A 255369-nucleotide genomic window follows, 5' to 3' on the forward strand; every position below is an offset into this window, starting at 1 on the left:
CTGATCTAAATGGGCCGTCACGTATATATATGCTAGTTGGGAGGGGGAGGGCGCCTGGCTTTGCCCAGTCATAAAATACGTTTAAATATGATATTTTAATTTGTCCAGATTTCGTATCTATTTTTATAGAGTCGTGATTTCAAAAGTAAAAAAAGTATTTGGATGCCATCAGCTAGAATCAAAACAAAAGCAAAACTGTAGCATTCAAAGTTGATGATGCTACCATGGTATCAACATGACACGCATATAAACTAAGATGAATGTACAAAATGTATGACGATTTTTTCAATTTTGACCCCTTTCTGACCCCTAAAAACTATTTTAACCGACTAAAGACCCATAAAAGACGATCCTTAAAAACCCAATTATTTGAGGCTTTGCAACTTTTTGTTTCAGATGAGATAGAGTTTGAAAATATGGAGACAGACAGACAGCCTTTTATATATTAGAAATATATATATATATATAAAATCTCTAGAAAAGATTTGGTTATTTTAAATAAGTTTCTTTTTTTAACTTTTGCTTTCTGTTTAGCATATGTCTTGCCGATATATAACGAGGAGGAATCGTTTATTAACAGTTATGTAATTCTTATCAATATTTATGCAGTTTCAGTTTTTAAAACTCAACATAAAAAACTTTACTTTGAAATGTTTTTACTTTTTATAAAATATGTTATCGAAATATTTTTTTAGTTTTGATTTTTTTTCCAAAATGTTTTTATATTACTTCGAAATATTTATTATATGAAACTTTCTATTCTGAAAAAAAAAAAAAAAATGTTCAAAATCAGGACAAAAAATTATGAAACAGATTCCTAACTCTATCGAGGGTAGAATCAGCAAAAATTCTTATGTTTTAATAACAAAAATGTATTTAAGAAGTTAAGCAACATCTACAATACAGCTCCAAAAATAGTGAATACCATAATATTGAAATCAAATATAAAAAACATAGGTCCTTCTCCGATAAATCAAGAGACCAAAAAACAGCACACCAATAGCTATAATAAGACTAAAAATAAAAAAATTTAATATACACTGCCTTATAACCAAATGGTAAAAACCAAACTATACAAGAAATTCCTCAATCTCATCAAAAAACACTTCTCCGTGATAAATCCCTTTCACAAAATCTTTAAGAATAACCTAAAACTGTCCTATAGTTGCTGTGAAGACTTTTATTGGGAGTCACCACTTATCAAGGCCCAAAGACCTCATGAGGACGAAATATGGAAAATTCTATGTAGTTTAATTGCTGTATATATTTTCAAAATATTACATATATATATATATATATATATATATATATATATATATACACACACACACATGTATTAGTAACGTATAGAACACAAACCCTAACATGAATTCTGCGTGACCAATGCACCCTTCCGACATTTGAAAAGACTACCATAAAAATAACAAACAGATTTCTACTTACTGATTCTATGCTCCAACAACAACATTGGAAAAAAAAAAAAGAAATACTGAAGATGAAGTATAACTTTGAAATATATTTATAAATTTCAAACAAAATAAATGTTTATTTTGTAATAATGCATTTTTTTGGCTTCAAACGACATATCTATACATATTTTATTTTAATATCAATTACTTTTGATCACACTAAACATCCCCCTGCCCATCATAAACATTGTTAGTTTATCTGAACTACCTACTATCCTAAATCAAAACTAGCTAACATATCCACTCACTCAGTGGTTGATTTTTTTTTTTATCAAAAAAAAAAAAAAAAAAAAAAAAACTTTTAAATTGGTTATTGAAAATTGCATAAAAGATTTCAATTTATATTAAAAATTATTTTCCCTATGCTCGTAGAATTTTTCTTTGTAGTAATAAAAAGATCTTTAGTCCCCTTTTCTCATCACTTCTTTATAGTGATGCTGAGAAGTGCAAAATAAATATCTGGCTGTGATGGATAAACACATTTTTGTGTCCATCGCCAAAGAGACGCCCTAGATTTGAAAACATAGGTATCATTAAACTGGCTGGCTGCAGATTCTCTGGCTATCCAAAAAGATCTGTCTCACCACCGTGCTCTGGACAATTTATTTAGTAAAAAAATTATAAAATCTTTATTTAACTTGGGCATTGTGTCCGGTTTGATCTTGGGGAATTCGGTGGAGGTCGAGTGTCATTTTTTTTGACAACAAAACTTTTGTTTACTTTTAAATTTTTTCACCGAAATACCACATTCTATCGCTTTAGGCTTACTCAAAAAATCCCCAATGATTTTGATGAAGTTTTGAGTAATAAGCATTGTGATGAGCGTGCATGGAAGCACTGAAGAATTGTATGTCAATATGGATTATAAAAAAGCGTTTGGGATCATGTCGAATCGTCGGAGGTGTTCGTGTTTGAATCGACGGTATTGTTCGGGATCGTGTCATGTCGAATCAACCGAGGTGTTCGAGTATGAATAGATGGAATTGTTCAGGATCGTCTCGGGTCACGTGGACAAAATTGTTTGGGAACGTGTTGTCGCATGCGATAACAATTTTATTTTCTCTCTTCAGTCGTGAAGCAATAAGCATAAGTAATAATAGAACATGAAAAGATCTACAAACACCCAAAAAGAATGAAAAATAAAGAACCAAACAAAATGAGGTGGATGGTTGTAAGGCTCTGCCAATCCTTTGCTTAGTGTCAGACCACTCACTATTTTCCAGGTCAAATTAAAACAAGCAGATCAGTCTTGGGAATGGTAGTTAAATGAGAGCATTTAAAAATAAAAAGATGGTAAGGAATAGTGTCTTCCAAGATAGAAACAAGGGGAAAATAAAAATGGGAATCTTTGGAGACTCTTGTAACAAATAAAACCACGATCCTCTGGCCAAGCAAGTTTAGCAAATGTCCAAAACAGAGTGCTATATTTTTTGTTTTTTTTTATAAGGGATATAATTGCAAATAAAACATTAAACACAAAATTGCATTTGGGTTTTATTTTGAACACAAGTCTTATTTCATTTTTGAAGCAGCAAAACAATGTTTTTAGTATTTAAAATACTTTATCCAATACAGATGGCTTTTTGAATTCTTGTGTATGACGTAGCATATACAGACAGCCTGGAATAAAAGAAAATTGGATAAAAAGAAATTATTCAAATGGATCGACTATTTAGATTTTAAAAGATGTGTGAATTTTTTTATTGATAGTTATTTGTTTATTTTCATTTGTTTTTATGGAAATTGATCCAGACAAGATATGAAGCTACTTAATGTATAAAGCTAGAAAGAACAATTAAAATGCATAACAAGCTGAGCATTTATGGAGGGGAGGGCTCTCCCCTCCATAAATGAAAAATTTACTTGCACCATAACTAATATTTGTTCAAAATTTAAATAAAAATTCAAGGAAATTGGGAAAAGCGCAAACAAATGAACGAACAAACAATTTTAGAGCAATTTTACCCCTATAATGGCCCATAGGGAAGCAACCAGAGTTATCCTGGAAAACCTGTTCTCGCAAAAATTTATTTTCACCATGAATAATGTTTGTGCAAAATTTTTTATAATGCAAACAAACGAATGGGAGAGTGGACGAATGGGTATGAATTACTAAATTCGGGAAACAAAAATAGAAAGGAAGGTCTTTTAATGGACGGTGATAAAATCAGAGGCAAAATAACCAGAACATGAAATACCGCAACGAACACACAGTCATGAGCAACACAGCATGTGAGGATAGTTTAACAGCAAGTTGTGGCGGAGAAGCCTCTCAAGGAGCTACCTTTGAGTTCAGTCTCCTGTACTATCACTCAGGAACGTGAACCTAACGCCCTCTGCGAAAAGTACTTAATCATTTCATGAGCTTTATAATTTATGAGACAAACTAAGCCGCAAAGAGACTTCTACTATCAGCATTCAATCATGTAGATACCAAGCATTCAATCATGTAGACACCAAGCATTCAATCATGTAGACACCAAGCATTCAATCATGTAGACACCAAGCATTCAATCATGTAGACACCAAGCATTCAATCATGTAGACACCAAGCATTCAATCATGTAGACACCAAGCATTCAATCATGTAGACACCAAGCATTCAATCATGTAGACACCAAGCATTCAATCATGTAGACACCAAGCATTCAATCATGTAGACACCAAGCATTCAATCATGTAGACACCAAGCATTCAATCATGTAGACACCAAGCATTCAATCATGTAGACACCAAGCATTCAATCATGTAGACACCAAGCATTCAATCATGTAGACACCAAGCATTCAATCATGTAGACACCAAGCATTCAATCATGTAGACACCAAGCATTCAATCATGTAGACACCAAGCATTCAATCATGTAGACACCAAGCATTCAATCATGTAGACACCAAGCATTCAATCATGTAGACACCAAGCATTCAATCATGTAGACACCAAGCATTCAATCATGTAGACACCAAGCATTCAATCATGTAGACACCAAGCATTCAATCATGTAGACACCAAGCATTCAATCATGTAGACACCAAGCATTCAATCATGTAGACACCAAGCATTCAATCATGTAGACACCAAGCAGGTTAACCAAGAAGTAAGGTCCTGGATATGACCTTAAACTATGTGACGATGGTGAGGCCCCAGCTTGCGGGCTTTGGGGAGTGTGGAGCCACCCTTTAATTGCCATTGCTCCCAGGTCCACTCTGACCCGGCGTGGTAGTACCTGTTAGGGTTCCAACTATGGGTTAAATAGAAACCGACTTAAAAGAAAAACAAAACGAATGTACTCTAAAAAATCGTTCTTCAAAATCACTAGATTCGGCATTAAATAACCTCAAAAGGGTTGATATGCTGTAAAACAAAAACAACCAACCAAGAAGTAAGGCCTTCAAAGGCCCAAATAGTGTAAGAAGAAGGTACAAGGCTGACTGATAAAAAAAATCTAAAAATTTAATGGTTTAATTTTTATTTATTGAAAAGGGGGGGGGTATTATTTGCTTTAGACAACAACATGAAAAAGTGGTCAAAAAACAAATACATAACAAATAAATGTTACCAAAGGCAAGATAAGTTACTCTTATACCTACTTGGATAAGTTTTTGGTGTTTTAACTTATTTTAAAGCGTTTATTAAGTTTGAAATGCTAGTAATGCTGAACGCTTAAGTTAAAACAACCAAAAATACTGATAGAAATCCAATAAATGTCACAGTGATATTTGTTATTTATTTCTTGATTACTTTTTTCCGTTTGTTGTATAGAGTAAAACATGCCCCCCCCCCCAACAAATAACAATGCATTTGAAAACAACTTACATTTGAGTATTTGTTTGCTTGAGGGTTTGATCTTCTCATCTGGGAGTGAGTAGAGGACGATAAGCCAATCCATAAACTGAAAACAAAAAAAAAAAAGGCATAGAATCCGTTGAATTTATATGCTGTGTGGATTTGGGAAAAGAATCACAAAATTTCATAACATCCCGACAATAATTATAAGAAAATGTGCAGCTGCAAAAAGAATTGTTGTTTATAACATGTACATGCATCATGATACATGTTTGGAAGTGGTGCATAAACGCACATAATGAATTGACAGATCTGCGATGGGAAAAACATTCAGCTAAAAGAGAAACTCATCCACAAAATTTATTAGTTTTTTTGAAAACGTAATCATTTGTTTTAAATTTATTATTTTTATTATTAAAAAAAAAAATTAAAAATAAAATAACTGACTGTATAAATATGTTAACATGTAGGTGTGAATTGTTCGTAAATAGCTGGTTTGTGCGTATTAACTTACAACAGACCTTAAAAGCCACACTTTAGAGAATTGATTACTAGGCAATAAGTTCATATAAAAGTTTTCCTATAATGACGAGACACGTTATGGTTTGAATCACCATGAATAAATGAATTGAATACTTTGCTAGAATAGAATCCTGCATCCCCCACCTCAACTTCCCACCAAAAAATTTTGAAAAAGAACTCGTAGATTCACATTTGAAGACAGTTTAGACTAATAGCCTGATGACAATGGATTTCAAAAGAAATCATGGCTGAAACATGTCTGCACATATGTGGCCAATAGTGTTGCATAAATAAAGTAATTATAGATATATATAAATGAAATACTAGTGCAGTAAGAATACAGGTAGTATAATACTGTAAAATTAAGTCCAAATAAATATTAGTATTAATATTTACTAGCAGTTCAGTCCGGCTTTGATCGGGCCCTATGTACTGTTCATAAATTGCCCTATGTGTGAATACCCTTTATGTAACATTTCAAATGTTTAGTCGTAAAATTGTCTGATTAATTTGGTAGAGACAAATCGTTGAACTTTGACCCCTTGATAGCCAAATTTCTGCCCAAAAACTGATTAAATTTTTTTTTCCAAATTTCAATCTCCCTTATGTCAAAATCTTGAGTATGTAGACTGAAAATTGAAAGAGTAGTTTGGTTGGGAAATGTAGACACACAGACAATTTCACTTTTATAGATATATAGATAAGATGATCCTAGGCAGATAAAGAAAGCTCAGTATGTAAGATATAGCAATAATATAAATGGAAATTTTAGTTAAATCATGTATAATTACAACAATAATTATTGTTAAGGAGTACAGATAATTATTAGTCTTTTCCTTTAATAATCATCTGTACTCCGTTGTTAAGCACTAAATTTTGTTGTAATTATACATAATTTAACTCAAAATTTCCATTTATATATATGTATGTATATATATATAGTATCTCTGTAGCTATAATTCAATATAGTAGCCTTTTATGTCCAAGCAACACTGCGCATCGTTTGAGGTACCTACCTGAGAAGCCTATCCTGCCTTGACAGAGTACAAAATAGACTTCGTGGCTTAGTGGGGGATGCCCTTTTCTCTACCCTGCAACCTCTCTCCCACAGAAGAGACGTTGCAAGCCTATCCTTGTTTTATCGTTATTTCCATGGCAGGTGCTCGTCTGAACTCCAATCTCTGGTCCCCCCTCGCCAATCTTTCACGAAAAACACCCGTCTAGCTGAATCCACTGTGAAAAATTTCCCCCACTCTACATCTGTGCCTAAATCAAAACGCGGATTCCATGAACAAAGCTTCTTTCTTAGAACTGCACGCCTGTGGAACTCTGTTCCGTCTGCCTGCTTCCCACTGGACTACAACTTGGATGTCTTCAAGTCCAACGTTAACAAATTCCTAATGAACCGCCCCCCCCCTTAAGTAAACATTTCATCAAATCTCCACACTAACGTAATGTACTTGCAATAACCCTTATCCCTGAGTGGCTTCCGGGCCTTGATTAGTGGTGATCACTGTGTAAAAAAAAAGAAAAAAGAAGCAAGATCAATTCTGCTCAATATCAAAGCAACCAGATACCCTGTTCAAGGTCTACCATCACTACGAACGTAGAGGAGAGAATTGCAGTTGATCTAGATCTACGTTGATACAAATTACTGAAAATCTAAACCCTAGAAACAAATTATTGTTTGCTGTTCTTTTAACCTCCTCGTATTATTATAGTTATCAGAAAAGAAAAGATAGTGAAAGAAGCCGTGGACATCACCGTTGAATGAGCCAACTACTAGGTGTAGAATTAAGATTAACTATTTTCACATCATGACATTCATTTTTCGATGGACTTGGAAAAAAAACATTAAGATTCATTTTTGGTGGACTTGTGGTAAAAAAGTAATATTCATTTTTAGTGGACTTGAAAAAACATTAACATTCATTTTTGGTGGTGATAAAAAAAAATATTCATTTTTGGTTGGGTAAAATATTTACCTATGCAAACAGTAAAAAAAAAAAAAAAAAAAAAAAAAAAACAAGTATAAAATTTGATACCAGCGAAAATATTTGAAAGAAATAATAAAAAGCAAGACTTGCCTTTGGAAGAACCTGCTTCCATGGTTCCTTGTTCATTCTGGAAATGTAAGATGGCATCAAGTGTAGCCAAAAGTCTTGCTGGTTTTGCAGGTAGACGGAACAGGGGAACTCTTGCACATCACTTTTGTTGTTATTGACAAGATCAGCCATAAAAAGTGGATGTTGGCCAGCGACAGCTGCAGCCACTGAAGTGTTCACCCAGGAGCAGGCGGCTGCACAAACGATGCGGATGGCAAAATCGAATGCCTAAAATAAAATTAAAAAAAAAAAAAGAAAACGTATTTTTTGAATTTTTAAACATTATATTCAATGAAACAATATTCAATGAAAAAAAGCAAATAAAAAGAAAAAAAGGAAAGGAAAAAAAAAGCAAATAAAAAGAAAAAAAGGAAAGAAAAAAACAAATTAAAAGAAAAAAAAGGAAAAAAAAGAGAAAATAAAAATAAAAAGAAAGCAAAAAAGAAAAAGAAAAGAAAGGTATTGTTTTTATTGTTCACAATAACGTTATATATTGGAACCCTACACAAGTAGAGATTATGTTGACTAGTATGAATTTCAACAAGGGATACATTTAGTACATGCCAGGATAACCTGGCAGGAAACGGAAATAGACCCAGTGCAGCTGGCATGATTAATGCAAGGAATCAAAGGATAGTTTCCTAGACAAAAGCTTGAAACACACGTGTTGAATGAGATGACAGAGATTACATCACGTGCAGAACGCAGAACAGAGTTTCTAAGCAGGTTGAGCTGAAAAGCAGACAGACATGATGTGTCCAAAAATGTAGATATTTTCTCAAGGCTTTGTTTGTTCGTCTTCCATTTTAAGGCTAAATAAGAAAATTAATTAAGTAATTTACGTAGTCTCTCCCTCAAAGAAAAAAAAACTCTTTGAGTAAAACCTTTGAAATCCCAACAAGTCTCCATTACTTTAAGACTGAGTAGATTTGTCTCAAGTTAAACAGGAGATGACAACCACTGTGTTCTGATATCCTTACTCCTCTCACACGTCTCATCATCCCTCACAGATTCCCTTGACTCTCTTATGCCACTCAAAAACTGATGTTTGATTCATGCAAGCAGATTGAATTTTTGAAATTCACTAGCTGTGACAGTAAGGCTTTAGTAGGGTGTATTCCAATTCCTGTTGTAGCTGTTCATTTGGGCCTGAAATCATATGAAATGTATAGTAATAACATACTGAATTTTCAAAGTCTATGACAATTTTACATCCCTGTACAAATAAGTCTGGAAACTTATTGAAGGCACCTCGTACCTTAGAAAAAAAAAAAAAAAAGCGGTCAAGTTTTTTAAACTTTGACTCCAATTATGACCCCTTAACATTTATTGTTTTGGGCTCAAATCAAGTTATTAAGTTAGATCCATGTCCAAGGAACCTATATCTAAAATTTCAAGTATTTAGACCAAAAATTGGCGGAGGAGTTTGGTAGAGTTCTCAAAGGTCAAATCGTTGAACTTTGACCCCTTAACAGCCAAATTTCTGTCCGAAAACCGATCACAAAGATTTTCCCAAATCTCAGTACCCTGTATATCAAATTTAGAGTCTGTAGACTGAAAATTGACAGAGTTATTGCGTAGGGAAATGTACAGAGACACACACACACAGACACATTCACTTTTATAGATATATAGATTATACATTATGCAATGTTAAATTTTTAGGTTGGGGCCCGAGGAAAATTAGCTGAGATAAGATGTAAATAAAGGGAGACATTAATTGAAATAAATCTTTAACCAACTCGAGACACACTTCCCATTTCCCGAGAATCAATTAGGATCGCTGTAACTTCTTGACCCAAACTCTGTTCCTTTATTTTTTTAATTTCTCGAGTTAGAAGTTAAGTTAGAAATAAAAAATACAATAATTTGTGAGACTTGCAGGAGAGTGCTGATGAACGATATCAGGGTTTACCCATACAGAATACAGACGCTGCAGACATACAGCCTCAGACAAGAAGCAGAGGAGGGATATGGCAGTCAAGCTGCTCGAGAAGATCAAGGAGACACCAAGTTTCCTTAATCTTCACTAGTTTGCATTTTGGAGATGGAAATGTTTTTGAGATAAGTGATTTCAGTACTAATTCGCACTTTTTATTTTTAGATTCAAATATTAATACCTATATTTTATTTCAGTATTTAATTTATGTATTTCTGTTGTATTAAATGCTAGCTTTTTTTCTCGTCCATAAATGTTTATCTACCGAGTTGATCTTAAATATTTGTATAATCAATCCATTATATTATCATTTTCAGTCCCCCACCCCTAAATTCTGGCTTCCATCTTATCTCGCAATTACTTATAACGTCACCAACTAACTTCGGAAGAATCCCCCTCCCCCCCATCCGCTTTTCTTTTATATCGTAAGTTTATTAAAACGTGACTAGTTAAAGTTCAGAATAAAATCACGCTTTTCTTTTAACGGTTAATTTAAAAAAAAAAAAAATCTTCTGAACGCTATTAAAAGTTAAATTCTTCACTAGTTTGCATTTTGGAGACGGAAGTGTTTTTTGAGATAAGTGATTTCAATACTAATTCACACTTTTTATTTTTAGATTCAAATATTAATACCTACATTTTATTTCAGTATTTAATTTATGTATTTCTGTTGTATTAAATGCTAGCTTTTTTTCTCGTCCATAAATGTTTATTTATCTACCGAGTTGATTGCAAAAATAGATTACCTAATTGCACTTATTTTTAGTTCGTGAGAGGGGAATCTATCACCATACTTTCCCTTAAACACGTCTGTTGGACTTTTATAAGTAGAATACTTAATAATTTTTTTTTTTTTTTTTTTTTAATGGAGAGCAGAAAACGCATTGTGGATGCGTTATCGGCAGCTCCTGTTACTCTCGCTTCTTCTTATTTGTCCCTCGGTCCTCATTTTTTAATGAGTGATTTTTCTGACAAAGGGAGAAGAAAAAGCTGTTTTCTAGATTGGCAGTATTTTGCGCGAACAGTTGGCAGAGTTGGTGGAAATTTTCTGTTTCTATGTCTATCCTTGTAGCCATGTCACTAGTAAGGGTGCTGGAGGTAAACGTTTTGTCTGGGCTGACGTTATCCGCCTGATAGTCAGGGACCCGAACCTTGGATTAACCACTAAGGAGGCTGTCTTATCAGCAGGTGCAAAGTACTGGGGCTGCTGTATTGCCATTTGGTGAATGGATTCTGGACCATGCAGTAGCTTCTGGTGGGGCCTCTCGATGCCATACTAGTGGGTAACTGTTACGGCTTTACCTTATCATTAGCTACAAAAAAAAAAAAAAAAATTCTTCGTTTCTTTTTTTCTCTTAGTTTCCCCTCTCTGTCCTGCTCTAAGTAAATCTGACGACCTAGTCCACAAATTCCAAAATTTCATCATGACAAGTTTCAAGAAAAAATACACGATTAAACCCGGTTCTCCAACTTCCAACGTAGACCCCTACTACCATGTCTCCTTCTCCAACATCAGGGGTCTACGTTCTAACCTTCCAATTACAGGAGACTAAACCAGACCTTTTATTTTTAAGTGAAACTGGCATTGGACAGGCTATTTCCCTAGAAGAGTTTGCAATTACAGGATACTCTAACTTAACTTCTAAATCTGACCCCCAAGATCGCCATGGGCATGGAATATGTGCCTATATTAAAGATAGCTTTCCATGTGGGAGGGAAATCTCCAGGGAAGATCCTAACTTACCCTATATGTGCTTCCGGGTTGCTTTAGCTCACACTACTGCATTTATATTTACTCTCTATCGCCCCCACAACAGCGGAGTTACTATCTTTCAAAGCATATCTGAGAAAATTGACCAAGTCCTATCTGCTTATCCTTCAGCTAACATTCACGTATGTGGAGACTTCAATGTTCACAACGTCGAATGGTTGACCCACTCAAACAAGACCGATGATGAGGGGAGGTTCTGTCATGATTTCTCCATTGCCTATGACCTCACTCAGATTGTTCAGGAACCCACCCGTGTGCCCGACAATGACGGCCAGTATGCGAGCCTACTAGACCTTTTTCTCACAACTTGCCCTGAACTATGTTCAGTTTCTGTTCTGTCGCCTCTTGGATCTTCTGACCACTCTGTTGTATCAATTAAGATAAAAATGAAATGTAATAAGTCCCCAGACGTACCTCTCCATCGTACAGTATATCGATACACTAAGGCTGACTGGGATAGCTTCCGTACATTTATATCTGATCTACCTCTGCATTCCATGTTTAAAAAGGATGTGTCCTCTATAGTATTAGACCTAACTGAATGGTTAATTGTAGGTATTGACCATTTCATACCCTCTAAAAAGTTTCAGCAAAAACCTAACAGCCAGCCATGGTTCTCTCCAGAATGTGCTGCTGCCATTGCGCACAGAAATCACTTTTTCCACTGCTTCAAACGTAATAGATGTATGGAAACTAAAGCCGTTTTCAGGACTGCCAGCAACCATTGTAAGAAAGTAATAAGGAACGCAAGAGAGTTGTATGCTCAGTCCGTCAAGTCCAAAGTAGCTGAGCAGCAGCTTGGTTCCCACCAGTTTTGGCAAATAGCAAACAGAATCCTGAACAGAAGCGTGTGCTCCATCCCAACTATTATCAATGGACCTGAGGTAATCTCGTCAGTATCAGACAAAGCTAAACTCTTTGTCAAGAACTTTGCAGCTAATTCTACCCTTTGCGACCAAGACCGCCAACCCCCAATATTTCCTCCTGTATCAGAAAACACACTATATGATATACGTATATCTGTACGTGATGTCGCCAAGCTAATCAAAAACTTTGATTCCAGTAAAGCAACTGACCCTGACGGTATTCCAATTATAGTACTCAAAAAACTTCAACCTGAACTAGCGCCCATACTTATAAAACTGTTTAAACGTTGTCTTAAGGAGAATTGCTTCCCATCACCCTGGAAAATCTCATCAGTATGCCCTGTATTTAAGAATTCGGGTGATCGCTCATCCCCCTCTCAGTACAGGCCAATAAGTCTCCTGTGCGTCATGAGTAAGTTGCTAGAATCTGTGTTAAATACAGAAGTAATCAACCATCTCAACAAAAATAACCTTCTTAGTGACACTCAATATGGTTTCCGTTCTGCTAGATCTACAGCAGATGTCCTTACAGTTACATCGCATAGGATTAGCAAATCTCTCGACGGTGGCAATCTTTCTAGGGCAATTGCTCTTGACATATCTAAAGCCTTTGATAGGGTATGGCATAAAGGTTTACTTCATAAGATCGCTAGCTATGGTATAGCTGGAAATGTCTTCTTAATTATTAAATCATTTCTTTCTGATAGGTTCATAAGAGTAGTAGTTGAGGGGCAAAAATCAGAAGCTCACAGTATTAATGCCGGTGTCCCTCAGGGGTCCATCCTGGGCCCAACTCTTTTCCTGATCTACATTAATGATCTTCCAAATCACATCCTTACATCATTTGTAGACATTTATGCTGATGACACTACCATTTATGGTAGCACATCTAAGACAGTAAACGACCAAGTTCTCTCCAATTCTCTCTCCTCTGATCTTGAGCACGTAGTACAATGGGGAAAGGAGTGGCTGGTTACTTTTAATGCTTCTAAAACCAAGCTTCTCTCTTTACATTATCAACATTCTAATCCACATTTGGCATCAATTGAAATGAATGGCTCTCGTCTTCAGGAGGCCTCAAGTTTTGACAAGCTTCTGGGCTTGACCATTACTCCTGATCTTAAATGGAACACGTACATCAAATCTGTTGCCAAGGCCGCTGGAAAAATGGTGGGATCTTTCTATCGATCCGGTAAATATCTCACTGCTGATGCTATTCTCTATCTATATAAGAGCCAGGTACGTCCAAGGATGGAATACTGTTGCCACATCTGGGCAGGAGCTGCTAGAAAGGACTTGTCCTGCCTTGATAAAGTTCAAAATAGACTTCATAGCCTCGTAGGAGATGTCCTTTTCTCCTCCTTGCCACCTCTATCTCACAGAAGAGATGTTGTGAGTTTGTCTCTGATGTATCGTTGTTTTCATGGAAAGTGTTCGACTGAGCTTCAATCTATGGTCTCCCCTCGCCAAACTTTCACAAGAAACACTCGTCTAGTTGTAAACACTATCAATAATTCCCTCCACTCTTTATCTGTGCCTAAACCTAAACGTAGATTCCATGAACAAAGCTTCTTTCTTAGAACTGCACGCCTGTGGAATTGTCTTCCATTTTCCTGCTTTCCGGCTGACTACAATATGGTTGTGTTCAAGTCTAAAGTAAATAAGTTCTTGATGAGCCGTTCCATATAAGTTATCAAATTTACCAAATTTTCATTACTAATGATTACTATATTGTCCAATTTCTACTGTACACTCTTTAACCCTTATCCTTGAGTGGCCTCTTGGCCTTGATAATGTGGTGATGCCTATGTAAAAAAAAAATCTCCTTTGGACCTCAGATGAAGCCCACTTCCATCTTAATGGAAAGGCGAACTCCAAGACAAATGTCTTCTGGGGGTCCTCCAGACCCAATGAAGTAGCCACCAAGCCCCTGCACTCTCCTAAGTGCATGGTGTGGGCATCATCGCACCAATCTTCATCGAAGAATCTGGTGCAGCAGTGACAGTCACCAAGGAGCGGTATGTGGAGTTCCTCAAAACCTTCAAGAGTGAGCTCCAGACCATCTACCCGTTGCTCATGAGCAAGTTCTGGTTCCAGCAGGATGGAGCAAGTTCTCACACCTCAAACCTGTCCCGAGATTGGCTGAAAGAGAACTTTGGAGGCTGAGCGATCAGTCTCAAGACTGCTTTTGAGTGGGTACCCCATAGCCCGGACCTAAGTCCCCCAGATTTATTTTGGGCTATCTTAAGGACAGAGTCTACGCAGGGAAACCCAGAACCATCACGGAACTCAAGGAAGCCATCAGCGAAGAGATGAAAGCCATTACCAATTCGGTCTGTAAGAACGTCATTGATAACTTCGTGCTGCGCCTCAAGAAATGCACGTAACTAAATGGAGGCCATCTAGAACATATGCTGTAGAATGGAGAAAAAAGGCCAAAGACCCTAGTGTTTTGATGTGATGTTTTGAATATAATAAACTAGTTATGACCAAAGTTTCATTTCATTCGGACAAAACACTAAGAAACGGGGCCTAATTAGAGTTGGGGCCTGTTTTTTGGGGTCACCATATATATATATATATATATATGTGTGTGTGTGTGTGTGTGTGTGTGTGTGTGTATATATATATATATATATATATATATATGCATAAATTGGATTCTTTGCATAGATTAGCATTGTGAATTAGCATTGCTGCATTCATTTTGTATACATGTTAGGCTGTTTCTTTTTTTTTCCAATAATATGGCATCTGAGATTTGTTAGTGAAATTCAAAATTAGATTATGCTGATGAGGCCATCTAGAACATATGCTATAGAACGGAGAAAAAAGGCCAAAGACCGTAGTGTTTTGATGTGATGTTTTGAATATAATAAACTAGTTATGACCAAAGTTTCATTTCATTCATACAAAACACTTAAGAAACGGGGCCTAATTAGAGGTGGGGCCCGTTTTTTGGGGGGGTCACCATATATATAAAAATGTAACTCTTGGTTCGTTCGCAATTAATAGTCTAAAAAACCACTGGACGGATGGCTTCCACGTTTTGGTATAATACGTTTAATATATCCATGTGTGTTTTTATATATTTCTTTTTAATTATAACATTATACTTAATTTTTCTATGATAAATAGGTGGTTTTCTTTGTACTGAAAGGCCATTTTTTTATTTAGGGACAATTATTTATTACTGCTTCCTGTCACGTGACCAGTGTTTCCAATTTAGCGGTTTTCCTGCTAGATCTGGAGATTTCGTTTGCAATCTAGCGGGGAATTCTAGAAAATCTGGAGATATTTCGCACCCACACACCCACAATTTTAGATTAAAAAATGAAGAAAAGCGCTTGAAAATACTTTAAAACATAAAATAAACTCATTCATGTAAGTAAAAGAAAGTAGCATTTATTGCCTTTGGTAACAATTATTTATTGATTATTTGTTTTGTTTTTCACCTTTTCACATTCTTAAATCTCGCTATAAAATCGATTTTTCCACGTACATTTTCAGTGAGGTGGGGGTGGGGGTATTACAACCTCCGAAGTTTATTTTAAAATATGATCTAAGCAATCCCGCTTAATTTAGAAGTATTTAATCGAAAATTGTAAAAAGCAAGAAACAACAGCAAAAAAAAAAAAAAAAAACTCATACCAATACAGTAGAATTTAATTATCCACCAACCTAAATACTTTTAACATGCTAAAACAAAGTTTTTTTTATTTTTTTTATTTTTCTAATTTCAAAATATGTTGCACCATTATTGTAATGTTTAATTTGCAGTATATTTCAATTTAACTTTTATTATAAAAAGTTTGAGTTTATGATTTGTTTCTTGCAAAAAAAAAAAAAAAAAAAAAAATACCCTCTCTGAAAAAAACAGGTAAAACTAGCTGATAAAATATATAAGCCTTCTGGGGAGCTAACCGCTTCAATATAATTCCAGAAACATATAGTACGAAAACACGGAACATTTTATATATTGAATATTTATCATTTTTTTAGTGTAGAAAGTTAAAATATGGAGTTTTTTTTGGGAGATGAATTAGCGATTTTTGAAAATTTCAGATGATAAAAGTTAAAAATCTAGCGATTTTCTGGACATTTCTTTCTCCTAACCTCGCGGGTTTTTTTAAATGTTAGAAAAGGATATTTTGGTCTCACAGGCTTAATGTAAACATAATGCGTTTGCAATATTGGTAAATTTTCAATGGGTTTAATCACATGATTATTGATAATGTAACCATGTGATTGAAATTTGATTTAAATTAACCGCACGTGGTCGCTTTGCTATCAAATATTCATCGAAAAATGGTAGGACATACAATGAATGCCAACGCTCAAAGTGTATAAACATTTTGACCCTTCCCTTTACTTAAAAATTCACTAAAAATCAGGAAATTAACCAATTTTAATGAAAATTTCAGTATTTATCAAATAAGGATTGCAGAATATAATGGACTAATTATTTTTACTTAACTCTTAGTGAAAATGTTTTATTTTGATTAAACAAAAAATAACTTTACTAAAGTTATGGTTTTCAGTAGTAAATAAAAAACGCAAGAATTTATTTTTGCTTTTTTTATATAAATAAAGCATCGTAATTTGTAACAATAAAAAATAATTTTTACAGGAACATTCCGAAAAAAGCCCCTAAAGTCTGTATTAATGAATTCGAAGAAAAATACATTTCTCACATACTATCAGGAAATAAAAGATTCTATTAGATTCCTATTTCAGTCACCTAAATTATTTAGGGTGAAATGAGTTTAGGAATTTATAGCCAAACCTAAACATTTTTTTTTGCTTAAAAAAAATAGCATTAATACAGTAAGTTATGTAAAATTTGCATAGAATGCTCTGCTTTACGGTTGTTGTAAAAATGGAACGGAAATTTGAATTTCGTTCCCTTTTAAATTCAGTACATTTTTACATTACGTCCAACTCATCGTTCACATTCGACACGTGAACTTTTATAGCTTTTCGGGTATGCTGGCAAGGATAGGGGTGTCTATTCCGAAAGCCGTTCTAAGATTGGTAGGTGTATCAGAAATTTTGTGAAAAATAGTGAATAATTCCATCCCGTCTTTCCGAGCTTATAACTCCTCGAAAAATGTAACTCAAGCTCTAATTTTTTTTTCAATTAAAGGAGCAAGGAGGACCAAGGTTTCATTAAAAAAAAACAAACAACGTGGTTTTTTTTAAAAAAAAAAAGGTTTTAAACTTCGGACTTTACAGGTAAATTTCTAAAAACACTACTTTTTTTGTTTTTAATTTGAATATATTATTTATTGACCTTTTCTCTTCAATTTCTGATATATAACACTTTGGTGAGTAAATTAATTATTTACTTTTTAATAGACATTTCAAAATGGGAGGCGTGAATTATTCGACCCCCTGTCTTTCCAAGCTTATAACTACTCGAAAAATGTAATTCAAGCCCTAATTTTTTGTTAATTAAAGGAGCAAGGACCAACATTTCATTAAAAAAAAAACAAAAGAAAAAACAATGTGGTTTTAAAAAAAAACTTCGAACTTTACAGGTAAATTTCTAAAAAACACTACTTTTTTTGTTTTAAATTTGAATATATTATTTATTGACCTTTTCACTTGAATTTGTGATATATAAAACTTTTGTGTGTAAATTAATGATTTACTTTTTAATAGACACTTGAAAATGGAGGGGGGGGGGCGTGAATGTAAAAAAAAACGTTTGTCTAAAATATTATATTCAGTTTATTGGAAAGAGCATAAAATTTAACATTGATCCGAAAATATTGTAAAAATAGAATCAATAGAAAAATTTTGATAGATTTATAAAGTTTAAAAATTGAAAAATATTGAGTTCGTAAAATTCATTACTGTTTTTTAAAAAATAAAAAAAATATTTCTATAACTTTTAAAATAACTTTAATAGTTTATTTTGGAAGTATAATCCATAAAGAAAATAAACAACTCACTTTTAAAAGAGAAATTACGAGTTTTTTATATTTTATTCGCAGTTTTGTGATAGGGGTGTCAAAAATTCCTACAAAAATTCTGATACATCTACTAGATTGGAGTGTTTATTTGTTGTAAACGTACCTGACAACCTATAAATGTCGACATTTCCAATGTGAATGGTAAGCTGGACTTATGTAAAAAATAACAAAAAGATATACCAAACTGACTTTTTCGTTTAAAAATGGAATTATTTCCCTTTCGTTATTAACTTTTTTTTTTTTTTTTTTTTTAAATATTTTGTGTTTTATATACATAAAGTACAATTGTTGAATGTTACTGTTTTGATTATATTCGTTTGGGGGGGGGCACAATTAAAAAATTAAGAAAGATTAAAACGGAGCGAAATTTAAGTTTCCGGTCCATTTTTACAACAACCGTAAAACAGCGCATACTCAGCAAGTTTTATTGTAATTTATAAGCATAATGTTGAAACACTAAATCAACATTTTATTTATTTTTCTGCATAATTAATGATGGAAGTATTTTTCTGTTTATTTTCTGAACATCTGTTAAAAATAAAAATAATTTGTACATTCTCATGAAAAAAAGAATCAAACTTTTCTCTACATTCACATAACTATTTACAGTGTTCATGTAAAGTATTCATCTGTTCTTTTTATAATAAAAATTCCGTTTTAAAAGAGAAACGTTTACTGCCAAATTTCTTTAAAAAAAAAAAAAGTGCAAGTTTTCCTGAAAAAAAAAAACTTTCACCTAACCATTTATGGTAAAAAATTAATCTTTTTTTTGGGGAAAAAATAACTTTTATTGATTAAAAAAATTGCAAAAAATAATAAAAGTAAATAAACGAACAAAATGCAATTTTTCTTGAGGAATGTGTTCCATTTTAACAAACTGAGCCACAGCAACGTGTTGGCGGGTACAGCTAGTATATATATATATATGTTACATGATAAGGGCTGTCCCCTTTTCATGTAAGTATAAAAATAGAGAGATTAGTTAAAATGAAAATAAAATGAGAGAAAGCAGAAATCGAACCCTGGACATAAGTTTTAAAGAACAATAGGTTTAAATGGAATGTCCAGTAAATTGTTAATTCGGATGAAATAAATAATAAATAAACTATTCAATTGTTAGAAAGAATGTGGATAATAAAATATGGGTTAAATAAATTAGATATGTAGGTTGAATTCCTTTGTAAAAACATCAAAGAAAAAATAGCTTATTGGGAAATCATAATATCGGAAACGTGCGACTCGCGCATGTGAGGGCACGTGAATTTTGCTCACGTTGGCCGGACATGCATGAATTTCTCAATATAGGAAGTGAGAGTTAGTTAGTTAGAGACAGTCAGTGAGAAACTCAGAGAGGGTCTGGGAATTCGACCGTCTAGGAAGCGAGACGATCACTTTGAAACTAAAATGTGAAGCTTTGTATTCTTGATGATGAAAACCACGGCCGGTCGTGACGAAATAAACCTATCATGTGTTTTATAAAACGTTGTCTTATGATTCTACAAAAAGGTAAATTGAATTGTATTATATGTCTTTATATCTGTGTTATAAAATGTCATTACATACACGTCTCGACATCTCATGTCTACACAATGTCTGAACAGTGAACACTATCTCATCATTCTAAGAGCTTTCTTCTTCTACACGTCTAAGGAATGAACATTTAAAAAATAGGAATCTCTAATAACATGAACAATCTCTCTAAGTCTCTTACAACAACATCTCATTATCTCTAAGAATCTCTTTTAATGAAACCCCTAAAATATAACATATAAATTGGATTCTTTGCATAGATTAGCATTGTGAATTAGCATTGCTGCATTCATTTTGTTAGGCTGTTTCTTTTTTTTTCAATAATATGGCATGTGAGATTTGTTAGTGAAAAGAACATTTCCAATTCAAAATTAGATTCTATTGAAAAAAAAAAATTTCCACTAGAAATTATGTTAATGTGTTCAAGGAAGTGATATCACAAACACGAAATCAAGGTAAAAAATATAGCAAAAAGTTGGATGTAGTATATTGGCTTCTGTTTGAAACTGAGAACAAACATGTTTTGTAGACTAGGGGGGATACTAAAAATGTAATATTACTGTAAGCTTAGAGCAATTCTTCTTAATAATAATCATAATAGTATTAACAATATTATTATTAATTCTTTTTCATAATAATCATAATAATATTATTATTAATTCTTCTTAATAATAATCATAATAATATTAACAATATTATTATTAATTCTTCTTAATAATAATCATAATAATATTAACAATATTATTATTAATTCTTCTTAATAATAATCATAATAATATTAACAATATTATTATTAATTCTTCTTAATAATCATAATAATATTAACAATATTATTATTAATTCCTCTTAATAATAATAATAATAATATTAACAATATTATTATTAATTCCTCTTAATAATAATAATAATAATAATAATAATAACAATATTATTATTAATTCTTCTTAATAATAATCATAATAATATTAACAATATTATTATTAATTCCTCTTAATAATAATAATAATAATAATAATATAAACAATATTATTATTCAGCTCAATGTCCATTTTACATGCTGGCAAGTGTTGAACAGCTTTTAGAAATTAACTTCCAAACTAACTGTTTTTTTAACTACTATAGAGTCATTGTTTATTAAGGCCTGGAGGCCACTCAAGGATGATCAATAATGGTAGAAATTAATTATTAAAGAGGATAGCTCAACAAAAACTACCTTACATTGGACTTGAAAATGACAATATTATAGTCAACTGGGAAGTAGCTCCACAGCATTGTGTTCCACAGAAGAGCAGTTCTAGGGAAAAACTCTACTCATGAAATTTTCTCTGGTCTTTATCCGTCTTTCTCTCAAATTAACGCTGCATTCTGTCTCAGACAAAAGTTTGTGTTTTTATTGCATTTTCACTCCAAACCAGGCACAGTGCCACTTTGATATCTGGGATATAATTTACAGGGATACTATGTAGGGAGTTGAGCAGCAAGATGTCTGCTTACATTACACTTGAACTTCTGCATGTCAGTACAGTCAGAGAAATAAATTCCAAAGTCTAGCAGTTCTAGGGAAGAAACTATTAGACTAGAAGACTTTCTGGCATCTGGGGATCTCTACTGTAAAGCGGTGGGATTTTGCTGCCTGTTGAGGGTATTTACGTTGATGAAAAAGATTTCAGTGCACGATTAGAAGAAAATGGATTTCTTTACTTACGGCAGATGGATCAGTAACATCATCCGATAACTTGATGACGCCTATTGCCAAATTCCGAGTGTGTCCAAGGAGTTCTAGGAACCACTGAAGACACTCCATGTTTTCAGTTCCACGTAGAGCACATCGATAGAAAGTTTGTGCCAAAAACATCAACGACAAATTGTACAAGGATTCCGATCTAAAAATAGATTAAAAACATATTTTGGAAAATGTCTTTGAATTGTGCAACCATCCCCACTCAACAACAAATGCCAAACCCAACATTGTTTCTATGATCTTCTTCTTCATCTTCTATTCTGGTTCTGGCCATGTTGTTGTCTCTCACATTGGCAGCAACTGAGGAGGGTGCGCATGGGTTCACAAGTATAAAAACATAAAATAAAACAAAAAAGCACAAAAAACACAAACGCAAAAACACGTTCTGCAAATATGCCCAGTCTGTTAAATCCAAGGTAGCTGATCAGCGACTTGGATCCCACCAGTTTTGGCAAATAACAAATAAAATCCTGAACAGAAGTGTGCGTTCTATACCAACCATTATCAATGGACCAGAGGTCATCTTGTCAGCGTCAGACAAGGCCAAACTATTTGCAAAGAACTTTGCAGCTAATTCTACCCTATGCGACGAAGGCCATCAACTCCCCATATTTCCTCCTATAACACAGAACAAGCTAGGTAACATACAAATATCCGTGCAGGAGGTCGCCAAACTAATAAAGAACCTAGATTCCAGTAAAGCAACTGGCCCTGATGGCATCCCAATTATAGTGTTAAAAAAGCTTCAACCAGAACTTGCTCCCATACTTACGAAACTATTTAAGCGCTGCCTTAAGGAGAAGTGCTTTCCGACTCCTTGGAAGACCTCTTCAGTTTGCCCTATATTTAAGAATTCAGGTGATAAGTCATCTCCCTCTCAATACAGACCTATAAGTCTCCTCTGTGTTATGAGTAAGTTGCTGGAATCCATATTAAATAGAGAAATAGTCAACCATCTCAGCAGGAATAACCTTCTTAGTGACACTCAATATGGTTTCCGCTCTGCAAGATCTACCGCAGATGTGCTGACAGTTATATCCCACAGGATAAGTGAATCTCTTGACAAAGGCTTCCTTTCTAGGGCAATTGCTCTTGACATATCAAAGGCCTTTGACAAGGTATGGCATAAGGGTCTACTTCACAAGATTTCCAGCTACGGTATAACGGGAAATGTTTTCTCAATCATTAAATCATTTCTCTCCGATAGGCTCATAAGAGTAGTGGTCGATGGACAAAAATCGGAGGCCTGCAATATAAATGCTGGAGTCCCCCAGGGTCAATCCTGAGCCCAACTCTCTTCCTGATCTACATCAATGACCTCCCTAAACACATACTTAAATCATTCGTTGACATCTATGCTGATGACACAACCATCTACGGCAACACATCAAAGGCTGTAAATGACAAAGTTCTCTCTGATTCTCTATCCTCTGATCTCGAGCGCGTGGTTCAGTGGAGGAAGATGTGGCTGGTTACCTTTAATGCATCCAAAACCAAACTCCTATCCTTACATCATCAACGCTCTGATCCCCAGCTGGCATCAATTGTGATGGATGGCTCTCGTCTGGGTGAGGCTCCGTGTTTTGACAAGCTTCTGGGTTTGACCTTTACTCCTGATCTGAAATGGAACACGTACATCAAGTCTGTTGCCAAGGTCGCTGGAAAGATGGTGGGATCCTTCTACCGCTCCAGAAGATATCTCACTACTGATGCAATTCTCTATCTATATAAAAGCCAAGTACGTCCAAGGATGGAATACTGTTGCCATATCTGGGCAGGAGCTGCTAAAAACAGCCTATCCTGCCTTGACAGAGTACAAAATAGACTTCGTGGCTTAGTGGGGGATGCCCTTTTCTCTACCCTGCAACCTCTCTCCCACAGAAGAGACGTTGCAAGCCTATCCTTGTTTTATCGTTATTTCCATGGCAGGTGCTCGTCTGAACTCCAATCTCTGGTCCCCCCTCGCCAATCTTTCACGAAAAACACCCGTCTAGCTGAATCCACTGTGAAAAATTTCCCCCACTCTTTATCTGGGCCTAAATCAAAACGCGGATTCCATGAACAAAGCTTCTTTCCTAGAACTGCACGTCTGTGGAACTCTGTTCCGTCTGCCTGCTTCCCTCCGGACTACAACTTGGATGTCTTCAAGTCCAATGTTAACAAATTCCTAATGAACCGCCCCCTTAAGTAAACACTTCAGCAAATCTCCTCACTAAATTAATGTACTTGCAATAACCCTTATCCCTGAGTGGCTTCCGGGCCTTGATAAGTGGTGATCACTGTGTAAAAAAAAAAAAAAAAAAAAAATATTAGTTACACTCTGGGTGTGTGTGTGTGTGTGTGATATCATTGACATGCTACACGCTAACGTCTACATGTATGTTCTATCGAGGCCGTATTCATCAGTTCATGTAAGCTAATTTCAATTCCCTAAAGTACTCTCGATCTGTTCCAAATAATGACCTGCCTTCAACTGTATCAAACTCACAACTCCTCAACTATCTTCAACTGTCACAAACCCAAAACTGTCTATAAACTGTCCCTACTCTTGTAAATTTCATTGCCACTTCTAAAAATAATTCTAACATATATTAACCGTTTATGACCTGAATTATGATGGAGATGATTAAAAAAAAATACTGAACGTAAGCAATGGACAGCTGCAATCTGGAGATATCTGGCATCTACTCAGATACTGAACTAATACGTACAAGATGTGTTTGAATCAATTTTAATTTGAATATCACCTTAACAGTGATGAATTTCTTAATGATATACAAAAAAACTGTTAAGACATCGTGTTCATACAAATACAACAGTAGAATGATAAAAATGAAAACGTGTTAAAAAAAATTTGAATAAAAAAAAAAAGATTTCTTCAACAAAAATCACGGCAAATAGTTCATAATAATAAATGACTTCATTATTTCTTTTCCAGTCCAATCTATTTATTGCTCTTCCCAAATTTGTTACTGAAATCTTGAATTTGTTTCTAACTTTTTACTCTCTTTTCCAATCATGTTAGCAAATACACACGTTCACTCCATGATTAGCCCTTTACGATATAAATTATGATGGAGATGATTTAAAAAATATTTGTTAATTTTAGATGGCAGCATACTGAATGTAAGCAATGGATAGTTGCAATCTGGAGGTATCTAACATCTACCCAGATACTGAACTAATATGTACAAAGCATGTTTGAATCAATTCCCACTTTATTTATGCCGTTATATTCATTTATTTATGACTGAACGAATTAGTTCAACCAGGTCATAAAGGGGTAATACCAATCTTTTATTTCCATTACTGTCACACTTTGATTAAAAATCCTATTTTAGCTTTCTTCTGTGTTATTTGGTGGGTAACTTCCTATACCTTTGTTCTGTTGATAAACTTATTTCCTCTTTCTTTTTTATTTCCCAACACTTAGTAGGGAAGAGGGGATCATCGACAGTATCACAGAATAATTAAACAGAATTTCAGGAATTATGAAAATTATTTATTCAACTAAGATGGTGTGAAAATAGACTAACTTTAAAGCTTTTTTTAATTAATGATAATCTTGATAATCACATTCACTTTGGATCAATCAGATTTTCATTATTGCAAATTATGTTGATAGCTGAAAATAATGAGTTTAACATAACACTACACTCAAAACTCAATGTTTTCTCAAATGCAAACACAAATATTTTTAAACCAATTTACAGACGGATATTTTTGCTGTCAAACTTTTTCGTTCATTAATAATTTCATTATCGAATGTAACAAAAATTCTTAAATTAAATAACTATTCAGAAATTTTCCACTTAAAAAGAAAACATCTTTCCAAAAATCATATTTACAAAATTTGTTTTATTAAGGATTTTGTGTAACGAGTTGTAATTTTGTTCCATTCGCATGCTATTTCGGAAAAATATCTATTCCAGTGTTCATAAGTCAGGTGTGGACCACAGCAAGAAGAAGCAACCAAAAAACAACAGACTAAAAGTATGTCCATCTATCTGCACAACACACACCTGAAATTTTATTGCTGTTACTGATAGAATATTTGGACTGCAGTTAGCAGTCAAAGGATAAACATGTTTAAAATGTTGTATGTCCTATTTATTGTGTTAAACTGCACGCCTGTGGAACTCTGTTCCATGTGCCTGTTTCCTACCTGACTACAACCTGGATGTCTTCAAGTCCAATGTTAATAAATTCCTAATGAACCGCCCCCTTAAGTAAACACTTCATTAAATTTCCACACTAACATACTGTACTTGCAATAACTCTTATCCCTGAGTGGCTTCGGACCTTGATAAGTGGTGACCACTGTGTAAAAAAAAAAAAAGAAGAACTGTATGTGATCTTAACATTGAATGTTGGGCTGTTGCATCTTGATTGCTCACAATAATAAGAACAAAACATATGATCCAAAAAGAACCACATGTAAATACACATATAAAATATGCATTGATACACAGTATATAACATATTTTATATTGGAATCCTTTGAGATGAGTAATTTGTGTATTTATTTATTTGCGAAGTGTTATTCTCATCTTCATAGTTTTTGTTGTTCTTTCACCACGTTTCGGCCAACTATTCCTCTAACCACCTGAAGAAAGCCAGAGGAATAGTTTGCCGAAATGTGGTGAAACAACAATTCTGAAGATAAGGATAACAGTCTGCCAATAAATCCAATCTATAACATTCCTAACGTTCACAGATTAACACTCTTTGCTCCTTAAAAAATAATGAGATTTTACTTGTTTAAGGCGATTATGTAGAACACCCTGAAAAAACTTGGTAAAAAAAGGAATCAGGTTACCATATAAATTTACCATAAAATAATTCCCCATTTCCAGGTAATTCTAGCGTTTTAGGGCAGTTAACCAAGTTTTTATTTTTGCTATATAAGACAAATTTCTCTGCATTTCTTTCGGTAGAGGTTCTACTTTTTTTTTGGCAATTATGTGAGGCTTTATAAAGATACTTTGTTTGAGAGGTGGTTGTCACTTGAACTAAGGATAAGTGATAGAGTCAAGGAAAAAATTTTTATGGGGACTAATAACTCGGACCTAGGGTTAGTCGTAGGTTAAGTAATTATTTTGCTTACTGACCTTTAAGCATAAGCATCCCCAGAAAAAAAAAAAAACAACAAAAAACCAAAAAACCCACAAAATTTATCTCTCACAGCAAAAAAATATTTGGTTAACTGTTCTTAGGAGTGGCTCAGAAACTGAGGATTTTTTTACATTAAATTTTGCAAGTATGAAAGCGAAAAGGTTGCAGGGAAGGTGTTGGGATTTTTTATTTATTTTTTAATAAAATAATTTAAATATTTGTTTTAATTTTATCTTATTTCTATTTAATAATGATTTATTTATTATTAGGTTTTATTTATTTATTTATACTGTTAACGAACGCTTTTTTGTTTTTATTTGGTTTTTTGAATGTCGGAATTTGAAGGATAAGGTTATCTCCCTTTGACTATTTTGAATACGTGTGTATTTTATTTATTTTTTTATTAATAAGATAAAATAAAAACAAATATTTAAATTATCTTTTATTTATTTTCACTAATGATTTATTTAGTTTTTATTATTTATTATTTTGTTTTATGCTCGATTTCTATAAAACTGTTTTTTTTTTAGACGAGCACTCTTGTTACATTTTAATTTTATTTTTTATGTTTTATATTTTTACTATATTAAACGAACGAACTAAAAATTCTTATTTGTCATTCATTTTATTAATTTTTTCAATTTGAAAATTTTTGTGTAATAGCCAGATTTAGAGAAATTATTTAAAAAGTTTGTTTTTGTTTTTGATATGAGTTTAAGTTGTTTAGTATTTCTTTTATGGATGGATCGAGCCTCCAAAATATATTTAAGTATTTTGTTTTATTTAAAAAAAAAAAATATGTACGGGTCGCATGGACAATGCCCCCTATATATAGATGCTATTTACGGGTTAGACGAAGCCTCCAAAAGATTTTTTTAAGTTTTACGAGCCCATAATAATATATTTTACAGATCAGACGAAGCCCCTGAAAAATTTGTTGAATTTTAACAAGCCCTTAATAATATATATTTACGGACCAGACTGAGCCCGCCAAATAATATATATTTTTTTCCTTTTAGTACACGCCCTCAAATAATATATACAGACTGGTCCGAGCCCTTTAAATAATATATATATTTATGGATCGGACAAAGCCTGCAATAATATATAAATTTTTTTTTGTTTACTATGAGTTATGACGAACCCCCAAAATAATATATATGTTACGTGTTTGTGTGTCTAGAGGTGTTCACAGCAACATATTATTTAAATAAAAAAAAAAAGTGAAAAGGTTGGTTGGTTGGTTGATTTTGTTTTACGGCATTTCAACTCTTTTCAGGTTATTTAATGCCGAATCCAAAGATTTTGAAGAACAATTTTTTTGATAGAATATATTTGTTGTTTTCAAGTCGGTTTCTATTTAACCCATAGTTGGAACCCTAACAGGTACTACCACTCCGGGTCAGAGGGGACCTGGGAGCAATGGCAATTAAAGGGTGGCTTCACACTCCCCAAAGCCGGCAAGATGGGGCCTCACCACTGGATATAGTTTAAGGTCATATCCAGGACCGAGAGTGAAACGAAAAACAGAGAATAAAGTTATAAAAAGAAGCTTTGCTCATGGAATCTACGGGATAGGCTGTTTTTAGCAGCTCCTGCCCAGATGTGGCAGCAGTACTCCATCCTTGGACGTACTTGGCTTTTATAAAGATAGAGAATTGCATCAGTAGTGAGATATCTCCTGGAGCGGTAGAAGGATCCCACCATTTTCCCAGCGTCCCTGGCAACAGATTTGATGTACGTGTTCCATTTTAGATCAGGAGTAAAGGTCAAACCCAGAAGCTGGTCAAAACATGGAGCCTCTCCAAGACGAGAGCCATCCATTTCAATTGATGCCAGATGAGGATCAGTGCGTTGATGATGTAAGGATAGAAGCTTGGTTTTGGATGCATTAAAAGTGACCAGCCACCTCTTCCCCCATTGTACCATGTGCTCAAGATCAGAGGAGAGAGAATTAGAGAGAACTTTGTCATTTAAGGCCTTTGATGTGTTGCCGTAGATGGTCGTGTCATTAGCATAGATGTCAACGAATGATTTAAGTATGTGTTTTGGGAGATCATTGATGTAGATCAGGAAGAGAGTTGGACCCAGGATGGACTCCTGAGGGACTCCAGCATTAATACTGTGGGCCTCTGATTTCTGCCCATCAACCACTACTCTTACAAACCTATCGGAGAGAAATGATATTGAGAAAACATTTCCAGTAATACCGTAGCTGGAAATCTTGTTAAGTAGGCCCTTATGCCATACCTTATCGAATTCCTTCGATACGTCAAGAGCAATTGCCCTAGAAAGGAAACCTTTGTCAAGAGATTCACTAATCCTGTGTGATATAACCGTTAGCACATCTGCGGTAGATCTTGCAGAGCGGAAACCATATTGCGTGTCACTAAGAAGGCTGTTTCTGTTGAGGTGATTGACTACTTCTTTATTTAATAAAGATTCCAACAACTTACTCATGACACACAGGAGACTTATTAGTCTGTACTGAGAGGGAGATGACTTTTCACCTGAATTCTTAAATACAGGGCATACTGATGAGGTTTTCCAGGGTGTTGGAAAGCACTTCTCGTTAAGGCAATGCTTAAACAGTTTTGTAAGTATGGGGGCAAGTTCTGGTTGGAGCTTTTTCAGCACTATAACTGGAATGCCATCAGGGTCAGTTGCTTTACTGGAATCAAGGTTCTTGATTAGCTTGGCGACCTCACGCACATATTTGTATGTTGCATAGCGTGTTGTCTGTTATAGGAGAAAATACAGGGAGTTGATGGTCATTGTCGCATAGGGTAGAATTAGCTGCAAAGTTCTTGGCAAATAGTCTGGCCTTGTCTGATGCTGACGAGATGACCTCAGGTCCATTGATGATAGTTGGGATAGAACGCACACTTCTGTTCAAGATCCTGTTTGCTATTTGCCAGAACTGCTGGGAACCAAGCCGCTGCTCAGCTACTTTGGATTTAACAGACTGAGCATATAGCTTGTGCATCTGCTACTAGTCTCTCGCCCCTAGACAAGGTTCAAAAGAGAGTTGCCAATCTGATAGGTCCTGAACTGTCATCTAAGCTTCAGCCTCTGTCCCATCGACGAAACGTTGCATCCCTTTGCCTGTTCTACAAGTATTTTAATGGTGAATGCTCTGATGAACTGCAATCATTTGTACCCCCTCGACGTAAATAAACCCGACAAGCAGCTAAATCCCACCCCTTCACAGCAGAGATCCCTAGATTTAAGAGAGCTTTCTACTCCAGTAGTTTCTTCCTCAGAACTGCTAAACTTTGGAGTTCCCTTCCGGGTCGCTGCTTCCCCAACTGTACTGACATGCAGAAGTTCAAGTGTAATGTGAACTGACATCTTGCTGCCCAACTCCCTACATAGTACCCCTGTTGCTTATGTCCTTGATAGTAGCCCCCTACATCAAAGTGGCAATGTGCCTTGTTTGGGGTGAAAATATAATAAAAAAAGAATGGGCTGGATATGGCCAGTGTGCGGTCGGAAGAAAGAGAAACACAAGCCGTGAAATGGACATGTGGCAGTGAGAGACTTTTTAAGTTGTGTCGAGATGGGAGAGTAATAAATGCTTTTGTTGAAAAAATGTCGACCCAGACTTTTTTTTTTTTGTTTGATTCATATGCGACATCACACTTTCAGCTGTTAACACAACTGAAGTGCAGAAGCAAAAAATTGATAAGAATTTCTGTCATCACTAACCAGCAGAGAATTACCACTGTCAACTAAGAGAAGAGTTTATCAGGCATGAGTATGCAGTGGGATGATGTATGAAAGTGAAACCTGGCCAGTGAGGGTTGAGGACATGTGTTGCATGGACTTTGATAATATAGACCCATTGAAAGAATGGACGAGAGTTTTTGGGTTAATATATGTAGAACAGTTGAGATAACAGGAAAAGCCAAGGAAAACATTGGAGGAAGTAATAAGAACGGATGTGAGAGAAAGAGGGATGACTAAAGACCGGACAGAGATAGGTTAGCTTGGGAGTCAATTTCTTGAAACCGTCCAACACATGCCATCATGTTAAATTAAATCTGATGAACAGTGTGGCTACTGGAACCATCGAGCTCTGTTGAATAGAAAAGAAAACAGTTTAAAATTGCAAAGAAGAGAGAAGAAAAATCTTACACAAATCCAGCGTTGATGATGGCATCGATGCAATAATTCAATAAAGCAATTGGTTGTTTGCCATTGGCTATCAAGAAGCAACGGGTGTAGGTTCCTTTCAAAAAAAGTTGCGTGTCGGAGAAGTCATCTTCAATTAAAGCATCAAATCTGTTGTCAGGTAAAGCAGATAAACATTCGCACATTGTATTGTATGTGTCAGGCTGCAGAGAGAAAGTGAAATATTTAAAAAATAAAATAAATGAAACAATGAAATATTGGAAAAATAAAAATAATTTAAAAAAAAAAAACAAATGTTAGAAAGTGTAATATTGAAAAAATAAGAAACAAATAAAGAAAACAAAATAAAACAGGGAAAAGGTGAAATATTGACAAAAATAAAACAATAAATGAAAAAACAAAAAAAAAGAGAAAGTGAAATATTGAAAAAAAAACAAAAAACAAAATAAAACAGAAAGAGTGAAATATTAAAAAATAAAGAAATAAATAAAAAACAAAATACAACAGAGAAAAGATGAAATACTTATCTATATATCTATAAAAGTGAAAGCGTCTGTCTGTGCGTGTGTGTGTGTCTGTGTACATTTCCCTACGCAATAATTCTGTCAATTTTTAGTCTACAGACTCGAAATTTGATATACAGGGTACAGAGATTTGGGAAAATCGATGTAATCGGTTTTTGGCCAGAAACTTGGCGATTAAGGGGTCAAAGTTCAACGATTTGACCTTTGAGAACTCTATAAAACTCCTCTGACAATTTTGGGTCTACACACTTTAAATTTTAGATATACGTTCCTTGGACATGGATCCAACTTAATAACTCGATTTGAGCCCAAAACAATAAATTTTAAGGGGTAATAATAGGGGTCAAAGTTAAAAAAAAATTGGCCGCTTTTTTTTTTTGCTCAACATACACCTCCAAATATGCGGGCAATGCCGGGCACCCATGCTAGTATATCTATAAAAGTGAACGTGTCTGTGTGTGTGTGTACACTTTCCTACCAAATAACTGTCAATTATTGGGCTACAGACTCAAGATTTTTAATCGGTTTTAGGACAGAAATTTGGCTGTCAAGGGGTCAAAGTTCAAAGATTTGACCTTTGAGAACTCTACCAAACTCTTCTGCCAATTTTGGGTCAAAACACTTGAAATTTTAGATATAGGTTACTTGTACATTGATCTAACTTTATAATTTCATTTCAGCCCAAAACAATAAATGTTAAGGGTCATAATTGGGGTCAGTTTTTGGGCGAAAATTTGGCTGACAAGAGGCAAAGTTTACAGAGTTGATCTTTGCAGTCGCTACCAAACTCCTCCACAAATTTTGGGTCTAAACACTTGAAATTTTAGATGTAGGCTACTTGGACATGAGTCAAACATTTTAATTTAATTTGAGCGCAAAACTATAAATGTGAAGTGGTCAAAATTGGGGTCAAAGTTAAAAAAAATTTGACGTCTGTGCTCTCTTTTCTCTATAGTAGTTAATGAAGCCTATTATATAGAAAGACATTATCGTACATATTCACACTTTAATATATACATATCCACATAAATTTATGAACAATACATAGGGCCCGAGCAAAGCCGGACAGAATTGATAGTATATCTATAAAAGTAAAATTGTGTGTGTGTCTGTCTGTGTGTGTACATTTCCCAAATTATTCTGTCAATTTTCAGTCTACAGACTTGAGATTTGAGATAAGGAGTATTGAGATTTGGGAAAATCTTTTTAATTGGTTTTTGGACAGAAAATTGGCTGTCAAGGGGTCAAAGTTCAATGATTTAACTTTTGAAAACACTACTAAACTCCTCCGACACTTGAAATTTTAGATGTAGGTTCATTGGACATGGATCGAACTATTTAACTTGATTAAACCCAAAACAATAAATGTTAAGGGGTCAAAACTAGGGTCAATTTTTTCAAAAAATTGACTTCTCAGCCAATTTTTGGTCTAAAAATTTGAAATTTTACATAAAGTGTATTCAGACATAGGGCAACCGTTTTAATCGTTTTTTGGCCGAAAATTTGGCTGCCAAGGGGTTAAAGTACAAAAGATTTGACCTTTGCAGCCAATTTTGGTTTTAAACATTTGAAATTTTATATATAAAGGATATTTAGATGTGCAGCAAGCTTTTTAATCAGTTTTTAGGTGAAAATTTGGCTGCCAAGAGCTCAAAGTTAAGAGTTGACCTTTGCAGACTCTACCAAACTCCTCCGCCAATTTTGAGGTTTAACACTTGAAATTTTAGATGTAGGTTACCTGGACATGAGTCAAACTTTTTAATATATATATATATATACATATAAAGTTATGAACAATACATAGGGCCAGAGCACAGCCGGGCTAGACTGCTAGTTGAAAAAAAAAATACTAAAAAATAAAACTGAGAAAGAATGAAATATTAAAAACATACAAAATGAATAAATAAAAAACAAAATAAAACAGAAAATAGGAAATATTGAAAACAAAAAAAATTAAAAAACAATGAAACAGAAAAGGTGAAATATTGGAAAAAAAAATAAAACAAAATAAACAGAGAAAAGACGAAATATTGAAAAAATAAATAATTAAAAAACAATAAAACAGAAAAAGTGAAATACTGAAATAAAAATGAATAAAAAACAAAATAAAACAGAGAAAAGGTAAAATATTGAAAATAAAAATACAAAAAACTTAGAAAGTTGACCCCCCCCAAAAAAAACACTTGATTACAATTATCTTCTATTATTGATAAAAATAGGAATATTTCATAGTAATCACGTGTTCAAAAAGTTGGCTGTCATTTTCTGTGTTGATGTGTATGTGATGGTCTCAATTGAACAGAACATGTGGAAGTTACTTAACATTATAACCATTTTTTTAAAACTGTTATTCACCCCAAACAAGACATATTGCCAGTTGGAAACCAGGCCTACAAGGGGACATTATGTAGCGAGTCGGTGCAAATAATTAATACAAAATGAAGCAGACATAAGCATCAGGTTTTTATATCAAAATTTTCCTTTTCCTAGAAGCATGTCTTAGTGAAGGCCAAGGATGCATCTCTCCCACTGTTTTTTTAATGCGTCCCAGATACTAACATCACAGCACAATACATACAGCGTCTAGTATATCTATATAAAGATTTATTTACTTAAAAATTAACTTGATTTTGATGGTAAAGATCCTTGTCAAGCATAGAAACAGTGTTTAACTTAATATAAACATTTCATTTTGCAGTTTTTTTCTTTTTTATTTTCAAATAATTCTAACATTATCTTCTTTAAAAAAAAGTGAAAGCAATTTCAGGTTTATTTTTTAAATAATTCTAAGATTATTTTCTTGAAAAAAAAAAGTGGAAACAATTTTGTTGATTATTTAAAAAAAAAAGAAAAAAAAAGAGAAAAAGTGACAACAATTTCATGAATTATTTTTTTTTCATTTGCAATTAAAGTTATATTCCATTATGTTCAATATTGTGTTTACCTCAGTGATAAATGTGCAGTGGCATCTACTTGAACTCAACTAGGCAGGTACTATTGTCGTAAATACACCATCAATGTCAAGTTATATCAGATCCATGTTATTAACCTTCACCTCCTTTTTAAAAGATGAGATCGTCGGATTGCCAAAGATGCATTGAAAAAAAAAGTAGTTTTATAAATTTCATTAAATGTTGTTGAATCAAATGTGAATCTTAAAACTAGAATCAAACTTTCTTCCATTTTACAACCGTCTGGCAGGAATACAGACTGCACAATATTTTTACTGTATCATCATTGGACACTTTCATTTTATCCTGAAGATGAATTAAGTATATTTTAGCTTGATTTTTATGTTCTATTTAATGACATTAGATAAAATTTTAAATAATATTTTTTGCCTGGAATCAAAGTGTAGTATTTGTTCCTTCCAAAAATGGTACTATAATATGATGGGATCCAAGTTTGTGTTTGACGTTTATCGAATTGAAATATGTCATAAACTCCTATGATCATTTTGGAAATAGATTACCACAACGAGATATATCTTGAAACTACATTAACTATTATATAGTTTGATAAGTATATGTCACTTTGAACAGAGGTGGCATTTGTGAGATTTGTGTTAGCACTCAATGAAGATAGAATGAAAATATTTTTAAACACAACAACAATATACAACAGATGAAGTAGGAATCTGCATGTACTACACAGGCTATGACTGTCCCGTTCGTTGTGTCAGTTCATACTAGTCGTTCACTTCAATCAGTGTTGCGACAAAAGAACTTTGTCATCCAACTTTTCACAAATATGAAACAATAATCATAGACACTACCTCAAAGAATATGAAAATATCTATGGAGCCAGTAACTTTCCTCTTTTCTATTCCAGCAACAACCAACATTACTGAAAACAGTTGAAGGCCAATCCAACCGAAACGTTGCATAAATAACACAATAGTTCGATCAATACAAGTAATATAAACAATCAGCCCTCATCTAAAAAATTCAGAACATTAAAAGAACTCTCCTTTCAAACAAAAACCACACCTCCAGTTCTAAAAAACAGATATTTATTTTTCTATCACGGTTAAAATGCTACTCATTTTCTTAGACTGGCAAAATGAGACCTTTGTCTAAATAATTAAAATTTAAAATTCAATCAACCCAATTCTTTAACTAAGAGTTCACCTTGCCTGAAGAGGCATACTGGTTCAACTAGACACCAGCCCTCAGAAAAACTGACTGCATGTGTTATGTTCAAAGGGTTGGCTCTAACTGCCTCCTCTTCTTTCCTATCTTCTAGAATCTTTTTACCCCTGACTGAAAATCTTAAATTTTAGCATTTGCTAGTGATCACCACTCAACCACACAGAAGCTAACTGCTTGAGATATTTAGTAGAGATAATGGTTAGACAATGTCCATTCAAAGGACATGTGCATATAATCTTAGACATCATTTTTCTCAAGCGAGTTGCTTTCAGTCGGAATCTTGTTTAAAGAGGGACTTATTTTATTTCATACAAAACAAGACGCACGTGCATGGTCCTCCTCTGGTACTGCATGTGAGATGACGTCACAAAAAATAGTGAAGAAATGATGAATGTGAGAAGTGTGAAGGGCCAACGTTGCTTTCACATTTTTGCCAAGTTTAAGAAAAATCTAATGAATGGAGCAAAAGTTATGAGGTAAAAAGTGTCAGTTTTTACAATTTTGGGGCATTTATGACTCCCTTTTGAGCTCCTGGGAATGCCAAATCTCAGTGAAAATGGACAAACGGTGCAGTTTCACACCTTAAGACATGTATATTTGAATTAAGCACCATGGAAAACCACTATATAGACATACACATCAAGTTTTTGAGTAATACGCAAAAAAGAGCTCCAAAGAGGCATGTTTTTTTAGCCCTAAAAGTCCCAGAGGGATGCAAACCAGAATTTTGCCAGTGTCAGCAATATTGGATTTATATTAAGAACAATGGGATTCCACATTTAGTCAAGTTTCAGAAAAATCTAATGGATGGATCCAAAGTTATGGGGCAAAATGTGTCATTTTTGTCCATTTTGGGCCATTTTTTACCTCTTTTGAGCCCCTGGGGATGCAACGAGAATTTTCGCAAAACATTTTTTTTACTGTGCACATCTATTTAATGAAATACAATTTGTGGCAAAATTTCAGGAAAAACTAATCGACAGTTATCTGGCAATTGTCTGGACTAATGGACGCCCGGACAGACATACCGACGCCACTGAAAACATAGGTCCCTCTCCGATAAATCGGGAAACGAAAAACATTTCTTAGATATCCAGATTCCAACCAGAGATATTTTCAATTCTCTATGCCCCCCACCACCCACTTTGGCCAAACATTTGTCACCTGTAATGTCCGACATTCACATGCATGGCTAAACCTAGTGCATGTTTATAAAAAGATTCACTAGTCTCTTTCTTTTAGACAGGGTACAGAAAAGAGTCTCCAACTTCATAGGTGCCGCACTGTCAACTTCAACCTTGTTCCATCATCACAAATATTGCATCCCTGTGCCTATTTTACAAGTATTCTAACGGGATCGAGATATGCTCTGATGAACTTTTAGCACGTAACCCCCCCCCCCTCCCGATGTAAATACCCCAACTAACTCGACAAGCAGCAAAATCCCACCTCTACATTGTAGAGATCCCTAGATGTCGGAAAGCCCTCTATTTTAAATAACTTCTTTCCGCAAACTGCTAGACTTCGGAGTTCCCTCCCAGTTTCCTGCTTCCTTTACTGTATTCACATACAGAAGTTTAAATGGAATGTGAACAGACATCTCGATGCTCAACTCCCTACATAATGTCCCTGTAGATATAATTCCAAATAGTATGTGCCTTGTTTTGGGTTAAGAAGAGTAAAAAAACAAAAACATAAATAGTGGATTGTCCACGGTTTCTATTAAGTCATTAATGGAACACGATGCAGCACAACGTTTTGTCTTAACCGCATACATACCTGATAAGTTGGTGTTAGAGATCTGTAAAGATTCTCTGTTGTTTTGTAAAGTAGTTCTGTCACAAATTCTGGAGGGTCATTTACGAGAAGGGCTTTATGGAGGCCTCGCAGAATTACTGGACACTGTGACTGTTTCCCTTCATGGAGAAAAGGGTTCATGCAGTCATATTCCATGAAATCTTGTAGAGTTTTGATAGGGATACATTTTATGAGATGCTCCAGATTATCAAATATTATGTTTTGGCATTCCATCTGAAAAGAAAAAAGAAAAAATGACGTCGGTAACTAGGATTTCATTTTTTATATCTTTATTACAATAATAATTTATATTAACAATAGTAAATTGAAGATAATCCTAACCTCAAATTATGACCTAGATTTTAAAACAAGTTTCCCAGGTATTTAAAAAAATTCATCTATATACAGAGGTTGGACAAAATAATAGAAACACCTTGTGAATTTTGTATTCATTTTAAAACGCCTATAAAAATTGAAGAAAGATATCAAAATGTCAGTTTCATTTTTTTATTTTTTTTATTTATGGTTATTATTGCCCTGAATTAATTGGTTAAAGTTATTTTTTTAATTTTAAGATAGTGAATATCAGTCAGAAAAAAAATTAAAATGACAAATCTATAAGATTTCTCAAAGAGGACAGATTGTTGGTGCCTGTATGGCAGGTGCTACTGTAATGTAGGAGGCTGAGATGGTGGCCATATTGAGAGGAACTATCTCAAAGATGATGACAGACTATGAAAAAGGATAAAAAAAACATATTCTAAACAAAATTCTGGAAGAAAATCAGAGTTGTTTGAAAAAGATCATAGAGGCTTTTATTGTGAAGAAAGGGCACAAAATTACGGCACTCAAAATTAAGAGCTTAACAATCATTTGAATAATCCTGTTTCAAAAAAAAACTTTTCGCCAAGAGCTTCACAAGGCTGAATTTCATGGGAGGGTTGCCATCAAAAAACCACTAACCACAAAATATTCCATTATTTTATCCAACTCTTATATATAAATGTCAGTGCGTGTGTGTGTTCTCTATAGAAAAGTTAGAGGTACTAGATTAAAAACTATGTGTGTTTATATGTAAAATTTTTCGGGATGGGGTGGGGGAGACAATACAAGTGGTTTTGAATTTCTAAGTGTACCCACCCCTAAGGGAGCTATGAATGCAGAAACTATCATAAAACTTTGAATATATTCTTTTTTGATGAAATTGAAATTATTGGAAATTTATCACCGCTAAGTCGGGTTTTAGTGCTGTGTGAGTTGTCTCCCTTTGACAGTTCCAGATTCTGCTTACTTTTCAGTGATTTAAATTATTTTTCAGTGATGAAGGGCTTAGGTAACTTGAAGTTGCCTACCCTTGTCTGTTTTGTGCTGATGTGTGCTTTTGGCGTTGGGTGGCTTTGAGTTGTCTACTTTTTGACTGTATATAAAAATGCGTGTGTGACGTGTTTTTCTCTCTTTGTGTGTGTAACCATGTTTTTCTCTTTGTGTATGTAACAGTGAATAAACAGATGTGTTCTTTTGTGTCTGTGTGTAAAGACTAAGAAAATGTTACGTTGTTAATTGATTTGTTTTCTTTTGTCAGCTGTTGGTATAACTTCCCATATGAAGTCATGAAAGGAAGAAAGGTACATTTTCTTTATTTACTTCACAATTGACTAACAAATGTTATTAATCAAGACAACAGATTATTATTACATTATTACAGGTTATTAATTAACCCAACAGAAATGTTTTATGTATAAAATTATCCAGGGAAAACAATGGAAGTGGTCTCAAATCTCTATGTACTGAATATCTATGTGCTCCCCCCACTAAGGGAGCTGTTGAAAAAAGGTGCAAAACTAAATAAAGCAAGTTTTCAGTCAGTCAAAATATATTATTCAGCTGGCTAGCATGATTACTGACTCACTCCCAATTTAGTCTATATGTCATAAGCACATACACACACACACATCAAATACTACATAAACACACACACACATATCAAATACTACCTCTGCTTGTGCAGCTGCCATTGCTCAAAGGCAGCATGCGTTTCGCAGATTCAACCGACATGTCCAGTGCAAACAGACAGAAGTATATAGAAGCTAGAAATAATTGTAAGAGAGTGATAGCGACAGCTAAGACAGATTACTCTGAAACCACCAGAAAATGCATCGAAGCACAGAAATTAGGAACCCGTGATTTTTGGAAAATCTACAACAGTGTAGTAAATAATGGGCAGTTGACAATTCCCTCCACTATCAAACAATCATGAGGTTGCTTGCACGGCAACCGACAAGGCAAATCTGCTTGCCAGTCGATTTACCTCAAACTCCACACTGGACCCGGCACACCACTCCCTCCCCGACTTTCCTTTGCGGACAGATGCCACACTAGATTTGAAAATCACCCCTTCTCAGGTGCATGGTATCATAAAAACCTAGACACCTCAAAAGCATGTGGACCAGATCTCATCCCGGCTGTGCTAATAAAAAAATGTTCTGCTGAGATTGCTCCAGTTCTCTCTAAACTTTACAATAAATGCCTTAACGAATCTTGCTTTCCCGACTGCTAGAAAACCGGTTCTGTGGTACCAGTTTTCAAGAATTCTGGTGAAAGAACTGACCCACTAATTATCGCCCCATTAGTCTCCTCCCACTTTTCGCCAAAATATTTGAGTCCTTAGTTAATCAAGCCCTAGTCCAACACCTAACAGCTGCTGAACTCCTGACCAACAAAAAATGTGGATTCAGGCAAGCTCGTTCAACGGCAGATATCTTAACTGTAGTCTTTGAATGTATATACTGTTCACTGGACAAAACCGGGGAAGGTAAAGCGGTAGCCCTTGATATATCTAAGGTTTTTGACATGGTATGGCATGTTAGTCTTCTAAGGAAAATTAAATCATATGGTATCACTGGAAGAATACACAATATAATTAAATCACTGGAAGAATACACAATATAATTAAATTCTTAAGTAAGATAAAAATCCGAGTTGCCCTCTACGGTCGTACATCTAAACAATATGATATAAATGCGGGTACCCCAAGGGTCTATCCTTGGACCTTTATTGTTCCTGATATTCATAAATGACCTCCCTGATAAAATTGTTTTGGAGATGGTTATATTTGCCGATGACGCCACTCTCTATAACAGGTATGAGGGGAAAACAAATAAACACATATCTAAGGAAATGGCAGAATAACTAGAGGATGTAGTGGAATGGGGATAAAAATGGATGGTTACATTCAATGCTGCCAAGACTAAACTTGTTTCCTTCAATAACTACAAGAAACCTTTTCTACCACCAATAGCAATGGCTAAGAATACACTGCCTGAAAGTACTTCCTTTAAACTCCTTGGCCTAACGTATACAGGGAACATGAACTGGAATATATACATTGAGAGCATTGCCAAGACTGCTGCAAAGAAGGTGGGCTCTCTCTACTGTGCTAGAAAACTACTTACGCCTGAAAGTATCCTGTACCTCTATAAGGCCACCATTCACCCATGTATGGAGAATTGCTGTCACATTTGGGCTGGTGCATCTGCTGCTTGTCTCTCACTCCTGGACAGGGTTCAAGAGAGAGTCGCCAACCTGATCGGTCCTGAACTGTCATCTAGGCTTCATCCCCTATCCCATCGACGAAATGTTGCATCCCTCTGTCTGTTCTACAAATACTTTTATGGTGGCTGCTCTAACGAACTGTGAGCACTTGTACCTCCTCAACGTGACTACCCCCGACGGACCCGACAAGCAGCTAAGTCCCACCCCTTTACAGTAGAGATCCCTAGGTGTAAGAAAGCCTTTTACTCTAATAGTTTCTTCCCCAGAACTGCAAGTCTTTAGAACTCCCTTCTGGGATACTGCTTTCCCAAGTATACTGATATGCAGAAGTTCAAGTGTAATGTGAACAAACATCTTTCTACTCATCTCCCTTCATAAAGTCTCCGCTAATGGTCCCCGATAGTAGCCCCCTACTTCAAAGTGTCACTTGCCTTGTTTGGGGTGAATATTGAATAAAAAAAAAAGAAAAAAAAAGGAAAAAAAAGAAAAACTACGTAAACACACACACATTTAGTCATCATCTGGCACAGATACACAGATATGACAGGAGTAAATAGACATTCCACAAGAAATAATTCATCTTTGTTGCCATGACTGATCGTCTTCTTTCTGCTTTCTTTGTTGATGACCAGCACTTGGAGCCATTCAAAGCAGCAGTAAAGGTTTAAGACATCAATATTTTATATGAACTGACATTTATTTTGGGTTTCAAATATCAACATATCTATCATTATATGACCATTTAATATGACACTTAATATGACATTTAATATGACATTTAATATGACATTTAATATGACATTTAAGCATGACATTTAAGTATGACATTTAATATGACATTTAAGTATGACATTTAAATATGACATTTAAGTATGACATTTAATATGACATAGGCAAAAGAATCATTAGAATTATCACAGAAAAGCTTGAGTCAATCTAAAAGTAGTCTGGTACTTAATCAGTATAGGATTCGTATGAAAATCGCATTCCAAGAAAAAATTCTTCGATATATTTACTTATTAGGCACGGGTAATCGCTATTTTGAAGTATTTTAATTAATTTTTTTTAGGGCTTTGATTGCTCAACTTACACACATCTTGACACACCCGGGCAATGCTAGGCACCCAGGCTAGTTATTTAATAAAAGATGAAAAGAGTATACTTTTTTGTTCTAATTTTGTATTAAAAAATATGCTAGACATACATCAAGGGAATTAAAAAGTGACGAATTGAGCCAAGATGATAAGAAGACGGCAGCTGTTGAGGACGATGTACACTGGGAAATGGCCACCTTCAGACTGATGTATTTTACTTCCGAATCTGAAAAGAAAGGAATTTTAAATTTATTCAATAAGTTAAATAATGTGATTTGTATTATTTGGAGTATTGCAAGGATCCATGTCGTAACAGATAAAGTACTAAGTTAAATTCAGTTCTAAATCACACTCTTCTAGAGGTTGATGGTTCAATCCTCAGTGCGGACAATACTAAGAATACATTTATGAATTACTTAAGACTTCTACCTGGTCATGGTTGATAGAATAAGAGCGTGCTAACCCTATTGTTGTATTAATCATGTAGCGAATCTTAGGCAATGAAGGCCATGATCGACTTCCCACAACTTGGATGCTCACTCTGGCGACGGGCACAGCTATTAAAGCTCTTAAGACCTCCTTCCGCCCTGGCTGGTGATCTACTCCTAAGAAATCTTTTGCTCGGTGATGCAATATCAACACCACCCCTTTATGTAGTTTAACTTATGTAGTTTAACTCGCCAGCTGAAGCAGTGAACCTGGGTGTGGCGCTTGGAGAGATTCAGAAGTTGGATGAAAACCAGTAAAGCCTGTCCTAACCAGGCAAGAGCAGCTATCGAACAAATAAGATACTACCTCTATCCAGAACCCCCTACACAGGGAGGTGGTCAAATGTGCGGAGGACAGGAAAAGATGAAGAGGACTGGTTGACAGGTCATCTGTAGTGCCCCACCGGCAACCACCATGGAGCAGGTGAAGGTGAACCCTGTGGATTAAATAAGGGATTCCGTTAAAAATCCCGTACATATTCCAGAGTTCAACAAGATACACCTGCAGAAGGTCAGAGGTTACATTGGTTGAATTGCTGTGATGATAAAACTCCAGATGAGAACAATAGTTTGAAGAATGCGAATGATACAAATTATGGTCATTTCAAAAATTCAGAAACATATCACGTAATGGTCATATTGCTGTCTTGAATTTCCTTTATTACACATGCTTTCGACTAACTGGAAGCTTTTTTATGGAAATCTTTCTAGACAAGGCATGAAGCCACTTAATGTGAGAAGCTTAAAAATACCACTTCAAGGTCAAAAAATAGTCAATGGTAAATGTTATATGGAAAAGATTCTAACCCAGAAAACAGCAATTTTTCCCCCTTGTCAGAAACATCGCTCATGGAATGTGAGGACTGAAGGACAAAATAAGGGAATTACAAACATTGATCAAATATGAAAAGCATTAAAAAAAATCATTTCTTCCTTTGAAAATCATCATCATTACATTCATTGGCATGTGTTGAACAGCTTTCAGAAAGTGACTTCAAAACTAACCTATCTCTGACCAAGTCTTTATTTATCTCTCTTTCTCTAAAATCAATCCTTATTACTTTCTACCAAGTTTTCCTTGACCGTCTCATGCCAACCGACCCTGTTTCCTCAACTGTTCTCAACTCTCATCCAGTATTTCTACATGACTTATTTAATTTGCCAACGTGCTGAGAGTCAATGACAGAGGATGGATATAAGCAATATAAACCATAATTCTAGCATCAACTGAGATTAGGCATCAAAGTGATCAGATATGGGATTTGAGTCATGGCAGAGAAAGATATGAGCAGAAAAGGAGACTTTGTTGGTTTGGTCACATTGAAAGAATGAATGAAAGTTCTTGAGTTAGTAAACATAGAACAGTTGAGGCAGCAAGGTCAGTTAGGAGAGGAAAGCCAAATGAAGAAATCAATTTCTAAAAGCCATCCAACACATGTATGTAAACCAGACGAAAATGATTAAGAAAATGTGAGTTTCTTTTTGATGTTAGATTGAAAAAAGGAAAAGGGTTGGGGTAACTTACTAAAAGGTTGTCTCAGAAGTGGAGCGAGAACAGCAGCCCAATTGAGTGGGGGCAGGGGTCGGGTGATGCCTTTGTAAATGGCTGTTAATGACAGTTTCAATTCAGAGCTGGAAATCTTATCAGGACCTGAAAACAAAAAAACAAAAAGAAGATTCAATTTTGATTAAAAAAAATAAAATGATAAACAGAAACATTCGTTAAAAAAAAAAAAAGGAATCGATGAATCTGGAACAAATTTTAATCTCATGTATTTGTGCTAGCTCGTATGCACCGTATCATTTGAAGTGTGCGTCTTGCTCTCTGGATGAAATATTAATGTTAACAAAATGCCAAATGTTGCCTAATAATAATATGCATATTTAAAATTAATCTCCAAAAGTTATCAAAACAGGTGAAGAATAGTGTAATTTGGAGAAACTTATTGTCACCCAGATTCCAGGGAATATCATTGATCATTATCAGTGAGTAATCTCTGATGATAGTATGCCTGAAAACTTTTAGAGAGTACAAATAATAATAATAATCTTGAAGAACTTGGAGAAAAGACTGAGGAGAGAAAGCATTAACTAAACCTCCACTATTTGAGTGTGAAGAGGGCTGAGACCTTTCAGAGACTTATGGTTGCCCAAATTCCAGTGAAGAACAATGGTCATTGCATGCAAGAAGTCAATGGCAACTGGCTGTTGTGATAACAAAAAATCATTTGCAAAGGTTATTGAAAGGGCTGGAAAGTACTAAAGCTTGTCAGTGAGTAATCTCTGATGATGGTCTGTGGGAGATCTCCTAGTGAGTACAAATAATAACATTTACTAGCAAAACACTTGCTTTCTTCATTGAAATTAAATTTTTGGAAGGGGGTTCAAGTATCATAAAAGTAAGAATTTTAGATGAGAGTTGAATTTTATAGAAAAACTATTCATTTTCAGCTTTATCGCTATATTAATAAAATTGAAATAATATTTTCTAGTTAGCATTTTTTAAAAATTCCCCCGACAACAGGGTCTGCTAGTTTTAAATAAAGTGAGGTGTAGTGATACTTTTCAAGAAAAAATATTTCAGTTAAGAAAATGTTAAATTTATAGAATAGCATTCTTTCGTTTTTTTTTTAAATACATTTTTCTATAAATTTTGATTATCTAAAATTTGTTAACTAAATGAATTTAGAAAAAAATCATTTATCGTCTGCTTCTTTTTTATACAAATGTATAAAGAGAGCTGTATCAGTACTATTTCTAAGATCAAGAAAATATCTTCATTTTTTCAGACAATATGGTGTTAGGTAAGTATACAATATAGTATTAATTGAATTACTATATAACATTATTTAAGTGGTATTACATGACATACATTATATCATAAAGTAAAGTTAGTTTTTTTATTATTATTTCTTTGTCATCGATAGCTTTCTTCCTACAAAATCAATAATTCTGGTTTTTCAGTTTTACTTGTAGATCATGGCAGTATGTTTAAAAGAATAAAATGTAATTCGATTTACTCCGTTGAGAAAATGCTTTGTCTGGGTGAGAATTAGTTTCATATGTTTGTAATCTTTAAAAAAACGTACATAACTCAGTATTTGTTTATACAGAGTTACTCTCCTTTGATTGGAACAAAAAATAAAATATTGGGGGGGGGGGGAAGTTTAAACATAAAAAAAACGAACCAAATTGCCAGTAAGTACATGATCAGGTAACACTAGCAAGGAACAGCTAGTATATATAAATATTTTTTGGTGTAACTTGTAGAGAAACGTTTTCAGGATGAAAGGAATTCATCTTTTATTTCTTACCTAATTTCCCAGCATCAATAAGGAAATCGATCAAAGCTCGAATAATCAAGTTATTATCCAAATAACGATAGTTGTTTGGAACTGAAAAATGGAAGCAAAAATGTTTTAATGAAAGAATTTTAAAATAAAATTACAAATTAACAGAAAAAAACATTTCTTTTTTTCTGAGACTTTGTGCATGAAGTGATTGTATATTTTCACTTTGTGTTTCATGCATTGCATGTTTCATGTTTCGTACATTTTGTGTTTCATGCATTGCATGTTTCATGTTTCGTACATTTTGTGTTTCATGCATTGCATGTTTCATGTTTCGTACATTTTGTGTTTCATGCATTGCATGTTTCATGTTTCGTACATTTTGTGTTTCATGCATTGCATGTTTCATGTTTCGTACATTTTGTGTTTCATGCATTGCATGTTTCATGTTTCGTACATTTTGTGTTTCATGCATTGCATGTTTCATGTTTCGTACATTTTGTGTTTCATGCATTGCATGTTTCATGTTTCGTACATTTTGTGTTTCATGCATTGCATGTTTCATGTTTCGTACATTTTGTGTTTCATGCATTGCATGTTTCATGTTTCGTACATTTTGTGTTTCATGCATTGCATGTTTCATGTTTCGTACATTTTGTGTTTCATGCATTGCATGTTTCATGTTTCGTACATTTTGTGTTTCATGCATTGCATGTTTCATGTTTCGTACATTTTGTGTTTCATGCATTGCATGTTTCATGTTTTGTACATTTTGTGTTTTATGCATTGCATGTTTCATGTTTCGTACATTTTGAGTTTCATGCATTGCATGTTTCATGTGTTGTATGTTTAGTATTGTTGCATGTTTGCATTGCATGCAAATAACTGGATTGTTACACTTGATAGAGAACCAAGAGAAAAAAAACAAAAAAAAAATTGTAAAAATGTCAGAATTCGATTTGTCCACTTAAAAAAAATGATAGTTCTACATATATTCTCTTCTGTTATAACCTACTCAGTCTTCCTAAATTTAAAAGCTGCCCAGATATGGAACCCCTGGGTAGTAGATTATTTTATGTTCAAAGACAAGGCTGGCCATTATTTTGAAATGGATATCTGGATGATCTGCGACAGAGGACTAGAATATTCATATATATTTCGGAAGATGGGTGGTTAGTTGAGGTTTGTGTGCCTCCCACAGACAGATGTGTTGTTAGGTTCTTAGCTGATAGAGTTGTGTTTTTTTTGCCTAAGAATTCTCATTTTGTTTAAAAAATTAGTATCGTTGAAAACTTTTGCAAAAATAAAACTTTGTTGCTTGTTTTGTACTGAAATCTTTTTTTTTTTTGTATTTGATGATTCTTTTGTTGCACCACCAACTGAGACCTGATCAATATAAGAATCAGCGGCCAAAATAGTTTTGAGCAACCAGTTACATAGCAAGCGGCAAACAATGTAGACCTGTGGACCGGAGAAAGGTTTAACATTGGCGTTGGTGGTATGTAACCATGTCTTCAGCTGGCCTCCCAAGCATCTTCGCCAATCTTAAAATTATGCAGAACACCAGGCATGCAACACAAGTAGACCATCAGCTGACCTTCCATTTACTAGGACTGTGGCCTCATGAAAGCCCACCGGGGATGAGTGTAGGGTCCCTTTCCATGCACGACATGACACTACAAACATCCCAATATTATTCAACCGTTGATGGAGCAGCCGCTCTAAGCGCTACCAAATAGTTAGGACTTCTGTACTACCAGCCGGGAACAGCAGCCAGGAACTGTCAATCTGGTACCCTCAACCCATCAGACGATAGTCAACCCAATCTACTTGTAATGGCATTATGATGTTCAAGCACTCCCAACTGCCCAGTTTAGAGGTGGATGGGATGTCGGAAGAGGGGGAAATCGGCGTTCATTGCCCTAGTCAGGAAACAAGATCGACCACCGAGTATTTCTGTCGAATCCCTGTGCTTCGACCTCTACGCCTGGCTAATAGGCAAAGAAGGATTATGGAAGCCGGGCGATAGACAGTGCCCATCTACTCCTTAAGCAGTTTAGGTTTGAACCCGGTAATTTGTTCGAGTCACCAGCTCTAGGAAGGATGTCATCCAAGAATGGAGAGGCCTCCCTCCCCTTAGGTTTAGCTTCAGAGTTTTCCTTCTCCTAAACGGATGACCTGGGAAGATCTACGAGTCCATCAGCACCGAGAGGGTTCACCCTGCGCCTGGGTCCTAATCCAGGTATTTCTGCGACTCCTTAAAGTGTGTATATTTGAGGTTGGCGACTGCTTGAGATATTCCCATATAACTCCTTCATGAATGCCTAATGCACTTGATATCTCAGGTGGTTCAGCGATGTACGGCATGCTACCTCTGGTATCCATAATGTATTGTGACAGCCCATGCACTAGCGAGGAGCAACAGATATGGTTCAAATACTGCATGTAACCTGGTTGATGTTAATTCTTTTGAATAGATGACATGTATAGCATAAAACTAAATGAAAATTTCACGAGCAAAGTTTCCTTCCTAGAGCTGCCCATGTGGAACACAATACCATGGGGCTGCTTCCCAGCTGACTATAACATGGGCAATTTTAATTTTTACCCAATTTCCACCATTATAATTTATTACAGTATTCACTAATTAACCTTATCCTTGAGTGTAAAAATTTAAAAAAGTTGTTAGATGTGGCCTGATATTGCCCATCCTGTGATATGTGGGACATTCGTTCTACCCTAAATACCAAAACTGAATGAAGAAGAGAAGATAGCTGAACGAATATTTTATATCCACCCTCTCCGTTTTACTGCATACATGAATGTGATGAATCTGATAGAATTTGAACTTTGACCTGTTTATTGCAGAGTTTGTTTTCAGAATCATTACATGACTAATATCAATCCCCCCCACCCGTTCCACACACACAAAAAATACTAAAAATAAAACTAATAATAAAAATAAGAAAATAAGATAAAAAAGTAACTCATTTTTTTTCCTGTTTAATCAATGGAAATGCTTTTTTTCTTGTTTGGTTTGTCTATATTATGGCACATCAACACTAATGTGGCATTTTTCAATTATCAATAAAAATGAAAAAAAAAAAGGAATGTGAGTTACCACTAGTTTTAGCTTCTGACACAGTTGATGTTGACAGGTGAACATGACCCAACATCCAGGCAGACGCGCTCTGGATGCCAATGTCTTCTTGGCTTTTCAAAACTGTTTTTGCCAATTGAAGAACGGCAACTGGATTGACAACATTTCCAGACAACGAAGGAATTGAGTGAATCTGGAAGAAAAAAGAAAAGCAAGAAATACTCTTGTTGGACATTTCCCAAATGGGAAAACGTTTTTGCTTCCTTTAGCAGCATTTGCTATCCACTCATTTTGCTAAAAGGTTTTTACACCGTTTTTTTTAATGTTGTATTCCTTTAATAAAATTGATAAAAAAAGTGATTGACATAGCAAGATTTTGGTGTGATTGCTGTTCATCTACTTACAGTGATAAGGCTTCTTTCTGATCCAACCAGCGCCATTAGACCTGCCAAAGCAGAAATACGGTGAAGAGTCGGAGATTCCTAAAAAACAAAACAAAACAATTATATAAACATTCATTTACAAGATTTAAAGAAATTTATAATCCATAAAAATGAAAAAAAAAAATACTCCAAACAGATGATGAAGTGGTGCCATTTTATTTACTTGTTGCTGTTGTTTTTGTTTGTGACAAAAGATTTCTGAAGAAGCCTTGAAAGTACAGGAATCGAATCAGTGGAAAATGGCAACATCCAAGATCAAGAAAACCATCTGGAACATAACTAAGACCATGAAAACATTTCTAAAATTTTGCAAAATATGAATAAGGTTTTCCAGCAACAAAAAATTACTCTTTCTCTTTTCATTCAGACGGTCTTTCTCTGTAAATATTCAAACATCTTATTGAAGAGAGAGAGAGAGAGAGAGAGAGAGAGAGAGAGAGAGAGAGAGAGAGAGAGAGAGAGTGCAAGAGGGTGTAATAATTATTTTATTTTTTAGTGTTCTATTAATTATGAAGATGAAGACTGAGCCTAAAATTGTGGAATTGAGTGGATTTGGAAGAAAAACAAGAAATACTCTTGTTGGACATTTCCCAAATGGGAAAACGTTTTTGTTTCCTTTAGCAACATTTGCTATCCACTCATTTTGCTAAAAGGTTTTTACACCATTTTATTTTGTTAATGTTGTATTCCTTTAATAAAACTGATAAAAAAAGTGAATGACAAGATAAAATGCATATTTGAACAAAAGTTTTGCCAAATCAATAAAATAAACAAACAGAAAAATTTACGCAAAAAACTAAATCATCAGATGTATTCATACATGACTAGAAATGAAAGATCATTTATTTTATTCAAATGATTTTGTTTTGCGCAGTTTGAGTAAAAGAAATTAAGATAAAGTCAATTGGTGAGCAGGAGAAAAGAGAAAAATGTTAATCAGCTAAAGTTATTGGATACTGTATTCTTCTTTGAACTTGTCTGCATTTATCTCTAAGAAAACATTGTAATCATTTGAAATAAAGTGAAATTTTTTTGCTTGAAAGAAAGCAAAGTTATGTACGTTACTGGCAAGAAATAGTTGTGTGAAAATAGAGAGAAAAAGCGGACCTTAAAAAGTAGAGAAAACGAAATGCAATTTTTGGTAAAAGTCAGCTTTTTCTGTTGTAAAAAAAGTGAATTTTTGCTAACTAGCATAGAATTTGAAGAATATAAAAAAAATATACTAGACAAATTTTATTTTTAAATAAAATTGTTATTTAGCTTTCAAAATATATACAAGTTTCTTATCATAAAGTTTTACATAATTCTTGTACATTGGCTTGAGTATTTTTCATAGCAAAGATTTATGATATATTTAAGATTTTGTCCTTTTTACATGTTTTTTTTTTAAATTCATTTTCACCCCAAACAAGGCACATTGCCACTTTGATGTAGGGGATGACTATCAAGGACAGTAGTTGCAGGGATACTAAGATGTCTGTTCACATTACACTTGAACTTCTGCATGTCAGTACAGTTGGGAAAACATGAACCTGGAAGGGAGTTCCACAGTCTAGCAGTTTTGGGGAAGAAACTATTAGAGTAGAAAACCTTACATCTAGGGATGTCTACTGTGTAGGAATGGGACTTGGTTGCTTGTTGAGTTTGTGGGGCGTATTTATGTCGAGGGGATACAAAGGCTTGTAGTTTATCAGAGCATCCACCATTAAAATAATTGTAAAACAGGCAGAGGGATGCAACATTTCGTCGATGGGACAGTGGTTGAAGCTTGGATAAGAGTTCAGAACCTGTCACGTTGGCGACTCTCTTTTGAACTCTGTCCAGGAGTGAGAGACTAGTAGCAGGTGCACCAGCCCAAATGTGACAACAATACTTCATATGAATGGTGGCCAAATAGAGATACAGGATACTTTCAGGCGTAAGTAATTTTCTAGCATGGTAGAGAGAGCCCATCTTTCTTGCAGCAGCCGTGGCAATGCTCTCAATGTATCTGTTCCAACTCATGTTCCCTGTGAACGTTAAGCCAAGAAGTTTGAAGGAAGTACTTTAAAGTAATGCATCTTTAGCCATAGCTATTGGTGGTTGAGAAGGTTTCTGGTAATTATTGAAAGAAACAAGCTTAGTCTAGGTAGCTTTGAATGTGACCATCCATTTTTGTCCCCATTCCACCACAGATTGGAGGTCTTCTGCCATTTCCTTAGATATGTGTTCATTGTTTTCCCCTTGTGCCTGTTATAGAGTGTGGTGTCATCGGCAAATATACCCATCTCAGTTTTATCAGGGACGTCATTTATGAATATTAGGAATAATAAAGGTCCAAGGATAGACCCGTGAGGTACAGCTGCGTTTATATCATATTGTTTAGATGTATGACTGTCGAGGACAACCTGGATTCTTCTCTTCTTTAAGAAGAATTTAATTATGTTAAGTATTCGTTCAGAAATACCATATGATCTGATTTTCCTGAGAAGACCATCATGCCATACCTTGTCAAAAATCTTAGATATATCTAAGGCTACTGCTCTACCCTCCCCTGCTTTGTCCAGTGTATGGTATATATGTTCAGAGATTACAGTTAGGATATTTGCAGTAGAACAGGTACTTGCCTTAATCCATATTGTGGGTTGGACAGAAGTTTAGCAACTGTAAGGTGATGGACTAGAGCTTGGTTAATTATGGACTCAAATATTTTGGTGAAAAGACGGAGGAGGTAAATGAGGCGATAATTTAGTGGGTCAGTTCTTTCGCCAGAATGTTTGTAAACTGGTACCACAGAAGCAGTTTTCCAGCAATCAGGAAAGCAAGATTCGTTAAAGCATTTGTTATAAAGTTTTGAGAGGACTGGAGCAACCTCAGCGGAGCATTTTTTTAATAGCACAGCCGGGATAAGACCGGGTCCACATGCTTTTGAGGTGTCTAGGTTTTTTATGATATCCTGCACCTGAGAAGGGGTAATTTTCAGATCGTCTAGTGTGGCATCTGTCCACAAAGGAAAGTCAGGAAGGGCATGGTTTGTTGGATCCAATGTGGAGTTTAAGGTAAACCGATTGGCAAGCATGTTAGCCTTTTCAGATGGCGTGCAAACAACATCATGATTGTTGGATAGTGGGTGAATTGTTGATTGCTCATTATTTACTACACTGTTAATTATTTTCATTGATTTCAATTCTAAGTGATATAATCGCTTAGAATATAAAGAATACAAAATCAAACAGGGCGTCATGTTATATGCCTTGGTGACACATATCTAACCAACGACAAGAGTAATTGAAATAGAAATAATAATAATAATAATAGTGTTGTTGGTAGAATTCAGTTTTTTTTCCTGCTAAAAACTGTGTAATCGACAGAAAACGTGAATATAACAAAGAAAATTGAAATGTTTGTCGGTTGTTCGAGGTTTTTAAATTTTTTATGGTCATGTAAAATATAAACTGATCAATAACAAGAATAAATAAAATAAAACCGAGATGACCCTACCGCATCTATGTATGTGTTTGACCATTCAGTGCATACGTCTTGTGTAAGTTGGTTGATGCTACTATGGCCGACCATATTGAGACAATAGCACAAAGTTCCCAATGCAAGGTTCACACCACTCATCTGAAAAGACAAAAAATATAACTTTTTGGTTGAAGAACCAATTTTTTTTTTGAAATCTGAGAACTGGGTGGAAGCATCATTCTGAACATGAGTTGAAAGTCAACAAAAATAACATTAAATTTATTAACCAAGTATTCACTTACAAATCTTTCAAACACACAAGATTTGAATTTGCGTAATGACATTCTAAAAAATCTGATGTTTCTATTTGTGCAATATAAGCATATCTTGATATTTAGATTATAGAGGAGACGGCAAAGACTCTTATTCTATTGGTATGGACAAAAATTGAAATGTGGGGGTGCGGTGATAAAGTAAGCAATATGTGGAAAAATATGGTTTATGTGTTCGACATAATGTTTTAATGATGATCTTTGTGCTAAAATTAATTTGAAAAAAAAAATTTTTTTTGACAGACTGTGTGTTTGAATTTGGCAATAATTTCTGTGATATAAGTTATGAATAAGTTTGATTATCAAACTACCAATTCTCAAGTAAATTTAGCAATGTGTCTGTTGCTACTGAGTAACTGTCTCCTGACATTCTACTCAACATTCTTCAACTCCTTTTCATATTTATGACATTTTTCTCCAGAGAAATATATGTATATATTTCTTGTTGATTTTTTTTTAACAATAAATATGGTTAAATATCGTCTTTGTTTCAAAGCTTGTTTTACTTAGAAAATCGCCCATATTTTATTTGGACATATATAATATTTTTATTTTTTTATTATTTTTAAAACAGTAAAAATAAAAAATAAATATGTGTGTGCTATGTTGTCATATATGAAATATACTGTGAACAAACAGACAGACAGAAACACAACTTTATTATAATAAATGTATATATATATATATATATATATATATATATATTAAGAGATGTATATACACTAATAAATAAAATTGTTAAAGATAAAAAAAAAAATAATCTTTATACAAAAAACTTATCAAGCTACCAAAAGCTCTACATAGATAAGTGGGGCAATTAATATAAAAAAAATGAAGGATGAGAATTCAAAGTTAAAAACTTTATTACATCAAATTAATAAGGAAAAAAGAAAGTAAACCTCTTTAGGTCATGGCATTTAGAAGCCAAATGCTTCTCATCATACAGGTAGAGAATTGCATCAGCAGTGAGATATCTACTGGAGCGGTAGAATGATCCCATCATTTTTTCCAGCAACCTTAGCAATTTGACTTGATGTACGTGTTCCATTTCAGATCAGGAGTAAAAGTCACTTAGAAGCTTGTCAAAATATGGAGTCTCCTCAAGACGAGAGCCATTCATTTCAATTGATGCCAGACGGGGATCAGAGCATTGATGATGGAAAAATAGAAACTTGATTTTAGATGCATTAAAATTAACCAACCACCCCTTTCCCCATTGTACCACGTGCTTAGGATCAGAAAGAACTTGGTTATTTAGGCCTTTGAAGTGTTACCATAAATGGTAGTGTTGTCAGCATAAATACCTATAAATGATCTTAGGATGTGATTTGGGAGATCATTGATGTAGATCAGGAAGACAGCTTGGCTCAGGATGGACCCGTAAGAGACTCCAGCATTAATACTGTGAGCTTCTGATTTCTGCTCATCAACCACTTCTCTTATGAACCTATCAGAAAGAAATGTATATATCTATAAAAGTGAAAGTGTCTGTGTGTGTGTACATTTCCCTACCCAATACCTCTGTCAATTTTAAGTCTACAGACTCGAAATTTGATATACAGGGTACCGAGAATTGGGAAAATCAATGTGATCTGTTTTCGGCCAGAAATTTGGTGATTAAGGAGTCAAAGTTCAACGATTTGACCTTTGAGAACTCTACCAAACTCCTCCGACAATTAAGGGGTCAAAATTAAAAAAAATTGACCAGTTTTTTTTTTTTTTGCTCAACATACATCTCCTAATACCCGGGCAATGCTGGGCATCCATGCTAATGATTTAATAATTGAGAAGACATTTCCAGCTATACTATAGCTGAAGATCTTGTAGGGTAGACCTTTATGCCATACCTTATCAAAGGCCTTTGATATGTTAAGAGCAATTGCCCTAGAAAGGAAGCCTTCGTCGACAGATTCACTAATCCTGTGAGACATAACTGTTAGCACATCTGCTGTAGATCTAGCAGAACGGAAACCATATTGCATGTCTCTAAGAAGGTGATTTTGCCAAGGTGGTTGACTACTTTTCTACTTAACACAGATTCCAGCAACTTACTCATGATGTACAGGAGATTTATTGGCCTGTATCGAGAGGGAGATGACCGATCACCTGAATTCTTAAATCGGGGTACTGATGAGATTTTCCAGAGTGTTGAGAAGCAATTCTCCTTAAGACAATGCTTAAACAGTTTTGTAAGTATGGGAGCTAGTTTTGGTTGAAGCTTTTTCAGCACTATAATAGGTATGTATATGCAAAAGACTGCCTGCCTTCCAGGAAGTAATTAATTGAGCTATATCCTTCTTTATGGAAAAACAATTTTCATTTTCCATTTTGATAATTTGTGAAAACCAAAAAATGATTGGCATGGTGTTATTTATTATGTTGAGGAAATTTACAAAAATGTTATTAATTAGAAAAAAAACAAACAACAAAAAGGCTATTCATCTGGTTTTCGATATTCAAAGTCAAGGGATTTGATGGCAGGGATTGAAGATTACATCAATCGAATTGTTGTGCGAATAACATTCAAGATGAGAACGAAAGTCTGAAAAATGGAAGTGATACGAATGCTATTTTATGTTAGATAGCTATTAGAAATTGATCTTCAAACTAACCCATCTCTGGTCAGGTCTTTATTTATCCCCCTTTCAAGCCCATGCATATAATTTCCTCGCATGTTTTTTCTTGAAGGAGACTGTGTTGGTTTTGCCACATTGGAAAAATAGATAAGTTAGATGTAGAACAGTTGGAAGGCTAGGAAAACATTGAAAGAAGTAATAAGGATGAATTTGAGAGAAAGAGGGACAAATAAAGACCTGGTCAGAGATGTTAGTTTGGAAATCAATTTCTAAAAGCAGACATTAAATAGCATGTAAAATGGTAAAGTGAATATCAAAACTCTAGAAGTTTCAGCACAGACAGCTTTTATAGCTAAGTGCATTCTCTGGAAAGACAGAACTTAATAAAATGATTATTGTGATGTTAGTTTTTGTTGAGCACTGTTCATTCATTTAGAAACGAATCAGATGATTATTGTTGGCATTTGTTTCCTGGACATCTTTCTAGTTGGAATTCTTTTCTAGAAATACATCAGGTACTTACGGGAGGGACCAAGTGAAGGCTGCCAACATCATTAAGTGAAAACTTTTCTGTACAACGAATTGGATTTGAACTTGACATACCCAGGTTGTCAGTTCATGTCATTAACCACTTAGCCACCGTCATCTCCCTGTTGATGTTGATTTCTTTGTAGTGCTTACCTGAGGGTTCATATAGCTGAGTTCTTTTAGATGCGCCATAATATTGTCGACTGTTTCAACTTTGATGATGTTTCCTGCAAAAGTGGAGCCGCTTATACAAGCCACAGAAAAACAGAGCACCTACCAAAAAGAAAAACAGAAAAATCAATATTTAATAAGATTTTGCTTTAATATGTTTGATGGTATCAAAGAAACATGTCTGGTTAGTAAACAGAAATTAAGTAAAACATATCTCATATCTCCTCTAGTTTATGAGCAAGGTTAATATTTTTATTTTTCTTAAAAGATTTTTTACATAAAATATGCAAAAAATATTTTACAGAAAAAATGCAAAAAATATTTTGCATAAAAAAATGCAAAAAATATTTTGCATAAAAAAATCCAAAAAATATTTTGCATAAAAAAATCCAAAAAATATTTTACATAAAAGACGCAAAAAATATTTTACAGAAAAATGGTTTAAAATTCCTTTTACACACAAAAACAACTCTTTACTAGCATCTGTTTTGTTTCTCAAAATAAAAAAATCCCACAATGCATTAGTGTTAAATGTTTTCGATTCGTAATGGGGGGGGGGGTATGACACCAATGATTTCGATGATCGTTTTTTATGGAGTCCACTTTTTAGTTTTATATCGACATTGGAAACTTTTGTGATTGGGTCGTCCACAATTATAGCAGATAATTTTATTCTTTTTCTTGGGAAAATTACTTTTGGGGAAAACATTGCAGCGAGATGTGTAATTTGGTGGTGTCTGTTTTCGAGAAGCATTTTTAAACTTCATGATATTGCTGAAGTTATTATTGTCCACGAGCATCCGATTTGTCTCTTTGTAACTGCACAATGCCACTTTAAATTCACTAAAATTTATGGGTTTGTCTTTTTGTGTTATAACAGTTGTAAATGGTTTAAAATTGGTTGGAAGTCCCTTGAGGGTCATTGATATCAGCAAGCTATCACTTATTATTTCACCTGAGAGTTTTAAGGCATTGGCAGTTGTTTCTGCCCTTATAACGTAGTCAGTAATAGTTTCATCCTCGTTACATTTTAGAGACGTTAATTCTGTATACAGTGATATAATTTTCAGTTTCCCTTTTGATAAATAATGCTCTCTTAATATGTTCAATGTTTTCCGTCCATCATCCAAGGCATCTCTTATAATCAGAGACAGACTTCTATCGTCTAAGCATTGAATCAGTTCTGCAAAAACAGTCACATTCTTTTCGAGAAATTCGGGGTCATTAGGATTCTCTGTTGGAGATTGTATCATTTTGTGTAGTTTCCGAATCCTTAGATACCCCAGAAATTTTACCTGTTACAATTCGAACCATCAGAGAAAAGACGATGGTTGGTGCATAACCTGTTAAGTGTTGAGATATTATGTTGAAAAAATATAGCGGTGAAGAATCAGTGCAGTTTCGATCGATTAAGTAATTCCTAGTAAAAGATGGTCATCAAATAGATGAAACTTCCAATCATTTCTCTGTATAATCGATCGTCTATTAATTTTGTTTCGGTCTCTATATTTATATCTATATCCATCTCAACGGGAGTTGTATGTGGTTTGCAGCCTTGCATTCCGAACTTCAGCAGAATTTTTTCAATGTACCGTGATTGGTTCATTGTTATAGTTTCATTTTCACAGGTAAATTTTATACTGAGGAACCATGACAATTGTCCAAGATCGGCCATTTTAAATTTTTTATTTAATCTATTTTTAATATCTTTTAAAGTTTGAGGCGTAATATATCGTCAACCCAGAAAATCAAAATCAACAATTTATTACCTATATTTTTGGTATACATGCACACATCGATGGGACATTGCTTGAATTCTTGTTCTATTAAATAATTATGGAGTGTTAAAAACCAATAGTGTGCACTTTGTCTTAGGCCATATAACGATTTATTCAGTTTACACACGTAATTTTTATTTTTCATTTTAAATCCCTCTGGAGAGTAAATATAGATTTCACAGTCAATCAGAGCATTTAAATAAGCATTTTTACATCCGTTTGATGTATTTTTAAATTGTATTGAGCGACAAATTGTAATAAAATTCTAATTGTTGTTAAATTTGTCATTGGTGAAAATGTTGCAAAATATTCCACTCCAGAAATTTGCGAAAAACCTTTTGCAACTAATCTTGCTTTAAAAGTTTCACTGCCAGAAGCTGTGATTTTTTTTGAAAAAAAAACCCAGCATGAAGAAATTATATTCTTATCTTTTGGTTTCGCCACTATTTCATACATGTTATTTTCAGATAAAGCTTTCAATTCAGTTCCATAGCTTTTTTCCATTCTTGGTGATTTTCTAAATTAATCGTCTCAACTTTCTGGTGCGCTTTTCAATGAGTAACAGTAATCCACTGCGTAGTCTTGTATCTTTTCAATTTTTAAGAAGTCTGACCTTTTTTGCTCCCTTATCAGGTATCGACGTATCTGGTAAATATTTTCGTCAGTAGTTTTACTGTAATTGTCGTCGTTATTAATATTTTCATTATGATCGAGTAAGATACTAGGTAATATTTCCTCATGTTTTTCATCCACTGGATCACCATTTTTTAAATTTAATATATCATAGAATTTTACACATCTAACTCTTTTTATGGCATTTTGGTCTGGAAAGTAGATTAAATATGCTCGACTGTTTTTATCATAACCTACGAAAATACCTTTTTTGCTTTTAATATTTAGTTTACTGGTATTTTCTATAAATGCAAAACAATCTGAACCAAATATATGCATTTGGTTCATTTTTGATTTTATACTGCAAAACGCTTCATACAGTGTTTTGCCTAATCTTCTATTGAACGATCTATTTCTGATATATGCTGCTGCCATTAAAGCGTACGTCCATAAACTATAATTCAATAAGTAGGCATCTTGCCATCTCAAAAAAGGTCCGTCATGCTTTTTCAGCGGTGCGATTTTGAAATGAGGAATACGACGCAGATTTCTAGTGTTTAATACGATGGTTAATTAATAGAAGTTCAAAGTCTTTACTAATAAATTCAGTCCCATTGTTTGAGCGAATACATTTTACCAAGCCATACGCAACAATATCAGCTAAATATTTCTTAGTGGCAAGGATAGTGTTGGATTTGTTTTTTAGAAAATAAACTATAATTAAACTGGAAAAATCATCAACAAAGTTCAAAACGTACCTTAGATTATTTCTCGCATCGGGCTGATCTGACCTGCCAAGTCACAGTGCACAAGTGAGAGAATTTTTGTGTTTTTTTTTTGTCTGGTGTTTTGCTTATATACTTTGACATTTTCCCCCGTGCACAAACATCACAATTTGGGAGATCGTCTGAGGGTATTATTTTCATGCCTTCGCAAGTATTTGGTAATTTTTTAATATCAACTGTATTGCAGTGTCCTAGAATTTTATGCCAGGTTTCCAAGTCGTGACAGGCAGTTTTTGAGGGAACCATACTTTTAAAATAATATAGTCGGCCATTTTCTTTAATGTCAAGTACAGTTCCATTAGGGTATATCAGTTTTGACTTGTTTTGGCCAAACTTTATATTCGTGCCCTGTTTAATGGCAGCACGCACAGAAAATGTCTTGCTTAAATGTAGGTATGAAAAGAGCATTTTTTTTAGAATACAGTTACAAATTTCACCATTATTATTTTTTAGGGATATTTTAGCATCACCTCTTTTGAAGATTATATCATTTATTTGACTACTGTCGGCAAGTTCGACAAAATGACTTTGTGGATTAAAGTTTGAATCAAACTTAATAAAATCAGATTCCTTGGTGATAACGTGTGCTGTAGCACCACAGTCTACAAGGATATTTTTACTGTTTGTATTGTCAAAATTATACATGAATAGAAATGTATGTTCTTCATCAAAGTTCTCAATGCACACAAAAATATTTTACAGAAAAATGGTTTAAAATTCCTTTTACACACAAAAACAACTCTTTACTAGCATGAAAGTAGCATATCTGTTTTGTTCCTCAAAATAAAAAAAATCCCACGATGCATTAGTCAGAAGATAAACAAGACGGTGTCATTTTGAAAATGGTCTCCATTTGCATGACAAACAATGAATCACAATTATTTTGTTTATTAAGTTATATTTTTTTTATCTCCAAACATTAAATATAATGGTTTGATAAAATATGTTGTTTCTAAATAATGCCAAGTGAAATTTTTAGGATTCTTCTCAAGTTAATATTAACCAATTAATCTATTATTTCTACTAAAAGTTTCTTTTTGACTTCTGCTTTCTATTCAGTGAAAGTCTTGGCAGTGTTATGCCAAGGATTTATTCTGATTAATACTTAGGTAAATTCCATTTTAATTTTAAAACTCTACATAAAATAAACTAGTCTTTACTTTGAAATAGTTTTATTTTTAATAAAAGATGTTATACTCAGAATATGTTTTTTTAGTTTTTACTAGAATTTCCTTTTTTATTTTAAATTTTGAAATAAAGACTATTTTTTATGTAAACTTTTAAAGTATATATCTTTTAAAACCATTTAAAAAAAATTCAAAGACTAAAAACAATATATATACCGACAAGACTTCCACTAAATAGTAAACGGAAGGTGAAAAGAAACTGTTTTAATAAAAATAACCAATTAATAGCGCTATTCATTGTCTCTAAAAGAGGAAGAATAACTGGACAAACAATTCTGCAAACAAAAAAATTGTTTAAACAAAAAAAATTATTTTAACAAATAAAAATTCTAAAACTCCACGGATGAACAAGTAAAATGAGATTTTACCTGGAAGATGTTAGAACTTGTGTCCAAGTCTTTCAGATGGGAAAACAATTTGTTAAGACTTGTTGCCGCACGTTCTCGAGACTCAGGTTTTCCATCTTCACAAAGGGCACTAAGGGCAAGACCCAAACCAAGCACAGAGCCAGATCTGATGTAGAAAACGGACAATTGTTAGATTATTATTATAGTGAACATATATTTGTACATTACAAATCAATTTAGAGTTAATTTATAAAACCTGCATGTGTTTATGAAACAGTTACTTCCCTTTGATGCTGATGAGTCAGACATCGCTATTATTACTCTACTAGCAGTTCAGCCCGGCTTTGATCGGGACCTATGTTCATAACTTGCCTTATGTGTGAATACACTTTATGTAACATTTCAAATGTTTAGACCAAAATTTGTCTGAGTAATTTCCAAATCCAAGTAATTTCCAATGTCCAAGTTACATGCATCTAAAATTTCAAGTCTTGAACCAAAATTGGCGGAGGAATTTGGTAGAATCTGCAAAGGTCAACTCTTTTAACTACGACCTTTTGGCAGCCAAATTTTCGCCTCAAAACTGAATACCCGTTATGTATAAATTTCAAATGTTTTGCTGCACGTCTAAATACTCGTTATGTATAAATTTCAAAATTGGCTGAGTAGTTTGCTAGACACTGCAAAGGTCAAATCTTTTGAATTTTGACCCCTTGACAGCTCAAACTTTCAACCCTAACTGATTAAAAAGCTTGCCCTATATCTGAATACCCTTTATGTAAAATTTCAAATGTTTAGACCAGAAATTGGCTGAGTAATTTGGTAGAGACTGCAGAGGTCAAATTTTTATTAACTTTGACCTCAATTTTGATGCCTTAACATTTATTTTTTTTGGCTCAAATCAAATTAAATCGTTGAACTTTGACCCTCTTGGCAACCAAATTTCTGGCCGAAAACCGATTAAAAAGATTTTCCCAAATCTTAATACTCCTTATGTCAAATCTCGAGTCTCTAGACGGAAAATTGACGTTATTTGGTAGGGAAATGTACACAGACACACACAGACATTTTCACTTTTATAGATATATAGATATAAGTGAGAATGTGTGTGTGTGTGTGTGTGTGTGTGTGTGTGTATGAGGACACTTCTCAACCTATATACTCCATGAATTTTTGATCTACATACTTGAAATTTGGTATATAGGATATTCAGACATGTAGAAACTTTTTTATCAGTTTTCATCCAGAAAAAACAGGCTGCCAAGGGTTCAAAATTGAAAAATTGGTATGTGAGAGTCGTCAGAGTTTTATTTATTTGCTAATTACTCCATGCATGCGTGAATAGTTCTCATGACAGGTTCATTACATTGAAAATAAGTAGTTTCAAAACAACAGTTTTTAAGGAATGTGTCAAGCCGGCCTAATGGTTATCATACTTTTTTTTCACTTACAAGAAGTGAACTTTAAATTTTTTTTATTGGAATCCTTTCAGATGAATAATTTGTATATTTATTTATTTGCGGACTGTTATTCTGTTAGTAATTATTAGGAATACAGTTATGTGATTTAGCATTCCTATCCTGTCGTGGTTAACCACCTGAAGAAGGCCAGAGGATGAGTTGGCCGAAATGTGGTGAAACAACAACAACGATGAAGATGGGGATGACAATCCGCAAATAAATAAAACAAAGTGAACTGCTTAGAAAACACAAGGATGGTTATCAGATGCCTGAATAGATGAGGAAGAGGGGTTCAAAGAGGACTGAAGGTATCTCTGACCAGTCAGATCACCCAAAAAAGGTAACCCCTTTGTTTGGAAAAGAAGTACTTCGTTAAACGGGGTGGGGATGGGGGGGAGGAAGAGTCCTGATGCAATCAGATTTGTGAGAGAAATAATGTCTGGAGATCAGCTGGATCTTCAGTGAAGTGAATGTCTCCTCTGGGTGACTGAACAATGACCACTAACAAAGAGCCAGGATCATTCAAGTAAAGAGATCCCAAGAGAATAGAAAGAGAGGTAATAATAGCCCCACCCTGGAAGAGATGACATTTCTCTGCGTAGAGCAACATTGTCAAAATCAGATTGAGCTTAGAACTGCACGCCAGTGGAACTCTCTGGCGCTTGCCTGTTTCCCACCTGACTACAACTTGGACGTCTTCAAGTCCAACATAAACAAACTCCTGACAAACCACCCCCTTAAGTAAGACACTCTATCAAAACCCCCAATACTAACGATTACTACAATACTATCTCATTGATTACTGTACACGCAATAATCCTTATCCCTGAGTGGCCTTCGGGCCTTGATAAGTGGTGACCCCCTGTAAAAAAAAAAAAAAAAAAAAAAAAAAAGGCTGAACATTTCCAGGTGGATTTTATCCATTTTGACATAAGAGGCTATTATTTTATGTCTACAGAGGCACTATATAAGGCGGTGAGCAGTAAGATATCAGTTTGCATGACATTTAAATTTCTGCTTGTTAGTACAGTCAGTAAAACAAGAAACAAGTAGGGAACTTCAAAGTCTAGCAGTTTGAGGGAAAAAATTATTCGAGTAGAAGGCTTTCTGGCATCCATGGACCTATACAGTGAAAGGATGAAATTTTGCTACTAGTTAGGTTAGTCGGAAGTATGTCAAACGGACATAAGTGCTACGAGGTCGTCAGAGCACATTCTATTAAAGTACTTGTAAAACAGGCACAAGGATGCAACATTGCGTCAATAGAACAGAGGTTGGAGCTTGGTTGATAGTGTGACACTTTTTTGGACGCTGTCTAAGAGTGAGAGACAAGTGATAAATGTACCAGCCCAGACGACAAGAATATTACATAAATAGGCAAAGAGTGACTTAGAAACGTTTTCATACGAAATATATGCTGTGTAGCCTTGTAAATTGAATGCAACAAGAACAAGTATGTTGTCCATGATTGATGTAATGTAAGGATTTTGTATAGTTTTCTATTAACCAATAAAAATAGAGCTTCACATACCTGTTGGGTAAATCTTCATCCAAACAACAGTTTTCGAGGGCATCCAGTGACTCCCACACCTGCTGCATTCCCTAGAGATAAGAAATAAAGATATGATTAATAAGGTCGATATTACAATCAAGATGTTTGATTAAAAATTATTCAGATGGACTCATCCAATGTTGTCTGGCACTATTTCACTTGTCTTTGGCTTCAACCCTTATTCTTTTTCAGATCAATTAAGTTTAAAAAAAATCAGTTAAATGAAAGAGACAGCATTAAGTGTACACCAATTTCTTCCAGTTACCCTGCGTACATTATAACAAACCAATAATAAATCTCAGTTGTTTTATTTTTTTGTCAAAAGCTCAATTTTTAACACACAGAAACATTTACTTTGCAAAAAAGATACGTTTTTAAAAATCTTGACTATAAATCGAATAATGAAAAGCGAATTTAAGACACAAAAAGTTAAAAATGCTACAAAAATAATATAAGTATTAAAATGTTCAATAATTTACAAGAAAAATCATTTATTCAAATGACAATTTAAATATAAATTGAATAATGAGGAAATGAGAAAATGAGATAATGCTTAAATCATACAAAATCACAACCAACGTAAATTTATGTTGGTTGTGGTACAATCAGAAAAATAAAATCTTTGATTTTTACAAATACGGACGATTTATTTGTTTATTAAAAACATTTTGTAAAAATAAATTAAATGAATACTTAGTATCCTTCTCTTTTTTTCTCAAAATAATCTTTCCTTGCGTAATGATTTTTTTTGCGGACTGTTATCCTCATCCTCATAGTTGCTGTATTTCACCATGTTTATCCTCTAGCCATCTTCAGATGATTAACCGCGATGGGATAGGAATGCTGATTCTTGTAATTTACCCCCAGCAATTACTGCCTTCCATAGTTGTCGTCTCACCTCGTTTTAGCCAACTAATTCCCTGGCCTGCTTAGGTGGATTGAAACCGCTATCTTCAGACAATGATCACCTGAATCCGTAGAGACTCAATGCTTCTATCCATTGTGCCATGGGCCCCGAAGGGCAAACAATTCCACAAAAATCTTTCCTTATATCAATATTATATAGCTTGTAACAAAAAATAAAACAATTGGAAAAGATTTTATATCTTCAAACATTTATTCATGGAGTTTGGTTTGTTTTGCAGAAAAATGTTTTTTTTTTTGACTTTGCAAAGCATGTTGAAGTTTTGCAAAGGGAAAGGAAAAAACAATAACATCAATGTTTAGTGCATTTTAGGTCATAGATAAAAAAAAAAAATAACTTGATCAATTTACACGATTTTTGAAATATGACATTTCTGTTCCATGACAATTATGTACATCGCAAATATTTTTCTGTACTTTTTTTTATAATTAGGTTGAATTCTGGATTTGCACCAAAAAAGTTAAGACCAGAACATATTTAATTAGTGCCAGTGAAATACTAATAAAATAATGTTGTACAATTGTCAAAGTAAGCTATTTATAGTAATCAGTTATAACTGGGTTTATAGCAATCGTTTACGACTGGGCTTATAGCAATCGTTTGCGACTGGGCTTATAGCAATCGTTTGCGACTGGGCTTATAGCAATCGTTTGCGACTGGGCTTATAGCAATCGTTTGCGACTGGGCTTATAGCAATCGTTTGTGACTGGGCTTATAGCAATCGTTTGCGACTGGGCTTATAGCAATCGTTTGTGACTGGGCTTATAGCAATCGTTTGTGACTGAGCTTATAGCAATCGTTTGTGATTGAGCTTATAGCAATCGTTTATGATTGAGCTTATAGCAATCGTTTATGATTGAGCTTATAGCAATCGTTTGTGATTGAGCTTATAGCAATCATTTATGATTGAGCTTATAGCAATCAATTGCGACCAGGTTTGGCAATAATAATGATGATGATATGCACAGATTGGAAAAAATCAGCAGCAGCCAAAGACAAGACTCGATACACAAAATGTAAAACTGTCGAAAAAGATCTGACTTACTTTAGATCCACCAATTTCACTAAAATGTTCTTCAAACAGTCGCGCCAACAACATTCCCAGAGAGAGACCATTATGAAAGAGAAGCACCGGGGATTCTGGTTGGTTCGGTTGGCCAGGCAGACTACTGGTCATCATGGTAAGAATCTCAAATAGTTTGAAAGAAGTGTCTGTCGTTAGTTGGCAACTAATCATCCTCGGAATGGCCAAACAGGCCGAGGCTTGGCACAACATGCTTGCCGCTGCTCGGTCTGATACAGATCTCTGCCAAAATAAAAACAAAAAAGATTTTTAGAAAATTTTAATCACAAAAGTAAATTCAAGATGAAAATAAAAACAAAAGAAAAAAATCTCTTAATAAAGATGGAAATTAAAAAAAAAATTATTTTACAAAAGATTTTTGCATTGTAACTTGGCTTATAGATAGCATACATATTTCATTTTTAAATTAAAACAATGCTTATATCACGGAGGGAGAGCACAACCTTAACTATTTCATGTCACGCGTTCTCTCCCGGACATTAAAAAAAATATCGATTTTCCATACTTATCAGAGGCATTCCAATGCAAAACCTATCTAAGAACACTCCCAGACACATGAAATACATTTGTGTGAAATTTAAAAAAAAAAAGAAGAAAAAAAGTGTCTCACTCAAAACTTGCTTTTATTTGCATTAGAAAAGATTTTTTACTATCAAATTCTTTTCGTGTTCACATCATAGTATGGAAAAGAAAAAACAAAAATTTTTCAGAAGACGTATCATGTCGAAATATTGATTTTAAACAAAACAATTTTTGTTTATTTTACAAAATCTTTGCATTGTATTTTAACTTATAAGCATATGACATACGTATTTCATTTTAACTTTTAAAAGTTCTAATTAATCAAATAAATTGTACAGTAAAAGTCCTCATATCTAGATAAAGTTATAACCAAGTAGTGGAGGTTCGTCCATTAGAATGGCAAGAACCATCTGATTATCCTGAAAGGATGATGGAGGACGTGCTGAATTTTGAAGCAAGAGTTGTGCAACTCCTAACAATACGTCTTCTGAGTTGGTATCGCCCGAATCTAGTATCACGAAGACGTCCAGAATGATAGGAAACAATGCCGAGATGAGCACATAGAGCACTTGGTATTTCCAATTGGTCACTCATTTTAGCAATGACCAGGCTCAATGATGCTTAACTTTAGTGATATACCCTGATTATGCCGTATCACATCTGAGTAATGTCACAATTGGACAGCCACAAAGCCAGACAGAAAAATGTTTTTGTTTTGCTGAACCAAAAATACATGTTAGTTTTTATTACTTCATTTTTGGTTTTCTGGATAATGCAATGTTATATAACAACAACCGGCATTCACCCTAGGTTGGTTGAACCAACTTGCTCTGAAGTAAGAAGTTTCTAGGGAATATCAAATTTACAAGCAGTCCCCAGTGGCATGTATATCCTGGTCAGATGATGATCTTAGGTTCTTGCAGTTCTTGGTGTTGGTGTCTTCCTACATACAGCACCTGGTATTCCCAAATGGCTACTTAACTATTACTGACCAGGCTCAACATTGTTTAACTTCAGTGATCTAACATGTACCAGTGTGTCAATATGATTATGTCATGTGTGTGTATATATATATATATATATATATATATATATATATATATATATATAAATAAAATAAAATGTGAAAGGAGTTGAAAACTCCTGTTAAATATTGAATTCAGTCATTTTAGTAAAAATTTACATACTTCATGTAAGCACCATTTGTGTGAGATTTCGCATACAATAATCGGCTCAAGATTCAAAATGATATTAAAATATTTTTTAACTAATTCGAGAGCCGAGATCTCTTCTAATTAATACAAAAAAAACCAAAAAAAAAAACCCCCAAAAACATTAACTAAAGGTGTAAAGCTGCCTGGAGTTTTTCCAACATAAATAAAAAGCGACTTTTATCAGCTGTCTAGTATTTTTAAAAAAATTTTCTAATTAATGAAAATATACTCTAAAAGTTTAGTAGTGATTTATATTTAGACAAAGTGTCATATATTTGAACTCTTATACATCTCTATCTTTACTTATATATAAAACGCACTTTGTGTGTGTGTGTGTGTGTGTGTCTGTGAGTTTATTCCTATGAACTCCAATACAGCTGGACAGATTTTTTAAAAAATTTCACACAACTGTACTTTATGTTTCTGGGAGTGTTCTTAGATAGGGTTTGCATTAGAATACCTCTGATAAATATTGAAAATCAATAATTCAAAAAATCAGATTAAAGGAGGAATAGTCTTATTTTTTACAAAAGTTAACACCCTTATACAGTCTAACGTCACAAGTGCATTTGAGAAATTTTATCACTGCATAATCAGAAGGGCCCAAGGATATAAAAATCAACAATAAGTTCTTTGATAAGACAGTGGCGTGTTCGACATGAATGTTTCTGTTTAAAACACACCTGGACCATGATACTTGACTTTTGAATTTTAAATCAAGCCAGTTTATATAAAAATAATTTTATAAAATGAACAGTATAATCTCAACAGTGCAATGTAGACTACAATTTATTGTGGACTAAATCACTGCGGCGAGGCATGTGAAGCTTCTTTTTGGTGCACGATGATGAGTTCCCAACTAGAGCAGGCAAACAATCAATTTGATTGAAAAATGGATGATTTCAATAAAAATATTAGAAGTATGGAACATTTGTTGATCTTCATTCAATTCCTACCAATGTCGGGTCTCTCTGCTAGTCTAGACACAAAGTTGAATCCAAGCTCTCCAAAATTGTATTCAATCAGTTTCCTGTGTTCGTGGCTTTTTTTTTTTTTTTGACATAGGAGTCACCACTTATCAAGGCCCAGAGGCCACTCGAGGATAAGGGTTAAAGAGTGTACAGTAGTTGATGGGACAATATTATAGTAATTGTTAGAAGTGTAAATTTGGTTAATTGGATTACTTAAGGGGGACAGCTCATCAAAACTTGTTTACATTGGACTTGAAGACGACCATATTGTAGTCAGCTGAAAAGCAGGCAAACGGAAGACAGTTCCACATGTGCGCAGTTCTAGGAAAGAAGCTTTGTTCATGGAATCTACGTTTAGATTTAGGCACAGATAAAGAGTGGGGGAAATTATTGATAATGTTTTCAGCTAGACATGTGTTTCTCGTGAAAGTTTGGCAGGGTGGGACCATAGGTTGGAGCTCAGACAAGCACTTGCCATGAAAATAACGATAAAGCAGAGACAGGCTTGCGATGTCTCTTCTGTGAGAAAGAGATTGCAAAGAAGAGAAAAGGGCATCCTCTAGTACGCTATGAAGTCTATTTTGAACTTTGTCAAAGCAGGATAAGGTCTTTCTAGCAGCTCCTGCCCAGATGTAGCAACAGTACTCAATCCTTGGATGTATCTGGCTCTTATATAGCTTCTATAGCTTTATGCATATTGGTTGAAAACTAATGAAGGAATTTTAAAAACTTTGAAAAATAAATGCAATGAAAAATAAATGGAAAAAGCCAAAACATAATTCCCTTCTGATTATCAGAATGCAGTTGTTAATTTATGCAAAAAAAACAAAAAAAAAACTCAAAATAAAATTTTCAAAAATTCCTTTACAAAAAAAAAATGTAGCAAAATTTTCACTTTATGTGAAAATAATGTTAAAATTGGTATTTCCACATAAGGTTAGAATTAAACAGAGAGTGGAAAATTCTATTAGAAGTTTTGTTAGAAGTTAAGAATATGTGTTAGGCTATGATATCAGACAGAAAATCAGAAATGAGATGTGGTTTATCTCTTTTGGCTTGTGAGCTAATTGGATGTTGTTTGAAGTTCTTCATTTGCCTCTCTGGGGATCCACTTTAGAGAAGGAGGGACGAATAAAGACCTAGCAAGAGATAAGTTAGTTCGGAAGTCAATAAAAGCTGACCAACACATGCCAGCATGTAAAATGGATGTTAAACGGATGATGATGATTTAGGATTGATAAACAAATTTGCGGATAAAAATGAAAATACTGACCTGTTGGCAAAGTCCAAGCAAAGCGTTTCCAGTCGGTTTATATTTGACATTCCATATTGATAAGATCGAGTCTGTTATTAAGGAAACCCATTGTTTGTATTTCATGTGGGCAGGATACGCCTCACTTTCCAAGACCTTGGTCATATCCTCTCCAGAACGATATTTTGCCACGGCACACACCAGTCCTGAGAGTGCTAACATTGAATTTGCTTGCATTGTGGGATTGCCTCTAACAAAAAAAAAAAAGTAAAGTAAATAAATAATTAAAAAAATGGAAAATAAACATGGAATTACATGTTTTCTCATCTCTATAAGCATTTTTATTAGCTGCTCTCAAACTATCATGTAACCGTTCTTAAAATTTGTTTTATCATTCTAGAACTCCGATCTTGCTCACAACATTAACCATCTGAAAAGCATTCGACGATGTACAAATAACTGAATGCCTTGCATCATAGATCGGCCACACTCTGAATGCCTTGCTTCACTTGGATTGGATGCACTGAGAACTAAATGGTCATGGCTGCCAGTTGATTGTTTTGTTTTATGGCATATCAACCCTTTTCAAAGTTATTTAATACCAAATCCAGTCATTTTGGAAAAAGCTTTTATACTTCAAGTTCTTTATTTTTTTATTTTTTTTTTACACAGTGATCACCACTTTTCAAGGCCCGGAAGCCACTCGGGGATAAGGGTTATTGCAAGTACATTACGTTAGTGTGGAGATTTGATGAAGTGTTTACTTAAGGGGGCGGTTCATTAGGAATTTGTTAACATTGGGCTTGAACACATCCAAGTTGTAGTCCGGTGGAAGCAGGCAGACGGAACAGAGTTCCACAGGCGTGCAGTTCTAAGAAAGAAGCTTTGTTCATGGAATCCATGTTTTGATCTAGGCACAGATAAAGAGTGGGGGAAATTTTTCACAGTGGATTCGGCTAGACGGGTGTTTTTCGTGAAAGATTGGCGAGGGGGGACCAGAGATTGGAGTTCAGACGAGCACCTGCCATGGAAATAACGATAAAACAAGGATAGGCTCGCAACGTCTCTTCTGTGAGAGAGAGAGGTTGCAGGGTAGAGAAAAGGGCATCCCCCACTAAGCCACGAAGTCTATTTTGTACTCTGTCAAGGCAGGATAGGCTGTTTTTTGCAGCTCCTGCCCAGATATGGCAACAGTATTCCATCCTTGGATGTACTTGGCTTTTATATAGATAGAGAATTGCATCAGTAGTGAGATATCTTCTGGAGCGGTAGAAGGATTCCATCATCTTTCCAGCGACCTTGGCAACAGACTTGATGTACGTGTTCCATTTCAGATCAGGAGTAAAGGTCAAACCCAGAAGCTTGATGCCAGATGGGGATCAGAGCGTTGATGATGTAAGGATAGGAGTTTGGTTTTGGATGCATTAAAGGTAACCAGCCACATCTTCCCCCACTGAACCACGCGCTCGAGATCAGAGGAGAGAGAATCAGAGAGAACTTTGTCATTTACAGCCTTTGATGTGTTGCCGTAGATGGTCGTGTCATCAGCATAGATGTCAACGAATGATTTAAGTATGTGTTTAGGGAGGTCATTGATGTAGATCAGGAAGAGAGTTGGGCCTAGGATTGACCCCTGAGGGACTCCAGCATTTATATTGCAGGCCTCCGATTTTTGTCCATCTACCACTACTCTTATGAGCCTATCGGAGATAAATGATTTAATGATTGAGAAAACATTTCCAGTTATACCGTAGCTGGAAATCTTGTGAAGTAGGCCCTTATGCCATACCTTGTTGAAGGCCTTTGATATGTCAAGAGCAATTGCCCTAGAAAGGAAGCCTTTGTCAAGAGATTCACTAATCCTGTGGGATATAACCGTCAGCACATCTGCGGTAGATCTTGCAGAGGGGAAACCATATTGTGTGTCACTAAGAAGGTTATTCCTGCTGAGGTGGTTGACTATTTCTCTATTTAATATGGATTCCAGCAACTTACTTATAACACACAGGAGACTTATTGGTCTGTACTGAGAGGGAGATGACTTATCACCTGAATTCTTAAATACAGGGCAAACTGATGAGGTCTTCCAGGGAGTCGGAAAGCACTTCTCCTTAAGGCAGCGCTTAAACAGTTTCGTAAGTATGGGAGCAAGTTCTGGTTGAAGCTTTTTTAACACTATAATTGGGATGCCATCAGGGCCAGTTGCTTTACTGGAATCTAGGTTCTTGATTAGCTTGGCGACCTCATGCACGGATATTTGTATGTTACCTAGCTTGTTCTGTGTTATAGGAGGAAATATGGGGAGTTGATGGCCTTCGTCGCATAGGGTAGAATTAGTTGCAAAGTTCTTTGCAGACTTTTGGTTATTCTCTAAGCTTAAGGAAAATCTTAGAGGCTATTGTTATCAATAAAAGTGCTTCCACAAAAAAAGCTTGGAAACTTATTGACGGCACTTCGTAAATCACAAAATGAAAATAGTTGTCGGAATAATTCAAATTATCAATCCTCATCCACAAAATTTTGGAAAATAGAACAATTCTAGTATTTCTATATTTATACCTTCAGATATTTATTCATGGTGTTTGGTTTAATTGTTTTTTTTTTGTTTTTGACATTATCTTCAAACAGCCTGATCTGGTAGTACCAAACATGACTGTCGGAATAAGAACAACCTACCCTCTTAGATTAAATAAAGAGTGCTGTTTGAAATTTTGTGCATATTTCCAAGTTTGACACATTTGAAGGAGGTCAGAAGTTACATTAGCCAAAACTGTGGTATAATGGAGAAGCTCTCTTTTGGGGGAGCTGGGGCTTCTACATTAATTGACTTTGTACACAACTAGTTCTGTACTTGTGGGGAAGTGTGCGTGTCATGCAGGTGCTGTATGATTTGAAAATGTTGGAATATATCAACCAGATTTGACTGACAAGTGCTTATAAAAATTTGGTGTTGTCAAAATCATCCAAGACTCAAGGTGCTTAAAAGGTCAACCTTGCATGCAGAATTTGAAAAAAAAAACCCCAAAAATGTATGTTTAAACATATTTTTCTCTCTCTTTCAATGAAAAAAAGAGAGAACTAAATTATAATTGTATTGTTTTAAACAGTCAAGGCATTGGACTGTCAAAAGCAGACATATAGTAGTTTGGTCTTGTTGCAAGTGATGACGGACATGGGTTGACAATCACCTGTTCAATATGGTCCTCCATTGTTAAAAATAATTTTATTTTTATATAAAAAAGATGCCTTGTTTGCTTATTCTATGCAACGTTTAATTTCAGCCCAACAGTTCTTGTTATTAACAATGATGATAAAACCCTGCCCGTAATGATGGCAAGACAAGACCCATGTCAGCCAATTATAGTCGACGCCATATCGACCCGTTGATGTTTTTATCACCCATGTGTCTATCGTTTAATCATGTCTAAACACCCCGGGGAGCTCGTTGCCATTCCCAGGACGTTTCTCAACCAAGTAACACTCCTCTGCAAATGATCGTGTCATCATACGAGGTGCATTCAATAAGTTTCTATTTTGTACAGGTATGTAAAATTGTCGTAGACTCTTTAAAATTCAGTATATTATTACTATACATCTTATGAGATGATTGACCAATTTTTATGATTTTAGGTTCAAATGAACAGCTACAGCAGGAATTGGAATACACCCTACTAAAGCCTGATTGTCACAGCTGGTAAATTTCGAAAAATGCAATAAAATTCTGTTTTAAATTTGGAAAAATGCCACAGAAACGTATGGAATGATTAAGACTACTTTTGGACCATCTTGCATGAATCGAGCATCAGTTTTTGAGTGGCATAAGAGATTCAAGGAAAAGCAAGGAATCAATGAGGAATGATGAGAGGTGCAGGAGGAGTAAGGGAGTCAGAACACCAGAGTTAATTGGCCAAATAAAGAATTTAATGAATAAAGACCATCGTGTGTCTATAGAGACAAGTAGTGCAAAGTTTGATGTTAATGTGGGAACTGTAGACACAATTATTTGTGAGAAACTGAAAATGCAGGAGATTTGCACAAATGCACCAGTCTGCAACTCCATCCTTGTCACCGACTATTTCACCAAGATGGGCATCAAGACAGTTCCTCATCCTCCCTATAGTCCAGACCTTGCTCCCTGTGACTTTTGGTTATTCTCTAAACTTAAAGAAAATCTTAGAGGTTATTGTTATCAATAAAAGTGCTCCCACAAAAAAAGCTTGGAAACTTATTGACGGCACTTCATAAATCACAAAATGAAAATAGTTGTCTGAATAATTCAAATTATCAATCCTCATCCACAAAATTTTGGAAAATAGAACAATTCTAGTATTTCTATATTTTAGCTTTGTGTACAAATTATAACTTCATAACTTCGTTTTTTTTTCTAGAATATTTATATTTTGATCGTAACAAGTGTTAAATTTAAATTATTAACTTAAACTAAGCAACAGTTTGAACTCTGTTACATCAAAATGAAACTTGATTGATCACCTTTAGTGCCCTTTTTTAGGAAGATAAATTTTCCAGACATTATAAACCAACTTTGTATCAGTGTGTCCTTGTAGGGAAGCAGATAAACAGAAATCATTCAAGCAAATATTTTATAAAAATCAAACTTTTATAGTCAATTGAAAGATTGAAAAGCTATACCATTAAAAAAAAAAAAATTTTATCCACTGAATATAAGGCCTATTGCCACAAAGATGTAAGGGGCTACTGTGATATAGGGGCTAGATTTATAAGGGCATCCTAAGTGCAGAATTATGCAGTGAGATGTTTGTTCACATTATATTTAAATTTCTGCATGTTGGTACAGAAAGAGAAAAAGGAGGGATTTCCAAAGGCAAGTATTTAAAAAAAAAAAAAAAAAAAAAAAAGAAGCCATGAGAATAGAAAACTTTCTGGCATCTGGGAGCCTTTACATTGAAAGGGGTATGATTTTGCTATTTGTTAGGTTGATCACGAATATTTACATTAAGAGGGCACCATAGCAGCAAGTTTGTCGGAGCACATTCCATTCAAGTATTTCATACATAATATGCATGTGTAAACAAGTACACTATCCCCAATAAGATTTGAACTCAACATATCTGATTTCATTTTCCACATCAATATCCATTATGCCATTGATGCACCCAAACATTCTCTACAAAGTGATGAGAAACATTGAATCTTAAAGTTAAAAATAAAAAATGCTGTTTTTTTTAATTTATTTATTTTTTATTATTACATTTTCACCCCAAACAAGGCACATTGCCACTGTGGTGTAGGGGGCTACTATCAGAGGCAGCAACTACTGGGGCACTATGTTGGGATTTGGGCAGCAAGATGTCAGTTCACGTTACACTTGAACTTCTGCATGTCAGTACAGTTGGGGAAGCAGGGACCTGGAATGGAATTCCAGAGTTTAGCGGTTCTGGGGAAGAAACTACTGGAGTAGAAAGATCTTCTACATCTAGGGATCTGTACTGTGTGGGGGGTGGGATTTAGCTGCCTGTTGGGTTTATTGAGGGTGTCTATGTCGTGGGGGCACAAGTGTCTGCAGTTCGTCAGAGCATTCACCATTAAAATACTTGTAGAACAGGCAGAGGGATGCAACGTTTCGTCGATGGGACAAAGACTGAAGCTTAGATGACAGTTCAGGGCCTATCAGATTGGCGACTCTCTTTTGAACCTTGTCTAGGAGCGAGCGACTAGTAGCAGATGCACCAGCCCAAATGTGACAGCAATACTCCATACATGGATGAATGGTGGCCTTATAGAGGTACAGGATACTTTCAGGTGTCAGTAGTTTTCTAGCACGGTAGAGAGAGCCTACCTTGTTCACAGCGGCCCTGGCAATGTTTTCAATATAATTGTTCCAACTCATGTTTCCTGTGAACATTAGGCCAAGCAGTTTGAAAGATGTACTCTCAGATAAGGAGTCACTGGCCATTGCTATAGTTGGCAGAGAAGGTTTCTTGTAATTATTGAAGGAAACCAGTTTAGTCTCGTTGTCAGCTTTATCATAATTTTGATCAAACAATATTTTTTCATCAGTGCACGCAAATTTTGTTATTGCTCACATGCGCAACATGTGTTATTATAAAAAAATACACATTAAATCTTGGACTGAAGAGAGCAGAGTCAGCTATAATAGATTGGGAAGTAAAAAAAAATGCATCTCCATCACAGATTGTAATCATTAGGCATCCAGTGGCTTCTACATTACCATTTAATCTGTAAATTTGCTAAATAAATATGTTAAAGGTTAGATTTCATCAATAAATAATTTTGGAATGGTAATTAAACTGACACTATGTATCAACTATATATATATAAAAAGCAAAAGTGGTGCGCACATTTTCGTATGTCCACCAAAGGCTTTTTTCGCTGGGCTTCTTGGGGGAGGGGTTACTATTTTTTAGAACTTTTTATATACACCCTATATTGTAATATCTACGATTTCTGAATGCACGTCGCGTCTAGATTTATTTACATCGACTTTTATAAATTCTTGCTATTTCATCTCCTCTCGTATTTGTTTGGCTTTTTTGCATGAAAGCGAAACTAATCTGAAGCGAAGGTATTATTCCCGGCTTTCATGCCAGGAACGTCCAGAAAGCAATGAGGTTTGATCAATGTGGAGGAAACACCCTATATCAGACAATTGCTATTCATTTGCCCCCCCCCCTCTTGGGGAAACAAAACCAAAAAAAAAAAAAAAAAACTACCGCTCAGCCAAAGTTGGGGAAATAAAACCAAAAAATAAAACTGCCTCGCAGCAAAAGTGCGGGATTTCATTCCGTCTATAGCGTGATGCTTGACCTCATTAAACACACCTGTCACTTAAGTTTTAATTGTTAAATTTTGGTACCTGCCTACCAAAACTTTTTTTTTTTCTTTAACACATAGGCAATGCCGGGCACCCCCGCTAATTAAACATAAAATGCTGGATTTTAATATTATTGTAAAATAAAAATATTCCCAAATACCAAGTAAAACTCGCCCAATCTTAACCTGTTTACCAAAGGTGCAACTAATTTACATTCAAAACATTAGAACAATTTATTATTAACAAAAAAAGATACAAATAAACGTTCTCACCTTGATACATTCTTGATCGTATCAGTCAACGTATCTCGAACCCTGAAGAGAATAAAAATCAGAACTTTCAATTTATTTCAATAAGATTTTACATGTCATAGAGATTACATGAAAAGATGATATCAAAATAATACGCAATTTATATTAATATGGGAAGTAGAGGAATACCTGTCTCAGGACGAGTAAAATTTGTTCTACAAACAGGACATTTTTTAACTACTTTTTTTTTTTATTTTACAATGATTAAAATCAAAATATAATGCCACAAAACCTTATATCTAGAATCCTTTTCCTAATCTTAATCAAAATCTATTGCATTATTTGGAGTCTGGAACATGTATAAGAATTTAAGTCTTAAGATTAAGAAGGTTTTAAAAAGAAATTGAAATTCAGGAAAAACTTGCTTAATTGGTGTCTAACATCAAATACAATGCAAATCTGAAATATTTGAAATTTCAAACGAGAGGTTGTGCCATGTCCTCTAAAAACCTTTAAAATGTTCCAAAGAAACTGAGACTTGGCGAATATTCATTGATTGATGACTAATACTTGTTGAAATTTGACAAAAGTTAGTGGTATCTGAATATATGAAAGATGTTCTAAAAATAATGCCCTCTATTTTTTTTAATCTTCCCCGAATGGATCAAAGGGGATTGCAAATTGCATTGTTATGATGATTGAATTTATGCATTCATGACCTGAAAATTTCATCTCTCTGTTGCAGATATTGATGGTGTGAGACTAAGAAAGTAATTCCTGTCATGGATGTGTGTCAGAAGCAAAGATACGTCACTAATTAATAACTTAAAATATTGCAGTATTAATTAAGAGTTGATTATATAATGTTAAATTTAATTTAAAAAATAATTCTTAATGCTGCAATATTTTAAGTTATAAATTTATTATATTTTTTACTAGAATATCTTGTCTTATTCTTTTCCAGTTTTAACAACTAGCCCTTTTACTTTTTCATGTTTAAATCTTAACCATATTACTTTTCATGCTCGCATTTTTCTATGAAATATATGTGTGTATGCATGTGTGTGTTTATATGTAATTAAACTACTTAAGGTAGTAATAACATATAAATAAGTAACACAAAGTTTCACATTTAGATAGCTCAATAGCATAATACGAGAGTTACAAATATTTCTTACCACGTTACAAGGACACTGATACTCGTTTCCAAATATTTGTCCTTTATTATTAAAAAGTTTGCGCAAAACTAATTATGTTTACAGATTTAGAAGTCGAACTATAATAAAACAAGATTTTTTACGTCCAGGAAAATAGACAGTCTTTAGAATGTTCATAGTTAGGTTGTCGCATTCAAATTGAGGAGAGGCTTCCTTGCTTGATGACTGGACAGCATCCCATTCAGAAAATGAAAGAGTATAAGGGTTTTTCGCATTCAACTCGACAAAATTGGGTGTCCAATGATTAGTCAAGGAAAATCATCTCCACCAATCAAACAGGATTTTTTTTTTTTTTAGAATAGGAGGGGGTGGACAAAAAAAAATTTTATGGGAGAAAAAGAAGTAAAATCATTTTTCTTATGATGGGGGGTGAGGCTCAATATCATAAATCGTTCCTGAGACAGTACATGTACAGGTATATAGTTCAGTATTTAACAAAGAAAATCTCACCACAGCCAAGCCAGCAGTTTTTTCTCGGATGCATCCCATTCACTGATGTGACCGTGCTGAATTTGAAGGTTGATTTCTGCATGCCGACTCTGAAAGACGTTCATGAAAATGGTAAATGTTAGTATAGACGATAGAAAACCACCGTGTAAAATTTGGAAGGGATTTGATAAAAATCGTGATATTGTTTCGAGGCAAAATTAAAAGATTTCAAATTTATTATAATAGATTATCTCTTTTTCAAAGTGTCCTTCTCGCTGTGATCTACAAACCAAACAATCATTGAAATAAAACCCTCGATGACTGACATCAAATCCCATTGTTTACTGAAATGTAAATAAGTTTTTATGATAAACACAAATGTGTCCGATAGAAAAAACATTCTGAAAGTAATATAGTTGCGAAATTATTCCAAAACAATTTAACTTCGTTTACAACTAACATAAATAAACAACATTATAGAGTTATTTCCCTTGGACTTTAGAATGGAGAGTTATCACGCTTGGAGAGGTTTATGTCGGTTTGAGAGGTAAACAAAAAATAAAGTTTGCATCACGGATTTCAATTATCACGCATCAAGCGGCTTCTTGATTTTGCTATGTGGTTGGTTGAATAAATCTGTTAAGTTATTCGTCCTTTACTCATTTTTGTGAGGGGATTAAACCGATAACACACATCATCAGACGAAACAATTTGATGTAAAGTTAAGGCTGCGAATAAAATATAAAAAAACTCGTAATTTCTCTTTTTAAAAGTGGTTTGTTTATTTTCTTTATGGAATATACTTCCAAAATAAACTATTAAAGTTGTTTAAAAAATAGAAATATTATTTTTTTATTAAAAAACAAAACAAAACAGTGTTTACAAAGTGCCTGCGCGCGTTCATGCAGTCATTTTTTTTTACGTAATGAAATCAATTGAATTTTACGAGTTAAATTTTTTTTCAATTTTTAAACTTTAAAAATACATAAAATTTTTTCTATTGGTTCAATTTTTAAAGATATTTTCAAGTTCAATGTGAAATTTTATGCTCTTTCCAATAAACCGAATATAATATTCTAGACAAGCATTTTTTTTTTAAATTCACCCCACCCAATTTTAAACTGTTTTTTAAAATGAAAATAATTAATTTTCTCACCTCAAATTTATATATCACAAATTGAAGATAAAAGATCAATAAATAAAATAAGCTAAATTTAAAACAACAACAACAAAAAAAAGAACGGTTATTTGCAAATTTACCTGTAAAGTCAAAAGTTAAAAACTATTTTTTAAAAAACCACGTTGAATTTTTTTTTAAGTGAAACCTTATAAACTTGTAATTTCGTAGAATTATGACCATTTTTTCTATTTCATTCAATGTTTTTTTTTTTTTTTTTTTAGATATTTAAAAAAAAAAAAAGAAGAAATAAAATATATTAAATCAAAAACTCATGTATTTCTTTAAGAGAGAAAAAAAAAAAAAAAAAAAAAAAAAATCGGTCGACTTTTTTTTTTTATCGGCAAAAACTGATAAGTGAAATGGGACTATTTTTGACCTACGGTGGCCCATATTTATTAACTTTTGTTACAATTTTGTAGCAATAGAAAGGGAGATTAATTCTGGCGCTTAATGCCACCAAAGTTCTCAACTCAAAGAAAAGGTGGCGTGTGTCTCCCTTTATTCCCGTTGTGAAATATCTCATGTCACTGTATTTTTTAATACTTGCTTAAAAAAGTATTTTATTTAAAAAGGACATAAAATATAAATATGGATAAATTCTTAACAATGAAGAATGGAAGTACCCATTGAATAGTATTTTTTATAGGTAAGTGAGTTTTTGGAATTTATATATACATATATTTTAATCGAAATAAGTTAAAATTCGTTGATTTTCTTTAAATCTTTTTTTTAAAGAAAACCGATTTAAAAAAAAAAACAAATAATTTGCTATTAAACCTGTTATTTTTTTTTTTAAATTTGGTCTTTGCTCCTTTAATTGAAAAAAAAAATTAGGGGTTGAATTACATTTTTCAAGTAGTTATAAGCTTCGAACGATAGGAGGCCGAATTATTCAATTTTTTATCACGTATTTTTAATGACATTTTCTGACACTGCTAGTTTACTGTCACAAGAAAACACATGCGACGGGGCAACAATATGTGGCATCATCCCTGACTTTGGTTAGGCCATTTTGGGCATGATAGTGTTTTTGAATATTGCCAAGAACTACACTGACAATGCAAATTTGGATATAAAAAGTTATGTTTTAGAGAAGAAATAAAATGAAAGAGATTATATATATATATATATATATATATATATATATATATATATATATATTAGGTACGGGCAAAACGAATGCCGATGCTCAAAATGTATAAGCATTTTGACCCATCCCTTTACTTAAAAATTCATCAAAAATCAGGAAATTAACCAATTTTAATGACTTTTCAATATTTATCAAATAATGATCGCGGAATATAATCAACTAATTATTTTTATTTAAATCTTAGTGGAAATGTATTATTTTGTTTAAACAAAAAATACCTTTATTAAAGTTATTGTTTTCAGTAGTAAATAAAAAACGCAAGAATTTATTTTTGCTTTTTTTATATAAATAAAGCATCGTAATTTGTAACAATAAAAAAAAAATAATTTTTACAGAAACATTACGAAAAAAGCGCCTAAAGTCCATATTAATGAATTCGATATAACTCGAAGAAAAATGAATTTCTCAAACTACCGATATTACCATTGAATTAAGCATTACATATTTAATATTTTCACATAAAAAAAAATTATAATAGGAAAAATATTTCTACTTTTTTTTAAAATTACAGATTTTGCATAATTTTCTGTTTTGAATGTTACTTTTTCACTGCCTTCGTTCAGGATTGAACTCAGCACCTTTGGGTAACTGTAAACTTTGATACAACGTCTAGGACCACTCGGCCATATGTCACTAGTGACATATGGCCATATCTCAAACACTTTCTATTGGTGTGTCTGATTATCATCAGGAGTGATTGTTGTTGTCGTTTTCTTTTCCTTTGATGCTTGGTGTATTTTTTTTTTATTGTTTATAAAGATGGGTGCAGGATGGTTAGGGGTGAATTATTTTATTTTTAACTTTGATTTTCTTATTTTATAGTTTTGGATGCACCGATAGAAAGCGCTTAAGAACATGGCTGAACAACAACTTTTGGGCACCATTTTATACAACATGCCAGCTGACACAAAAAAGACCGCTTGGCGAATGGAAAAGATATCCAGAAAAATCGGAAAAAAGAATAACTTTGTAGTGTTCAATCAGATGTGCTTGCATATATATTCTCCCAAGGGACATTTAACCTGATAGATGACATTGGTGCATTCAAGTGGTTTAAGCGGAGGGGAGGGATTGTTTTTAATAACTAAGTTTTGGGTTTTAAATTTTTATAGTAAATGATGAATATACTGTCATTGTTGTCAACAGGGAGATGTATCTATGGATGATGTTTTTTATAGCGATTTCTTCTAACTTAAAGCCCGGATGCATTTGATTGCAGTAGAATACGTTGATTTTATCAGAGTTGTGATGTATTACTGTTGTGACTAGACATGTGCAGCCCCGACAGATCGCCGACTCCCAACGTTGTGTGCCGTGGATTTTTCGTTCGACTATTCCTCTTATGGCCAGATCATCATTTTCTCGCTGCGACTGTGGATGGGAACACACGTGGTTTCACAAAGTAGAAATATAATAAGTCATGAAAATATAATAAATCGTAAAAATATAAAATAAATAAATCATAAAAATATAATAATATAATAAATTGTGAAAATATAATAAATCGTGAAAATATAATAAATCGTAAAAATATAATAAATTGTGAAAATATAATAAATCGTGGAACAAAGAAAGGAAAAACACAAACGTCAATGTTTCACATACATTTGACGGTTGGACTTGTGAGCGTGTGTCTTCTCCCCCGTTCTATACATGTTACGTTTGTCTGTCAGTCGCAATTCATCTATTTCTGTTTCGCAGTCAACTCTAAAACTGTTCAGTCGTCGTCGCAATCAACTCCCATCCTCCGCGAAGGGCATCTAGTTGTCAACCCTTCTCTGTGTTGGTATCTAAGTCGCCCCTCCCCCCGCTACTACTGGAAGCTGCCCTTCCGTGTTTTATCTGTAGGTTTCTATTGTCACTGTCAACTCTAAAAAGGCTTGATCTAAAAATACCTACAGATTCATTGTTTGCTACTTCCTATTTCACTGTACATTTGTATGACACTTCCTATCTATTGTTCCTCCCTTCAGCACTTAGTGGCTCATGGGTCACCTTCATAGTATCACACTGTAGTGGGGGGGGAGTGTTTATCTTCTGGAGCATGAAGTTTGTGTTGGTCAACAATATAATTTGGGATCTTGGTGAGGACTTGTTTAATATTTTTTAGTTCGATGAATAGTATTTTTTTTATTGGAAGAGATAAGTTTTGCTCAGTTGAGGAGATTTTTGATGATGGCTATTTTGTAAGAGTAGGGGCATTTGCTCTTGAAATTTAGAAGGCAAGAATTATAGCAGGTAGGTTTTTTTGTAGTTAGAAATGCTGAAAGTGTTATTGGAAGTGTCAATAAGGACGTTGAGGAAAGGAATTTTGTTATTAACATTTAATTCAGTTGTCTTTAACAATGTCAGTCTGAATGAAAAAATGCTGCCTAAATATACATATATTTGTGTGTGTGTAGGTTTGTATTATAGAAGATCAAGACAACATTGCTACTATCGCAACTTGAACCCCCCCCCCCAAAAAAAATGGGAAGCTTATCAAATGAAATTAATCTTTTCAATATCAACGTTAAAAACAATTAAAAAGAAAAAATAATCATTTTGTGACAACTGAATTGTAAAGTGATTTGTATGAATGCTAGAGAATGCTGAAATTCGCTTTTTTCATAACTTTCTGAAAGATCACAATTTACATGAGTGAAAGATGTATTTAGGCAATTAATTCCTAAATTATTTTTAGTTGAAAAAAAAAAACAAAAAAAAAAAAAAACACTCAAATCGGATTATTTTGTGTTCTATCTTTTTCCCATGTTGAAGCTGTTCACTTTTTCACGTAAACAGCGGCAATGTTTTTCTTTTCTCACTAACCAACAATGAAATCAATGAAAGCAGAGAAAACCTGCAAAAAACTCCTGTCAAGCAAAAGAACCATCTTGCTACCTTAAGACTCATAAATTTGCATAATCTTTTAAATTGTTTTTAACGTCAATATTGATAATATCAATTTTATTTTATCAGCTTCCTATTTTTTTTGCTTTCAAGTTGTTTTTTTTCTATTGAAATTTCACTGAAGAGCAAGACATCTTTTTCTTTTGATTACAAGTTGTTTTTTTCTATTGAAATTTCACTGAAGAGCAAGACATCTTTTTCTTTTGATTACAAGTTGTTTTTTTCTATTGAAATTTCACTGAAGAGCAAGACATCTTTTTCTTTTGATTACAAGTTGTTTTTTTCTATTGAAATTTCACTGAAGAGCAAGACATCTTTTTCTTTTGATTACAAGTTGTTTTTTTCTATTGAAATTTCACTGAAGAGTAACATCACATTTTTTGGGGGGATTTTTTTTTCTATTGGAATTTCACCGAAGAGTGAAACATCACATTTTTATTTGGATTATAAGTTGTTTTTTTTTCTATTAAAATTTCACTTAAATATTTTTGCAATCAACAAAGTATAAGCATAATTGTGCGGATAAAATGTTTTGTTCAAAACTTTATTTATTCATTTATTTTGTAAATAAAAATGTTTCTTTAATATTGCCCTCATATCTTTCGTTTGACATATTGTGTCATCTACAATTACACAGCATACAAAATGGTGACCAGATTCGTATTATTTGCATTTTTCAGACGGCCGTTTTCATCTTGAATGTTATTTTCACAACGGTCAATATAACCCCTGATCTTCTTCATGTATATCTTGTTCAATTCTAGAATCTTTCCGCCAAACTCTGGAATCTGCGCAGAATTTTGAATAGAAATCTTTATTTAATCCAGTATTCTCTCGTTCTGTTAGTCATGACTGGGCAGAAGCTCTAAATTCTAAATTTTGAGTGTTGCCTGTACTGAGGATTAAACTTTCAATTTCCAGGAGTGTAACTTACAACTTAATTTTACCAAGTACCTTATCAGTTATGCTATGGGTCCTTGCGGAAAAAAGAAGTCATATTCTAAAAATCATATAAATTGATAGTTTTTTTTTTTTAAATTAAGAAAATCCAAATTTATGTTAAAAAGTATAAATTATTTTGAATACAAACAAAATTTCAATAGTCGAATTGAGTTGTTGCCCTTGAACTTTAACATATTCTAAAACAACATGGCATCTCCTGACTCTCATCTCACGAACCACAAAATCTTATTTCCTTAGTTTAAAAACAAACTACTTGATCAATTTATGTGATTTTTGGAATATGACATCATCGTTCCGTGATGGTTACGTACATCAGAAAGATATTTTTGTATTTGTTTTTTTTTTAAATTAAGTTTAATTCTAAATAATAATTTTTTTTGTAATTTGAATCTCTTGAAATGAACATTTCTAATCATGAACCAACCATTTTTATTACACAATTGACAAAATATGATGATCATTATTATTATGATGATCGTTGTTATGATAATTGTTATTATAATAATGATTGTTATGACGATGATGATTATTATTATTATTATGATGATGATAGTTGTTATTATTAGGATTTGATTTGAATCAAACAATAACTTACCTCAATCATTGCAGAAAATAACCGATCCAGAAAAGAGACCCAGGCCTGTGGCATGAGAACAGTTCGATGCCATTCTGAAGGTTGGACTGGAACCTGATACGAGAGGAAACAAACCAAACATATTGAAATGAGGAAAAATACATAAGCTATGTACAAAAAAAAAAAGCAAATATTTGATAAACTGGGAAAGTGTTATATTGATGAGCAAACTTATACGACACTGATCTTCCCTCAAAATGATTAAGCATAGGTGATATTTTATAAACGAACACAATTTTCACCTTTCAAAAACTAAAAAAAAATTTTACACTTGATTATTTTAGTTGTTTTATTTATTTTTTTTTGTCTTGTTTTTTACCTTTTGTCTTCATCGTTGATTTTGTATATTTCAAGCATTTCAATTCATGTACAATACAATGCTAGCTTTTCTGCCATATTTAAATCGAATGTAGGATAAATTGGATATAAGTAGAACGGAAACATCAATGTACACAAAAACTCCAACCACATGTAAAAAGAAGAACACTGTAAAAGAAAAATACACCAGAACTTGAAGATAACGGGTGCTAATCCAGTTCAATCTAAATAAGAAAAAAAAACGTACAAAACAATCTTTATGATGTACATACTTGTCACAGAACGAAAATGTCCTATTCCAAAAATCACAAATTAATCAAGTTGTTTTTTTATAAAGAAAATCATTTTTAAGCAATGTGAATTAATAGCATTACAAGGCTAATCTCATAAGTTGGAATTATATTTTTTTTCAAGATGTGAGATTAGCCTTATAATGCTAATGATTTCACATTAATTGCTTAAAATTGTTTAAAAATGATTTTATTTATACAAAAAAAAAAACTACTTGGTCAATTTGCTTGATTTTTTGAAATATGACAGCATATTCCTCCTGATCTAAAGTGGAACATGTACATCAAGTCTGTTGCCAAGGTCGCTGGGAAATGGTGGGGCCCTTCTACTGTTCCAGAAGATATTTCACTACTAATGCAATTCTCTATCTATATAAAAGCCAAGTACGTCCAAGGATGGAGTACTGCTGCCACATCTGGGCAGGAGCTGCTAAAAACAGCCTATCATGCCTTGACAGAGTACAAAATAGACTTCGTGGCTTAGTGGGGGATGCCCTTTTCTCTTCCCTGCAACCTCTCTCCCACAGAAGAGACGTTGTGAGCCTGTCTTTGTTTTATCATTATTTTCATGGCAAGTGCTCGTCTGAGTTCCAATCTCTGGTACCCCCACGCCAATCTTTCATGATAAACACCCATCTAGCTGAAACCACTGTCAATAATTTTCCCCACTCTTTATCTGTGCCTAAATCAAAACAGATTCCATGAACAGAGCTTCTTTCTTAGAAGTGCATGCCTGTGGAACTTTCTGCCGTTTGCCTGTTTCCCACCTGACTACAACTTGGATGTCTTCAAGTCCAACATAAACAAATTCTTGATGAACCGCCCCCCCCCTTAAGTAAGACACTCTATCAAATTTCCAATACTAATGATAACTATGATATACGCAATGACCCTTATCCCCGAGTGGCTTCTGGACCTTGATAAAAAAAAGAAAAGAAAAGCATAAAGATTTGTTTGTATTTTTTTTTTTTTATTTACGTTGAACTGTGGAAGATGAGCTTGTTGATTTCAGAGTGGCAATTTTTTTCCAACAACATTTTTAATACTAATTTAAGGAACACATGATTGATAAGTGTCAATAGTCTCATTCCATCATACACTTGCCATAAAACAGCCATGCATAGAATGTGGATGTGATAACATCCACATTCTATGCATGACCGGCAGAGACGAGTCGTTTTATGGCAGCAATAAATAAAGACTATTTGCACTACTCAATACAAGTTCTGCATCATCACGTGTGCCACATACAACAAAACAAACCGCCAACTAACTTCCTCTCTTTGCTTGCCATCTTCTGTACTCTCATTTTTATTGGTTTCTCTCGTTGATCTGAACACTCTTTCTTATAAGTAGCTCAGCATACAAAGCAGTTTTACTGCAAGGCTTTGCGTGAGATGACATTGAGCAATTTAAACCCATTTTAAAAGCCAATATTTATTTGTTACATATACAAACTGTTGATTTTATATGCCGCGCCTTTCGATGTGGTAATAAAACTTCTCAAATGCACTAGTGATGTTAGACCGTATAAGGTGTTAACTTTAGTAAAAATCACTATTCCTTTTTCCATTGAATTTTTTTTCGATTATCGATACTTATCGAAGACATTCCAATACAAAACCTATCTAAGAACACTGTCAGATATATAAAGTACATTTGCGTGAAATTTCATAAAAATCGGCCCAGCTGTTTTCAAGTCCATAAAGAATGAACTCACACATATACACATGCACAGATAAAGTTCCTTTTATATATAAGTAGATGATGAGATCTTAGTTATCAATAACTATAGATTGAAACATTGACAAGCCAATGTAACAAAAGCCTGTACATCTTCTATTAAATAAATCTCAAACATGTGTGTTTGTGTGTCCATTAAACACTTTTGTCATCCGCATCGCACAGGTATGAATGTCGTATCATTAGAAAGAGTGATCTTCCAAACAAAAATATTGAAGAATTGGAAAAAAATTGTCAATTATTTTGTGTAGAAATGTTGTTTTGTTTGAAGGGGAGGGGGTAGATAAAAACCTGTTTTCGACACGGTTTGCAAACCGCGCATGCACGAACTGTCATTATGTTCTTCCATTTTGAAAAGCTAAATTTGCGATGTGATAACATCTGTGTCCTCGTGGTCCCATCAATAATGCGCTGTTTACTGACTTAAGTTATGCGAGTTTGTGCCCAGCACGCATCCATTTTTTTCTTTTTTTCTTTTGCTTCCAGTTTCGCTTCTGGCTGGTGGCACCCAAGTCCTGTTTTTTTTTAGTTCACGACCGGACAACACCGGGTGCTCCCCCCCCCCCACTAGTGTCTGCATGAATAAATATTAATATTAACTTATAATAATTATTATTATTCCAATGAAATGTAGTGCTGAATAATAAGTACAGCTGTAGCTACATTTAGTATAAATTTTTATTTATAAACACATTTTAAGTCATGTTTCAGCTCTAGTTAGGAATCAGCTGAACCTTTTCAGGCCAAGTTCTTAGTATGGCGGCAGAGATGAAAAGTTACAAATAGCAAACACCATGTAACATGGTGTTAATTTAATATTTTTAAATATAACTGTCTTATATATAGTCTTTGTTCTATTTTATGAGATCTGTGAAATGGGATAATATTTATTTCAATCTTCCCGATTTTCAAATGAAACAGAAGTTGTAAACAGAATTGAGGATCAGATCAAAGTTTGACACCAAACATTTTTACACTCTGAGAAACAAAGCAAAAACGAAACAACAACAACCATAAAGATGAGGATAACTGTCCGTAAAAAAAAAAAAACAAACAAATTGTGATGCAATACTCATCAATCAATAATCTAATTTATAAAACTCACTATGTCTATCTGTCTGTCTCCATATTCTCAAATTATCTCTTCTGAAACTAAAAATTGCAAAGCGGCGCTAGGGGCCCACAAATATTTAGATTTTTTATGGACTATTCTTTTATAGGTGTTTAGCCAATTAAAATAATTTTTAAAGGGTCAAAATTGAAAAAAAAAAATCGTTATACATTTTGTATATTCATCTTAGTTTATTTTTAATCAGCTCATACGCGTGTCACGTTGGTGCAAGTGGTAACGTCACCAACTTTGAATGCTACAGGATTTTGCTTTTGATTTTGATTTTATCTGATGACACCCAAATACCTTTTTTTTACTTTTGAAATTACAACTCTATAATAATGTATATGAAATCTGGACAAATTAAAATATTGTATTTAACCGTATTTTACGACCTGGCAAAACCATATCTATTCAGGCATTTTTTATTAACATACATATACACATTCACTTGTGAGAAACAAATCAAAAAATGATACAAAAAAAAAAAGAAAGAAAATTATTCGATTTCAAATATTAAATGTAATTGTCTTAAGCAAAGATTATTGGTATCAATCCAGTCAGAAAAGTTTTGAATTGTTAAGAATTCCAGGTAAAGAAAAGAATGGTAGTATTAATCCAGTCAAAGTCAGTAATGATCCTCCTTTAGTTTCAAGATAAAAAGCTATGTAAAATTCAAAGAGATTCAGTATATTTTTATACAGTGATTTAGATAGCTGATTAGTTTGTTCATATTATTCATCGTCCAAATCTTTGCGATCATATCCAATAACATTTAATTAGTTCTTATCAATCAATTTTTTGTGATCATATCCAGTAACATTTAATTAGTTCTTATCAATCAAATTTTTGTGATCATATCCAATAACATTTAATTAGTTCTTATCAAATTTTTGTGATCATATCCAATAACATTTAATTAGTTCTTATCAATCAAATTTTTGCGATGATATCCAATAACATTATGCCAAAGATAAAACACGTTTTTCATCAGTATACATACATATATGCAGATTCATTAGAGAGAATGCGAGAAATAAAAATGATAATCTTTGTACCTCGTGGAGAAGTGTACTAAACATTTGTTGATAATTTTTCCCGTGGCTCACAACATGATGAGGTTTTGGTTGACCACCTTTGCTTGTATTCATGACAGGATTATATGCAAATAACAGACCAGCTGAAATATACAAAGTCAGAGATTACCGCACGGATTAACATTTTTATGGATTAACAGATTAAACATTTTTTATTTAATAAAATGTTTTGAAATAAGGTACAACATTGGATTTAATATGAAGATCTGTTTTGCTTTCTACCAGGTACATTAAATAATGAGCAGCCATACTTTGAAGGCGAGAAGCGTAGTGGAGTCATGCCATGAAACTTAGCTTTGCTGAATTGCTTATCATCTATGGCTGAATAGCAAAACCAACTTTGTCCATTAAAGTAGTTAATTTTGGGACATTTTTTCAAATATTTATTTGGCGTTTGAGTCTAAAAACTACAAGTCGTTTACATACGATTATTACATATGCATTCATAAATTCAATAAAAATACATTCATAAATACAATAAAAATGCATTCATAAATACAATAAAAATGCATTCATATTTTCAATAGAAATGTATTCATAAATTCAATAAAAATGTATTCATAAATTCAATAAAAATGTATTCATAAATACAATAAAAATACATTCATAAATTCAATAAAAATACATTCATAAATACAATAAAAATGTATTCATAAATTCAATAAAAATACATTCATAAATTCAATAAAAATACATTCATAAATACAATAAAAATGTATTCATAAATTCAATAAAAATACATTCATAAATTCAATAAAAATACATTCATGAATACAATAAAAATGTATTCACAAATTCAATAAAAATGTATTCATAAATTGAATAAAAATACATTCATAAATACAATAAAAATATATTTATAAATACAATAAAAATATATTTATAAATACAATAAAATGTATTCATAAATTCAATAAAAATGTATTCATAAATACAATAAAAATGTATTCATAAATTCAATAAAAATGTATTCATAAATACAATAAAAATACATTAATAAATTCAATAAAAATGTATTCATAATTTCAATAAAAATGTATTCATTATTTCAATAAAAATGTATTCATAATTTCAATAAAAATGCATTCATAAATACAATAAAAATGTATTCACAAATTCAATAAAAATGTATTCATAATACAATAAAAATGTATTCATAAATACAATTAAAATGTATTCATAAATTCAATAAAAATGTATTCATAAATTCAATAAAAATACATTCATAAATTCAATAAAAATACATTTATAAATTCAATAAAAATACATTCATAAATACAATAAAAATGTATTCATAATACAATTAAAATGTATTCATAATACAATAAAAATATATTTATAAATACAATAAAATGCATTCATAAATTCAATAAAAATGTATTCATAAATACAATAAAAATGTATTCATAAATTCAATAAAAATGTATTCATAAATACAATAAAAATACATTAATAAATTCAATAAAAATGTATTCATAATTTCAATAAAAATGTATTCATAATTTCAATAAAAATGTATTCATAATTTCAATAAAAATGTATTCATAAATTCAATAAAAATACATTCATAAATTCAATAAAAATGTATTCATAATTTCAATAAAAATGTATTCATAAATACAATAAAATGTATTCATAAATACAATAAAAATGTATTCATAATTTCAATAAAAATGTATTCATAAATTCAATAAAAATACATTCATAAATTCAATAAAAATGTATTCATAATTTCAATAAAAATACATTCATAAATACAATAAAAATGTATTCATAAATACAATAAAAATGTATTCATAAATACAATAAAAATGTATTCATAAATACAATAAAAATACATTAATAAATTCAATAAAAATGTATTCATAATTTCAATAAAAATGTATTCATAATTTCAATAAAAATGTATTCATAAATTCAATAAAAATACATTCATAAATACAATAAAAATGTATTCACAAATTCAATAAAAATGTATTCATAATACAATAAAAATGTATTCATAAATACAATAAAAATGTATTCATAAATTCAATAAAAATACATTCATAAATTCAATAAAAATACATTCATAAATACAATAAAAATGTATTCATAATACAATTAAAATGTATTCATAATACAATTAAAATGTATTCATAAATACAATAAAAATGTATTCATAAATACAATAAAAATGTATTCATAAATACAATCAAAATGTATTCATAAATACAATTAAAATGTATTCATAAATTCAATAAAAATGTATTCATAAATACAATAAAAATGTATTCATAATACAATAAAAATGTATTCATAAATTCAATAAAAATACATTCATGAATTCAATTTTGGTGTTAACTTGGAAATCTTGTAAACGTTGCAAAAGTGAACGTGTGCAATCGATTACCTGCAAGTCCCGGTCGAAGTCCGGGTTGTTTGATGCCTTCATATTGATTCAGCAATAAAGGGGGAATCTCATTGACAGCTTTCTCCTGGTTGAAAGAACCAACATGGGTTTTCCGGTAAGAGGAATGGTAAATGCCTCGTGGTAGCTTTTCAACTTCTTGACGGACTAGCGAATTTAAAAAGTGCTCATAAGCTGCAAAAGAGAGCAAGAAAATAAAATAAACGGAATATCGAAATGAAGTTAAGTAAAAATGTAGATTTATAAATGAATGGTTTTGAGACAATGTTTTAGTAAAAAAGTGAACATATATATATATATATATATATATATATATATATATATGTTCAGATACTATGACATTCTAAACACTCTGTTCTCTTATTCTTGTAAAGAAATAAGAGTTTGAAAACATTGGACGATTCTATTACTAAAAAAAACATCAATAATTACCTGCACATGGATTATAGATGCTAGTGTGACTTGCAATGTCCCACCAAAGAGACGTTGCTTTAACGTTATTTTATGCTAAGTACTCGACTGAGCTTTAATCTATGCCCCCCCCCTGCTGTAAAATTTTTGTAACAAATACTTGTCTAGCTACAAGAACTGCCTACAATTTCCCTTATTCTCTATCTGTGCCTAAAACTAAATGAAAATTCCATAAGCAGAATTTCTTCCCTAGAACCATCCATTTGTGGAATAAACTACAGTGGGAATGCTTCCCAACTGACTATAATGCGTTTTCGACTGATGTAATTAAGTTCTTGTTGAGTCATCTATACACATAAAAGGCAAAAGTGGTGTGTGCATTTTTGTATGTCCAAGAAAGGCTTTTTCCGGGGAGGGGGGGAGGGTCGGGTTCTCCCTGGGGGGTGGGGGTGGGGTGGGGGGTGGGGGTTACTATTTTTTTACAACTGCTTTGTGTACTCCCTAGATCATAATATCTACGATTTGCAAACGGAAGTCGTATCTACATTTATTTACATCGACTTTTAACAAATTCTCTCTATTCTATCCTTTTGCGTGTTTGTTCATTTTTTTTTCGTATAAATAGAGCGAAACTCATCGAAGGAAAGCCATCAGTGGCCTTTCGTTCCGGGACGTCTTGAAGCAATTAGCTTTGATCAATGTTAGGGAAACCCTTCACATCAGACAATTGCTATTCATTTGAGAATTCCCCTTTTTAGGGGGAGCTTGGTTTCCCCAACATCGTGGGGAAACAAAAAAATGAAACGGCGGAAAGCTGAACTGGCCTTAAACCAAGGTTCATTTCTGCACTTCACTTAGCTGCAAGTCAACTTTTCGATTGACATCGCTAAATTTGAACGCTTTTCACTTCCTATGACTTCGTAGCGTAGCGATAAGATGCCACGTTTTCTTTCACTTTCTTTTCCGCCTTCGGGTTCATTACGGATTCGAGCCTGCCTGCCTACTATCACTTATTTTTTTTTTTTGTGCTCAATACACACCTTCAAGCACCCGGGTAATGCCAGGTCTCTTATATAATTTAAGTAAACGATACCAAAAGTTCCATCATGACAATTACAACATTATCTCACCATCTACCTAACACTCATTAACTATTATGGAAGAGTGAGCCTTGATAAGCAGTGACCCACAAGTAAAAAAAAAGTTGAGGGAACTTCTGCCATTCAGAGCATTACCAACTAAGAAAAGGGTACACAGTGTAATGATGCATGGAAATGTGGCCAGTAAGCCTTGAGGACATGCGTTGCATGGAAAGAAATGATATGAGAATGTTATAATGGATGTGTAATGTGAGTCTTAAAAACATGTTTAGATTTGATGAGCTCAGAGGAAGATGAAATCTTAACAGTACAGGGAGATGCATGCAGAACAGGAGACTTTGATGGTATGGCCACGTTGATAGAATAGATGAGTTGTTGGATTAGTAGAATTAAGGGAGCAGATTCAGTTCACAGGAGAAGACCAAAAATAAAAACATTGAAGTGATAAAATGGACTTGAGTGAAAGAGGGACAAATAAAGACCTGGCCAGGGATACGGTTAGTTTGGAAGCCAATTTAAATTTGTCCAACACATGTCAGAATATAAAATGGACATTAATCTGCATATGATGGTGATTATGTGTGTATTGACATTTTTGCTGTATCGATTTTGCTACCAATTAGATTAATATTTAATTTTATTGATGCTAACATCTGAATTACAAAACTCAATCATGTGAGTAATTAATATACAAGTGAGAATGTGTGTGTGTGTGTGTGTGAGGATATTTTTCAACCTATATACTCCACAAATTTTTGATCTACAGACTTGAAATTTAATATATAGGTTATTCAGACATGTGGAAAACTTTAATTGGTTTTCATTTGAAAAAAAAAACAGAGAGCTGCTAAGGGGTCAAAATCAAAAAATTGGTACTGGGGGGGGGATTGGATTTTTATCTGTTTGTTAACTGTTTCACGAATGTGAACATATGAATTGTTTACATGACAGCTTCCTCATGTTAAGAATAAATAGGTTTGAAAACACTTTGTAAAGATCGTAGCAAGCTAGCCTAATGGTTATTGTACTTCACTCACTGGATTTAGGTTTTCGTTTCCATAGAGTATTTTTTTTTTAAATTACAAGAAGTGAATTATTTAGAAAAAAAAACATAATACCCGCATGCATATGCTTCAGTTTCTTTCTGTTTTTTTTTTACTTCATTTTTTTTTAAAGGAATTTAATGTTAAGTTTAATACCAGGCACAGCTACTAGTGGCAAATAAAAAAAGCTGAAACACGATGTGTGGAAAAGAGAAATGTTTTTCCTAAACAACTCCAATTATTTTCAACTCATCATTGTATGAATCCGAAGATTCTATTGTTGGTACTGGTTTCCCTGATATTTTTCTAGTTGGAATTCTTTCTAGAAAGACGTCATGTACTAATAGGAGGAACCATGTGAAGGTTGCCAACATCATAAGTAAAAATGAGTTTTTTGTGGAACGAACTAGATTCGAACCTGGAACATCCAGGTTTTCAGTCTGTGTTGTTAATCACTGAACCACTGTCATCTTCCAATTTCTACTAAGAAAGTCAAAGACAGGTAGCCATTCTTTGATGAAATTAGTCATCTAACTTCTATACCCTCTCCATGAATGGCATGAAATCTTAACTTTCATAGCAAAATTAATATTAAGTTTTCAGAACGAAATGTCATGCAAGAGAAATTTTGGGTCATTGCCAAAACATTTCATTTTAAATTTAAACGTGGTAAATGAATGTTGATAAGTATTAGATAGAGTCTGAGTCAGAAAACAGCAATTCTTCCTCTTTTGTCAGAAACATTGCTTACTGAATCTTCCTAACTGCTGAAAAATTGCTTCTGTTGTACCAGTTTTCAAGAATTCTGGTGAAAGAATTCACCCACTCACTCCATTAGCCTCTTCCTTCTGTTCACCAAAATCTGAGTCCTATAATCGATCAAGCGCTAGTCCACCACTTCATAGATAAAGTTCTTTCTGACTGATACTATGGATTTAGACAAGCTTGTTCTACTGCAGATATCCTAACTGTAATCTCCAAACATATAATACCATGCACTAGATAAGGCAGGTGTACCACAGAGGTCGATCCTGTGACCTTTATTATTCCTGATATTCATAAATAACCTCCCTAAAAAAATTGTCTCAGAGATGGATATATTTGCTGATAACATCACAGACTATAAATGACTCAAACAGAAAACGAATGAACACATACCTAAAGAAATGGCTGAAACCCTAGATGAAGCCCTCCATTCTGTAGTGGAATGGGGACATAAATAGATGGTAACGTTCAATGTTGCTAGAACTAAGCTTCTTTCCTTTAATAATTACAAGAAACCTTCTCAACCACTGATTGTCATGGCTAATGATACACTATTTAAAAGCTCTTTGTTCAAACTCCTCGACTTAACATTCACAGGCAACATGAATTGGAACAAATACAGTGAGGTCATTGCCAAGGCCGCTGTGAAGAAGGTGGACTCTCTCTACCGTGCTAGAAGATTACTTATACCAGTACCTTCACAAAGCCATTATTTGTCCATGCATGGGGCATTGATGTCACATCTGACTGGTGCATCTGCCACTAGTCTCTCACTCTTAGACAAGGTTAAAATAAAGTCGCCATTCTAATAGATCCCACACTAGCAAATAAACTCCAGTCTCTGTCCCATTGCCGAAACATTGACTCTTTGTGATTGTTTTACAAGTATTTTCAAGAGATGTGATTGTTTTACAAGTATTTTCAAGAGATGTGATTGTTTCACAAGTATTTTAAAGAGATGTGATTGTTTCACAAGTATTTTAAAGAGATGTGATTGTTTTACAAGTATTTTCAAGAGATGTGATTGTTTCACAAGTATTTTAAAGAGATGTGATTGTTTCACAAGTATTTTAAAGAGATGTGATTGTTTCACAAGTATTTTAAAGAGATGTGATTGTTTCACAAGTATTTTAAAGAGATGTGATTGTTTCACAAGTATTTTAAAGAGATGTGATTGTTTCACAAGTATTTTAAAGAGATGTGATTGTTTTACAAGTATTTTCAAGAGATGTGATTGTTTCACAAGTATTTTAAAGAGATGTGATTGTTTTATAAGTATTTTAAAGAGATGTGATTGTTTCACAAGTATTTTAAAGAGATGTGATTGTTTCACAAGTATTTTAAAGAGATGTGATTGTTTCACAAGTATTTTAAAGAGATGTGATTGTTTCACAAGTATTTTAAAGAGATGTGATTGTTTCACAAGTATTTTAAAGAGATGTGATTGTTTTACAAGTATTTTAAAGAGATGTGATTGTTTTACAAGTATTTTAAAGAGATGTGATTGTTTCACAAGTATTTTAAAGAGATGTGATTGTTTTACAAGTATTTTAAAGAGATGTGATTGTTTCACAAGTATTTTAAAGAGATGTGATTGTTTTACAAGGATTTTAAAGAGATGTGATTGTTTCACAAGTATTTTAAAGAGATGTGATTGTTTCACAAGTATTTTAAAGAGATGTGATTGTTTCACAAGTATTTTAAAGAGATGTGATTGTTTCACAAGTATTTTAAAGAGATGTGATTGTTTCACAAGTATTTTAAAGAGATGTGATTGTTTCACAAGTATTTTAAAGAGATGTGATTGTTTTACAAGTATTTTAAAGAGATGTGATTGTTTTACAAGTATTTTCAAGAGATGTGATTGTTTCACAAGTATTTTAAAGAGATGTGATTGTTTCACAAGTATTTTCAAGAGATGTGATTGTTTTACAAGTATTTTAAAGAGATGTGATTGTTTCACAAGTATTTTAAAGAGATGTGATTGTTTTACAAGTATTTTAAAGAGATGTGATTGTTTTACAAGTATTTTCAAGAGATGTGATTGTTTTACAAGTATTTTAAAGAGATGTGATTGTTTTACAAGTATTTTAAAGAGATGTGATTGTTTTACAAGTATTTTAAAGAGATGTGATTGTTTTACAAGTATTTTAAAGAGATGTGATTGTTTCACAAGTATTTTAAAGAGATGTGATTGTTTCACAAGTATTTTAAAGAGATGTTATTGTTTCACAAGTATTTTAAAGAGATGTGATTGTTTCACAAGTATTTTAAAGAGATGTGATTGTTTCACAAGTATTTTAAAGAGATGTGATTGTTTCACAAGTATTTTAAAGAGATGTGATTGTTTTACAAGTATTTTAAAGAGATGTGATTGTTTTACAAGTATTTTAAAGAGATGTGATTGTTTTACAAGTATTTTAAAGAGATGTGATTGTTTTACGAGTATTTTAAAGAGATGTGATTGTTTCACGAGTATTTTAAAGAGATGTGATTGTTTCACGAGTATTTTAAAGAGATGTGATTGTTTCACGAGTATTTTAAAGAGATGTGATTGTTTTATAAGTATTTTAAAGAGATGTGATTGTTTCACAAGTATTTTAAAGAGATGTGATTGTTTCACGAGTATTTTAAAGAGATGTGATTGTTTTACAAGGATTTTAAAGAGATGTGATTGTTTTATAAGTATTTTAAAGAGATGTGATTGTTTCACGAGTATTTTAAAGAGATGTGATTGTTTCACGAGTATTTTAAAGAGATGTGATTGTTTTACAAGGATTTTAAAGAGATGTGATTGTTTCACGAGTATTTTAAAGAGATGTGATTGTTTTACAAGGATTTTAAAGAGATGTGATTGTTTCACGAGTATTTTAAAGAGATGTGATTGTTTTATAAGTATTTTAAAGAGATGTGATTGTTTTACAAGGATTTTAAAGAGATGTGATTGTTTCACGAGTATTTTAAAGAGATGTGATTGTTTTATAAGTATTTTAAAGAGATGTGATTGTTTTATAAGTATTTTAAAGAGATGTGATTGTTTCACGAGTATTTTAAAGAGATGTGATTGTTTCACAAGTATTTTAAAGAGATGTGATTGTTTCACAAGTATTTTAAAGAGATGTGATTGTTTTATAAGTATTTTAAAGAGATGTGATTGTTTCACAAGTATTTTAAAGAGATGTGATTGTTTCACGAGTATTTTAAAGAGATGTGATTGTTTTATAAGTATTTTAAAGAGATGTGATTGTTTCACGAGTATTTTAAAGAGATGTGATTGTTTCACAAGTATTTTAAAGAGATGTGATTGTTTTATAAGTATTTTAAAGAGATGTGATTGTTTCACAAGTATTTTAAAGAGATGTGATTGTTTCCCGAGTATTTTAAAGAGATGTGATTGTTTTATAAGTATTTTAAAGAGATGTGATTGTTTCACGAGTATTTTAAAGAGATGTGATTGTTTCACAAGTATTTTAAAGAGATGTGATTGTTTTATAAGTATTTTAAAGAGATGTGATTGTTTTATAAGTATTTTAAAGAGATGTGATTGTTTCACGAGTATTTTAAAGAGATGTGATTGTTTCACAAGTATTTTAAAGAGATGTGATTGTTTCACAAGTATTTTAAAGAGATGTGATTGTTTTACAAGTATTTTAAAGAGATGTGATTGTTTCACGAGTATTTTAAAGAGATGTGATTGTTTCACGAGTATTTTAAAGAGATGTGATTGTTTCACAATATTTTAAAGAGATGTGATTGTTTTACAAGGATTTTAAAGAGATGTGATTGTTTTACAAGTATTTTAAAGAGATGTGCTTCGGCAAACTGAAAGCCCTTGTACCCTCTTGACAAAAATACCCACGACTAATCTGACAATTAGCAAAATCCCACCCCTATTTTGTAGAGATCTCTACATGCCATAGATGATCTTCTCAAATAGTTTTTTTTCCCCCAGACTTCTAAACTTTGGAATTTTCTCCTGGTTTCATTTCTCTGATTGTACTGACATGCAGAAGTTCAAGTGTAATGTGAACAGAGGCCTCACTACTCAACTCCCTACATAGTATCCCTGTGAATTTGATCCCAATTAGTAGCTCCTTACATCAAAAGTGATATTGTGTCTTGTTTGGGGTGAAATGACAGTGAAAAAAAAAACAAAAAAAACTTCTAAAATATAAAAGTAGATTGAAACAAAAGGTTATCTTTTTTTGTTTCATTATACAGTAGAACCCCGGGATACGGTGGCCCTAGGATACATTTTTTTTCACATTACGATGTGGAATACAGTGTTTTTCCAGTCCGTGGTTATGGTATTTGCCCTGCCTTACAGTGTAATTTATAATGTTATTTGATTATATACATGTGAATTATATACTATACTGTATTTTGTTACTAATTTTTAATGCCATATCCCAGGGTCCTACTGTATTTCAGTCAAAGTTCTCAGAAATCAAGGGGCCCTTTTCTGGGGACTAACACTTGAACAAGAAGACACATAGATATTCGAATGTTCCATTAAAGTTCTCATTTACATCTCAAACACTGAGTTAGAAAAGAAGTTGGGAACATAATTTTCTTCTCCCTCAACTGACCATTTAAATATGTTATAGTATATATTTTTCTTCTGGTGATCGCTTGGTCTTACCAGATTTAAGGGCATGAATTTATCTGGTCTAGTGGAGTATCTAGCTTCATATTGTTACTTGAGGTAACATCACTTGGAGAAGGTGTACCATTCCTCGTAAAAGCAAGTGTGGATTAGCCATACCGAGGAGATTTTATTTGGAATACTGTGTGATGTTGAATATTTTTTCAGGGTTTACTTGTGCACTGTGGGAATATGAACATCAATTCCGATCAGTGTGCTGTTAAGAATTAATGAGACCATCTTACCATTGAGTTGTATCTCCGATTGGATAGTTCGAATGATGCGTACATAACAAACACCAGGAACAACAGGCAAAAGACTTTCTACTGTGATGTCTGGGTTTTCTTCTTTCTTTAGTTTAACCATGGCTTCGGCTTGCAAACGAAAATCTTCAGTTACCTTAGAAAAAGAAAAAAATGTAACACTGAGACAAAAGAATTTAAGGCCTGCCTTTTTTTTCTACTTGGGAATCACCACTTATCAAGGCCCAAAGGCCACTCGAGGATAAGGGTTAATGAACGTAAGATGGTAATGGGAAAGAACCTTTGTTTATGGAATCTGTGTTTAGATTTAAGCACAGTGATTGTAGCTAATCGAGTGTTTTTTGTGAAAATTTGGCAAGGGAGAACTATAGATTGGAGTTCAGTCGAGCACTTGCCATAAAAATAACGATAGAGCAGAGACATGGCCGCAACGTTTCTTTTGTGGGAAAGAGGTTGCAAGGAAGAGAAAAGGGTATCTCCTCGTAGGTTTTGAAACTGGTTTTGAACTGTGTCAAGGCTGAATAGAGTGCCGAGCAACTTTTACTTTTTTAGGGTGTACCAGGCTCTTATACAGACAAAGGATTGCATAGATACCTACTGGAGTGATAGAGTGATCCAACCATTTTTTTCCAGTGACCTTGGCAACAGATTTGATGTACGTCAGTCTACTTTACAGCATATCAACCCTTTTTGGGTTATTAATGCCAAAACAAAATACTATGTATTCTAAACGATTCATTGAATACAAATTGGTATCTTATCCATAACTCGCAACTGTGTCAGCCGACACACAATCTCTATTATATGAGGATGCGAGTTCTGTACTTTTTTATTTACTAATGCATTACCATTAATAGAGACTAAATGCCACTTGAGGACAAGGGTTAAGACAGATTGTCAGTCGAATGATGAAGAATAATACGAGAGGATTAAAAATAATAAATTGAATAAAATTTTATTACATATGAAAACAGTTTGTTTACATTGGATTTAAAGATGACCATGTTGTAGGTCTCAGGGAAGCAATCACAGCAATAATAATAATAATAATAATAATAATAATAATAATAAAAATAATAATAATAATAAAATAATAATAATAATAATAATAATAATAATAAAAATAATAATAATAATAAAAATAATAATAAAAATAATAATAATAATAATAAAAATAATAATAATAATAATAAAATAATAATAATAATAATAAAAATAATAATAATAAAATAATAATAATAATAATAATAAAATAATAATAATAATAATAATAAAATAATAATAATAATAATAAAATAATAATAATAATAATAATAAAATAATAATAATAATAATAATAATAATAAAAATAATAATAATAATAATAATAAAAATAATAATAATAATAATAATAATAATAATAATAATAATGATAATAATTATGCACATTATAGCCAAGAAAAGAAAGAAAAAAAAAATGAAAGAAAGCAAAAAATAAAAAATGGTATGAGAGTTCACCTTTAATGGAAAGTGGTTAATATTAAAATCCTCCGCCTTGAATGCTGAAAGAGCTTTGAATGATGCAGCACTGACATCAGTATCAGTACGTTTAGCCATGACCGTCCCAAAACGCTGGCTGAGTATCCATAGCATACTGACAACATCGTTATAGAATTTCTGGATAAATAAAAAAATATTAAAGGAAATATAGTTAATGCAAGAAATTGTGGATTAATACCTTCCCCTCTGGTATTAATATACAGCTGAAAAGAATCAATCCAATAAAATTTTAACATTTTCCATAGTCTGTGATGGTATCCAATGTGTTTTACATGATACCATGGTGAATGAATGTAAAAAAGAAAAATTAGAAAGAATCAAATTTTTGCAGATGCATTAAACATCAAATCATTAAATGAATAGCCGTTGTAACTGAATGTAGTTAGAAGGAAAACAGTCAGCAGGAAGATAGTTTCAAAACTATGCAGTCCTTGTAAAGAAACTACTGGATTAGGAAGCCGTATTACAATGAAGTATTAAAACAGCGAATTGATGGAAACCATTAGACTAATGAGTTGGACGAGCTGGAACAAAGGAAGCAGGGAATAGATCAGACAATTCTGAAGACGACATGCCATTATAGGATTTGTAGGAAAAACTGAGATCAGCAACATCACGTCTGTGAGAGAGAGGTTGCAGTGAGAAAGAAAGAGTATGGCCAATCAAATTACGTTTCTGCCTTCAAGGACACAGATTCATCAGGCCAAATATGACAACAATACTCTATGCATGGTCTGATAGAGAATAGCCTCGAGTGTCAGAAAGTGTTTAGATTGATTGAAAGAACTGGTTTTACGAGACATAGAAAGAGCAATGGATTCAATATATGGGTCCCAAGAAAGATTTGATGAGAAAGAAAAACCAAAAAATCTTAGAATAAATTTTCCATTGAGAGCAGAGCAGGAAGAAAAATGACACGCCTGCGATTGAAAGACAATAGCTGAGTCTTAACAGGATTAAATGAAACGAGCCATTTCTTACCCCAATCCATAACTGAACTCAGACCAACTTCTAAATTAACTGCATGTTTCAATTTTTTTTTTTTTTTTACAATGGAGTCACTGAGAGACTTTCCTTTGACGTCATTCCTGGGCACCTGGATTATCCAACAATAATCCAAAAAATAATTTTATAAACAACAAAATATTTTCTTTTTACCTGAAAAGCTTCATTTTCAACAGCCAATTGTGGCACCAAAGAAAACATTTCACAAATCTTCACAGTCACTGCAGGTCTGAAGAGGAAAGAGAAATGTATATTAAAAACAGAAATCTGAATAAATTCCAAAATAAAAACAATTAAAATATTTTTCTTGACCATCTCCCTCTGATCAGTTACCTTATAGACTTTTCTCTTTATTGACAGCGGTCGCAATCAAGTTTTTTGTTTTGTTTTACAGGAAATGTATAAAATGTGTACATCTAATTTATATTTAAAAAACCTATTAAAGTGATTCTGGTGTTGGATAGCAGGGCATCAAATTATTGATGAACAATGTTTTGCTTGAGCTGGACTAGAAACGATGACGTAAACATTTCAACATGTTATTTTGAGAGATAACAAATAATTGTACACGAGGGGGTTTCAAACGATGAGAGGAGACAATATTCCATTGATGGAGAGTTGTTTTCTGGTGGAGAAGAAGAGGAGTGTATATAATAATAGCAGTCACCTTCTCGACTTGGTCTTATTAAACTGATCTCTTTGACTTCTCTTGTCTCTTAACTGATGTCTGCGTAAAAAAATTAAAAACTATTTCTTTGTGATGACCTCATTTGCATGTCCACAAAGAATCCTATCAGCTGAGATCTGTATCACATATCTAGGTATTATCATTGTTAACGCACTCTTTTTTTGGAAAAAATATTTCTTTGTATTTATTATAAATTCTTTCTTGTTCTTGTTTATAGAATCTAGTCAAGTTAAATTCCTAAAATGTCATTTAACCATATTTGATTCCTAATAAACCACCCCTTAAGTAAACACTTCATCAAATCTCCACACTAACGATATGTACTTGCAATAACCCTTATCCCTGAGTGGCTTCCGGGCCTTGATAAGTGGTGATCACTGTGTAAAAAAAAAAAAATTGTCGTTGAATTACATTTTTCTCTTTAAAACAAGTTGAATTCAATCTACACAATAATAATAATCTTCTTGCCCAGATAATTGGGCGATACATTGGATGTGCTATTCTGCAACATTGGGAAGATGGAAAAGATATCGAAAATGAAAGATTTACCTCTTGTCATTGGCCAATTGTGTTGAGAGTAATTTCCATACACTCTGAATACTCACGACCTGGAGTTGGAAAAGAAAAGTAGGAAAAAATTTTTAGTATTTGAGCAGAAGTTAAAAAAAATTTCTGGAAATAATCACTTTTGAATGTATTATTTAGATTTTTTGGACTACTATTTTCATCTTGAGTGTTATTTTTACAATGTTTCAGCCGATGTAACCCCCGAACTACTTCAGGTATTGAACTCTGAAATCTTTTTGTCAAACTATGGAACATGTACAGAATTTCTAATGGAACCTTTTATTTAATCCACGGGGGGGGGGGGGGGGGGGTAGCATGCCCTTGTTCCATCAACCATGACTGGGTAGAAATTCTAAGTAATTTGCAATTCTACTTTGAGTGCTGCATGCACTGAATTTTACTAAGTACTTTATCCATTATGGAATGGTGCAGTGGATAAAGTACTTGATAAAATTCATTTGTAAAGTTACACTCTTCTGGAGGTTGAAGGTTCAATCCTAGTAAATAGTAAATCAGTTTTATTTTTTTTATTAAATTCTTGCTTATTTTTCATTGATAAACTATAAAACTTATTTATAAAATGCACAAAAAATAAACTATAAAACTTATTAATAAAATGCACAAAAGTAAACCATAAAACTTATTTACAAAATACACAAAAAATAAACTATAAAACTTATTTATAAAATACACAAAAAATAAACTATAAAACTTATTTACAAAATACACAAAATATAAACTATAAAACTTATTTACAAAATACACAAAATATAAACTATAAAACTTATTTATAAAATACACAAAAAATAAACTATAAAACCATAAAATTTATCAAAATATAACAGAAAATATGTACAAATTTCAAAGCTGCGCATAAAAAATTGTGAGCCACATAGTAATGACTTGGATGCATGTTATCCCAATGGCGACACTTCAAAGGTGAGCAATGATAAAGATCTTTCTGATTCTCTCTCTTCTGATCTTGAGAACGTGGTGCAATGGGGAAATTGTTTTTGGTCAATTTTAATGCATCGAAAACCAAGCCTCTTTCTTTTCATCATAATCGCTCTGATCTCCACCATGCCCCAATTGAAATAAATGGATCTAGTCTTGGGGAAACACCATGTCTTAAGCTTCTGAGACTGACATTCACTCCTGATCTGTAATGAAACACATGCATCAAATCTGTTGCCAAAATCGTTGGAAAGATTGTTGGATCACTCTACCGTTCCAGTAAGTATATTATTCCTGATGATGTATAAGAGCCAGGTGCACCCTACAATGGAGTACTGTTGCGATATCTGGGCAGGAGCTGCTTGGCATACCCTATCCTGCCTTGATTCAGTTTATAACTGGCTTCAAAACTTAGTAGGTGATGCTCTTTTTTCTTCCTTGTAATCTCTTTCCCAAAGAAGAAATGTCGCAAGCCTGTATCTGCTCTATCGCTATTTTCATGGTAAGTGCTCATCTGAACTCCAATCTATGGTCCCTGCATACCAAACTTTCACAAAAATCACTGGACTAGCTAAAACCACTATATATGATTTTTCCCACTCTTTATCTGTGCCTAAATGTAAATGCAGATTCCATGAACAGAGCTTCTTTCTAGAATTGCCTGCCTTTGGATCACTGTTCCACTGGCATGCTTCCTGACTGAATACAAAATGGTAGCCTTCAAATTTAATGTAAACAAGTTCCTGTTAGGTCGTGCTCATAAATAAATGAATTCCACCCAATTTACATCATTAAGGATTACCACCTTACATTCATTAACCCTTATTCTTGAGTGGCCTTCGGGCCTTGATAAGCGATAAAAACATGATGTTGTCATCTGATGGGGATATACATGTGATTGAGAACTTCTTGTGAATTTGATATTCCCATCAAACTTCCTCCTTTGGAGGAAATATGGTCAACTTGCCTAAGGTGAGTGTCACTTTGGTATGGTAAATTAACCAACAGTTTACTGGCCCATAGCCATATGATGTAGGATTCTACACATTAGGAAATAAACAATCACAACAGGAGTAATAAAAGGGATTATTTTCCAAATCAAATTTACCTCTGCTTCACACAAGCCGGAGAGACCTTCCAATGCTAAACAAACTGCGGCTGTACATGGTTCGGTCGTGCATACGTTGAGAATATTTGATAGGAGACGTAACATATCTGCTCCATGTTGTACAGGTCTGTAGAGAGAGAGAGATGGAACAACAAAATGTCAATCAATTTATTATCAACATTAACGCTACAAACTGCAATCAGGAAAATCAAATGTAATCTTTGATCACCTTCAGGTGTGTTGTATCAATTTTAAAACTCTGCACAGAATCTTAAGAGAAACCCTTTATTTAATCCACGGGGGTAGCATGCTCTCGTTCAGTCAGCCATGATTGAATTGAAATCTTAAGTCATTCACAATTGTATTCTTCATATCACCTGTATTACAGATCGAACCTTCAACCTCCAAAAGAGTGTCATTTACAACCGAATTTGACCTATTACTTTATCCATTACACCCCGGATCCTTGTGGACAATTCCAGTATGAATTTTGAGAGCCTTAGACCTAATCTTGGTTTTAAAAGGACAATCTTATTACTTAGCACTATAGATCAATATTTTTTACTACATGTTATGTGTGTGTGTGTTTTTAATGGTCACCATATCTATTATTTATAATTAATGGTTTTAATATTGTACTAAATATACAGCATGTTCTCGTTAGATCACTGAAGTTAAGCAATGCTGAGCCTGGTCAGTACTAAAATGGGTGACCATTTGGGACTTCCAGGTGTTGTATGTGCTCTCTGCTTACCTCAGCATTGTTTCCAATTTTTCTGAACTGCTCCTTGCTACTGAACTCAAATAATGCTGATTCAGGAGAGGTGTGGTGGTTGGAGGTTGCGCAACCTTTGCCTCACAATTACATATGCAGCTACGTTTACAGGACATATCCATTGTCTTACGAGACTGAACGGAAGCATCGATTGTACTAAATTGTATACTAGGTTTTCTTAGCAGTTGATGCTTCTGAGTCATCTCACTCTCCATTGTTCTTCTCTGTCTATAATTTTTACTTCATCTCATAGCGGTAGATTGTAGACCGGTAATAATCTAAATTATAAATCTTACTTTCAGAAACACAAGATAAATATTGAAAAACAATAAATAAAATAAGAAACCTAGATTCACATTTGTGTTTAGAAAAGATCAGTCGAAGAACGTATTAATTGTTCAACTAGAGAGGTAAACAGTTAAGCTTGAATTTATACTAATATCTTAAATTGTCGACTAAAATTTTATTTGGTTTTGATAACAATTTTTGTTTATCTGCTTCGTATCTTAGCCATTTTTATTTAATGAAAAGGTAATTTTACAATATTTAATAAGAACATCTTTTACATATTTATGTTTTGCAGTCCATTAGGCATCTCTAAACTGTTGTGTAAAACGTCACCATTGTACACATTAGTAGTAACATCATCAATTCGTGTTTACTATAGTCTGAGTCAATTTCTATGGAAGAGCATTGATGTTACAATGAATAAATAACATTTACAATAAAAATTGGATAAAAACAATATAAGACTTACCTTTTAAAACAAATAGATTTTTTTATTAACAAACTACACGGACAGAAAATTAATTTTAATGTCTTCTGTTGACACTTATGTATCTGAAGATAATGTTGCTTACAGGCCTCTGTACTTTTTTGGAAAAAAGGCGCAAAAATTGATTAATACCCTCTATCATTTTAAATAATCAAATCCAAACGAATTTTTTTTAGTCGATTTTGCTTTTGCAATTTTTATTATCTCAAGAGTCATATATTCTATTATATGAATATATTTTTTTATTATTGGAAAACTGTTATAAAAAAATCTTTGTTTAAACTTCATATCGTGCAATATTTGAATTTAATATCATTTAAAGTTTTTTAAAAATAATTATATTTTAGAATTATGTTTTTCTGTTCTTATTCAAATAATTATATTATCGAGAAAAAAAATTATCAAGAAAAAGTGTTTATTTTTTTTTAACATAATACTGATTTTATATCCAATTTTAATTATAACTTGAAGGTAAGTGAAATAAATAATGGGATTTTATATATATATAAAAATAACTTTTTAAAAAAAATTATTTGATCTTTTCAGCTTTAAAAAATGTTGAAATTTTTATCGACCTACATTTATTTTGTTTAATTTCCGTAATATAAAATATGGGGGGGGGGGGGGGGTTGAACACCTAAAAAAATATTTCCTCTAATATATTTAATGAAGCCTACTTTTATTATGTAAGTTTATTTCAGAATTAATAAATATTGAAGATTTCAGGAAAATATGACAATTATTTGATTTTTGCTAGATTTTTAAAGCATGGGTATGTCTACGGCTTCAAAAACATCACTATATAGGAATGTTGTTTTAGAGCGTCGATAATGTAAACACGATTTTTGTCTCATATTTGCATTATTTTTGTATGCTGTAAAAAATTTAAAAAATATTAGTTTATTTGAAGCTTCTTGTTTTAAATGGTAAAAAAATTAGAATGATAATATTAAATTAGTTACATCGTGTCACATACAGAGGGTGGGTAAAACTTTGGCGCATGCTGGAGGTACTTACAGTCCATATATAGGAATAAACAAAGAATATGAAAAATAAAAGATGCTTCCATTGATTCATAATTCCTTAGAAGCTTCCAAAATCCCTTATTCTTCCATTATTTTCAACTGTTTTTTTTTTTACAAGGTAGTCACCACTTATCAAGACCCAGAAGCTACTCGGGGATAAGAGTTATTGTGTGTACAGAACGTTAGTGTTGGAGATTTTATAAAGTGTCTTACTTAAGGGAGCGGTTCATCAGGAATTTGTATACATTGGACTTGAAGACATCCAGGTTGTAGTCAGTTGGGAAACAGGCAACCGGAACAGAAAGAAGCTTTGTTCATGGAATCTACATTTTGATTTTGGCAGAGATAAGGAGTGGGGGAAATTTTTGACAGTGGTTTCAGCTAGGCGGTTGTTTATCGTGGAAGATTGGCGAGGGGGGACCACAGATCGGCGTTCAGACGAGCACCTGCAATGGTAGTAACGATAAAACAAAGACAGGTTCGCACCAATCCACTATTTTTCTCTTCCCACTATAAATTTTCCATATTTACTCTTTCACCTGCTGCCTAAACGTCTCTTCCTTTACATTTATTTATTCTTCAACTATTTCTAACTGATTTTCCCAATCCGCTATTTTTCTCTTCCCACTAGATCACATCTCCTAACAATCATTTCTTGATGCATACTTCCAACCTCATTTCTCTTCCACTACCACTTGTAAATATTTTGCATATTTAATCTGACTTCTATTCAATAAATGTTTATTCAATAACAAAGTTTTACAATTGAAACAAAATATTGAATCGAGATAAATTGTTGTGGCGGAAGCTCATACGTTGAAATCGATGGGAAAGTCCATTATATACACACGTGCATATAATCACGTAATGAAAATTTTTCTGCTCACCTTCTCATCACAACATTTTCTAATGCACTTACCGTAAAAGGCAAATCTCTTTAATGGTCGATGCTTGGGCAAAAAGAAGTTCTAGCTTTTCTGGAGATGTACTTTGCCTTGTGATCGGTTCTTCATTCAAGGCTTTATGCAATTGGGGGAAGCAACGGTCTTGGATTGTCCACAATTTTGTGAGGAGGCATAATGAAATTGGTTTTAATTGATTGAAGCGCCCCAAGTCTTGGATTGATTTAAGGATCGGTCCAACACATGCCTATCGAAAAACAAATGCTCAACATTATTCAGAATTAATACAAAGAAAAATTATTGAAAAAAATATACAGAGAATCTTGAAAGTTGGAGATGGAAAAACACTCTCATCAAATATAACTTATATAATTTGTATCTAATATCTACATTATTGTATCCTTTTGCTACAAATTAATATTTGATTCTAATCCAACAGATTTTCCTGTGGCTAAAAAATTTGAAAAAAAAAAAAAAAAAAAAAAAAAAAAATTTGTTTCAGAGATTTTCAAAGGCTTGAGTTAAATTAAGTAAACATGAATTTATGAATTCACCTTTGTGTGAAGACATTTTCTTTTGATTTTGATTGTCCATGTCTTGTTGCTTTCTAAATATATAAAAGATGGCTTGGCAAGTAATAAAAATCAAATGGCAGTCAAGTGAAAGACTGAAAATTTTCCAACATTAAAACGTAAGTATATTTAAAGACATTTAAAATGTGTTTTATGAAAAAAATCATTACTGACATGCTTTTTATTAATCTAAATTTGCTTGTAAAGACATAACTAGAGTTAAATTTCAAAATAAAATAAAATCTCAAAATAAAGGGAGACTACTACCAGCTGGTGCAGTAGAAAAAAATTGATGGCATGTGGTACATACAGTAAACTAATCCGATGAAAACAAAATAATCAAGTTTTGTGTTTTTATCCAGATTCATGGAAGACCAATGCTGTTGCATGTGCATTTATTTTAATCATATTCGTTTGATTTGAACGTGTAAAACTTACTTTGTGTTGAGCCAATTGTGGTAAGGTTTTGAGGATTTCACTTTTGAGAATCGGGTCAGCTTCTCGTCCCATTTGATAGAGAAGTAACGGCAAAAAGTAGCTGGCCTATGAAAAAATAAAAACAAACCTTCAGGAATGAAAGAAAATCTGCTAATGAGTCATCATTTATCAAGGCTGAAAGGCCACTTAAAGGCTAATGAGGTTGTCAAGTGGACAGTGACGCAACACTGAGGATTGGTAATGAGGATTGAAACTGGTTAGAATTTTATTTTTTTTAAAACGACAACTTAGCAAGGATTTTTTTTTTTATTACATTTTCACCCCAAACAAGGCACATTGCCACTTTGATATAGGGGACTACTATCAGGGACATAAGCTACAGGAGTACTATGTGGGGAGTTGGGCAGCAAGATGTTGGTTCACGTTACACTTGAACTTCTGCATGTCAGTACAGTTGGGGAAGCAGGAACCCAGAAGGGAATTCCAAAGTCTAGCGATCCTGGGGAAGAAACTACTGAAGTAGAAGGCTCTCTTACATCTAGGGATCTCAATTGTGAAGGGGTGGGGTTTTGCTGCTGGTCAGGTTTGTCGGGGGTATTTACGTCGATGGGGTACAAGTGCTTGCAGTTCGTTGGAGCATTCACCGTTAAAGTGCTTGTAGAACAGGCAGACGGATGCTACATTTCATCGATGGGACAGAGGTTGAAGCTTAGATAACAGTTCAGGACCTATCAGGTTGGCAACTCTCTTTTGTACCTTGTCTAGGAGTGAGAGACTAGTAGCAGATGCAACAGCCCAAATATGACAACAATACTCCATACATGGGGGAATGGTGGCCTAAGATACTTTCGGGTGTTAGTAGCTTTCTAGCACAGTAGAGAGAACCTACCTTTTTCGCAGCGGTCCTGGCAATACTCTCAATGTAATTGTTCCAACTCATGTTTCCTGTGAACGTTAGGCTGAGTAGTTTAAATGATGTACTTTCAGATAAAGAGTCTCTGGCCATTGCTATTGGTGGTAGAGAAGGTTTCTTGTAGTTATTAAAGGAAACAAGTTTAGTCCTGGTAGCACTGAATGTGACCATCCACTTTGGTGTAGGAGGCTATTATCAGGGGCAACATCTACTGGGGTACTATGTAGGGATTTGGGCAGCAAGATGTCGGTTCACGTTACACTTGAACTTCTGCACGTCAGTACTGTTGGGGAAGCAGGGACCTGGAATGGAATTCTAAAGTCTAGCGGTTCTGGGGAAGAAACTATTGGAGTAGAAAGATCTTTTAAATCTAGGGATCTCTACAGTGTGGGGGTGGGATTTAGCAGCCTGTCGGGTTTGTCGAGGGTGCTCACGTCGTGGGGGCACAAGTGATTGCAGTTCGTCAGAGCATTCGCCACTAAAATACTTGTAGAAAAGGCAGAGGGATGCAACATTTCGTTGATGGGACAGAGGCTGAAGCTTAGATGCCAGTTCAAGGCCTATCAGGTTTGTGACTCTTTTGAACCTTGTCAAGGAGCAAGAGACTAGTAGCAGATGCACCAGCCCAAATGTGACAGCAATACTCCATACATGGGCGAATGGTGGCCTTATAGAGGTACAGGATACTTTCGGGTGTTAGTAGTTTTCTAGCACGGTAGAGAGAGCCCACCTTTCTTGCAGCGGCCCTGGCAATGCCTTCAATGTAATTGTTCCAACTCATGTTTCCTGTGAACGTTAGGCCAAGGAGTTTGAAAGATGTACTCTCAGATAAAGAGTTGTTGACCATTGCTATAGGTGGTAGAGAGGGTTTCTTGTAATTATTGAATGAAACTAGTTTAGTCTTGGCAGCATTGAACGTGACCAACCATTTTTGTCCCCTATTCCACTACAGATTGGAGTCTTCCTCTAGTGTTTCTGCCATTTCTTTAGAAATGTGTTCATTCGTCTTCCCGTCGTGCCTGCCATAGAGTGTAGTGTCATCAGCATATATCTCAGAGGCAATTTTGTCGGGGAGGTCATTTATGAATATCAGGAACAATAGAGGTCCAAGGATAGAACCCTGGGGCACTCCTGCATTTATATCATATTGTTTAGATGTACGACCGTAGAGGACAACCTGGATTTTTCTCTTATCTAAGAAGGATTTAATTATGTTAAGTATTCTACCAGTGATACCGTATGATCTAATTTTCCTGAGGAGACCCTCATGCCATACCCTGTCAAAAGCCTTAGATATATCTAGAGCTACCGCTCTGCCCTCCCCCGCTTTGTCCAGTGAATGGTATATACGTTCAAAGATTACAGTTAGGATGTCTGCTGTGGAAGAGGCTTGTCTAGATCCATATTGTTGGTCAGTCAGAAGCTTAGCATCTGTAAGGTGATGGACTAGAGCATGGTTAATTAAGGTCTCAAATATTTTGGCAAAAAGTGGGAGGAGGCTAATGGGGCGATAATTTGATGGGTCAGTCTTTTCGCTAAAAATTCTTGAATACTGGTACAACAGTAGCAGTTTTCCAACAGCCCAGAAAGCAAACTTCATTAAGGCATTTGTTGTAGAGTTTGGAGAGAACTGGAGCTACTTCGGCTAAGCACATTTTTAATAGCACAGCTGGGATGAGATCGGGTCCACATGCTTTTGAAGTGTCAAGGTTTTTTATGATGGCATGCACCTGAGCAGGGGTGATTTTCAGATCGTCTAGCGTGGCGTCTGTCTGCATAGGAAAGTCAGGTAGGGGGTGGTTGGAAAGGTCCAGTGTGGAGTTTGAGGCAAACCGACTGGCAAGCATGTTAGCCTTGTCGGTTGCTGAGGAGACAACCTCATGATTGTTGGTTAGTGGGGGAATTGTTGATTGCCCATTATTTACTACACTGTTGTAGATTTTCCAGAAGTCTCGAGTTCCTAGTTTTTGTGCTTCGATACGTTTTTTAGTGATTTCCGCAAATTCTCTCTTATTTGTCGCTATTTCTTTCTTAATGTTATTTCTAGCTTCTATATACTTCAGTCTGTTTGAACTGGACTTATGTCAGTTAAATCTGCGGTATGCGTGCTGCTTTTGAGCAATGGCAGTTGCGCAAGTTGACGTTAACCATTGGGGAGAGTGGGGCTTACTATAAAATTTTCATTCGTTAGTCATGCATCTGACTTCCTGCTGTTGAGGTTAATATTGTCAAAACTGGAGTCAGTTTCACATTGCATCCGCTTGAAGTGTTATGGACATGTTTCATGAGTCTTTGGATGGATGAATAAATGTACACATACCTCAGTTGTGGGTAACTTAGGAAAAAGGCAGGATGAAGAAGACTTGGAGTGACTTAGTCAAAAATTACCTCAAATAATAGCACGTTGGAACTGATCTAAATGATAGAATTTCATGGTGAAAATCATTTTTTACCACCATGGTGAACATACAACTCAAATTGGATGCAAAAAAAGACACCGATAATTGATGAAGAAGTAAAAGATGCAAGCAGCTCTAGAAGATATTCTGTCCGTCAATCTGTCACATGCTTGGTTGAAAACGCATTTCTATTGCTAAATGCACAGATTAAATAAATTGACCCATAATTTGTTGGAAAAAATGTTTTAATATTCAAAAAACTACTTGTCTGCACAAAATATGTGATATTCGTTTTCAGCATATGCGAAAATCTATAAAAGTCATCATTTTAAAGGTGAGTGTTAAGATAGAAAGTAAAAATTTTAAAGGTGAGTGTTAAGATAGAAAGTAAAAATTTTAAAGGTGAGTGTTAAGATAGAAAGTAAAAATTTTAAAGGTGAGTGTTAAGATAGAAAGTAAAAATTTTAAAGGTGAGTGTTAAGATAGAAAGTAAAAATTTTAAAGGTGAGTGTTAAGATAGAAAGTAAAAATTTTAAAGGTGAGTGTTAAGATAGAAAGTAAAAATTTTAAAGGTGAGTGTTAAGATAGAAAGTAAAAATTTTAAAGGTGAGTGTTAAGATAGAAAGTAAAAATTTTAAAGGTGAGTGTTAAGATAGAAAGTAAAAATTTTAAAGGTGAGTGTTAAGATAGAAAGTAAAAATTTTAAAGGTGAGTGTTAAGATAGAAAGTAAAAATTTTAAAGGTGAGTGTTAAGATAGAAAGTAAAAATTTTAAAGGTGAGTGTTAAGATAGAAAGTAAAAATTTTAAAGGTGAGTGTTAAGATAGAAAGTAAAAATTTTAAAGGTGAGTGTTAAGATAGAAAGTAAAAATTTTAAAGGTGAGTGTTAAGATAGAAAGTAAAAATTTTAAAGGTGAGTGTTAAGATAGAAAGTAAAAATTTTAAAGGTGAGTGTTAAGATAGAAAGTAAAAATTTTAAAGGTGAGTGTTAAGATAGAAAGTAAAAATTTTAAAGGTGAGTGTTAAGATAGAAAGTAAAAATTTTAAAGGTGAGTGTTAAGATAGAAAGTAAAAATTTTAAAGGTGAGTGTTAAGATAGAAAGTAAAAATTTTAAAGGTGAGTGTTAAGATAGAAAGTAAAAATTTTAAAGGTGAGTGTTAAGATAGAAAGTAAAAATTTTAAAGGTGAGTGTTAAGATAAAAAGTAAAAATTTTAAAGGTGAGTGTTAAGATAAAAAGTAAAAATTTTAAAGGTGAGTGTTTAGATAGAAAGTAAAAATTTTAAAGGTGAGTGTTAAGATAGAAAGTAAAAATTTTAAAGGTGAGTGTTAAGATAGAAAGTAAAAATTTTAAAGGTGAGTGTTTAGATAGAAAGTAAAAATTTTAAAGGTGAGTGTTAAGATAAAAAGTAAAAATTTTAAAGGTGAGTGTTAAGATAGAAAGTAAAAATTTTAAAGGTGAGTGTTAAGATAGAAAGTAAAAATTTTAAAGGTGAGTGTTAAGATAAAAAGTAAAAATTTTAAAGGTGAGTGTTAAGATAGAAAGTAAAAATTTTAAAGGTGAGTGTTAAGATAGAAAGTAAAAATTTTAAAGGTGAGTGTTAAGATAAAAAGTAAAAATTTTAAAGGTGAGTGTTAAGATAAAAAGTAAAAATTTTAAAGGTGAGTGTTTAGATAGAAAGTAAAAATTTTAAAGGTGAGTGTTAAGATAGAAAGTAAAAATTTTAAAGGTGAGTGTTAAGATAGAAAGTAAAAATTTTAAAGGTGAGTGTTAAGATAGAAAGTAAAAATTTTAAAGGTGAGTGTTAAGATAAAAAGTAAAAATTTTAAAGGTGAGTGTTAAGATAGAAAGTAAAAATTTTAAAGGTGAGTGTTAAGATAAAAAGTAAAAATTTTAAAGGTGAGTGTTAAGATAGAAAGTAAAAATTTTAAAGGTGAGTGTTAAGATAGAAAGTAAAAATTTTAAAGGTGAGTGTTAAGATAAAAAGTAAAAATTTTAAAGGTGAGTGTTAAGATAAAAAGTAAAAATTTTAAAGGTGAGTGTTTAGATAGAAAGTAAAAATTTTAAAGGTGAGTGTTAAGATAGAAAGTAAAAATTTTTAAAGGTGAGTGTTAAGATAGAAAGTAAAAATTTTAAAGGTGAGTGTTAAGATAGAAAGTAAAAATTTTAAAGGTGAGTGTTAAGATAAAAAGTAAAAATTTTAAAGGTGAGTGTTAAGATAAAAAGTAAAAATTTTAAAGGTGAGTGTTTAGATAGAAAGTAAAAATTTTAAAGGTGAGTGTTAAGATAGAAAGTAAAAATTTTAAAGGTGAGTGTTAAGATAGAAAGTAAAAATTTTAAAGGTGAGTGTTAAGATAGAAAGTAAAAATTTTAAAGGTGAGTGTTAAGATAAAAAGTAAAAATTTTAAAGGTGAGTGTTAAGATAGAAAGTAAAAATTTTAAAGGTGAGTGTTAAGATAGAAAGTAAAAATTTTAAAGGTGAGTGTTAAGATAAAAAGTAAAAATTTTAAAGGTGAGTGTTAAGATAGAAAGTAAAAATTTTAAAGGTGAGTGTTAAGATAGAAAGTAAAAATTTTTAAAGGTGAGTGTTAAGATAGAAAGTAAAAATTTTAAAGGTGAGTGTTAAGATAGAAAGTAAAAATTTTAAAGGTGAGTGTTAAGATAAAAAGTAAAAATTTTAAAGGTGAGTGTTAAGATAGAAAGTAAAAATTTTAAAGGTGAGTGTTAAGATAGAAAGTAAATACCCCCAAAATATTTTAAAGGTGAGTGTTAAGATAAAAAAGTAAAAATTTTAAAGGTGAGTGTTAAGATAAAAAGTAAAAATTTTTAAAGGTGAGTGTTAAGATAGAAAGTAAAAATTTTAAAGGTGAGTGTTAAGATAGAAAGTAAAAATTCACAAAAAAATTTATTAGAAAAGTAGTTGTTAAAGATGTCAAGTTTGGTATAAATCAATCAACCCCGAACTAAATAATGCTGCAGAATCACTGTGACACTCAGACCGACTGCCACTACTAATGGTGTACAGCTTGTCTGGCATAGTACTTTCCCATATCTGAAGGGATGCTCATGTGAGAATCTAAGACCAACAAAAGGCATTGTCCCTATTTAGTCACAGACAACCATGAATCAAGTTTCATGGCAATGAAATGTTATTACTGTAAATAATTCAATAAAACTTTTTTAAAATTTGGGTTTATCTTAAGTAGGGCAGTTTCTGGAGTGAATATGGTATTTTGGCGACTGAGATATTTCTAGGATCAACAATTTTAAGTATTTGAGATCAAGGATAACCAACAACACTCATTATCCCCACACTTTTGAATGACCTTGTGCCTAATTTGTTCATTATATATTTTTTATATTTTGTGCAAATAAATATTCCAAAGTGAACCTTGACCCTGCACAGTCACAGAACTACTGTATTGACATATAGAATGATTGAAAGGACTAGTTGAATAAAGCTATCCAAGAATCTAGAGAACATTTCTCACATGGAATGGATGACCCACGAAAGAACTGAGTTACCCTAAACCAAGCAAAAGCGAAGTTTGGAAGGATAGCCAGAAACATCCACAACGAAAACAACTGCCCTTGTGGAAATCCAAGACTGATAACGGAATACATCATCAGTGACTGAAGTGACAGACAAACGTGTCCTGACCAAGTTAAACATAGTGCATATGAACACATAGGAAAATATCAGCAGCAGCGAAGGATGGCTGGCTCGCAAAGAGATTAGCAGCAGCTGAAAAAAGGCGCATATGCAAATTAGGAAGTGTGTGTGAGAAGAAAAAAGAAAAAAAAAATTAGAAAAATACACCACGTTGTCAAAAGCAAAGAGTTAAAAAAGGAAAAGATGCCGAGCCAGATTTATTTTTGTTTGTTCAGTTTTGATGATGCCGGACAGCGTGGGGTTCCGAGAGAAGTTTGAACTATAACGAATATGGCTTGAGTATAATGGCAATGTTACAAAAATTTGATGGATTGTAACTATGATGCTTAATAATGGATTCAATATTAGCATAAGACATAATACACAGATCGAATAAATGCATCGTAACAAAATCTCTATTTTTTTATTTGGAAGTTAAAAATATTCATCATTATCAATAAAAGAATTGGCACAGTTGCAAATAAATTAATAGGAAAACTCTTTGATATATTTATATATCATGAAAAAATAGGATTCTATGCCAAAAATTAGGAACAATCATCAAATAAAAATTTAATTAACAATAAAAATCAATTCCATCATATTTTGCTGATCAGCTATTTATTAGAGTGAAGCAAGGGGAGATAAGTCAGTCCGTTATTTAAATCAGTAATAATGGAGGGTGGATACAAAAACGGTTTTATCTTTAATTAAAACTATTTGGTTGGGCTCCTTGCCCGAACCAATGTGACTCTCTCTCCCCAGATTTCCCTATCTTCCATCAGCTGCCTCAGATATTCAGGATCACCGTTGGTATCATGTGCAATTTGCTGGATGTTTGTGGATCTTGCTCGTCCTATGCTCTTGTGCTTGTGCCATGAAGTTTACAGCAATCCATTTCTCACCAATTCTTGATTGCTCCTCTGGCACAGATTATGCAGATGATAATAATCTGTTCGTGAACAACGCTGCTGATGTGCAAACAATGTTATGTAAGCTAGAAAAGTTTGCAAATGACATTGGTCTTTACGTTAATGTGGATAAGACAAAGTTTATAACTTTAATGCGGTGGGTGGGGAGGGGATAAAATCTCTAGATGGAACAACATTGAAAGATGTCACAGAGTTTATGTATTTGGGCAGAAACGTAGGTTCTACGGAAAGAGATATAGAAATTCACATCTCAAAAGCATCGACTACATTGGATAAGCTGCGGTTAGTATGGACTTCAAGGTTAACTGACAAACTGAAAAGGCAGTTCTTCAGAACAGTAGTGGAATCTGTCCTTATTTATGGTGCTACAACTTGGACACTCACCAAAAAATTGGAAACAAAGCTAGACGGCACCTACACCCATATGCTACGAACAGTGTTAAATATATCTTGGCAAGAGCATCCCATGAAGCAACAACTTTATGGCAACCTACCTGCCATATCTACTACTATCAGGGAGTGACGTCTGTGATTTATCGGTCACTGCCAGAGGAACATTAAAATCCTACTTGATAATTTTTTTTCCTAATTTTTGGTGAGGATGGTTATTTTTGCAAGATACATATGGATATCAAAGAGTTTTTACTTTAAATGCCATCTTCACGTTTGCGTCATACTGTATAAACACCAAGTATTTATATATTTTTTATAACAATTTTTCAGCTTTGATGAAAAAAAAAATCAAGAGAAAAAAAAAATCAGAATGACTTACTTGTCTGACATCTTTTTTTGCAATAATAATCAAATTTTCTAAAGCTTTACGTGACAAGTGTTTACATTGAGGTGTGATAAATATGGACGCCAACACATTGGTCAACGAGACGGAAATTTGGTCTGTGAATGGAAGAGACTCTTGCAGGTTGGTCATCCAAAGGAGATTGTCACTCGCAGAACCATGGACAAAGTTATAACAAAGTCGCATGTATGTAGCACATTCATATGCTTCTTCAGTAATGGCAATTGGAAAATCAGACTGTAGGGACAAAAAATGAAAAACAGCGGGGGAAAAAAAGATGACTTTAAAAATCAAAGCTTATAGACAAAAGAGTTTGAGAAGTTACACAACAAACATCTATTGATGAAAATGATAATTTTAATTATAGGTGGCCAAAGTCTGCTGTCATTCCCATCATATTACTTACCTACTTGTCAGGAGATGAGACAGAAGGTCACGTATGAATTTGAGAAACCAGCACATTAGGAAAGTTTACAAAAAATACCAGAGCAACCTCACTGGCATTTTTCAGTAGAGGCACTGCAGTTGATTAGCAATAAATTCAGAAATAAGATACAAATTCAAATTCTTATTGAGCTTATTAGCATCTATTTTACATGTGTTTTACATGTGTTGCATCTACAATAAAATGCTAAAAAAAAAGTAAAAAAATGTGAAAAAGTATGATAAAAAAAGTAAAAAAAAAAAATGATAAAAAAGTGCAAAGATTAAATACTTTTACTTACTGTTACAATTATTGAAAAATCCTTGAACAAAGTTTTTGAATATACAACACACACACACACATATTTTCAGAGGTATAGGAAATGTAAGAAGCATAAAAATGATGTTTTTAATCTCTCTTTCTCTCTCTCTCTCTATATATATATATATAAAGTAGTAATGTTTGTATATGTGTGTGTCTGTGTATGGGTATCTTTGCTAGTTTGTTATATTTTGATATTTTAAGAAGTCCTCCCTCTTTGTCACAAAATTAATCAAAATGAAAGACATTGAGAATATACTGGAAATTTTATCTTTCGGCAGTGTTCATTCCTTGCCAAACATTTGAAACAGTTCACATGCATTCTCATAACCGTTTGGCAAAGAAAAACATTGTCTTTTTAAAAATTCTTAAATTTTAAGTGCATGAACGTTCATCTCAATTAATATAAAAAACAACTGATTTCAATATATATCTATACTATAAATTTGTTTTCTTTTTGTATTGCTATTCATATTAAAACCCCTTCTTTCTATTTATTTAGAAAGAAAATACAACTTCGTTATATATGGTTCGTGGAATTACATTCATCTGCAAAAGATCTAGCTAATTTGCATATTCTTTTAAACATTTACTTTAATTAATTCCCTACTAGTTTTTTCGGTTTTCTTATGGAATGATCATCTTTAGTTAACAATTCCGTGTAATTACATTCATGCAGATATTCTATATGATTTATACTTGCGTAATATTTGCGTAAAAAGGTTATAGCAAACACAAAACCTCTTTCCATATATATTTATGTATGCGTATATATATATACCGTACTTTGGGGTAATTGCGCCAAATAAAAAAAAGAAGTGCTCTTTATATGCATGGTCGCCAAAAGAGCACGTTTAGCTAGTTGGCGCAATTACCTCAAAGTACAGTATATGTTTAAAAATTTTGCCTACCAAACTCCTCTCTCAGTTTTTGGTCTACAGATATGAAACTTAATATATAAGGTATTTGAACCCACGTGAAACTTTATATTTGGGTTTTAGCTGGAGAAAATCGTTGTAAAAGTGAAAATTAAAGAAATGGAATTTGCCAAGTGTAGGTTGAACAACGGCATTACGAATATGCATGCATAACGTAATAGTTATTGGTTCATGTTTTAATTTTTAGCCTTGCAGCAAACATGCCTTCATAGCTCAGTCATTAATGTCAAAGGGAAAAGTAAATCACAATCTAAACATTTTAAATTTGATTAAATCATGACTATATATTGGGTCGAATATAATATAATATAATAATAAATACAAAATCTGCATTAATTAAAATATCATGCTGATGACACGACCATCTACGGCAACACATCAAAGGCTGTAAATGACAAAGTTCTCTCTGATTCTCTCTCCTCTGATCTTGAGTGCGTGGTACAGTGGGAGAAGAGGTGGCTGGTTACTTTTAATGCATCTAAAACCAAGCTTCAATCTTTACATCATCAACGCTCTGATCCCTATCTGGCATCAATTAAAATGGATGGCTCTCGTCTTGGGGAGGCTCCATGTTTTGACAAGCTTCTGGGTTTGACCTTTACTCCTGATCTGAAATGGAACGTACATCAAGTCTGTTGCCAAGGTCGCTGGGAGGATGGTGGGATCCTTCTACTGCTCCAGAAGATATCTCACTACTGATGCAATTCTCTATCTGCATAAAAGTCAAGTACGTCCAAAGATGGTGTACTCCTGCCACATCTGAGCAAGAGCTGCTAAAAACAGCCGATCCTGCCTTGATAGAGTACAAAATAGACTTTGTGGCTTGGTGGGGGATGCCCTTTTCTCTTCCCTGCAGCCTCTCTCCCACAGAAGAGACGTTGCGAGCCTGTTTTATCGTTATTTTCATGGCAAGTGCTCGTCTGAGTTCCAATCTCTGGTACCCCCACGCCAATCTTTCATGATAAATACCCGTCTAGCTGAATCCACTGTCAAAAATTTTCCCCACTCTTTATCTGTGCCTAAATCAAAACATAGATTCCATGAACAAAGCTTCTTTCTTAGAAGTGCACGCCTGTGGATCTTTCTGCCGTTTGCCTGTTTCCCACCTGACTACAACTTGGATGTCTTCAAGTCCAACATAGACAAATTCCTGATGAACCACCCGCTTAAGTAAGACACTTTATAAAATCTCCATTACTAACGATTACTAGTATACTATCCCATTGATTACTGTACACGCAATAACCCTTATCCCCGAGTGGCTTCCGGGCCTTGATAAGTGGTGACCTCCATGTAAAAAAAAGAAAAAAAAAAAAAGAATTGTTTCCCTTAGACGTTATAGTTATTTATGCTTTCTTAATTTTAGTATTTTCTTTGTTTTTTCTTTTTTTTTTTTTTTAAATTTCTTTTAATTCCATTTTCACCCCAAACAAGGTACAGTGCCACTTTGATTAAGGGGGCTACTATCGGGGACATAAGTTGCAGGGATACTATGTAGGGAGTTGAGCAGTGAGATGTCTGTTCACATTACAGTTGAACCTCTGCATGTCAGTACAGTTGGGAACAACGTTCAGAATCACACAGTATTTGATGCTGAAATTTGATTACGTGTATCTTATTGTCACACAGTTACAATATAATTATGATCAACACATTATGGCTTCTTGTTTGCTATAAGAAAACATATTGAAGTTATTGTCTTTAAACTCACAAACTATAATGCATTATTTTTATTCATTTTTTTTACTCTTTTTCATCCCAAACAGAGAGTATTGCCACTTGGATGTAAGGGGCTACTAGTTGGGATCATGTCAAATTGGAAATTGAATAACAAGATGTCTGTTCACTTCTGCATGTAAGTACCGTCAGAGAAGCAAGCAGTCTGAGAGATAAAACTAATAGAGTAAAAGGTTTTCCAGCATCTGGGGACCTCAATAGTGAAGGGGTGGGATTTTGTTGCTTGTCTGGTAGGTCAGGATTATAGCATTACTGTTATTGCTTCTGGGCAATGTGGAGTTCCTAGTCTAGTATGCAAGCATATAAGAAAATACAGCAAAGTTCTTTCTCCTGCAAATGTAGCATTTAAACACACCTGATCTATCTAGGGTATAGAGTTTCTTCCCTAATATACAACTTTATTATGAAATACATTGAAGAGAATTTTTACATAGGAGTCACCGCTTATCAGGTGGTTTATATAAGAGAAGACTACCTAGTTGCCCCATCCTCACCATAAAATGAACTTTGTAAACATGCTGACATGTTATTTTTTTAATTAACAAAATTTATAAGGAATCCACCTTTTCAAATTTAACAAAACAATTTTTAAACGACTGAAAGTTTGAGACAGATTAACAAATGTGTGAAATTTAAAAATAAAGCAAAATGTTGTTACTATTAAAGGTGAATCCAAAGCATTTTTTTTTTTCTCAAAATAAAAAAATGAAGGAATTTTCCCAAAACCAACCTTTTCAAGAGCCAGCAGGCAGAAACTGAGAGAGAATGAGTGGGTTAGGTTTACAGATAAGTAACGCCACCTCAAGGAATTACCACATCTCATTAACGAACGTTTCCAAAATACATTAAATATGTATGATTCAATTAGAAAGATTAAAATTGGAAATCGGAGAGAAGAAATTAAAATTCAACAAAAAAAAATTACTGTGCCATTTTCTGAAGAACTTTCACTAGATTCTTCTGAACATTCTTTATTGTTGATTTGCAGTTTTTCGAGAGCCTCGATGAGAGAAGTTGCTGCCATTTGCAAGGTGTGCTGTGCGGAAGAGCTAACTTGTGGGGCCAACATCAAATGAAGAACTGGGAGGACAAGGCAGCCATACAGAATCGTGTGCAGCAGATCAGTCTTGCAATTGCTCAAATGAATGGTGGCTGAAAAAAAAAAAAAAAAAAAAAAATGGGATAACGTCAAAACAATTTTGTTATGGTCTATGGTATGTCAAACCTTTTTCAGGGTATTTAATACTGAATCTAATTTTATTTGAGATATGCTGCAAGCATTTTTCTTTTTTGTTTGATTAGATTTTTATTTTGTAAAAGTTGTAAAGAATTGTCAGACCAACATCAGTGTCCTGGAAGAGCCTGGTTGCTCTAATTGTTAAAAATCATTTGAGATGTGACAGTCACACATGGTAAGGATGGAGTGATCAGTCCTATTTTAAAAGAAATATTTATTCTGAACGAAATGTGAGGAGTAGGAGGGTTGGAAGACAGAAGTGGCATGAGGATTGTTTGAAGGATATGAAGAAATTTGAAAATGATCACACAACATGCAGGGGAGAGTGGAAGAATGAAATAAAGGATGGCATGGAAAGATTCTGTAGAGAAAATTGTAGTGAGTGCAAAAATTACTTGCTTCAAAAACACGCCCCTGTGTTTGCGTGGCTTGTAGGGATTAGCTGTTGAATAACAGAAAACAAAAAAAAAAATGGCGACACACAGCTGATTTTATTCTCAACAGTAATGTGAACTTATGTAAATTCTTGATGTTTCTATGTGAATTAGATAATCTTTGGCTGCACAAAAGCCATTTGAAGAATAGAAGCTTTCATTTTGAGGGATACAAAATGTGTAAATATGTTATCTTGAAGTGTGACATTATTTGGAGCTGAGAGAACAAATTAAAGTTAAAAAGTGGGATGAATTATAGCATCAATGTAAAGGAATGTTATCAATTTTTATTCAAAAGTGAATGGTGTCATTATGCTGAAGTGCTGAAGCAGCAAGAATAGTTTGTGAAGAATTGCTGACTTGTGATTGGATGTGTAGATCAGGAATTGAATTGTTTATCATAGGAGAACTCACAAATGAAGCCACTGGGAAGCCATATACTCTATTCAAATGATGGCCATAAAGATTTTTATGCTTTAAATTTATATATAACAAATAATGGTTAATGTACAGAATTCAACCCAATCAAAAAAAAAAAACAAAAAAAAAATACAGAAAAATCTTTATGATGTATGTACCTGTCACAGACTGAAAATGTCATATTCCAAAAGTCATGTATATTTATAAGCAGTTTTTTTTTATTATATATATGGAAAATCATTTTTTTTTACAATTTTTATTATTTTTCTATTAATTATAGCTACAATAAGACTGATTTTGATCTCTATTTCCAGAGATATTGTTAAGGAGGACATAACCAGTGATGAATTTTAAAGATGGTGGACTGATTCACACCATCCCCGTTTCATCATAGGATTTGATTTTCTTAGTTAAAAAATCTACTTGATCATTCATGCGATTTTTGGAATATAACATTTTCGTTTCATGAATGGGCATGTACATCAAATATTTTCTTGCAATCTTTGTTTTAAATTAATTAGGTTGAACTCTGGACAAGAACCTAAATAATTTCAGAGTCCAACTTGAAATATGCAACAGTAAGATAACCAAGCAAAGTCCACCTTGAAAAATGAAATTAGCAAATCAGCATCAAACAGAGGTTGGCTTTATAAACTTAGTGCTTTAGGAAACCTCGGAGTTTGATATCATAACCAGAAACAAATATCCTGTTTATATTACTTTAGACGGCTTCACTATATTTAAATTTCAAAGATATTTATGGAAAATGGATGTTTACATTTCTAAATTTTTGAGATGAGGATTGATATTTAGTATTACTGTTCTCATCTTAAGTGTCGCACAACGTTTTGGCTGATGCATGGAATTTCGTACTGAACTCTTTATTCGATTCACAATCATCACTGAGCAGAAATCCTAAGTAAAAATATTTAAAGATTTCATAAAAAAAGTTCCATGCAGATTCCTGAGCTTGACAGAAGGATTCTCCAATTCGGCAATATACACCTGGAGAAGACCGGAGGTTACATCAACCAAAACATTGTGCGTATAACACTCAAGATAAGAACAATAGTTGTTTAATTTGTCTCTTAAACAGAAAAACAACTATTTTTTTCAATTGATGCTAAATTTAATAAACAGAAATCTTACCAATTTGTAACAGTTCTTCTGATGTGTCGGAGTCGCTTTCAAATAACATCCGTGCCAAGAGGATAATATTTTGACGTGTGAAAAAGACCTGAAATAAAATATAAAATAAAATAAATTAAAAAAGAAAAATGCATATAATTAGTGTCATTGAATAGATGTCAAGTTAATTTATGAAAAGAATAAAAAGTAAAGATTTTAAATCTGTTTTCAATAGAAATGCTTGAAATTTTAGCAAAGGGGAAGTAATGCGTGAAATTTATCACCAAGTAATCTCCCTCAGAAACTACTCTTTTTTTTTTTTTTTTAAATTAAAAAAAAATGAAATAAAAGATGAAGCAATTTAATAATATCTTTTGGGTATTTAAAAATAAAATGTTTAATAAATCAAAAATAACTAGTGAGAAATGGCATAACTTATTTTAAGAAATTGTATTTGGTTATTATGCAGATTAGTGGTGTTTTTAACCAACACATTTCAGGTGAAAACATTACATTTTTTTTTTTTTTTATTACATGGAAGTCACCACTTATCAAGGCCCGGAGGCCACTCGGGATAAGGGTTATTGCATGCACAGTAATCAATGGTACAATATCGTAGTAATCGTTAGTAATGAAAATCTGATAAAATGTCTTACTTAAGGGGGCCGTTTATCAGGAACTCGTGCTGAAATCAGTATAAATTCTAAAAATTACGAAAAATTATCCAGTAGTGTTAGATGCATTTTTAATACAAAATCACATCTACAATTACGTTTTGATATTTTGTGTTTAAAAATGGCAGAATTACAATTATTTAGTCAAAATGAACGATTTCAGTTACCCCACCCCCCTTGGATCGCGAGAACTCTTCAACAATAAAACATACAATAAAACTCAATAAATTTTATTTTCACTTGTAATTATTTTTTCTACTGGATCATTTTTCTTAATTCTTGGAATTTATTATAATTTTGACATCACATGTAAGTATGTAATAATGTTTTCACTTGAAACCAATGGGTTAAAACATGTACAAGTACAGTGCATTTAATTGCATACAATTTGCTAATTTGCTGTAATATATCAATATTTTTCCTCAACTATTATGGAGATATTAATGTATCCCTGCTACTCAAAATGATGGCAGCATATCTAGTTTTAAATGTCGTTCAGTAACGTTGATGGGTTAGAAATATTAGAGTAATTGAAAATTGGAAATCCTTTCAATGCAAGATTAAATTTTTTTTTTTTTTTTTACTCAATTCTTAAAATTTTTTACTGAATGACTTATCTTTTTAAAAATAAATAAAAGGCTTCCATTACAATATTTTTGATATAATGAGAAGGGCATGATCACCAAAAATTAAAAGATGAATCAAATAGAACCACGTTCTGCTATCAACCAATCAGAAATCAGAATTGCTGCATAAAAATATTGAATCTTTAGCATTCCAGCAGATAATTTTTTTGTGCCAACACAAGAGAGATCTTTTGCTCTTTGCCTGAAAAATTAAAAAGTCCAAGGCTTGTACAAAACAGCCACTGAAAATTCTTCACCTCCAGGACTTGTACAATATAGCTACACATCAGAAACTCTTCTGAAATTAAACATGGCTTCCAATTCAAGATATTGATGGTGTGAGACTCTAAGAAAACAACCTGTCATGGATGTGCATCAGAAGCAGAGATGCATCATTGAATTCAACCTTGCAGAAAAAAACTGAACCAATCAGCATTCACTGCTGCCTGTTAAATGTTTACAAAGCTGATGCAGTTGATGTCAGCACAGTTAGGAGATGGGTTTGTCGATTTCAGAGTGGTGATAAAAATGTGAGTGACAAAGCAAGCTCCGGATTTTTACGACCGAGGCATCATTCATTGCTCAACATTTTAATTTTTTTGAGTTAAAATATGGGAGGCTTTATTTTTGGAACGACCCTCGTATAAATTTAACTTCTAGTGAAATCAACAAGTGCTGGTGCAAGAAAAACATGATATATCTTCTGTTGTAACACAGATCATTAATGCTGTGAAACTCAGCTGTTGACTAAAAGCCACATTGGCAAACAAAAAACAAAAAAAAAGATAGAAAACTAAATAGTATGTGCATGAGAAAGATTCAGAAGAATTCGACTAAAAGAGGCTGCTTACATATTTAGATTAGCTAACTTTTAGTCACCTGTGCGCACCATCCCTGCCACCCCCTGAAGGGATTGACCATGACAATGATGTTTCGTATCTGTTCAGCTCAGTTGTTGAAGCACACAAGGAAAAAAGAAAAGAAACTCTTCTGGATGGAAGTCATGTGATTTTTGATTTCCACTTTCAAGTTCTCCCCGCTCCTTTTTGTGAATCCTTCTTTAAACTCTCCTTCACTTCAAACAAGTTAATTAAAATCAATTATATAAAGAGCAAACATCTGTGTGTGTGTTCATATGCCCATTAAAAACTTTTGTCATTCACATATAATCACGGTATCGATAGAAAGAGCGATCTCTCAGACAAAAAATATCGAAAAATTGGAAAGAAAATTATTTTGTGTACAAATGTTGTTTTGTTTGAAGATAAAAACCTTACTTTCGATGTGTTTTGCAAACCATGCATGCACGAACCGTTGTTATATTTTTTCATTTTAAAAAGCTAAATTTGTTACGTGATAACATTGGTGTTCTCGTGGTCCCATCAATAAAACATTCGTTTACTAAGTTATGCGAGTTCGTGCCTAGTGCATGTCAAATTTTTTTTTTCTTTGCTTACATAATTTTGCTTTTGGTTTCCCTTCTGGCTGATGCAACCCAAGTCCTCCACCCTTTTAATGACCAGGCAATTCCAGGTGCTTCCCGCTAGTAATAATATAAAAATAAAAAACAAACAACAAAAAAAAACACACCTGGGTCCATTTCTTTCCAATCTGATGTATCTTTTGTAGCAATAGCAGTGAAGAAAGCCCTTTCTGTTGGCACATGAAACAGATGGACATTGCATGGTTAACAGACATAACCACATCGCTTGTGCATTCATCTCTTTGTGCAAAAAGGTGAAGCAAATCACTCATATATTGGACGGCTTCACCGAGAGCATGGACAGTAAACAACTGAAGAGAGAGAGAAAATTATTGATTACATGTAAAGAATAAGAGGTTAATGTAGTTTGCTTGAAGCATTGTCTAATTGTGTATATAAAAGAAATTTAAATCTATAGAAAGCAATATAATGCAGAGGTGTAATGGATAGGCACAAACTGATGCAGCTTAAAATATAACATTGGAATTGCTCATATTTATAATAGTCATCTGACAAAAGGAAGTTTCCCGAAATATTACAATATAAATTTCTTATCTGACCATGCTGAAGCAAGTAAAAAATGCTATACATGTAAATATATATTTAAAAATATATACTTATATATATATATTGTATCAATGAAGGTGACGCTGCATAGTTTGTTCCACCAATTTATTCCAGTTTGTGTCTATCCATTACACCTTACTATTGTATGGCCTTCTTTAAATTTAAATTTCATTTATATAAAAGGTGGCAGATGATGGAATTGCATTTTTCAAACATACTTTCAGAAAATTCACAGAATTCAAAACTATTAAAGTAAAAATACATAAAAATTTTAAAAACTAATTTTACTTTAATATTTAAAATTTATGCGCTTAAAGAGAGTAACTTTGCTCTTATGATAGTGTGAGCAAGTGCGATCCGAAAGCACACATACGACAATTTAGGGTCTCCTTTGGAGATGCCCTTACCACATAGAAAGCCATCTCTAATGTAGGCATATATTCTATGCCCATATCCATCTTGGGGGTCAGATTTGGAAGTTAAATTAGAATATCTTTTAATTACAAACTCATCTAGGGAAATAATCGGTCCAATGCCAGTTTCATTTAGGAAGAATAGGTCCTTTAATTTTAATTTTATTTAAACTTTAATAAATTTCTAAACAAAAAACTTGTAATATTTGGATAATTCAGATAACTGTTCTCATCTGAGTCGTGATAGTCACAACATTTTGGTTGATGCGTTGCATAGGGGTGGGGTCTTTTTAAGATGACAAATATTATATAGTTGAGTGTTCATATTGGAGAGACATATATCGGGTACCTTTAAAGAGTGACGGATGGGGACATTCATTGATGAGGGGAGAGATAGAAGAGAGATACATTTATACAGTTCTGTGAATGTTTCTATAACATATTTTAGAGAGAAGGGTTATCAGTTCTTTTATCACAGGAGGAGATTATTTGCTTATTTTATATGTCTGGAAGTGTTCTTAGATATGTTTTGGATCGGAATGCCTCTGATAAGTATCGAAAATCGATAATCAAAAAAATTCGATTAAAGAAGGAATAGTCCGATTTCAACCAAGGTTAACACCCTTATACAGCCTAACATCATAAGTGCATTTGAGAAGATTTATCACTGCACAAGTATAATAGCCCAGCATATAAAATCAACAATAAGTTCTTTGAAGCATAAAATAATGGAGATGGATGAGAACTCAGTATGGACCAAAGGGAGTGAGTCGTAACATTGCTTTGTCCTTCTAGTTGAGCGGAGTTCCACTCAACCAATATACGTTTCTGTATTTTCTGTTAATATATATTTCATTTCACTGTCTAAATAGCAGAAACTGGTTACCGGAAGTGACATCAGGAATAGTCCATTGTCAGAATTTGTAGGGGTGCTACCCCAACAAAAAGTCATGAAGAAATCAAGCGAATCTCTCGACGGAGGCTACTTTTCTAGGGCAATTGCTCTTGACATATCAAAGGCCTTTGATAGAGTATGGCATAAAGGTTTACTTCACAAGATCTCCAGCTACGGCATAGCTGGAAATGTCTTCTCAATTATTGAATCATTTCTCTCTGACAGGTTCATAAGAGTAGTGGTTGATGGGCAGAAATCAGAAGCTCTCAGTATTAATGCTGGAGTCCCTCAGGGGTCCATCCTGGGTCCAACTCTCTTCCTGATCTATATTAATGATCTTCCAAATCACATCCTTACATCATTCGTAGACATTTATGCTGATGATACTACTATCTATGGTAGCACATCTAAGACCATAAACGACCAAGTTCTCTCTGATTCCCTCCCCTCTGATCTTGAGGAAGTGGTACAATGGGGAAAGAGGTGGCTTGTTACTTTTAATGCATCTAAAACCAAGCTTTTATCTTTACATCATCGCTCTGATCCCCATCTTGCATCAATTGAAATGAATAGCTCTCGTCTTGGGGAGGCTCAAAGTTTTGACAAGCTTCTGGGCTTGATCTTTACTCCTGATCTTAAATGGAACACATACATTAAATCCGTTGCCTAGGCCGCTGGAAAAATGATGGAATCCTTTTATCGATCCAGTAAATATCTCACTGCTGATGCAATTCTCTATCTATATAAGAGCCAGGGACGTCCAAGGATGGAGTACTGTTGCCACATCTGGGCAGGAGCTGCTAGAAAGGACTTATCCTGCCTTGATAGAGTTCAAAATAGACTTTGTAGCCTTGTGGGGGGATGTCCTTTTCTCTTCCCTGCAACCTCTTTCTCACAGAAGAGATGTTACGAGTTTGCTTTATTATTTTCATGGCAAGTGCTCGGCTGAGCTCCAATCTATGGTCCCCTCCTCGCCAAACTTTCACAAGAAACACCTGTCTAGCAGAAAACACTATCACTAATTTCTCCCACTCTTTATCTGTGCCTAAACCTAAACATAGATTCCATGAACAAAGCTTCTTTCTTAAAACTGCACGCCTATGGAATTGTCTTCCGTTTCTCTGCTTTCCAGCTGACTACAATATAGTTGTCTTCAAGTCTAACATAAACAAGTTTTTGATGAGCCGTTCCATGTAAGTTAACAAATTTATCAAATCTTCATTACTAACGGTTACTATATTGTCCAATTTCTACTGTACACTCTTTAACCCTTATTCTCGAGTGGCCTCTTGGCCTTGATAAGTGGTGATGCCTATGTAAAAAATAAAAAAAAAATTTTTTTTTTGCCTTTTTACTTGTCATTTAGAAATAGATCACAACTTTTGATCAATTTGATTTTCAGTAAATGAAGGAACATCTAATACAAAAATGCTAATTATATAGATTCACCATCAAAATATACTTTTCATCCATCTCCATTATTTTATGCTTCATGCACATAAAACTAGTTATCCTCTCTCAATCTACCAGTAATTCTACGGCACTCCTTGTGTACCCAACAACAAAAAAACTAAAATACAAGTTATTTATGGAAAAACTACAATATTACATGTCTGAAATTTATAATGTCTACCTTTTAAATAAAACGTAATGTGTACGTACATATATATGTTTTTAAATCCCCAAAACAGTGTTTCAGGGTAAACAACTGATGATCCTCTTAAGAATATTGGCACTATTATTTGTTCATGTAAGTTCCCCACTATCAAACAATCATGAGGTTGCTTGAACGGCAACCAAGAAGGCTAACCTGCTTGCCAGTTGTTTTGCCTCAAACGCCACATTGGACCTGGCACAGCACTCTCTCCCTGACTTCCGGGATTCTGCTTTCCAAACTGTACGTGCATGAAGTTCAAGTGTAATGTGAACAGACATCTTTCTAGTCGAAAACTACAGTATCCATCCTATTTCATTTCTTACGCAAAGAAAAAAGCTACGAAAATACACTATGACATAAACACACAGAAAAATAAAACAAATACCTCACTATTAAACAGACATCTTTTCATTCCCACCCACACCAAAAATACAAAAATCTACGACACTCTTAATAGACTTGGTTTTCACTTGATACAAACAACTTCCTCAACCATAAAACAGACATTAAAAACTACCAAGCACTCTCCCAAAACCCTCACATCCGATGCCGGTATATATTCCATCCCATGTAACAACTGTCAACAAGCGTACATAGGTGAAACACAACGAAAATTGAAATTAAGACTTAACGAGCACAGAAGAGATATAAGGAATGGTAACGCCCTAAATGCACTCTTTTGCCATTGTGCAGAACACGATCACTCATTTAATTTAGATCAAGCGAAAATTATTAAATACGTGATAGATAGAGCTAAAAGAAGACTTTTAGAATCAGCACTAATATTGAATACTAATACTATTACGCAAAGAAAAGGCTTCTACCATTTAACCCCTAGCATAGGGAAAATAATAATCAAAGAACAAAATATCAAAACAGATCCTGGCTAACCGTTTTTCCTTAAATATTTCAACAAAATGAATAAGTTTACAGAAGAAAAAAAAAAAAAAAATAAATAAATAAAAAATAAATAAATGTACATATTTATTTTAACGCATTTTTAAAAGTGTATATATAGACATCGAACAACCCAACCTTCCCATACGCACACATATGTTTTGTCCTTCCCGACATGGATAGGATTCAAAAACTGTCCTCCTTTTCGTACGATCTATGACTTTTTCTTTTCTTACATTTTTATTTCAATTATCCTGAAGATGTCCTCTGAAATAAGGACGAAACGTTGATTATTTTAATAATTTCATTCGGTTTTTCTATTTTTCTCAAAACATAACGTCAACCACCGTTGGTATTTTTACATTCCTTATACATATATATATATATATATATATATTTAAGGGGATTAGAACAACAGTCTACAGAGCAGAGTTTATTTTCCTGTATTAGTAAATGCATTAATACTATTAAAAGAAAACTGTTCGTTGTAATATATATGTAGATATATAATAAGCTTGATAGGCATAGATATCCTAGAGCTATTTTAATACTGAGTAAGATGATTTATAATTAAAATTAAAAATCGGTTTCACAAGGAAGAACAAACAAAATCAATAAATTGTACGATCGTTTCATTTGATTTTATGAAACAAAGTCTCCTCATCAACAAAAAGAGTAGGTGGGGGTTTAAAGACACCAAAAAATAAAACTAGCATTTTTTTAAGTAAGGCAGATATATCTTTTATTCGTCCACCTTTAAAGCCCATAAGTATCATTGTCAATCCATTTATTGGGATGGTGTTAAATGTAGTTTATGAATGGTTGAAATGATGATTTTATAAAATCAAATGATAAAATTATTGTTCAAGACATTGTCTGTCTCAATAAAAACATTGTTTCCGAAACGATCGTACAATTTATTGATTTTGTCTGTTCTTCCTTGTGAAACCGATTTTTAATTTTTAATCATAAATTATCAATCATTTTACTCAATGTGTGTGCGTGTGTATATATATATATATATATATATATATATATTGATAAACAAGTAATACAAGATAGAGTGAATTGCTTTCTTTATTCCATGGAGTTTTAAAAATGTAATTTTTCTTCAGAGAAAAATAGTAAAAGAAATTTTTATAGACTTGCTATGACATGACAAAAAAATTGACAGCTGCAAAGTTCAAAAGAGTAATGGAAAAGATATTTAAGCTATTGTCCATCGACAAAGATGTAGTCAAATAAAATCCAATCAAAATTGATATTGGTTCAATAATTTTCAAATGTGAGGTTACAACTAAATATGTGGACCAAACACATTAAGTTCTGAGCCTGACACACTAATAATTATTTCCTATTTATTTCCTAAATTTTTCTATTTTATTTTTCAATAATATTTTGTCGTCAGGAATATTTTTTGGCATATTTTTCAATAATATTTTGTCGTCAAGAATATTTTTTGGCATATTTTTCAATAATATTTTGTCGTCAAGAATATTTTTTGGCATATTTTTCAATAATATTTTGTCGTCAGGAATATTTTTTGGCATATTTTTCAATAATATTTTGTCGTCAGGAATATTTTTTGGCATATTTTTCAATAATATTTTGTCGTCAGGAATATTTTTTGGCATATTTTTCAATAATATTTTGTCGTCAGGAATATTTTTTGGCATATTTTTCAATAATATTTTGTCGTCAGGAATATTTTTTGGCATATTTTTCAATAATATTTTGTCGTCAGGAATATTTTTTGGCATATTTTTCAATAATATTTTGTCGTCAGGAATATTTTTTGGCACATGGCTTCATAATATGCTCAACTCACATGCTTCTGTCAATGACTAATCTCACCAAATTGAAGAAGGGGAACAATTCAACCTGTCCTTTATACAAAGAAAAAACCCATGATGATGGACCATGTTCTTAGTTCCTGCAGAGTGGCCCTTGCTAATGGCCGATATATGTGGTAGCACAACAGGTTTTTTGATTGATTGATTGATTGGTTTTACGGCATATCAACCTATGTGGTCATTTAATGCCGGAGTCCTTTTTTTTTTTTTTTTTAAACTTTTTTTATTGGGAGGGGGGGGAATGACTTTTTCAGCCTTTCCTCCCTTTTTTTATAAAATTGAACTAAGAAATTAAATGTTGTATTTATACATGGATGTGTCTATTTGGGTGACTTTAAATTTCCTTAAATTTTCTTATATAAATTTACTTTCCTTAGGTATGCTAGAATATTTGCTGAGTTGACCTTTTCAAAAAGGTCTTCCATATTGCTTTCTGTATAATATAATTTTCTAGTTGGGGCAAGGTCATCACACCCAACTAGGATATGTTTTACTGTGAGTGTCTCCTGGCATGGGATGCACTCTGGCGCCGATTCTCCATTTAGTATATAAGAATGAGTAAAGTTGGTGTGCCCTATGCGCAGCCGAGTCAGTATCACATCTTCTCGGCGTGATCTCTTGGTGTCCGGACATCGTTCCTTAAGTTCAGGTTTGATTGAGTATAATTTGTTGCCCTCTTGCTGACTCCACCGCAGTTGCCATTTTTCCTGTATGTATGCTTTTATCTGGGGTCTAAGATCAGTATGTGGAATCTTAAAATTGTCAGTTGGAAGGTGAGAAGATCTTTTTGCAGCTGTATCTGCCATGTCATTGCCTTTGATCCCCACATGGCTGGGGATCCAGACAAGAATAATGTTTTTAGTAGTTGAAAGGATATTGATTTTTTCTATTAATTTTGTTGTTAGTGGATTTTCTTGTTTTTGATTTTGTATAGATAATAGGACTGATAGAGAATCTGTGAGAATGATGAAGTTTTTGGTGGTTTCCTCTGAAATTATGTTGAGTGCTAGATCGATAGCTATAGTCTCTGCAGTGAATATAGATGCTTCATTTTGAAGATTTCTCTTCATTGTGGTTTTATGGTACGTTGCTGCACATTCAGTGTGATTGTTGCTTTTAGACCCGTCTGTGTAGATAAAGGTGTAGTCTGAATATTGTAATTTTAAATGTTGAAGTTCGTCGTGGTATTCAATAGGGTTTGTGGTAGATTTGGACTTTTTGTTTAGGTTGAGTTTTATTTCAACTTGTTTCATGGTCCATGGGGGTGTTTTAGGCAGTATGAAGTTGTGAATGCTGGAGATTGGAATTTTCGATTCTTCAATGCTTTCCTTCATTTGGAGCCCGAACGTTTTGATAGTTTTTCTTCTCATGTTAAAGAGTTCTTCATATTTAGGATAGAAGGTACATTGGTATGCAGGGTTGTTTGGGCAAGACTTCAGTTTCAGTAAATATTGAAGGGCTAACTTTTCTCGCCTTAGATCTAGTGGGGGTTCGTGTGCTTCCGTGTATAGACTGTTCACGGGGGAAGTTCTGTATGCTCCTAGGGCCAATCTTAGGCCAGTATGGTGAATAGGGTCTAGGCTTTTTATATATGATGTTCGGGTTGATCCATATATGAAACAACCGTAGTCTAGCTTTGAGCGGACTAGTGCTCTGTAAAGTTTAAGGAGTGTTTCCCTGTCTGCACCCCAATCGGTATGTGCTACCACTCTCAAAAGATTTACAGCTTTGTTACATTTTTTTTTCAGATAGTTTATGTGTGGGATGAATGTTAACTTTTTGTCAAATAAAATCCCTAAGAATTTGTACTGGTCAGTAACGGGTATGGGCATTCCTTCCATGGTTAGGACAGGATCATTATGCATGTTCTTTAGTTTGCAGAAATGCATGCATTTCGTTTTTCTTTTGGAGAATCTAAATCCATTCTCTTCCGTCCATCTCATTACTTTGTTTAAGCACAATTGAAGCTTCCTTTCTATTATAGATATATATCTAGATCTACAGCATATTAGGAAGTCATCCACATATAGGGAGCAATCTACCCCAGGGTTAAGGTTTTTTACAATGTTGTTAATTCGGATACTGAACAGGGTCACTGACAGTATACTCCCTTGAGGTACTCCATTCTCTTGTTCTTTCAATTCCGAGAGAGTTGTGCCAACCTTTATTCTGAATCGTCTATTTTTTAAAAAATTTTCAATAAAAATTGGCATTCTGCCTTTTAGTCCAAGCGCCTTCAGATCCCTTGTAACACCGTACTTCCACACAGTATCGTAGGCTTTTTCCATGTCAAAAAACACTGCTGTTAAATGTTCCTTCCTTACAAAGGCTTCTCTGATGAAGGTTTCAAGTCTGACTATGTGGTCTATTGAACTTCGGTTTTTCCTGAATCCTGTTTGAAATTCTGTAATAAGATTCTGTTTCCAGGAACCAGATTAGTCTTTTGTTTATAATCCTTTCCATGGTCTTACAAATGCAGCTTGTAAGAGCTATTGGCCTGAAATTCAATGGATCTGAGACGTTACTTGATTGGGATTGGATGTTTGAGTTTTCAGATTTGGGGATTGGTATTATTGTGGCCTCTTTCCAGGTCTCGGGTACGTTTCCACTGGACCATATAATGTTGAAAATTTCAAGTAGGTATTTCATTGAGGTTTCTGGAAGTTTTTTGAGGATTTCATATGGAATTTCATCGGGCCCTGTAGCTGTGTCATGGGATTTGGTTAGCGATTCTTTTAATTCAGGCAAGGTAAGAGGTTGGTTGTATTTTTCAGTATTTTGTGATTTAAATAGAATTTTCTTTTTCTCTTCCTTTTCTCTAATCTTTTTGAATTTCTCTGTTTGTCTGTCACATGATGAAATTTTTGATAAATTATCTGCCAGGTTATTGGAAATGTCTTTTTGATCGGTGTATATTTTGTTGCCTTTAGAGATGTGGGATATTGGTGTACTACTACACTTTCCTTCTATTTTCCTCATCATGTCCCAAACTGTTTTCGCCTTGGTATTCACATTAATTTTGGATATATAATTTCTCCAAGTTGTTCTTTTGGATTCCTTTATGATTCGTCTGGCTTTTGCTCTGTTGTTTTTGAAGAAATCCAGATTTTCGCTTGTTGGATACTTTTCGAATTTTCTCAAGGCAGCTCGTCGAGCTCTGATGGCTTTTCTGCATTCTTTTGTGAACCAAGGTTTGTTGTGATTGTTGGTTTTGGTTGTTTTCGGTATGGTATTATTTGCTATGTTTGTGAGTGTTTTAATGAAGTAGTTCAAATGGTCATCTTCATCATTCTTTTCGATAATTAATTGGTTTTTGCACTGTTCCTGGAAGTCTTCCCAATCCGCTTTATGTAGGTTCCATTTGGGTGTTTTTTGTTCAGTGCTAGTACTTAGACTTTCCAGGATGATTGGGAAATGATCACTCCCACAGGTGTCGTTGTGTACTTTCCAGTCATAGTCCATATATATGGAAGGATCACATAAGGTAAGATCAATGGCGGTGAAAGTACATTTGCTGGGTATATTTGGTGTAGTTTTGATTATTAAGGAGGCATAGATTATTTTTATTTATTATGTTTTCTATTTCTTTTCCTTTTTTATTTGTTTCTTTACTTCCCCATATTACATTGTGACTGTTGAGATCTCCTAGTAGAAAAAAGGGTTTAGGGAGTTGTTTTATTAATTGAGTTATCTCAGTTTCGTTGATTGTATCTTTTGGAGGGATGTATATTGAGCAAAGTGTTATAGTTCTATGTAGAGTCACTGAAACTGCAATTGCTTGCAAGTTTTTGTTTATATTTATTTGTCTTTGAGGGACTTCATTCTTCACAAGTATTGATGTGCCTCCAGAAGCTCTGTCCGTATCTTTATTTATGTAGTTGTAAGATGTGTAGTGTTTTATGTTGATGGTATTATTTTCTTTCAGAAAGGTCTCCTGTAGACAGACAAGTGCTGGGCTCATATTTGTTATTAATAATGTGAGTTCATTTTGGTTTGCTTTTATCCCTCTGATATTCCATTGTAATATTTTGTTCATCATTTGGAATTGTGTTCAACTTCCATCGTCTCCAATCCCTCAAATCTATTTTCTGTCGGAGTCCCTGTTCGAGATATAGATCGGGATCTTTCTTTTCCTGTTTTTGTTTGTTTTTTTTTTTTGTCTGGGGGGATTTTTGATTCTTTTCTGGCTTGTGATGTGTTTGATGGTTGTTCGGTTGTTTTTGTAGAAATGGTTTGTGGTTTTGTTTCTTTTTGTGGTTCAGTAGTCTCTTTACTTGATATTATCCTTGGATTGGTTGCAGACATTGCACTATTCATTTTCCTCATTTCTTCTAATAGTTCTTTCATTTCCTTTATTAGTTTGCTTAAGACATCAATTTTCTTGTCAGTTGTATCCGTTACATGTATATGACCATTTTGATTGTTGATTGGATTAGTTTTTTTTGTTGCATCTGCATATGTTTTAGTTTCGATGATTTTCCTGGCCTCTGGGTAGGATATATTCTTTATATGTTTTAGTTTGGTCACTTCTTTTTCTCTTTTCCATATTTCACAATATCTAGAGCCAGTGCCATGGTTTCCCAGGCAGTTGGCACACTTGAAATCTTTTCTGCAGTCAATGTGTGGGCCACTTTCTCCACATCTTCCACACACTGGTAATCGTGTGCACCGATCTTGATGGTGTCCAAACTTCTGGCACTTGAAGCATTGGAGGGGGTTTGGAATATAAATTTCTACATTTATTTTCATATATCCGACTTTCACTTCTTTGGGTATGGTGAGGGAATCGAAAGTTAGTATATATGTATTGGTATCGATTTTCTCACCGTTTTTTTTAATTTGAACTCTGCGAACATCTAACACATTCTGTTTCTGTAAGTTTGTCCGGATTTCCTCCAAGGGACAAAGTGCTAGTTCGTGGCTTTTCACTACTCCTTTGCAGGTATTTAGGGTTGGATGTCTGTAGCATTTGACTTTGATGTTTTCAAATAATTTTAGTTTCAATATTTCTTTAGTTTGTTCTTCGTTATGGGTTTCTATTAGTAGGCTGCCGTTAAATTGTTTTTTAATAGACTTTGGTTTTAGAGTTTTAAGATTTTTTTCAATTTTAAAAGGTGATAGTTTGCTCAAAGGAGTTTCCTCCATTGATTCTATTACTACGAATGTTGAGTTCCTTGGTTTTATCGTCTCTTCGTCAGAGCTACTGATGTCAGAGACATCAGAGTGGGTTCTCTTTGGGTGGTTGGGTGGTTTTTGGGAGGAATAAGCCATATATTTTGTTTTCTTTTTTCGTCATCTTTGTTCCCCACCCACCTCGGAGTCCTATTTGGGAAGAGCCTGGGGGGAAACCCATTCGCCCAGCCTCTACAGGGATACAATGATGATATAACCGACTTTGGTGGTATCATAATGATTATCTGTTCTCTCTTGATATTGCTATGGGATCTGTAGCAATCCTGAGGGGTTTACAGCCTCGTCATCGATATTCACACCTAATCGATTGACCCTCAGCCACCGCTTTCCATCATATATTAGGGAGTAGGGTTATTTGTGGGAGAGGGGGGATGTGTTGTATTAGTAGTGGGTTTTTGGAATGGGCAATATATGGTGGGGCTTGGCGTGACTGGCCGATTGGTCGGATCGGGCCTCTCCGACCGCCCGTCTAATCGAAGTAAGGGCCAAAGTAATGTGTTGCGGTGCCTAGACTTCTATGTATCCTGGTTTAGGTTCGCTCAATCACCAGGATCACGTCCTAAGACTTTACGGGTAGCAACCCACGGCTAACTGGTTGCCCCATTGAGGGATTTTTACCCTCTGCAGGGGGGCAGTCGGTTTGTTCTCATGCCCTACCGACAGGGCAAAAAAATAAATAAATAAATAGATAATTTAATAGAATATATTTGTTTTCTTTTTCTTTCTTTTTTTGTTGTTTCTTTTCCTTTTTAAAATCTGTTTCTATTTAACCCATAGTTGGGACCCTAACAGGTGCTACCACTCCGGGTCAGGGTGGACCTGGAAGCAATGGCAATTAAGAGGTGGCTCCACACTCCCCAAGCCCGTAAGCCAGACCTCACCATCGGATGTAGTTTAAGGTCATATCCAGGACCGGAAGTAAGGTAGGAAAAAATAAAATAAAAAGGGGGGGGGAATAGGCTGTTGTTTTTGTTTTTGGTTTTGCAGAACATAATTAAGTTTTACAAAAAAGATCAGAAAACAAAAAAAACGTCAATGTAGGTGCATTTCGTCTCAGGAAGCCACAGGGCAGCCTGATCTGGTAGCACCAGTAGCACAACAGGGTATTGAAAGAACTGACCACAATAATAAGTAACCACATGAAGCCCGAAGCAGCTAACATAAGCCGCAAGTTTTTTGGAGGAAAAATGTGGATCGGATCAAAACTATAACTAGCACATTGCTAGTACAGAGCCAAAATATTCTTGGAATGGATGACAACTGGATAGTCACTGCAGATCTCTCTGGCTGGCAAAGTAATTACCCAAAACTTATAAGAGAAAAGGGACACCAACCAGACATTGTTCTCGTGTCAAGAACAAGGTAAAGATTCATCTTCATTGAATTGACAGTATTTTATGAGAGCCGGATAGAAAAATCATCAATACAAGATAGATAAATACGAAGATCTAAATAGAGAGCTGACCCAGGAAGCTTACGTTATAATCCTTCGAGCTGTTGAGATTGGAGCAAGGGGTTTCCTTGAAGGCTCCCTATATCAACTTTTAAGCCAGCTTGAAATTAAAGGCTGAAAAAGAATCGCAGCTAGTAAACGCATCATAGAGATAACCAAACAATGTGGCTCTGGGTAAAAAGGAATACTGCATGATATAGTAGCAAGTGTCTACAGTGTAGTTATCTTTGTGAGTAGATTTATTCATTTATTCCATTATTTAATTATATTTTATTTTTATTTATTTATTATTTAATTTATTTATTTATATCTACTCATTTTATTATTTTTAATTTCTTTTTGATATGAGTGAGTCTTAATTTAGCGAATATGTTAGATGCAGCCTTTGAACATTTAAATGACAGCTGTTGCTTGTAACAGGAAAAGTTAAATTATTAAACATCAATTTTTATTGTATTGAGCAGTTCATTTAAATATAACAGATAATCATGTCTCACACCAGTGGGTGGGACTGATACAAGAAACACACAATTGAGAGGAAGGCCCTGAAACAGTGTATATTCTCTCCTGAAGACCTGACATTATCTGGAGAATGAAATGAAATAGCCCACAGGAAAAAAAAAATGATAAACACGATTATATACACGTGTACAAGTGAATAAAGTAAGAAGAGGAAGACCCTGAAACAGCCTGTTTTATTTCCTGATAACCTGACATTAATTGGAAGCCGAAATGGATTACTTCACAAGTGAAAACAGCTGAAAAAAACATGATTATATACATGCCTACAATGTAAGCTGTTGTTTGCTTGCTTCATGGCGAGTTTCTGCTACTGTTCCGGTAGTAATTTTTATCCTTTTCCTTCCAAACATGAATAACCTGTTAGTCATATTTTATTCAAGAAATTTTGTTTTATACAAAACAAATTTTTTCTATTTATTTCTTTCATTTTTCCATTATTTTATTTTTCAATATTATTTCAAGAATATTTTTTGAAGTATTTTTTTTTAAACAGAAAATAAAATTTTTTTCTATTTATTTCTTACTAGCAGGAAGACCTGACATTGTCTGGCTTGAATGAGGATTAATGAATGTTCCACACTTAAAATATTTTTTATTGTCATTGAAATTGGTGAAATTGTCCATTTTCAATCAAATCACCTGCTCTAGTTGGGGATTAATTTCTGCGTATTGGGAGGAAGCTTCACATGCTTGGCCGAAGTGACTTAGTCCACAATACATTGTAGTCAACATTGCACTGTAGAGAATCTACGGTTTATTTTATAAGATTATTTTTATATAATGGCTTGAATTAAGGTCAAAAATGCAAATGTCAAGTATCATGGTTCGAACTATTCTTTCTTTAACCGGATTTTTTTTAATTAGCAAAATTTATCAGAAGCAGTCTAATACAAAACCTACCTAAGAACACTCCCAGACACAAATCAGCCGTTTTAGAGCCCATGGGGAACAAACTCAGACACACATAGAGACAAAATAACTGGAAGCTGAAATGGAATACTTCACAAATGAAACAGCTGAAATATACAAGCCTATTGTGTTTTGAAAGAAAGCTGTTTCTTTCAAAACACAATATCTTCTGCTGTTCGCTTGCTTCATGGCAAGATATCCAGATATTTTTCTATTATTTTATTTTCAAGAACATTTTTTTTCTTTAGATAAATGAACGTTTTTTTTTTTTAAATGAAAACATATTTTTGTTAAGTTTTAAAGAAACAAAGGTGGCAATATTTAAAGTTCAAATTATTCTGACAGTGAAAGTTTCTAAGGCTTTAATTTTTTTTTTTGCTTAGACTGGTAAATAAATTTTGCATCTATAAAATGATATAAATACATAATTCATAGCATGTATCATCTTATAGATTTTTTTTGAAGAAAAAGAAATGAATCTGAGGAGGAAGAGGAAAAGCTTTTGCTAAACCAAAGAAGAAAAGGAGATAAACAATGACTAACCTGCAGCGAAGGCAGAAGAGAACACAGAAAGGAGACATACTGATTATTCAGCTGATTTGCAGATTGCTGCTGGGCCTGTTGGAAGAGTGTCTGCCTGAGCGCATAGCGGAGATGGACAAAATGATCCTGCTGTGATGGATCGATCAGAACGTACAACAAAAATGGCCGGAGGATAGCAACAGCACTTTCGCAGACTCTGTGAATGAAATTGAAAACAAAAGATTAATGTTTGGGAAGCTCCAGGCCATACTTGGAAAAAGGAGTTCCAATAACAGATGACAATATGTTCGCTGCAAACAAAACATTGTTGCCTATTTATTTTAGATTTACCATTAGAAACTCTTATAGGAAATTGTGTTTGTTTTATGGAAGTTGCAGTGGTGCAGTTCAAACAGGACATATTGAGAAAACTGCATTCCTCTCTAAGGATATATAGTCTTGGACGTTTCTTTCAACCTTTAAAACTATATAAAAAACATTTTTTTTATATGTCCTTCATTGAAAAATTACTTTTTAGTAAGTCAATTAATCTCTGTATCACTACTTACATGCACAAAAAATAGTACCAACCTTTTAAAAGGGATCATCAGTTGTTTACCCTAAAAAACTATTTCAGGGATTTTTTTTTTTTTTTTACAAGGTGATGGCCCGGAAGCCACTCAGGGATAAGGGTTATTGCATGTACAGTACATTAGTGTGAGGATTTAATAAAAATGTCTACTTAAGGGGGCGGTTCATCAGGAATTTGTTTATGTTGGACTTGAAGACATCCAGGTTGTAGTCAGGTGGGAAGCAGGCAGACGGAACAGAGTTCCACAGGCGTGCAGTTCAAGAAAGAAGCTTTGTTCATGGAATCTACGTTTTGATTTAGGCACAGATAAAGAGTGGGGAAAATTATTGACAGTGGTTTCAGCTAGATGGGTGTTTTTTGTAAAAGATTTGCGAGGGGGGACTAGAGGCTGGAACTCCGACGATCATCTGCCATGGAAATAATGATAAAACAAAGATAGGCTCGTAACGTCTCTTCTGTGGGAGAGAAGTCGCAGGGAAGAGAAAAGGGCATCCCCCACTAAGCCACAAAGTCTATTTTGTTCTCTGTCAAGGCAGGATAGGCTGTTTTTAGCAGCTCCTGCCCAGATATGGCAGCAGTATTCCATCCTTGGGCGTACTTGGCTTTTATATAGAGAATTGCATCAGTAGTGAGATATCTTCTGGAGTGGTAGAAGGATCCCACCATCTTTCCAGTGACCTTGGCAACAGACTTGATGTACGTGTTCCATTTCAGATCAGGAGTAAAGGTCAAGCCCAGAAGCTTGTCAAAACATGGTGCTTCTCCTAGATGAGAGCCATTCATTTCATGATGTAAAGATAGAAGCTTGGTTTTAGATGCATAAAAGGTAACCAGCCCCCTCTTTCCCCACAACCACATGCTCGAGATCAGAGGAGAGAGGATCAGAGGAGAGAGAATCAGAGAGAACTTTGTCATTTACAGCCTTTGATGTGTTGCCGTAGATGGTCGTGTCATCAGCATAGATGTCAACGAATGATTTAAGTATGTGTTTTGGGAGATCATTGATGTAGATCAGGAAAAGAGTTGGGCCTAGGATGGACCCCTGAGGGACTCCAGCATTAATACTGCAGGCTTCTGATTTTTGTCCATCGACCACTACTCTTATGAGCCTATTAAAGAGAAATGATTTAATGATAGAGAAAACATTTCCAGTTATACCGTAGCTGGAAATCTTGTGAAGTAGGCCTTTATGCCATACCTTGTCAAAGACCTTTGATATGTCAAGAGCAATTGCCCTAGAAAGGAAGCGTTTGTCAAGCGATTCACTAATCCTATGAGATATAACCGTTAGTACATTTGCGGTAGATCTTCCAGAATGGAAACCATATTGCATGTCACTAAGAAGGTTATTTTTGCTGAGGTGGTTGAATATTTCTCTATTTAATATTGATTCCAGCAACTTACTCATGACACACAGGAGATTTATTGGTCTGTACTGAGAGGGAGATGACTTATCACCTGAATTCTTAAATACAGGGCATACTGATGAGGTTTTCCAGGGTGTTGGAAAGCACTTCTTCTTAAGGCAACACTTAAACAGTTTCGTAAGTATAGGAGCAAGTTCAGGTTGAAGCTTTTGAACACTATAATTGGGATGCCGTCAGGGCCAGTTGTTTTACTGGAATCAAGGTTCTTGATTAGCTTGGCGACCTCATGCACAGGTATTTGTATATTACCTAACGTGTTCTGTGTTATTGGAGGAAATATGGTGAGTTGATGGCCTTCGTCGCATAGGTTAGAATTAGCTGCAAAGTTCTTGACAAATAGTTTGGCCTTGTCTGATGCTGACGAGATGACCTCAGGTCCATTGATAATGGTTGGGATAGAACGCACACTTCTGTTCAGGATCCTATTTGTTATTTGCCAAAACTAGTGGGATTTAAAAACAATATATATATATATATATATATATATATATATATACATGTTAGAAAAGCATTTCATCCAAGGCATGAAAATTGTTAAACAAAATGTTTTTACTATAGGCTTTAAAACTAAAGGTACAAGATTCAATTTGAAATTTATTTATCTTCAAAGTGCACTTTTATAAATTTTACAAAGTAAGGTATAAAAATTTAATTTAAATGGAATAAAAAAAAATTACCTTGGATTTATTTTATGTAGTGTACATTCTGTTGCACTTAAAAAAAAAAAAAAATCATTGAAAATTTTATATCTATATCATTAATTGCTAGATGAAAGATAATTTTTTTAAATTGCAACAAGAGAAGAGAAAGGGCATCCCCCACTAAACTTGAAATTGAAAGAATGGGTGAGAGTTCTTGTGATAGTAAATGTAAAACAGTTGAGTTAGCAGGTTTAGTTCATTAGGAAACATGGTAGGAAATGTTAAGAATGGACTTGAGAGAAAAAAGGAGAAATAATTTAATGTTATATATTAGCACTCCTACGCATCATCAAATTACCTAAGTAATTATCATTATTAGTGTTTTTGAAATCTAGTTGTTTGAACGTGAAAAGTGTAATGGAGAAAAAATATTGAAACAAGATATTCCGATAGACGTTTAGAATTTGGGAAAATAGAATGGCAGCTAAATATGTATCAGGAATTTTCACTTGGTAAACACTTTTACTGGGTTCCGTTTTGCAGAAGCGTTTTGCATAAACTTGTTTCAGATCAATTTCACAACCATGATTTCTGATTTTTCTATTCTTTCTTAAAAACTTCTTTACATTTCTGTTTTAATATTTTTGCTTCTATTTAATGCTGTGTTTTACTGTTTTGAGTTGTATTTTTATTTATTAATTTTCATGTTATATTCTTTTTTGTTCATGGGCAGATAACTCTGTGTGGCTTTTGTTATTTCTCTAAACATCAAGTAATTTATGTTTATCCTATTATTTTTACTAATTAAGGAAGAGCCCCCCCCCCAGGAATATCCGTCCTAGGACGGGTATTCTACTCATGAATACATATATATTTATACTAACCTTCAGTCTGTTGTGGAATGGGACCATAAATAGATGGTAACATTTAATGCTACTAAAACAGTTCAAAAATTACAAAAATCTCCTCCTATGCTATGGCCGATGAAACCTACCTGACAGCTTATTATTCAAACTTATCGGCTTAACATTCACAGGCAACATAAATTGTAATATATTGAGGACATTGCCAAGGTTGCTGGAAAGAAAATGGGTTACCACCACATGCTAGAAAATTACTCACACCTATCATCATCATGTCTCTAGAAAATCACCATGGAGTAATCTTGCCTGTTGGGCTGGTGCATCTATAGCAGTGTCAGAAACTAACATTAAAAATGTGCGAAAAAAATTGAATAATTCGACCTCCTATTTTCCAAGCTTATAACTACTTGAAAAATGAATTCAAACCCTCTTTTTTTTCAATTAAAGGAGCAAAGACCAAATTAAAAAGAAATAACAGGTTTAATAGTAAATTATGCAATATTTTCTTTTTTTAAAATCGGTTTTCTTTAAAAAGAAATTAAAGAAAATCAACGAATTTTAATTTGCTTCGATAAATATATGTATATATAAATTCCAAAAAATCACTTACCTATAAAAAAATACTATTCAATGGGTACTTCCATTATTCATTGTTAAGAATTTATCCATATTCATATTTTAAATTCCATGTATTTTTTAAATAAAAGAATTTTTTTAAACAACTATTTGAAAATACCGCCATTACGTAAGCATTGTTATATTTTAGAGAAACACTGGAAGCAGTGTTTATTCTTGTTTTGAAATACGGATGGACAGAAGGAAATAAAAACTACATGTTCATGTTAGCCATCTAGCCTGTGCGTAAAGAAATATGTGTCTCCATATGTGAAAAATACTCACATTTTACTTATAAGTTTTTGTCTTAAAAAAAAATAAAAAAACAGTCGAGGAATTTTTTTTTTTTTTTTTTTTCTCAAAGAAATAAATGAGTTTTTGATTTAATATATTTTATTTCTACTTTATGGAGTAAATTTTTTTTTAATATCTAAAAAAAACACTGAATGAAATAGAAATAAGTGTCGTAATTAAACAAAACTTTCTGTACAGTATATGAACATTATAAGGTTTCACTTAAAAATAAAAGTTCAACATGGTTTAAAAAAAATGGTTTTAAACTTTGGATTTGCAGGTAAATTTGCAAATAACTATTTTTTGTTGTTTTAAATTAGCTTATTTTATTTATTGATCTTTTATCTTCAATTTGTGATATATAAATTTTAGGTGAGAAAATTAATTATTTTCATTTTAATAGACATTTCAAAATGGGGGGGATGAATTTAAAAAGAACCCTTGTCTAGAATATTATATTCGGTTTATTGGAAAGAGCATAAAATTTAACATTGAACCTGAAAATATTGTAAAAATTGAATCAATAGAAAAATTTTGATAGAAAAGTGAAAAAAATTGAAAAAAAATTAACTCGTAAAATTCAATTGATTTCATTATGTAAACAAAATGGCTGCATGAAGGCTCGCAGGCACTTTGTAAACACTGTTTTTTAAAAAATAAAAAAATAATATTTCTGTTAATTTTTAAACGGCTTTAATAGTTTATTTTGAAAGTATATTCCATAAAGAAAATAAACAACCCACTTTAAAAAGAGAAATTATGAGTTTTTTATATTTTATTTGCAGTTTTGTGTTAGGGGTGTCAAAAATTCCCCCAAAATTCTGACACCTAGTGCATCTAACACTCATCCCATTTAAACAGAGTTAAAAAAAACGTCACCAATCTAATAAATCCTACACTATCAGCCAGGATCCAACCCTTGTCCTCGGAACGTGCTCTGATGAACTGATAGCACTTGTGCCCCCTCGACGTACCTACTCCTGACTAATCAGACAAGTTGGATGCTGGAAAACCTTCTACTCTAATACTTGCTTCCCATAGATTGCTAAACTTTGAAATTCCTTCTCTGACTGTACTAACATGAAGGAGTTCAAATGTAACACGAATGAACATTTGCAACTCAACTCCCTACATAGTCCCAATTAATAACCCCCTCACATCCAACTGGCAATACACCTTGTTTGGAATGGAACGTATATGTATATATATATATATATATATATATATATATATATATGAAAATTACTTCTGGTCAGGTGATTCGAACCATGCTACAAAGTCATCTTTGAGTCCATTTTACTAGGATGTTACCTCTGGGCCAGCATAAATTTCCACGAGAATTAAGAGAAATTAAACACCTATAAATGCCAAATGAGAGCACAATAGTAAAACAGTGATGAGTGTTCAAATAAGTGGAAGTCGTGAACCTTGCATAATGCTATATATTTGAACTTTCAAATAACTTTTGCTTCTTCTAATTGAATTTAATTAAATTTCCAATTAACAATCTTTAAATAATTAGATTATAAAAAGAGGAAAAAAGAAAAAGCAAAGTGCTTACGTGGCTTGCGAATGATTGCAAATAAGGTGCACCTGCTGCTGTAGAAGTGGCCAACTCTCAGGTCGATTCGTGCACACTGTGATCAATGGATGTGGCGGAGTTCTGCAGAAAAAAACTTGCATTAGAATCATAACTTGCATTGAAGGAGGGAGCAGAAAAGGTTTCATTTGTTAACATTGAAGAAAATAATACCATGACCTCTCCCCTGCACTTGAAACATATCAAGAAATATTTATTAAAAAACACAAAAGAACAAAAAAAAAATATTTTAAAGATGCTTTTATTCAATCTTTGCATTTAGTGACAGACTGACATACAGAACAACATAAATAGATATTAAACTTGAGTGACAAACCAATGAAAATGCTATTTAAAACTACAGTATGACAAACCAAATAAAATGTTATTCAAACTACAGCATGACAGATAAAGTACAACATACCAATGAAAACACTATTTTCAAACTAAAGTATGATAGACCAAATAAAATGCTACTTTTGACTTATGAAAAAGATAAAATAAATATATTAAATATCAAAAGCTAAATATAAGAACAAAAAAGAAAACAAAAAACAAAAATAATAAACAAAAAGGAAAACAGTTCTTATCCAGAATTCAACACAAATAAAAAGCAAAAAAAAATCTTTATGACGTATGTACAGGTCACAGAACGAAAATGTAATAGTCCAAAAAATCATGTAAATTGATCAAGTAGTTTTCTTTTATTTTTACAAAGAAAATCAAATTTTCTGAGGAAAAGACGATGGTGCTGTTTATAATAAAGGGAGATAACTCAATTTGAACTACAGAGATAAAAATCAACCTTGCAATGGCTGTAACTTACAATTAACTGTTAAAAATCATAAAAACATGATGTTCTTAGTAAAACCCCCCCCAAAAAAACTACTTGATCAAATGAATTCTGGACAACACCAGAAAAAAATGCTACATGTTTCAGAAAAATCTAATGGGTGGATCAAAAGTTATGAGGCAAAACGTGTCATTGTTGGCCATTTTGGGGCATTTTTGACCTCTTTTTAGCCTCTGGGGACGCAATGGGAATTTTTGCAAAAAAATTTTTTTTTACTGTGCAGATCTATTTAACAAAATTTGTGGCAAAATTTCAGGAAAAACTAATGGATGGTTATCTAGCAATTGTCCGGCTAACGCACGGACAGAACCCACTGAAGACATAGACCCCCCTCTCTGATAAATTGGGGGACCATTAATTCCTAAGGAGTCAGTGGCAATCAACATGTCTTCTTTGGGGTGAATAAAAGTTTAAAAAAAAAAAAAAAAAACTTAATTCAGACAATTCAGTAGTAATCACTTCTTATTGCTCACCATTAAAGTAAAAACTGAAGAAATGACAATTTTGCTATTTTTATGAAATACAGTGGAAATTTAGTCATAATTTTCCCATCAATCAAGTAAACAAAACATTAAATATTTCGGTGTTTGTTTAAAATGGTGATCTTTTAAACCAATGTATTTAGGTTGAAGACATTATTCCATATATATGTGTCATGGCGAAATTACTATAAATTCCCAAAGTTATGAAAAATAATCCAGTTGAAAAATAATTACAGCTAAAAGAATTTATTAAACTATCCAGTTATATCGTATGTTTTAATATGGAAGAGTTGTGTGACCAATTCAGTATGACAAACAAGGGAGATAACCCTTGACTTAAATTAAGGGTCTGCCATCTTTAAACACACTATCCGGGAACTTAATTGTGGATAATTTTTTATTATTTAAAATGCTTCTAGCACATCATCTACTGGATCATTTTTCGTAATTTTTGGGATTTATACTAATTTTGCCGAGCCATGTAAGTATGCAATAATGTTTTCACCTGAAATGTGTTGGTTAAAAAGATCATCCATGCAAACAAGCACCAAAATTTTCACTAATTAGCAGACAACTCTCTGAAACAAAGAATTTGTCATAATCACTTCTTTGGTGAGGAGTTTAAATTTTGTTTTAACAGAAAAACAAAACTTTTGGCACAAGTGAACTTTAGCTAACCATTTTTTTTTTTTCCTTTTCAGAATAATTATGGTATGGAAAAGAGGAGGCAGATCCAGAATTAAAACCAAAATTTTATCATAATCAAAAAAAATTCTTGTTTTTCTTGGTTGGTTTCTTGGATCCGAGGATCAATGGGAAGGTTATCCTTGGTAGCATGCCCATAACATAATAGAAAATATTATTTATGAAAATATTTATTGAATTGAATTAAAAAAAAAAAAAAAAAATACCATATAAGCAAAAATATTTTAAGCTAGTTTTCAAATTTACTAAATGCAATCTATATATATAAAAGCGAAAATGTATGTGTATATGTGTGTTCGCTTTTTCTGTATGTCTCCAAAAGGCTTTTTTTCAGAGAAGCAGTCAGTCGGTTCACAATTTTTTAAAACTTTTTATATCACAAATAAATCGTAATATCTCAGAGTTAACAACAGAGCTCGCCTGTCTATTTAATTTGCTCGACTTCGGGAAGATAAATATTCAACATTTGTCGCTCGCCGCATGTGGATTAGTCTTTTTCCTATAATAAAAGCGACACTAATTCTGGCGGTATTTTCCGTCTATCGGCGGAAATGTCCGAAAGCAACCAGCTTTGATCAATGTGGAAATATTTTCCATATATCAAACAATTGCTATTCAATTTGGACAAGGGGAGCTGGTCCCCCCCCCAACAGCTTGGGAAAATAAAAATAAAAAAAAGCATTCCCGCAGTAAATGAAATACTATCCCGCAGTCATACTTGACCTCATTAAGTCATTAAAACCTGCACCTGCCAAATCCAAGTAATTAAATAAATTCAAACGGGTTTCCGTTAGCATCTCGCGATAGCCCAATGGTTAAAACCGTCGCACTCTTTTTTTTCACACTTTAATTTACAACTTTGCCTCAAGGGTTCAGGTTCGATCCTCATACTTACCTACCAAAACATTTTTTTTAAAATTTTACCCCCCCCCCCTCCGGAGTTTCCACACACACACCTCCAAACACTCGGGCAACGCCGGGTACCCCTCGCTAGTCTATAATATAAATCTCATCTGTCTGTTTAAATGTATATATATATGCTTGTATGTCTCGCAAAAACTTTTGACAGAGGTGACAAATTTTCACAAGATTGGTATCATTTTGAAGCTCGACCCTTCAGACAACAAATATCGAAAAATTGGCTAAAATCATTAATTCCTTCACCCTCAGCTGGGCACTTTTCTACAGGGAAGGGTCACTTTTTTCACCCTTATTTTTGAAAGTCATCCCCTCTTTTTGATCGACACACCTCCAAACACCCGGGCAATGCTGGCACCCAGGCTAATATTGTATATTTTAAAATAAGTATTTTTTAACAGACAAATAAAATATATCATTAAGTTTAGAATATTATGAAATGGAATGTATTTTATATGTGCAGTAAGTTATTTTTTTAATATGTTATTACTGTTAAAAATGACTGTTGAAATTTTTTTTGCAATAAAATTTTGAGCAAGATAAAAAATTAAAATTTGGAAGACTTTGGTAGGGTGTGTGTGTGTATGGGGTGGGTTGAATAGTGCTCCTCTCCCAAGGTACAGATGCATAAAAGTTTATAAGTGTTGTATTATAGAAAGAACATTTACTTACCTCATCGAATAAATGCTTACATATGGCTTGTCAGAAAGTTTTTCATGGATCAGGACTTGTAAAATGAGGAGTTCTCCAATAGCAGAAATTAATGGTGATAAATGTCTGTGGAAGAAGAAAATGGCAATTAGGGAATGACTGGAATTATTTTGAAGAAACAAAAAATTAGATTATGACTACTTTGAATTTTTGTTGTCTTGACTGTGATTAAATGATTTAAAATTGGTACAAACCTGATTTTGTGCAGCGTGTACTTTCCAGTGGCAGACAAAAAGGAATTAAAAAAAAAAGACTACTGCTTCTTTTTATATGCTGGCAATCTTTTTTTTTTTTACATGGGGTTCACCACTTATCAAGACCTGGAGGCCACTCAGGGATAAGGGTTATTGCGTGTACAGTAATCAATGAGATAGTATTGTAGTAATCATTAGTATTGGGTGTTTAGATAGAGTGACTTACTTAAGGGGGCGGTTTTTCAGGAGTTTGTCTATGTTGGACTTGAAGACGTCCAAGTTGTAGTCAGGTGGGAAACAGGCAAGCGGCAGAGAGTTCCACTGGCATGCAGTTCTAAGAAAGAAGCTTTGCTCATGGAATCTACGTTTGGATTTAGGCACAGATAAAGAGTGGGGAAAATTATTGATAGTAGTTTCAGTCAGACGGGTGTTTCTCGTGAAAGATTGGCGAGGGGGGATGAGGGATTGGAGCCCAGACGAGCATCTGCCATGAAAATAACGATAAAACAAAGACAGGCTCGCAACGTCTCTTCTGTGGGAGAGAGGCTGCAGGGAAGAGAAAAGGGCATCCCCCACTAAATCACAAAGTCTATTTTGTACTCTGTCAAGGCAGGATAGGCTGGTTTTAGCAGCTCCTGCCCAGATGTGGCAGCAGTACTCCATCCTTGGACGTACTTGGCTTTTATACAGATAGAGAATTGCATCAGTAGTGAGATATCTTCTGGAGCGGTAGAAGGATCCCACCATTTTCGCGGCGTCCCTGGCAACAGATTTGATGTACGTGTTCCATTTCAGATCAGGAGTAAAGGTCAAACCCAGAAGCTTGTCAAAACATGGAGCCTCCCCAAGACGAGAGCCATCCATTTTAATTGATGCCAGATGGGGATCAGAGCGTTGATGATGTAAACATAGAAGCTTGGTTTTGGATGAATTAAAAGTGACCAGCCACCTCTTCTCCCATTGTACCACGTGCTCAAGATCAGAGGAGAGAGAATTAGAGAGAACTTTGTCATTTACGGCCTTTGATGTGTTGCCATAGATGGTCGTGTCATCAGCATAGATGTCAACGAATGATTTAAGTATGTGTTTTGGGAGATCATTGATGTAGATCAGGAAGAGAGTTGGGCCCAGGATGGACCCCTGGGGGACTCCAGCATTAATACTGTGGGTCTCTGTTGTTACCTCATATACAGCTTGAATAAAAAACTCTTTTTTCAGAAACTGAATCAATTCAGAATTTGGAGTAACAAGCTTAGACAGCAGTGTGTCGGAGTCTGAAGTAGTGAGTTTTGACAGCAGTGTGTCGGATTTAACCTCAGAAATTGTTAGTTGGAAGTTCAGAATAGTTAACAATTGATTATTCAACCACACTATGTATGTTGTTTTTATTGTTGGCTTAAATTTTTAAATTTTGTGTTTTCTCTTTCTTATTATGCAGAACTTCATTTGCATTTTTATTTGTAATTCTATTAATACATAAGCCAATACAGAATTCCTCACCACAAATCCGCTATATCATAATTCAACGTTAGCAGTCAATTATATTTTTAGTTCTGAACAAACATATACACACTATTTACAGTTCTTGAGTGTAAAGTCATTCTTGAAATAATAAAATGAAGTTCCAGGAAAAAAAAAAAAAATAATAGCAGCTTAAATCCAGTTAAAGAAGCTTTTCCAGGCAAAAAATTAATCAGCAGAAATGTAGTGGTCTTCTCATGTTTAGACGGAAAGATATCATGGAAGAATTCAAAAAGATTTACTAATCACACCTTTAGCTGACTAATCGTGGGGTGGTTCTGAAGCTATTGCTTTGTGAATGAAGTCTTCTAGCACACAGCGTGGCCAAACCAACGAAGTCTCCTCTTTAAAAGTATTTGGTCAAAGCGGGATAATCCTGTATCATATCCAGATTTGTGTATTGGAGAGAAAATGGTGCCAAAATACAGGCCTACAGAATTTGGTGGAAGCAGTGTTATGTAATTGCTGTGGCCAGTTGTTTGGAATGCGTTTGTCTAGTCTATATAATGTTAACATCTACTTTTGCAGACAGCAGTGTGTCAGATTTAACCTCAGAAATTGTTAGTTGGAAGTTCAGAATAGTTGATACACACACTGACAGTGAAGTAAAAACTCACACAGTTGATCTACAAAAACATGTTGCTTTTATTTCACATGGACAAATCAGCTTTTCGGTGACACATTATTATTCTGTGTTTTCAAGTTTATGAAAGGCACAGGGGTGCATGGCTGTCAAATGTCAGGCGGTGAAGAAATGGTGATGCATGCCCACTCCCGCTCTCTCTGACTGACTCTTTATCTGTGACGATTTTATTTATAAAAAAAAACTCTTTTTCTATTGGAACGTTTAATATTTTGTCTATTATTTCAACTTTTTTACTGATATCTGCTCACATATTCCTGGGTCAAATTATGCATTCCAATAGACAATGGTGAAACACTACGAATCTTTTGAGATCATCTGAACAAGCGCCTGATAAATTCTGACTTTCGTGCCCATCGGACGACAGCTAAACATTATGCAAGAAAGTGCATGTTCATCCAAAATAGATAAATGTAAATGCTAAAAGCTTTTTACTGGACATGGGAGATGCAGAAGTGTGGCAGATTGAAGAGAAACCACCGTCAATAATTTCCCCACGCCCTATCATATCAAAAAAAAAAGTTTAGCAATAAAAATGTTATTTCAGATTGAAGTGTGATTCACAGAAAGAGCTTCTCATGAAAATGCAAGGATGCATCTAAAAATGTGATTAAAAAAATTAATCTTAAAATAAAAAAAATGTTTTCTTGTGGATTCTTTGATTTCTCTAAAGAATCAAAAAATCACAGATTTCTGATAACGCAACTAATTTAAAGTTTAACCATTTTATTTTTTATTCTCTATTCCGATTTTTTTTACGATTTCTATTTGAATTGTTATGTTCACTCATCTGGGCAGAAGAATAGCTTATAGCTAATAACATACTTCTTCGTAAAGGTATATTATACTTGATATTTTTTTATCAGATTATTAATAAAAGTTATATTACCATTTCCTATGCGCCTCTTAAAAAAAAGGAGGAACATTCATTGATTGAAGGACACAAACAGATAATTTGGGGAGTAATAAAATCAAGGACTATGATTGGTTGGAATTTTTACTGGTCACAGCTAATTATAGAAACGATCCTAGAATGTAAATAAATGAAATTAGCCTGATCATTAACCTTGGGAATAAAACACAAACGTTTATGTGTAACCTGAAACATAACATATCATGTGGTATGACATAATTACGTTGAAACACTGGTTCTCATTAGATCACCAAAGTTAAGTGATGTGGAGCCTGGCCAGTACCAGATGGGTGACCATTTAGGAATGGTGGTCATCGTATGTCATCTTCCAATGGCCAAGATATAAATGCGGATGTGAACTGCTCAAGAATTTCATATCCCGTGTAAATTTTTTATTTTTTAATAGAAATCGCTTGAAACAAGGCATGAAGCCACTTGATGTAAGAAGCTTACAAGAAGAAAAACTGATTATTGCAAAGGCAGGTGATCTTAGTCTTGAAAAGATCAAGGCTGTAGGTAGAAAACAGTCAGCAGAAAGAGAGTTCTAAAACCATGCAGTTCTTAGAAAGAAGCTACATTATAATGAGGTATAAAAACAGCGAATTGATGGAGACCACTAGGCCAACAAGTCACACAAGCTGGAGCAACGGAAGCAGGAAATAGATCAGAAATTTCTGAGGGACACATGGTATTATAGTGTTTGCAGAAAAGACTGAGTCTAGCAATATTGCATCTGTGAGAGAGAGTTTGCAGTTAAGAAGAAAGTGTGGGAGCCAATCAAATTACAGATACGTTTCTGCAATTCATCAAGAACCTTCAAATGGGGCAACAATACACCATACATAGTCTCATAGTAGATTTGTAGAGATGGAGATGGAATGGCCTCAGGTGTGAGAAAGTGTTTAGAGTGATAGAAAGAACCGATTTTATAAGAAGCAATGGATTTTATATGTGAACTTCAAGATTTGACGAAAAAGAAAACCAAGAAGTTTTAGAGTTGATTTCTCATCAAAAGTAGAGCCATCCATAAGAACCTCAGGAAGATAAGGGACTGTGATTGAAGGACAGCAGCCAAGTCTTAACAGGATGGAATAAGTCATTTCTTACCTTAATCCATAGCTAAACCCAAATCAACTTCTAGATGTCTCAACTGATCCAAGAAAGATGGGTGAGAAGCAATACCAGAATAAAGGATAGTGTCATCAGCATAAATGTTAACTTTCTGAATAATATTTTCTCACACTGAAGAGAATATTTTCTCACACATGAATAGGTTTTCCAACACTTGCAAGAAATTTGACCTTACCGATAAGCCAAGTCATGAGCCAAAGAACATCATCATCTCATCATCACTATAAATGGCAGTACTTAGGTGTAGTCGATCAATTTTAATATCTCAGGTGTAGAACCTCAGACAACCTATCTCTTGATGTAGAACTGAACAAGCGCATCGGAAAGGCATCCACCACTCTTGCAAAATTAATAATTTGTGTGTGGAAAAACAAACATCTCACCATCTCCTCCGTGGCCTCTGTTATTAGCACCCTTCTGTATGACAGCAAAGCACGGACAATCTACAGCCACCAAGAATGGAAACTGAACACATTTCATGTGCATAATCTGCGGAGAATTCTTGGAATTTCTTGGAGGGACAAAATTACAAATACTGTTGTGCTCGCAAGGGCTGGTTTCCCCTTCATGTTCATCTTTCTTTGTCAAAGATATGGTGGATAGGCCATATGGACTGCATGGATAATGGGCAAATCCAAAAAGACATTTTCTCTGGTGAATTACTGAAAAAAAGAAAATTGGTTGTCCTCATTTTGGCTATGTCAACGTGTGCAAGCGTGACATGAAAGCATGTGATGACCTTACCAGTGGGGAGCCCAAAGTTAAAGTTTGCAACATCTAGAGACAAACAGTAATCAAAGGCTTAACCAATGGGGAAAGGTCCATCGCAGAATAGGCCGAGGCCAAAAGACCATTCAGGAAGACCAGTCAACAAAATCCATCAGATCACATATAAGATGCACCGACCTTCACCTACGATGTCTGCAACTGACAATATAAATCAAAGTACGGATTATACAGCCACAAAAGACGGTTTTAAACAACAACCTCTACAGGTGCAATCCCATAGTCTTCTAGACTGATGGATGCCAACAACAATTCTCTGGAAGATCATTTATATAGAGAAGAAACAGTGTTGAACCTAGAATCGAGCTGTGAGAGGGGGAAAAAAATGAAGTTACTCCATCCAATGATGGAATACTGTTGCCACATCTGGGCAGGAGCTGCTAGAAAGGACTTGTCCTGCCTTGATAGAGTTCAAAATAAACTTCGTAGTCTCATAGGAGATATCCTTTTCTCTTCTCTGCAACCTCTATCTCACAGAAGAGATGTTGTGAGTTTGTCTCTGCTGTATCGTTATTTTCATGGAAAGTGTTCGACTGAGCTTCAGTCTCTGGTCCCCCCTCGCCAAACTTTCACAAGAAACACTTGTCTAGCAGAAAACACTATCAATAATTCCCCCCACTCGTTATCTGTGCCTAAACCTAAACATAGATTCCATGAACAAAGCTTCTTTCTTAGAACTGCACGCCTGTGGAATTGTCTTCCGTTTTCCTGCTTTCCAGCTGACTACAATATGGTTGGCTTCAAGTCTAACGTAAACAAGTTCTTGCTGAACCGTCCCACTTGTTAACAAATTTACCGAATTTCCATTACTAAGATTACCATATTGTCCAATTTCTACTGTACACTCTTTAACCCTTATCCTCGAGTGACCTCTTGGCCTTGATAAGTGGTGATGCCTATGTAAAAAAAAAAAGAAAAAAAGAGTTACTTGCAAGCGATAGTTGCATTTTCGATTTGATTTTGAACCATTAATGTCTTTGATGTTTTTAATGTTTAATAATCAAAACAAAAACATGTCAACAATTAGTGTTTCATTAAAAATTACTTGTTTTTGTTTTTCAACCTCGAGATAGTCGAGTTCTATCCTACTGAAAAAACAAAACAAATAAAAGCATTAGAAAAACTTACATTAGATAGAAAGTTAAACAATACCTGCCATCTGAAATGAATTTAGAAAGAAATCCTCAACTCTAAATAAAAAGGAAATTGTAGATGTTTGTTTTTGGTACTGATCCAGAACCCGACTTATTTTCATGCTGGTATCTTCTGACAAGTTATGGTGAGCTGCCAGAATAAGTTGACAAGAAGAAACCGAGACGCTGTTAGCAGACAATATTTTTGTTAATAAGAAAAAAATAATAATATATCTGATACCATTCTTGAAATTAAAAATTGTTTTTGATCATAGTTGTTTCAATGGAAAATGATTTTTTGCTTTAATAAAAAAATGATTTGGATCATAGTTGTTTTCATAAAAATGATTTGGATCATAGTTTTTTTCATGAAAATGATTTGGATCATAGTTGTTTTCATAAAAAATGATTTGGATCATAGCTGTTTTCATAAAAAATGATTTGGATCATAGCTGTTTTCATAAAAAATGATTTGGATCATAGTTGTTTTCATAAAAAATGATTTGGATCATAGTTGTTTTCATAAAAAATGATTTTGATCATAGTTGTTTTCATAAAAAAGGATTTTGATCATAGTTGTTTTCATAAAAATGATTTGGATTATAGTTGTTTTCATAAAAAATGATTTGGATCATAGTTGTTTTCATAGAAATAATAATGAACTCTTTCATAGTTGTTTTCATAAAAAATGATTTGGATCATAGTTGTTTTCATAAAAAATGATTTGGATCATAGTTGTTTTCATAAAAAATGATTTGGATCATAGCTGTTTTCATAAAAAATGATTTGGATCATAGCTGTTTTCATAAAAATGATTTGGATCATAGTTGTTTTCATAAAAATGATTTGGATCATAGTTGTTTTCATAAAAATGATTTGGATCATAGTTGTTTTCATAAAAATGATTTGGATCATAGTTGTTTTCATAAAAAATGATTTGGATCATAGTTGTTTTCATAAAAAATGATTTTGATCATAGTTGTTTTCATAAAAAAGGATTTTGATCATAGTTGTTTTCATAAAAATGATTTGGATTATAGTTGTTTTCATAAAAAATGATTTGGATCATAGTTGTTTTCATAAAAATGATTTGGATCATAGTTGTTTTCATAAAAATGATTTGGATCATAGTTGTTTTCATAAAAATGATTTTGATCATAGTTGTTTTCATAAAAAATGATTTTGATCATAGTTGTTTTCATAAAAAATGATTTGGATCATAGTTGTTTTCATAAAAAATGATTTTGATCATAGTTGTTTTCATAAAAAATGATTTTGATCATAGTTGTTTTCATAAAAAAGGATTTTGATCATAGTTGTTTTCATAAAAATGATTTGGATTATAGTTGTTTTCATAAAAAATGATTTTGATCATAGTTGTTTTCATAAAAATGATTTTGATCATAGTTGTTTTCATAAAAATGATTTGGATCATAGTTGTTTTCATGAAAATGATTTGGATCATAGTTGTTTTCATAAAAAATGATTTGGATCATAGTTGTTTTCATAAAAAATGATTTGGATCATAGTTGTTTTCATAAAAAATGATTTGGATCATAGTTGTTTTCATAAAAAATGATTTTGATCATAGTTGTTTTCATAAAAAATGATTTTGATCATAGTTGTTTTCATAAAAATGATTTGGATTATAGTTGTTTTCATAAAAAATGATTTGGATCATAGTTGTTTTCATAAAAATGATTTGGATCATAGTTGTTTTCATAAACATGATTTGGATCATAGTTGTTTTCATGAAAATGATTTGGATCATAGTTGTTTTCATAAAAAATCATTTGGATCATAGTTGTTTTCATAAAAAATGATTTGGATCATAGTTGTTTTCATAAAAAAGGATTTTGATCATAGTTGTTTTCATAAAAATGATTTGGATTATAGTTGTTTTCATAAAAAATGATTTGGATCATAGTTGTTTTCATAGAAATAATAATGAACTCTTTCATAGTTGTTTTCATAAAAAATGATTTTGATCATAGTTGTTTTCATAAAAAAGGATTTTGATCATAGTTGTTTTCATAAAAAAATGATTTGGATCATAGTTGTTTTCATAAAAATGATTTGGATCATAGTTGTTTTCATAAAAATGATTTGGATCATAGTTGTTTTCATAAAAATGATTTGGATTATAGTTGTTTTCATAAAAAATGATTTCGATCATAGTTCTTTTTATAAAAAATGATTTTGATCATAGTTGTTTTCATAAAAAATGATTTGGATCATAGTTGTTTTCATAAAAAATGATTTTGATCATAGTTGTTTTCATAAAAAATGATTTCGATCATAGTTGTCTTCATAAAAAATGATTTTCATCATTGTTGTTTCCAGAAAAAAATTTGTATTTGATCATAGTTGTGTCTATAAAAATTTCAATAGAAACCAAAACCTACACCAATTCGCTGGGTTGGCATTATCTTTAAGAAGTGTTTTCAAACTTACTTATTTTTACATAAGGAAACTCTCATGTGAACGATTAGTACATGCGCAGTCATGAAACAGTTGACAAACGGATAAAAATCTGATGACCACTAAGTACCAATTTTTCACTTTTGACTCCTTAGAAAACTGATTAATAAGTTTTTAACATGTCTGAATACCCTATATACCAAATTTCAAGTCTGTAGATCCAAAATTCGTTGAGTATATAAGTTGAGAATTCTTCTCACACACACATTCTCACTTTTATAGATATATTGATAATTATAATTCATTTATATACAATTATATATAAATTTATTTATGAAAATTTCACATAATTCTATGATTTCATATGCATATTAGTATTAACAATCAATAAATTGTAAATATTAATCTGTTGGGATGCGTCCACCTTACGGACAATAATGAACTCTTTCACTTAATATAAAGATTGGGAGAATATATCTCTCTCTGTTATCACACAGATTTCCACTAATTACCGAGTTGTCTTTCTGAACTCTTAGGGGATCACAACAGAATTGAAAATATACTTACTTTGCTGTAGGTATAAGATTAAGGATGCCATTGAGAACATAAGTGTAGTCCGCTTCATTTGAATAAACCAAATTCAACAGAAGTTGGACGTTTGCCTGACAAACTGTGGGATTTACATCAATGCATAATCCCCACAGCTGCTGTAGTTCAGGAACCTAAAAAAAAATAAATAAATAAAAATAAATAAATAAAAGTGGTTCATCCTTTTTGTAAATGATTTTCATTAAAAACAAAAACAGCAAATAAATCTTGTATCCAAATTATATTTTTTTACTTACAAATTTCTGTGTATTAAGGCAAATAGCTACTTAAGGATAAGAGTTAAATTGCATCCCGGTGCCAGTTTTACAGACTACTCTTATGAGCTTGTAGCACTTATGCCTCCTGAACACACATTCAACTAACCCGACAAGCAGCAAAATCCAACCCCTTCACTGTGGAGGTCCTTAGATCCCTTATACTCTAATAGTTTCATCCTTTGGACTATTAAAATTTGGAATTCCCTCCCTGTTTCCTGCTTCCCTGATTGTACTGACATGCAGAAGTTTAAATGTAATATGAACAAACATCACACTGCTCAACTTTGCACATTTAGACATAATCCCGAATAGTAGCCCGTTATCTTCCAAGTGACAATATGCTTTGTTTGGGGTGAGAAAAAAAAAAAATTGGGAATGAATATCAACAAAATAATGAGGAACATTAGGGGAGTACTAACAATGGTATGAGTTGCGTTCAATTACTTTTTGAATGATCTATGAGAGGAATTTGTTGATTTGATTCGAAGATTATAAATCCACCACAATGCATTTCGACTTCTTTGAAAACAAATCAGCCATTTTGATCTTTTGTTAATAGTTCAACAAAAAAGGAATAATTTGTGTATTCATTTTATTGCGGACTGTCATCCTCATCTTAATAGTTGTTGGTGTTGTTTCATCACGTTTTGGCCAACTCATCCTCTGGCCTTCTTCAACAACAACTATTAAAATAAAGATAACAGTTGGCAATAAAATAAATACACAAATTATGAAGCCTCATCTCAAGGGATAAAAAAAAAACAACAAAAAATAATATAAAAAGGAATAGCACTTAGTAATCTTTCAAAATTTGAAAAGATTTGGTTGGTTGTTTTTGTTTTACAGCATATCAACCTCCTTTTGGATTGTGAAGTGGACTTTCGGTCAGCGTTCAAGTTGTGGATAACTTGACAAAGACTAAAGTTACTTCTCATGAAAGAGGAGAACTATTTATGGCACAATGGGAGATTCCATTGTGCACACATGGGCCAGTCTATTCTTTGGATTGTGATTGGCTGAATCACCTGATTGGATATGCTTGTACATAAATACAAGCCCTCAGTCCAGCTCAATCTGATGTCTGTCTTGTGCATAAGCTGGACCCTTGGTAAGTGTTGCTGCTATTATTATTATTGTTGTTGTTGTGTGTTATTGACTAACACAGTTCTTTTGATTATTCTACACTTAAAACCAAATCAAATAATTTAAGAAAAAGTTTTTATGGTTCAAGTCCTTTATATCTTTGAATATTTACTCATAGGGTTTGGTTTGTAGAAGAAAATTAGTTTTGTTTTTGACTTTACAGAACATGATAAGTTTTGCAAATGGAAAAGATATAGAAAAACAATAACATCAATGTTTGGTGCATTTTTTGTTTAGGAAGCCAGTATCTTCAGACAACCTGATCTAATAGAACCAAACGCCCTAACAGGTATTACCACTATGAGCCAAAGTGGACCTGCGAGCAATGGTAACTAAGGAGAATCTCCACATTTCCCACAGCTCCCAAATGAGGTCAAACTACTGGATGTCTTTTATGGTCATACCCATGACAGAAAAGAATTTAGAAGCATTTAAACTTTCGGAGAGCAAGTTATTTAAATTGGCCATAAATTTCGAGTTTTAGTTTTACTTCCCTCCCTAATAAAAAATACAAAAAAACACAAAGGAAAAAACAAAAAGGAAGAACAAAAAATTATTCAGGCTAAAAAAGTGATGAAGAAAAACACTGATGAAATGTAAAATTAATCAAGATAATTCACAATGCGAATAGTTCCATCGCAGGATGCTGGACACGGATTCAGGTCATGTTAAAAACAAATTCTTTATTATGCTTTTTATATTGATGGTTGGAAGTTTTCAATTGGAAATGTTGTGACTGACAAAACCAATAAAATGGAATAAAATACAATAAAACAGAAAAAAAAAAACAGACGAAAAATGAAAGGAAAAAAAGAATTGAAGACAAATACACAAAGCGAGTGAAAACAAACAAAAAGAGACTGAAAAAAAAAACAAAAAACAAAAAAACGATAAAAATAAAAACAAAACAAAAAATAAGACCCACTCTCGAAAAAAAACAAGAAAAAAAAAAGAAAAAAAAAAAAAAGAGAATTCTAGTTTTCTTTATAAAATGATTCCAATATTGAATCTCGCTTAAGAATTGTTTTAAAGCTAAAATATTCAAATGTTTACGCCATTGGACGTATTGATTGCTGGGGGAGAAACTTAAATTCAAAAACAATTTAGAACCTACTTTTGATGACTTTTGTAATTTTACTGGTGGACCTGAACGAGAATCCCCTCCCCCTCTAAGAACAGCTTTTGGAATAAACACCCCCCAACCTCCCCATGTTAATAACGCCTTTTAGAGCAAACACCCCCAACCCACCCATGATAAGAACGGCTTTCGGTTTTTTGCAATTGTTTCAGTGGATTATTATTGATTGAACACTAATATGTAGGGGGGAATGATTCTGGTTCAAGTCTGCCATTTTACTAATAGATTTTTGGAAACCATGTGATCAAAACAAACCAATGGTATGACAGTGTTCATATGCACACATCATCATACAAAAATACATTGAAATTACAAATCTTACTTCTATTGCTATATGTAGTAGTAGTAGTAGCAGCAATAATAATAAGTGAATGCAACAAACTACTTGTAGGTTAAAAAGAATATAAAGAGCGGGCACAATTTTGTGGGGAAGGCAGTACACTGAGAACTCTGCAAATGACTACACTTCAAACATGCATACAAATGATGCAAATACATAGACAGTCCTGGAAAACGAAAACCACAAACTCATCCAAGCAAAAAGACCAGACATTGTAATAATTAACAAGAAGGAAAGAAATTACCAAATTGTAGATTTTGCCGCCTCAGCAGTTCGCAGGGTGAAGATCAAAGAGACAGAAAAATGAAACCAATATGTGGAACTTGTTAGAGAACTTCAAAGGAATAAAAAAAAAATGAAGAAAATCAAAATAATAACAATAATTGTAGAATTACTAGGAACACTTCTGAACAACATGGATTAAAGACTAGGAGAAATTGGAATTAAGGGGAAGACTGAGGCCATACAACAGACGGTAATGCTGAAAACAACTGAAATATTAACAAAAACCTTTGAATGCACATAATCTACTGGAATCTAATCCGCATAAACTACAAACGTTAACTGGCCTTATCCAGACTGCAACAGAAGTAAAGCAAAAAGATACAGAAACGCCACATGGAACCAAGAAAACTGAAACTGTCAAATTGTGATTGTGATAAGAAATTCACGGTCAATATGAATGAAAAAATTGCCAAATAGCAAAATTTGATGTCCCAACAAATCAAAGGGTGAAAATTAAGGGGCGGGGAGGCAAAAAACTAAGCAAATATGTAGAGCTTGTCAGATAGAGAAATGGAATATGGGACATGGGAAAAACTAATATAATACCACTAATTTTATGAGCACTGAAAATGAATCGAAAAACCTGGAAATAAAACTTATTAGAAAGTCCCAAACTTGTTTTGGCTTATCGTAAGGATTAGTTGGTCAAAACGTGGTGCGACAACAACAACTATGGAAGGCAGTGATTACTGAGGATACAGTTATGAGACTCAGCATTCCTATCCCGTCATGGTTAACCATCTGAAGAAGGCCAGAGGAATAGTTGGCTGAAACGTTGTGAAACAACAACTATGAAGATGAGAATAAAAGTCTGCAAAAAATCAATGCACAAATTATAAAGCCTCATCTCAAATTATAAATTATAAAGCCTCATTTCAAATTATAAATTATAAAGCCTCATCTCAAATTATAAATTATAAAGCCTCATCTCAAATTATAAAGCATCATCTCAAATTATAAATTATAAAGCCTCATTTCAAATTATAAATTATAAAGCCTCATCTCAAATTATAAATTATAAAGCCTCATCTCAAATTATAAAGCATCATCTCAAATTATAAATTATAAAGCCTCATCTCAAATTATAAAGCATCATCTCAAATTATAAATTATAAAGCCTCATTTCAAATTATAAATTATAAAGCCTCATCTCAAATTATAAATTATAAAGCCTCATCTCAAATTATAAAGCCTCATCTCAAATTATAAATTATAAAGCCTCATCTCAAATTATAAAGCCTCATCTCAAATTATAAAGCATCATCTCAAATTATAAATTATAAAGCCTCATTTCAAATTATAAATTATAAAGCATCATCTCAAATTATAAATTATAAAGCATCATCTCAAATTATAAAGCATCATTATAAATTATAAAACATCATCTCAAATTATGAATTATAAAGCCTCATCTCAAATTATAAATTATAAAGCCTCATCTCAAATTATAAATTATAAAGCCTAATCTCAAATTACAAATTATAAAGCATCATCTCAAATTATAAATTATAAAGCCTCATCTCAAATTATAAATTATAAAGCCTCATCTCAAATTATAAATTATAAAGCCTCATCTTAAATTACAAATTATAAAGCCTCATCTCAAATTATAAATTATAAAGCCTCATCTCAAATTATAAATTATAAAGCATCATCTCAAATTATAAATTATAAAGCCTCATCTCAAATTATAAATTATAAAGCCTCATCTCAAATTATAAATTATAAAGCCTCATCTCAAATTATAAATTATAAAGCCTCATCTCAAATTATAAATTATAAAGCATCATCTCAAATTACAAATTATAAAGCCTCATCTAAAATTACAAATTATAAAGCATCATCTCAAATTATAAATTATAAAGCCTCATCTCAAATTATAAATTATAAAGCCTCATCTCAAATTATAAATTATAAAGCCTCATCTCAAATTATAAATTATAAAGCCTCATCTCAAATTATAAATTATAAAGCCTCATCTTAAATTACAAATTATAAAGCCTCATTTCAAATTATAAATTATAAAGCCTCATCTTAAATTATAAATTATAAAGCCTCATCTCAAATTATAAAGCATCATCTCAAATTATAAATTATAAAGCCTCATCTCAAATTATAAATTATAAAGCCTCATCTCAAATTATAAATTACAAAGCCTCATCTCAAATTACAAATTATAAAGCCTCATCTCAAATTACAAATTATAAAGCCTCATCTCAAATTATAAATTATAAAGCCTCATCTCAAATTATAAATTATAAAGCCTCATCTCAAATTATAAATTATAAAGCATCATCTCAAATTATAAATTATAAATTATAAAGCCTCATCTCAAATTATAAAGCCTCATCTCAAATTATAAATTATAAAGCCTCATCTCAAATTATAAATTATAAAGCCTCATCTCAAATTATAAATTATAAAGCCTCATCTCAAATTATAAATTATAAAGCCTCATCTCAAATTATAAATTATAAAGCCTCATCTCAAATTATAAATTATAAAGCCTCATCTCAAATTATAAATTATAAAGCCTCATCTCAAATTATAAATTATAAAGCCTCATCTCAAATTATAAATTATAAAGCCTCATCTCAAATTAGAAAGCATCATCTCAAATTATAAATTATAAAGCCTCATTTCAAATTATAAATTATAAAGCCTCATCTCAAATTATAAATTATAAAGCCTCATCTCAAATTATAAAGCCTCATCTCAAATTATAAATTATAAAGCCTCATCTCAAATTATAAATTATAAAGCCTCATCTCAAATTATAAAGCATCATCTCAAATTATAAATTATAAAGCCTCATTTCAAATTATAAGTTATAAAGCATCATCTCAAATTATAAATTATAAAGCATCATCTCAAATTATAAAGCATCATTATAAATTATAAAACATCATCTCAAATTATGAATTATAAAGCCTCATCTCAAATTATAAATTATAAAGCCTCATCTCAAATTATAAATTATAAAGCCTAATCTCAAATTACAAATTATAAAGCATCATCTCAAATTATAAATTATAAAGCCTCATCTCAAATTATAAATTATAAAGCCTTATCTCAAATCATAAATTATAAAGCCTCATCTTAAATTACAAATTATAAAGCCTCATCTCAAATTATAAATTATAAAGCCTCATCTCAAATTATAAATTATAAAGCCTCATCTCAAATTATAAATTACAAAGCCTCATCTCAAATTACAAATTATAAAGCCTCATCTCAAATTACAAATTATAAAGCCTCATCTCAAATTATAAATTATAAAGCCTCATCTCAAATTATAAATTATAAAGCCTCATCTCAAATTATAAATTATAAAGCATCATCTCAAATTATAAATTATAAATTATAAAGCCTCATCTCAAATTATAAATTATAAAGCCTCATCTCAAATTATAAATTATAAAGCCTCATCTCAAATTATAAATTATAAAGCCTCATCTCAAATTATAAATTATAAAGCCTCATCTCAAATTATAAATTATAAAGCCTCATCTCAAATTATAAATTATAAAGCCTCATCTCAAATTATAAATTATAAAGCCTCATCTCAAATTATAAATTATAAAGCCTCATCTCAAATTATAAATTATAAAGCCTCATCTCAAATTATAAATTATAAAGCCTCATCTCAAATTAGAAAGCATCATCTCAAATTATAAATTATAAAGCCTCATTTCAAATTATAAATTATAAAGCCTCATCTCAAATTATAAATTATAAAGCCTCATCTCAAATTATAAAGCCTCATCTCAAATTATAAATTATAAAGCCTCATCTCAAATTATAAATTATAAAGCCTCATTTCAAATTATAAGTTATAAAGCATCATCTCAAATTATAAATTATAAAGCATCATCTCAAATTATAAAGCATCATTATAAATTATAAAACATCATCTCAAATTATGAATTATAAAGCCTCATCTCAAATTATAAATTATAAAGCCTCATCTCAAATTATAAATTATAAAGCCTAATCTCAAATTACAAATTATAAAGCATCATCTCAAATTATAAATTATAAAGCCTCATCTCAAATTATAAATTATAAAGCCTTATCTCAAATCATAAATTATAAAGCCTCATCTTAAATTACAAATTATAAAGCCTCATCTCAAATTATAAATTATAAAGCCTCATCTCAAATTATAAATTATAAAGCCTCATCTCAAATTATAAATTATAAAGCCTCATCTCAAATTATAAATTATAAAGCCTCATCTAAATTACAAATTATAAAGCCTCATCTCAAATTATAAATTATAAAGCCTCATCTCAAATTATAAATTATAAAGCCTCATCTCAAATTATAAATTATAAAGCCTCATCTTAAATTATAAATTATAAAGCATCATCTCAAATTATAAATTATAAATTATAAAGCCTCATCTCAAATTATAAATTATAAAGCCTCATCTCAAATTATAAATTATAAAGCCTCATCTCAAATTATAAATTATAAAGCCTCATCTCAAATTATAAATTATAAAGCCTCATCTCAAATTATAAATTATAAAGCCTCATCTCAAATTATAAATTATAAAGCCTCATCTCAAATTATAAATTATAAAGCCTCATCTCAAATTAGAAATTATAAAGCCTCATCTCAAATTAGAAATTATAAAGCCTCATCTCAAATTAGAAATTATAAAGCCTCATCTCAAATTAGAAATTATAAAGCCTCATCTCAAATTAGAAATTATAAAGCCTCATCTCAAATTATAAATTATAAAGCCTCATCTCAAATTATAAATTATAAAGCCTCATCTCAAATTATAAATTATAAAGCCTCATCTCAAATTATAAATTATAAAGCCTCATCTCAAATTATAAATTATAAAGCCTCATCTCAAATTATAAATTATAAAGCATCATCTCAAATTATAAATTATAAAGCCTCATCTTAAATTATAAATTATAAAGCCTCATCTCAAATTATAAATTATAAAGCCTCATCTCAAATTATAAATTATAAAGCCTCATCTCAAATTATAAATTATAAAGCCTCATCTCAAATTATAAATTATAAAGCCTCATCTTAAATTACAAATTATAAAGCCTCATCTCAAATTATAAATTATAAAGCCTCATTTCAAATTATAAATTATAAAGCCTCATCTCAAATTATAAATTATAAAGCCTCATCTCAAATTATAAAGCCTCATCTCAAATTATAAGTTATAAAGCATCATCTCAAATTATAAATTATAAAGCATCATCTCAAATTATAAATTATAAAGCATCATCTCAAATTATAAATTATAAAGCATCATCTCAAATTATAAAGCATCATTATAAATTATAAAGCCTCATCTCAAATTATAAATTATAAAGCCTCATCTCAAATTATAAATTATAAAGCCTTATCTCAAATTATAAATTATAAAGCATCATCTCAAATTATAAATTATAAAGCATCATCTCAAATTATAAAGCATCATTATAAATTATAAAACATCATCTCAAATTATAAATTATAAAGCCTCATCTCAAATTATAAATTATAAAGCCTCATCTCAAATTATAAATTATAAAGCCTCATCTCAAATTATAAATTATAAAGCATCATCTCAAATTATAAATTATAAAGCATCATCTCAAATTATAAATTATAAAGCATCATCTCAAATTATAAATTATAAAGCATCATCTCAAATTATAAAGCATCATCTCAAATTATAAATTATAAAGCATCATCTCAAATTATAAATTATAAAGCCTCATCTCAAATTATGAATTATAAAGCATCATCTCAAATTATAAAGCCTCATCTCAAATTATAAATTATAAAGCCTCATCTCAAATTATAAATTATAAAGCCTCATCTCAAATTATAAGTTATAAAGCATCATCTCAAATTATAAATTATAAATTATAAAGCATCATCTCAAATTATAAATTATAAAGCATCATCTCAAATTATAAATTATAAAGCCTCATCTCAAATTATAAATTATAAAGCCTCATCTCAAATTATAAATTATAAAGCCTCATCTTAAATTACAAATTATAAAGCCTCATCTCAAATTATAAATTATAAAGCCTCATCTCAAATTATAAATTATAAAGCCTCATCGTAAATTACAAATTATAAAGCCTCATCTCAAATTATAAATTATAAAGCCTCATTTCAAATTATAAATTATAAAGCCTCATCTCAAATTATAAAGCATCATCTCAAATTATAAATTATAAAGCCTCATCTCAAATTATAAATTATAAAGCCTCATCTCAAATTATAAATTATAAAGCCTCATCTCAAATTATAAATTATAAAGCCTCATCTCAAATTATAAATTATAAAGCCTCATCTCAAATTACAAATTATAAAGCCTCATCTCAAATTATAAATTATAAAGCCTCATCTCAAATTACAAATTATAAAGCCTCATCTCAAATTATAAATTATAAAGCCTCATCTCAAATTATAAAGCCTCATCTCAAATTATAAATTATAAAGCCTCATCTCAAATTACAAATTATAAAGCCTCATCTCAAATTATAAATTATAAAGCCTCATCTCAAATTATAAATTATAAAGCCTCATCTCAAATTATAAATTATAAAGCCTCATCTTAAATTACAAATTATAAAGCCTCATCTCAAATTATAAATTATAAAGCCTCATCTCAAATTATAAATTATAAAGCCTCATCTCAAATTATAAATTATAAAGCATCATCTCAAATTATAAATTATAAAGCATCAGCTCAAATTATAAATTATAAAGCCTCATCTCAAATTATAAATTATAAAGCATCATCTCAAATTATAAATTATAAAGCATCATCTCAAATTATAAATTATAAAGCATCATCTCAAATTATAAATTATAAAGCATCATCTCAAATTATAAAGCATCATTATAAATTATAAAGCCTCATCTCAAATTATAAATTATAAAGCCTCATCTCAAATTATAAATTATAAAGCCTCATCTCAAATTATAAGTTATAAAGCATCATCTCAAATTATAAATTATAAAGCATCATCTCAAATTATAAATTATAAAGCATCATCTCAAATTATAAATTATAAAGCATCATCTCAAATTATAAATTATAAAGCATCATCTCAAATTATAAATTATAAAGCCTCATCTCAAATTATAAGTTATAAAGCATCATCTCAAATTATAAATTATAAAGCCTCATCTCAAATTATAAATTATAAAGCATCATCTCAAATTATAAATTATAAAGCATCATCTCAAATTATAAAGCATCATTATAAATTATAAAGCATCATCTCAAATTATAAATTATAAAGCCTCATCTCAAATTATAAATTATAAAGCATCATCTCAAATTATAAATTATAAAGCCTCATCTCAAATTATAAATTATAAAGCCTAATCTCAAATTATAAATTATAAAGCCTCATCTCAAATTATAAGTTATAAAGCATCATCTCAAATTATAAATTATAAATTATAAAGCATCATCTCAAATTATAAATTATAAAGCCTCATCTCAAATTATAAATTATAAAGCCTCATCTCAAATTATAAATTATAAAGCCTCATCTCAAATTATAAATTATAAAGCATCATCTCAAATTATAAATTATAAAGCCTCATCTCAAATTATAAATTATAAAGCATCATCTCAAATTATAAATTATAAAGCATCATCTCAAATTATAAATTATAAAGCCTCATCTCAAATTATAAATTATAAAGCCTCATCTCAAATTATAAATTATAAAGCATCATCTCAAATTATAAATTATAAAGCATCATCTCAAATTATAAATTATAAAGCCTCATCTCAAATTATAAATTATAAAGCATCATCTCAAATTATAAATTATAAAGCATCATCTCAAATTATAAATTATAAAGCACTATCTCAAATTATAAATTATAAAGCATCATCTCAAATTATAAATTATAAAGCCTCATCTCAAAGGATTCCAAAAAATAAATATATAATATCATTTGGTACAAACCCGACAATGAAAGACCAGATAAGAACATAAAATTGGATTAACCATTAAATCCAACCTTGATCGCCTCCCGTGGCCCATAGCACAGTGGATAGAAGCATTGAATCTCTTTGGTTTCAGATGAGCATTGTCTCATAGCAGTTTAGAAAATTAGTTGGCCAAAACATGATTAGACAACTATGGAAGGCAGTAATTACTGAGAATAGAGTTACAAGACTTGGCATTCCTATCCCATTGTAGCTAACCATCTGAAGAAAGCGAGAGGAATAATTGGCCGAAACATGGTGAAACAACAACAACTATAAGGATAACAGTTCACAAAATAAATACTCAAATTATGAAGCCATATCCAAAAGGATTCCAAAACAGATAATAATATATGACAGTCATAATCATTTTGCATAAAGAGTGACCACAGCTGAACTCTGTACATCGTTATTGTTTACTATAATGGCTGATGAAATAGGAAAAAATCGAGTTTAATTTATTAGTTGAGGGAAGGGAGGTTGTTTTTAAACTATTACATGTGGTTTACAAGATTTTCTTTTGTTTTGAGATAGGCTTACCACTTGGAATCAATTAGTAATACAGTTAAGGGGAGAGTTTTTTTTTTCTTAGGAAGGGGGAAGCTTTCTACTCGCACTTAAGTTAGCGATAGGGTTAAGAAAAAGGCTTTTTAGAGGCTTACTACTCGGAACTAGGGCTTATAGTAGTATGTCATTGTTTTTTCACTAACATGGAAAGATCTCTCTCCCTCTCCAAAACATCCACACAGCATTTATCTCATATAGCAAAACACTGATTTGATTGACTGCCCTAAAAACTTTGAAAGGTAAGAGTTGAGAAATTAGTAGGGGGGGGGCATGAGGCTATAGATTGGAAAAATCATTTTGCACAGAGATTAGGATACTTCTGCAGTTTAAATCCTGTTTTTCTGGGAGTCTCACTCAGCAACACCCAACGGATAACGAAAACTAACCCAGAAAATGCTGAGTGAACTTATTCACTGAGGAACCGAAAAAAAAAAAGTGGCAAAAAGAGAAGTGAGCAGACGACATGAAATTGGAAGATCTCATCTCCAGATACCAATAATTTTAAGAGTAATATATTTGTGAGCCAACGAAACGGCAATACACAACAATCTATGGCAAGAAAACTTTTATAACAAAAAAAAAAAAAAGTTGACAATAAAAAAAAAATAAAACATTAAATTTTCTGAATTTATTATGGTAGGTTGTTTAATTTATTTATTTAGTAATTTTTGTTTTTGTCTTTATATTAGCTTCTGTTCACTTAGTATAATCGGTGGTTTTTGTAGTCCGCTGGGCATTGCCAAGCAAGACTCATGGAAAAACGGGATTTAAACTGCAGAAGTATCAAGATTAGTAACTATCTCATAACCTGTAATTTAACTGCACTTTGATTCAGTTTTTAAAATCATTCATAAAAATTAAAATCCAGAGGTACGAAAAGTGGTAAAAAATTAAAAAATATAACAATAAATGTTACCAAAGGCAAGATAAGTTACTCTTCTAAAAGAGTTTAATGATTTTACTCACTTTAAAACGTTTAATCGATTCGAAAATCATACAGTATTTATCGATATATGCGAAAAAGACAGATGGTGGCGAGCTGACTATTATACGTCAAGTTTGGAAAAATAAGTAAAAACTAAAAAAAAATATACAAAATACTGTTAGAAATGTCACGGTAACATAAATTGGGTGGGTTTCTAACAGTATTTTGTATAATTTTTTTAGTTTTCACTAATTTTTCCAAATTTCACATATTTAACAGTCAACACACCGCCATTTTTCTTGTTGCACCACCTATTGATAAACACTGATTTTTTAACAGATTAAACGTTTTCAAGTGAAAAAAATTTTTTCCAGATAGGTAGAAGAGTAACTTATCTTGCCTTTGATAACATTTATTTGTTATAGTTTTTTAATTTTTGACCACTTTTTCATATCTCTATGGATTGTAATACAAACCCAAAATGACATATTTGAATAGATTTGCTTTGTTCAGATCTACTCAAACCATAATAAAGATCACTTTTCTTCCTAACTATTTGATATGGCCATGATATCGAACAGTACGAGGCTGATTAAATATAACAGAAGTCACTTTAGAATAAGAAAATGAAGAAATAATTTGAATTTATTACATTCTGGAGATTTAGATATCGCCAATAATTTAAATCACTCGTTTTATAACAATATATAGTAAACTACTCGGCGTTGCCTGGTCGTAAAATATGCATAAATATTATATTTTAATTAATATAAAAACTAAGACATGTGCATGATTGTACTATGCTTTTTTCAAAACAGTTCACTTCTTGAAAAAAAAAAATAAATACTTGAGCTGAAATCAAAACGTAAAGAAAGCGAGTCAAGTATGATAACCATTAGACCAGCTTGAGACAACATTTAAAAAACGTTTTCAAGCAATTTTATTCTTAACATAATGAAGCTGTCATGTTTCACTGCCATGCATGCACATTCATGAAACAGTTGGCAAACAGAACGAATAAAATTCCAACGCCCACCCCTGTACCAATTTTTCAATTTTGACCCCTTGGCAGCCCTTTCTTCTGGATTAAATGATTAAAAAATTTTCCACATGTCTGAATATCCTATATACTAAATTTCAAGTTTGTAGATCAAAAATCCATTGGAATGTGCTCTGATGAACCTGTTGCACTTGTGCTATCTCAGCGTACATATACCCGACAAACCCCGCCTAGCAATAAAATCTCACCCCTTCACTGTTGAGATCCCTAAATGCTAGAAAGCTTTCTACTCTAATAGTTTCTTCCCTTGAACAGCTAGATTTTGGAATCCCCTTCCTGCTACCTGCTTCCCTGACTGTACCTGATATGCAGAAGTTTAAATGTAATGTAAACCAACATCTTGTTTATCTTTTCTAGGCATGGTCCCAAATAATAGCCTCTTACGTCGAAGTGGTGATATACCTTGTTTGGTGAGTTAAAATGTTTTCGATTATATTTGAAGGTATGACACCAACATTTGGACGATTTTATTTATAACTACGGTTAGGACAATCAATCAATGAGAAGTCTCCGAGCTCATTATAAAAATATCGAATTTTGGATTCAAATCAGTTCGCTGTCAGTCTCCATCTTTACATGATTGGATCTAGTGCTGCCATCTTTGTTCAACAGAATGGCTCAACACTTAGAAGATTTGATTGTTTTTGTTTTATGGCATATCAACCCTTTTCAGGTTATTTAATACTGAATCCAGTGATTTTGAAGAAAAAATTTTTTAATAGAATATATTTGTTTTTTCCAAGTCGGTTTCTATTTAACCCATAGTTGGGACCCTAAACAGGTACTACCACTCCAGGTCAGAGTGGACCTGGGAGCAATGGCAATTAAAGGGTGGTTCCACAGTCCCCAAAATCCGCAAGCTGGGGCCTCACAATCGGATATAGTTTAAGGTCATATTCAGGACCTCAACACTTAGAAAGTGTGAACAGGAGTAAAAATAAAAAAATAAAAAAGTATATAGGTTGAGAAGTGCTTACACACACACACACACACACACACACACACACACACACCACATTCTCAAAATATTACAGCAGACATACTATCTGCTTTTTTCACTTTAATAAAAATAAATGAATTGAGTATAGTTTTCCTGTCCACTTACTCTTGATTCTCACTCTATAATGCCGAGAGTTTAGCAAGCAAGCATCAAGTACAATTTTTGTATACTATGACTTAAACAAGGATTGAACCCCAATCTCATGACCTATTAGCAACCACTCTTACGATCGGATAAACTTAATTTTCCTAAAAAAGATAGTATAAAAGAAATATATAAAGAGTAAAAAGAATCGTCAATAAGCAAAATACTGAAAACAAGTGTTTGAAAAATTAGCAGTTTTTTGCTGAAAGAAAATTGACATTTAGAAAAGCAGAATACAATGTTTTTAAATAGGAAACAGTTTTGGTTTTGTGGAGTTTGTTGGAAAGTTTGACCGGGGTCTTGATACAGATTTGCAAAAAATCAAAACATAAAATTCATGATCAATATTTAGAAGAAGATGCTCAAGGTATCTAGATACCATGACTGCAGCTGATTTGACTCAGATACTAAAACGTGTAAAATCAACTAAGTATTACTTTAATAAAAATAAATGAATTGAGCATAGTTTTTCTTTTCATTCTACTAAATTTTACTTCACTCTCTTGATTCTAACTATAATGCTGAGAGTTCAGCGAGCAAGCATCAAGTACAATTTTTTTGTCTTATGACTTGAACAAGGATTGAACCCTGATCTCATGGCATATTAGCAACCACTCTAACCATTGGATAAACTTAATTTTCCTAATAATCATATTCCTTTGAAGTACTAGGCTAAATTAGATGCTTTCAAAATCAAACATTTTCAGTGGCGTTAGAACTTTCATAAATAGAACAGCTTAAAACGTTTGTTATTCTTTTAACCAATTCCATCATTATTTGACAGAATTCTAAATTTGAAGAGGTGCTGTATTATAATTTTGGTCAGTGTTCATCTATATATATAAAAGCGAAAATATATGTATCTATGTATGTACGCTTTTCCTCGATGTCCACAAAAGGCTTCTTTCAGAGAAGCGCTTGCTCGGTTCACAACTTCTTAAAACTTTTTATATCATCTATAAATTGTAATATCTCACAGTTATCCACAGAGCTCGCCTGTCTATTTAATTTTATTGACTTTCAAACGTTAATTATTCCACATTTCCCGCATCGGCACGCGTTATATTCGGTTTTCGGTATAAAAAAAAGCGAAACTCGACTCTAATCACAGGCCAAAAGCCAGTTGTCTCAAGAGAGCTAAGTAACGTTTGTTTAATGTCGACTTCGTCATATCAGACTGTAGCTTTCATTTCGCTCCTCCTAATAAACAGGCAGCGGGTTTTTAAAAACAAACAAACCGATTTATTCACCTCATTCAAAACTGTCCCGCACAAAATGCTTACTGCTGAATACCTATCGCCATCACATCAATCTAAAACGCGCACCTGTTTTTTTTAACACTTTACTATTTTCCAATTGCGCGTCGTGAAGGCTTTATTTTTTTTCACATTTTCGGGGGTTTTTTCACATACCCCGAAAAACACCTGGGCAACGCCGGGTACCCCTCGCTAGTACTTATTAAATCAGAAATTCAGTTTCTGTTATTTGAAAGACTACACTATTTTATATCTATTTACATGTTGGAACTTAAATTTTACTGAAACAAGATGTGTGTGTGTGTGTGTGTGTGTGTATATATATATATATACACACATACACACACACAGCCAGGGATTAAATGAGATAGATAGAAATATATACTAGCACAAGCCTTAACATCACCCGGGATTAAATGAGATAGATTGGAATATATACTAGCAGAAGACCTGACATTGACTGGGATTAAATTAGAGTGGTGGAATATAAAGTCTGTCCCGGAAATGGCTGAAACAGTTTCAAAATGACTTTATTTTATGTATATTTTTCACACTGGGGGAAGGGGAATATTAAGTCAATCCCGGAAATGGCTAAAACAGTTTACAATCTCAAAATGACTTTATTTTAGGTATATTTTTACAGTGGCAGGAATTTAAAGTCAGTCCTGTAAATGGCTGAAACAGTTTACGATCTGAAAATTACTTTATTTCTTGTATATCTTTAACAGTGAAGGAGATATGGAGTCAGTTCTGGAAATGGCTGAAGCAGTTTACAATCTCAAAATTACTTTAATTCATATATATTATTGGTGTTCTGTGAAGGTGAACTGGCCAATTTCTGTAGGATGTGATCCATATTTTTCTGAATTTTCAATGTTATCTGGAAATTATGTCACGGATGTAGCGGTGAGTAGAAAGAAGCATGATTATGTTGCTTTTAAATGTACTCTGGAGCAGGGTTGCGGAGTCGGATGGTAAAAGTCCGACTCCGACTCCTAGAATTACTAGGATACCGACTCAGACTCCTTGACCCTATGTGAAAATCTATTTTGCAGATCCATATACCAGCCTCCCACATCTATTCAGCATGCATTTTATAATTACTTTTCATGTATATCATTTTCAACGTTTAACATTCACTTGTATGATAAATATGCTCGCATATAAACTCAACCAGCTTTATAGAATAAGTTTAGATAACAAAGGGATAAAAAGTTTACAATTAAATTTTATTATGCTATCAGTTCAAAATAGAATACAATATTTAGGGATAGGGAAACCTCTTTAGGCCATGGCATTTCGAAGCCAAACGCTTCTCATCAGAAGAGGGGGATAAAGACATTATACAGAGAATAATATTTTAAAAGGTAAAACAGGAAAAAGCCATAAAGAGCTATAGTAGCATGGATTGCTTATTATTGAAATATCATATACATATATATGCATATATATATATACATATATATACACATACACACACATATATACATACATATACACATACACACACATATATACATACATATACACATACACACACATATATATATATACATACATATATATACACATACACACACATATATATACATACATATATATACACATACACACAGATATATATACATACATATATATACACATACACAGATATATATATACATATATATACATACATATACACATATACATATATACATATATATACATACATATACATACACATACACACAGATATATATATATATACATATATATACACATACACACACATATATACATACATATATATACATATATATACATATATACATACATACATATATATACACATACATACATATATATACACATACACACACATATATACACATACACACACATATATATATATACATATATATACACATATATACACATGCACACACATATATATATACATATATATACACATACATATATATATATATAAAATACACAATGGTATTATTTATGCTCATAATCACTTACCATCAGCATATTCAAATCTGTCATAGCAGAGTTGCACTTCAAGCTATATATTTTCTTTTTCTTTGTACCCTCTCCTCTCCCTTTGGTCTGTCCTGTTTAGCCTTAGCGCTGAAAACAAACGTTCAACACTCACTTGTGTTGGAGGAAGTGCTGCTGCCAACATTGCAGATTCTTTCACTATCGCAGAGTACTGCTTTATAGCTTCATGAACATTTAACTTAGACTTTCTATCTAGTTGTTCTACTTGCTGTAATGCAGCATGAAAGTTTAGCTTGAAACTTGCTAAGGCTTTATTCACTGAAGATAGTGTTTTAGCTGTTTCCTGTAGCTTACGCCGCTTTGACCTTGCTTTATGATCTTCTTGATCCAAAAGCTTTTCAAAATCCTCTTCATCAATTTTTTTTTTGGACTTAAGGAGTTGAAGTCGGATAAAAAATTCCGACTCCGACTCCTAGTACTTTTAGAAATCCGACTCCAACTCCAGCTAAAACCTCCGACTCTGACTCCGCAACCCTGCTCTGGAGTTCTCTAGGAATAACCAAACTTTCTCTTTTGGAATGGGGCTGGAGGAGTAATGTCACAAAGCGATCTCCCACAATGTCATATTCCAAAAATATAGAATGCCTGGGGAATCAGATTCTGGAAGCGACATCATTTCTATTACTATTATGTTGTCGGTGATGGGGAGGAAAGAACTACAGTAATATTGAAATTAATGGTAAAGTAAAAGTTGTCTAATCACCATCTGTGTCAATGCATTCATATAATTATTTGGAAAATCTGCTAAGTTATGTTCAAGAAAATATATCATTTAACTAAAAATGATAGTGTCGGTAGTTGAGAGGGACAAACACACAGTAATGTGGAATTTTATAGTGAAGCAAGGGTTGCCTAATCACTAAGTTTGTTGTATATTGGTTTATATTGGAGGAGATGATATATTAAAACGTGTCATGTGTTATCTAGTGGATGTAAGATATTGTTCTTTTAACAGACAAATAATAAACGTATAAATCGTATGTATGTTGTATCAGACTTATCACACGGGATACTTTTAGTTTTTGTAAGAAGAATAATATATGCCTCATACCTTTTTTTTTTTCTTGGAGAGTTCTTCTGTATCTTCCTGCTGCTCCGTGGTGAACCATGAAGCGATCAGCACCATCTAATTGAGACACCTGTTCTTATTTGTGAAACCATTAAAACGACTCTTTATATTTTTATAATATAAATTTATTACAGTTGTCTCAAATGGTTTTCACAGGATCTGCAGTTTGTCTACATTTTCTATTCTTACAGCTCGCTCCCTAGCTGTCTGTCTGCTCTGGTGGTCAATCCTCAACTCTCTGAATCTCTCCAAAACTAACTACATCACGTGTCACCAAATTAAGTGTCTCAGACCAACCTAATGTCCACAGCTAGTTATTTGTTTATTCAAAACCCCAAAATAATGTTTACATATATTTTCTATTTCCACATTCCTTTTGCGATTCACACATCAATCATTTCTTCCTCAATTTAATTGTTTATTCTTCTAATCATAATAACTGATCCAGCGACCATCCATCACTCAAATAAGAATACAATAACAATAATGTTTTGACCATTGACCCCGCTTGCCACAGTTAACAGATACTACGCTATGATCACAGCCTAAAGGGTCATAACATTACAAGTTTCTCAAAGTATCTTTCGAAAATGACATCTTTTTTCCAAAATATTTAGTGGGGGAAGAAAATGAAACATAGTAATGTGGAATTTTATAATGAAGCAAGGGTTGTCTAATCACTAACTGTGTCAATGTATCAATTTGAAAATCCTGCTGACACATCTTCCAAAACTAACATAATTTTTCTTAAAATTATAGTGCCGATAGTGAGGAAGGAAAGAAACCCAGTAATGTTTAAATTTATGGTGAAGCAAAGGTTGCCTAATCATTAACCAAAACAATGTATTTATATATTAATTTGGAAATCCGAACGATCCAACTTTTAAAAATGAATTCATTTTTCTTAAAATTATGGTGGTCTTGTTGGGAATAGAAATTATTTCATATATGTTGTACAATATCTGTTGAGAATGTTAAATTGTTTCATATATGTATTTAAGCTACTCGTCCAAGGGTAGATAAAATTATTTTAAATGTGTTGTACATTACCTGTCCTAGTGAAGGTAAAATTGTTTTATATACGTGCTGTAAATTACCTATCCTAGGTACAATTATCTTATACATGTGTAATACGCGTCCTAGGATAAGTAAAATATTCTTTTGCTTGAGATAGCAAATGATACATAGACATAAAAAATTCCTCTATCCTAAGAATAATAGATATGTTCAAAAGTAACTTCATTTTTCTCATTGTTTTATACATCCCGGGCAACACCGGGTAGCCCAGCTAGTCTATAATAGAGCTAGTTTAAAGAGAGATGCTTAGAAATGAGATAGAGAAAGGTTATATGCATACAAAAGTATAGGTAGAAAGGAGAAGTGAGAACATATGTAGGAGAGAGCAGTAGAGAAATACAAAAATACATATAATGAGCAACGCAAAAGATATTAAAAGAAAATATATAGAAATATAAAACAATTTTTTTCTTATTGATTTGATGATGTAATAAAGTTTTTATTTAACTTCGGATTTCTCATCTCTTAGTTCTTATTTACAAAAATATCAGAAAATAAAACCAAATGTGTGTATATATGTTTGAATATCTAACATTCTTTAATGAATAAATGTTTAAAAAAACTTTTATTTATCCAACTATTCATCTACAAACATGTTTCAATTTTGTCAAAAGGCCAAGTATCCTCAGGCAATAGTGAAGATAAGTTGATACTAAATTAGAATTAAAGATTCCTGAAAGAAAGACAACAGGCGGTCATTCTGTCTACACTTTGCAGGCAGCTTAACACATTTTGATTTCAAATTTTAAAGAGGAAAAGAAAATTCCAAATGCCTCTCCTCTCCCTAGCACCAGCTGGTGAACTTGAAGTGCCATTTTGCTTCAGGGCAAGTAAAAAAGGTTACATTCAACTTGGCCTCAAGCAAAAAAGTAATAGATGACAAAGTTTGAATTTCTTTAGCTGGTTCTGTAGAGAAGCAGGGGTGGGATGATAGCCAAACAAAATCCTTCACAATATCAGATATCACCTTTCTGAATTTTTGAGATGAGGATTTGTAATTCGGATTATTTGGATTCTTTGTACTACTGTCCTCATCATTTTACAATCTATATAACCTCTGGTGTATCTTGTTGAACTCTGGGAATCATTCTGTCAAACCCGGAAATCTGCATGGACTTCAAACGAAAGCCTTTATTTAATCCACAGCATATTCGTGTTTTGTTAGCCATGATTGGGAAGAAGTTACACTTTTCTGGTGGTTAAAGGTTCAATGCTTAGTACGGGCAAAACTGAAAATTACAATTATGAATTACTTAGGACTTCTACTCAGTTGTGGGTGAAGGAACAGGGGCATACTACCTCCGTGGATTAAATGAAGGGTTGCATTCAAATTCCTGAGTTTGACAAAAAGATTTTCAAGTTTAATAAGATACATCTGAAGAAGGTCAAAGGTTACATACATTGTGTGAAAAATGACACTCAAGATGAGAACAGTAGTTCAAAGAATCCAAATACCATGAAGTTTGAATTTTTTACGTTGTGTAGAAATGGCGTGGTGGAGTGGGTTCACATAATCCAAAGAAAATAATTTTCATGTTTTTACATAAGTTTAAGTTTCTATTAGTATTTTGGAGAGTTTTTTGTTTGAATTTGTATTCTTTTATGTACATTTCTATTGAATTCACAAGGAACACTCATTTACAAACATGCAAAACAAAAACAACAAATTCACAATGATTGTGTAATTATTTCTAAAAAAAAAAACAAACAAAAAAAAAACAAAAAAAAAACATACAATAAATAAATGTTACCATGACTAAAAGTTCATTAATTTTTAGTTCTTATGTTTTTAGAAATCTTTACACAACACTTTAAATTTAAATCATTGTGAATTTATTCAAACGGTACTTTGGAAAAGAAATATGTAAAATAAAGTGGTGCTTATGCACTTATGTTACCGAGCTATTTTTAAAATAGTATTTTCAAGTAAAATTCAAGTTTTGCATTTTTTTTTATTAAATTGTTAGGTGAAAGTACAGAGAACTTACAATACACCCGCCAGTAGATGAATACAGAATATAAGTTAATAAAGCCATGTGTAATAATAAGAAACTAGTAGGGAGACCTAACGTTGCTTGGGATTGAACAATAATCAATCAATATTTTTATCATCATCAAAATTGGTGAAATCGCATTATTTTTCAATCGAATCAATTGATTGCCTGCTTTAGTTAAGAACCGATCGCAGTGCACCAGGAGGAAGCTTCACACATTGTAGTCTACATTGCACTGTAGAGAATCTACTGTTGATTTTATAAAATTATCTTTTATATATAATGGCTCGAATTGTAGTTTAAACTGCAAAAGTCAAGTGTTATGCTTCAATTGTGCTCTAAACAAACATTCATTTCAAATGCGCCCCTGTCATATCAAAGAACTCACTGTTGATTTTACATGTTGAGCCTTCCGGTTTATGCGGTAATAAACTTTGGAAATGCATTTGTGATGTTAGGCTGTATAAGGTGTTAACTTTGGTCAAAATCGCCTGTTCCTTCTTTCATTGGATTATTTCGATTATCAATACTTATCGAAGACATTTCGCTACAAAACCTATCTAAGAACATTTCCAGGCACATAAAGTATCTTTGTGTGAAATTTCATAAAAATCAGGCCAATTGCTTTTGAGTCCATAAGGAATGAACACAGAAAGTTCATTCTATATAATAGTAGATATTGAATGGTTTTCATAAATATGTGTAAAGACAGATAAATGAACAAAGTGGATTTGATGGAATTTGAACCGAGTTTGTTGATTTTAAATTTTGTTTTTGCTGCTTCTTATGCAATTGACACTTTATTATGCTCCACTGGTCAATAAGATTGCCAAATAAACCGACACAATCACTGATGATGGCAATTTTCTCTCATGTCAGTTCTATAATTAAAATAGCCAAGCTATTACATTACAGCGAGTCATAGGAAGAAATTAAAAACAACTTTAAATTTAATATCCACTTAAATACTGTTGGACGTCATTTTCTCATCATGGCTTTGAAAATCCAATTTATTGATAAATCTTTTTTTTTTAAATTCTTTTATTATCTTCAGATTTATTTTTTTTTTTTTCAAAATAGAAGAGTTTTAAATTCAACAAGTTCTTTATTTTTAACATAAGAAAAAAAATACTTAATAGATTTTATAGCTGTTAAAAAAGAATAAAAGGATAATTAATATTCAAGGCTTTTTATTTCATTTTTTTTTTTTTTTTTTCTAACTGGAAGAAATGGATTTTATGACAAATTTTAAAAAAAAAATATATATAAATTTTCCAATCCAAAATCTTCAAAAGCCAGAAAACTGGGAATATTTTGTCATGAAGTTTTTATGATTTTCTCATGCTATTATTTTTTTTTTTATTCATTCAAAGCTGCTCCTTTCAAGTTAATAAAATTGAATGTTGGAGGGGGAGAGGAAGAAAGAGAGAAATGAATTTTGAATTGTTTAACAAAATCTCCAGTTTCAATCCATAAAATTTCTTGACAGAAATGATCAATGCAATGCCAACGCTGCAATTCTGATCATAAGTTAACGCTAAATTTCGATAATAAATTGTAACAGTTTGCTCACTTTACTGTTACAACATCCACACACATACTCTGATGGAAAACTTATTAAAATATATGATCAAATACAATCTACCTTATATATATTTTTGTTTTTAGAGGCAGAAAACTTTAAATTGACAACTCTATTTTCTTTAATTACAGATTTGGCAACTATCGGTTATTTTGAGTTCAGCTTTATCATTTCTTCATCATCATATTGTTTTAGCAGGATGGAGCTACGTGCCACACAGTGCACTATATGATCAATTTACTAAAAGAAACTTTTGATGAAAGAATAATTTCACAAAATAGACCTATCAATTTGTTTGTGCGATTTAACCCAATTATATTATTTTCTTTAAAGTCCCATGTCTACACTGATAAATCAGGCACAATAGACCACTTAGAAAACATTTGACGCATTATTGCTGAAATACTGCATAATTTAATGTGTAGAGTTTGTGAAAATCGGACCTCTAGATTATGTCATATACATGCAAGTTATATGCCTGAAATTTTATTTAAATTATAAACCCCCTCCCACCCCAAATCTTTGGAATAAACCACACATTTGTCTAATAAAAATGTTTTTCTGTGATTTATTTTAATTTAAAGTTAACAGCCTCTAAAAATACACCCTTGTACATATAAATGTCAATGTTGGTTTGTATGCTATAAAAATCGATATGTTAACAGAATATTCAATGCAAATCCAGAATTAAACCTAATTAAAGATCAAAAATAAAGAAATATCTTTGTACCTGTAATGGAACGAAAATGTCATATTCCAAAAATTATATACATTGACAGAGTATTTTTTTTTAACTAAGAAAATCAAATTTTATGAGGAAGTGAGATGTTGTGTCTTGATCTGCTATGTTTAATAAATGAATGGAGACAACTCAATTCAAACTATAGCGATCCAAATCAGTCCTGTAATGGCTACGTTTTACTATTGAAATTGATAGAAATCATTAAAAAAAAGAATCTGATTTTTCTATGTAAAAAAGAAACTACTTGATCAATTTACATGATTTTTGGAATGTGACATTTTCCTTCTGTGACAAGTACATACATCATAAAGATTTTTCTGTATTTTTATTTTTTCTTGGAGAGAAATCTTTGCAAGGTGATTTGATAGTAATATTATTTTTAAATTAAAAAAAAATTTATTGCTGTAACAGAGCATGTGTGAAAATAGCAGGATCTATAAGATAGCTGGCTTGCAAGGATATTAGCAGCAGTAGCCAAAAAAAAGCACATATGCAAATTAGGAAGCGTACGTTAGCTGGCGTGATAAGAAAAAGACAGAAAAGGACACCATGTGGTCGAGGGTAGAAACAAAGTCGGTGTCAAAGTAGATGGACATGTAAAATGAAGGTGAGAATGGACATGTGGTAGCAAGAAACTCTTTAAACTGGTGTTGAGACGGGGGAAAGAAGAACGGTAATAAATGACTTGGGTTAAAGAAAGAAAAGTCAAGTCGGATTTATTTATTTTTGTTTGTTCCTTTTTGACGGTGCTGGATGGTGTGGGGATCCAAGAGAGATTTGAATTGTAATGAACATGGTTCGAGCATAATGGCCATGTTATATGGCTAACTGAGGAGCAACAGTCTCACAATGCTATTCTGAAAACAGTCTGAAGGAATAAGGGAGAGGACACCAAATAATTAAAACTTGTAAGATTTTAACAGTGATTCTTAACATGAGAAGGGGGGGGAGGCATTTGAAATACTCAATTTTGCTTAAAATTTGATTTTCATATTTAAAATTAAAATTATTTTATCAATTTACATAATTTTTGGAATATGATACTTTCTTTCTGTCAGTGGTATGTACATCATACAGGTTTTTCTTTTGTTTTTTTAATATAGGGGGAATTCTGGAAAAAACACCTTTCTGTCTTGTGGTGATTTGGTGATACAAAGACCAATGAATCTATGAGGTATACTAATTAAAACTGACCTTTGAAATATCAATTCTAGACCTTTAGGGAAAATTGTGGGGATTGAATTTGGAAGTGATTCCTAAACTGCACAAGTTTATGATTGCTTACACTTCATAACAAAAACGTGTGAAATAATTTTCAACCAATGGAAATATTTCCAAACTTCCCCCAAAATAACACCTATTTGTGAAAGTAATAAACCAGTGACAAGTTGGAAATTCCTTACAGTGAGGAGACAAACCTGGAAAGTTTACTCAACATCCCAATGGCAAAGCAGGCTAAAAGGACCCAGTGACTCACACACCAGCATCAACATTCGCATACATACACATATGTATATATATATGTATGTGTGTGTGTGTGTACTACAAGAACAAAGGTAACGCGCACACACATATATAATGCAAAATGCTCAAATACGCACATTCACACAATGAACATTTTGAATAATGAACATTTTCTTTTATGAACTGAAAAATAACTTTTATATTGTTTTACTTGTATAAAATACTTTATGGAATTTCATTTTTCTTGAATTCTCTTTTACAAAACTGCATTTTTAGTGACTCTTCTATTATTTCAATATTTCATTTTATTATGTATATCTGTTATATATATTTGTTATATATATATATATATATATTTTTTTTTATTACATTTTCACCCCAAACAAGGCAAATTGCCACTTTGGTGTAGGGGGCTACTATCAGGGGCAACAACTACTGGGGTACTATGTAGGGATTTGGGCAGCAAGGTGTCGGTTCACGTTACACTTGAACTTCTGCACGTCAGTACTGTTGGGGAAGCAGGGACCTGGAATGGAATTCCAGAGTCTAGCGGTTCTGGGGAAGAAACTATTGGAGTAAAAAGATCTTTTACATCTAGGGATCTCTACAGTGTGGGGGTGGGATTTAGCAGCCTGTCGGGTTTGTCGAGGGTGCACACGTCGTGGGGGCACAAGTGATTGCAGTTCGTCAGAGCATTCACCACTAAAATACTTGTAGAAAAGGCAGAGGGATGCAACATTTCGTCGATGGGACAGAGGCTGAAGCTTGGATGCCAGTTCAGGGCCTATCAGGTTTGCGACTCTCTTTTGAACCTTGTCAAGGAGCGAGAGACTAGTAGCAGATGCACCAGCCCAGATGTGGCAGCAATACTCCATACATGGGCGAATGGTGGCCTTATAGAGGTACAGGATACTTTTGGGTGTTAGTAGTTTTCTTACACGGTAGAGAGAGCCCACCTTTCTTGCAGCGGCCCTGGCAATGCCTTCAATGTAATTGTTCCAACTCATGTTTCCTGTGAACGTTAGGCCAAGGAGTTTGAAAGATGGACTCTCAGATAAAGAGTCGTTGGCCATTGCTATATCTGTTTTCCTTTGTTAAAACAATAGGTCTTTACTCAACTCATATTCAATGTCGGTGTGGTTATTGGCTTTATTCAAAGTCACTCCAAAATGGCATATATCAAGGGCAGGGGCCACGTCACAGAACTACAGAGCTTTCTGGCACCAACAAAGATGTCCTTATATAAATGAACAGTTATTAAAATAATAAAAAAATGGCGTTACTAAGAAACATTATTTGGCTTGGTGATGGGCCTGATACAAAAAATACAACATCTGTTATTTTAAAACTGTTTCAACAAAGAAAAAAAAAATTAAATGTATATAAACATTACACAAAACAACTTTTACAGAGAAAAATAAGTATATATTTAGATCTTCAGTAAATTTACACATCCATTCTTGTGTTCGGTCCAGTGTCTGTTCATAAATAAGCAACACAACTTGTTGATTTTACAAAATTTGAAATATGAAATATTACATGTAATACAAACTGCAACTTCTTTAGAGAAAATTAAATATAAATATTCGGTAAATTTACAATATATTTGCAACTTTTTTTTAATATAATTCTGGCCCGTTACTTTGTTTACATTTTCGGAGCTGTTGGAATCATGCATGCGTGTTTCTGTGTGCTTGTGTTTGCGTCAGTGTGTGTTACTAAAGAAAAACAACTTTTGCATTTAGATACTTTGCATAAACATTTCTTACATATTAATAAAGATTACAAGTTCTATCTAGATAATTATCTACCTAATCAGTAAATTTTAAGTATTTTTTTTTTCAATTTCTCTCTTGCTAGTCTTTTTCTGTTACTCTCTGGGTAAAATTATGTGGGTTGTTCATTGTACGGATCAGCTGATACAAAAGGGTGCTTCTTTGTTATTGCAACGATATCAGACAGCCGAAAGTTTGATTTTATTTAAAAACACAATTATACCTACTTACATTTTTGATCTATTTAAGTCTAGACCCAATAAAAGATGGTGCTTCTTTGTTACTGTAAAAAGTGGAATTTTTATTTACAAACACCATTATAACAAATTACATCTTTTGTCAATTTATGTATTCTGTGATTCAACAAAACAAATGCTTTCGATGGTTATTTCTGTTAGGTCATGTGACATTTGCCGTAAATAAATGAGAAATAGCTTCCATTTCTATTTCTTGTGAAAACTATTCCATTTAATTATTAACTTATACATTATTGTTCTGCATGCATTTTAGATATTTTCATTACTGCGACATGGCAATACATTAAATACTACTGGTTTCAATTGAACATCAAAATTTCTACAAGTACAGTACCGAACAAACAACAAAATTATATTTGAAAGCAATATTCATAGGCATTGAAAACATGAACATAAGAATTATACATTTTGCCGATTATTTTTTGTTTGTTTTTGAGTACAGCTAGTTAAAAATATCACTTATGGAATGTGAGAACTAAAGGACAAAATAAGGAAAGCAAGAATTACAAGGATGTTGAAAATAAACTCAACGCCCATTTTTATTCACCTTCATATAATTCATATTACTCATACTTACACCTTGCAGGTGTGTTCCGAAATTTGTAATGATCGGTTAATTAGTTGAGGAATGAATCCTGTATATACAAATATATTTTGTTCCAAAAATAATGCATCATACATTTTCATTTTAAAAAAGTCGAAGAGCTACGAAAATGAGAGTGGTACCATTAAAACCAGCGACCTTTTGTACTCCAGAATTTATTTTTCTACATCGTCATTACCATTCACAATGCCATTTTGTGCCAGGAAATCAATGACATCTCTGCTTCTGATGCATATCTATGACAGAAGTTGCTTTCTTAGAGTCTCACACTGTCAATATCTGCAACAGAGAGATGAAACTTTAAGGTTATGAATGCATAAGTTCAGTCATCATAACAATGCAATTTGCAAACCCTTTTGATCCATTCGAGTGAAAAAAGAAAATAGGAGTCATCACTGTTGGAACAGCTCTCATCCAAACACGCACACACCTAATTTTATATAAATATAGAAATGGTCAAACATATTCACAAGGACTATTATTGATTCATAGTTGTGTGATTGATGTAGAATTTCTAAGGTAAGTGTGTGATTGATGTAGAATTTCTAAGGTAAGTCGAGGTAATTATTAATTCCGGTGGGCAGATGAGAGAATTTAAGAGTATTGTACAAGAATTATGATGGCAGAAGATTATAAAGTCAGAATAAACCGAATATTTATTGATGATATAATTGGGTTTTTATGATGGACAAATCTTGATAACATCTCATTTTATGTCTCTAACAAGCATCCTAATTTGATAAACTTCTGGAACAGACCTTCACTCCCAACCTGAAAAGAAAGACCTATGGCAGATCGATTGCCAAAGCCATTGCAAAAGTGGTTGGATCCTTCTACTGTTCTCAATGTCATCATGACACGCCATAGGAAATAAACAGTTAACTAATTTGCCCCCCCCTCCTCCTCCCATTTCTTGTTCGTTTTATTTTATTTCCATACAAATCTTTTTTATAAAAAATATTGCTTTTAAATATAATAAATAAGAATATTTGTAAACAGTTTCTTTTTTTAAAATAATTATACTTATGTACATATCTTTTCAAATTTTTATTCATTATTTCTGTGAAAATGTGTCTGTAAATAAACATATTTACAAAATTGAAATAATGAAAGGAAAATCTTTTTTTTTTTTTTAAACATTTTCTGCACTTGAAGCATTGTGTGTTAACTGAAAATAATTATGTATATAAATAGATACGTTCGAAAAGATCTTTTGCAGATGAATGCAATTCCACGGCCCATATATAAAAAAGTTGTATTTTCTTTTAAATAAATAGAAAAAAAAAATGGTTTTACATATGAATATCAATACACAAAAAAACAAGCAAATTTATAGGAGTATAGATAGATTAATAAAAAAATGTTTAAGTTAATATATGTGATTGTCAAAAATGATTTTTCTACATGGTTAGCTAAGAAAAAAATTGCTTGAGAAATTTAAAGTTATTGAATGTGAAATTAATTACATATAAAAATCAGAAGATATTTTGCTGTTAAACATCTTTAGCAAAAAGAAGTCACCATTTAACACCTTATTAGCAATTTGTTTACTTGGCCAAATATTATATATTGGGGCTCCACCAATAAATAGAGATTGAGTTTAGTATGGATTTTGGTGAGGGTCACACGAGTACATGTCATATAACCTGACAGTGAACGGAAATAGACACAATTGTCAAAGATTGTCGAAGATTAGCTAGAAATGCAGGTGTTGAATGATATGACAGATAATATCATGTGTTCGGGTGATAGAACAGAGTTACTAGTCAGTCTGAGTCAGAAAGTAAGATAGGTGAGATGCATCTGACAATGTAGAGAGTAATCTAATTAATGTTGCCTTGAGATTTTGCTTGTCTGCATCTCTCAATGCCCATAAATAAGACTAAGTTATGTGGTCTCTCTTCCAATGAGTAAACTATCTCTAACAAAACTATTGAAATCTCAGCAAGTCACCATTGTGTTTTACTGCAAGAGTAGATTCATCTTGAGTTAAACAGAACATCAACAAAGATCATCTCACACATGGAAAAGCAACGATCAAAATAATGAAAGACCAACACACACACATACATACATGAGGATTGCAACGTCTTGTCAGACGAGTGCCACTCCCTCAGACACTTAAAGTCTATGAGCCCAAAAATGACTTCCATCGCCACAGAACCATTTAATAGACAAATGCCTGAGGGAGTATCTATACACAGATGATGTTACAGAGTCTTAGCTTTGTACGACAGCTAAGTCTCTCTCTCGGTTCAAAATGTTGAGATCCAGCAACAAGCAAGAGCAAGATAGCCAGCAAAAAGTTAAACTGCAGACCAGCTTAATGCGGATATTGGTCTCCTGCTTTATGGTTTTTTAAATCAGAGATTTGCTTCTCCTAGAAAGGTTGCCTTCACCACGGCTTACGGGAGCCCTCTCCACTCCAACACACACATACATACAAACACACATGGTGCTAGTTGGCTGTTGACCCCGAAAAAGGGTTCATTCATATATACGTACACACATACATGCATGCATGCATGTATAAAGACATTATTCTGTTTTCTTGATCACTCACGGGTGAGAACACACATGTGCAAAAAATATACATTTATGAAAAGACCAGGTGTAAACTATTATGTAACGTTTAAAAGGATGCAGAGAATTTATAAAATTTGCAGTAAAGAATACGGAGAAATTCAAACTCGGTGAATTCTTCATCATTAATCATTTCTTGTGAATCCGAAACGATTAACTTTTGGAATACGTTACAGTCAAATTCGTTTCTTTCCCACATCTTAAATTGCAAAACCATGAGGTTTTTTTATTGGCAAAGATTTTTATTTTTCAAGAAAAAACAAAAACAAAACATGCTAATAAACCTCAAAAGCAAAGCATAAAAACACCTGAATCTGCAGTAAATATTTTCCAAAACGTCAAAAATCAAAAGTCAGATGAATTGATCTCCGATGGTTGATAGTGAATGACACGTTAATTGAAAGGGATTTTCCAGAAATTAAATCAATGCATCTTAATTTGTATTGTTTAATGATAAAAAACTGATTAAAACTGGTCAATAGAAGGAAATAGTCAAGTATTTTTTTTTTAATTTCTTTGAAAAGTGGTGTCAGCTTGAAGGTGAATGAATACAAATAGCTTAAACAGAAATATAAAAGTAAAGATTGGGAAGCAGAGGGTGGGGGGCAAAATTATTGACTAATTGATTGTATTATTTATTGACTTCAGCAGAGTAAAACCATTAAAGAGTAATTCATGCAATGTAATCTTAATGTCTCTCTGTAATCAAAAACTATGCTGTGTTTTTCCAAGATTTTTAGATTCTAAATCATTGAGAATCAAGTTTTGATTTCAAGGATACATTCATAGTTTTTTTTAAAAACACAGTAACAACATTTTCCTCAAATGTTTTCACAGATTTATAGCAGATTAGGCATCGAGATGCGATTTGAACGAATCCTAAAACACAAATAATTCTAAATCTTTTATCCTCTTTCTTTCTTCAGTTGGTTTCGGTACACTTTCTTTGTCACTTCCTAAAGATAACAACTTTCAACTTTTAACACTTTCATGTTAAAGCAAAGTATTTTCAGCCATTGGTAATCTTTTGAATCTCCCCTAAATAACACCTATATGTGAATGTAGTAAGCCAGTAAAATTTAGAAATTCTTAAGACAAAGTCAAGAAAATCAGCTAGAGAGAGATCCTTCAACAAAAAGAAGGCCTACTCACCCGGACCTCTAGCAAAGAAATTCATGACTCACATATCTAACTTTATTGACTTGCACATATATGCACATCATACACAATGCCATGCTGCCAAATACTCAAATATGCACATATTCACGCAATGAACATTTTGACTTTGAACATTTACTAATATTAAAATTTACTAATATTAAAGTAAGTTTTATTACATATTTTTTCCTTCTTAAAAATGTTTGCTTATAAACTTTTGTATTTCTTGTCATATATAAAACTGTGTTTTAAGTAGCTGTTGCTACTCCCAATCCAATATTTTTTATTTAAGATAAAAAAGTAATATTTTGGACTGTTAATATAAAATCTATTGTTTGTGATTTCACCTAGTTAATTGTAATCAAATACTGATGACTAGAGGTTGAGTTGAGCAGAGTCCAACTGTACATTTCCGGCTGACAGAACAAAAATGCATGTCATCGGTTTTAGCCCCCCCCCCTTTTCGTCTTACTTTTTATCACATCTTGAATTTATTTCACAAATTAAATGACTATATATCCATTAGAAAAGAAATCTATGATGAATCACAATGCACTTGCATTAAACATAGATGTTGGTTGGCTGGACCTGCATTTAATCCAAGTGTTAGTCTAATCTACACCTCATCCAGATGTTGGACCTGTGATATAGCTGGGTGAACAATATAAGTCTCTCATCAGCCAAGAAAAACAAACTCGAAACACAAATTAGAAAAAAATAAAATTATTACTTTATTTCTTGCCTCAGGTGTGCACTTCCAAACAGTGGACGAAGGGGAAACAGGAGGAGGCGGATTCGGCAGCGGCTCATGCTATTGTTGCCTTTTGACCGACTCTTGTGCTTTGCCTACTTATATATCGACCTGTTCTCTAACAGGTGTTTCAAGGATGCATGTATAATCAAAGGAATAATAAAATATTTTATTGCAATACATCAATAACTTTGAATCTAAAAAATTCAATGCCGAGAGAAAAAAATGGGAAAAATGTGTCACTGTTCATGTTGGAAAGAAAATTGATGAAGCAGCAGCAGCCATTTGTGAATCTGAGTAATTGTTGAACAAAGTGTGTTTCTCCCACTTTGTTTAACAATTACACGTCTCGCTTAACTAAGATCAGTGCAACAGGTTTGGGTTGGTTGCATAGAAACTGGTTGTGCATGTTTACATGGGTAATATTTTTTTAACTGGCACTGATCATGCTGGATTTGGTGTAGAAAACAGCCAGACTCAGCATGACCAGATTGATGAAACCTGGACACACCCAACACTATACAGTATATACTGATGTATAGTTTTTATATAAAATACTTTATATTAGCTTTTGTAAAACCTAACATCAAGCACTTTAATTGCCTTTTTGAAACTAACTTATAATACATTATATATATATATATATATATATATATACACACACACTTTATTAATATATTTTTAACCAAAAATTTTAATATATTCAACTATATCAAATTTCGGTAATTGTTGATATACTAATAACATTTAAGTCAAAATAAAATGACTCAACTAGTAAGCTTCACAATTAATCAAGCATTCATACAATGTTTTCACAAAATCAAGACAATAAAGATGAAAGTGAGAGCATCATGTTGTGTATTTTCATATTCGTTATAACTGTTTCGTAACCATTCGGACAATTTCAAACATTATGTCATTTGAAAATATTCCAAAACATCCTCTCTTCAGACGTTGAAATACACTATTTAATATACATAAAAGAACACATTTCGAATCCCTATTCAAGAGATTAATCAGTTAAACCTACCTACACCCTTTCTTCCAAGTTTTTTTGTTTAATTATTTTCTGTCTGCCATGGAATTTATAAATCACCCTATTTTCGTATTTCTATTTTTTTAATTACATTTCAACCAATTATCTTAATGTTACACTAATAGTCCATGTGCTTTTTAAGTTTAGTGATTATTCTTCTCTAAATTATTTGATTTATTTTCTGAATACTGAACTACACCTCTAAAATCTCGTTTAAATTTATACGTCACAACTGCATTCTCTTCCATTTATGAAAGTTTTGTATCATCTGTTTACATTTACATAATTGATTTTAATTATTTTATTTCTTTAAAAGGAACTGTAATTTAAACTTAATCTAAAAAATATATGTTAACATTAATTTTCGTTCTATACAAGTTATTTCAGTGATTTAAATCTAAAATTTACCTTTTTAATTTTTATCGTTATATAAGCATTTTATTTAAAGTTCTATTTATTTTTCTTATTAAATCCTTCACGTTGTAAGGGAGATAACTAATTTTAAAATTTTAAACAATTTGCCAATTTTTTTTAAATTTTAAGGTATTTATATTTTAATATTATGATTTATGTATTCATTATTCGTCCTCATTTAATTTCAAGCTTATAATTCTCAACGCTAATCTGTTAAGTTTGTAATTTATTTTCAAAATTTAACATTTTCGATTACATTTATTTTACTCCATCTTAGCTTGCCCGTCACAATAACTTGTAATTCTTTTAATTTTGGATTTTTACCTTTCTTGTGTTGTTGAAATTATGTGGGTGTAATTTTATTATCCCTAATGATTTTTCAAACCAAAAATATTTCTATTTCACCCATTAAGGTTATAATTATTTTATTTATGTTCAAGATCTATTTATTCCTTGCTCTAATTTGAATTTTATATTTAAATTTATGAATTCTCCTTACACATTTGCATTTCACTCTGAATATATTCTGTAGATTTTCCATTTATAAATTTACTAGCAGTTCAGCCCGGCTTTGCTCGGGCCCTATGTACTGTTCATAACTTTATGTGCATATATATGTATATATATAAGTTTGACTCATGTTCAGGTAACCTACATCTAAAATTTCAAGGGTTTAGACACAAAATTGGTGGAGGAGTTTGGTAGAGTCTGCAAATGTCAACTCTTTCAACTTTAACCACTTTGCACCAATTTTTTTATTCAAAACACTGATTAAAAAGCTTGCTGCATGTCTGAATACCCTTTATGTAAAATTTCAAATATTTAAACCCAAAATTATATGAATAGTCTGCTAGAGACTGCAAAGATCAAATCTTTTGAATTTTGACCTCTTGGCAGCCAAATTTTCGGCCAAAAACCGATTAAAAAGTTTACCCTATGTCTGAATATACTTTATGTAAAATTTCAAATGTTTAGACCAAAAGTTGGCTGAGTAATTTGGTAGAGACTGCAGGGGTCAAAGTTTTTAAAACTTTGATCCCAATTTTGACCCCTTAACATTTATTGTTTGGGGTTCAAATAAAATTAAAAAGTTTGATCCATGTCCAAGTAACTATCATTTAAAATTTAAAGTATTTAGACCCAAAATTGGTGGAGGAGTTTGGTAAAATTTTCAAAAGTCCAATTGTTGAACTTTGCTCTCTATACAGCCAAATTTTTGTCCAAAAACCGATTAAAAAGATTTTCCCAAATCTCTATATCCCTTATGTCAAATCTTGAAAAATTGACAGAGTAGTTTGGTAGGAAAATATACACAGACAGACAATTTCACTTTTATAGATATACTAGCATTTCAGCCCAGCGTTGCCTGGGTGTTTGGATGTGTATGTTGAGCAAAAAAACCCCAAAAAACCCGTACTGCAAAGGAGGAAAAGAACGGGAAAAAAACCTGACGTCTATGCTGTTACGACCACCGCCAAACCGGAAGTGACATTTTTTAAAATTAAGGCTAGACAATCGAAAGGAGAGGATGACTTTCAAAAATATTGGCGAAAAATCGACCCCCCCCCCTGTAGAAAAGTGCCCAGTTTAAGGTGAAGATATTAATATTTTTAGCCAATTTTTCGATATTTGTTGTCTGAAAGGTCGAACTTCAAAATGATACTGATCTTGAGAAAATCCGTCACCTCTGTCGAAAGTGTTAGGCAAACATGCAAACATACATACACACATACATTTATATATTGGTAACTAAAATTTTCGACCCAAATCGATGAAAAAGCTTGCCCTATCTCTAAATACCCTTTATGTAAAATTTCAAATATTTAGACCAGAAATTGTCTAGTAATTTGGTAGAGACTGGAGAGGTCAAAATTTTTTTAAATTTGACCCCTATTATGACCCCTTAACATTTATTGTTTTGGGCTCAAATCAAGTTATTAAGTTAGATCCATGTCCAAGGAACCTATATCTAAAATTTCAAGTGTTTAGACCCAAAATTGTCGGAGGAGTCTGGTAGAGTTCTCAAAGGTCAAATACTTGAACTTTGACCCCTTAACAGCTAAATTTCTGGCCGAATACCGATCACATAGATTTTCCCAAATCTCAGTACCCTATATATCAAATTTCGAGTCTGTAGACTTTAAATTGACAGAGTTATTGCATAGGGAAATGTACATACACAGACAAACACACAGATACACAGACACGTTCACTTTTATAGATATAGATTTCAGTTAGGTTTTAGGCATGATAGCAGGAATTTATTCCTATGAAGACAGCTTTATATAGCATCTAACTTTTTTGTTTAAGATTTCTTCTTTATTATTTTTTTTTGATTTACTTGGTTTATAATTTCTACCCTTCTTTACTATTTTAATTCAAACTCTTTTTTTATTTTTACATAGTTCCCTAACTCAATCACCTAATGCAGTTGTGTTCCTCTTTTTATTTCTGATTTTTTCTCTCCTCACTGCATCATTTGGAATGGGGATAATGATAGGTTGACAAAGGTGTAAATATGAGGGCTTAATTTTAGCATGTGAGCACGCATTTGAAAATCTCATAAAATAAAAATTTTAGCCAATTCGATTTTTGTATGAAAGTCTGTTTTATCAATGATAAGTCGATGGAAAAAAAATTAAAAGAAAACTTTTAAAAAATAAAAATATACTATAAATTTACTGAATATATATATATTTATTTATTTATTTTTATCCAGAATAGTTAAAGTTTGTATTGTTCATTTACATTTTTTTTTGCATTTTATTTAACAAAAGTTGTTTTGTTTTTCAAATGCATGCTCAACTGAACATATGCACACAAACACATGCAAAGATTCTGAGAGCTACGAATTTTAAAATGAAAAAAAAAACAAAAACAAAAAACAAAAAAAAATAGAAATACAAATTTACAGTTATTAAATTTTTTGGCAATTTCTTTAACAACAGAAGTTTTTTTTTTTTGTATCAGATGCATTGCCGGGTCAAACAATATGTCTCTTAGTGATGCCATATTTTAATTTTAGTAACCGTTCATTTATAAAGGGCAGAATTAGATTACAGAATATGAGAATTTTCAGAGCTCAGCCAATCAGAATGGACGGACTTTGGAAAGGTAACCTTGTTTATTTATGCCAAGTTTTTAAATGTGTTAACATGTAATCACAAAAAACAAAAAGAAAATCACCAAGAACAAAAAAAAAATCTCATTTTTATCTGAGAGTGTTAATCCACAAATTTGATATCATTAGAAATAGTGGTATTTCTATGTATGTTTCTTTTTACATTAAAACAAATCAATCTATTACATTTGCCATATTAACAGTAGCAATACAGAATAGTTAACAATACATCTCTGCTCTGTTCTTCTCAGGTTAAGAATGTTTTTCTCAATAGTAACCATGTTATTTAGAAACTCATTCTTAACATGTCTACTTTTCTGTTCCTACACCGTCTTATTTTGCATACCATCGTCAACTATTTTCAATGGTTTATGAAAACATTCAAATAGGATTTTGTCAGCTAACAATAAGCACATATCGTTTTTGTTTTAAAAAAGAAATGTTTTTAGTTGTTTCACTATTTTCAATCAATTACGATGAAAAGAGTTGAGAAAAATATCAAAAAAGATCTATTCATGTAATACATGCCCCCGGCCATACCAAGTGTATTTTTTATGTCTGTGAAAATATATGCAGACATAATATGGTATTTTACAATAATAAAAAAAAAACATATCCAATTAAATATTTAGAAATTTAAAAAGAATTGGAATTGGGAAAATTTTTGAATTGTCCCATCACTAATATACATATATATATATATATATATATATATATATAAAAGCGAAAATGTATGTATGTATGTACGCTTTTCTTCGATGTCCACAAAAGGCTTCTTTCAGAGAAGCGTTCGCTCGCTTCACAACTTCTTAAAACTTTTTATATCATCTATAAATTGTAATATCTCACACTTAACCACGGAGTTCACCTGTCTATTTAATTTTATTGACTTTCAAATGTTAATTATTCGACATTTCCCACGTCGGCATGCGTTACATTTGGTTTTCGGTATAAACAAAAAGCGAAACTCGACTCTAATCATTGAAAGCCAGTGGTCTCTAAAGAGCTAAGTAACGTTTGGTCAATGTCGACTTCGTCATATCAGACGGTAGCTTTCATTTCGAGACGAGACGCTCCCCCTAATAAACAGGGAGCGGGTTTTTAAAAACAAACAAACCGATTTATTGACCTCATTAAAAACTGTCCTGCACAAAATGCTAACTGCTGAATACCTATCGCCGTCACGTCAATCAAAAACGCGCACATGTTTTTTTTTTCACACTTTACTATTTTCCAACTGTGCGTTGTCAAGGCTTCGTTTTTTTTTCACGGGCACCTGTTTTTCTTCGGGTTTTTTTCACACACACACCTACAAACACCCGGGCAACGCCGGGTACCCCTCGCTAGTATATATATAAATAAAAGATTAAAACAATATATTTTTTGTTTTTATGATAGTTCTGGTGCCACAGAAATAACTCATTATTAAAAAAAAAACAATAATATAATTAGCAATATGGTAAATCTCTAAGTTGCTAAACTGTGTGTGCATATGTGCGTGTACTGCATTGTCCCTTTCTGTTGTTGTTCGTTCTTTCTCATCTATATTTCTTTTTATCGTTTTTTCTTTCTGCAAGCCATATCAGTGTTTTGTCATTTTCTATATAACTTTGTTTAGTTACAATAAGAACAAATGAAGCATCCATGGTCCCCTGTGAGTGCACAATGAATGAGGCATAAAAAGAATGACTAAGTTGAGCATTTGCCCCCTCCCCCACTTAGCCCCAAAATCCCCCAGGGGACGTCAAATCCTGGTGAAAATGAACAACGGTGCAGTTTTATGTAAATTTGAGTTCTGCACCATACAAAAAAAGAAATGACTAAATCCATCATTTGCCTACCCCCATTTAGCCTTAAAACCCTAACATTTTTTTTTTACATAGGAATCACTACTTATCAAGGGCCTGAGGCCACTCGAGGATAAGGGTTTTGAGTGTATAATAATCAATGGTATAATATCGTAGTAGTCGTTATTAATATTAATGGAAATTTGGTAGATTGGTTTACTTAAGGGAGCAGTTCATGAAGAATTTGTTTAAGTTGGACTTGAAGACAACCAAGTTGTAGTCAGCTGGGAAGCAGGCAAATGGAAGAGAGTTCCACAGGTGTGCAGTTCTAAAAAAGAAGCTCTGCTCATGGAATCTATGTTTTGATTTAGGCGCAGTTAAAGAGTGGGGAAAGTTATTGACATTGGTTGTTTTTTGAGAAAGATTGGTGAGGGGGGACCAGAGACTGGAGCTCAGATGAGCACTTGCCGTGGAAGTAACGATAAAACAAAGACAGGCTCGCGACATCCCTTCTGTGGGAAAGAGGTTGCAGAGAAGAGAAAAGGGCATCCCAGGCAGGATAAGCTGCTTCTAGCCGTTCCTGCCCAGATGTGGCAACAATACTCCATCCCTGGACGTACTTGGCTTTTATATAGAAAGAAAATTGCATTAGCAGTGAGATATCTGCTGGAGTGGTAGAAAGATCCCACCATTTTTCCAGCGACCTTGGCAATAGATTTGATGTATGTGTTCCATTTCAGATCAGGAGTAAAGGTCAATCCCAGAAGCTTCTCCGAGATGAGAGCCATCCATTTCAATTGATAGAAGATGGGGATCAGAGCATTGATGATGTAAAAAGCTTGGTTTTAGATGCATTAAAAGTAACCAGCCACCCCATTGTACCACGCGCTCAAGATCCGAGGAGGGAGAATCAGAGAGAACTTGGTCATTTACAGCCTTTGATGTGTTGCCATAGATGGTAGTGTCATCAGCATAGATGTCAACGAATGATTTAAGTATGTGTTTTGGGAGATTGATGTAGATCAGGAAGAAAGTTGGGCCCAGGATGGACCCCTGAGGGACTCCAGCATTAATAGAGCATCTGATTTCTGCCCATCAACTACTACTCTTATGAGCCTATCAGAGAGAAATGATTTAATAATTGAGAAGATATTTCCAGCTATACCGTAGCTGGAAATCTTGTTAAATAGGCCTTTATGCCATACCCTATCAAAGGCCTTTGATATGTCGAGCAATTGCACTAGAAAGGAAGCCTTTGTCGAGAGATTCATTAATCCTATGAAATATAACCATTAGTACATCTGCGGTAGATCTTGCAGAGCGGAAACCATATTGCGTGTCGCTAAGAAGGTTATTTCTGCTAAGATAGTTGACTACTTCTCTATTTAATATGGATTCTAGCAACTTACTCATGACGCACAGGAGACTTATTGGTCTGTACTGAGAGGGAGATGATCTATCACCTGAGTTCTTAAATACAGGGCATACTGATGAGGTTTTCCAGGGTGTTGGGAAGCAATTTTCCTTAAGACAACACTTGAATAGTTTTGTGAGTATTGGAACAAGTTCTGGTTGAAGGTTTTTCAACACTATAATTAGGTATCCCAAACTGGCCTAGTTTAGGTGCGAAAACTAGTAAATAAAGTAAAATTTCCCTTATAAATACTATTAAAAAAACACCGAATATATGTCACGGTAATATACATTGAGCGAATTTCTAACAGTATTTTGTCTAGTTTATTATTTATAACACCTTTTCCCCCCGAACTTACCGTGTTTAAGAGAGAGTCGGACGCCATCTTGAATTTTCCAATACATCGGTAAACACTGTATGTTTTTCGAGCTGAATAAACATGTTACATTGAATAAAAACACGAAAATTATATCCAGTTTGGTAGAAAAGTAACTTATCTTGCCTTTGATAACATTTATTTGTTATATATTTGTTTTTTGACAACTTTTTCGAATCTATGTGTACAGTAATACAAACCCACAAAAGGTTCGGCTAGTGACTTATGACGATACAGTATATGTTTTTGTTATTATTCAGAAACATAAGTTTTTTTAATTATGAAAAAAAAAAGAGAATTAAAAAAAAATTATTTAAAATAAATTACTTAAAATAAGCATTATTTATTTACTAATTTTTTGTTTTGGATTCGTAAAACATGTCAACATTTACGCTTTGTAGAAAAAAACTGACTAAATATAAAAACTCAGTTCCAAGGCTATATATTAGCAAATATATTAAATTATTTTGTCCTAAAATTTGAAAATAATTACATAAAAACTTTTTATGTCAGCATTAACAGAAATTGTGACAGAACGCATATTAATTTTTTTTTTTATCGTCACCCGTACATACACTCATAAACAATAAAAGTGGTTGCAGGACAGAATGGCTGGCATTCTGCAGCAAAGAAGGGTACCAATCTCAAATCACAAGTTATCGGGCAAATAGGTGTAATTCTCTATTTGAAAATGCCCTGGCAATATATCACCATAAAGAGCACATAAAATTATTTTTATCTGTGTTTGCAACATCTTGCAATATGAAATTACAGAGTGTTTTGGCTGACATTTCTGATGAGAGACTACATTCCCTACTTGCTGCAGTTGGTTTCCTGAACATTAATTTGACCAAACCTTTCTGGAAACTTGTTAACAGCACTGTTCAGTATGTTAACTTCCATCACTATATCAAGAAAATGGCTCCAAGTTTAGAATGCTGGATCAACAATCCCCAGTTGTTATTAAAATCTGACTGTAAAGGTGTATTTAATGGGGAATTCTTTGAGGAAGGCAATGTGTCTCTCTGTATTAGTCTCACAGCCCCTGAACTTGTTTTAGAATGTTTGCGCAAGATACTCAGTAAGTTCCTCATTGGCACTAAGCACCAGTTGCATGACTTTTTAGAAGGAGGTGCTTTTGGAAAAGATGTAGATCAGGAGACGAGAGATGCCTTGAAGAGCTGCCCTTTAACAAATCTGTCAGGTGAGCATGCCTTTGGAGATTTAGATTTTAGCATGCAAACAAAACGACATGCATCACTACATAATCGATCATCTTCAAATATGCTTAAGCGCAATCGGACAACAGCTTGGTTGGAAGTAATACCATTAACAAAGAGGCAATCCATTCTGAGAATCTCCAGAAAACATGCAAAACATTTGCGACAAAAACATGCACAACAAGAAGCCCTTGTGAAACTTCGTGTCCAAGAAAAAAATGCACAAAATGAAAGATTAAAGAAGGAAAAAGAACGTCAAGCTGCTGCTGAGAAAGAGAGAATTATTAACTCTGTTATTAAGCATGGTGGTCCAGTGAAGTCTGATAAACAGATAAAAAAAATTTCAGAAAGTGGTTTGGAAGCACTCAAAGACCAATTGAGATACCTCAAGGTTGTTTTAGGTGTCAAAATCAACACCCGTGGAAATAAAGTTCAACTAGAAGCTGCTCTCTCTGACTACTTGAGAAGAAATCCAATTGATTCATCTCCACCTCCACCAAAGCAACAAAAAATGTCTTCCCTAAGTGAATCTGCTGAACATTCAGATAACTCCTGCAGTTGTGATGAAGATCCATCTCAGGATATCTTCAGTTATGAACATCAAGGACAATGGGTAGCTGTCTACCATGATACCAACTTTTACATTGGCCAAGTCATTGATATTATATCTGCATCCAGCGCTGTAGTAAAATTTTTAACGCAAACAAAAAGTAGAAAAGATTATTTTCGATGGCCTTTATCAGATGACATTGCACAAGTAGAGTCAGCATTTGTCTACAGATGGGATTTTGAGGTAATGCCAGTTTCAAGTGATGGTAGGATTTGGAGGGTTCCTGAGATATCTACCATAGCAGAAGCCTATGAAAGAATTCTGTGAGAAGATCGATAAGAAAGGAATTGTAGTAAGACCTAAAATATCTTTCTTACTTGTTTTTTAAGTTGAAAGTTTTTCAATGTTTAAAAAAAATGATTTGTGCCTTTTTTTTGTATAAAAAATTTCTAAATATTATTGTTGTCGGTGCTTTTTTGGCGAGTTTAAACTTCCCAAAGTAAAAGTATTTCTGTGGCAAAAAGTTTTGTTATTAGAAACAAGGCAACCGTTTTTTTGAATTCCTCACCCAAAAATTAGTAAAGTTGCAAAGTTTCAAGCTTCTACCACCAATCGTTACAGTTTTATAACAATTTCAGTAACATATACTTTTGACTCATTTTTTTTTACCTTTTTTGCCCTTTTTACAAAATTGCCTGTTTGACTGCTTTTACATGGTCCACAATTGAGTGGTTTTATCAATTTATAATTAAAAGAAAGAATTATCTTGATCTCTAATGTGTTTTGAATCATACTAAGAAGATTCAATACATTAGCTATTAAAATGAAATTGATATGAACAGTTAAAGTTGCATTTCTGTGTCGTATTTTCACTGTTTTCGCGTTGATAGAGGGATTTTGCCTAGTGTTTAAGTTGGTTTCATCTAATATTTATTGCCTAAATTTGTATTAATTTTCATCTGCTACAAGATGACATTACATTTATAAGGATTTTTCACTTGTTAGTAGCTTACATTTTTAGTTATAGACTATGAAATTTGGCTTCTCGGCCACGATAGCAAATTTCAACTTTCTGACAAACTTTGAATGATCATAACTTGATGGCTGATTGACCTACCAAAATAAATTTGGTATTTTTGTAAATGGTTTACAAAAATCTACATGCCCACATTACTTTTTTTTAGATATGATAAAAATAAAATTTTGGTTTGGGATACCTACTATAATTGGAATGCCGTCAGGGCTAGTTACTTTACTGGAATCAAGCTTCTTGATTAGCTTGGCGACATCATGCACGGATATTTCTATGTCACATAGCATATTGTCTGTTAAAGGAGGAAATACGGGGGGTTGATGACCTTGGGCGCATAGGGTAAAATTAGCTGCAAAGTTTTTGGCAAATAGTTTGGCCTGGTCTGATGCTGACGAGATGACCTCAGGTCCATTAATGATTGTCCGGATAGAACGCATGTTTCTGTTCATGATCTTGTTTATTATTTGCCAAAACTGGTGGGAACCAAGCCACTGCTCAACTACTTTGGATTTAACAGACTGAGCATACAACTCTCTTGCATTTTTTATTACTCTTTTACAGTGGTTGCTGGCTATCCTGAAAGGGACTTTAGTCTCAGTACATCTATTACATTGGTAGCTATGGAAAAAGTGATTTCTGTGCACAATGGCAGCAGCACATTTTGGAGAGAACCATGGCTGACTGTTAGATTTTTGCTGGAATTTTTTAGATGGTATGAATTGGTCTATACCTACAATTAACCATTCTGTCAGGTCTGATAATTACATCCTTTTTAAACATGGAATGCAGAGGTAGATCTGATATAAATGTATGGAAGCTATATTTAAATTTGAGTTCAGAACCATGTAAAACTGCTAATAAATAGACATACACAGAAACTTTTGGACAAATATGGTAAAATAGTCCCAAAAATGGAGTATTTTTATTAGCCCTAAAAGAGTTATCGTGAAGTATAGATAAACAAAATTATATAGAAATCAGTTATATACAACTTTTCAGAAAGTATTATAAAAATTAAAGGCATCAATTTTTTATAATAAGCACAAAATTGTCAATTTTAACCCGAAAGGCATCCGGCAGGGGGGGGGGGGATTTCCCGGAAAATCAGTTCTGTTACTTTTTTACTCATACCATGTTTAATGTTTATGCAAAATTTCCAAAAGTTTCAAGGCGCAGTTATTGAGAAAATTGCGGAAAGGACAGACGAACGGACAAGGGGGAATTTACAGGTCCACCAACCTTTTGTCGGGGGGCTAAAAATTAAGATAAGAAAGATTCTCAAAATGGAGATTTATTCTGTCACTAAAGTATCGAGAACTGCAACATCATTCGTCAATTCTTACAAGATATATATATATAATGTATAGAACATATATATAATGTATATATATAATGTATATAACATATATATAATGTATAGAACATATGTATATAACATATATATATAATGTATATATATATAATGTATATAACATATATATATAATGTATATATATAATGTATAGAACATATATATATAATGTATATATATAATGTATAGAACATATATATAATGTATAGAACATATATATATAATGTATAGAACATATATAATGTATAAACTTGTAGTAACGAACATATATATATAATGTATAGAACATATATATATATAATGTATATAATATAATGTATATATATAATGTATATAACATATATATAACATATATATAATGTATATAACATATATCTATAATGTATAGAACATATATAATGTATAAACTTGTAGTAACGAACATATATATATATAATGTATAGAACATATATATATATAATGTATAGAACATATATATATATAATGTATAGAACATGTATATATATAATGTATATAACATAACATATATATATATAATGTATATAACATAACATATATATATAATGTATATATATAATGTATAACGTATATATATATATATATAATGTATAACATATATAATGTATAACATATATATATAACATATATATATAATGTATAACATATATATATAATGTATAAACTTGTAGTAACGAACATATATATATATATAATGTATAGAACATAAACTTGTAATGAACACAATCACAAAAAATGACAGAAGACAATGTGGAGACATCCTCGATCTAAGAAACAGAGGAGACGTCTGCATCTCTCCATCTGTGTCTGTGGTAAGTGACTGCTGGATGAACTCCTGATCTCCTGACTTACCATGAAAATCCTTTGAACACCACCTAAAAGGAAACAAGACAGAGAACAACAACGTTTTGACTGCAGCCAGCTCAGCAAAGCACAAAACTTCAAGGAATCCTGTGAACATCATCTTACATGACTAGTTGACTCTCAGATATGCCATGACGCATGCGATAGCAGACACTACTTCTACAAAAGACAAGTCCGGGTTTGATGAGAGTAATGATACCCCCTCCCCTATATATTTTTCTTTGTTTGTCCATTTTACTTTTTCTCAGAAACTACTAGGTCAATCTGGCTGAAATTTTGAGGGATGTTTGCTATAAGGTGCAGCAAACTAAGTATTATGGTATCCATTCAATACACGAGTCATCATAATACCACATTTACTCTAGAAGTTTGGCATAAAGCACTCATTTTAAATCAACAGGCTATAACTTTAGTCCTTTTTTTAATAAGCTAAAAGCCTTATATATATATATATATATATATATATACACATGTTTAGAAGCATGCATGTCCGTAGATTACTGTTGTAAAAATAATAATAAAATATATATATATGTAAAGCTGAATGTCTGTGTGTGTGTGCATGTGTGTGTGCCTGGTCACGAACAGGCTCCTATATGGTTGACTATTTTAAAAAACTGATTACATATAATGATAGAAGATGTATCGAGACGCAGGAATGGGTACGTTTGGCAGAACGGTGGTTCATTAAAATTGTGGGGTCTGCGTTCGCACCTGGCCAACAAAGTATAGAAATAAAAAATTTAAAAATTAAAATAAAAAACGTTTACAAGTGTTTTTGATATAGATGTACATAAGAATACTTTGATAAGTATGTTTCAACTTAAATAGGGATGGTATAATAAAATTGTGGGGTCTGCGTTCGCGCCTGGCCTCTATAGAATGGAAATAGGCACAAACTTTAATAAAGACTTTTCATATCTATCTGCGTAAGTATACTTTGATAATTATGTTTCAGTTTGCAGAAATATAGTATAATAAAATTATGGGGTGTTCGTTCGCGCCTGACCTCCATAGAATGGAAATATGTCACAAAGTTAAACAAGGTTTTTTAATATAGATCCACAGAATATTTTGATAAGTGTTTCAGTGTGAACAGGTATGGTATAATAAATTATGGGGTTTATCTATTTTATTTTTACTTTCATCATATTTTGCTTTGGTTTTGATACCCTCAAATTCGAAGCTATCTCTTTACAACCCTTCCTTTTCATTACCTATCATACTTTCATAAATCAGAGTCCATTTTGTGTAGGCTGTTTTTTAACCCAGTCAACGACGGGTACTTTTGCTAGTACATATATAAGTATTACCTCTGTGGAACCAGATGACAATGGGCCAGGTTTCTTTTTCTGTAGGATAATGGACTTCAATTTAAGAGCAGCCTGCAATACAAAAACAAAAAAAAAATAAATAAATAAAAAGAAATAAACAATTGGAAAAAAATTGTAACAATTTTCAAGTCTCTTCTTTTTTACATGAAAAGATTTTTGTTGCCTTATTTCAAAGATTTGTCTATGTATAGAAAGACTTCATAGTGCCACAATCTGAATAAATAATCTTGTCAGCATCAAAGTCAAACTCTTTGCAGCTAATTCTACCCAAATAAATAATAAGTGACAAATCATTTCACTCCACTTACATATGAAGAGTTACTAATTGGAATTATGTCAAAAGAATGAGCTGCAAGATGGATAAATATACAACTTGGATTTTTTTCTTGTATTTTATATTTTGATTTTACTTGTTTAATTTATTTTGGATTTGAAAGACTCAGAAATTTATAAATATTAAAAAATATACACAGTAATGATTCTCATTTAATCCCGGACAATGCCAGGTCTTCCTGCTGGTATTGTCTATTTTTTTGATACAAAAGAAAGTCAGATTTTGTGTGTTCAGTCAAATATCAGAAACTACATGAGATATATTACAATCGATAATTTTCATCATAAGTGTTTTATTTAATTTGTTCAAATTGATCAGAAAATTATTTGGACTATGGTTCTCATCTCATCTACTTTACATGCATCTTGTCGAATAAAGAATTTTTATATCAAAATTGTGAATTTTTACAGAATTTGAAACAGAATCCTTTATTTTATCCACAAGAGTAGCTTGCTTTGTTTCATCAGCCATGATCGGTTAGAAATCCTAAATAATTTTTTTCTTAGTATTGCCTACACTTTGAACTGAACATTCAACTTCAAGACGACTGTAACTTTACAACTGAATATGAGTGCGGAAGTTCAATCCTTGGTGTGAGCAGTACTATGAATTACAAATTACTATGAACAACAAATGACAAATTACTTGTGTCTGGTCATGGCTGATGAAACAAAAACAAAAACTACCCTCGTGAATTAAACAGTGCTGCTTAAAAAGTGTGTGCTCTATTCCAACTATCATCAATGGATCTGAGGTAATCTTGTCAGCATCAGACTCTTTGCAGCTAATTCTATCCAATGCGACCAAGACCATCAGCCCCCATATTTCCTCCTGTGTCAGAAAACATGCTATGCAACATCCAAATATCTGTGCATGATGTGCTAAGCTAATCAAAAACCTTGATTCCAGTAAGGGGCTGTGAGAATTTTTAGGGATTCATAAATGCTACGAACACATTGTATCCTCACCACATACAGTTTATTATTTGAGATTGCCCACTGTAATTGGCCAATTTTTAAGGTTCGATTGTGAGCTATCCGGTTACTTGGCTTTACCTACTACTTGCATCAAACAAAAAAACAAACAAAATAGTTTCAGCCAACTTAAAGAAACACCAGAAAGCAGCAATACCACTTCTTAAATGAACAGTAAGTCAAAATAAAATTCAGGATTTCCTGTTTATGGTGAAGTCAAGTGACTCCTTGTACACTGCTCTGTCTGGAAGTGAGACCCGTAAAACTGCCCACCTTTGAGATTCGATTGTGAGCTAACGAGAAAAGAACGAGACAGGTTTTTTGGAGGAATTTAAGTTCAGACTCTCAAGAATGTCTAGGAACAAAAAGAAATCAATTTCCAATAGTGCCACATGTTTTTTGTCCGCCTTAGATCAATACCCAAATCTTGGCTTAAAAGTTCAATAACTCAGAAAAAGTTCATTTTCAGAGATTTTAAACATGGTTTTTCGATTCCTCATGTGGAAAACCTTGTCCATGCAAATTTTCAAGGTTCTAACTAGTCTAGAAATTGATTTATGCCCAAAAACGTAATTTCATAATTTTGTGAATTTGTGGTTCGACGTGATATATGTAAATTACCAAAATTGCGATATTTCCGGAACCGCTTAGAGTTAAAAGCTCAAATTTTCAGGATTCCCTAGTTTTTATGATACCAACATATGATGAAAGTTTGGAAAAAATCTGAGTCAAAAGGGTGTCAAAGATGTTTTTTTTTCTGGATGATTTGAGATGGAATTACCCAGTATCCAAGATGAGAACAATAATCTAAACAATAGAAAAGATCCTCATCTGAAAACTGAGGACTCAGCATAGTGCGCAGAATTTTCCCAGACACTGCATGGTGTTGAGAAGCCTTTTGCAGCTGGGAAGTAAATGGGAGACAAAATCCTTATCATTCAGACCCAAGAACAGCCCAGGATTCTCATTAGGCTGCAAAAACATGTTGGGAGTTATTGCCTCCAGCTCAATTCCTGCCGATTCTCGATAAGTTAGAGGGCAGTTGTTGATAGCCCTTTGGATATCAGATATGATGGACAGTAAAGTGAAATAATCCATCTCACCATGACCAACCACCTTGTGAAGACAATTCTTAATAGTCTGAATACTCCTTTCCCAGACACCTACAACCCAGGGTGAGAAAAGTGAAAAGAGGAAGAACTGTGTTGGTAATAATAGCTAAATGTTAATCATAAATAACTTACCAGCCTTCCTAACCCAAATGTGATCAGTGAAATCCACTCCATATGCTTGAAAGTGGTGACGCCGAGGAAAGCAGAGGTGTGCACACAGACACACATTTCAGATGGATTGCTGATCTACATTCTTGTGTCCCATAAAAATGATCAGAATTGTAATTATCACCATGAACAAGGAAATGTTTACATTCCAGGTTACGCAATGCAAAATGAAAAAGAAGAATGTAATATCTAACTATCAACATCCTAGTAATGTGGGTTGATGCTTATATAAGACAAAACATAAACAACTGAAGAGAAAGAAAGAAAACACAAAAGACCGACAGCCATCGAGTGTGATTGACATTTCTCCACGCGACCAACCCTTCCAACTAAACATCTTTGTCAATGGGCAAAAATCTAATTGTAAATAAAACTTATATGTCGATAAACTTGTTTCTGTGTTGATTTTGAGAACAACAAAAGAATTGTCAGGTGTATATATAATTTTAGTAAGCATTTGAAAAATGCAAGCTAGAAAATTATATATACATTCAACACTGCAAAGGGAACCTCCATTATAACATGGAGCAGGCAAATTAGCCACATGGGGAGGTACGACCTGTCTAGCATTGTACTTCTGGCACAAAGCACATGAAACCAGGACCGTCTTCACTGCCTTGGGTACCAGTAACCATAACATCTTACATCTTTCAGCTGTCGAAAAACTAATAAAACCACCTCATATTTTCAACTCGTCTTTTTCATAGCAGTTTCTGTCTCATGCAAAGTGGATGCAATTCCTAAGTGCTGGCGCCTAGAATGTGAATCCATTTTCATAAGCCTGGTCACTGAGTGATGCTTCGCCTACAGAATCGGTTGTTTAACTTCCGTGCTAAAATGGAGAGAATGGCTGCCAGTTCGGCCACCTGACCTGATTAGACACTCACTATCAATGAACAAGTCAAAGTTCCACACCAACCCGGGGACAGTATTGGCCAGGGATCCAACAAGATTGCCAGTTCTTCAGCATATTTTTCGTGTTGCAGCATTTTCATGAGTAGAATGGCTGACAGTTTTTCACTGTCAACCTCCAGCTGATTGGTGAACAAGGACCAAGGAAGTCACCCTCAAGAGATTTGTAAAGGAAGAAAATTTGGCACAGTTATTAGTCTTTCCCTACATAGGAAACACCCAGAGTTATGCATTTCTCCCATCGTTTGATACAGCTCTGGAGACTGTTTTTGTAGAACACCCCAGCTGGTCCTCCAACCACGACGTGACTTCAGAAATCAAGGCTGCATCATCTGGGAAATGCTTTCCTTTCAAAAATAACTTCATAGCTGGGAAGAGGGGAAAGTCAGAGGGTGCAAGGTCAGGAGAGTAGGGAGGATGGGGAGGATTTCATAACCACACGCCCGTGCTTCTGATCTGGCGACATGCGAGTTGTGGGCTGGAGTGTTGTCCTGCAGGAGGAGGGTGCCTTTGCTGATCTTGCCCCGCCTCTTGATTTTGATAGCTTCCCTTAATTTCCTCAAAAGTGAAGCATAATAGGCTCCTGTAATTGTGGTACCCTTTGCATGGAAATCTGTCATCACTACTCCATCCTGGTCCCAGAAGACTGTGAGCATCACCTTGCCAGCAGAGGGCTGCACCCTTGCCTTCTTTGGAGGTGGTGAGTCTAAGTGCTTCCACTGCATTGACTGGGCTTTGGTCTCCGGATCATAGTGATGGACCCAGGTTTCATCCTGTGTAATCAGTCTTTTGAAAAACTTTGACTCATCTTCTTGGCACATCTCCAAATTCATCCTCGAGCACTCGACGCGTTCTCGCTTCTGGAATGGTGTGAGCAACCTGGGAATCCATCTGGCAGACACCTTATGCATATGCAAATGGTCATGAATAATAGTTTCCAGACCCTGTACTAATCTTGACATCTTGGGCTATTTGGCAAATAGTAATGCGCCGATCTTCCAAAATGGCAGCCTCAACTTGACGGACAGATGCCTCATCAATGGCAGAAGGGGGGGGGCGACCAAGTCTGGGAGCTGTTTCCACAGACTTCAGGCCATGTTTGAATTCACGATGCCAGCGTTTCATAAGGTCATATGATTAGGCATTATCACCATACGTTTCTTACATTTCATCAAAAGTCTCCTGTGGTGTGCGTCCTTTCAAATACAAAAACCGGATCACTGCTTGACTTTCAACAGGCTCCATTTCACACCTAACTCAGTTCAAACACCTGCAAAACAGAAACCACAATTAGTTCAGAGCTGTAATTTGCCACATAACCTGTAGAGATATAAATCATTGCATATGCAAAATTTCAGCTAGATCAGACAACTGGAAGTGGGTCAGGGGCATTACTTATTACACGCCCCTCGTATATGCTTTCCAACAATCACTGAAAATTATTGAGCCCGGAAGGATAAACTTGCGCACCAACGGAATCAAAGTTTTGGCATCCCGTTTTTCATCTGGGGCAGTCAACGCGACGACGAAACTTTTTTTTTAAAATTCTTTCAATTCCGCCGAAAAACCATATCTGATTAGCCATCCTTCCTCTATTATACTTTCGGTGCGTGATAAGGGTTCTGTCGATTTCGACAGTTATCCCGTCGCATCCAATGGGTTCCTGGCTGTTAAGCCAGTCCTCACAGATCTCGGAACAGAAGGACCGCCAATCAACTGAAGAGTGGTGCGAAATGTCCAGATTTTCACGTACTGTCCGATGATTCCACATAGTGCTTAAAAAATGATTGACGAACATTATTACTTTCCACGCTGGCATCTGAGCAATGAATGTTCCTGTGGTTTCGGCGACAGTGAAACCGCAATATTTTCTTTTTTTGGATTTTCCCACTTTTGTGTAGTGCGTGCACCTCCAGACTCGTTTACCTTCTCGAAACGAACACTCATTTTTGTATTGCGGACAAGTAACGCTTGTCGGCAAAACACCAGGTTTTTGCAGAAATTGCCTGCTCATGTCTTCTTTGTGAAATGCCTTTACTGGGTCGAAATATTTGTTGCTACAATCGTAGCAGGAATCCACAGTATTGGTATTCATCTTTTTTTGGCACTTGAAGAAAATGTTAAAATAACTTTTTACAGAAATAAAAAAAAAACAAAAAAATAATGGAAAGAAATAAATGTATAAGAAAAAAAAAACAAACTTTTTTGCACAGAAAAGAGTAAGAAAATTTTTTAGAATTTAATTTTGCATGTTTTTTTTGTTTGCAGTAATTGCTGAAACTGAAGAAAAAGAAATCGTCTGCTACAATCACTGACAATTTCTGCACATGCGCACCCACTTCACCAGATGACAGGCAAAAAAAACCCCAAAAAAACTGGCGGGCAGACATTACTATACTCGTAACCATGGGCTAATGCATGTGTCAGTTTTACTCATAATTCTAGTCCGCGACACTATTAAATGTTTTTTTTTTAAGCAGCAGACCCGACTGGAGCTGTAAACAGTTGGATATTAAGAAAACGACTTCTTAAAGGTAAATATTCGGGTGGTCCCCCAGTGCACTTTCACCAAAGCAACGTTGCAATTTTAGCTTTCTTTTATTATTATTTTTTTCCTTAAGCAAATAAACATGACACCTATGCTAGTCAGGTAAGCTATGAGTTTCCCTACATAATCAAAGGAGTTAAGTTAGTAATACAGAACTGGTCACCTTAGATAAATTGTATTTATATATGTCATTATTTTTCTACTGGATCGTTTTTCGTAATTTTATGAATTTATACTAATTTCGACATGACATGTAAGTATATAATAAGGTTTAAAAGATTACCAATCTACACAAGCACCGGTTCAAAAACCAAAATCGTTTATGCATAATTTTTTAATAGAACAAACACGCTTCCTGGCAGGGGTAGATGTTGCATGTAACCAAACCCCCACTAATGCCTTCCCTAGTTCTCTCCCCTTCTTAGGTAACTCTCTTACAAAAGAAGAAGTTTACTTAATGTAAGATGGCAGCTCAATAAAGTTTCTCTTTCACTTCACTCTGTATTGTTGGAAATACAAGAACAGGACTTACCGGCTGTTAGCTAGTTAACAGTGTCCTTGAAGCTGTCTTCACTTATCCAGACCCATATGCGGATGTATTTATTGAAAGTGTGGTGAAAAGAGGATTAGAGTGGATATACAGTGTCGAATCCTTGGGAATCTCTGCGGAAGAGGAACTGTCTGACTACGATGCCAAAAAGGTGGAAAATTTTATGAGTCACATAGAGTTCAAAGAAAATTGTTATTGGGTACAACTGCCATGGCATATTGATAAACTAGCCAAAGTTAACTCTATCATGTAGTCCTCAAAGTGCTTGACAGGGTTGTAGGCGATTTAGAAAGAAGGAATTTGTATGAAAATTATTTGCAGGTGTTCACAGACCAGGAAGCGGAGAACATCATTGAGCCCTTTGAGTGCCTGCCAAACTCATACCATAAATATATTTGGATTCCTCACAAAGAGACTTATACTTTTTGCAGCTTCAGGAGTATTTGACCCCTTATCCGTTTGTCTCCCAGTCACGATTCAGAGCCGAATTCTGGTAGCAGACACGTGGAAGGCAGGTTTGGACTGAGATGAGACACTACCTGAAAAAATGAAATCTGCTTGGAGATCTCTTTCTTACGAACTGTCTCAGCTGCATTCACTGTCATTCAAAAGAAGAGCGTTTAATGAAAATGAAGATGCCTCTTTATGCATCTTTTTGGATGCGACAAGAAAGGCCTATGGATTTACCATTTATATCATCGAAGAAGGGGTGAGTTCGTTGCTCTTTGCCAAAGCTAAGGTTGCGCCATTAAAGACAAAAACTCTGGCAACCCTCGAACTGTTAGCTGCCTTCCTTGCTATAAAGTGCATTGGTAAGATATTGGAGACCTATGGAAGAATGAGAACTGTAGAATTGAATCTGGCTGTTAACTCACAAATTGTATTGACTTGGTTAATGACGAAGGTAACCAACAACACGAGTGTCTTTGTAAAAAACAGATTAAAGGATATCATGTGTATGGAGGAACGGATTAAGAAAAAACATAATTTGACCATAAACTATAAATATGTCCCCTCGAAACAGAACCCAGTAGACTTGATAACCAGAGGATTAACAACAACCAAGTTTACAGAAAATTTTTCCTTTTGATGTTCCGGACCGGTTTGGTTGGCAGACAAGACCATTTCCTGGCCAAACAGTGACCTTGGCTGTTTGAGTGCTGATAACAAACAAGTGCTCCGCGTAGGTCTCTTTTGTACTCTAGAGGGTGGGAACAACGAATCTATCATTTGTTTGAATAGATTTTCTAACTACAAAAAACTATTGGGTGTAATGGCCAAGGTATATGAATTTGTTTACAAAATTAGAGGCAAACTACAGGATTTTACACAGTTAGCAACAAACTGTTTAAATCAATGCAGGAGCAAGCATTCCCTTTGGAACTGGATTTCTTGCACTGTCCTGAAGGAAAACCGATTCCTGCTAGAGTAGGGCAATTGAACTTATTTTTGGATGAAGCCGGATTGATTCATTCAAGGGGTAGGATGGGAAGAAATCTCACACACAAATACGAAGTATTGAATCCGTTGATTTTGGGAAAGAATCATCGATTGACAGCTCTAATCATAAAGGACACGCATGAAGAAGTCAAACATCTTGGAGGACCCACTATTCTCAGTAGGACCCGTTTGGCTGGATTTTGGTCCCTCAAGGAAGGCGAGCAGTCAAAAAAATCTTAAAGGAGTGCAGACTGTGTCACAAGTTTAATGCTATCCCTTTCACTTATCCAAAATTAACGAATTTACCCAAGTGTCGAGTCAATCTAGTCAGACCATTTTTGCTCACTGGTATGGATTACATTGGGCACCTGTGGGTTGGCAATCTTAGTCAGCGGTCTAAAGTTTACATATTAATTTTTACATGTATGGAGATAAGAGCAGTGCATCTGGAATTGGTAGAGGACATGACAATCCGTTCCTTTGTTCTGGCCTTCACCAGATTTGCCAATATGTGGGGTTTACCATCACACTTATATAGCGATAATGCTAAGTCCTTCATTGCAGGAGGAAACCTACTTCAACAGGCGCTCACTGCAGAAGAGTTTCAAAATAAATACAAGATCTACAATTTAAAACATGTGAGGATACCACTACATTCTCCTTGGTATGGAGGTGTGTGGGAAAGGCTGATTAAGACGTTGAAGAAATGCCTTTATAAGTCTATAGGAAGATCAGTGTGCTCTCAGATTGAACTTCTTACCACGGTCTCAGACATACAACCTGCAGTAAACGATAGACCTCTGACTTACATAAGCTCTGACCAATCCGTCTAGGAGGTAATCACACCCAATCACTTCCTGCACCCAGATTTGAATCCCAACTTTCTGGTGCGTTTGGAGAACACCGATATTAATGAATTCGAAGTACCCACCAAACAAAGATTAATAGCTTCTCTTAGAAATAGAGATGGGCTACTAAAGGAATTTAAGAGAATTTGGAAGGAAGACTACCTGCTTTCTCTTAGAGAGCAACATCTAGAACTGAATACTTCGACCAGCAATACTATCCAAGTTGGAGACATTGTGTTTATCAAATTACCCAACAAAGCAAGGCCCTTCTGCGCATTAGGAAGAGTCATTAAACTGTTCTATAGAGATGATGGACTGGTGCATTCGGCTCAAGTAATGCAAGGTGATGCAATCATGCACAATCACACTATAATCCACTTATATTCATTAGAACTGCAAGCTGTAGAAACCTTGGATGTTAATGAGGAACTCTTGGAACCAGAAGGCGATCAGGAGGAAGAGGACCCAGATCAAGATGACGAATGACTTTGGATTTGCCCTGAATGTGACCTTCCTGATGATGGGTCGGCGATGATATGTTGTGAACAATGCAATTTATGGTTCCATTTTGGGTGTGTAGGGATAAGCGGGCCACCACCAGAAGAAGATGAATGGTTCTGTCGCAGTTGTTTAAGGGGGGGGGATTAACATTTAAAGCATTGGACGTCTATAAAAATCAAATGGAAGTTGATTTTCATTTTGGCTGGGGGGGGGAGTGTGTTGGAAATACAAGAACAGGACTTACCGGGTGTTAGCTAGGGAGAGATGGAAAGTTTACCCCAGAAATTCCCGCCAATTTTATAGCAATAGGTGTTGTACAATCGTTCTGATTGGATGTGCAAGCATATAATAGGGTCTTCTGGGAACGATCATCACTCGCGTTCTTTTTGTCGCCAATTTCAGTTGATGAACAGATTGTTGTAATTGAGTTGACTTATTTTTCCAGTTGAATTGATTTCTGATAATCTTTTACAAGACCAAGGTAATACATTACCTAAAGAGAAAGGTTGCAACATACCTTTGTTGCAATTTATTTCCTAATTTTACTTTGAGAAGTTTGAGTGGCTTTTTCCCACAGTATCGTTCTCATTCCGATATTAACCCATAAACGTATAACACACCTGTCTCCGACACGAATGTGAACTTTTATTGCTACTTATGCAGAGAAGGCACCGTACTGAAATAACATTATTTAGAAACCCATTCTTAACATGGGGAGCGGAGGGTGTTTTGTAACTATTTTGTACTTTCTTCAGTTCGGGCCAAGATCACAGTGTAGTATCTGTTCTGATGCTACACTTCACCTTTTCTGTCCTCGGAAAATCTTTCATGATGGAGGCAATTTTTATTTTTGTTGCTATGTAGAGTGCCCCCTTTTCGGGAGCTGAATTTTCCTCACATTAAAACCGACTTTGTATCTAACTCTGTCCTCGTAGGGAGGCAAGTAACTAGGAACAATTTAATAAACAAAATATACCGTAAAACTTGAAAATACCATAAAAAATTTGCACGGTTTTTCTCTGTATACCCTTTTATCAATTTAAGTATCTTCTCAATAATTTCGATACTTATGCAAAATACGGATCGTGTTATTTTGTTAGAGATAGGGGTGCTAATGCAGAGAGTGATCCGGCCGCACTATTTTTTAAAATCGTATTTCCACGTTTAATTAAAGTTTTATATGTTTTTTTTTTTATTCAATTGTAAGGTTAAAGTACAGAATAGGTACAACCCCCCTCTCCATGTTAAGAATGGCTTTTTAAATAATAACGTTATTATTTCAGCACAGATCACTTTCTGCATGAGTACCGAGATAGGATTTTCAAATTTAAATTCAATTTTTACAACATCTTTCCGATATTAAATTGTTAGGTCAAAATACAGAATAATTACAAAACACCCTCCTCTCCCCATGTTAAGAATGGCTTTCTAAATAATAACGTTATTATTTCATCACGGTTCAATAAGTGTACCACTACCAGTGGTACTGGTAGTGGTACACTTATTGAACCGTGATGAAATAATAACGTTACAGTGGTACTGGTAGTGGTACACTGTACACCAGTACGGAGTTTTGTAATTATTTTGTGCTTTCACCTAACAATTTAATAAACAAAAGTTAATGTAAACGTTGAGTTTAAATTGAAAATCCTATCTAACAAAATAGCGTGGTCCGTATTCTGTATTAGTATCGAAGAAGAAGATAAAAAATACGCGCCAAACAGTTACCAATAAGAAATGTCCAACATGAAGTTTTTCCCCAACTTGAAAGATTGTCATCTGATTGACGTCCAACTATAACTATTGCTTAAAAAAAACATAAGTATTTAAATACTAACAGCATCCATGATGATATATAATGACTGTTTGAATGACACAATTAAATATTTTTTAATAATAACTTTGTATAAATTTACCTGCATGTTCGCAAAGGACCAGGCACTGAATGGATATTACTACCTTTAACGGTCAGCTGCTGACAATATCACCCAAATAACACATGGCAACCGGTGTTAATATTTGAAAACGGTGTCGAAGTAAAAACGGGTCCCGTTTCAAAAATGAATCTAACTTTTTATATTGAATCGTCATTTTGAGAATAGCAAAACATTAATCGATATATTTGAATTTTTATTTGCTATTATCTTAAAAAAAAAAAAGAATAATTTGTGATTACGACCAATTTGCGCGTACTGTTTCGTTCGTTTTTTTTAATGTCCCATAATTAGCGCGCGTATAAGGACGATTGTCACGATTGATGAGTTTAAAATGTGCATTTTAACTAAATAAATTTTGTTGACACGAATTTTTTGTCGTATTCTTATTTCGAAGTTAGTGTTGAGAGAACTCGGGACTCCTTTGCCTCCCAATCTTTCGTCTGCTAAAATTTTAATCACGTGATTACGGTGTACACTGTAGCATCAATAAAATATTCAAGTGCCGCTTGTTATCGATTTAGCAGCTAAATTTTAGCTGAATACGATATTAAAAATCACTTTATTGATACTTATGCACTTATGTTACCGGGATAGCAGGTGCTTTATAACTATTCTGTACTTTCACCTATTAAATTAATAAAAAAAAATATTGTAAAACTTGAATTTATATATATATATATATATATATATATATATATATATATATATATATATATATATATATATATATATATATATATAATCATTTTATTATATATATTTTTTGGAGGGGGGATTGACTTAGGAAGGACCGTTTGATTGAATAAATTCATAATGAGTTAAATTTGTAATTATAAAAAAAAACAAATATTTTATTTTCAATTGCGTGCACTTATGTTATCGAACTGTGCTGTCACACACACACACACACACACACACACACACACACACACACACACACACACACACACACACACTCGGGCGCAAATAAATGAACGTTCATTGATTTTAATTTCTCAGCACATTTGCACAAAAATAAGTTCTTCTAACAACAACATAATTTCAAATACGCCCACGCGCCTTTCTCACAACAACAAAAGCAAAATAGACATATTTCTGGCAGACGTAGGCGAAGACAATACCACGTGACAATATGGACCAATAAGAAATTTTATAAGATTGTTTTTTAACGCTTTTCCAAACCAAATATCAGCAGCAACAATCTTGTGCTGGAAGCCGATTCAAAAAGTATTTAAACGCAACAAACATACTTTCTCTCTCTCTCTTTGCGCTCTGACTTGACATGAGAACATATCTCTTGTTTTCATCTCATCGTCGTTTTCAAATCTGTCAAAACCATAATTACACACGCCACGCAGGCATCCAAAAAATCCCCCAAACAACACCCCCACACTTATGCACGCATTCCATGCATTTTCTATAAGAATTACTAACAACGGACTACTTTCCTTATGGGACTTTCGAATAAGGCGAACTTTGCCGGTTAAAACAAAAACCTTGAAATAAGGACATTATTTTCACAAAAGACTTTCACCTTCTAATCTTATTATTTTAACAAAGGACTTTCATCTAACATGACCTTCTAATTTAATAAATAAAAAGATATTGTAAAACTTGAATTTAACTTGAAAATACAATTAAAAAAAAATAGTACGGTAACATAAGTGCACACAATCACTTTATTGATACTTATATTGTCGACTTTTATAGGTTTTTGGATATGCTAACAATGAAGAATGGCTTCCGGAATAAATACCCCCAACATCTGCATGTTAAGAACAGCTTTTGGAATAAACACTCCCAACCTCTCCATGTTAAGAATGGCTTTATATATTTAATTTTAGACTGACGAGATATATCGTTTTTTTGGTTTTTCTACTTTGTCGCCGAGGTAAAATAAAATGTGATCCCGACAAGATAGACTAACACAGTAGTTGTTTTGAATGGAGTGAGAGTTTATCAATGTGCCCCCCCCTTAAAACTTGCAGAGACTTTACCGGCTAAGGATTTCGTCATGTCTATTTTTAGACCGGAAGAGTTATCACTTCCCCTTTCCCCTTTTTTAACTGGACACTAGTGGAAGTCGCTATTTTTGGTTTGGGTCGCCGACCTGTTAAGAGGTCTCTCTCCTCGTGGGAGAAGGGGGAGTGACTTCTTCCCCTCATGCGAAAAGGATACGGATATACAAGACGTAGACGACGCGACTTTCTCCAGTCATGCGAGGGAATGTGATTAATTTACTTTCTCACGAAAGAGACGATGACCTTTTTCCCATCATGCGAAGGAGATATGGATCTACCGAACGCGGATGATGTGACCCCTTATCCCTCACGAAAGAGACAGATATATAACACGCGAGCAAGAAAAGAGAACACGTGAATTTGCTATCCAAACTTTTTCCCCACCGAAGGAAATATCTTGGATTAACTGCATCGTTGATGAGTTGGGAAATACACCAGCAAAAGAAACGAAAAAAAAAAGGGGAAAACAAAAGAGACCTGTAAATGCAAAGACTTTGATTACCCCCTCCTCCCAAAAGGACGTTCGCTCATTTCAATATGCGTAGATATACTTCAGATTCCATAACTTTGAATACATTTCTTTTTCTTTCGTTAAACTCTTCCTTTTTTTTATCTTAAATAAAATCTATTTTTGTATCATTTGGGAAAGTGTTTGTTATCTTGTTATTTCATCGCATTTTTATTGTGTTCATCCTTGTGTTTCTATCCACTTGTTTTATTTTTTTTGCCGTGTCACATATGTGATAAAGAGAAAATACTTGGGTTTTTGCTTCCTCGTTAATTCCCTTATACCCCCCCCCCCTTTGGCAACATGTTATAAAGGTAAACGACATTTTTTTATCATTAAGTTTCTGTTCATACCCCTACATCTATTTGTTTCTTAAATCCCCCATTTTTTGTCACATATGTAACAAATGGTGCTCTTGTTAGGGAAATTTGAATCTAGTTGTGAGTTAAATCACTAGGGACTACGAACCATATAATCTGTTTGTAGGTGAAACACGCAGGACAGATGAGCACAAGCGAGAAATAATGGAGTTGATAGGATTAGGGGATAGAAAAATGACTAGTGTAGAAGTATTTTTAAAGTCGCCCTCGTGCGAATATCTTCAAAAATTACCCAAGGATGATATTGTGACAATAGGCAGACATTATAGACTAGATGTTAGACCTGCTCTTTGTAGAGCACAATTAATTCCTATAGTGGAGAAGTATCTTAATAGTCAAAATAAAAACGTTATGACAGGGGTAGATAGCTTCATAGAATCTCCCACATTCGAAGGACTACGTAGTTTGAAAAAGGACAATATCATAGTCATAGGAAAACATTACGACTTAGCTGTCACGCCCAGTATGAGGAAGACACAGTTGGAAAGAATAGTAACAATATACTTAGTGGAAAATAAAGTATTCGATAGAGCTACGTTGGAATTGGTACCAACAGCTGAAGAGAGGATCCGCTTAGAGACGGAGATAACTAATATAAAAATCAGTCAAGTGACTAGTACGGAAGAAGTGAAGGCATTGATAGACGAATATATAGGTGCAGTAGCCACAAATAGTTCTACGAATTTCCCACCCCAACTAGTTAGTCCTAACCCAGTTAAGCCAAGTAATTGTTATATAGGGGTTTCATTGAGAGAGTTTTATTAAGAGGGATGTTGATGTACTCAGAGAGAGAGAGAGAGAGAGAGAAGTTGTAAGAGACTTAGATTGTTCATGTTAGGAGAGATTCTTATATATTAAATGTTCATTCCTTAATTGTGTTGAATGGAAGAAGAAGAAAGCTCTTTGAGTGAGGACATAGTGTTCAGACATTGTGTAGACATGATGTAGATTCTCATTGTGGATATGAGAAGTCGAGATGTGTATGAAACAACATTTTATAGCACAAATATATAATACAATTTCACTTTACCTTTTTGTAAGAATCGTAAGACAAGACGACGTTTTACAAAAAACACTTGATGGTTTATTTTGTCACGACCGGCCATTGTTCCCATCATCAAGAATTCAAAGTTTCACATTTTTTTCTTGAAGTGACATCTCGCTTCCTAGACGACTGACTGTCTCTCTGACCGTCTTCTCACTGACCGTTCTTCTAACTCAAGTTTTTCTCTATCCCTAGAACTTTCTATTTTCCGTGACGTCATACACATGTTAAAACATGTGCCTTCTTTCACGTGTTCTGGACATACGTGTCCAAAACTTTTCCTATTTCTACAAAAGGAATTTTAACCTATACTCAGTAACCTATTTTTCCAATATGTTAAAAACATTATCTTATAAGCTGCATTCTTTCAATTTAAAATTTCAGAACAAACTTGATAGTTCACATTCTTTCCTTGAAATATTTTATCTATATTCTAAACAAACGTTTGTTTTACATTTTTAACTTCTCACACGTAATCTATTTCTAAACCTAAATTACGAGGTTCGAATTTCGTCTGTTGCTATTTCATTTTCATTTTAACTAAATTCTCTATTTTTATACTTACATGAAAAGGGGACAGCCCTTATCATGTAACATAATAGCGATGACGGAATAAATAAAATAAAGCCAAGACAATTTTATTATTCTACCCTGTACTGAAAAAATAATTCCCGATAGTAAAAACAAAATTTCAATCATCTCTTGATGAAATCAGCAGCATTTCTTTGACTCTAGACATTTGGACAGCTGCTACAAATAATGCACCCTTCCTGAGTTTGACATGTCATTGGATTTCAAATGACTTTGAACAGTGCATTCCCTGATGCACACAGAGGTGCAAAAATAAGTGAAGAATTGACCACACGGTAGAATTCAACATTTTATATGCTAAAATAAAAAATTAAAACAACAAAAATTTCTTGTAATATATGCGATTGATAAGATTCCTACCTAAACAACTTACCAATGGGAACTTACTCAAAAAATTGTCCAGTTACTGTGTCCATTTGAAGAAATCACCAAAGGAGCAAGTCACAGAACATCAACCATATTGATGATAATAACTACAATTTTAGCTTTGAGGTTATTTCTTTCAAAAGTTGTCCAATCTAATTCTGATATTTCTGACTTTATTGGAATCCTTATCACTTTTGAACAATTCAATTTTCACCTAAGTGATAAAAACCTGTGTGTCTATTTTCCTAAATCCAAGAGCCAAATTTAAATTTCAAAAGAATGACGTAGAAAACACTAAGAATTAGATTTCTACTGATGATAGTGAAGCAGAATCAGCAAGCTACATTTCTTCAAGCTCTATTATATAAGATCAAAATAAAATAAAACTGTATCTCTTTCAAGCCCATGAATTAGCTACAAATAAGCCTGCAGTAACAAATCAAAACTTAGAGCTGGTAGAAGTTGAGTTAAACCTGGAAACTGCAACTATAACATAAATACAAGAATCACGATTTAAACTCAAAAGAACTTGATTATTATGTATATAATTAAATAACTCACGTGTTATTTCTTCTGCCCTTCACATCAACAATTTCTTTGTTAAGTTTGACACTGTTGTCCAAACTTCCAACTTCCAAAATTCAGTATACATAACACACTTTCTCTCAACTGCAAACGCACTTTTGCTCATCGAACTTCTTCAAAATCCAACTTCAAAAATGAATCTGCTCTCTGAAAAATCAACCCTCTTTTATCTCCAACCAGGAACATCTCATCTGCATATCAGATGGTAACATTGCAGGTATATAAAGAGATAAGGCAGCCATTTTTGTTTCTTTCTTCTTCATTCATTTTGTTCCACGACCGACCCGTTGAATTATGCATATGTGCTAGTTAGGTAAATCATGCGTTTCCCTACAATGTAACTCTACCACTACTCATAAGAGGTGATGATCCATTTCAGTGATGGAAGAAGACACAGGAAACCTTAACACTGAGAGTAAACAATGTTCTCATCGTGAGTATTATTTTCATAACGTTTAGGCCGATGTAACCGACCTTCTTCAGGTTTAGGTTGTAAGTGACACTCTCCTGGAGGATGGAAGTTCAATCCTTAGGGTGGGTGGTACTCAAAATACAATTGCAAATTGCTTAAGACTTCTACTCAGTCATGGCTGCTGGAACAAGAACATGTGGATTAAATTCGATTTCATGCAGATTCATGACTCCGACAAAAAGGTTCAACAAGGTTCACCTAAAAAATGTTGGATGTTACATTGGCCTAAACGCTATGACAGTAACATTTAAGGTGAGAAGAGTAATCCAAATTATGTAAACAACCCCCATCTAAAAAATTCAGAAACACAATGGCCGCCAAATCCAAATTCAAGTAAATCTCAAACTGATTCACCCACTATTTGCTTCATTGTTCATGCTGATCCTTATGTCAAAAACGGAAGTGACAGTGACACGTGATTTCAAGATCAACAATTTTAAATGTTGACAATTTAAATATTACTAATATTATGCTCAAAACCCCCCAAAATTTACCGATTCTTTTGCTCAAACTAAAACCAGAAATATGAATCTCTTGTAATTTTTTCTTACTAATGATTCGTTGTTTAACAAGGCTCAAAAGCCGCTCGAGGATAAGGGTCACTAAGTTTGTCAGATGAACAGTGAAATGCCATCTTGATGAGTGGAGACAATAGTTGTAACCAGTAAGAATTTGATTATTTACATGGACGGATCAACAAAAAGTTTTTAACATTGAACTTCAAAAAGAACCGTGCTGTGGTCAGCTGGGAAGCAGTCCCATGGTATTGTTCCATTGAAGAATAGTTTTGGAAAAGAAACTCTGCTCATGGAAGTTCCATTTGTTCCAGGTACACATGTTGCATACGTGTGCATATATATATATATATATATATATATATATATATATATATACGTGCATATATACATGTATATATATATACGTGTATATATATACACGTATATATATACGTGTATATATATATATACATGTATATATATATACACGTATATATATATACGTGTATATATACTGTTTCTGATGTGTATGTGTGTACACAGCTGATCGTATCGTTTAGTGCCCATTTTAATGTATGTATGACGTATGATGGGTATCTATGTAACCGTGTTCATGTAATGTGTCTCTTGATGCATGTATATTCTAAACAATGTATACTGTTATATACATGTGTGTATATATTCCTGTTTGTATGTTGCTGGGCCGTATAGTCTAGTGTCTCCGTGCTGTATGTATTATATGAGGTGGCGTCAATAATTTACCAGACTTTTTTTCACATGGGCACTTTTATTGATTGTACACATATGAAACTCTAGTCTCCTTCGAAGTAATCTTCTCCGGATGCAATGCACTTGTACCGTTCCAACAACTTCTTGAAGGCCCCATAGAAGTCCTCTTGCGTGAGCATGTCAATGATCCTCGTCACAGCCTCTTTCATCTCCTACATTTTTTTCATAACGACAGCCTCTAAGGTTTTCCTTTAGCTTAGGGAATAACCAAAAGTCACAAGGAGCGAGGTCTGGACTATAGGGAGGGTGAGGAACTGTCTTGATGCATATCTTGGTCAAATAGTCATTGACAAGGATGGCGTTGTGGACTGGTGCATTGTCCTGGTGCAAATGCCACTGGCCCAATTTGAAGAGTGCTGACCTCTTCTGATGGAATCTCACACGAGAGGACTTCCATGGGGCCTTCCAGAAATTGTTGGAACGGTACAACAAGTGCATTGCAGTGGGAGGAGATTACATTGAAGGGGACTAGAGTTTCATATGTGTACTACCAATAAAAGTGCCCATATGAAAAAGTCTGGAAACTTATTGAAGGCCCCTCGAATATAAACGTGTCAACCAACATACAAATATATATAATGTTCATTGAGAGTGTGTGTGAGTTTGTATGTGGTGTTTACACATATTCAAATACATATAGTGACATATAACATTTTATAGACAATTCTTTAAATATAGTCAAATGACATCTTTATCTGCTTGACACCTGACAAGTCACATACCTTATTTTATAGTCTCCCTTTCTTCTGGTGGCTGACACCTGAAATGAAGGCATCTTCTTCTGAATGGAAACATCAAAACGCTGAGTTATAGATTATAAATCTTTATTTCTATGATGTTCCGCGTCTCAGAGTTTGCACACTTCTCCTTTGGTTCCTACATTCTTCTATTAGTTGAATCCACTGGATGCTTTCACGGACTGCAGAGACTGAATCTACTTTTGCCCACTAAGCTACTCAAACTGCTGATTACCAAACTCACACTCCTGCAAAAACTGTTTATGTGACTATTGAAAAACCAGTAAAATAATCCAACTCCGACGGTATATATATAAACAGTATATATATAATTAAAAAAGTTGGAAAACTGCTTCTGTTGTACCAGTATTCAAGAATTCTGGCGAAAGGACAGACCCATCAAATTATCGCCCCATTAGCCTCCTCCCACTTTTTGCCAAAATATTTGAGACCATAATTAACCATGCTCTAGTCCATCATCTTACAGATGCTAAACTACTGACTGACAAACAATATGGATTTAGACAAGCCCGTTCCACAGCAGACATCCTCACTGTGATCTCTGAACGTATATACCATTCACTGGACAAAGCGGGGGAAGGCAGAGCGGTAGCTCTAGATATATCTAAGGCTTTTGACAGGGTATGGCATGAGGGTCTCCTCAGTAAAATCAGATCATACGGTATCACTGGTAGAATACTTAACATAATTAAATCCTTCTTAGATAAGAGAAAAATCCAGGTAGTCCTCGACGGTCGCACATCTAAACAATATGATATAAATGCGGGAGTGCCCCAGGGTTCTATCCTTGGACCTCTATTGTTCCTGATATTCATAAATGACCTCCCTGACAACATTGCCTCTGAGATGGGTATATATGCTGATGACACTACACTCTATGGCAGACACGACAGGAAGACGAATGAACACATTTCTAAAGAAATGGCAGAAACACTAGAGGAAGACCTCCAATCTGTAGTGGAATGGGGACAAAAGTGGTTGGTCGCATTCAATGCTGCCAAGACTAAACTAGTTTCATTCAATAATTACAAGAAACCCTCTCTACCACCCATAGCAATGGCCAACGACTCTTTATCTGAGAGTCCATCTTTCAAACTCCTTGGCCTAACGTTCACAGGAAACATGAGTTGGAACAATTACATTGAAGGCATTGCCAGGGCCACTGCAAGAAAGGTAGGCTCTCTCTACCGTGCTAGAAAACTACTAACACCCGAAAGTATCCTGTACCTCTATAAGGCCACCATTCGCCCATGTATGGAGTATTGCTGCCACATCTGGGCTGGTGCATCGGCTACTAGTCTCTCGCTCCTTGACAAGGTTCAAAAGAGAGTCGCAAACCTGATAGGCCCTGAACTGGCATCTAAGCTTCAGCCTCTGTCCCATCGACGAAATGTTGCATCCCTCTGCCTTTTCTACAAGTATTTTAGTGGTGAGTGCTCTGACGAACTGCAATCACTTGTGCCCCCACGACGCGAGCACCCTCGACAAACCCGACAGGCTACTAGATCCCACCCCCACACTGTAGAGGTCCCTAGATGTAAAAGATCTTTTTACTCCAATAGTTTCTTCCCCAGAACCGCAAGACTCTGGAATTCCATTCCAGGTCCCTGCTTCCCCAACAGTACTGACATGCAGAAGTTCAAGTGTAACGTGAACCGACACCTTGCTGCCCAAATCCCTACATAGTACCCCAGTAGTTGTTGCCCCTGAGAGTAGCCCCCTACACCAAAGTGGCAATTTGCCTTGTTTGGGGTGAAAATGTAATAAAAAAAAAAAAAAAAAAAATTTATTACGGCAGCTAATACATTAATTGAATAAATATGCAACACACTCACGATTAGAGTTTAACGGTTAACAAACACATAAATATTACGACGCCATATTGAAAAGAAAAGTTCGTTAACTCTGCCTTTTTATAAGGGAGATAACTTAACAAATTATATGCATATTAATGCCAATATAAAGGGAGACAACTTAACAAATTCATCTTTAAAAGTTTTTTTTTTTCTTTTTTGATTTTTAATTTCAATCATTCAAACTGCCTTGTTGTAAGACACTTCTCAATAACCAAGGGGATGCACCCCGTTTAGTGAGGCAGTCTGCCAATTGTCTTGCCATTGGAACCCTTCAATCTTTCCATTTTCCACAAGTTCCTTAATACCACTGATTTCGATTCGTAATCATTTTTCTTTGACAGATTTTGTTGATTTGACCGCTTCAAAGAGAGATTTACAATCAGTGACACAAATTATAGGTAGACTCTTGGGATTTGTTTTTCCTGTTGTCAATTCACCAAACAGGGTGGAGATGAAGACATATCAATAGCTTCAGACATTGAAATTGTTTCTGCAGCTAAGGTACTGTGGACAATCCGTCTGATTTTCTTTGAGTTCCACCAGATCGGTGAGACTTTCCCAGATGTCCCAGTGAGGAATATGACATAACCCACCTGACTTCCACCATCAGGAAGATTTCCCAGAGCGGCATCACTAAATATCACCAAACGTAACTGATCATTGTTACCAAGATGTTGATACTTCAATGATATCTTGGATGCCTTAGCTTTTCCAATAATTTTGTTGGCAGTTATCAGGTCCTTTATGGTGCTATGGTTAATATTAGTCGCTAGACTACAGGCATCAAATAATAAGTCCGGTCAGCTCTGATGCGCTAACCACAACAATTGGCCGATCTTGGATCTGAGTGAATTTATCTCAATTTCTGTTAGCTGTGATTCTTTTTCCATGGTCCTTGAACAATCTATTGGAATGGATGATATATTGTCGGTATATTTGTTTTGGTTTATTAATATTTCTGGACCATAGCAATTAAGCTCAATTCCACAGTATTTGAAGGCCTTACTATCCTCTTTTCCAATTTTAAATGCGCTGCATATTTTGCTGATGGTATTGTTGAATGTCTGGTCCCCTGACCAAATGAAGTCATCTACATGACACGCCAAAACTCCAGCTAGGTTACCAGATTTACTAATCCAGTAGAAAACTATTTGGGACATTTCACCGCCATTTTTAATCATAACTGATTTCACTTTATTATACCACTACAGAAAAGCATCACTCAGTCCATAGACGCACTTATTTAGCCGCCATATCTTGTCACTGAAAGCTTCTTTGGGTGGTCTGATGTATACTTCCCTATCCATAGTGTAACCCTGCAAAAAGGCAGTTTTTATGTCTATGGAGTGTAGACTCCATTGAGTTTGGGCTGTTAATGCCATAATAAGTCTTAAGGATTCATGAGCACAGGTTGGTGAATCCTTTTGAATGTCATTCTTGGGTTCTTCAAAACCTCTAGCGACCAGCCTTGCTTTTTGCATAACCCCATTAGGTGTGTTTTTTAAACTACACACCCAGCGTGTAGATATGCATTTCTGTCCTGCATCATCTATTTCAGTAAAAACATTGTTTTGTTTCCAGCTGTCAAGTTCTCTTTTCTTGGCCTCATCAAATTCTCTACCTGCCACCATCATTATAGTGTCTCCTTCTATGGGTCCTATCAGTGGTCCTGCCACATTAAGATCCGTGACTTTACTTAAATCTACCGACATCTCTTCATTCTCCAAGTTTACTGGCCTTTGGATTTTAACATTAAACCAATGTTTGTTTCTGCCGGTGGCTTTTCCAGCCCAACTTATTATTTCCGCCAGATGTTTCATAATTATAGTCCTGGCTATCAGAAGTTTTTGATGCTACTGAAATTTCATTAGAGTTTACATCCGCAAGTGGTGGGTTACACAAACGCAATCTGCATTTATGTACTCTCACAAGCATTCCACCATGTCTGACAAATACCACAGGACCATCCTGACCAATGACAGCACCTGGACCCTTCCATTCTTGATTGTCTGGTCTTTTGTAATAAACTTTATCCCCCGGTGAGCAGAGATCAGGTGTGGAGCGCGTTTGTTTCCTTAAGGCCCTCCTAATTTTCTCAGATGATTCGGCTTTGATAAAAGCCTGTTTTGCAGCATGCAATCCATTTATGTTGTTTTTTACAACTTCACTTGTGGTGGTCCCTTCTAGTGCAGGTGGTTTATCAATAAGAATCGTGGGAATGTTTGGATTTCTTCCAAAAACTATCTGATAAGGGCTATATCCATGTACGTTTTGTAACGAATTCTTTGCCATAATGGCCCAATTTAGTGCTGTTTCCCAATCCAGAGTGTAGTCGGACCTCAACTTCAATAATATTTCAGTTAGTATCTGATTGTGTCATTCCAATAGACCATTACTCCAGGGTGAATATGCAGCAGTGGTAGAGATGTCTATGTTAAAATTTTCAGCCATATCTTTCATTTCAGCATTGTCGAACTCACCTCCCAGATCACTGAACATTCGTTTAGGTGCTCCATGGATACTAATCCAGCATTGAATGAATTTTTTTACAATTTTAGATGACTGCTTAGTGTTAGTGATGCAACCCGCACTGAACCAGGAAAATTCATCTATGATATGCAAATACCATAGGTTAGGTTCGAGTTGATGAAGATCCATGGCTACAGTATGGTTGTAATCATTAGCTAAGGAAAAACCAACAACTGGTCTTGGTGCAGGTTTTCTATACTTCCTACATATTTCACAATTTTAGCCACCTCCACAACATCTGAGCCAGCAGACTTTAATAGCAGTTTTAATTTCTCAGCTGAGGCATGTCCAAACTGTCTGTGCAGTTTTTCTAAACTTTTTATTTTTTCTTTATTGGTCATGTTATCAACAATTAGCACATCGGAATGGGAGTTTCTTGTATGATGACCACTACCAAGAATATCTACACAGTAATGTCCACTAGATGTGAATTGTAGGTCCACTGGCTTCTCAAACATGACAGCTTTGTCTGAATTAAGATCCAGAACAGCTCCAGCCCTCTTCAACGAAGCTTTACTCAAAAGCAGAGGAATATCAGCTTGAATTACCTCAGCACTTATATTACACCTAGTGGAACCTATTATCGCCGGTAGAGTTACCTGGGTAGAGGAGTTTATAATTTTTCTGTCGCCAAATCGGAAGGGTCTATTACTTCTCTTAATAATAATATGTTCTTGGTTGATATTCTTTTTATATTCATCCAACCATCTTTGGCCACAAACGGTCCGAGTACAAGCTGTGTCAATCACTGCCATGTTCAATGACTCAACTAAAAAAATTTTACTTGGAGAATATTCATTTCTGTTTCTTTATGCTCCAATTCGTCTGTTTCAGTTAACCTAACAGCTTCACTTTTGTGGGGGCACTCTCTCCACCAATGCAAAACGCTCTGGCAAATAGAACATTTAGTAACTTTCCCATATCTGTTAGTACGGTTCCCGTTTCTAAATCTATTAGATTTTCCCGTATCTGATCTAGGAAAGTCACGAGATTTTTGTTTCCTTGATGTTGTTGCATATAAAGCGGTTTCCTGCTTTACAATAGGCTCCTCATTAGAAGATATAACATTTGATTCTCCAAATATACGTTTTAATGCGGACTTCATGTTTTTATATTTTAATTCTGATGAAGCACACGCTGTCAATGCGAGTTGGCGCTGTTGATAATCCAGGCCTGACTTATCTAATAGTTTAAAAGCTAGGACAGCATCCGGCAAAGTCATTTCAAACTTGGTACTTTTGAGATATCTCTGGTCGAATTCTATAATATATTCAGAGATACTCATATTTTCAGGCTGCTGGAATTTATCAAAGTTTTGGTAAGCCTCGTACATAGAGTCTAGAGAATCCTTTAAAAACAAATTGTCTAATACATTAATAAGATTCGACATACCTTCGTCTGTGTTGAGTTCTTCCACTTCAATTCCCATAACTGCCCGTTTTGCATTTCCGCTAAGTGAAAGGCTAACAGCCAATGCCTGTTTGTTCTTTGGTAATTCCGTCATCATTGTCCAAATCTTTATTTAAATTTTCCAGCATGGGTAGTCGTTCTCATCAAATCTAGGGGGATTTTTGTAGTTAAAGGCCATTTCCTCTTTGTGGTCGTTCGTTAAAATAAAAACTTCAATTATTGTTCCGTAGATCGTTTTCGCTCGCAACTACGCTCTGCTATCATGAAAAACCAGTAAAATAATCCAACTCCGACGGTATATATATAAACAGTATATATATAATTTATTACGGCAGCTAATACATTAATTGAATAAATATGCAACACACTCACGATTAGAGTTTAACGGTTAACAAACACATAAATATTACAACGCCATATTGAAAAGAAACGTTCGTTAACTCTGCCTTTTTATAAGGGAGATAACTTACCAAATTATATGCATATTAATGCCAATATAAAGGGAGACAACTTAACAACTATATCATCACTCACTTTTTTGTTTGTTACTGCGTAAACCTTATATCACATAAACAGGTCAGTTTATTGTTCTAAATACCTGTCCCATCTCAATAACATTTTTCTTTGTGAAATATTTCATATTCGCCTGGGAGTCATATTATTCAATACACAGAGGAAGAAAGGAAAATTATTTATAGTGGTTGTAGCTAGACGAGTTTTTGCTTTGAATTTTTTACAGGGGAGACCAGAGATTGGAGCTCTGTCGAGCGCCTATCATGAAGATAACGATAGCATAGAGAAAGACTAATAATGTCTCTCTTATGAGAAAAAAGTTGCAGAGAGAAAAGGTTTCCAGGTCGATTTTGACGTATTTCTTTACAATAACCTCGATATAAAAGACACATAATTATTTTATAGTTGTTCTTGTTCTCACAATGTCTTATTCAATCGTCATACACTCTTAAAAAAATGCGTTCTTATTTGATGTTGGTTGGATCTTATTGCTTTAGTAATATAGATATGAATTAAATCTCTTTAATTTATTCTGTGTGACAGATCAACTAACATGTTATTTAAAACTTTAGCATGATAGACCTACCGACATATCGACATACAGGTTAACAGACCAAGTACTTTTTAGAGATACGTGGACATTTCTGAAATCCGATTTCAAAAAATATTGCCGTATTAAATAAAAAATACTTTATTTTGCTTTCTCAAATACATTTCAATAAATATATTAATTTTCAGTCTTTATTTTGTTCATGTTTTATATGTATATTTATATGTTTTATCTTTTAAATGCAGATATTATTAATTTTAACATTTTTGTTTTAATATATTAAAATGGACGACATTTTTACTATTCGGAATATAAGATATGCTCATTAAATAATACGCAAACCTATATTTTTTTTTTCCATGTGGATCACCACTTATCAAGGCCCGGAAGCCACTCGGGGATAAGGGTTATTTTGTGTACAATAATCAATGGGAAAATATCGTAGTAATAGTTGGAATTGGAGATTTGATAAAGTGTCTTACTTAAGGGGGCCATTAATCAGGAATTTGTTTATGTTGGACTTGAAGATGTCCAAGTTGTAGTCAGGTGGGAAACAGGCAAATGGAAGAGAATTACACAGGCATGCACTTCTCAGAATAAAGCTATATTCATGGAATCTACGTTATTTAGGCACAGATAAAGAGTGGGGGAAATTACTGACAGTGGTTTTAGCTAGACGGGTGTTTATCATGAAGGATTGGCGAGGGGGGAACCAGAGATTAGAGCTCGGACGAGCACTTGCCATGAAAATAACGATAAAACAAAGACAGGCGCGCAACGTCTCTTCTGTGGGAAACAGGTTGTAGGGAAGAGAAGAGAGCATCCCCCACTAAGCCAAAAAGTCTATTTTGTACTTTGTCAAGGCAGGATAGGCTGTTTTATGAAGCTCCAGCCCAGATGTGGCAGCAGTACTCCATCTTTGGATGTAGTTGGCTTTTATAGAGATAGAGAATTGCATCAGTAGTGAAATATCTTCTGGAGCGGTAGAAGGATCCCACTATTTTCCCAGTGGCCCGGGCAACAGACTTGATATACGTGTTCCATTTCAGATCAGGAGTAAAGGTCAAATCCAGGAGCTTGTCAAAACATGAAACCTCCCCAAGACGAGAGCCAGCCATTTCAATTGATGCTAGATGAGGAACAGAGCGTTGATGATGTAAATTTAGGAGCTTGGTTTTAGATGCATTAAAAGTAACCAACCATCTCTTCCCCCACTGAACCACGCGCTCAAGATCAGAGGAGAGGGAATCAGAGAGCTTTGTCATTTACGGCCTTTGATGTGTTGCCGTAGATGGTCGTGTCATCAGCATAGATGTCAACCAATGATTTAAGTATGTGTTTTGGGAGATCATTGATGTAGATCAGGAAGAGAGTTGGATCCAGGATAGACCCCTGGGGGACTCCAGCATTAATACTGTGGGCCTCTGATTGCTGTGCATCAACCACCACTCTTATGAGCCTATCAGAGAGAAATGATTTAATTATTGAGAAAACATTTCCAGTAATACAGTAGCTGGAAATCTTGTGAAGTAGGCCCTCATGCCATACCTTATCGAAGGCCTTTGATATGTCAAGAGCAATTGCCATAGAAAGGAAGCCTTTGTCGAGAGATTCACTAATCCTATGGGATATAACTGTTAGCACATCAGCTGTAGATCTAGCAAAACGGGAACCATATTGCATGTCACTAAGAAGGTTATTTCTGCTGAGGTGGTTGACTACTTCTTTATTTAATATGGATTCCAGTAACTTACTTATGACACGCAAGAGACTTATTGGTCTGTACTGAGAGGGAGATGACTTATCACCTGAGTTCTTAAATACAGATCATACTGACAAGGTTTTCCAAGGTGTTGGAAAGCACTTCTCCTTAAAGCAACGGTTAAACAGTTTTGTAAGTATGGGGGCAAGTTCTGGTCGAAGCTTTTTTCACACTATAATTGGAATGCCGTCTGGGCCAGTTGCTTTACTGGAATCAAGGTTCTTGATTAGCTTGGTGACCTCGTGCACAGATATTTGTATGTTGGATAGGGTGTTGTCTGTTGTAGGAGGAAATACGGGGAGTTGATGCCCTTCGTCGCAGAGAGTAGAATTAGTGCAAAGTTCTTGGCGAATAGTTTGGCCTTGTCTGATGCTGATGAGATGACCTCAGGTCCATTGATGATGGTTGAGATAAAACGCACACATCTGTTAAGGATCCTGTTTGCTATTTGCCAAAACTTGTGGGAACCAAGCCGCTGATCAGCTACTTTGGATTTGACGGACTGAGCATATAGCTCTCTTTTTTTTATTACTCTTTTACAGTGGTTGCTGGCAGTCCTGAAGGCAGCTTTAATCTCAGTACATCTATTACATTGGTAGCTATGAAAAAAGTGATTTCTGTGCACAATGGCAGCAGCACATTCTGGGGAGAACCATGGCTGGCTGTTAGGTTTTTGTTGGAATATTTTGGATGGTATGAATTGGTCTATGCCTACAATTAACCATTCGGTCAGGTCTAATTGTGTTCTGGCCAATTTTGCTTATTGTTTGGCATCGGTAGAACAGCATTTTTTATTTTCTATGCTTTGTTTTATCATATCTAAAATTTTAATCTCATTTGAAACCAGATTTATAACAATGCTGTATGGAAATCCCAACAAAATGGCGGTTTAATTACTCTTTTAATAACGGATTCCTATTGTGGAATTGAAAGGAAAATTATCAAAAACGTGATGGAGTGTATTAATAAAATATTTACACAACCCAAAGATGAGTCGTCACTGCTTCAAATCCTAATAATTTACTTTTTCTTGCAGCCTTACACACCATTAATAATGAAAACAAACACAGCGGTGTAGTTAACAAAAAAGTGTATTAACAAAAGTATGTTACAAAAGTACACGCCATGATTCTTATTCAATAACTGCCATGAATTGGTGTTATTTATTTCCTTTTCACCTTTTTAGGCAGATGTGATAGAAGATTGGAAGTTAGGAAGTCAAGCCAGCGCCTCTAAAGAAGGAGCACTCAGGCTTTTCAAAAATTGCTCAGGCAGCTTCGTTGGCATTCTCCAGTCAGGGCGCCTCAGGCAGTGAGCTCCACCTGAAAGATGATAGGAAGGTGGACCTCCTAAGACTACACAGAACGAATATCTCACTTCACCAAATAAAAGGTTACTGAAATGGCCCCGTTTCTGCGAGACTGATAGTTGAGATTGCAATCTCAGCCGGCATATATCAGCAATCGGGGCGAGTGGCCAAATAAACGGCACGAATCGCAATCTAATAAAGTCTTTAGTCCATTTTTCCATAAATAATGATATCAGCTTTTTGCAAAACACTTTTAAAATCAATTGTCAAAATGAAATCTTAGCTGAGTAAATGAATTGCCCCAATCTTAATTTTTATGCTATTAATGATCCTCCAGAATGCCTACTCCACACAATTATTTTACCCTCGGTCTTAAAACGAATCTGGAAAGGCCGAGAGTAAAATAATGAAAAACATCTTAAAAGGACACTATCCACTTTATAACTAAATATATTGAAGAGATTGCCAAGGTTTCTGCAAAGAAGGTGGGCTCTCTCTATCATGCTAGAAAATTACTCACACCTGAGAGTATCCTATGCTTCTACAAAGTCACCATTTGCCTACGTATGGAGTATTGCTGCCACATCTGCACTCGTGCATCTACCTCTAGTCTACCCTTCTTAGACAGTCCCAAAAAGTTTCTAATCTAATAGATTCTGCATTATCGGCCAAGCTCCGACCTCTGTCTCCTCGATGTACATATTACTGATTAACCTGAGAAGCAGGAAAATCCCACTCCTTTATTGTTCGGATCCCTAGATGCTGGGAAGCATTCTACTCTTATAGTTTCATCCCCCAGACTGCTAGTCTTTGGAATTTCCTTCCTGTTTCCTTCCTCCCCGACTATTCTAACATTTCCTATTCCCATTCGTCTCACGCATTCTTTTTTCATCTACTACACAATAACGTACATAGTATAAATGCTGTATTATGGAGAAAGTTTTTCTGCAATTTTTAGATTAACGTTAATAATTTGCATTATTTTTAGATTAACGTTAATAATTTGCATTATTTTTAGATTAACGTTAATAATTTGCATTATTTGGATGATTCGGACTTTTGATCTTGACTGTTATTTGAACAACGTTTCGGCCAATGCAGCCCCTGACCTTCTTCATGGTGTATCTCAGGATGAACTAAGGAATCTATCTGCGAAACTCAAAGATCTTTCTTTTGAACTTAGTCTAAAGGTTCCTGAACTGGACAAGATACATCTGAAGAAGGCTGGAGGTAACATCGTCTGAAACGTTGTGAAAATAACACTGAAGATTAGAATGGTCGTCCAAATAATCCAAATAATATGGCAAAAGTGTCCATTTTAAGAAAATATTATAGACCAACACAATTTGATATTTTTTATTGCAATCGTTGTAGACAAGACATGAAACCACTTGATGTTAGGAGCTAACAAGAAAGAAAAAATGATTATTGCAAATACAGGAGATGCCCATTGAAGTGATCAAAGCTGGAGGCAGTAGGAAAACAGTGTGTAGGAAAAGAGTTCACAACTACACAGTCCTTGGAAAGAATTTACTGGAATAGGAATCTGTATTACAAGAAGGTATAAAAACAATGAATTGGAGATCACTAGACCAACGAAACAAACGAGCAGGAACAAAGGAAGCAGAGAATAGATTAGACAATTCTGACGAACACATGTCATGATAATATTTATAGAAAAGACTGAGACTAGCAACATCACGTCGCGGGAGAGAAGTTGGAGTAAAAAAGAAAGGGTAGGGGGGGCAATAAAATTACTTTCTGCAATATATCAAGAACCTTTAAATGTGACAGAAATCTACCAGCCCAAATATGACAACAATCAACTCCATACATGGTCTGATAGTTAATTTGTAGAGATAGAGAATAGCCTCGGGTGTGAGAAAATGTTTAGAGTAGTGGTGTACCGATTAATCAGCAAGTACTCGGTGATCGATCTAATCGACCACTTTGCCGTTTAATTAGTAATCAGCTGATTTGTCTCAAGTGACTCATCAGATAGCTTTGACACATTAACATAGTAACTGCTAATTTAATTTAATATTTGTTAAGTGCCTGGCCACTATTATGGCTTTTGCCATTTTTAAATAAAATTACGAAATATAAGTACAATTTCTGATTCTTAAATGAATATAATTAAACAATTAGATAAGAAAGAAGAAATTACAAACCAACTACAAAGTACAAATTGTAATTCTTTATGTGAATAACTATAAGCTAGAGTCGTGCACCTACTGCTCTACTTCCTCTTCTTTTCTTGCTGTCTACCTCCTCTACTCTCATAGTTTCCTCAGTATTTAAAAATGAACAGTGTATAGTAGTAACAAGGAACATGTCACATAAACATTTCTCTTACACTCCTTCCAAAGGGCAACATGTTTCGCTAACAAATCTGCACTTAATTCTATTTACTGACGTATATCTGCATATCTATATATTATCTGATAGTTCTTTTTATCTAAATAATGTAACCCCCCCCCAAAAAAAAAACGAAAAACAAAAACAAAAAAAAAACAACAAACCCCCCCCCAAAAAAACAACAACAAAAAACAATAGATACTCCCTGCAAATGTACCTGTGCCAACAAGGAGTTTGTGGTATTGTTCCTGGCCTTGGTAGAGGCCATTTCGGACGACGATAGCGTCTTTGGGTAATGCCAAGAACTAAACTGAGATTTAATAGTAGTTGGCGATAATTGTTTTAGCGAGTGAAGAAAATGAGGAATATTTTCGTGGAACATGCATGTAAAATGGAAAATAAATGAAACATTAAGAGAATGTTTATTAAGTAGAAAATGCTACCTAAAACACGAACAACGTTTTGTAAATGCAAAAATTCAGAAAAACCAAAATTTAGAATAAACCATTTTTATATAAGGGACAAGAATATATAAGTTACTTTCAACAATGAAAACCTTCAAACACGTGTTTGGGTAAAGAAAGTTGAGCGAATACTAGTCAATATGTTTAAAGAGTGAATAATATGGGTGTGCAAGTAATATACGTATATGAGTATTTGACAGCGTGGCGCTGTGCAGATGCGTTGATTTACCTTGTTCTCGTTAGTGCATGCATAGATGTACGCAAGTCGATGAAGCAGTTATGTGAGTAATTAGGTGCTTTCCGGTTGCGACATGGACTTGCCTTCTCCTTGTCAGTGGGGATTTGAAAAGCGTACGTCTTGAGGTCTTACAGATGAGATCGGCTTGAAAAGCTGTATCTAGTTTTGGTTGTTTGTATCATCACTTTATACAAGATTCTAACGTCGCATTGTCTTATTACATTCGCATCAAAGTTTTACTTTTGGTGCTTGAAACGATATTTATTGGTGGAAAAAAATTGGAGTTCCCGTTTCTGTGAGAACTTTCTTGGTTTAGGGAGTGAGGAGAAGGCGAAATGAAATAGGGTAATCAATTAAAAACATTTGCGTATTAGCGTTCGTCTGAATCGCTACTCAATCTCACAAGAAATTCTAGTAAAGAAAGAGTTGCGCAATATTAAACCGTGTTCTTCCTAATCAAAGATTGATTGTCCAATAATAATTGTCCAAGAGTAATCCGAGACGACCGTGAGAACAGTGGAGATAATCAGAGAACGACAATCTTTCTTTAAAAGCGATAGCTCTAAACAAGAGGTGATGAGAAAAATGAGTCAGCACGTCAATACGAACATACATTGAAGATACCAATTCTTCTTTGAGACACACCTCACATTCTTATATTATCCTCACATCATGTAACTATCGTCAGTGATTGACTGAATAGCCAGCGACGCGACTCATTTGCATAGCGAGTGACACGACTCATTTGCATAGCCGGCAACACGACTCATTTGTATAGCTAGCGACACGACTCATTTGCATAGCCAGTGCCACGACTTATTTGCATTGCCGGTGCCACGACTTATTTGCATAGGCAGCGACGCAACCTATTTGCATAGTCGGCGGCTCAACATATTTGCATAGCTAGCGACGCAACTTATTTACATAGCCGGTGCCACGACTCACTTGCATAGCAAGCGACACGACTCATTTGCATAGCCGGTGCCACGACTCATTTGCATAGCTAGCGACATGACTCATTTGCATAGCCGGTGCCACGACTCATTTGCATAGCTAGCGACACGACTCATTTGCATAGCCGGTGCCACGACTCATTTGCATAGCTAGCGACATGACTCATTTGCATAGCCAGTGGCAAAACTCATTTGCATAGCTAGCGACACGACTCATTTGCATAGCCGGTGCCATGACTCATTTGCATAGCTAGCGACACGACTTATTTGCATTGCCGGTGCCACGACTCATTTGCATAGCTAGCAACACGACTTATTTGCATTGCCGGTGCCACGACTCATTTGCAAAGCTAGCGACACGACTTATTTGCATTGCCGGTGCCACGACTCATTTGCATAGCTAGCAACACGACTTATTTGCATTGCCGGTGCCACGACTCATTTGCATAGCCGGTGCCACGACTCATTTGCATAGCTAGCGACACGACTCATTTGCATAGCCAATGGCACGAATCATTTGCATAGCTAGCGACACGACTCAGTTGCATAGCCGGTGCCACGACTCATTTGCATAGCTAGCGACACGACTTATTTGCATTGCCTGTGGCACGACTCATTTGCATAGCTAGCGACACGACTTATTTGCATTGCCGGTACCACGACTCATTTGCATAGCTAGCAACACGACTTATTTGCATTGCCGGTGCCACGACTCATTTGCATAGCCGGTGCCACGACTCATTTGCATAGTTAGGGACACGACTTATTTGCATTGCCGGTGCCACGACTCATTTGCATAACTGCGACACGACTTATTTGCATTGCCGGTGCCACGACTCATTTGCATAGCCGGTGCCACGACTCATTTGCATAGCTAGCGACACGACTCATTTGCATAGCCAGCAACACGACTCATTTGTATAGCTAGCGACACGACTCATTTGCATAGCTAGCAACACGACTTATTTGCATTGCCGGTGCCACGACTCATTTGCATAGCCGGTGCCACGACTCATTTGCATAGTTAGCGACACGACTTATTTGCATTGCCGGTGCCACGACTCATTTGCATAACTTGCGACACGACTTATTTGCATTGCTGGTGCCACGACTCATTTGCATAGCTAGTGACACGACTTATTTGCATTGCCGGTGCCACGACTCATTTGCATAGCCGGTGCCACGACTCATTTGCATAGCTAGCGACACGACTTATCTGCATTGCCGGTGCCACGACTCATTTGCATAGCTAGCGACACGACTTATTTGCATTGCCGGTGCCACGACTCATTTGCATAGCTAGCAACACCACTCATTTGCATAGCTAGCGACACGACTTATTTGCATTGCTGGTGCCACGACTCATTTGCATAGCTAGCGACACCACTCATTTGCATAGCCAGTGCCACGACTCATTTGCATAGCTAGCGACACCACTTATTTGCATAGCTAGCGACACGACTTATTTGCATTGCCGGTGCCACGACTAATTTGCATAGCTAACGACACCACTCATTTGCATAGCCAGTGCCACGACTCATTTGCATAGGCAGTGCCACGACTTTTTTGCATAGCCGGCGACACAATTTATTTACTGATAAATCGGCATTAGCAAACCTGTAAATCGGCCGATCAATCGGCAATCAGTCCATTACTAACGGCCACTTAATTGGTAATCAGCTAGCTTATCGGTGCATATGTAGGGGACTAGGATATATAAATACCCCAATCCCGTTACAAAAGAATAATGAAACAAATGAGGAATTGAAGGAAACAAAGGCTCAATTAATGGAGAAGGTAAACGTCGTTTATTTGCTGTTGAAAGAAATGAACCAATGTTCGTTGCAGGACTGTGTTGTAGCAAGAAAAGAAATGTGTTTTGAACTCAAGTTTGGGTCACTATTGTTTGGTCACGCGTGGGAAGAGAAATAGACGTTGTAGGAAAATTGAGAATAGTAGTCCAGCGTGTGTATGCATTGACAAGGAATGAACTCTTGTAGGGTTGTGTAATTAAACAAAGTGTACTTATCTTTTCAGACGACGGGGGTTGTAAGTGGGCGGCCGGTCGTGCTACTTCGGTGATATGTGTCCAGGCTTTTAACTTGAGAGCGGCGACTACATTTATCAACAACTAGCAGCGCGGCGTCTTCGCCTCCAGTGTTTTTTCCCTTCCTTTTCTTGGTTTGTGTGAATTAGGCATTGTTAGAATTGAAGGCGTCTTGGCCCATAACGTGAGAGCGGAGTTGGCTTCAGTTCACTGGTGCCTTATTTCTTCTTCTTCTTCTTCTTCTTCTTCTTCTCTTTAGGTCGGGTGGAAGAATGTCCGTGCGTTCACTGACGCAGCTGGGCGAATCTCTTCTCTTTTCTTTCTGGTCCCCTCATTTTATAGTCGTAAACCGAACGGAAGCGATGCGCGGAGCCATGTGCAAACGACGATTTTTTTATTTTGTCTCTTATGCTGGAGACGTTAGCATCCGGTTGGCATGTTCCCACACATATCTTTCTGCTGGTTATACGCATAGTAGTCTGTAAAAGTCCCTCCTTATGAGAGGCTCGTAGTTGCTGCCGATTGTTCCCGTAGTGTCTTTAATTCATTGTTTCCTTTTCTTATTATCAACTTTTCTTATTGTTGTGGTTGCAAGGTTGATAAATAATTAGTAAGGAAATACAATGAAGATGCAAACAACAAGATAATGCAATAATAAGTGTATTAAAGAAAAGGTATATTTACAATATGTACAAATGACGGTGTCGAGTCAGAGAGTCTTGGTGGGAGGACATGTACGCTCTTCGGCGTCACTTCCGGTGGCATTTGAGTAAGACACACCAAGGCCAACCTAGGCTTGCCATTTATAGTGTTATGTTATTCGCATATGCAAATAAGTGGTTGCCACCACAACACCCCCCTCCCAAGATATGAAGTCACACAGATTTTAATATCTTTTTCTTTTTGGGTTTATCATTAATGGTTCATTCACTTTTCTTTTCCTACCTGATCTTCGGGGTTCAGGTGCATTTTGAGGCGGTTCCAAATTAAAAGATTCGTATATGATATCTATGGTGTCCTCCTCTTCGACTGTTGTCGTATCATCATCATCTTGGATATGGCGTTTTTTTATCTGATTTAGGTGCCTTTTATGTATATTCTGTGGACCTTTAATCATGTATGTACAATCACCAATGCGTTTATCCACTACTCCACATTCTCAGTAAGATGTGTTATTTCTGTAGCACTTAAAATATACTCGATCTCCCGAGTTATATTTCTTTCTTCTCGTGTGTGTAGTGTTTCAGATAATTGCCTGCCTTGGCAATAGTTTGTCAAACGCTGAGTTTACCTTTCTGGCAAATATTAGATCAGCTGGTGATATGTTTGATGGTATACTAGGATGTGGTGTAATCCTATATACTTGCAAGAATTGTTGCAAAGCTTTTTCTGTTGGTGTTCCAATGGATTTCTTTAACGCTCGTTTTAGCGTGTCCACGAACCTTTCCGCGAGGCCGTTCGACCTTGGATGATACGGCGGAGTCGTGATGTGCTTCACTCGGAACGTGTCGCAAAATTCCTTAAACTCTGCGGATGTGAACTGCGTTCCGTTGTCAGTAACCAGTGTGTCTGGTACACCGAATCTTGCAAACAACTCGTGTAGGAACCCTATTGAGTTGTTCGTTGTTGGATTCCTGCAACGCATTACCTCCGGCCATTTTGTGAAACTATCCACTACAATTAAATAATAGTTTTCACCTACTGGACCAGCGAAGTCCATGTGGATTCTCGACCATGGTTGGTCGGTTTTCGGCCAAGGTTTGTGTACTATAGGTGGAGATTTTGCCGCTAACTGGCATCCTTTACATTTATCAATTGTTGTCGCTATGTCAGTGTCCATGTTACGCCAGTACACGTAGCTTCTCATTAACGACTTCATTCGATTTATCCCCGGATGTCCTGTGTGAGAATCTCTTAACATCCTATTCTGCAATGTTTTGGGTATTACCACTCTCTCGCTGTACAGTAACACATCGTCACATATGGAGAAAACTTCCTGCACCTTTGTGTCCGTTATAATTTTCTCTTTTATGTCCTTTATATATTCGTCTTTCTCGGCTTCCCTTTTAATGTCCGACAAAGTTACGGGTAGTTCCTTAATGATGTTTGCTACCATATTTTTTACTTCAACATTTGTCCGAATTGCTGCAATGACTGATTCTTCCAGATTGTGTTTCTGTGGTATCAGTCTTGACAGTCCATCCGCATGGCAAATCTTTTTTGATGCTAGATGTTGTAGCTGGAAATCGTAATTAAGTAGTATTGTACCCCAGCGCAGCAATCTATTTGCGGTGTATACCGGCAATCCTTTTTTTGATCCATAGATCGTGACTAACGGTTTATGGTCGGTTTCAAGTATGAATTGTCTACCATATAAATATCGGTGAAATTTATTCACGGCAAAGATTATGCTCAACGCTTCTTTTTCGATTTGTGAATATGCCCTTTCGGCTGGTATCAGCGTTCTCGAAGCATGCGCTATTGGTTTTCTAGACCCATCCGGCATAATATGTTGTCCAAGATACTTAATCTCGCTCATACAGAAGTCACATTTACTTTCTTTTACTTTAAAGCTGAATTCTTGTATTCGAGTAAATACTTGTTTCAAATGTTCCTTATGTTCTTCTAGGAATTTGCTCCTGACAACAATGTCGTCCAGGTATGCACATGCGCACTCAATACCACTTAGCATGGTGTCCATCGCTTGCTGAAAGATGGCAGGCGCTACTTTGAGGCAATCGGTTGTATTTGTATAATCCCTTATGCGTATTGATGCATAGTATTTTTGAGCAATTCTCCTCGACCGGTATTTGCAAATACGCGTCGCTCAAGTCTATCTTGGAGAAGATATTACCCCCATTCAACTTCGTGAATATTTCCTCTGGGCTTGGTAGGGGGTAATGGTGATCTTTTAAGAGGGAGTTGACTCCGGTCGAAAAGTCTGCGTACACTCTAACTTCGTCATTCTTTTTCTTTACGTATACGGGGGCTGCCCACTCGCTGTGTTCTATTTTTGATAGAATTCCCGTCTGTTTCAATCTATTTAATTCTTTATCAATCTTTTCCAACCCAGCGAACGGAACATTTCGCTTTTTTCTAAAAATTGGGCTGGCGTTTTCTTTAAGTTCAAACGAGGCCTTGAATTTATTGCAGCGACCTAAGTTAGTCGTGAATGCCTCAGGAAATAACTCTTTTAAATCGTCTTTTATATTTACTGTTGTTGGAGAAGAACATTCTAATTTTTTACAGAATGTATTGATTGGCTTATCCCATAGTCCGAATTTCTCAATTAAATCTATTCCAAACAGATTTTCACTATTTTTTAGTACGAATGTTATGATTTAATTTGTTGTTAAGAGTTATCCCCCTTGGGATTGACATTCATAATAAAAGCGCCCTCTGTTTCATTTTCCCGCTCGATCCTTTCACGAGCGTACGTGTATTTTACAGTTAATAAAACCTTTCTAAAAGGCAATTCTTTACTTACTGATACTATTCACTTCAATTTTATTAACTGTAAAAAAAAAAAATAAAAAATAATGGATCGAATCTTACGTCCCGACAGATTCGAGGTGGAACCTACATGCCCTAATTCCGAAAAATCATATAGGCATTGGAAATTAACCCTCCAGAATTATATCCGCTCACATAATAACGGATTAATCGAAAACACTTCAGATAATTTCTTTGCCTTGATCAATTGTATTTCAGCCTCTGTTTTCGATTTAATAAGCGATAAAACCGACTACGATAGTGCATTAAGAACATTGGACGCCGCTTATTTAAAACCTGAAAATATTGTTTATAATAGATATCGATTGATGACGACGAAGCAACAAACAACACAAAATATAGATGCCTTCATACTACAATTGGAAATGCTTGCCAAAACATGTAACTTCGAAGCGGTTTCTGCTGAAGAAAACAAAAATCAATACATTCGGGAAGCTTTCATCGGCGGAATTTCTTCTTCGTCCATCCGACAACGACTGTTAGAAAAACCCATCCTGACTTTACAAGACACATATGCCACGGCCAGATCTCTTGAACAAGCAGAAAAGCATTCGATAAGCTACGCAAATAACTTTACTGTAGCAGCTACAAATAATCCTTCGGGCTACAATCGTATAGCTGACTAAAGAAAATATGCATCCAAAAGGGGTTTGTTTTTTCTGTGGAAAATCACGTCATCCTCGATATTTATGTCCTGCACGAAACGCCGAATGTAAAAAATGCAAAAAAAATGGTCATTGGGCTAAAGTGTGTAAATCTTCTATTTCTAACACTCATACTGCTGTTCTTTATGACGACTCTGACTACCCCTCACCTTCTCTATCCTGACTAGGAACTAACTCCAAAGATGTCACATTCACTCAATGCCAAATTAACGGGCACTTCGTGAACGCTTTGGTGGACTCCGGCAGTGTAAAAACATTCATTAATGAAAATACTGCTAAAAAACTTAAACTCTTCACAATACCTAAAAACAAAACTATAGCTCTGGCTGCTTCCGATCAACATGCTAAAATAACTGGCGAAGCTGTCGTGGATTTAATACTGAAAGATAAAACCCATTCTGGAATAACAATTGAAATCATTGAAAACCTTTTCATTGATTTAATAATCGGAAAAGATATTTTAAAAAAATATAAAAAAGTAACACTTAAATTCGACGGTCCTAGAGACAAACTTATAATTGGAGCTATAAACACGAATAATTTTTTTCCTACCATAAACGTTCCACCCCCTCCTCTCTTTTCTAATCTTTCTCCTCATACTACTCCTATTGCGACAAAATCCCGACGTTACACTTTTGCCGCCAACAAATTCATAAAAGAAGAGACTGCTAGAATGTTGAAAGAAGGCATAATTGAACCTTCGATATCTCCGTGGCGAGCGCAAGTTCTTGTAACTTCGAATGAGAATCATAAGAAAAGAATGGTAGTCGACTACAGCGATACCATCAATAGATTCACGGAACTAGACGCTTACCCAATGCCTAATATCAATAAGATGGTAGACGACATCGCTCAATATAACATCTTCTCTAGTCTCGACCTAAAATCTGCTTATCACCAAATACCTATAAATCATGCTGATCGTAAATTCACTGCGTTTGAAGTAAGTGGCAAACTTTTTCAATTTACTCGTCTTCCTTTTGGCGTCACCAATGGAGTAAGTGCTTTCCAGAGGAGCATAGACTATATTATAGAAAAAGAAAATCTAACCGATACCTTTGTGTATGTTGATAACGTAACTATATGTGGGAAAAATCAAGAAGAACACGATTACAATCTTCAAAAATTCTACAAAATTGCTAAACAATATAACATCACTTTAAATGAAAATAAAAGCATAATTTCTTCTAGTTCTATTACTCTACTCGGCTACACCATAGAAAATAATCAAATAGCTCCCGATTATCAAAGACTAAAACCATTACTCGAAATGCCACCTCCGCTGACTCTTAAATCTCAAAAAAGAATAGTTGGAATGTTTTCCTATTACTGCAAATTCATTAAAAAATTTTCTGATAAAATTTTATTACTAAATCAAAACAAAGAATTTCCACTACCTCCATCTGTATTAAAATCTTTTCAAACATTGAAAAATGATCTAAAAGACGCCACTTTAATAACGGTAGATCCAAATAAAGAATTTGAAGTAGAAACGGACGCTAGTAACTATTGCATTGCTGCAACACTAAATCAAGAAGGTCGTCCTATTGCATTTTTTTCAAGAACTCTCAATACTAACGAAATTAAGCACCATGCAGTAGAAAAAGAGGCAGCCGCTATTGTAGAAGCTCTCCGTAAGTGGCGACATTTTCTACTCGGCAGGCACTTTAAAGTCATCACAGATCAGAAGAGCATCAGCTTCATATTCGACAATAAAAGAAAATCAAAAATTAAGAATGACAAAATATGTCGTTGGCGTATAGAATTATCCCAATACAATTTCACTATAGTTTATCGACCTGGACCTGAAAATATTGCTGCTGACACATTCTCTCGCATCTCTGCTCTTACTTACAATCTACAAGATCTTCGTGATTTACATAAACAATTATGTCATCCTGGTGTTTCAAGATTAAGCCATTTTATAAGAACGAGGAACCTCCCTTTTACTTTGGATCAAATTAAGAATATTACTGACTCTTGCTCATCCTGTCAATTACTGAAACCCAAATTCGCCAATACCAATGGAGGGACTCTCATTCAAGCCATATTACCTTTTCAACGATTAAATCTTGATTTTAAAGGCCCTCTACCTACTTCTATACATGGCAACAAATATCTACTTACTCTAATTGATGAGTATTCCCGTTTTCATTTCGCTTTTCCTTGCAGAGATATGACAAGCAAAACCATTATCCACTGCCTAAACAAACTCTTTTCAATTTTTGGTTTGCCTGACATGATACATACTGACCGTGCTTCTGATTTCTTAGCAAGAGAAATAAAGGATTTTTTACACAAAAAAGGAATTGCTACTTCTAAAACAAGTAGATATCATCCTGAAGGTAATGGACAGATTGAAAAACTCAACGGTACCTTATGGAAGGCCATTCAAACAACATTACATTCTAATCAAATGAAACTACCTTATTGGGAAGACATACTACCGGACGCACTTCATTCAATTAGATCATTACTTTGTACTGCCACTAATATGACTCCCCATGATAGACTATTTAAATATAGTCGTAAATCTGCTCCCGGAATTTCAATTCCTTCTTGGGTTAAACCAGGCCCAATATATATTAGAAACCACACTAAAACAAGTAAACATGACCCTCCTGTAACGCCTGCCACCCTAATAGATGTCAACCCCCACTACGCTTATGTTCAACTACCTTCTGGTACTGAAACCACTGTCAACGTTCGAGACTTAGCTCCAAACTCATCAAATGAAGAAAGCTCTAATAATAATCCTACTACTTCAGAGACTTTATTTGAACCTTTTACTAATGAAAACATTGGTCATGAGGAAGACAAAAATCAATCGTCTGATCTTGAAGAAAATCAGATTTCACTAAAAAATAATACTGAAAATCAGCATTCCTGCCAATCTGTGCGGAGGTCGTCCCGAGTTCGACAATTCCCTAGTAAATATAAGGATTTTGTGACTAAATACTGAAAAAACTGCAGTTTGGGTTCATATGTTATTTGTAAATAAAATGATTCTTATGTGATTGTAAAAAAAAAAAAAAAAAAAAAAAAAAAATTTTGTCTATAATTAATTACCCCTTACTTGAATACTTTAGGACGGGGAAAATGTTATGATTTAATTTGTTGTTAAGAGTTATCCCCCTTGGGATTGACATTCATAATAAAAGCGCCCTCTGTTTCATTTTCCCGCTCGATCCTTTCAAGAGCGTACGTGTATTTTACAGTTAATAAAACCTTTCTAAAAGGCAATTCTTTACTTACTGATACTATTCACTATTTTTAATTTCTTCGAAATCCCTTTCAATTTTTTTCGGGAGGACAACTTCTCCTTCAAATTTTATACCACCACCAGTTACCATCCGGGCTGCTTTACTAGTTTTCATCATGGCCGGTTTTCCCAACTTTTTCTACGTATTCAGGTTTATTATAGAAACATCGGAGCCGGAGTCGAGTTGTAACTTTATTGATGTTTTAAATATTTCCACTTTTACGTATTTTCGCCGATCTTTGTCTAATTTTGTATTTGATTTTGTTTGCTGTACTCTCTTTCTGGTGTAATCTTTATATCTGCAGCAATCGCTTTTGTGTCCCACCTTCTTACAAATGTAGCATTTTTTCTTCTTATAAGGACAATCTGATTCCCAATGCTTTTCTGCACATCTCTTACAGTTATATCTAGGAAGAGGCTTGTTATATTCTGTACTATATTTATGGTTATTATCTTTGGAATATCCTGTTCCATTGCTTTTCTTTGTAAAGTTCTTGGTTGGTGCGTATGGTTTTCTAACTTTTCTTACATATGCCACTCCGGATTCTTCTATATTTTTTGAATCCTTTTTTAGTGTAATGGCCCTTTCACAGTCCTCTGCTAGTTTCTGGAGGGTTAAATCTTGCTCAGATTCCAGCTTAGACAACACTCGTCTGCGTATTTCTGCATTTTTCGTGGAAACTAACCCTTGAGCGAAGATTAGACATTTAAAATCTTCTACCGTTAGTTCTGCAAGCTTAAAATTATCGCAGTTTTTATTGACAACTGATGCGTATGTCAAATAATCTTGGTTGTCCATCTTTCTTAGATTCATGCACAGCCATCTTTTATGAAAAAGAGATATATTTGGATTAAATAATTCTTTTAGTAATTTTACAGCTTCCATGAACTCTAATTCCGCAGTTTTTTTTAGGTAGCATGTAATCTACGAATTTGCTGTGTTCTGATGTACCCAATTTTCTGAGTAAGAGGCTCACTTTCTGACTATTTGGCCAATTTTTACAGTCCAGTTGAAAAACATCCTCGTATCTTGTGTAGTATGCTTCAAAATTCTTCTCTTCCTCAGGCACATAATGAAATGTGTCCATGCTATTAAAAATAGTTGTATGGGAGAAATTAACACTATCGACATTTTCTCGATTACTCTTTAGTAGTTCCAGTGTTTTAGCAAAACGTTCATCTTGTCTTTCTTCATATTCCAATTGTAGTTTCTTAAGCCTTTCTTCCTGTTCCAATTGCAGTTTTTTCTGCTTTAATTGTGCCATTTTCTGCTTTTCTTCTTGTTCCTGCTGCCATTTCAATAATCTGTCCTCTCTCTTTTCCTCGCGGTCAGCCTGTGCCTGTATTTGTGTTTGCAAAAGCTCGTTTTGTGTAGCTTGTCTGCGTTCATCCCGCTCAGCCTGTGCTTGTAAAAATTGCATGAACATTTTTGATAAGTCTTCCATGTTTTTTTTTTTTTAGTGTGTAGTTAAAAAAAAAAATTGTACCATGTACAATATACACCGGTTTGGGTTACAACAAAAAAGCAAATTGCTGTAAGCTCCTGTTTTCAATAATAATATCGCTGCTTGCAATAATATATTCTTTTTGCGAGTCACGCTGCAAAAAAAAATAAATAAAACAGGTTTATCTGGAATCACGA

The 255369-nt window shown here is 33.7% G+C and overlaps 1 protein-coding gene across 1 annotated transcript; it reads right to left on the bottom strand.

The window, feature by feature from the left end:
- Positions 1–2950: 2950 nt before the first annotated feature.
- LOC145284961 (focadhesin-like) lies at positions 2951–222386 on the bottom strand. Its single transcript, XM_080134064.1, has 39 exons — positions 222266–222386; positions 210942–211013; positions 163193–163347; positions 153845–153949; positions 150197–150298; positions 144225–144420; positions 129430–129633; positions 126561–126648; positions 124246–124472; positions 119877–120137; positions 111210–111314; positions 110217–110446; positions 106723–106849; positions 104643–104701; positions 103559–103634; positions 102359–102517; positions 100844–100997; positions 92617–92808; positions 90186–90307; positions 85627–85719; positions 78868–78956; positions 77222–77263; positions 70157–70385; positions 66138–66398; positions 64147–64217; positions 61177–61321; positions 56429–56548; positions 52876–52998; positions 49357–49434; positions 48974–49145; positions 45877–45957; positions 44088–44213; positions 42185–42300; positions 37411–37662; positions 30960–31159; positions 21672–21849; positions 7865–8110; positions 5286–5361; positions 2951–3089 (listed from the first exon to the last, which is right to left on the bottom strand). The coding sequence occupies exons 1-39, from the start codon at positions 222269–222271 to the stop codon at positions 3022–3024; spliced, it is 5406 nt and encodes a 1801-aa protein (XP_079990190.1). The 5' UTR covers positions 222272–222386; the 3' UTR covers positions 2951–3021.
- Between the last annotated feature and the right edge of the window lie 32983 nt (positions 222387–255369).

The sequence above is a fragment of the Euprymna scolopes genome, chromosome 9 (assembly GCF_053919585.1).
Source record: "Euprymna scolopes isolate OS-2025 chromosome 9, ASM5391958v1, whole genome shotgun sequence".
Taxonomy (NCBI): Eukaryota; Metazoa; Mollusca; class Cephalopoda; order Sepiida; family Sepiolidae; genus Euprymna; species Euprymna scolopes.

What these genes read in the sequence shown, in the direction of transcription:
- LOC145284961 (XM_080134064.1), bottom strand. An exon ending in GATGAAGATTTACCCAACAG is followed by an intron (nt 61,322 to 64,146) that starts GTATGTGAAGCT and finishes TTTCTACATCAG; the next exon opens with ATCTGGCTCTGTGCTTGGTT. An exon ending in TATTGATGCTGGGAAATTAG is followed by an intron (nt 44,214 to 45,876) that starts GTAAGAAATAAA and finishes TTTTGTTTTCAG; the next exon opens with GTCCTGATAAGATTTCCAGC.